Source organism: Theobroma cacao, chromosome 9, assembly GCF_000208745.1.
Source record: "Theobroma cacao cultivar B97-61/B2 chromosome 9, Criollo_cocoa_genome_V2, whole genome shotgun sequence".
In the NCBI taxonomy this organism is placed as follows: Eukaryota; Viridiplantae; Streptophyta; class Magnoliopsida; order Malvales; family Malvaceae; genus Theobroma; species Theobroma cacao.
This window is the reverse complement of record NC_030858.1, coordinates 34,820,765-35,054,721: the sequence shown is the minus strand read 5'-3', so window position 1 is coordinate 35,054,721 and position 233,957 is coordinate 34,820,765. Positions and strand designations below refer to the sequence as shown.

The following is a 233,957-nucleotide window of genomic DNA, read 5'->3' as shown; positions in this document are numbered from 1 at the left end:
GTACATGTGCCATTAAGAAGAGACAATCTGTTGGGTTTACCTAAATGGCCCTTACATTTGGGGGGCCAATGCCTCACAATCATTTTTCATATTATCTGCTAATGGAGGGGTCATTATTCAGATTATGACTAATATATATATATATATATATATATATATATATAGATATATATATATAGAGGATTCCATCCATTAATAATAATAATAATCTTTTTTATGAACTCATTATAAACACTATTTCACAACATTTGCTAATTATCCTTGAGATACATAATGGACAATTACTAAGGCATGTATATTAATTTTGAAGTGGGTTCAATATATTTATTTGATTTATTGAAAATATTATTTTTATATATATTTTTTAGAAAGATAACAATGGGATTTATTAATAATCATAACTTAAAATAAAAAGTATATAACGTATATAAATATATTAAAAAATATAAAGATGTATTATTTTTAAATATTCTAAACTTGGGATTTTTATTCAAATCGTACTCTATCTTTTAAATTCAAGTGAATATTTGATAAAACTGTGAATGATTATGTGTGTGTAAGGTTAGCATTGTCGAAATTAAGGAGCCATAGCAATACATAAGATTCATGATTAGTATTGATAATCAGTGATAAAGCAATATAATTAACATTATGATCCAATTCATTAAATTCAGTTGGAGGTTGGTTTCGATGATTACGTGGATTGGGGAGTGACAAGCAACCTCCACGAAGGTGGATGGATGCTGGCCATAAAGTAGTCATCAAGACCTTAATCAGTTTAAGCTAGCAATTGGTCGGGTATTGAACTAACATTTTGACCTTAAAATAATCTTAATAATTAGTCACAATCACCATCATAAATAGATATATATATATATATATATAGACTACTATATGATTGAGCACTACTGACGCCTTCTGGCATTTGGCATTAGATTTTGAGTCAACCCATTTTCTTCAAATTTTTTATTGTATAATGATATGAACAATCCTTCCAAGTTCCATGCATGTAGGGTATGTATTTATATAAATATGGGTCTTAAGTTTATTTACATTGCCATTATGATTCACAGTTAAAATTGTAAAAGAATAGTTGAGTTAGATTGATAAGATGGGAAGCAATGATTAATACATATTAATTACTCTGAACCATTTCATTTAGATAAAAAAATATTTTATTGAAAATAGTTTCAAGATTGATGCATGTTAAAATTGACAAGCCGACGGAAATTGTCGAGTAGAAACGTATAGTGTTCCTTTCAAGGTGTTCACTCCCTTTCTTAAATGCAATTATTGCTTTGTAAGACTAAGGCATTTCACAATTTAAAAAAATAATAAGGAATTTGTTTACAATATATATATATATAGCTAAGATAAAACAGATAAGCATCGTTTTCCCAATTATGTTGGGTGGACTCAAACATACATGATTATAATGGGTGTTTTTTAATATATATCAATGTGTATGTATCAAAGTAGACTTAATTTAGATTTAAAACATGTTAGGGTTTTCTAAAAAGAAGGTAAGGGTGATCAATAACAACAAAAATATTGTCAAATTGAGCGAGAGAGAATATCATGTCAAACATTTTAAAATTAAGTAAAATACTTTCATATCACATTTGATATGTAAATGAATCTTAAAAAATTTATAAATGTGTGCGTTACATACCTTATCAAATTAAATTTTTTTTGTAAAAAAAATAATTTCGTATATTAAAAAAATATTCATAACAAGTTAAGATAGATAGGGAGTGTCATAAAGGTTGTGTTTGAATCTTAAAACATTTCTTTGTGCCATTCCTTCTTGGTTCAAGTTCATTAATTATTGTTCATGTTTTACATGTGATATTAATTAATTTTTCCAGGACTTTGATTTGTGGTGAGAAGAGTGTATCAACATAAAAGTTAGATGAGTTATTTCTAGTTTAGCCTAAATTTTCGAGACAATTGATTAGTCAATGAGCTTTTCAACAGGCTCGATTTTATAATATATAAAGTAGTAAAGTTTATACATTATGTTATATATAGTGCCAACGAGCGATGCTTTAATAAGCTAAACATTGCTTTACACTAATTAACATGATGGCTTTTTCTTGCAACCAACTTTTAATTAACACATCCAATCATAAACTTCATAAGTTAAACCCACCTTGCATTAAAATAAAAAAAGGAAGATGGCTTTAATAGCAACAGTTGGACAGTTATAATCATAGTAAATTTAGTAATAAATCACTTTGCTTTAGGCTAACCCATATTCCCAATTTTGAATCAACATTCTAACATTTGCCATTTGTCCTTAAAAAGTCAATCATTTCATTTTACTAACCAATTCTTGCCAACCTTGCTTCTAGAAGATTTATACATTAATGCTAACACCTTTTCTCCCCATATTCCAACCTACCCATGTATACCATTTTCATGTACTTTTTCTTGGTAACATCTTGCAGCAAAAGAAGGGTTGTTTTGGGTCATTTTTGGCAAAGTCTTGCAAAAAAACAAAAAAACCCAATGAAGGGTTGCATTTAATGGCTTGGATAGGAGATGGTTACGAGTTCAAATCGTACCAATAATTCGAGTACACGATTTTAATAAAAATGATACATTTTATATTGATTAAGCAATTGAATAATTTATTTATCATTGAATTTTGTAAAAAAAAAAAAACTCTTTTATTCAAAGATAATTTAAAAAAATTAAAAATTTGCATTCTAGTAATTGAAAATGAATAGACATTGAAGAAATTGGAAAAATATGGTTGCCATTCCTTAATTTGGTCATAGATGAAATCTTCTATCAATCAAACAAGTAGTATAGATTATCATGACAAACCAATTTGTAGGATAACTTGTGTATGAATAATAAGAGGAAAGAAAAAGATGTTACTACGAAAATGGAAACATAAGCAAGAAAGTTGATCCAACCTCATTATGTTGATTAAGACAATACTTAATTAAATAAAATTGAGATAAATATTTAATCTTAAAATAAACTTTGTAATACTAAAAAAGAGGGCTGTAGGCTTGTGGTACCTTTTTTTTTGAATTGCCGTTAACGCCACAACATTTACCGGTTAACGTCATCCTCCCTCGTTAGTCGAAATTCCATATTTGCCCTCCCCCTGCTTTATTTTGAAATTTCCAACCCATCGGGGAAAGAAAGAGAGAGGGAGGCAAAATTCCGAGATCACGAAAAAACGCCGCGTCGTTTTCTACACATCCCGTTAAATCCAAGATTTGGAAACTTTCATAATTAACCCCGGGAGAAAAGGACATTATCCACGCGTCGACTTCCTATTCGTCTTCGCCTTCCTGATTTTAAGACGTTAGTGTTACGGCAACATTTTATAGGCATCCATCAGACCGTAAAAAGTTAAAAACAAGCAAAAAAAAAAAAAGTAAAATCAAAAAAAGAAAAATGACGTGTCTCCTTTTTTTCATTAATTATTCATAAAACCTCGTCTTCCCTCTCTCTTCCTATTTCTCTCTTGTGTGTTCTTTCTCTTCACATTTTCTCTTTCCTTCTCTTTCTCTCTCTCTTTAGGTTTCGTTTCCTTTACTTCGAAATCAAAGAGCTCAAGCTTCTTCGGTACGTTTTTTTTCCTTCTCCTTTCTTTTTCGGTTCTTTGCTCCTTAAACGGTGCTGTTTCTTGTTGTTTCGATCTTCAGTTTTTGTATTTTTTGTTTTTTCCGAATGCTGATTTGGTAGTGCTGTTCGTTTCTCTTATTTGGTTGCCGAGAAATGTTAGGAAAAGAACGGAAAATTAATTTTGAATTTCTATGACATTGTATAAGGTTAATTCGTTTTTTTAACAGTTTTTTTGGATACTTTGGTTCGCGGGAGATGGAAAATTTGAGATTTGGAATTTTTTGTTATCTTTTTACATTTTCTCGGCGGCGAAACAAGGGATTAATCCATTTAATTAACTCAGATTACTGTTATTAGTCTGTGTTTGGTGGAGGTTGTTGTAAATAGTTTCCAGAATTACTGTGATTTCTATTCTTCTTCCTCATTTTGTCAACGGTGAAACTTAACATGGAGGAAATTTAATCTCAAGAATGTTTTAATTTTATGAAGAAAGTAAATTAGAAAAAAACTGAGATTCTTAGTTGTTGCAGAGTTTTCCGAAGATTGGGGGAGTTAATACGTGGTTTATTACTGTCCTCCTGTGTGTTTGCTTGAAGATTGATAGTGATGACCGTGATGGCCATGCTATTGCCGATAAATGATGATGAAGAAGAGATTTACTAGTTTAGGTGTGGATTGATTTTTTTGAAGGGGATCGTCTTCTACATGATTTTTTTTTTTGTAAATAAATGCGGTTTTTCATGTGTTTGAAGCAGATGGGTTGAAAGGGTTTGATAGTTTAAATTTTTGAGTAATATGGCTATTGCTGGTCTACACAATGTTTCTGTGCTTGATAATACTTTCCTAAGGGAGTCTCAGTCTCAAGCATCAAGAAGGCAGGAAAATGGCAGCACCCGGGCATCCTCACTCCTGCAGATGTGGCGGGAGCTTGAGGATGAGCATGTGGTTAGTCATGCTCAAGAGAGAGCTAGTGAAAGAATGCTCCAGCAAAGGAGTGATGACCTCTCATTGACTGATCTTTCAGATAGCCGAAATAGTGAACATAGTGGTGTTTCTGAGGATGTGAGCTTGAGTGAGAATGAGTTTGGACAATGGTCTCCAGATCGATTTGGGTCACAAAATGGGAATGAGGATTCTAGTAATTTTAATTTTGAACATTCATCTGATTTGGGGGAAGTTGAAAGGGAAAGGGTAAGGCAAATTTTTCGGGAGTGGATGAACAGTGGTGGCAGGGAACGTACATCTAATGTTTCCCGTAGGAACAACAGTTCAAGGGCCCAGTGGCTTGGTGAAACTGAGCAGGAGAGGGTCAGAATCATAAGGGAGTGGGTGCAAATGAATAGCCAGCAGAGAGGTGCTTGCGTTGACAATAGAGAAGAGCAAGCTGCTGATGTTGGTGGTCAAATTGAACGAGTTCTTGATGGATTGGTGGTTAACCAGAATGAAGGCCGAACTGAGCATGTGCGTAGGGGCATTCGTAAATTATGTGGCCGACAGGCCCTGCTTGATATGCTTAAAAAGGCTGAGAGAGAAAGGCAAACAGAGCTTCAGGGGTTATTGGAGCATCGGGCTGTATCAAATTTTGCACATCGCAACCGTATTCAGGTAGATGCATAAAAAGTCTTGCCATTTTTGTTTGGTGGCTATTGTCTTTATCTGTTCACATGACGTGCATGTCTATCCAAAATTTCAAACAAAAAGAAAGACAAAAAAAAAAAAAAACTCGATATAAGGTAGATGATAATTTGGTAGTTTTGGTCTTATAGATTCTCATAGGTAATTGAAATGCTTTTTGCGTAGTTTTGAAAGCTGTTGGACTGGTCTAAAGCACAAGGTACACCTTTACGTGCAATGGGACTGTTAGTTGCTTTGATTGCTCTGATGGCTTAAAAGTCATTTTTTAAGTGTAATACATGCTCTAACAACAAACGGAAGTGTTAGATGTGTGATTATTGATTTATACTTTCCTGTTAAAATTTTTGAAAATAACAAGATTAAGTCTAAATATCATACTAACCAGGGTAGAAGTTGAATGACATAAAGAATATAATTTTGAATCAAGAGTAGAATTCTTATTTTCGGTCAAACTAGGAATGCTAGCATGGCTGTCTCAACTACTTGCTTTGTCATTTTCCTATAGTTGTTGATGTTTTCTTTTAGCTTTTTCAGGAAATTAAATGGTTTATATATTATAACACTGAAGAGCAATTTGTCAACCTATTGACTATTTCCATTGCTGCTAAAAGGCTGTCAGAAATTTTAAAAATGTTTTTGGATCTTCTATACATGTCCTTCTTGTTGTTTGAAGGCAACTGTAGTTTGGCTTAGCTTGGCATTGGTAGCTTTAAATCAAGTGTCTTTATACTTCCTAGTGTTAATTGCTAACCTTTTGGGTGTCTTACCATCTTGATTAAACATGGACTGCTTTTACTGGCATTTATTTGTTTCCTAATCACTTCCTTGTTTTCTTTTTGCAGTCATTATTGAGAGGTAGATTTTTGAGAAATGACAGAATGGCTGAAGGTGACAGATCTACCTCCATTGCAGCCAGTGAATTAGGCTTATTAAGACAAAAACAGACTGTATCTGGTCTAAGGTACTTCATTCCTTATTTCATTTAAATAAAAAAGTTCTTTATTCAACAAAGTTCATCTTATGCTACATTCTGAGACAGTTCCACTCTTTTTGCTTTCTGTAGTTTTTTGTACACATCTTTTATTATATGGAACTTGATTTGAGCAAAATTTTAAGCAATAGGAACTTGAACTGCTTAGTATGTGCTGTCAATTTGTCCAGCAGAGCAATGTAGTTTCTGTCTTATTACTTCCATATTTACCTCACTTTTTATGAAAACCCAAAGCTGCATTTAGATTCTTGAATCTAAAAGAAGGGATTTGGATCTCAAATTTAGTTTGGACCTTTCACTGAAGTTTAAAATTATGTCCCTTCCAATGATTTAACTCTAATAACTCACCAAGATTCTGGCCTGCAAGAAAGAAACTTCTTGGAAATATTAAGGATGTTGAAATTTGTAAAGCTATTGGTGAATGTTTTTAGCAATGTGATAAAGAGGTTAAGATTGTAAATGCTAGTACTTTGCACACGTTTTCAGTCTATTATTCAAGTTGGAGAACTTGCACCCCTGATGATTTTAGTCTGTTAAGATATGAATCATTGGTATGGCTGCTTGATTTTGAATGATTAGTGGTGAATATTTGTTTCATCTATAATATCTAAATTTGTTGTACCAGGATGTGGCCCTATGTTTCTAGGTGTGATATCTGTTTTTTTTCCAACCCCTTTTTTTACCTTATAGGGGGCGGTTGGTTGGTCTGGACGTAGGACCTTTTACACTCTCATTTGCAAGTGAGCTTGTGCAAGTAATCTAGACTTCAGAGTCCATTGGAATAGCTTCCAAACTTCGGGGAACTGGGTACTTGACAAACCTTTAGAGTGTATAGACATTCTTCATTTGATTTAACTATTTTTTTGTGTAGTTTAGTGAATGTTGCATTATTTACCTGGGATGGGGGAGGTCCCTCATAAATGATAAAATGACAGGGTCTAATTGTAGATTCAACTTTATAGGTGTTTTTTGGCCAATCATTTTATTGATTGTTGGATTTATGATTGCGTTTGTAATTAGTTATCAATGGCTTGCTACTAGTATGAGAATGTTATGCCAATGAGAGAGGCTAGATTACAAAAAATAGAATTTTTTGCTCATCTTTTTTTTGGAAGTAGCTTGACTAAACCTGCTTGGAGGACTTTTTGGATACTTAGTGGAAGTTCGCAAGGATGGTTAAGGTTGAATTAGATAATAAGTTTTCAATCCCTTATCCATTTTATTTATATGATGTCATTTTTTCACCGTCTGGCAGTAACATTATGGAAACTGTGTCTTGTAGCAGGGAAGGGTTTTTCTCCAGACTGGATAATTCTGGTTGTGGTCCTGCAAGCGGTAACCGCTCTGAGACATCATCTACTGCTGACACTAATGGTAATAGAAATGAACAGAACCAAGTAAATAACTCACATGAAGTCATAGATGGATTAAATGGCCAATCTGAACATGAGAATGAGGAAACTGATAACCAAAGGTTTTTGGATGGTAGAACTGATTTAGAGGGTGATGTTGTTGAAGATTTAAGTTGGCAAGAAACTTCTGCTCGTGTAGAAGAGTGGCGGGAACAAGTTTCTGAGAGTGTGGTTAGAGACTGGCAGTGGTCGGCCAGTGTTGAGTCTAATGAAAGCAGAGATGTTATTGGACAAGTCTTGGATAGGGACTGGCAACAAAATCTTGCTAATGAGTCGCCCCTTGAAGCTTTGCAGAATGAATCTGGAGAACTTATTCATCTACGAGAAGATATTGAAGCATCTTATGAACATTCTCCCCAAGATCGTGAGAGAAGTGGGGCATCTGGGTTAATGAATGACATAGAAAATTTGGAAAGCAATCCAGTCGAAAATATTGGTGGGCAAGAATCTGCTTCTCAAGTTGAACAATGGCAGGAAGAGGATCAGGAAAATGAGGAAGTGCACTGGCAGGGATCTAGTGTTGAGTATAACGAGTTGATGGATGGTAATGAAGAAGCCTCTGACATGCCTCGTGAGGATGGTGGGAATGAAGATGGAGTTTATGATCAGCTGCAAGAAGCTCTGGATGCACAACATGAGGATGGTGGCTTGCATGAGACTACACGGAATTGGTTGGAAGGGTCTTCTAATCAAGAACCTGTTACAATGGGAAGGACAGACACATTTTATTTTCCTGATGATGATAATGTATACAGTATGGAACTGAGGGAACTCTTAAGCAGGTGTGAATTCTATAACTGTTGGGTGTATGAAATTTGATTTTTTAATTCATTGTTTTCTGAACTATATCATTTTTAATTTTTTAGGAGAAGTGTGTCTACTCTTCTTCGTAGTGGTTTCCGTGAGAGTCTTGACCAGTTGATACAATCATATGTGGAAAGGCAAAATCATGCTTCTATTGACTGGGAGCTACATGAAACATCACCTACTCCTGCATCACTTGAACAAGATCTAGAACAGCAAAGCAGGGATCAGAATGAGGGTCAGGGGGATGCAGTTGAGGGTCCTCCACTTGCCCTTCCTTCACCCAGGATGCCACCTACGCAGCCACTCTGGGACCAGGATTCACACCATTATAATTGGGCACCGCATGATATGCATCAGCGCTTTGGCATTGTACGTCCATTTCTTCGTCTTGCTTGCAACTTGATTCTTTTCTCAATTATCTTTTGAAAAGTTGATTAATCTACTATCCCCGTTTTTTAATAGATACTTCTGATAAAAAGCTGATATTTCCCTCAAAAGCATCTTATTTCTTTATTTGTTATGTTATCTCAAATGTTGTTTGATATTGCTAACATTATTATCACAGAATAATTGTGCCTTCTTGGTGAAAATTTAGCTAGGCTGATCTAAATAATATATGTTTTAGGACAGCAAACTGCAAAATGCTTCCTCTCACTTTTGAACAGCCAAACTGCAAAATACTTCCTGCTATCTTTGGAGAGTGAAACACTTCCGGTTCGTCATGCTTCATTTGCAGTTCACTGGATACCAGTATTTAGTATATGACTAATTTTGAAGGGGACTACTCTTTAGGTGCTTAAATCTGTTCAACTACTTTTCTTTTGGTCTCCATTTTAATTGAGTTTTTGCTGCTAATTGGTTCAGGAGTGGGAGATTGTTAATGATTTGAGGATTGACATGGCTAGGCTGCAGCAAAGGATGAATAACATGCAGAGAATGCTAGAGGCCTGCATGGATATGCAACTTGAGTTACAGCGGTCAATAAGACAGGAAGTTTCTGCTGCACTGAACCGTTCAGCTGGTTCACAAGGTGTCTTTCTTCTTTCCTTGCATATCTGCTAGCTTGTGTAATAGTTCCTTAAGGAGTATTGCAGGGAAGTGAATCACCCCCTCTTCTTTCTCTATCTCAAGAAGCTCTATTTCTCTTGATTACTGTCATCTATCCTCAGGAGGCTCTACTTGTCCTGATTACTCTTATTTATCCTCAAGAAACTCTGACATTGGATTAAACTGCTGATTTTTCATGTTGTAACAAAATGGTTTTCTTCGTTCTATAATGAATTTGAAACTTTTCTCATGCCAGCATTTGTTCATTTTGCTTTCTTGTTCTTTCTGTTTGTTAATCATTGCGTTGATCTGCTGCAGGGGTGATTGATGACAGCTTGCCCAAGGATGCAGCTAACTGGGATAATGTGAGGAAGGGAATCTGTTGTACATGCTGTGAAGGCAATATTGATTCATTATTGTACAGGTAAAGCTTATCAAGTTTACCCTCCAGTTTCATATAGAATTGAGGCCTATAGAGCCCAAAAAATGCCAAGTCACTTTGCAATGTGATCTTATTTCTTTTCATTTCTGTTTCATATTGTTACAGATGTGGGCACATGTGCACATGCTCAAAGTGTGCCAATGAGTTGGTCCAAGGTGGAGGAAAGTGTCCAATGTGTCGGGCACCAGTAGTTGAGGTCATCCGTGCTTACTCAATCCTTTAATATGAAGAGTATATTTATATAATAAAAAAAAACAAAAGAAAATAGAAAAATCTGGATTAACAATCGTAGAATCTTTCATCAGTTTTTGCTCCTGGTTCACTCCAGGTATCTTCCATTTTCTCTTCTTTTCTTCTTTATTTTCCCCCTTTTTTCCCCTTCTTGGGCCCCTTGCCGTGATTTGATAATATACAGTACATAAATTGAGTGTATGATTGAAACAGAAAATGTCATCTTTAATTCATTATATTACTAATCCGAATAAACTCGAGTGTGAGATTGTCAATTATATCTATACATTTTATGATGAATCCTGGCAATGAGATTGAGATGACTTTATCTTGCAGTGTAAATTTCAATAATTGATTCTTAGCTGAACAGGGAAGCATACCTGCTAGGGTCATAGTTTGTAGCATAATTCTAGTTAATCCATTCTCACCTCTTTTTTTACCCTGGTTCCACACCTTTTGTGATTAGTTTATTTCCTTCGGTGAAAGTGCTTTTGCTTTGGTTGATAGACATTTTCTTCTGGCAATTACCGTCGAAAGCTCCTGCTGAAGAACTGTTTAAAAAGATCCTAAGAACAATTGCAAGAAACCCTATTTCATGCAAATTGTAAATTGTCATTGGATCATGTGATTTGCTATTATTTTTTCCCAATATAGATAACAACATATTACCGTCCTTTTCTTGTTGAGACTTGTTTTTGTATGGTGTAGTGGTTTGTTTTTGTTTTTGTGATCACAATTGTCCATAAGATTTGACTTTTATTGGAGGGCAGAAACGTGAAGGATTAGTCATTTATGCTTTTGGTCTGATTTTTGTCTCGATACGATGATTATTGATTAGATACCGACATGCATCAAGTCTTTGCACCAGTCATCGGTGTCAACTAACAGCACGCCACCGCTCATGGTTTCACCGAGCTGGTTAATTTCCTTTTTCACTAAGTATATAATGAAAGAGTTGAAAACCAAGTAGAAAGGAGCAAATATTAAGAAAAGTAGATAAGGCCAAACAATTTCCTTTCTTTAATACTTGATGATTCTCTCAAACAATTTGCAATCACTTTCTCCATTTCGTTGTATGGCTAAAGACAGGAACTTACAAACAAAATTAATCAAAAACGAATCACGAAACCCCTAGATGACCTTTGAAAGAATTTAGCTGTTAACACCTACACGTGCCACCTTGAACGTATCAAAAACTGAATGTCCTTTGCAACATTGCTCGTTGTCCTAACCTGGGGCAACTACTCGTTCTCATCACCCTTGATGTTGTTCCCATCACCATACACGTGTCATTGATGTCAACCGCAGAAAACTCACTTACACCCTGATCGATTCTCTCCTGCATTACACCCTCTCCAGCACCGCCCTTGATCTCTAACAACCTGGTCCCTCTACAAACGGGGCACGACACGTGGGAGGTGAGCCAGGTGTCGATACATTCCACGTGGAAAACATGTTCGCAACACGGTATCGTTTTAACGCATTCCTTCTCTTCGAACTCGCTCAGACAAATGGCGCAGTCTATCTGGTACTTCGCGTCCCCATGGTAAGAATACACCGGCAAGGATCCAACGGTTGTTGGGTCAAGTCCTTTACGTGGAGTTGAGACATGATGACGATCGGACGGCAATGATAACGTGTCAAGTGAGCCACCACGGTAACGTCTTCTACGAGAGAGATGGGCTGTTGGTTCTTCAGAGAAACGACGAATATAGATAGAGAAAAAGCCCATGAAGAAGAGAGCTGTGAGGAGAACGACTATGGTGAGAGCCATGGAGGAGTCAAAAGGATCGTTTTGTTGGGGCAGCTTTTTAGAGGAGGACAGCGGTGATGAGGTGGAGTTGGTGGTGGTGGGGCGGTGGTGGTGAAGTGGTGGAGATGGTAATGAGGTGGCGGAGTAGGGAAGGTCATCGTAGAGGAAGAGTTTCCGGGAGTAGAATTTCATTGAAGTTGAGAAAAGAGAGCGTTGAACTGTAAACTTTGCTTCGTTAGTACTGTTATTATTATTGTTTTGAATGAAGGGGTATCCTCATATATAAACGAAGATAAATTTCAAGGATAAGGGGGGTAAGGTGGGCGGTCCGAGTCATCAAGAGCGAAGGTGATGTAACACTGATGGAACTAGGCTATCGATTGGGATAAAGGTCCCACATTTTTTATTATTTTTTCTTTCTTGTAAGATTTTTTATTACTAACATAAGGTTGCAGCAAATTATTTCATGCATTTAATTATCTTAATTTCAGTTATTTATGCTTGAAAGTCAAAATTAAAGTGTCGGATAACTTAATAAGAATGTGTTAGGTATATGTTTTTCCCTTTTGGTCTTTGGAATTTGGTTTCAAATTTCAATCACGAATAATGTACATCTCAAAAAAAAAAAAACCAAATGATTAAGATTTGAATAAAGAAAAAGCAATTATGTTTTGATTATTGGTAGTAAATTAAACCTTAGTTATATGGACTTATATGACTCAAAGTTCTAATTATTTGCTTGAATGTAATAAAAAGATAATAACTTATTTAAATTTTTTTAAATAGCTTAGAAAATTTTCTAATATATTATATCTATTTTTTTAAATATTCTCTATTCTTTTGTTCACTATTGAATTTTAAGAACTTGTTTGGCTTGATTTTTTTTAGTTTAAAAGTTATTATGAAATTTTTATGAAAAATAATATATTTTAAAATTAAGTTAAATCTATTTAAAAAATTTACTTTTATGAGTTCTATTTTATAGATAAGTTGTTTGACAAAACAACTTATATAAACTTTAATTTTAATTAAAATTATTATAAAAATATTTAATGAATAACTTTCTGTTAATAATAAATTTTTTATTTATAATGAAAAAAAGTTAATTTTGTTTTTTAATTTGTTTAAAATAAAATTTTAAAAATATAAAAAATAGTTTTATATAATATAAAATTTATAATTTATAACAAATCATATAAAAATAAAAACAGATAATATTGAAATTATTTTTTAAGACAAACTTGATCTTGCCGACGCTGTCATCTAGAGTGTAATAGATTGCTTACCTTATTCTTAATACATAATTCTTCTACTATATTATTTTAGATATGCTACGTGTCCATTTGAATATTTAGTCTCAAAGCTTGCTGCCACAACCGTCAATCATTTTACCTTTAATTCGACTATTTGCATGTTCAACAATAGTACTAGTCTTATTTAACTTCTGCAGAAAGAAAAAGAGGGTGAACTCAAGAAACAGTATAAAGAGGGAAAGAAAAAGGTCAAAGTACAACAAAGACTTGTGCTTGTCATGGATGCTGCCTAATTAATTGCATGGTGGGTTTACAAATATGTTTTACTTAAACTAATTAAAAGTTAATGATCCCAAACTTGAGGATGGGAAAAAGGGTGATGAGAGAGTTTGTAAGCCATTATTATTCTTTTCTAGGATGCTTACTAAGGCACCTGATCAAGTAATCTCACCAAGCAAACCAGCACAGGAACAAGAGGACAAGACTAAAAAGTAGCGTAGAAGCAGCAGTAGAAAGCATGTCCACTCACAAGGGACATGTACCAGACAGCAAAACAACAAACTGAAGGCTTCGTAGAAACCCAACCAAACTGGCCACAAACTGACAATTACAACCCCCTTTCGATTATGGTACAAAAACAAAATGCAAAGGGGCCAGCAAGGAACATCAAACCTAAAATCTAGCAGCATCCTAGAAGAGTGGTTATGCTGTTAATTACATTACAACAAAGTAAAAAAACCAGCAATAGTTAATTCAACTTGGGCCGTTTCCCATTGTAGGATGCGTAGTTAGTGACAGCTTTACTGCCTTCTGCCACAGCATGTTTTCCGAGCTCTCCAGGCAAAACTAATCTCACCGCCCCTTGAATCTCCCTTGGAGACAGTGTCCTTCTTTCGTTGTACTTGGAGAGCTTGGTCGCCTCATCTGCAATCCTCTCGAACATGCCATTGATCAGGCTGTTAATCACTGACATTGCCTTGGAGGAAATCGCCATCCCTGGATGAACCTGCTTTAGTATCCTGAACACGTATGTCTTGTACGCTTCATTGCCATCGAATTCTTTTCTCTTCCCTCTCTTTCTCTTGCGGTTTTCATTGCTCTCTTTCCCTTCTCGAGTCTCCCCGTTCTTTTCGTCTTTTTTCTCTTCTCCTTCTTGGGCCCCTGTCTTTTCCTTCCTTTCAGCTTCTTTCTTTAGTGGAGGCTCTTCTACTTCCAAAGCTTTGCTTGCTTCTTCGCTTGCTTCTTCTGAGGCTATGGAGGGCTCATTGCCTGGTTCTTTCGCAGGTTCTTTTTGCGCTTTGTCTTTGCTTGGTTCTTCAGTAGGAACTTGCTCTGGCTCCTGTCCTTTTTGCACTTTGTTTTTGCCTGGCGCTTCCACTGGAATTTGAACTGTGTGCGGTTCTTTTTGCGCTTTGTCTTTGCTTAACCCTTCCAACAGAAATTTCAGTTATTATCCTTTCTTCGTCGTACGCTATGTCTTCAACAGGAACCGTCTTCATTGGTTCTTGTTCACCACGGTCTCCCTCTGGTTGTTGAACTACAGCTACTTGAACAGTTTCTTGAACAATTTTCTTAGTAGATCTCACTACAACATTTGCTCGACGCTTGGGAGCCATTCTCTTATCTAATGTTACTTTCCTTTCCTTTTCTTTTTCCTGTAATATTCGTTTCTCCTCACTCTTCTGCAAATCAAAGTCAAAAGTGGATGATTGATTGCATGGAAGTAACTCATACCAGTCTTGGACATGGCTAGAGAGTGACATGTGGGAGGGCGGATGTCACCCTGTCAAGCTGTTGCAGTTTTCAATAGCTACGTGCGGGTAAAAGTAAAAAGCATTTTCTGCAAAGTGAAGATGAAATGGTAAGATATTTCTGGACGGATATTCCGAGACTGGCCATAATTGGAGTGTTCCAGATTTCTAGTGATGTACTATAATTTTTCAATCTATCTTTTGAGCAAAAGGAATATTGTGTTGCAGAAAGGGCAAACATGAAATTAAAAATGAGAAGACAAAGGAACTTGTCTTCCAACTTCTTATTCAATTCAAGTTAAATTTTTATTCTTCTCTTTAGAAGTTTAACTAGCTAGCCTTTCAAACTATTTTGCTTCCATACACCAGTGTACCTTGATGAACACTAAAAATATCCCCTGTAGAGGCTTCTGGTGTCCTGCAGCTTGGGTTTCGGGTATTAAAGTGACTCCATTAACAGATTTTGCCAACGATAAATCAAACTCTTCAATGAGCAGATTCTGCTCCAATGTCAAGTTTTAATCAGAGAACCAATCACACGCTAAGATCAAGGAAAATATCAGCTGAACTTTAGGAAGACTTTGTGCTAACTGCACTGATATAGGAATCGATAATTGCTGCCCTTCTATTATCTGTAACATGAATTATACATATATACACCTCTGTAAAGTGATTGATATATTGTAAAATCCATTTCTGCTATAATTTGTATACCCGGCTCTGTGACACTCACTGTCATTAAGTCTTAAAAGACCATTTGTTGCATACTATTTGCTTAATGGAAATACATTAATTACAAAAAGGATAAAAGGGCATAGCACCATTCTCCTCTAGATGTGCAGCAAGGATTTTGAGCAATGAACCTATCGCTGCAGGAGCTGAAGCTTTGCTAAACTTACTGTTCCTATGACTTCGAGAGGGACTTAAATCTTCTGTTTTTAATCATTCAAAGGTGATCTCCCCAATACGTCACCCCAATATGTCACCCTTCAATGTCCCCAATCTTTCCAAGCTTACTGCTATCAGGATTAATCAATTGCTCTGATCATAATCATGGTTTCAGACAAGGCAAAGAAACTACTCTCCCATTTCACTCTTTTGTTTCGATCACACAATCCTGATTCTAAAAGAGAGATAAGATTAAATACAAACGTCAACAATTTGAAAGCCATGTGCCCAAGTGAAACATTGTAAAAAGAATGAAAATAATTTGAGGAAGTTGCTCTATAATAGTCTTAAATTTGGCATTATTAATTCTCATTGTAAAATGCCATGTGTCATGTTCATGTCAAACGTAATCTAGAGTGGGGGAAAATACTACTAATAAGAAACAAAACAGAAACAAAGAAGGGGGAAGGTACATTACTTGGCTTCATGAAAGATTGCAAAATCTAAAACAGTCACAACCCGGACTCCCCCCTCGATCAGTACAACTGGAAAATATCCCTTAGTAACCAGAATCCTATGCGTTGAGAATCTACGTTACTACGCACATATCATAACAAATAGAGAGGGAACAAAGGGAAGATTGGAAGCTTTTAGAGGAAAATGAGTTCTCATTTTTGAGAGCAGATTGACGTGGTTGGCCCTCCCTTCGAATGGAGCTGAGTGCCAGAAACGACGCATATTCCTGCCAAACTATGCCATTGGCCCCATAAATCAAACCCAAAGTCAGTGCCAGATTTCTATATTCTGGTGTGCCAGGTACAGTCTTGTCCTTGTCAATTCTTTTGGAGCACTTCGACCCAATCCCTTTGCAAATAGGTACAATTCGACCACGTGCGTGTTGTGTTTTGGATAAAAAATTTCTCATTTCATTTATCCAAAATTTTTAGGTGTCGACATTGCTATATATTGAATCCTCCAACTAAGTCTTACAGTGCAATTTTTACCATTGATGATGGATGATAGAATTATGAGTATTGAATCTCTGATGAATGCCAGATATCAAGCAAGCAACTTCCTTGATTCTTCGAATAATATTATGTTCTTCTGGGTGTGGCCAAGAGAGAGCATGGAGACAGACATTGGATGGTTTACCCTGTGTCTTCGTACTCTTTTGAACAAATTTGTGAGGGGAAGAAATACTTGGACACGTACAGGGAGGCCACACCACATGCTCATTGCTTGCAAAAACAAAATTTAACTCAAATTTTGGGGTTTAAATAATGTCATATGCTCAGACATATGGGATTGTTTTCAAGTATTTTGAAAGAATATTAAAAAAATACACACATATATATATTTAGTAATTATATTTGGTGATCTAAACATTGATAACAAGCCAAACGGCAAATCTTATCAATAAACATGAAGGAATATTGGGCATAGGTATGGCAAAATAGCTTGTCCTTATTAGGTTTTGTGCTACCCTAGCTATTTTCTTAATATATATATATATATATATATATATATATATATATATATATATGTGTGTGTGGTGGGGGGGTACGGTTAATATATATTTCTTTCTTCAATTTTTTATATTAAAAATGTCTTAATATTATGTTATTTTACCATATAAGATATTTTTATATTTTAAATTTATAAATATAATAAAATCAAAAACTTTTTTTAAACTCTGTAAAAGTCAGTTAGAAATAAAGAATGTGAGAAGGAGGGAAAGATTAACCTAGCTAATTATATAAAAAGACAGAAGTTAACTAGAGTTCCTCTAGGTTGCTCACCTTTTGCTATACAAACTAATAAATCTTCAGAAAGAGACAAATAAGTTCCTCCCTTTCTTTCTTCCGCCAAAGTAATTATAGGCCTTGACCTTGGTGCGCCGGCCGGTACCTTGCCATGATCAGTGTGTGAGCAAGACCTTCATATCAGGAAGCCTATATGTTCCTTTCTTTATACGAAATTCAACTTTCAAAGTATGCATCATTTTGAAATGCTATGCCTCTTTCCATTTGTCTAATTAAGTTTACATCCATCTCCGTATACTCTATTCCCTTTAGGTGTAAGAAGTTTTCTTCTATCTACCAGTACCATTTCTGGAATTTACATGCAACAATATGCCATCCAGAAATGAAGAAAGAATCAGAATTTTGATAGCAAAATCACAGGAATTAATGAAACAAAGCCACCTTGAATTATTATTATTATTATTATTATTGTAATTTCTCACAGTATTTGCAATAGATAAATATGAATAAGAAGAGTAACAGCAGGAAAATTCAGTAGGACATGAAGGATATATATAGGTAAGTAAGCAACTCCCCCAAGAAAATTCGACATCGAAAATTTACATGGTGATGAGAGATCAATTTCAAGCACTCCTACATCTCCTCTTGATGCTACGAGAGTTAACAGTAACTGGCTCAGAATTGGATCGAAAAAACGACTCTACCTCCTCACTTCTCTTGGTTTCGAAGAACTGCGACTCCGACAATTTTCTCTTGTGGGAATTCGGTCCCACTTTCTTCTTGGGTGTTGGTGGGCAGCTTTGAATGGCTGGTATCTTGTGATCACTCGAAGTTGGCGTTTTGCACTCTTCTTCAACATCTTTCCTCGATGCCACCGCTTCTTCTTCTCCTCCTCCTCCTCCATCTTTTTCAAGCCCTTGTTCTTCTTTTCCTTCTTCTTCTTCTTGCTGTTGTTCACGTTTTTGTAGACTTTCTTGAAGATTATTATCATGGTGATCCTTGGACATGGAGGTCAAAGGTGAATATTAGCTATATAGCAATAGTTAGGTATGAATTCTAGGAAAATCGAAATAGTATGTTTGGAAAGAGAGAAAGAGAGAGAGAATTTTTTTTTGAAATTTGCAGCCTTGTAACTTGATTTTCTTTCTTATCTTTTGAAACAACTTATTGTCTAATGTCTACTCAAAATTTCCGCACCTTCACTTCTTTTGTATTTTTCCCGTCTTTATACGTACCCTCTCTTCCACGTCATTTCTGCCTTTGGAATTCTCCCCTTCGTTCATTTAGACAGTCCCTAGACACGACAAAGCAGTGATCCTGTTACAAATGACTGCCCACCGAAAATATGTTACTGCAAAGAAAGGAAACTTTACAATATTATATTCATACTTCTTATATAGACGGTCCAATCCCAAAATGAATGGTTATAAATTGACAGTCAAATCCGCCTATGACATTTCCCTGTGGTTCTAATTTCACTCTAGTTTTCCTCTTCGGATGGGTAATATGTTGACAGTTGAGAGTCACCACAACACTTGATCCAAGAAGATTTCAGTTGCACCACAATGGGTTTTTCGTTTTACCCCAATTAGTCCGATAATGTAAATGTACAAATACTTTGTTCTATTTCATTATTATTCTTATTCGTTAAGATTAGTTGCCTTTTTAATTCATTATCAATTAATTTTAGATTAAAGTTATGCGTATCCTTTTTTAATTTTGATATTTTTACGTGAAAATGATTCTTAAAAATATATAAAATCTCAAATTTGAAGGTCAAATTAACAAATAATTACAATAATAAGAGGCATTTCCATGAGCAAAAGCATTGGATTCAGAGGGAGGAAAACCTTATCTTTCTCCCTATTCACCTGTCATGTCAATGTATCTCTCTTGCGCTTGTCTTCATATACACTACGGGCATAGGATACCGTTTGAGACTTGGAAAATAATTCGAGTCTTGACAAAGACATAGAATTCCCTGGCACATTACAGCGTAAATTAGTGAATAATATAATTTTTCCTCCATATCTTCCAGTCCCCATTCATATCTTTTTAATGGGAAATCCCTTGGTTTTATTAGTGAAACAAAGAGTTTATGATTGGTGGATGTAAAAAAAAAAAACTAAAGAAAATAAATAGTTTAAGATGACTAAAACTAGAAAATATGAGAGGGGGGGTGGAGTGGAACGTAGGCTGTGAACAAACAGATAAGTGCAAGGGCCAAAGGGTACACTTCAACAAGCAGTTTCCTTTTCCCTGCTTTCTTTAACATTTTCCTTTCTCTTTCTTTACCTTTAATTTTGTACCCAATTTCGAACAGTACCATAAATACATATACTCTGTTGAGTTTACTTGCTTGCCTGGAAGTTTAGGGCAATTGGTCCAAATGGAGATCACTCGCTAATTTCTAAAGCCTCTATTTTCTTCTTCTTCTTTTTTTTTTTTTCTGTTTGGCTTTTACTATTTCCATTTTTTACCTCATAGAAGGTTAAAACATTTAATTACCCCATTTAAAAAGTATTATTGGGTGTAAATACAAACATCATACATGCCTTTTGTTACCAATAAATTATACAATTCATAAGGGTTTTTTTTTCCTCTGAATTTTCTGTTACAAGTTGATTGCAATGTTTCGTTGTGACATTAATATAGCACATGCAAGGTTTGAATAATAGACCAACTTTTCTATATATATAAAATAAATGTAATTGAAAGGAGAGCACTCCATACAATTTAGGATGGAAAAATAATCCCAATTATAGTCCTTTAGGTTAGACTTTTGCATCTCTTGGGGTTTGTTTTTATCCCAATAAATTCAAAAAATCAAGAGGAAGATTTAAATTTTGTTGCATGTGTACATGCGTGTATATAATTTATTTAAAAAACAATTATTTAAATAATTAAATAAATTTGATGTGTAATTTCATATTGAAAATAGAATATATATATATATATATACTTGGCGTATGAGAGGGGATGAGAATTAAAAATAATTAAGTACCTTGGATTGGGGTGCGGTTGGAATACATAATTTTAGGGTGTCTAAATCTTCTCTATCCAATTTTGGTCTCTATTTAAAATATATATTATATACATAAAGAAAAACAATAAAAAAATTACTACATAATTAAAAAACAAAAAAAAACTTAAAAGACGATTCAATATTATGAGGAAGTGGCCATGGAATGTAATAATAATAATAATAATAAATTTGTATTTATTCATCTTGTTAAACTAGATAATTCTAAAAAAAATATAATAACATAAATTAGGATGAGTTACGTTTTAGGATTATTTATAAATTGTTTTTTAATTAATGAATTTATATGAATTTATAGTGATTTTAAGGTGATCTTGTGATTTAATGAGTGATAAATAATTTCAATGTTTTTAAAATAGGTATTTTTAAAGTGATCCGTAATTTTATTTTGAACTAATTATTACTATAAATTTTATTCGAAAAGTTATAACTTACACCATCCATTTATATTTTGACACGTTAGATAATCTTAAAATTTTGTTTTTTCACTTGTAAGCTGGGTAACACTTGATTATTTTGCTTTTGCTTGACCATAACAGCCAAACTTCACCGGCACCGATATCTTCAATGGAATCACCCCTGACAACTACTGCAGCCACATCTGCGTCAATCCGATCATTCACTCTCTCTGCACAACTTTCTACGCATCCTAACTTCAACGGCCACCTTGAATCTGCTTATCTCCATTTTCACATCATAACATAAATTACACTTGAAGAGGGTGTAATCTGGTATGCTATAATTTAGTATTTACATATGAAAATAACTGATGTGGCAGAAGATTATTGGATGGTGTAAATGATGGGTTCTACACCACATCTGATAGAATTTTTGATCAGTTTGATCCATCATACTTAAATATCAATAGATCAAATATTTTTAAAAAATCGACCATAACAATCAAACATAAAGTAAGACGAAATTAACTAAATATCAAATTGGTTCGGTTGATTAAGTTTTGAATCAAAAGAATCAAATATTTTTTATAAATTATAATATTCAAATTTATAAATTTTATTTGTAATTATAAAATATAAAATAAAAATTAATAACAAAAATATATATTTTATATAAATTTAAAAATAATATATATTTATATAAATAATTAATTTGATCTTTTGGTAGGTTCAGTCTAAATATTTTAAAATTAAAAATTTACCAAATAAATCAATTAGACCAAACTTTTTAGACCAATAGATCCAATGAATTAATTAGATCAAACTATTTTACTTAAATCGCATTTGATTTAGTTGAGTATTTGGTCTAATCTAATTTTACTCACTTCTATAAAATATGTTAAATATTTATAAACTGTAAGAGTTAAACCATAAAAGATGTTTTGTTTTGAAAAACTTGATAATTAAATTAAAGAGTTATTTATAAGATTTGTATCAAATAAAACAATAAATGAATGAATAAAAATATTTGCCAACAATACAAAATAAAACTTAAAATTTTATAAGGAATACAACTTAACAATAAATGAATTCTAATGTAGATATATAGCTTTTTTTGTAGTGTTCATGAATTTGATATACTATTAATTGTGATTTATATTTATGATGATGAAATATTATTTATTTTAATTATAATTTAAAAAAAATTATAAGATTTAGATTCGACCTTAGTTAGACTGATCACGATAAAAAAATTTTAGAACCGATCTTACATGAATGATTCGGATCCCAAACTTTAAGATTACCCGGACCATGCTCACCTTTCATATAAATATAGTTCATATAAGATTATGAGTAATTCATATAGTAGGAAGCCTTCATTTGTTGATATTGTTTTCACCTTGTTCATCTAGCAATTTGGAACTTGAAGTAGCACTTAATTAATTACACTAACGTTTGGTTTGAGTTTTGTCTTTTAAGCATTATTAAAGGATACATTGATTAAGTGGTTTTAAAGATATTGTTTAAAGTATTAATTGTCAATAAACAGATTAAGTTTCAATAAATGGATATATATAGATTAATATTTTTTAATAGACTATACCATTGTATAAGGTGTCTCTCATTTTCCTTGATGATCTAAGTTTCTTTATAATAGTTAAATTGTTTGGTGAAAGGGTTAGAATTAAATTTTTAGTTTATTTTGGACAATATTAGTAATTATTATTAGAATATTATTCCTGACCCACCATATTCTGATCTTTTTATCAACTTAATCTAGCGCATATGTATGCCTAATTAATTTATTTATATTAGCCTGTTATTATTGTCAATAGAATTAAGCATGATCTAGATGGACGATTTTGATGATTGCAAACCATCCATATAGAGTTGGTCTTAAAAATTTTAAATCTTATATCAATTCATGACCGTTTAGGATCCGCTTTAGGATTAATCTTATGGTTCGTTGTGATTCAAGATCGATCTTAAAATTTATAATTTTTTAATATATTAAGAAAAATTCTGACATCATAAATGTAAATTACAATAGAATAGAATACTAAATTCATGAATAAAAAAAAATCAAACATTCCCATCACAAAGTACAAACATCCAATAAGTTTATTTAACAATGATGTGAAATTGTAACAAGTATTCCAATTCAAACATTGTAGTGCTCATATTCATTGACTTACGAATAAGTAAAAACACATTAATAAAAATGGCAAAAAGATAGTTTATGTATATTTTTTAAAAAATATGCATAAATAATTTAGAATCAGTTCAAAAATCAGTCTTATGATCCAGTCCTTCAGTTAAGAATGGGCGAATAATTATTGAGGATCATGGGTCATTTTAAAAGTGTTGTTTTTAAAAATATTGAATCACGAATCATCTATCAAATCATAAGATAATCTTAAAATCGATGTAAATTCATCTGTGTACTATTTTTTTTTGTTTTTTAAGCATTATTAAAGGATATATTGTTTAAAATGTTTTTAAAGATATTGTTCTAATTATTGTCCATAAATAGAGTAAGTTTAAATAAATGGAGATACATTAATGGGTTTTAATATACTGTACTATTATATAAGGTGTCTCTCATTTTCCTTAGATTGATCTAACTTTCTTTATAATTAATTATTTGGAGAAAGGGTTAGTAATAATTTTTGTTTTATTTTGAATAAAATTAGTAATTATTATTAGAATATTATTCCTAGCCCACCATAATTTGAACTTTTTAACAACTTAATCTAGTGTAAATGTATGCCTAATTAATTTATGCATATAAGTTAATAGGATTAAGCATGATCTAGATAGACGGTTTTGAAGTTGGGATTGCAAACCATTCATATAGAGTCGATCTTAAAAATTTTGGATCTTGGATCAATCCATGCCCCTTTAAAATCCACTTTAGGACCAATCTTGTACACTTCAATATTGCAATTTAGAGTCGGTCATAAATTTTATAAAATTTTAATATATCATTAAAAAAATTTAATATCTTAAATGTCAATTACAATTAAACAATATACTAAAATTGTGAATATAATTAAAAAATAAATTTATATTTAATGCATTGATAGTGTATAATTTTTATACATGATCAATCAGCACAAAGTGTCGTATCTTTAATGAATAAAAGCAAAACTTTGAAAATAAATATAATTTTTTTTCTATTTTTCACTGTTTTCTTTAAACTCTTTTAAAATCTTTTCTCAAACTTCATTTTTGTCCTTGAGATTTGGCATTTGGAATTGGAGGTTGCGCTTGATTATCACATTTTCTCTGATCAATCATTCTCTTTTTATTGTTATAAAGAAAAACAAAAATAAAGAAAACACCTCAATTATTCGTTTTTCCAATTGGGGAAGAACAAAGAAACAATTGGACCTGCACCTTTCCCTTCTTTTCCTTTTTCCTTTAAAAAAAACAAAAGGAGGATTTGGAAAGAGAAGAACAGAAGAAACTAAGGAGGATAAATTGAACAGAAAACAATGAGAATTTGGAGGAGAGGACAGAAGTGGGGGGTTAGAGATCTCCCTCAGAAAGAGACAAAGGGAGAGATAAGATATAATATTTAATTAAATTTTCATAAATATAATAAAAAATGAAACATGTCTATCCAATGTTGGAGACAGCTTTTTTTTTTTTTTATTTCTGAAAATTTTTTCTAGAGTGTTGAAAGAGAAAGAGAGAGGAAAGCAAGGCCGGCGGTACTGCGTGGGAATGGTATAAAATAAGAGTGATGGATGTCTAACTTTGCAATTTCTTTCTTCTTCATTTCGTGCTCACAGACCTGGTTATTGCTAACAATACCTTTTTTTCCTGTTAAGTTTGGGTTGATAATATATCGAACAAAGAGGATTTTGGAAGGTTGATTTCAAGAAAGTTAATATTAGGAAGTTTAGTGTTAAGATTTTTTTTGTTAGTTTATAATTTAAAATTTTTTTTACCCATAAAAAAAAAATTTTTTTTGCATATGTTCTTACAAATAGGTCAAAGGTAAAGAGGTTTTATTTTGATTTTAATGCCTCTGTTTAAGGGGAACAAGTGAGGGATTTGAGGGGAATTTTTAAGAGAGTTTAGAAAGAACATGAGAATTATTTTTTTTCATTTAATTGTACAAAAAACAAAATTTTCGTATTTATTTTCAAGACTTTAAATAGTTCTATTTTATTATTTATTAATGATGTGGCACTTTGTGATTATAAATTGTTTTAAAAAAGTCAAACATCCACATTGCAAAGTACAAACATCTACTAAATTTATTCAACTGTAATGTGAAATTGAAAAACGTTTTCAATTCAAAAATTGTAGGGTACATATTCATTGACTTACAATACGCAAAAATAAATTAACAAAAAAGTTAATTGGATGATTTATGTACTTCTTTTTAGAATGCGCATAAATAATATCCAATTAATGTTATGATCTAGTCTTTCAATTAGGAATGGATGAGTAATTATTTAAGATCATGGACCATTTTAAAAGTGTCACTCTTAAAAAAAAAAAATTAAATCATGAATCACCCATTAAATCATAGTCACCCTAATATCGATCTAAACCTATTTGCACAAAATAATCGTAATTGATCCGTGCTCATCTCTAATTATCAAACCACTATATTATTCGCGATCGAAAATTAAGTTTAAGTATTATGCATCTTTTATTATACAATTTACAATTCTCTTTCCAAAAATTTGGACACAAGCAAATTTATGGAGAGCACACCAAGGTAGGTAATAGGAATAATTTTCCCCAAAAGCCATGTTATAAATAATTTTCGTGAAAAAATTTGTCCTTTAGCCTCCTATGTTGTGCAACGCTTCATTACACCAAACAATTAAGCAAAAGCTGAGCTGTTTTTGCTTTATATAAAAACCGTTCATGTGTGTATACGTAACATTTACACCTAGCATGTATCCAAGCATTAATGCACCATTATTGAGCCCTAAGTCAGCCTCCCTCCTTCCCCAACCCCTAAATGTAACTTATACCTAATCTTTGTTTAAAGCTCTTGTATTGTGCAGTAGGAGAAATTATTACAGAGATGTCTTTATCATTTCCGTTATCAAGTCAACAAATTAAAATACAACATGTAATTAAAATTTACGGCACATTTGTCAATGTTATAATAAAATGACTATTATTAAACTTGTGGATTAATTTATATACGTTGGTATGATAAATTTTAATGCCTGTGACATAACCTAACTAATTAATTCTATAACTATTCGAAGGATCTTTATAATAATCGATTAAATATACATATAAAACCCTTTTAAATGCCCTCTTGTTTTAGGGCATTGACCGCCCATGTGAGGAATGAGCTGGATAAATCGTATTGCAAAGGATTAAAAGGCCTTAAAGCCGAAGTTTATTAGGACCCCAAAGGTGCCCTATGAGGGATGCCTTTTCTTCTCCTTGAATTAGAATGAGCTGGATTAGGCGTGCCTCTGTACATTTCTTGTGGGCTTCCTTCACGCAATTCTTCTTCTTCTTTTGATGGCAACCTACTCGGCGCAATTCCTTCTCTTCTTCGTATCGTTACTTCTTCCTCATCCTTGTTGCTTAAAAGAAAGCTCGTGTCCCCGTTATTCCTTGTTCCTACAAGCTTTTAATAGTGGTATAAACAGAATTCAACTTCGTTTTCAAACAATCCTTTACCTAGAAAAGCCATAACTTGACATAATAGAAAACGAAAGACCCAAGATGATTAAATGGATAATTTTGACTAATAACATATTAATCAAATGACTGTTAAACTTTTAAATATTTTGAAATTTGAAATCGAATCTTTAGACGATGATTTCATTATCATTGAAATAATTTAGAAATGATAATGAAAAAATAATCCATTGAACAATCAAAATTACTAACAAGTTAGGTGTGAGTTTTGGCTCTGTCAATCATGAATCAAGTATCATAGCAATGGAATGATGTTCTTTTATCCAATATACAATAGGGTAACAGTGTGATGCAGATGGAAACAGTTTTAGCAGATATTTGAAGGGAAAATGAAGAGAAAAAACTGACAACTAACCTTACATCCCAAAGAACAGAAACGAAAGGGATCCAAAAGACTTCTGCTACATATTTCACACAAATGAGAGACCCCTTTGCTGCTACTGCTACTACTCTTCGGCAGGGGTCTCTCATTTAGGAAAAGAACTCTTGCACTGTTTATCACATAAGTTTGCACTCCACTTATATCCAAAACCTTTTGGATTTCAGCCACTCTGACAACATCATGGTATGATGACCGCCTGATCTGCATTAATCCCGTTTTAGACAAATTTCACTTTGGAAAATATACAATAATGACAAAATTTTTATGAAAATAGAATTATATATATGCACCTGAATTACGAGATGATCTTTGTGTCTCGAGGATCGGCAATAGAAGCAAAATGCATCATTCATGCAATCCAGGCAATACATATTACATTCGTTTCGCGGTGTGTCTCTATGTCTTGGGCAGATGGTGAAGAATGCAGTCGATAACAATGATTCAAGCCATGGCGGTACCTTCATTTCTTCCTGGTTTGGAGTCCAAAGAAAAACCAAAACTACTGATCAGTCGATCAAAAAGAAAAAAAAAGGAATGGGAAGTTTCTTTTGTGAAAAAGGAATCTAATTATGATTGCATTACCATTAACAAAGATGATTAAATGCAGAAAGGGAGGTGTCTCTCTTAAGAAAAGAGAGAGAGAAGAGAAGAGAAGAGTTTAAAAGAACCTGAAAATGCAACACAAGATTCATCAACAAAACAATGGGGATTAATTAAAGGACAAAGATGGAGGGGGACACATAAAAAATGTGTTGAAAAACTTAGTATCGTAACGGTTTGGATTAAGAGATGGTAGGTTAAAGTGGGTTTTGGACCGTTGGATATAATGGAAAGGAAAAAAAAAAGAAAGAAAAATTTAATGAAGGTTTCTTTTTATGAGCTTACGCAATGCTTTGGTTCTTCTTTGCGTCTCTTGGCAAGTGACAACAAAATCGGTGTATTGCATTTGGGCGGGTCAAGCCCCTTTTAGAAAAAGTTAAAATAGACAGCCTATTTCTTCCCAAAAAGAACAAAAAACAATAAATAATATTATGATTCATCAAAAACCCAAAAAAAAAAAAGAAAATCCCATGTGCAGTGCATGTGTGTTAATGGGCTAGACATGGCAATTAAAAGTTTAAATATTTACCAATTATGGTATTCATTTGAATCTAAAATCTTTTGGCATAATTAAGTATTATTACCCTTTTTGTTAGTTAGAGTGATAAATTTTAATTTAGTTTTGCAAATTCAAAATGCTTCAAAAAATTTTATTAATACTGTGATTTACTTTTGTTTTTTAATATTATAGTACTAGTAGTGCCACTAATGACAATCATAAACATTGTTCTTAACAACATAAATTCCACCGAAGGAATAACAGCTGTGGTACCAACGATGCTACAATTGATGAGGACAGTAATGTCTTTCACTCCTTGGATTAAATTGTTTATTGTTTCATTGGAAGAGGGGAGGGATAGGCTGGAAAGCTTTGTTTGGTGGGTAAGAAACTAAGAACAAGCATATACTTTAATTTATTTTGAATCAAGACTAAGAAAGAAAGAAATATTCCAACAAATCCTATGTTATTCTTTGATTTTGAATATATTATTGATTAGAACGGTATACAAAATTCTTAGACAAAATATCTAAAAAAATTCTTAAATTATTCAAAAAAAGTTAAATAAAATTTTATTTTTTATCGCGTTCAATTGAATCTTTCTATTTTTAATTTGAATCAAATAAGTTTTTATACTTTTATTTTAAGCCAAATAAACTTTTATGATTAATGGTTGGCTTAATCAAAATGTTATTTATCATTTTATACCATGTGATATTAACATGGCATGTTGATGTGGCATCATGACATGATCATGTGATATTTTTCACCTTTCACATCAGTGTCATATTAGTATCACGTGAATATAAAATGACAAGTGATATTTTGATTAATTAATAATTAGTTATAAAAACTTTTTAATTTGAAATAAAAGTATAAAAATTTGATTGAATATAATAAAAAAATAAAAGCTTATTTAATTTTTTTAATAATTTTTAAAAAATTATGTCAAATTCTTAACATTTGCAATTCAAGAGTGAGTTATAAAGCAAAAAATATGGGAAACGAAAAGAAAAGAGGAAAATGTAGCCATGAGAAAACTTATTGGGAGGCTTGATTTTGAGTTATGCTTAGGTAAACTAGCTTTTGCTTTTGCTTAAGCTGCTAATGTTAGATGGATGAATCACTTTTTGTACAAAAGGAGCGTGAAGCTAGCAACAATAGGAGGACATTAGGAACGAATAGTTACTTGGCAAATAAAGCAAATATTGAATCTTAGTATGGGTGGGAACGAGGAAGAATTATAGTTAATTATATAGTTTAAAATTTAATAATTTTAAAATTTGAGTATTTTTCACTAAGTAGGCATATTTGTTGATTATGTTGTTAAATGAAATATGATATGTTGTTTGAAGTTGTTGATTTTATTAAATGAAATTCAATAGTTTAGTTGGTTTTAAGGCATTGCGTAACCGATTTTTAGGCATTACCTGACCGATTTTTAAGTATTGCATGACTGATTTTTAGGTATTGTATTATTGGTTGATATGACATTACATGACTAGTTGATATGACATTGCGTGACTGGTTGATAGGTATTGCGTGATTAGTTTTTAGACATTGCCTAAAAATCAGTCACGCAATGCCTATAATCCAGTCACGCAATGTCTAAAATCAATCACGTAATGCCTAAAACTAGTCACGTAATGCCTAAAACTAGTCACACAATACCTAAAAATCAGATATGCAATGATTAAGTAACGTAATACCTAAAAATCAGTCTCACAATACTTAAAAACTAATGAACTAATGCCTCAAAACTAGTAATGCAATACCTAATAACTAATTGATTTGCCTATTCGCAACTAGGTTTAAGTTGTCAAAGTCATATAGTGTTCTTATTAACAAATAAGTCTAATCAATTTCAACCACTCAACTTTAGGGTTCTATGAATATAAACCAATAAATCCCAAAACCTAAAACACATACCTTGATATTATCTCTGCTCTTTGAGATGATGAGAAAGAGCTAGATGGTAAGATAGACAGTATTGGGCAAACGAGAGAAATTGATATTTAATTTTGAAATTTTTGTCTAAATGATGGGATAGAGAAAACTGAAATCATTTTAATTTATTTGAAATTGTTTAAAGGGCATTGTTGTCAAGTCATATAAAAAATTGGCTAAAAATTGTTAAAATTTGAATGAAGGATATTTTTGAATTAGACTTATGAAGATGGTTATTTCTTACAATTTTTTCTAAAAAAACTGAGAGAAAGAGAGAGTGAGAAAGATAGAGAGAGAATTAGGATGTGAATCCAACAAGAAGATTGGCGAGAGGATCGTAAAAGGGTAGGGCTAGGGAAAAGGTCAAGAGAACTAATGTTACAAGAGAACAAAGGCAATGGGAGAGTGAACAAGGATCTGGATAGATGAAGAAAAAATGTCTTTTCGACCTTGTTAACAACATCAACACAAGAGTGTTATAGAAGGAGCTTAAAAGTTTTTTTTGACTAGTTTGGAGTTGTTGATCTTTTCATCCCGAAGCATAACAAGGACCAAACTACACGGTTTGCCTTCATAAGATATTGGTATCAAGAAGATCTCAACAAAGCAATTTAACTAGGATAAAATATGATGGTGAACGAAAGGTTTCTGTGTATCAAGGAAGTTGATAAGCCAGGGAACTTAATGGTGAAAGGAATAGGAGATCTAAGGGCTTGGAGATGGGTGAGAAGTTAGGAGCATGGCAGAGGTCATACGAAGAAGTGGTCAAGAGTAGAGGGGAAAATGTGGTGATAAAAGAAAACGGGAAAACAGAGAACAAAGAATCTAAACTAGAAATTAAGTAGGAAGCAAAAGGGGTGGAAGGGATAAGTGTGGGTATAAAAGAACATCATATTGAATGGCTAAAAAGGAGTACAGCTAGTGAGTTGAGGGAACCACTAAGTTGCAGAGTCATTCAAAGCTTTCCGTTTAGCAAGGGTGTCACAACCCACATAAAGTTAGAGAGAAGGCTCAATGTTATCGTCACTTTTGAGACCAGGGAGGATATGGAGGTTTTACTTAAGCAATGCATGGAAATCTTCGAAACCTGATTTGTTGACATCAAACCATATAGCCTAGATTATGATGAGAGAAAGTATAAAGTGTGGAACAAGATTGAAGAACTACCAACTCATTTGTGGAATAGGAAAATCTTCAAAGCTTTGAGTGAGAGTTGGGGGAGAATTTTGGGTGTTGATAACATTATAAAAAATATGAGTAGGTTTGATCATGCGGTTATTAGAGTAGAGGTGTTGAGTAAGAGGAGAGTGCTGGCTTGCCCATAGATAATTATCAATGGGAAGAAAATAACGTTGAAGATTATAGTCTTAAGGACAGTGTTGTCTGATTTGGATAGAGTGATATCGCAAGGGGAAGTTAAATGGTGAGAAGTTACTCTAGAATCCTCAAGCTCGATGATTCAAGGGAGCTCGAAAGAAGGTGAGAAAGAAGAATGGGGAACTGTCGATAAAGCTGATATGGATCATGTCAAAACACAAATGGTTAAGATAAAACCAAAAATGAGAAAGGTGGAAAAAGTAGAGAGGGATAGAGTGGTGGAATGGAGATATTAGGCCCGTATCCTAAAAGGGTGGGGGAGATCCCAAGGAAAGGCAATGGAAAGGAGAAATGGAACCTAAGGAGGGAAATTCAAAATTACTGAAAAGGACAAGTATGGATAAAAATGTTGAGACTTGTACAAAGGGAGTTCTCATAGCCCAAAGGAGAGTGAAACCTACTTTAGGTGTTCTAAGTCTAGGAGAAAGGGCCAAATGAAGGAACAAAAGCCATAGGAAAGAAATGTGGGGTAATGGGCTAGGAAAATATTGATCCTGAAGTTAGCCAAGAGAAATTAGGCACGGAATGGGCTAGTTGTGAAAATGAGCCAAGACAGATGGGTCTAGTTCTAAATGAAAATAGGAAAGGAGGAAGCTCAGGTGGATGGTTTAGTGATGGGATAGGAGAAAACAACAACAAAAAAAAAAAAGTATAAAGGGCATTGGGTTAAAGGAGGCTGAGTGAGGGCACATGAGATAAAAAGTGAGGATATTATTAGAGTAACGGGAAGAGATAAGGAAAAAAGGTAGGAGAATCATGGCTAAATAACAAGGAGACTTTATTATTGATTGAATATGAAGGAAAGTGGTACATGGAAGAAATGAGAAATAAAGGTAGGATTACCTTGAAAGGTAGACTAAAAGATCTGGGGTTGACAATATTAGGAGATTTGGTATTAAAGAACTTGATCAACAGGGAAAAATGAAAATGGAAAAGAAAGTAAAAAATATAAATCAAGAACTCCATAACAAGGAGGAAGACTGATCAACGCGAGAAAAGTGAAAGCTGAGATAGAGTAAAGGTAAAAAAAATTAAGAAAGAATAAGAAATAGTGGAAGAAGTTCAAGAAGGGAACCAAAGATGAACTAAGCAAAGTAGTGATAATAGGATGAGGAATAAAAATATGGAAACTAAATCAGTGGTTAAAGTTGTTGAAGATAGGCAATAGAAGAGAAAATTGAAGACGAAAAAAAAAATAGAAGAGTTTTAAAGGAAAGTAAGGAAGGTAACTTTGAGTAGAAGGGATAAAAAGGGACTATTGGAATTTACTCTGAGACTAAACTAAAGAACAAAGCAATGTGGTGGGAGGCAATAACCATAATGGACATAAGTAGTAGCCTTGGGCTAGAATTAAGGGTAGAAAAAAAGGAAGTCCTCAAGGTGTTTGTGGATTTGGAAGCTGCAAGAGGCATACGGTAGAGACATGGAGGAAGTTGAAGGTAATGAAATGATGAGATGAGCATAGTTATTTTTATGATTTTATTAACCTAAAATATAAGAGGGATAAGGCGGAGAGAGAAAAACAGAGCTTTGAGGCGACAGATCAATAGAGGTAAGCCAAATATGGTCTTTATTTAAAAACAAAGCTAAAAAATGTGCATGATGGACTGCCTGAAAAGTTGTGGCCAAGAAAGTGTGTACATGGTAAAGTAGTGGGGTTTGAAAGAAGGTTAGGGGGTTTAATAAGTGTTTGGCAGAATCGTTTCTTTTAATAAGAGAAGAGTATAATTCATTGGAATTTCATCATGTTAGTAGCGATATTGAAAAGAAATAACATTAGATATGGATTTAGTAATATATATGCGTTGAATGATGAAAAGGAGAGGAGTATAGTGTGGGAAGAAATAAAGCATATTATTGGGGGATCTAAAGCTATATGGGTTTTAGAGGGAGACTTCAATGTGGTAAGAATAGAGGAAGAATGAATTGGAAGGGGAAACATAGGGAAAACTACTGCAAAATTTGATAAGTTTATTAATGAGGGTTGGTGGAATTATCAATGATTGGTGGGAATTTCACCTAGTATAATAACAAGGAGGAACTAGCTTTCAGTCACCTTGATAGGTTCCTTGCTGATGTCGAAATTTTTGGAAGTTGACAATGAGATGATCCAAAAATATATGCCAGAATCGATCTCAGATCACAACCCAATTCTATTAGGAGGGGGAAAGTGTATTGGTCCTAAGCCATTTAAGTTCTTGGATTACTGGATGGAGGATAAAAGCTTTCATTTAATAGTGAAAAATTATTAGGATGGGGAAGGAATTGGGAATTTGAGAAATAAGGGCTTATGGGAAAAATTAAAAGGACTAAAATTTGTATTAAAAGAATGGTAGAAAAGGGTTTTGGTAAGGTTTAGGAAAGGATAAACAAGTTAGAAATAAAGATTCATAGTCCAAATGAGAGAATTCAAAAGGGGGAAAGAGGCTTGGGACTTAGTCAAGAAGTGGTTAGTAAAAAAGTTTATATATGGGAAATGTATAAGGTTACAAAGAGAGAATGACAACAGAAATCTAGGACCAAATGGGTTGTTGACAATATTGGAATACCAAACATTTCCATGCGATAGCTTTGGTTAAGAGGAGGAATGATTTCATCCATCAGTTGAACATATAAGAGAGAGTCATTACGGATTTGGATGGTATTAAAGAGGCTGTTGTAGGATATTATGCTGATTTTTACAAGAAATGGAGGTTTTGGAAGTACAAAGCTTAGGTAGCCTTTTTAAAAAATTGAGTGACAAGGTAGTTACTTTCTTCGAGAAGAAAGTAATGAAAGAGGAGGTTTGGGAGACAATATGTAGTTGTGATGGCAACAAGGTTCTCGGGCCCGATGGGTATAATCTTGGCTTCTTTAAAAATCAATGGGTGTGATTAAAGAAGAAGTTATGAGATGCATGCAAATGATTTTCAAGGAAGGAAAGCTCGAGAAGGGTGCAACTAATTCCTTTATTGCCCTTATTCCAAAGGTTTTAAACCCAACGAGTATTTCTGAGTATAGATTGATAAGTCTAGTGCGAAGTCTCCACAAAATTGTCTCGAAACTTCTAGCAAATGGTACTAATGGGCTTGAGATATCTTACTTGCAGTTCACCAATGACACCATAATTTTCTATAAACCGAAGATTTGAGGACTTGGCAATGTTAAACAAATTTTAAGATGTTTCCAAGTCATTTCAAGATTGAAAATTAACTTTCACAAAAGCAATCTAACAGGTGTGGGGGTGCATGACCAAATGGTTAGGGAAGGAACAGAGAGAATTGCTTGTAGAATGGGATACTTTCCATGGTCTATTTTGGTATGNATTAAGGCTCGATGTAAATGTGGAGACTTACCATTGAAAAATTTGAAAATTCGGTTGGTCGGGTGGAAAGCAAAAACCTTATTGATAATTCTATTTTATAGAATTACTTTAGTTTAATTTTGTTATTAAATATTAGCTAAGTTCTCAATTTTTAATTATAATTTACTTATTTTTAGTTATTTTTATCATTAGTTTATTTTTAAGTGAGTTATTTTAATTTTATATTATTTTTTAATTTGGTTATTATTTATTAGTTTTTATATTTTTCATAGGAGCTAAAAGAATTGGGTTTAATTTTGGAAAGTAATGTGTTAAAAGACCTAGAAGTCTGTTTGCATATACTTCAATGTTTTGGCCATAACTCGCGTTACAGAACCCCAAATGATGCGATTCTTGGACCATTGGAAAGCTAAGAGATAGAGCTACAACTCTCATGAGATCCCTTTACCCAATTCTGCCTCGAAGATAGAGAAATTAGTGTCAAAAAATGGCTGTACGTATTGTGTCGGGAATAGAAATTTGTAAAGACTGACAATTGATTTTTTAGGCCTCTCATTACACTTTTAAGCCCAATTAAACCATAGGTCAACTTAGGAAACTATAGGTTAAGTCTATTAGTATAAATATGATATTTTAAGAACTTTAGGATAGACAACTTTTAGGAGATTCAAGAATCTAGAAGTTGAGGTTAAAACTTGGAAATCAAGGTGGCAAATATTTATTTTGTTTTTTTTCCTTGGCTTTTATTTTTCTTGTTACTCTCAATGGTTGAATTATATACAATGTTATTTATCTTTACAACCATGAGTAGCTAATTTTCTTCTTTTAGGATTATAATTAAACTCACATGTAATTTGAATTTTTAATCTCTTTCTTGCTTATCTTTAATGGGATTTGAATTGCTTATTCTAATTTGTTTTTAATGCTTTTAATTGCTTGGCCACCAATTAAATTGATTTAGAAACCTAAACAAACTTGGGAAAGGGAATTTAGTATAAACTAAAATTTGGATAACATATGATCATATTAATTGATTTGTGTATAAGATAAGAATATACCTATAGGTCATATGTAGCCAGATTAGAACATGAACTTAATGAGTCTGTTTTAATTTCAATTCACATAGGGATATAGTGTTTTGGTTAAAATAGATATTTTTATAAGATGAGTCAGAATATCCTCATAAATAATTTAGGACTTTAGGTTAGCAATTTAACCCATGAAAATAAATTAAGAGAGGTAAGATTTAAATGAAGTGTGAGAGATATTGTAATTTTAGGCTTGTTTGATTTGATATTTGTTCAAGTTATTATTATTTTGATTTTTCTTGTTAGTTTGGATAAGATTAATTTGTTCTAATTTTAGTACTTAGTAAAATTTTAGATCAATTCTCTATGGAATCGATACTCTGCTTGCTTATATACTATCTATTCGATATGTATACTTGCGTAGTAGAATTTTAACTGGCACTTATCAATATGTGGTAGAGTGACACTTTTAAGGTCAATCCTTGGTAGTCTCCTTATCTTTTTCATACTATTTTTCAAATATCCAAAGGAGTCACAAAGGAACTTGAAAAAATTGAAAGAAGATTTTTATGGTGTGGAAGTGAAGACAATATAAGATTAATAATGTAAGATGGGATAAAGTGTGTAACTACAAAGAAAATGGGGGATTAGGCATTGTGAATCTTGAGCTTAAAAATAGAGCTCTCTTAAATAAATAGCTTGAGAGATATGGGAGAGAGAGTTCGTTAAGAGAAGTTATAGTGGAGAAAATAAAAAGGAACCCACCAATATTCTATTCGAGGCTAATATCAATAGGAGGTACTCTAGGTGTGAAAAAATCATTTTAAAACCTTTAGATGCTTCTAATCTTTGTAGCAAAATTCGAAAGTACGGTTGGTGGTTTGGAATGTCAAATGGACGGAAAGACAGATTTTAAAGAAGAGATTCTCAAGGATTTATGCATTATCAAGCAACAAGGATGGGCACATTCAAGACTATGGGAGGTGGGAGGGGGAGAGATAAGTATAAGATGTGAGTTTGAGGCGACAACCGTTTGGGTGGGAGGAGCAATAGAATCAATTTAAAGAAACAATCGAGGAATATCATTTGAATAAAGAGCTGGAGGATACGCTTGCATGGAAAGGGTCAGCTACAGTACAATATAGTGTTGGCTCTTTTTGCAAACAAATTCTTCTTCAAGGAAGCAGCAAGGAGAACGTGTAGAAAATGACATGGTCCAACCTTGCCTCCCATTGAATTGAGGTGTTTTGTTGGCAACTCCCACACGAAAAGGTGGCTGTCAAATTTGAACTTATGAGAAGAGGGTTGCTAAGCTATGAGACAGCTGGTTGTGTACTGTGGAAAAAGGACAGGGAAATGGTTAATCACTTGTTCCTTCATTGTGAAGAGGTATGGGAAGTTTGAACAAAATGCTGAGCACTGAGGAGTAGTTTGGGCGGTGTCGAATAGGGTTAAAGAGTTCTTTAACATGTGGAATACAGTGGTCACTAGGGGAGGAGAAGGACAGATCTCAAAAATGGCTTTTTATGCAGTCTCATGGTCGATATGGCCGCAAAGAAATGAGGTTATCTAGAAAGGAGTCAAATGGGATATGAATCAAGTGTGGGAAGCCAACAGCTATGAGGTAGTCCTCGACATTTACCGAAATGCATCACTTTGGGGGGCTTTGAAGGAAAAAAAAAGGACAGGGTTGTGGACCAAAGGGAGTCCTGGAGAGGCAGAGATAGGGGAATCACAAGGGATGATAATGGGCACGTTTAACTTATATTTTCAAAGTCCATAGGATGGGTGATGTAAGCCTGGCAGAAACACAAGAGCCATTAGAGGCCTTCATCCTTTTCATTGCCTCAAAATTGGGTCAAACTCATTCACTGGTCATCGAGAGTGACTCTTGCGATGCTGTGAAGTGGGTAAACCAGCCGTCCGATGGACCATGGAGATTGAGAAAGTGGATCTTACATATAGACAGGCTAAAAATGGATGTCAAGAGCTGGGAAATCAAACACATTTACAGACAGAATAACCAACTTGCCGATAGACTTGTAAAGCAGGGTTCCAACGCACAGAGGAGCTCATCGATGTCCTGGAATAATCGTGTTTTGTTCTTTTTCTTGGGTGTTCTGATGGAAGGTAAATCTGGAACTCAAAAGCGGATAAAGAGAGAAGGTATGAGAAGCTATAATTGTGGGGCTTTTATGTTGAGAAATTGTGACTGCTGGGTTAGAACCATGTCGAACAGTTTTGAACATGAAGCAGGAATTGGTTGTGTGTTTGTAATGATGATTTTTGTAATTAGTTATGTAATGCATGTACAGGTAGGGGGAATGAATCATGTTGATCAGATGAATGTTTTTATTTTGGGTATGGGAGTTGTTAAGCTTTGCAAGGTGTATGTTAATGAAGCAAGGGGAGTGTGACGCTTATGCTGGTCACTGGAACCTCTATGGGAGATCAGGATATCTGTTATGAATGTACAGAGGGTTGCTACCGTTTTTTGTTGCGCTGATTCTGATCTGTTACTCTTTCTTTATAAGGGTCTGAATCTTTGTGTAATTTCCCCGAGGTGAAGGAATTGGTTCCCTCTGAAATGAATATATTATTAAATTAATAAAATATTACAAATTGTTGTGTGTAATATTATTTCCCTTTGCGCATACCGGTTTAGCACGAAAGACATACCACGATGACCCCACAAATAAGGGAAGTCAACAGGTTTCACAGCAAGTTAAAAGCCGCCGACCCTGAACAAAAAAAAAAACGAAACTCTGAGGTCCCTGTTTAACTGCTTCGTCGCTCACAAAAACCCTAAAGAAGACCCGATCCAGTCACTGTTTCATAGATATGGCAAGGGCAGCTCTTCTCCATTTGTTAAGACACCGCTCTGTCGCCACCGCCACCGCACCTCTCTCTGCCTATAAATGCGTATGTTGCTAATGCCTTTTGTTTTTTTTTTTTTTTTTTTGCTTTTGGTTATTTCATGATTCATTTGATTGATTAAGTATTTCCGTTTTATTGTTCTTTAATTGTTTAAGCAGCTGTCTAGCAATAGTAAGACGCCATCAGGGATTAGGTGGACCAGTATTTGCAGAGCTTTCAGGTTCAACGGATTTGGATTTTTTTTTTTTTGGGTGGGTTGTTGGAGTAAGTTTTGAATTGATTTGTTGTTAACCATGCATGGTGTTTGTTTACTCAGTTCAAAAGCTGCTGTAAATAATATTATTGGTATCGATATGGCAAATACAGATTCGGGTGTTGCAGTCATGGAAGGAAAGGTATGAATGAAAGATATGTGGAAGTTATTGTTGGTTTTTGATGTCATTTGAAGTTGTTCAAATTTTCTCATATGATATTTGAACAAGATACTAGGGTAAAGATCAGCCACATCAGCATGTCTCATTTATATGTTGAATGTCTTTTGAAATCCAGATTTACATATCTATGCTATAAGTGTCACAACTTCAGTTATGTCCCAGGGTTGAACTCTTTTTCTGATTTTGGGAGAGTGTAACCAAAAGAGGATAGTTTCTTTTAAATGGCATTCTTGCTAAATGAGAGGTAGGTTTTTCCCAAGATGAGAAATTGACGTTCTTAAAATAGTTAAATCTTCAGGCTCATATGGCTCCTATGTTACAGAATTGGGTTATGGCAGATAGAGGAAAATTTTCCTGTGGTGGTCCTCAAGGTCCTCTCATTTGTTAACGTGAATTTCTTGTCTTTGGGAGATTGCTCAATAGCAATAATGGAAGTCCGGCATTGTATTCAATCATGGTTGGAATGCTAACTGCTGCTTCTTCCTAGATGCTTTCATTCATTTTCAAATTTAATTTTTCTCCTATGGGCAGGTAATCTTTGCTGTTTAGACATAAGAAATGCATCAAAGCTAATCAGATCCTGGTTTTCTATTTAAAGCTAATCAAAACATTTTTAAAATCATAAATTATAAAGCATTCTAGAGTGTATATCCAAGGAAGTTCATACTTTGATTCCCAAAAGGACTAATGGTTGAGAAAATGCCTAACATCATCCGGAAAAATCCTCTTTTTTTTAATTGTTGTTGAACATAATCTCTTACTAACATATTTCAATTCTGTCCTGGAAGAACTACGTTGTTTCTTCTCCTATTCCTCCTTTTATATCTTGCTTTTGTTTAGCACTCTATTGAGATAGTGGGACATTTTCCAGGAACGACTAGACCCATTTTCACTTGTTGCTGATGAACTATCACTTATTGCTAACAGGCTTCGGTCAATGGTAGTTGCTGAAGTATGTAAATGTTCTTTTTCCTCTCTTTTAACTAAATTTTATTAGTTTTCCCCTTTTCTGCTGTCAAAAGGAAAAGATGTTACTATCTTCTGATGATAGCTGGATATCCATTTCTTATAGGTTCCTAATCTTGCTTCAGCTGCTGAGTACTTCTTCAAAATTGGCGCAGAAGGAAAGAGGTTTCGTCCCACGGTAATGCAGTAATGACTTGATGCTAATTTCTAAAAGTTGCTGTCTTTCCTTTGATTGAAGTTTGTTGTGTGGGTGCCATAAACATGATATGCCTCTACATTTATTTGCTAAACAGTTGCATGGTCCCAAAAGGCCTTTGAGATAAAAGTTATTGTCTAAATATGGTACTCAATCACAGCCCTGAAGTTGAGACTTAGGTAACCTAGGGCCTCTAATCATCCCCCATTTTCTTTTTGGAACTTGCCTTACACAATATGAATAACATAGGGTAATTTAGCTTTGGGGACTTTACCATAAACCTTTCTTTACTTGGTTATTGCTTTGATTTTTCTGTTTTAAGTTCTTAAGCTTGTTTACAAGTATGTTAAACTTGTATTACTTAGACATCATTGCTTGTCATTTTGAAACCATTCAGGTTTTATTTCAGCTTATGGTTACTTTCTAAAATGGTTGTTGTAGTTGTTCTATGTAGGTTTTACTTTTGATGGCGACAGCTTTGAGTGTGCGTATACCTGAACTACCTCCTGCTGGAGTTGGAGATACCTTGCCAACTGACTTACGTACAAGTCAGCAGCGTATAGCTGAGATCACGGAGATGATCCATGTCAGTTAAATATTGGTTTCAACTTTATGTGTTGTGTGCTCAATTTTATCCCTGCAGTTGCTTTCGTGTCAAGTAACTTCTTCAGCGTTGCTTCTAGACTAATGTGATCATGCCCTTTGATCAGGTGGCAAGCCTCCTTCATGATGATGTCTTGGATGATGCAGATAAAAGACGGGGTATTTGTTCGTTAAATGCTGTAATGGGCAATAAGGTACTCTAGTTTCTTGTTTCCTTAAAAGGAAACTGCTTGCTTTCCTTTTNAGTACTCCTCCTCTCTCTCTCTCTCTCTCTCTCCCAAAAAAAAAAAGGGCTTCAATTCATGCAATTTTTTGCATACAAGTTCTCATTGTTGTTTTGAGACCTTTCATTTTTATATCTCTCTTTGCTATTTCTGGTTGTATATTAGAAAAATAAATTCGTACTTTATGTTAATCAAGTTGTTTATGGATCTTTCATCTGGCTCAAGGAGAAAGTGAAGTCTAGAGGATTGTAACCAATTTTTCCTTTCTAAGAATTTTCTGTTTGTTTAAAATGCAGCTGGCTGTATTAGCAGGAGATTTCCTGCTTTCTCGAGCTTGTGTGTCCCTAGCCTCGTTAAAAAATACAGAGGTACTTGTTTTCCCCTTTTTTGATCTTGTGGATGGTTGTGGGTGAGTTAGGACATGTGATTATATATTGACAAAAGATAGACTGAAACCGTGTCCTATGCTTTCTAAATCTGTATCTGGATGCTTCATATCTTGTTCCTTTTTCTTATCTTGGTTTTCTAGTGTTACACTGATTCATTAGTTGTATTTAATAAATTAGCTGTGATTTTTTGGGTTTATGTAGGTTGTCACCTTAATAGCAACAGTGGTAGAGAATCTTGTTACAGGTGAAACCATGCAACTTACAACTGCTTCTAAACAACGTTTTAGGTATACTGCTCTGCTGCTTCTCTGTAATTCATCTGTAAGTTGCATTCTGTTTAAAAGTAGATAGGTAAAATCCTATAACGAAACATTGTCCTTTGTTCTTAAATTAAAGGTCTGTTTGATTCTAGACCTTATTTTGTTTCTATTGGGCATTTTTCTACTGGCTGTTTATTATGATTGTTTTTATTTTGCATCTCTTTTTGCTTCATGATTAGCATGGCCACTTGAGCATTGATACCACACAATACATGTGAAATTTGATCATTCTACTTCAGGTAGTAATTAAGTGGAATGATTTGATCACTTCACTTCACCCTTTGACCTTTGTTAATGCTTTCTGTGTTCTGATTAGAATGAATATATGAAGCCAGATAAGCAATGCATGTCAGGCCCGTAATCCTTAGTTGTCTGCCTGTCTAAAAATGCCACCCTTACATGAAGAAATCAGAGCACATAATGAAAAGAAAAGATTAAAGCTAGATGCTAACAAAAGGAAAGGATAAAAAATGAATGAGAAAAAAGGGAGTGAATTAACACTTCTCACATTGTGCCTTTACCAAACACACTGTGCAGTCAGCTGCTAATAAATCTGTCCAATAAGTGTTATATTTGGAAAGAGGGGTTGACAAAAGGAAATGGTTACAGCTAAGGCAGCTAGGTGTTCTCTGAAGGGAGAAAAAATTGCAGTTTCTTTTTATATTTTAGGATCTTTATTTTTAATTAACTATGTATCATTTTTTTTTAAATGCAGTATGGATTATTACATGCAGAAGACATACAATAAGACTGCATCCTTAATATCAAACAGCTGCAAGTCAATTGCCATTCTTGCTGGCCATACAGCAGAAGTTGCGATGTTGGCCTTTGAGTACGGCAAAAATCTGGTTTGTAAATTCCTTTAACTTTTCTTGGCCAAAAAAGAAAAATCCTTAGAGTTTCTTATATCTGCCAAGAAAAATACAAGTTTTTAGTGGGAGTCGTTTTTGAGAGTATACTGCATGTTACAACAGAGATCTGGTGGAGAACTTTGTGGATGGAATAACAGCTCACTCTTCAAAACCAGTTGACCAAGGCTTTCCTTTCTAAATTAATTAACATTTACATGAGATATAGTTGCCGTACATATTGGATATTGAAGATTATTAGAAGGAACTTGGGTATCTTCTTTTTGTTCTTGTTTCAGGCTGTAGTCAATGAAAAATGATGCAAAAATATAATTTAAAGGTACAACTGATAATACTCTTTTGCTCAAGACAATTTGAATGGTGTTTAAGTTATGGATGAGGCTCAACCATTTCTGTTGCAATTACAACATGGTACATGAGGCACAAAGGGGTTTTGCATGCTTTAAAAATCATGGTGTGCCATGTTGATATTCAGTAATAAGTGACAGGGACTTTCAAGTACTCTAGACTAGAACACTAGAACAACTTAATACCTATTGATGTGCACTTTATGCCATGCCATCTGGCTGTATTTAAATTGTCCTATTTCTATGAATTATGTGTCTTTAAGCTCATCATCTGCCTGTTCTTTTCTCTTCTTTTTTTTTCCAGGGATTAGCATTTCAATTGATAGATGATGTTCTTGATTTCACAGGCACTTCAGCATCCCTTGGAAAGGGTTCTTTATCTGATATCCGACATGTAATTTATCTACCTAAATGTCTTATCTCAGTGCTTGCATTTTTTTCATAAAAAGAACAAGAAATGGTGAAGTTCATAAATGGAAATGGTTTACTTGTTGCTGTTGATGGAAAGATAAAACCACGGGATGCCTGAACAAGCCTTTTACCCACAGTTCAAGGTCTTCAATAATTAAGCTATATTTTTCCACTTTATGGGAGCTGCACTCCCATCCCTCTTTAACATGTGACAGTGAGCAAGTTTGAACTCAAAGGGATGGGAGTGCAGCTGTACTCATTCACGGATCCAAGTTTGAACTTTGAAATTCTGAGTTTCAAAACTTTTAAGCACTTAATGTGTCTCTAGCCTTATGACAATGGATCAGTTGATGCTCTCTAAACTCATTAATGAATCTAAAAGCTTGTGTAATAGTCTGTGGAGGCATATTCTGTAAGTCATGATAGGTGGCATTCCGCAATACTTTGGTTTATGAAAATGTATTCATCAATTTAGCTTCCCTGAACTCATTCATGAATGAGACTTGCATAATATTCTGTGAGCCCTAACAGGTGTCCTTGTGAAATCAATTTTTTTTTTTGGTATAAACATACTCATCCTTGTTAATCGGCAGAAAAGAAGGGTTCTTCAGGAGTATTAACAAGATTGTATTTTGCATGAAATGCGGACATATTGAATGTGTATAAAATGATAATACTTCTGGTTGTCACAATATCTGTTTTGCAGGGAATCATAACAGCTCCAATCTTGTTTGCCATGGAAGAATTTCCTGAATTGCATGCAGTCGTTGACCAGGGATTCAAAAACCCTGCAAATGTTGACATAGTAAGTTTATTTTACCTGATCCATTTTTGCATGCGATCTCTAATAGTATTCTGTTTTAAAGCTCATATACAGAATTTGTGAAATTTCAATTGTTACTACTAGGTGGCATTTGTTTTTCATCACAAAACCCAGTATGTCAATGCAAAGCTGTCACTGTTAAATTTTGCTGAAAGCTTTGAGATCTGAAATTTAGCTTAAGCTCATTCTAGTTTTTTCACCTTACTTCAGGACTCTGAACGCTTTTAAAAAAAATTGTTATAGATTTGTCATTGTTTTAGTTGCTTGTTAGTAATTAGAATTGCTCTTTTGACTATTTGCTTTAAGGAACTGTATTATTAATTGTATCATGCCTGTACTGTTATCTTGCCAAATATTGAGTTGATCTGTTACTGATAAACACAGGCCCTTGGATTCCTTGGGAAGAGTAGTGGAATACAAAGGACCAAGGAACTAGCTATGAAGCATGCTAACCTCGCTGCACAAGTGATTGAATCTCTACCAGAAAGTGATGATGCAAATGTAATAAGGTCACGGCAGGCACTCATAGATCTCACTCAAAGAGTACTTACCAGAAATAAGTGAAAGAAGACTATCCAGTTACACCCATACGTTCTATGAGCAGGGAAGGATTTACAATAATAAATCCCAAAAACCCTTTTTGGTAGCATTATGTAACTACCACAAGCCTAAGAAAAATTTTAGTTTTCCCAACTGAAATTTAGTGGCAATTGTTTTTTATTTTTTAATAGGTTGTTCATGAATAATTGAAACCATTTTTTGTCTAAACTTTTACATAGAAACTCATTGAGAATAAGATTATATCTTTTAATTTGGATCTTCAATCCCTAAATATATTTTCCATAATGAATTATTTCGAGAATGTTTCTATATAGACCTACTTTCCTACCAAACGTACCTTACAATTATGGAAGTGACACTAACCAAGATATGGCGGTGGTGGCAGTGACAGCCACCTCAAAATCAAGGGAAAGATTCCTGAAACGTTTGAAAGGCGGAATTCAGACACGCACGGCTTTGAAAATATATATGTACAATAAAGACTAGGGGCTGAAAGGGGTTTGGTAGGTTTAGACAGTATGGGAGAATGGTGGATGCTTTAAAACTCTTCATTATTAGCCTTTTCTTCACCTAATTCATTGATCTTACATTTTTCTCTACAATTCGGGATCATATCAAGCTCATATCTTGCTTTGTTTGACTGTCTTATTTGGCACATTTCAAAAAATATAATCATTTTCTTCTCCAATCACGTCTCATCACCAATATTTTAATTTTATTATCATCACTCACGATTTTACTATTAAATTATCAATTTCACTTTTTATATTAATCTCACTATTAAAACAAACAGTATCTTATTCACGACCAACATTAGATTAAACTTATTTTTCTAATTTTATTTGAATTTTTTTTATACTTATGATTGAATTAAATACCGGAGAAATTATTTTTTTCATTTACCTTAATAAATCATTTCCATTATCTATTTTGATGAAAACAAAGGTGTATCATTGCGTATTCATACAATTATTCAGACACTTGACAACCATATGTTGGATTTTTACTGTGTTGGTATTTTTGGTCTGAGAGATAATAAACCAAATCACTCTTGAATCAAACTCTTTCTTTCTTTGAATATATATACTTAAAAGTTTAATTAGATATATTAATCATAAAAGTTTAAATCAAAACTACTTGGATTAGGATTGCAAGTACCAAAGTTCACTGTTTTTACAATCACATATCAATTATGGGAAGGGTTTGGTGATGGGAGATTGTCATACTACAGTAGGTTAAAAAACTTTAAATGCCGGCAGGTTGTTCAAGCCAATCGACTTGCTTATATTATTTTAATTTTAATTAAAATAAAATAAACACCTTCATATTTGACCTTACAATGGAAAATTGGCTTATAAAAATGGAAAATGTTAAGAATTCATTTAATTTTGTTTGCACTGTCAAAGTCAGGGGATCATCATCACCATCATCTGAGAGTCACTTATAAGTGAAACTTGTTAACCTTATAAACACGGTATATCAAATAAAAGATAAGATAGAAACAAATCTCGAAAATATCTATTTTTACTTAAAATAATTAGTCGATTTTCTGTTAATTAGTCTCCATTTGCAATCAATGCTATATATATGTATGTCCATTTAGGTCAATTTCTCCCTCTATTGAAGCTATTTAATGCTAATTACTAAATTGAGATAGGTATAATTGGAAATATTTATCTTTTTTGGTACATATAGAGAGAGAAAATGGTAAATTATCTGACCATTTACAATAACTTAAATGCTAAAATATATATGACAAAAACTATGTCAATTTTCTTAATTAATTAAACAGCTATACAATCTAATCTATTTTAAAGGTTTTCCATTGTAAATGCTTGGTGAGAAACTGATAAAACTTAAGTCCCTACATCGTCTAAGACTTAAAGTTACAGAAAAAGACCCTTTGCTTCTTCTTTTTGTCTTCTCCCTATTTCTAACTTAATACAAAAGAAAAGAAAAAAGAATCAATGGGCAACATAAGCATAAAGACTAGAGAGAGAGAGAGAGAGCAGATGTCTTTGTAGTCTCCGGTTTGTTCCCACAAAGATGGCATTTTCAGCAACAAATGCACTCGAGAGGAAACTTATTGACAAGTCAAGGACAATGAGTCCTTTAAATTGTCATTAGAAAGAGGAATTTAAGCATTGGTTACTTCAATTCTTTTGGTGATTTCAAGGCTCTGAAATTAAGTACAAAATAGACCAAGTAGCAAATTATTACTGCATGATGATCAGATAAAAAATGCAAATTAATTAGATGTGATAAGCTAATTATTTCCTTTGTAGCCCTTGACCCAACCTTTAGGATCTAGAAGGTTAATACCTTTAATCTATGGAAATGGGTTTTCGAGTGTTAATTTGGTCATACAAAAATGCAAGTGGGAGTGGGCATATGCAACCATTTTTAGGTCTGATGTCATGTCAATCTCCCCTACTTTTCGAGCAGTGATTTGTAAGCTTATGGCTACAATCGTTGTGCAAGCCATGATCTTCTCTTTTTCTTTTCTTTTTTTGATCTAATCAGAAATCATGCTGTGAAAGGAATTAAAACCGATGGCCATTGATTCTTCCTTGCGATTAATACAGTCAAGCTCAGCAAATAATCTCTATTATTTCTTCGAAGGCCGAGAGCTTTGTTTCTTGCAACAGATGCATGGAACCTCAATTACCCCAGATCAAGATATTCAGTCATTAAATAATACTCCAACCAAAGCCTATTCTATTCAAGTTGATTGAGAAAGAAACACACTAGATTTTTTTTTTTTTTTGAGTCAAAACTAGTATTGCCAGTAAAGTATTACACCCAGAATTTACATTTTGGAGATGGACTGAACAAAGTTTGACTAAGCAAGAGCCTGATTTTCATTTTTATTAGTGTTTTTCATCACTTAATTCCTATCAATGGAGCGAGTAACCTTGTTTTTACCTCCATGGTTACCTCTATAATATCTAGGTCTGCCAAAAAAACTGAAGAGAAAAGACAACAAAATTTGAGAGCAACTAGTCAAAATCTCCAGCCAAAACCCCATAGTTTACAGCTAGATTAGGCAATGTTAAGACCAAAAGTGGACCCCAAAAAGGGTTAGACTATGTCGTATGCATTACTACCTTTTGGCCTATAATTAAAATACTATGAAAATTCCAAAATTCTTATGGGATCTGGATTCTTGCATGAAAAGTGAAAACTCTTGGAAGGAAGGGCATTTCTTCGATTGGCTCCAAATAATGTTATCCCAAATCCCTACAAAACAGGCAGAGATGAAAAGAACAAAAGGATAAATAAAGAGTCATTTTCTTCAGAAGGAAAAAAACTCTCAGACGTCTTTTTCTTTACAGCAGAACAACAGGAACATAGCTAGCTACCGTCCTGCACGCAATATCTCCACCCCCACATACATCCATTTATAGACCCATCCCTTCTTTAATGTACTCCTTCATAGATAATGTACTTTTTCTTTAAGTAAAAGGAAAAAAATCCCCTCTAAATGTATTGCAGAAACAGGCTTTCTCACCATGTGATTATTGGCTTATTGCTACATTGTTTTATGTCCTTTTCACTCATTTCTTGAATTGCTTACCTTCACCCGGTTCTAATCCTAGTAGTCACTATATATATATATATATAACTCTACTAACAAAATAGGAGTCATAGATACACTTTGTTTATTGCACAAATTTTTTTAAAAAAAGTTATAAAATTTAAATTTGTTTTATGTTATCATTTAATTATTTAGAGATAAGTCATGGCCTGCAGATGAAACTAAATTTTGGAATTCAAATTAGTCAATTTATTGGATAACAAACAAACAGCAGCCTTTGAAGATATCACATAGTCATATTCTTTTTATTCTGTTACAGACAGAAGCAAGAAGTTCATATCCCATCACCTAGTCATAGTATATATATTGCCTCATTTACCGCGCTTGTTTGCTTCAAAGCTGTGGACTCTGAAGTGGGTATCTGGAAAAACTTTTTTCGTTTTCTTTTTTTTTTTTTCAAATGGAAAAATTCTATGTTCTTTGTCTCCTGGTTTTCTTCTCTTTTTCTCTGTTTCATGGAGGAATAGCCAGAGCTGTCAAATCCCAAGGTGGATCAGAAGAATGGGGTTATGTTGAAGTCAGACCAAGTAAGAAGAAACAAACAATAGCTTCATAATTTGTACAATTCTCATTCATTTTTGTGTTTTTATTGAGTCCAAAAGTTTAATGTGAATGATCCTGATCTTGGGCTATTTTGTGTTTTTTGATATGTGTTATAGAAGCACACATGTTTTGGTGGCTTTATAAGAGTCCTTATAGAGTTGAACAGCCCTCCAAGCCATGGCCAATCATTCTATGGCTACAGGGTGGACCTGTAAGTTTTCTATATGAATCTGTTATAACATGACATGTGAAAACAAAAACATTAAATATAAAGTGAATTGATGAGCAAAGGAGACTATACTTTTGAATTTCCTTTTTCATGTTTCATTTGTATCTGACTAGATTTCAGCTCTGCTTCAATTTTGAAACTGTTTGCATATGTTTTCTTCACAATATAGGGTGCCTCAGGAGTTGGAATTGGAAACTTTGAGGAGATTGGGCCATTAGACACCAACCTGAAGCCAAGGAACTCTACTTGGCTAAAAAAAGCTGATCTTTTGTTTGTGGTTAGTTAGCCATAATTCAAGTCTCTGCTTAATCTCAGTACCACAAAAATGGGGATTTAACTTTTTGAGTTTTAATGGAAATTAATGTATTTGATGTGATACAGGACAACCCTGTTGGAACGGGATACAGCTTTGTGGAGGACACAAAGTTGTTTGTGAAAACTGATGATGATGCAGCAACCGATTTAACTACTTTGCTGATTGAATTATTTAATAGAAATGAAAGCCTCCAAAAGAGTCCCCTGTACATTGTGGCAGAGTCTTATGGAGGAAAATTTGCTGTCACTGCTGGATTATCAATTCTAAAAGCCATTGAAGCTGGAAAATTGAAGCTAAAACTTGGAGGTAAACGACCTTCCAGTAACATTAATTTATCCAAACATTCGTCTTCAATAAGCTTGAGAGGACATAGTCTGTTTTGTGTTTGGTGTGAATTTTGAAGATTTTGAACTGAATTCTGATATGTAGGAGTTGCCTTGGGAAATAGTTGGATCTCACCAGAGGATTTTGTGGTAAGTGGCTTGATTCGATTGTTAATTTCCCAGTGAATTTGACTTGGCAATGGATTTTGATTTGGAATTTGCATAACAGAATGCCTGCATAGGTTTTATGTAAAGATTTTCATTTTCCCTTTTGTCAATCTGGATGCTACAGTTTTCATGGGGGCCTCTTCTTAAGGATGTTTCACGGCTAGATAACAATGGAATGGAGAAATCAAAGAGGTCTACATTTAGTTTTCCTCTTTAGCAAGAAACAAATGTTGATAAAATAGTTCCAAGGCATTTATGTTATAATTAACTATACATGTTACCTGATAAAATCCCATTTGGAATATCAGTCTAGCTGAGGAGATAAGGCAGCAACTCAAAGATGGTCAATATGAAGAAGCAACAAATACTTGGAGTCAACTTGAGTCAGTAATTAGCCAAAACAGCAATTCAGTGGTATAGTATTTTTAACTCTCGTTTTCTATTTTCTTCTTTTGGTAGCCTCAAATTTATCATATATTCTTCTCATTAGCCTGAGAGTTTTTGAGTGAATTTGCAGGATTTCTACAATTTTCTTCTGGATTCAGGATCGGGCCCCCTAGCTTTAACCTCTTCTGCGATCTCTAATGGGATTTTTGCAGTTAAAAGATACTCAAGATATCTGAGTTCCTTGAGGGTTTCTCCAGGCAATGATGGGGGTGATCTTGATAGTTTGATGAATGGTGTCATTAAGAAAAAGCTTAAGATCATCCCAGCTAATGTCTCGTATGTTCAATACCTCAGCTTCTGAAATATAACTCTGCTAAATTCCTCTTGAAATTTTGATCAAAAGTACAATTTTTTTTTTAGATGGGGAGGGCAGTCAGATTATGTTTTCTCACGTTTGGCAGGTGATTTTATGAATCCAAGGATTGCTGAGGTAAAAAACATTGTACTTGTACCCATTCCCAAAGGCGTATACAGTTAAAGAACTTTCTTCGATTTTGGGTCAATATTTTTGAATTCATTCATGATGTTATGCAATATACTTTTCACCACCTTTGTATTCTTCTCTCTTGTTGTCTGGAGACCAGGTTTCCCTACTCATTTCAATAATAAAGATTCTCATAGATTTGTTTGTTTACTTTTGTCAGGTTGATGAGCTTCTTGCTAAAGGAGTCAATGTCACTGTATACAATGGGCAAGTAAGACTTCTCAGTTCTCCCAAATTCCCAGTTGCTGTGAACAAATTTCTGCACCCATACTGGCCTAAGTTGAATGCCATATGCTTAAGCTATTGAGCCAAATGCCACCAAAATTATTCCTAACAATAACTGAATTATGGGCAGATTTTACTTCATTTTTTCTCCCTGAATTAAACTTACAATTAATGATGCAATGAGTTGGATTGGGTTATTGCAGCTTGATGTGATTTGTGCAACAAAGGGGACTGAAGCCTGGGTTGATAAGCTCAAGTAAAGACTCTTTCCTCTCTCTTTGTCTTATCGATTTTTATGTGCTTAACCGAGAAACCTCATTTCATTCTTTTTATCAAATTATATTCAATTTCATATATTTTCAGGTGGGAAGGACTCCAGGATTTTCTAAGCAAGGAAAGAACTCCTCTGTATTGTAAGGGCGATCAAGGAACAAAAGGCTTCCTCAAATCATACAAAAATATGCAGTTTTACTGGATTCTTGGGGCAGGACACTTTGTAAGTCAGACACTATTTGCCATCTTTCCACTCTAAAGAAACACTATGATTGTCTTGTCTCCATCATCAATAATTATCATCACCACCGCCACCCCATCAATTATGATAAAACCACCATCATTATTCAAAAATAGAAAAATCATCATACTAAATAATATAGTAACAGCTGTTCTGACAGCTCTATATAGTGCTTTCACTGTTAAAGGAAAATGTTAATCAAGGAATTGTGGTACTCGTTAAGCTAATGTTAATCAATATTAATGCATTTTTTTTCTTTCTGAATTTGGTAAAAAATATGCCCTAAGTGCAAAAAATCTTTCCTAAAGTAACATTTTAATTGTACTTAATCAATGTTTATAAACACCCTATAATTGAACTTATTATGATCACAATAGTCAAATATGTATAAATATATGAAAGAAAAAAGTCCAATGCAATTAATGGTGAAAGATACTGGACACTGTCAATCACTCAAAGTATACCTAACTGAAAATTCTGACGTGTAAGAACTCTGGCTGGTCGGCTTCTATTATACACAAAAACGCGAAAAAAGAAAAGAAAAATTTATACATTTCTTTCATGTTTTTCTTTCTAGAACATAATGTAGGTAAATATATGGCTATTTTTATTGACATTTTTTAAAATTTCTATTATTATGATATGCAGGTACCTGTGGAGCAGCCCTGTGTATCATTAAACATGGCAGGTGCAATCACACAGTCTCCAGCTGCAGAAGCTTCTTAAGTAGGAAAAGAAAGAAGATTTGACGTTATTTGTTGACATTTCAACAAACAAACAACAAGGAAACAGAGGATTGCTTGTCTTCAGAAATTGTCAGAAGCTGAGACTACACGATAAGCAATTACTACAGAATGTAGATGATTCAAGATTGGTGAATTGGAAAGCTTCTCCAATTTGTAATTTATTATGATCACAGTGGAAAAAAAAAAAAGGAGATAATACAATAAGTGATTGATTAAGTTGTTTGACCATTGCAAATTAAAAAAGAAACAAAAAATAAAAGTCGCAGAACAAAAGCTGATATCCAAGATTTACAGAATAGGCGTTTCTAGCATTGTAGTTTCGGAGTCTTTGATTTCGAGACCAAAATGAGACAATCCTGAAGCAATTTCTCTGTAAGTTAAGGTGAAAACAACAATCCCCTGCCAAATTTCGTAGTTGACCCAAAGAAATTCGAACATGTGTTCCATTGTGTTAATACAGGGTCCATAAATTTCTTTTTCTTGGATTTTGAATGAGTAAATTCATGGAGTGGGAAGTGATAATTGGTTCCTAAGATATACATATTCCCCAAATCCCAAGAGAAAAAGAAAGGTCACAACCGGGCAGGGAGCTGTTTTCCAAGACTCCCAGCAGGGGAAAACTCTCAGGTGCCTTTTTCCTCAGTGCAGAAAACAAACAAACAAAAAACCACTACATTCTGCACGCAATCTATCCAAACCCAACAGCTCAATACTTCATTTACTGTAGCCCATGCCTTCTTGTATTAACTCCCTCTACGTTACTTCACTAAAGAGAAGGGAAAAGGATAGTGCAAGAGAGTACTACAGAGTTGTACTATTTCTTCCTGGCACTCGTAAGCTACTTGCTAAAGGAGTAAATGCTACTCCATTATAGAGTTGTCAGGGTAATGGGACAAAACCAAGTTAGTGACTTCGACTTAGCTCACATTTTGGCATGCATCTTCTCAGTCTATACATCTCACATATGCGATTGCGATCCGCAGATTGTAGAAAAGCAAAAAAGAAAGTGAGTGATTAGAGAAATTAATAAATTCTATAGGAAATTAAGCCTAATTAAGGTGATGGATTGGACTGCACATGGTCGACCACCGATGCACCAGCTAGTATATGATCATGTTTAAGAATCGAATATTGTCTTTATTCTACATATATATATACATATATATATTTGTGTTACCAATTATTTTGCCTGACCCACACCCTCGCTTATATCCAAATCAAAACCACTCTGATGCTTTTCATTTCTCTTCTTTTAAGATCCTATTAGTATAAGAGTGTATCTGCATCTAAAAATGTCCTTAAACTATTAAAGTACTAAAGTGATTAAGAGGTTATCCCCGTTTTTTTGTCCTTTTCAGAAAAATTAAAAAAACATTATCCCACGCAGCAATGATGTAATGGTGTATGGATTGAGATGCAACTTCACGTGCGTAAATAGCAGTTGAACGTCGATATATAAATGAAGTCATGGATGGTGAAAGACTAGACGTCAGACAGTGTAGGCCAGTCCAAAGTTAATCCCATTCCCATGGCATTGCATTTTGGAAGAAAAAACAAATTCAAAATTTTAAAAATACCCCATTATAAAACAGATTTGCTGGCTTGTCTGACATCTCTACATCTGTGAGTGATGTGTACTGAAAAATAGCCCACAACTATGCTGGTCCTTAACGTTCAAAGAAAATTTTACTATATCAGCATGACATTTTTAGGGTGAGCAGTAGATCTAATGTATCTGCTTTATCACTTCAGGGTGATGAGTCTGCCTATGCGCTAGAAAGCATAGAACTCCAACTTCACTAATTTAAAATAAACTGATTATTTAACATCATGTGTACTTTAACATTACATTAGATATTTCCTCTGAGGGAAGCACATGTATTATAAACGGAGATATTTGAAGATATACAACCTCAATTGCACTCAAATGTAATGAAAGGGGATCAAGAAAACTATTGGATATACACCATTCGTTACAAAGAACAAAAAAATTATCAGTGTGAAACTTTACATTGTAATTCCGAGGCTACGTACCTGCGCTCACTCAATCTTTTCTAGCACTTCCAACCTGGTTTTTCTTTTCCAACCTTTCATTGTAGCAACAAGGTTTATCAACCCCACAATTTGATTCTTGCTGTATTCCTGCAATGCAAAAGTATTTTCAGGTTTCTAAGACAAATAAAAGCAAAAAAGTATGAATGCAAGCATTCATCTTTTTGGTGTAGCACACAGAACACTTTCTTACAGGATGAGCACGTGCCCAGTGTATGTATTCAGTTTCAGGCAGATAATATGCCTGCAAGGGCAAACATAGAGAATGCAATTAGTTATGACTGAACTTAATCCTCCATAGACATTTCTATATCACTGAAGAGTCTGTTTCTGCATCAGTTTCTGAATATGACCATGTCCATAATGCAGTTACCTTGATGAAAGCTTCAACAATCTGTAACTTTGGCTTCACATTTATGGAGACAAAGTGTTGTAGGCCATTGATTAAAACCTAAAACGAAAAATAAAAAGAGTTAAAAGTTCGAAAATAGATAAACATGCAAGATAACCAGGAAAATACATAATAGAGAACTCTTGTCAAACTCCAAACAATCACCTGAAGGTCTAATGACATGAGAGCTCGTCCTTCATCAGTACATCTCTTCACTCGTGATAGACCTTCGATAAGAGTTTCTGCAACAATTTCAAGTCCATAGCCCAAGAGGAGGTCTTGAACCTAAATCAACACAAAAACATAGCTTAAAGTAAATCATTTCACATTTTTATATTTTCTGTATTTGTTCTTCAACAAAAAGCAAAGACGTCATAATCAGATGCACACGTGAACACTAACATTAAACCAGCAATCCTTTGAATTCTTTGTACAAATAAGATGCTGACTTCACATCTGAGTATCTTTATGTTCCACAAATGAGGACCATATCTAAGCAAATTAACGTTCTATTATAGACTTCATGTCACAATTACTACAATCCGATCTGGTTATATTGTTTCCTTCTCTTTCTTCCCTCTTAATGTTTGTAATGGTCTTTCAACTTCATTAGCAAATCAATCTGCTTACTGGTACCCCAGTTATATTTTAAACTACTAAGGAAACTAGCTTGCTTCCAACATGAATGATTACTCCATGAGCAGCTCATTGAGTGTCAACGAAAAGCAAACTCTGGGCTAACAATTTTATATTCATTAATTTTGTTATTTTGCTAAATTTAACAGGATGGTGATCATGTTACCTCCTTGTGAATTCCCCCATGAGCAAGCCTTGTTTTGTAGTGCTTAAATTCTCCCAACAATAAATCCACATACCTATTCATTAAACAGCTCATGTCAGAGAATTGTCCAATGGTGGTCATGGATCTATTTAAGCAAAGATAATAGCAAGAATCTATGGCGATATGAGATCACAAACTGAAACATAAAATGAAAGCAATGACTTGTAAAGAAAGAGGATGATCCCAAAAGAACAAACCCATTGTGCTCCATCCCAAGCTCTTTCAGTTCCCATTTCGCATTAGCAATCCGATCAACATACCTGCCAAAAATTCTGATTTTGTTAGGAGAACTGCTAAGAGAACAGCACTTCCTAAACCTAGCAGCAATCTACCAGACCAGCCTGTAAGTATTACCGTTCGTCTCACTGAAAAATTTCATCTAAGAATATCAAGATTTCCAAGCAGCTAAAGCATAGATTTCGCTTATGGCTAAGGAAAATCTCTGGCATGATAGAAACTATATTTTTGCATTTGGCCAGCCCATAGTAGAGCAAAGTAATTAATCATTATCACACCTTTTCTACAGGGTTTTCATTGCTATTGCCAATGGATTTAACCGCAGAGTAAACGGGAAAAGAGGGAAAGAGCCCAGGGAGTGGCTTGGCTAGTTATAAAAACCAAAATCTCGCCACATAATAGAACTTTCATTGGGCTTGGCATGTAAAACTGAATTCTATCACCTTAACCCAAGTCAACCAGAGACTGCAAATCTCAGCATGAATAATAACCTTGATAAATTTTCTGACAGATAACCTCACCCTGTATCCAATCATCAAAATTAACAAGTATGGTTGGCCAAATGTCTTTAGCCTACTTTGAAAATATAATGGACGGGCATGACATTTGTGCTTACTCTCCTTCCATTTCCCACAACTCACCATTTCCAGGCACTTAAAGAACTATTTCCAACTCTTTCATTAATATTTGCCTTTTTTACGTCAGATTATTTTTCTTCATTAGTTCAATAAATTTGGATGGGATTTTTCAGCTGCAAAAACTGTTGCAACAGTTTGGCTCACTACAAGCTTGAGTGAAGAAAACAATCCTAAAAAATCAGTCCTACTATTTACAAGGCTATACAAACTCATGAACACATTAATATCAACTTTTAGAAACATAAGGAACAAAGGATTATTTCTTTTGCACCTTGCTTTCGCTTGCATTTTGTTTCATTTATTTTTGCCATAAAGCAAAAGCAAAATCATAGATAAAAATACACAAATGTCAAAAAGATTATTGCTAATTCAATCATAATAATTTTATATACAAGTGAAATTATGGTTTTTGTCATTCATGAAAGTCAAATTTTCAATTTGTAATCCTTCAAAAACAGTTTTGTTTGCTTTTGCATCCATACGCACTCTTTGTTTTTTGTGTCTAAGAGCAAAAAGCAATTAGCATAAGCAACAATAATAACTAAGTAGAAATTCAATTATTTTTAATGATCTTACCCATTAATGTGGAGCAGAATTCTTGCGGTTGTCCTATGTATGTGCTCTGTAAGATCTGGCACAGAATCCACCTGGCAATAACCAAGTAAACTTCGTATTGTTTTATCAAAAATTGTAAAATTTAACTACATATAATAAGATATACGGATAAGACAGTAGCATACTAACTTGAGAAGCCAATAATGAATTTTATTAATTATATATTAAACAGACAAAGATAAACTTAATGGGGAAAAATATGCTCTATATTAAGCAGGTAAAAGCAAAATCTGTGTGCCAGAGAGAGACAGCTTAAACATGTGGTTGTTCCTTGTGCAAGAGCAGCTTAACTTATGCTATGCTGGGAATCTCTTGAGCTGTAGGCAGGGTTGATTTAGAGGAGTGATGACTTGAAGAGGTATACATGCTTGTACAGATAGTAGAAAGGTGATAGATTCGGTCCATCTACATTTTGGCTTCGGTGTAGGGAAAGCAATAGTAGGGCCTTTTAGGGGGAAGAGCTACCCTCATCAAAGCTCTTGGACAATTGATTTAATACACATAAGTTAGGGTTAATAGGCAACAATTAATGAAAGTAACTGATGCTATAAATTTTGTGTAATCTGCAAGTTAGAAAAAACCTAGCTTTGTACATAGGTTGGCCCCTCTTGGTGCCTGTTGTCCACATGTTACACAGATCAAAAAATAAAAATCTTAAACTAAATCATAAACTACATAAAGAGTAATTCAATACAGCCATCATACTAATCTAGCACAATATAGTGTCAATGGCCTTAAAGAATCTTTATATTAACAAATAACTGATTCCACAACTAATTGTTCAAGCAACCAAGCTCAGTCGGTTAGATTTATTATTCCTGGATTTTCATCATATATGTTCCAAAAAATGAGTTAATCAAATTTAGTATAAAGTATAAACTATACACTTGAATGTATTATGATATGTTCTAGATGTACAAAAAAGTTCAATGTACCAAATTAATAAATCAATAAAATGGGAATCAAATTTCCCAATTTATCAAGCTTTGCATCCTTTAGCTCTTAATTGGCATTTAGTTTTTCTGTTTGCTATTTGGATCAGTTATGTTGGTAAGCATATACCTGTTTGTATGATAATTTTAATTTTTTTATTAGGCCTTTGCTCTTTAATAATCAAATGATATTTATTTCCATTTTGTGGCTGGTTCACTGACCATGACCAGCATTTTGACTTGTTTGGACTGAACATAGTGCAAGAATAAGGAAAAATGATTAAAAATTTTAAACTTGTTAACAACAGCTCATAACCCTTCCAGCTTACAAATACTCTAATACTGACCTCACAAACTCACTTAGAAGATTCAGTGGAATTACCCCTATCCTTGTATAGATCCACAAAGTATTAATAAACATGCTTTTAAAATGAAAGGTGGAGCTAAAATCTTGAAAACTTACTGCTTTGACCATTTATTTAATAATACACATATATTTGAAATATCTTGAAACAGAAATCAAGACATCCTTTGTGGGAGAAAAGAGATTAAGCATTATTATTACTAGTATTTTTCAGTTCCAGTAAATATGGATTAGCAGTTGTCCTATAGTGTTAATTAATAACTTTTCTGGTCTTATTCAGACATATCACTCAAAATTTAAGTCAAAATTAATCACTTAAGTTTCAGTTTTTGCATTATCTAAACCCACATGATTGAACATGAGAAACATACCAGGTGCACAAAGAAATCTTCAACTACAGCTGTATTACTCTTCAGCAGCAATGATTGGAGATGAGTTCTAGATCTATGCAATATCCGAGCAACAAGGGCTACAGTATCAGCACCTGCACATCTTTCCTGCAACATAAGCATCCAGTTATTGATTGGCACAGAAGTTACCAAATGCTTCGTTCCAGTCTTGAAAACAAAATCCAGAGAAAGCAACCTTATTTTGAAGTTATCAAGAAACCAATATGCATTTAATGTAGATTCCCGTTGTTGAGTTGGTGCACAGCATTTTTATCAATACTGTTGCATCAACAGAAACAATCTAAATTCTTTTTTGTTCTTTTAGGTATGATCACATTGAAAAATACAACTACCAAAAAATTGGAGAGTGTGATAGGAGAACAAGAGAATCTGCTTATAATGTTCAACTTTCCCCATCCAATCCAGGAGAAGAAAAATAACATGGAGAAAAAACAGATTATGATCTTCCTCACTCAATAAATGCCTCAAAAAGAAATTTACTTTATACCTTTAGACCAAAGGAGGTGCCCACTGGAGGACCAAAATTTGGACTTTGAGGAACAGTAGGTGTCACATCTGTGTGTGCGAGTGGAGATAAAGGGGATCCTGATGAAGTTTTTATCCACTGATCACAATCTTGTGTTATTCTTGATAAAGCTGTCTTTAACCGATCTAGAAATAACAAACAAATAAAATGAAAATATATAATTGAAAAGTGAAGACATAAAGGAAAGAGATATTAATAGAAAAATGAATTTCCATCATGTATTCACAGCAAATTAACTTACAAGTAAGAGAGTCAGTAGAACCTTTTCCACTTGAACTCATGTTTTGCTGACCAAATGCTTCAAATATATAATAGAAAAACATCTCAAATAACTGGCATATGCCCTGCAACAATGTACTGAATCAGGAAAAATAATTTAGAGGGAAAAAGAAAAAACAGTGTTCAGATTGTATTACGCAGCTAAAGATGTAAAGCTTAGGAAAAGAAAGGTTTAACCAGAAACACACCTTAAAAAACTCAACATTTACTATTTCAAGTTTCTGCATCAACCTCGCATACTTATCCATTGACCTAATGTGTAAAAATAAAAAAACAGCTCAATGCATCCACATCGCTGAATAGAAAGATCAATTTTCTTTTTTAAACTATATAGCATCAAAAGAGCTTCTAACCTTAGAAGACAAAGAGATGATCCAGTTTGTGCTGTAAACTCATCATTACTGCAATGAGAAGAGTAAGTTTTTGAAAGGCTGGATTTTGAAATTCGACTTGGGAGTTGACTATCCTCATCAATAAAATCAGCAAGTAAATCCTCATTTTCTTCTTCTGCCATAGAATTGGAGCCATTTATATGATTTACATCACCATTATGTGGAGAACCAATATCACCGTGAAGATTATCAACATTTCCCTCATATTCACCAGAGGTTGCTCCATTAAGTGGGGAGGAATTATGAGCTTCTTTTGGACTGCCGCTTACTTTTAGCAAAAATGGGTTTCCATTTCTAAGCCAAGGAGAAAATCCACTCTTCGTGGCACCCGTGTCAACTGCGTTTGCTGATTTGCTAGTGTGAAGCACCCTAGCATTAGAAGATTTACCATCAGATGCAGCAATTAATGGTGCTCCATCACCTACCAGCCCAGCAAAACTAATTATTTGTACCGTCTCTGGTGGCAATCTAAGCCAGGTTTCCTTCTCCAAAACCATTTTAAGTGCCTGGAAATGAAACAAAAAGTAAGTCCCAGCTCTGTTTCAACTGCATTAGGATTATGGGACAGAAGGTAATATGATAAAAGCGCAGAAATTAAAATGGTAACAATGCCAAAATTTGTTGGTGCCATAACATGAAAAGTATTTGCGACAAAAAATTTAAGCCAACAAACAAATCCAGTGTTATAATATGCAAGAAGATAATCATGCAAGCATTGATATCTGTCCCCCAAAAACAGTGCTCCATGTTTCTCTTTTTATTCAAAGATTCATGGAAATTGGCACAAACGAATTCAAAATCAACAGTTAACTACAAACATTAATGCATATAAGAGATGCCCAAAATCTGGCAATATAGATATATCACATTCACATAACTGTTGAGCCCATAATACCGATTACAGATCATTCAAAAATTACCCACCATGAAATTTTGAATCACAGGATAACAATGCAAGAATTATTAGTAATTTACAGATTAAATGAATTTGAAATTTCTGATACAAAAGGATTGTTAAGGGAATCAATCTATGAAAGAATTGAACACAATCTGTGTAACACTTAAAACCATGCAGACAACAACCTATGAAGCCCATGACTAGCTATAACTTATTGGTACCCACCCCCAGCCTCCAAAGAAAGTCTGAACTTTAAAACCCTACTCCTCCAATACCCATAACAACAACAAGAATTACCATGAAGAAGAACAAGGGTGAAATCCAACTTACAGATATGTTTTGCCGATGAAACGCTGTAAAATAATTTTCACAAACACCCTTTAATTTCTGCCTGAATTCAACTGCCTCAACTCCACAGAAGGCTTCCCCAGCCAGGATAAATGTGTTAAGATCTTCATAATTTTTCAAAAATTGATGAATGCTCGTAGAAGAAGCAGCAGAGGAAGAAAGCAACACTGATACTCGGCTAGTCGTAAGTTGCCAAAGATTCTTACGTCCCCTCTGAAGGGTTTGTGAAACAAAAGCTATGGCTTCTTTCCTCAATTGATACCACGGAGATCCACTGCTTGATGTTGCACCACCGTCATTTCTACCCCCAGAAACTGGATCATGAGATTCTACATTTCCAGATTCTGTCCTTTCAGATGCATCAGCTGAGTAAGTGGCTGTTCTAGACTCCTCTACAGAAGAAGAATCTTGTGTTCCATCTACAGATTCAGAGAGAGAAAGAGCAGTTAACCCATCAGGAATCGCAAGGAATTTTAGAAACTGAATTAATGTCCTGAACCTTTACAGCATTTACAAAAGATGTTACCTTCCCTCGATTTGGCATTTGTTGTTGGACACTCTAAAACCTGCAAAAAGATAAAAACGTTTCAAAATGGAAGAAATCAAAAGAACTAGAGCCCCCATAAACAGGAACAAACAAAAAGCCATAGCATTAACACAGAACCCACAAAGATTTCATATGAATGCACATACATTGACACACTTATATTCCACACAATAGATTCAAACTGATGCCTCAAAAGAAAACTTGCCTAACTCCGATACTAACTAAGCCCTCCCATAATATAAGTTAATAAAATGCACATATATTTCTTGGTCTTGGTCTTGGTCTTGGTCTTGGATACTCTAGGCAGATAAGGTTGACTAAAATTCTTTTCCACATTTCCCAAAGCTTGAGAAGTGAAAAAATTCCACATAAATTTCACAGGAAAGAAAACTTGGAGACAACTGGAATTTTTAAGTAGTGATAATCACTAGCACACAACAATAAATATTTTACATAAACAAGTAATATATTGTATACAAGACAAATGAACTAGAGCCCCATAAGCAGGAAAAAACAGGAACAAACAAAAAGCCATAGCATTAACACAGAACCCACAAAGATTTCATATGAATGCACATACATTGACACACTTATATACCACACAATAGATTCAAACTGATGCCTCAAAAGAAAACTTATATAAAAAGGGAAGAGCCATGTGCATTAAAGCAGGGACTTGCCTAACTCCGATACTAACTAAGCCCTCCCATATATGGTTAATAAAATGCAGATATATTTCTTGGTCTTGGATACTCTAAGCAGATAAGGTTGACTAAAATTCTTTTCCACATTTCCCAAAGCTTGAGAAGTGAAAAAAATTCCACATATATTTCACAGGAAAGAAAACTTGGAGACAACTGGAATTTTTAAGTAGCAATAATCACTAGCACACAAGAACAAATATTTTACATAAACAAGTAATATATTGTACACAAGACAAATAAGAAACAATAAGGAATCAAGTCCACCTTATTCTCCAGCTGAAAGCCCATGATTTCATGATATGAACACATCAATTTGAACAGAACAGCTAGTGTTCTTAACAAACACTGCCTAAACTTAGATTCAGGTATCTGAAGGCATAGATCACTGTAGGTAAGTCTGGAGTCAAATTAAAACATAAGTTAGAAATGATAGCAAAATATCAAGTGCTGGTTCATAGTTGATAGAAAGACCAATTAAGTTTAAAAGGCACACCTACTGCTTTGCATATGTACATCTTGATCCTGCAAAAGTTAATCAATCATCTAAGTAAGTTGTCCTATCATATAACAGTGAAAAACATAAGCATCATGAGCTGCAAAAGGTAAAAAAGGACAAAAAGAAGGCCAAGGACAAGATCACAAGAAAACAACCTCAACAGAAGCTAGCAGAGTAGGACTCAAACAAGAAACTTATAATTAGTTCTCTTTCTTGTCTACAGTTTTCTGTCCATAACAGTCAACCATGTGTATTCAAGTTTCCCTCTCCCTTTGATGGACTGCTAATATACGTATGTACTCTTTTATCAGCCACAGTCCTAAATGTTATCATCCAATTCACTGAATTTGGATTTGTATCAACATAATTAACTAGAAGAGGCACCCTTTTGACTCACTAGCCTTTCCCAGCCAATGCATCTGCATAAGTACATGTTATATAGGAAAAGGCCTCAAATTTAGAATTGGCACTACCTACCTATCAGCATGTACATTACAATAATTTGTTAAGAGCATGTAAGTAGTATATTACTTATAATTAAGTTGTAAATTAAAATTATGAGGTGCAATCTGTATTTTCCCCAGAATCTACAGTCTGTATTACAGAATATTAGTATTACAGCGTACCTCATGCACAATACTCTTCAATACAGAGTGAGTTTCTGAGATAACTTCTTGCATGAAGAAACTTTGTATCTTTTCAGCAAGACCAGAGACATCTCCTATTAAAGCATAAGCATCAACCACCTGAAGCATTGCAAATGTACTAACCTTAAAATAATAAACAATTATATTCATAAATTTCTAACTTGCAATTTTCCCTTAATAAAAGGAGAAAAGTGTCAAAGAACTTGATAAGCCCTATCATGAAGTGCACAGGAATGAGAAGAATTGTGCTAATTGCTAGACAGCCCATAAAGCCAACCCAAACAAGAGAGAGAGAGTTGGAAAATATGGCAAAGAAAAAATAAAATACTAGATAAGAATTTAACTTTTCTAAATTGGAGTAAAGTTAAACATGGGCCATAGGGAATTACTAGCTCAGCAACTACAACGAGAATTATACAACATTAATTTTCAATCAAATAATGTGATTCTCAAGCAATGTAAACTAAATAATGTTGACCTCCCTTATGGACAAAAATTTATCCAAGTTCCATCAATAACTATCAAGCGAAGGAGTTTTAATGCACCTACAAACTGGCAAAAACTTGGATTAGCCTCCATTCTAAGCAAGCTGCTAGAAAGAGAAAACAAGAAAGTACCAGACCAGTTGAAAACTAAAAGGGGAGCAGGAGGAAGCAGTATCTACTCTAGTCCACAACAATATCCAAACAAAGAAAGCCGTAAGAGCACTCATACTCAAAGTAATCAAGCATGAATCTACCAGATCTCTTGATCTGCCTCCTTAGCACTCTGTGCATACAACTGAAACATAGTTGTACAATGAAAGGTGCAACCAATAATACATCATCAATTTGCTCAAACATATCAACCACAAATTGAACTCGTCAATCGTCATGAGGCACCCACCACATGTTTTGATACACTTCAGACAAATAAAATCTTTTGAAAAAACTAACTTTATAACAAAAGTGATGCAGAAAGCATCTCAAAAGTTGAAATCAACAAATTCATTCATGCACCATTTAACAACAAGGATATGATCGCAATTAAGGAAGAGAATAAAAACACTGACAGTTAAATAGCCTTCTTCTTTAAACTCTTGGCACACCCCTAACAAGAGCGAATCCAGCTTTTGAAGAGTTCTGCCTAGCCAAACCTGCATTAATATTTAAAATAGTGAAAAGAAAGCTTTCACCAGTGTTTGCAATCCAAAATAATTGACTATGAGCAAGTAGTAAGAATGAACAAAAATTTGGTTCAAGAGCAAAAAGATGCAGCACCATGATTTAACACATAGCTTTCATAAGCTCTTAATAGAATTGAAAAAAAAAAAAGAAGAAGAAGAAATTAAGAGAGCAAGACAAAGAGAGAGAACACCTTTGTTTACAAATTATATAAGAATTAAATAATAGAAACTAAATGCTTACCTCCACACCACGGCTCATCTCTTGTATTGCTGAGAGCTCTGAGACACTATCAAGTAGTTGTAAATACTCAGATAGTACTTGAAATGCCTGCGCAATAACTTACATTAAGTCAACTCTTTCAGAGAGCTAGAAAATAATACTCATAAAGTAAATTGAGGGGAGGAAAGAAACAAAAAATCATACATAATATATATCATATGTTACTGGCACAAAGTTGTAAACTCACCTTGCAGTAATTACCTTCCTCAACAAGAGATTCAAGTGCTGCTTGCATGTCCTGTGCATGAAGAAGCTCAGCCAGTACTGGAAGCAAGTCCTATATGAGAAACATGAAGAATATGAAAATATTCTAGTTTTCTCCCAAAAAGCCAAAAGGAAGAAAAATATAGTCAAAGTCAAAGAAAGGCATTGCTAAGGTGTCTATAAGAGAGGATTTACCATAAGAGCTTGCTTCTTCTTAGAATCGGTATTCACAACAAGGTCCCTTGAAACCTCGTTTATTGATGAGGTTAGATGCCTTCTTCCATTCTGCAAACACCATAAACAAACTCTAATGAGATACAGAGTCAGTAGCAGCACAAAAGCTGTACAGGTACTATCTACTGTAGTTAACAGAATCACCAGGAACTGGGAAAACAAAGAACAGTAACGATGAGCTGACATTTTCTCCAGATGAGGTTCCTTAACAATTACACATAAAACTTTGTCACAATGTAAATGCTTACCATGCAGATGACATTTGCAACCTTCAAGTCTATCTCCAATTCTCTGACCAAATTCATCCCCTTCACTGGCCAAAAGCAAGTATCAAAACCTCACTTAAAGGAAGACAAAATGAATTCTGAACTTTTATTGACCATAGTACACACAACAGCTAAATTAAAGTTGGAATAAAAAAGCTTAAGCACTGCCAGCCCATCCTCCAAGGAAATAATTAAATTAAAAGTTGTCACCTTAATTAAAGAAAGAAAGCAACAGACAACCAAATCTTAACACGTTCTGCATAACCCCACAGAAATGATACAGGCATCAATGAAACCAAAACTAAACACACCATGTGAAGTTAATCACCTTAGTAATAATCGAGCTAATATTTCCATCTTCAATGAATAATTAGTATCATGGGACCAATTTAACATACATACACACACAAACATATACATACATATTATATATATATCCTGGAACATAAAGCTTAAGGAGTAAAGAATTCCCTAGACTCTGATGATTGATAGTCAAGATATCATATGCCAACACCTCCTTCAGAGATGCAAAAAAAATACTTTTCATTTCAACCATTTAGAGATGAGCAACAATTTGTATATCAATACAATATAATAAAATGATGTGCAAACAGAAGTTACATCCTTGGAATTGCAAAGTAAACATGAGAGATCTCACTAGAAAACTTACCCATTACTTCATGATGCTCCATGACATGACGGGATAAACGTTCTGCTACTCTATCCAGTTGCGCTAATCTAAGAGTGGCCTACAAAAGAGATGAAGATGCATTGCTAAATATATCATCTAACTGAAAATTCCAGAAAAGAACAAAACTGTCTGATGCCAATTCATTAAGAACTCCCAGAAAACAGGCACCACCTCACAAACAATGGAACACAACACATAACCCCCCTCTCTAACATTTCTGCCAAATCCCAATTTAACAACTAATTAGGTCACACCCAAAAAAGGTAAAATTAATCACCCACATTTAACATATGACATATGATTTTATAAATGTTCTGATCAAAACGCATCAATTAAAAGGCTGACATGCATAAAAGTAACCAATAGAAGCATAAATGTCATCAAAGCCATAAACAACAATATACCTCCTCATTGTTATAACCTATAGAAAATCAACATATTTGATTCTAAATGCTTGAAAAGCGAAACCAAAGATAGGAAAGAAACGGTTATGCACACATGACAAGGATGAAACCTTGAACATGTTTAGCTCACCGGTACAACGTACACCCTAGGATCTTAGCTCCACAATTGCTTACTTGACATCGGGCAATTCACAGAACCCCAAAAATCAGCCCAGTGATAACTCAGGCAACACCTTATGTTATTATAACACGTCATGATCATATTCCCAAATACAAATCAGTTATTAGTGTGTCACCCGTAATAACGAGCAAACAACAGTTCATGGACAACAAACAAGTTAAACCATTCATGAATAGAGTCAGCAAACCAATAGCATATGCACTACTTATAATATGCACTTAACAAATACGAATCAATAGAAAAAATGATGAAACCTTTTCTCAGAATTAAAACAAAAAAAATGGGTGATTTAAACATTGTAGTGTACAGTAGTTGGCCAATATTGATGGGATCAAAATCACCAAGAAAGGTAATATAAAGATTAAAATTCTAAAACTCACACAACATAAATATTGAGGTGCTCAAATGGAAGAAGACATGCAACAGAACTGGCTCATTCTTTTCATCTTTTTTAACAGTCTAATCGGTGAATCCAGACAACATTGGTAGAGTAAGAAATAGTCTACTTCAAAAAGAAAAAAACTAAATCAAAATAATACCTGTTTCTCAAAATATTCTAGTTCATTTTCTTCAGAAGGAATATGCTCCAGAATGTGTTTTATTGGATCAAAATCCTGCCATAGGTGGACTTCTTTAATACAATAACACCATATTTAGCATCAACAAATAAATCAAGGGAAACAGATTGAAGAAACATATACAAAATTATCATACTTCATTATAATACAAAATATAAACTAGTCATTCACTTTTTTTCTTTTGGCACTACTCTTGTATCCTTCCAAATTCCAATGAACTATAGTTGCACTGTTCCTTCTCTCTCCCCCCCCCCCCCCCCTCTTTCTTTCCTTCTGTCGTTAAAATCTTATACCAAACAAGAAACAGCATGCAGGCCATAACATCCTTCTCATGTCCTTGCAGCTTATATATTCGCCAAATATACTTTAGCATATGATTACTATGGATTGAAGAAAGGGGGTGATGAAGAAGAAAAAGAGCAATAAAGATATATCAAAAAGAAAAAAGATTAAAACAACAAAAATACAATCATAGTAACTCCTTTATGTTCAGTTTTATCATTTAGATAACTAAAGAAGTTGCAATTATAAATATAACTTCACTGATTTTGCATTGTACTACAAACAACAGTTCGCAAATTAAAATTGATATGTGTATTCGACTAATGCACTAATATCCACAAAGCACCTCTTCATAGAAAGCTTCCTCTAGCTCCTCCACTACTTGACTCTGAGGTCTACTTCCATAGATTGACCTCAGTTCTTCAGAACTTGATGGAAGACTATATCTCTGATGAGGTGGCAATCCTGCAAGAGCACGAGCAACAGCAGCTGCTGCTGCAGCTCGAGCTGGAACCTGTATAAGATAATTAAGAACATATGAATCCAAATTTCAAGATTCATGACTCATTTGAGTTTAACGTATTCAAAGGAAACCATTCAGAGCATAGTATACAGAAGAACTGAGCTGTAGTACCAGACAAGAAGTATCCACTAACATCCTATGACCATGACTACTGCATAAACCACATAACCAGCAAACTTTTAGCTCAATAAACATAAAAATCTTTGCTCAGTTCCATCCACTGCTTTGTTTTCCTTGGAGACCATTTGGTAATTACCTTTGCTACTTACTCTTTGCCTCCCGAAACAAAGAGCAAATCGCACAGTGAGATATAAAAAGCAAACTATATTTTTGAAGAATTAAAAATTAAAAAAGTGTCTTCTTCAAGAACAACATGCATGATTTTACTTTTATATTGAACTATTATATTAGAATTCGGTGTTGGATTTTAGTCATATGTTCCATTTTCATCAGTAATTGGTTTTTCTTTCTAGCGTTTGCTTTTACTTTATTGCATATGTTTGAGGAAGTAAAAACAAGTCGCAAAAGTAACAACCAAACAAAGCCATAGTCGTTTAGAAGGCAGCAGTTCTAGTAACTGAACTAATTTTACTTTTAATCAAATCTAATGAAACTTCATTAAAGTAACACTAAGTTATTGCTATCAAAATTCTGAAAACTGATCAAATGCAATGGATTAAACCTCAATAAAGACTCGATAATCAAAATGATCAAAGATTAAGTTAACCTCGAGCTACATTATTTACCTCGGGGCGATCAGAAGAAGAAACAGAAGGCAAGAGACCAAGCGACCTGGCGGACCGTACGGAGCTGAGGATTTTTTCCCCAACCTTGGACAAATCCATTCCACCTCCTTGAAATAACAAAAACGGGAGCAAGAAGAAAACCCTAGAGCTCTCAAATCCACCGTCGTTTAAATCACCACCGTCACCGCCAGCGTCGCCATTCAACAGAAACGGATTCCCGAAAACGCTGCCGAACGGGAACAGATTCGGCTGCTGCATTTCATTTCAACTTTAGATCAAAAACAAACATCCCCGCCTTAAAAACGCATTTCTTCTTTTTCTCTTTCTTTCTTTTAGAGATCTATTTTTTCCTTTTCTGCGATACGATAGGAAGTGAAGGAGTCTTCAGGGAGTGAAGTTAGATTAGATTTGATTCTTTTTCTCTTTTTTTTTTTTTAAGTTAGGGACTGTTTGGTTGAAATTTCTTTCGTGAGCTGTTGATTTTTGGCCTCTTCGTAGACTTTTGGAGCCCTTCGGCGACTAAGAAGACGGGACAGTGAGATATTGGAGTTTAGGCAATGGGCCAATTACGCGTTGGAGAGGCATGACTTCCAGAAGCCAGCATGCGCATTTGCCTTGAGGCATGTTTGATTTTACGAATCTCGAATTTTTATTTTGAAAGGGAAATTACAAATTTCTATTAAGCCTGATCTGTTATTAAAGTACATTATTAATGAGAGTCACTTTGATTTTTATATGAAATTATTTCGTTTGCTAACTCTTTTACATGTCTGCATTCCAAGCTTTCATGCCCTTAATCCGTATTCAAAAGCAATGACCAAGTTCAATATACTATTATATATATACAGACTATATTAAACTACTTTGACTAAAATTTTCAATCCTTAGGTAAGCTATGAATGATTTTTATTTTTAAGATTGATTGTATTACAATATTAATCAATTGAGATGTGCATGTTAAATCTAATTGAATTTTAAAGGTATAATGTTTTTAAAAAATCTTTAAATTATTTAAAAATTTTAACTCTTATGTTTCTATTACATTTAATCAAATCATTATATTTTTATTTTATATCAAATATATATTTATAATTAACGGTAAATTAATTATCATTAATTAAAATGACACTTATCTTTTTGTTATATCATATAATATTAATTTGAAAAGTAAAAATATCATATAATTATGTCATCATACCAAATCGACATATCACGTTATCATTCATTATAATATATTAACATTACATGACAAAAAATTATAATATCTTTTTAATTGATAAAAGTTAATTATAATAATTTATTTGATTTAAAATAAAAATATACAAATTTAATTGAACACAATAAAAAATAAAAATTTATTTTAATTTTTCTAAATAATTTAATGATTTTTGAAAATATTTATGTCAAATTTAAATCATGATAATATTTTCGAAAATAAAAACCATTTTCCATTACATTCTAATTAAGAATCACCACATCACCAAACTTGGTGATTAGTGTTACCTCGATATAGTAAAATAGATTTGCATAGTACCACACTTAATTTAAAAATTCAGGATTGATCTTATAAAATTTTTAAAATTAAATATTTTATCATTATTAAATTATTATAGTATTTTTTAATCTCTTAAATTTCTGAATTTTTTTCATTATTTAAATTTATACATAACTCTCCTTTGCTTAATTGGTCTAGTAAATAACCTTTGCGAGTTATTAATCTTATAATAATAGCTTAACTTCAAAATGCTTAAGAACCTATAAATGCTTAAGAACCTATACATGCTCTGAAACCATCATGTCAATGTGCGAATCCTAGAAGGAAACTTATGTGATAAATGATTGTGAAAACAAATACAATACAAAATGAATCAAATCTTATTAAAAAAACCATATGGTAAAAAATTTAAATGATAAATATAAGGATGAACTGTCAAATTATGTTATGAGAACGTTAGTTCTCATTAATATCAAAAGTTAAAAAACAAAACAATGGTGCTGTTCATACCTCAAAGTCTTACAAGTTATACAATGTTTGAAACGTGACGGGCCAACAATAAAGTTAAATAATAGCAAAGCTTTCATAAAGGGTCAGGGGCAGCAACACCTACGATGATAAGACCAATTCATTACAAGGTGCAGACAGGGGCCTTTCTTTGTCAAACTAAAGTTTTTATGATCCAACCACTAATGCAAAAGCTGTGGACGTCGGGCATTGGTTCTTCTTTCTTCTTAAAATGTAATGGAAAAATTGAAATCGCTACGTTTAACGATCCAAACTTAGTTAATGTACTTTTCTTGATTTGATGGTTATATTAGCTAAACTTGACAGTTTCAATATTAACTTGTAAAGCTTTTGTTTTATCACATGGGTTTGTATTTGATGTTTGTTAGTATTTATTGTTGGAATGAGTCCTGCACTCAATTGAGATTGATCAAAGTTTAGTTTCAGATATGCAATTATTTCATTCACATTGAATTATTAAAAGTTTTCGTTCACCAATAAATACATCAATTATAAAAGTTACAAGTTTATTAAGTGAAGTTTATGAAATTAATATGTCTTGCAAGATAATTGTAATGAGTTATAATTATGAGATTCCTATACATTAAAGTATAATTTTTAAATGTTCGATATATTATTGGGACTTGACATTAATGATGCTTAAAATTAGTATATTTTATATTCTTTACTTAATAAGTAAGCAACCGATTTTATAAATTGAAAAGTAAGACATTTATTAAATCTAAGATAATAGATACATATTTTATTAATTATTTTAATTTTTATATATTTTTAATATAATTAATTATATTATTATTATAAAATTAGAAGCTTATAAAAATTTAGGATCTAAAGCCACCGCTTTTGTAGCTTTACCCTTGATCCGACACTAAAAATTAATATGGATTTTAATAAAAGTAAACACTACATCATACCCTTATCATCTTTACGATATACAATAAATGAATGATTTACACTGATAGATTGATATTGAAAAATTATCAAACAACCCTTTGACTCTCTTAACAATTGGATAACCATGATGCATTATTAGATGCTAATCTTGATTTATAGAATTGAATTAACTAATTTATAACAAATATGATTTATTTAAATTAATTAATTATAATTTCAATTCAATTCCATTGTAAATATGTTAAGAACCTAATGAATCATATACGATAAGTTACATTATAAATTAAATTAGGAGTGTGATTGTTTAAGTTGGACTTAAATTATACACTAAGTCTTTTAACTTCTAAAAGATTTAATTAAAATAGTTTAAATTAAGTTTTAGACAAATATTATAAATAATTATAATATTAAAGCCTTAATTGCAATCAAATAAAGTAAAATAATTTGATTTTAATTTAGAATGACTTAATTAAAAATATTTAATTAAATAGTAGATCAATATTATAAAGAATTATAATATTAGGACTCTAGTTGTAATTAAAAGAGCTATTTAACTTAAGTATAAATATCACCTTTAACTACTCCTCACATAACCCTAATTGTCAAAAAAACAAAAGAGAAAAAAAACCTAGATAGAAAATTCTCAAGAAACTTTCTAGCCTCCCCCACACCCCCCCCCCCTTTTATTGCTATATTTGTATTAAAACTTACCAAAGTGATCAATGGGTAGTGACATGTATATTGTTGTTTAGATTATTCAATTTTATTTCTATCCCGCTGCCTATGATCTGGATATATGCCATTCTTAACATCTATATGCTGTTTTTTTAAAAAATATTTTTATTTTATTAATAAATAAATTGAAAAATTATAAATTATAAAAAATAAATACTCATAAATTTAAAAATATTTACTATGAAAGATTTTTACATATTTACTTACGTTTATACAACTATGAAGTCACATTTAATAATTAAATAATAAGATATGAGTATTATAAATTAATAGTATCTAAAAAACAAACCTTATATCATGTTTATAAACAATTTGAAGATCATACTATATAACATAATGGTTTACTAAGGCATATTATGGGTCATGACATCATTCAACTTTGACTCATCGTCCTTTTGATCAGTTTAAATAGTGTCTAGTAGTTACATTACGTCAAGGCAAGTTAGTGTCATAACTCTATGATTTAGGTTTTTTTTTTTAAATTAAAAAGTTAATATAATGCTGTAAGAAAGCATATGTAAAAGTTAGATATTTTGTTATTATGATGCTTCTATTTGCACCCATTGCAAGATTATATAAATTATTATTGTTTATATAAAAAATAAGTGATTTTACATCTTGATAAAATTTTTGATCATTTTCTCCCTATATATGCCTTTAAATCAACATCAACATCAACATCGACGTGACATGCTCCTTCTAAATAAGAAAATCCCAAACGGAAGAGAATGAGAAAAAAAAGCCAAAAAAAAGAAAAGTGAAAAAAAGAAAAAAACACAGTAGTGCAATAACATGAGTATAGGTGGCACCCATCATTGGTCACCGTCCCTTTGTTGCCTAGCAAATAAATAATTCGACAGCGACCGTTTATTAACTAAACCAAACCAAATTACACCAAAACCCGAAACCAAAAACCGACTCAGACCTTCCATTCCCTTTCCTTTCCTCTGTCTTTCTCAATTCCAGGAATCCTGCAAATGTCTCCGTTTCCATCAGAAAACGGCGTCGATGGAGACGACGAGAGAGAAGAAGAAGAAGAAGAAGACGAAGAAGAAGTAGAAGATGAAGAAGAAGAGGAGGAAGAAGAAGAAGAAGAAGAGCCGAGGCTTAAGTATCAAAGAATGGGAGGAAGCATCCCTTCCTTGCTTTCCAGCGATGCGGCATCGTGTATCGCTGTCGCCGAACGCATGATAGCACTTGGAACGCACGATGGAACCGTTCATATCCTCGATTTTTTGGGAAATCAGGTGAATTTTCATCTCTTTCAGCTCGTTAGGTCTTTTATTTCTTTTCAAATCTTAATTTCGCATTTTTATTTTGTTATTTTAAATTTTTCAATAAATTTGCTTGGAATTCGAAATTTTAATAAATGTTAGTAGTTTCAGTTTTTTTTTTTAATTGGGGGAAGGGGTATTTGAACCTTGTTGTTATTTAGACAGAATCATGCACCAGCCAATGAGCCAAATGCTCGGTTGCCTGTTAGTAGTTTTAGTTAGTTAAGTTAAAGTTTTTAGTTGCATTCAGTTATTGGTTAGTTTTCCAAAAGGTGAAATTAATTATTTTTATGGTTTAAAATTTGTGTTTGGTTGTTTGTAGGTTAAGGAATTTGCTGCACATTCAGCTGCAGTGAATGACCTTAGTTTTGATTTAGAAGGTGAATATATTGGCAGCTGCTCCGATGATGGTTCTGTTGTTATAAATAGTCTTTTTACTGATGAGAAATTGAAATTCGAGTATCATCGTCCTATGAAAGCCATTGCCCTTGATCCTGATTATACAAGAAAAAAGTCCAGGAGATTTGTAGCTGGTGGCTTAGCTGGTCACTTATATTTTAATACCAAAAGGTGGCTTGGCTATAGGGATCAGGTTTGTGCTGCTTGACCGACCTTAATGTATTTGAAAATGGAGGTTTTTCTGAATTCTGATTGTTGTTTATTACTTAATCTGTTTGTAGGTTTTGCACTCGGGTGAAGGTCCAATCCATGCAGTGAAATGGAGAACGAGTCTCATTGCTTGGGCTAATGATGCGGGTGTAAAAGTTTATGATGCTGCAAATGATCAGCGGATTACATTTATAGAAAGACCACGAGGGAGCCCTCGTCCTGAAATTTTACTCCCGCATTTAGTTTGGCAGGTTAGTCAAAGATTATACTTGGAAATGTTGGGAGTTGTTTCATTCTATCTTATGTTGTCTAAACAACTGCAATGCTTCTTTTATTATTCTTTCTTTTAAAGTTTTTACTTCCCTAAGTCATCATGAAGCATGGTGTTGTTTCTTAAGTATTATTTTTGTCATTGCTTATTGTCTCAACTTCACATTCAGGATGATACTTTATTGGTGATCGGCTGGGGAACCTCTGTGAAGATTGCAGCAATAAGAACAAATCTGAACAAGGGAGCCAATGGAACGTATAGGGAGGTTACAATGTCTAATGTGAATCAAGTAGATATTGTGGCATCTTTTCAGACTAGCTATTATATATCAGGAATTGCTCCATTTGGTGATGCTTTGGTTGTTCTAGCTTATATTCCTGGTGAAGAAGATGGGGAGAAGGAATTTAGTAGCGCAATACCATCACGGCAGGTATGTGTCCTTCACATCTTTGAAGTAAAATAAGTTCCTCATCATTGGCTACACCCTTCTATTTTGAGGTTATATTGCACTACCTTTAATGCATTACCTGTTTCTAATTTTACAAATATGCCAATGTTTCTGGATGGTGTGATATTATGTTCGACAGCAGCTATGGCAGTGGTTGCTGTAACTACTTTAAGTTGCTGCCCTCATTTGAACTTTAAGACTGTGTTTGTATGAAGGGATTAATGTAGAAATCTTTTCCAATATGTGGGCCTTGCTTCTCTTTATTTTTCACTGCCCCTGAGTTTAATAATTGTGAGGGGAAATGTTGTATCAAATGAATTAGCTAGTATTGTTTCTCAGTAATGTGGGATACTGTGCTGGTAATTCCTTTCTGTGATTGATATGATTCTCATTGCCTTGCATAAATCTACTGAAGCAGGGGAATGCACAGAGACCAGAGGTACGTATAGTGACTTGGAACAATGATGAATTGGCGACAGATGCCCTACCTGTATATGGATTTGAGCACTACAAAGCAAAGGACTATTCCTTGGCTCATGCGCCCTTCTCAGGTTAATATCTCTGTTTTTGAAGCTTATGGGTTGTTTGACAGAATTTACAATCCATTAGTTATGGTGCTTTTCTCATATGAATGTAGGCAGCAGTTATGCTGGTGGACAGTGGGCTGCTGGTGATGAACCTATATACTATATTGTATCACCAAAGGATGTTGTCATAGCAAAACCGAGGTTACTATCAATTTTTTCTCATTTTGTTGCTTTTGAAAGATAATGATTGCCTTTCATTAGAAAGAAAAAAAAAAGAAGGATCATGGTTGCTGTGGTAATATGCGTTAATATCTAATTACATTTGTCATGAAATATAGCAGTGTGTCAAATTTGGTCCTGGTAGCTTATTATCCTAAAGCAATTTTTGAGAAAGGTCCTAAAAGAATTCTGATTTTGTGAATAATCTGCTCTCGCGGAGTTGCTTATTTGTTTTGCATTCTAACTTATACAATTTCAAATTTACTTAAATAATCTGTCTGGGGTGTGTAAATACATCTATTGATCTATTCTTACCCTTTAAGCTGATGGTAAAGTTTATAAGCCTCCATTGGGCAGTGACAGTATCTCTAGTACTATTATAGATTGCCAACTTGACAATAGGGTTATAATAGTCAAATAATTACTTTAATTTATCTTTGGATGAACAATTATGTGGTGAATTCTTGTAGGACATGCAAACGGTTTAATAATAGTCCCTACTGTAACTTATGTTCAGATGGACAATTATGTGGTGCATTCTTGCAGGACATGATGAGTTTTGTTTAAATTTGGCTGTCATTATTCCCCTAATATGGACTTTGACCTCTTATGATAATAGTTTGGATTTGTACATACTGTATTATGTCCAATATTTTCTATAGTATTTTTGAAATGATTTTTGCAAATTCTACTTGATTTTAAACCTGTACATTTTTGACTCGTAGGGATGCTGAGGATCACATTGCATGGCTTCTTCAACATGGATGGCATGAAAAAGCTTTAGCAGCAGTTGAGGCTGGTCAGGGACGGAGTGAGCTCCTTGATGAGGTAAGCTTGTTTATTTTTACTCTGGCATATAGTATTGGTAATGACTTGATTGGAGTTACTGTGTGAAGCTTCTGGCTGTAGGCATTCTTAATTAATATCTAATATTTGCATTATTATGAAAGATTCTGGCTGCATGTGATTATATCTTATTTTTGATATGTGGTTATATAATATGTTTTTTTGCTGATTGAATTGTTGCCCTAAAAAATTTCCATTCTGTTGTCCATGTAATTACTAAAGTTAGTTTGTTGATTTCTTCATCTTTGATTTGCTTTATTTGTAGGTTGGATCTAGATACCTTGATCACTTGATTGTGGAAAGGAAATATGCTGAGGCTGCATCCTTGTGTCCCAAATTGTTGCGAGGATCTGCTACAGCTTGGGAGAGGTACTGAAAATCATTATGTGTAACACTTTTTATACATTTCTTATTAATCACTCACATTTGGTTGCTTTTGACAGATGGGTATTCCATTTTGCTCATCTTCGTCAGCTTCCTGTATTGGTTCCATATATGCCAACAGAGAACCCAAGGATGCGTGATACTGCTTATGAGGTTTGTCAGGAAAGCAACTGTGTGCAAATATTCACGTAGTTTGCTTTTATAGTTTTTCATATGTGTCAACTCCGAATGAAAACCACCTGGTTGCTCTGCTGCAGGTCGCACTTGTGGCACTGGCAACAAATCCATCCTATTATAAAGATCTCTTGTCCACTGTAAAATCTTGGCCACCTGTCATTTATTCTGCATTGCCTGTTATTTCTGCCATAGAGCCCCAGTTAAATACTTCATCAATGACTGATGCCCTTAAAGAGGTTCGTAGGGCAGTTTCTAAATGTCTTATGTGATTTGAATCTGTTGATGCTACATACGTTGAATGGTCTTATCCTTTTTCCTGATAGGCACTTGCAGAGTTGTATGTTATTGATGGGCAGTACGAGAAAGCTTTTTCACTGTATGCTGATGTAAGTGTTTTTATGTAAATTTGTGCTCGAACAAATGTGTTTGTTTTTTAAAATTATGTCAAATGTAAATTGCTTCTGGAACTAGGTTTTTCATCCATTCTTTAGTTGGATGTTACTTTGCTTGCTTCGTAATGAATTTACTTGTCTGAATTTTTCAGCTCATGAAGCCAGATATATTTGACTTCATTGAAAAGCACCACTTACATGATTCTCTTCGTGAAAAGGTATGGTTATGGAAGAGCAGGTGAAATATTTGAGCTACTTGGCTTTCTCATGAATAATTATTTTTGTATAGAATAAAGGATTAACTGTTGTATTTGAGGCCGGCCTTTCAAATTCTGAATGGGTGCTTTACAATATTTTACTACTTTAGTTGACACCTTTTTTTTTACGATGAATAGATTTGGCTAATCAACCAAAGTTAACTAGACTATGTATTCCAGATCTTTAAAGTCCATACTGAATATTATATGCTCTTTGCACCGTGTTGCATTAATGATAAGGATGTGTGTTTTCCATTTTCTTTTTAGTTGAAATCCTAAACGTTGTTGTTACTTTCTTCTTATTCTATAATGTAATTTCTTGACTCCTTTCTGTTACCTGTGCACTGCAGGTTGTCCAGTTGATGATTCTAGATTGTAAGCATGCAGTTTCCTTGTTGATCCAAAATAGGGACTTAATTACACCATCTGAAGTTGTTTCACAACTTCTGAGAGCTGGAAATAAGTGCGATTCGAGATATTTTTTGCATTTATATCTGCATTCATTATTCGAAGTAAACCCACATGCTGGCAAAGATTTTCATGATATGCAGGTATGGATTAGACATTTACATTGGTGTTTTAATAGCTTTTCTGTGAATACTGTATGTGTCGTTTACTTTGAAAGTTCTCAATCTTTCTGATATTTATTGTAACTTTCTAGATTCCGTACATTAGTTTTTGGGGAGGTCGAATGCATTTCACCTTGTCTACTTGTGGTCAAAGGTGAAGAAACAACATGGCAGTAGGTTTTTAATAGTTTTGACAACATAACACCAGCCAGGTCAACTGAACCGGGTTTCAGTTGGCTGCTAGCCAAAGTGGTATAAACAGTCATCAAAAGAGCTCAATTCAAGGCTGTAACCTGGACCACAAATCAAAGCACGTTATAGATTTGGTGGTCTGATCGTCAGGGGAACCTCTTCTGTGCTATGTTACATGGACTCTTCACTTTACCCTAATGTACCTGTGTCTGGTACTTTTTTGGACGCTTCAATTGATATGGGTATGGCACTTGCATCCTCAAAAGTAATGTGAAAAGTTGTCCAAAACATGACGTACCCCGTCTCAGACATATACCTGTGTCTGACACCCTATCTCTAGTCTGTCCATGTAATATAGCTTCTATGTACTAGAAAACAATGCAAATTTAGAAAAAAGAAAAGAGAAGAGAAAAAAATCCTATCAGTTGATGTTTCATGTTCATTTTGTCCTGCATTTTGATATCTTGTTAAGATGTTAATTATTGCCTGTGAAGATTCTCTTGTCTAGCATTCAATACTCATGGCTCTTTACTGAATGTGTACATTCATGAATGTAAGGTGCTTGCTTGTATGTTGAGTGCATTACCTAATAATGCATTGGCCTTTGTCTTGCTGTGATAGGTAGAGCTTTATGCTGAATATGATCCAAAGATGCTACTTCCTTTTCTTCGCAGTAGTCAACATTACACACTGGAGAAGGTTTGCACAGTCTATAAATGTTAGTTTATAATGATGACATCATAATTTTCCATAAATGACACTGCTAAAATTCAACCTCAGGCATATGAGATCTGTGTCAAAGAAGCTCTTTTAAGGGAGCAAGTATTCATCCTTGGAAGAATGGGAAATTCAAAACAAGCTCTTGCTGTAATCATAAATAAATTAGGAGATATAGAAGAGGTACTTTATGCCATTTTCAGTTGGAGACCTTTCTGGTTTTAGCTGTTTCTCCTGGATTTCTATTTGTGTTTCTGGTAATTTTAGGTATTGGCACTAACAAGAAAAGGTGTTGGTATTGTCCACAGGCTGTAGAATTCGTGACCATGCAGCATGATGATGATCTTTGGGAAGAATTGATTAAGCAATGCCTCCACAAACCTGAAATGGTAAGTTATAAAATGCAGACTGGAAGGTCACATATGTCTTTTTCTTGATTTCAAATTTTTCCTTAGTATTTTCTCTCTAATTGGCAGGTGGGTGTCTTATTGGAACACACTGTTGGCAATCTTGACCCTCTCTATATTGTAAATATGGTGCCCAATGGCCTAGAGATACCTCGGTTAGTATTCTCTCTTTCTCAAGGGAAATTTATAAATTGCAGTTGAGCAGGATTTTCTATTTCCAAGTAATTCAAAGCCATTGAATATCATGGAGGTTTCTTAGGAAAAAGGAAAACTTTAGAGGGGTTCTCTGAACTTCTGATTCTGCATAATCTAAAGCCAATGAATATTATGAAGGTTTTTTAAAAAGAAAAAGGAAAAAGGAAAACTTTAGAGGGTTTGCAGTCAATGGAAGTTCACCATCATGAACTAGCATCTATCTGATGGTTAACTTTCTAGGCTGTAACTCATACTAGGAACAATCTCAAATTAAGTTGGTGCTGTTGATTTAAAAAACCGACTTTATTATTGATTTGAGCATTACGTGCCTTCTCTCAGAAGAAAAGCCTTTGGATTAGTTTACTGTCTTTATATATCATTACTTCCTGTTAACTTATTCGTGTTGCTATACAGCAATTATAATCATTTGCCAGATCTTGAAGTGGGCTGGTTTTATTTGAGTTGGTCCTCAGTATTCATCTGACCATATTGATCTGTCCATATTCTATGCATGCAAGGCCAACTATCTGTCATGTAGTAATATTTCATTAAAATGGCCTTTAATGCCATTAGATGACTGACGTGTCAAGATTGTTCTTTATGAACCATGCTTACACTAGTCTGTCATCAAATTTGTATTGCTAAAGTATTTCTTTATGCAAATTGGGATAATGAATTACAGAAACCGAAGTCTACCCTTATCTTTCTAGGCTTGGTTTGGGCCTTAAGTCATGTGGTCAAGTATTTCTCAAAGGGCATCCAATTGATGCATGAAACCTAGAATTTTAAATTGCAGGGATCTAAGCTGAATCACTTTATCTAATTTGACTTAATCTTCAATGCTGTTTTCAGGCTTAGGGATCGTCTAGTCAAAATTATAACTGATTACAGAACTGAAACTTCTCTTAGACATGGGTGCAATGATATTCTCAAGGTACTCTTACTCTTAACATGGGTTGTAAAACTTGAAATTCCAATTTGATCGACTTTGACATTGGTGTAAATGTGAAATATGCAGGCTGACTGTGTTAACCTGTTGGTTAAATACTACAAAGAAGCGAAACGTGCAGTTTGCTTGAGCATTGAAGAAGACGATGCTCGAGCCAAGAGGGATGCAAGTAGAACTTCTCAAGCAATAGAGAAAACACTGAGTGTGAGAAACATGGAGGTTAAGTCTAAAACTAGGGGTGGCGGAAGATGTTGCATGTGTTTTGATCCTTTCTCAATACAAAATGTATCAGTTGTCGTGTTCTTTTGCTGTCATGCTTATCACACGACTTGCTTGATGGACTCCACCTACACTAATAGCAGCAAAAAAGGGACTGGAGCCACCTCTCAGGGTCTATATGAGTATGATAATGATGGTGAGGATGATGATGCTGAAGATGACGATAGCCAGGCTGATGGTCCTCGAATGCGCTGTATCTTATGTACTACAGCTGCAAGTTAAGTTTGTGATGCATGCCTATAAGTGTGCATGTGTGGTGTGTGGGTGTGCGTGCTTTTGCTTGCACAATTTTTGGGGTTGTCCTTTAGGTGCATATTTTGTGCTCGCTCGTGCAGGTGAAATTCATGATTCTTTCTTTCCTTTACCCCCCTTGTTCTCATTCTCTCTTGAATGTTGTCGTGCTTCAGTTAGTGGTAACTTCTGTATTATAGTCCCATGTAATTATTGGAAAGTGTAATTAACCCTTTTTTTGGCGGTTGGTTTATGTGGTATAATATCTTGAACTCAAAAAGAGAAAAAAGTTTCCAATGAAATGAGTGCTATGATTTGCAGCGAGGGCTGAAGCGGAATCACAATCTGTTTTCATACATTGTGGTAGTTTGAGCAAGATGTAGAGGATGGTTCATAAAAGTAATTGGGACTTGGCTGCTCTTTCAATGGATTCGAAACAAGAAGAAGCAATCAAAGAAGCTACTAATTTAGCAGAAAAATATTATATGAAAAATATAATTCTACAACTCTAGGAAAGGAGTATTTTGTTCATAAATTTAAGCTGGTAAAAGCTAAAGAGAGCAACTAGGGAATTGTGCCAATTTACAGAGGTATCAGGAATTGGTTTTCAATAAATTGAGTTGGTCTTTGTATTTTTTTTTTATGAGTTGAGTTCTGTTAGTTGTATTCTGTTTGCTGTCAAAATGAATCTTCTTTTTTTATTTCTGGCCGGGAAACAAATTAAATCAGGCATAATTTGTACATCGTCTGCTAAAGAATTTTGTTTTCAAACAAGCAGAAGTTTCAGATTTTAGTTTATAGATAATTGCTAAGCCAGCCGGCGACAAAGAAAGGCCATCCAAAAGTGCCGCAGAAGAATCTTCCATCCAAATACCAATCTGCATTTGTCTGAAACTGCTGATGCCGACTTAGTGAATTACGTAGCATATAACAAAAAAAATTTAAAGCAATAAAGGCACAATAACAATGGTTAAGAGCCCCCTATTTCTCAAAACTCGAAGTAGCTAGAGTTCCATAGATGATGGAGGCACAAAGACTGTTACTTCAGTCTTCGCAAGTGCTTCTTCTACTCCCAACAGTTTGCTTGGCAGCTGCGTATCCAGGTATGGCGCGGTGGACAGATCCATGATGACAGACAGACTCAGTCCTCCCACCAGAATTCGTGACATATTACTATGAACAAACATTAGATCATTTCAACTACAAATATGCGAGCTATCTTACCTGCCAACAGAAATACATCGTGAACTCCAATTCCGGGGTGGGGCAAACACGAGTTCGCCCATCTTTGTCTACACTGGTGATAAGGCCTGGATAGATGGAGTTGCTATCAGTGCTGGATTCATCATTGATCTTGCTTCTCGCTTTAGAGGTCTGCTTCTATATATAGAGGTACGTCATTACTTCTTTACTGGACGAATCATGTGATATTTCTGGTTTCTTTATGGTTGGAGTGAGACCAAAAAAAAAAAAAAACAAAGGGTTAGCATCTTTCAGTTATAACAGTAAGAAAATAGTGATGACCGAGTTCAATTTGCACTGCTACTGATACGTTAATGATTCAATATTACAGCATCGGTATTGTGGAGATTCAATGGCATTTGGATATAAACAGATAGCAGGCCAAAATGCCTCAACACTGGGGTTCTTCAGCGCATCACAAGCTTTAGCAGACTATGCGGAGTTGATAATAGAACTCAAGAGAAATTTATCAGAAGAAAACTGCCCAGTAATAGCCATTGGAGGATCTTACGGTGGAAGTATGTTGCATTTCAAAAATGTTTCCCATTCAAAAATATTTACACATTTCAAAAAACTAATTATATTTTCATATCACTCAGTGCTTGCATCGTGGTTTCGCCTTAAATATCCCCATTTGCCATTGGTGCCTTGGCATCATCTGCTCCAATTCTCTACTTTGACGAAGTTCCTCCTCAAAATGGCTATCATGTGGTTGTTACAAGGGATTTTGGAGTAAGAAATTGTAACAAGAAGTTTAAAGGGTTTATTACTTGCTTTATCTACTCATGCTATACACTTGTTGTGTTGTACAGGAAACAAGTGAGAATTGTTACAACACTATAAGACTGTCTTGGTTTGAAATTGACAAAGTTGCAGCGCAACCAAATGGCCTAATGAACCTCAGAAATATCTTCAATTCTTGCATGTAAATTGAGGAGAGCTTTTGAATCTGAAGTTATATAATTGACACTGACAACTTACTGTTATTTTCTCCTTCTCCATGTCTGCTCAAATTTGAAGGCCTTTGTACTCCTCTGAAGAGCTCAAGAGCTATTTAGGATTTGTGTACGTATTTTCAGCTCGAAGCGACAATCCTCCATATAACTCAGTCAGTGATGCATGTAACGCGATTGATGGAGCACCAGCAGGAACCGATATTCTTGGCAAAGTTGTTAGAGGGTTTAATGCTAGCTTCTTCGGATCAGGAGGCTCATGCAATAATGTGATTGAAATCAAACCAAACAATGGCAGTGGATGGTTTTGGCAGGTAATTTAGCTATTCATAGTGCTCATTATCATTATGAGCATTTAATGGGAGTAGAAGGCTTAGCTTTTGTGAAGGTAACTTATCTCAAATTCAGGCATAAAATTTTCTGCGAATAATTTCGGAACAAGACTCAAACTTTCATAATTGGAACATTTTCTGCATCTTTCAGACTTGCACTGAGATTGTAATGCCAATTGGACATGGTGAGAATGTTACAATGTTCCAAGCATCACCTTTTGATTTAGAAAACTACACCAGAACCTGCCTGGAGATTTTTGGAGTGTCTCCAAGGCCTCATTGGATCATAACAGAATTTGGAGGCCATGTAAGCTCCACTCCATTTCTTCAGAGGCACTTACTGGCCCATCACAATTTCTTCCTTTTCTGACAATAAACTCAAAGCAATGTTTCCATAAAAAATTTTCAGGACATAAAATATGTACTGGGAAATTTTGCAAGCAACATCATTTTCTCCAATGGACTACGTAACCCATGGAGTGCTGGAGGGTGAGCAAATTAACACTCTTGAACCCCTTTTCCTTTTTGTTTCCAATAGAAAAGAAATGTAATACAAACTTTCCATTACATTTTACTAATTCATCCTTGAGTTTTCTACTACAGGGTTTTGCAGAACATATCAGACAGCGTTGTTGCAGTATATACAAAAGAAGGTATTTTCTGTGTGTCATAGGAGATTATACTTAATAATTAGTCACTTAATTTTGATTGAGATCTGTTATGGTATCAAGGTGCCCATTGCTTGGATTTAAGCAATCCAAGTAGCAGTGACCCTGACTGGTTGGTTGCACAGCGAGACAAGGAGATCAACATCATTGGAAGCTGGATTGAAGACTACAAGGTCAAACTTGGTAGCAAGGCTGGCAAGAAGATTCACTTCTGAGGGATCAAAATTGTGCCAAAAGTAAAGGAATTTTACGACCACCTGAATTGTTTCTCTATCAAAATCAATAAAGCCAACAAGAAAATCATACTGAAAGTTATCTGAAGGGTTACTCACAATGTAGACTCTAGTCCCTACTTGGCTACTTCATTCGCTGATTTTATTATCTTTACTCCAGACCACGTAATGTTACACTACGTTTGTTGGGATGTCTTCCACATTATTCTGTGTGGAAAATTCGTGGGAGAATATTGGACCATAATGGAAAGCAAAAAAGCTTATGTGTTATAGATTTTTTTTTCTTTCTTTCTTTTGAAAATTCTCCAATAATAACTAAAAATATTGGGGGTTTTGGACGGAAGTTAATCTTTATTTTTATTTTTGATTTGTCCCCTTTAATGAACCATGAAAGTGTCATTTAGATTTTTGGTTTATGGATTAAGCTATTGACTATTAATTATTTGTGTTGCTATTATATATATTTTTGGTATTTTTTGGTGAACATTTTAGGGTATTATTATATATAGAATAATTTTTCAAATTATAATGGAGGAATATAGAGAAATAGCAACTTTCACTTAGACCCGGCATCATTTCATTATCTTGCTCGAGATAAAATGTGGAAACAACCCATTTTTTGAATGCATTCACTAAAAGATCGTGGACACGAAAATAAAGGTGCTTTCACAAAATTCTTTTCAACTTTTCTCATGAGAGCTTACATGTTATAAAAATTAGCCAAGAAACAACAAAGATAAAATTCAGAGAAATCAAACAAAGAGAAAAATATAAAAATTTACATGGTTCGGTCTTGTACACTCTTTCTCAATAATCTTCCAAAAACACTCACTCAAATCACTCTAGCTCCACCTAAAGCAAAAGATAGAGTTACAAGGTATCCCCTTTCTAGAGCTCTCAAAACACTACTTATAATTTTAAAACTTAGAGATCCACTTTTATAATATAAAAGTCCAAAGTAGAATGTGATTAGGACTCGATGTGAAATAAAAATTTAAAACCATACAACTACTCAATGTTGTAAACAAATAAAAATCCAAATCAAATAAGATTCAAAATTCTAATCAACCTAAAACTCAATATTACAAGTATGTATTCAACTTTTCTGTTTGTTTCCAAAGAAAAAGAAAAAAGAAAAACTGGAATTAAATTAGTAATATAAGTCATATAGATACAAGCGCATGCGGATGGACTTGATGGCTTCGTGGGCATGAATGGAATCACTTATTGCGGTAGCTAACGTTATCTGAAAGGAATCACAAGTCTTCCATGACTAAACTATATCGAATCATAACTCGATAGTGTTCCGAACTTTTTGTAAAAGTTAAATGGAAGCATGAACATGGTCACAATCTATAAACTGTTGAAACCATGAGAAAGAGTTTTTAAATATATAATTATGTTAAAAGAAATGTACATAGATAAGCTATATATGAGCTATATATTTTGTATATATCGGCTTAATTAATTATGAATCTAATGAATTTCTTTATAAAATATTAAAGAATCTGAAAAATGTTGTTTTATAGTAGTTTGAATAAGAGAGACTGATTAAATATTTATTTTTATATAAAGAACTTCTTGGTCAATATTAATTTATATTTTTTATAATAAAATTAATAAATTTGGTGATTTTGAATTTTGATCACACATAAAACATTCTTATCTCGTGACATGTGAATGCATTTTTTTTTCCTTTTCGGTGCCATAGGCTGAAAAATTTCCTTTCCAACATATATGTGATAGTCCACAAGAGAATTATACAATTTGATCATTCAACTTTCATAATGATTTGATACATATATAAAGTTAATTTATATTGCCATATCAAGGAAATAACAAAAAGCATGAGAAAACATGATCAAATTTCAACCAAAAATGATAGCATCGTGATGTTCAATTTGATAATAATTACTTCGGTTACCACATCAATGAGTGTCAAATCAGATTTTAATTGTTAATATTTAAAGCAAAACAATGAGAATCAATCCCCATTTTGGAAATTGGAGAGGCAAACAAAACTGGGAAAATGGCTGTAAAGAGTTGGGAATAAATACTTGATATATATATTGGCAATATATATACCATATATAAAGGGTATCCAAATTAAGGAAAATCGAAGAAGAAATGGTTACTAGGTAAAAAAAAATTTACTCATCAAGATTTATACCTTAAAATTTCAAGCTGTCATCAACAATTTTCTTTAGATTATATATTAAGGGCTAAGTCAAATCTGAGTAAAATATTGATATGATCGACATGTCATTCCATCTAATTAGAGTAATTTTCTTTCTTTAATTAATGATAAGGGTGATAAATGTGGGCGAATTAATTAATCCTCAATCTAGTTTCATACGATATGTATAGGATATAGTTATCCTTTCAAAGCAATTGAGTTCATATGTAACTCATTTTCTCCTTAGAACAAATTAAAGAGAAAAAAATTCTTCTTAAGTAAATTCCGTGTTACTATAAATGTAAGCAATAGTTACTGGCAAAGGCAACCAACCATATACTGTTTCATAGCTAAATCGACTGCCATGGGTTCTCCTATATTTTCATCCCAATGGTTTCAATTCATCGTTATAGTGCTCTCAGTTTCTGTGGGTAGTGCTGCCCGGTTTGACATTCCAAGGCTTAGTCCAATTAGAGGAACAATCTTGGAAGACCCTAAGACTCTGTCGTCTGCACCTGTTTCAAAGGGTTTCCAAACTTTTTACTACACTCAAACGCTTGATCACTTCAACTATAAGCCTGAAAGCTATGCCACTTTCCAGCAAAGGTACGTGCTGAATTTCAAGCATTGGGGCGGAGCAAATGCCACTGCACCAATCTTAGTCTATCTTGGAGCTGAATCGCCTTTGGGCGGTGATCTTTCTGGCATCGGTTTTCTCCATGATAATGCCGCCCCGTTCAAAGCACTCTGTGTATACATAGAGGTATGTATATATTGAATTGAATACATTCAGATAATTAATCAAGAATATATTCTAAGCAGAATTGAATTTTTATGAGAGTGCTATTCTGTTTCCATTATCAGCATCGTTACTATGGAAAATCAATACCATTTCGATCAAGGAAAGAAGCCTTCAAAAATGCAAGCACTCTGGGGTATTTTAACTCTGCGCAAGCCATAGCAGACTATGCAGATATCATCATGCATATAAAGAAGAAACTTCATGCAATGTCTTCTCCAGTGATTGTTGTCGGAGGATCATATGGAGGAAGTAAGTGATTACAATCATCAAAATTTTGCACCTTAATTTATCTGTACTTGTTGCTATGTATATTTAACTTTTCATTGATGCCTTTTTCCCCCCAATATGAGATCAGTGCTTGCTTCATGGTTTCGGCTGAAATATCCTCACGTTGCTTTGGGAGCTTTGGCCTCATCGGCTCCAATCCTTTACTTCAATAATATTACACCAAGCGGTGCATACTATTCAATCGTCTCAAAGGATTTCAGGGTACTTATTACATTCAATCAATCCATCAAAAGAACTTTCATCTTAATTTTCTTCCCTTCCCCTTTCATTTATTTAATTTGCTCTCCATTTATACCTTTATGATATATGATTGGATTTCATGTACAGGAAGCGAGCGAGACCTGCTATCAAACTATACGAAAATCATGGTCTGAAATTGACAAAATTGCCTCCAAACACCATGGTCTTTCAACCCTTAGCAAGAAGTTCAAAACTTGCGAGTATGAGCCTAGAATGAATTGTGAATTCGTGATTATAAATAATAATTAAAGATATATTGATTCAATAATTGAATTTAAAAGAGTAGATCAAAGTTCAACGAATCTTTATTCCCAAGTAAAGAAAGAAAGAAAAATGATAGTACAAAAAAGTTATCGAGGAGGACGGCAGACTTGTTTTTTGCTCTAAATGATTAAGATAATTGTGATTCATTGAATTTAACAAATAATTAGGCTTATCTCTAATTAATTCTCTTTATTGGTTATTAGACCTTTGACCAGCTCTTCAGAGTTCAAAAACTACTTGGACACGATGTACACAGGGGCAGCTCAATATGATCGACCACCAAGCTATCCTGTTAACGAGGTATGTAGAGGCATTGATGGAAGTAAAAAACAAGATATTCTTAGCAAGATCTTTGATGGAGTTGTGGCTTATTATGGGAATCGAACTTGCTATCTTAATCAACCAACCAGTGATTCCGAAACAGATCAAGGGTGGAGATGGCAGGTATGTAATTCAGATTTTTTATCATCAAATCTTATCTTTAAATTTTGAATTTTATTAGCCTCTTAAGAGTTATTGTTAGTTTTTTTTTTGGGCAATAAGAGTTATTGTCAGTTTAATGAATAAAATTAATGCATGAATGTGACAACACATATTGACAATGACAATCTTGAAAATCACTGCATTACAATAACTTCGGGGCAACAATTAACGTTATTTTCTTACTTTTTGCCCAAGTCTTATAAATGATGACGAGTATTATCGAGTTTTAATTATGATGGCTTCATACCCTTTTAATATAAACCATAGGAAAACGATGAATTGATGTAGACGTTCTGTTCTAGTGTTCATATGTAGATATAACTTCACAAGGGGATGAATGATTGAGACAAAATAGAGAAAATTCTCCATGAAAGGGGATTGAAAGCGAATAATTAAGACAAATATTGTGAAAGTTTAATGGATTGATGTATAAAGATTTGTGTTGTTATTATCATATTGATTAGAATGTTGAAAACACCCTTTCATTGCATATTCTGATATACTGCAATACACGAAGAATTAAAGATATGGAGCATAAACAAACTATAGGTTGGGAGCACCTGAGCATTTGGATAATGGATAATGACCACAAAATCTTAACAATTATGGCTCTATTTGGTAGATATTATTATTATTATTTTCTTTTTATTTTTTCTTTTACAGATAATGAATAAAAAAACGTGAAAATATTAATCAACCAGAACCTTTATATTAGAAATGAAAATATGGACATATTTTAAATAATCATTATATACATTCGGTTGCTTTTAGATAACATAACTAGTATAAATTAATGCTTAAAATGATAAGCCATGAATATATATTTTTAATGTATGTTAGACATAAATTTTTAATCAGTTTTCTTGTATTATAGACATGCAGTGAAATGGTAATGCCCATTGGCGTCGGCGAGAATACCATGTTCCAACCTGACCCTTTCGACCTAGACAGCTTTATAAAAAATTGCAAAGGCTACTACAGCGTTCCTCCTCGGCCTCATTGGATCACTTCTTATTACGGTGGCCAAGTGAGAAACCCTTTCTTTCCTTGGATCTCTTGAATTGCTTCACAATTGTTTTACATAGATAGAGCCAGCTCGGTTAATTACTTCATTTCTTACTAAACAATATTATTATGTGATGAATATATCCTTGCATATGTTGGCAAATTTGCAGGATATAAAACTGATTCTCCAGAGGTTTGGTAGCAACATCATCTTTTCCAATGGGCTGCGAGATCCTTATAGCAGCGGCGGGTAATTAATTATCACCAAAAAAAAATCTAAAAAAAAGAAGAATTATTGCCGAAAATTATCTCTATTTAATTGAACACTTTTGTTATCTCTTATTGTAGGGTGTTGGAAAACCTTTCAGATAGTATTCTTGCCGTATCTACAGTCAAAGGTATGTGGCTAGCGCTCCGTTGTACTCTAATAAAGATGAAACTCTTTCCAAAAGAAGAAAGGAGTTTTGAGAGATTGGCTGTATTTGTCTTGCAGGATCTCATTGCTTAGACATACAACCAAAAAGGGAAACCGATCCAGAATGGTTGGTCGAGCAAAGAAAGACGGTGGGGAAGATTATCAAAGGATGGATGGCTAAGTACTATGCCGATCTTAAAGCATTCAAACGACAGTAACTTTTATCCAAGATGAAATATCTATAATACAAGAATCTCCTTTGCTCCATGTGATTGAATTGAGCTACTTTTTTTTATAAATGGTGCTAATGTTTAATTTGCACAAAAGGAGAATATACTAATTAAGATGGACAAAGTTGTTACTCTTTGAACTATACTCCATCAAACAAAGTCCAGTTTAGTTGGATATATATATATAGGACCAACTCAATAAATTCAAATGCCTAAAGCAAAATATTCAATGAGATTTTCTTTTATTAAGTTAAAAAAATTATTAAAATTTTATTCTTCTAGCTTTTTGAGATGTAAAATTTTTATATATTTTAAATGGTTAATACAAAATCAACAATCAAAATTTTTAATTCAAATAAATCAACTATCACATAAAATAAAGACAATATAACTATAATATAAATTTTAAATTAAAGTAAAAAAATATGTAAATATTAAAACAATAGTATCTAATTGTTGAATGCTTATTGCAAATCATAAATGAGACTCACGACTTGATGAAGATAATAATATAACAGATTTCTTGTGTATTCTTTGGAGGAAAATTAAAATAGGAAGAAGGAAGAAAGAGCAAATGAGAAAAGAAAAATTCAAAGCTAGATATTATACAATGAAAAAGAAATAATTAGTTTTATATATAGAAAAAAAATAGTTAAAAATTATTAAATATGTTGATTGGAAATAAGAGAAATAAGTGAAAAAAATAGTTATTGAAGATAATTAAATACATATAACCATTAGTTGATTAGAAATAATATAACATTCTAAAAATTAGAAAGTGATAAAAAATTGAGATTTATTAAACACATAATTAAAAAAGTAAGAAAATATATAATTTTATTAATTATTTTTAATATTAATTATTTATATATAAAATTATAAAACCTTCCTAAATTAAGAACCTAAAGCTCTTGCTTAGGTGGCTTCACCCAAGGGCCGGCCCTATATATATATATATATAGGGTCGGCCCTTGGGTGAAGCCACCTAAGCAAGAGCTTTAGGCTCCCAATTTGAGGAGGCTTTATAATTATATATATATATATATATATATATATATATATATATATATATATACTATTTTATGAAACCCTTGATTTCATACTAATAAATGTTAATTTGGGTCCGATTCAAGATCGAGATTAAAATTTTTGCAAGACAAATTCTCGAGTCAATTCGACCACTAGGAGCTAGCTAAGATATTTTTTGGTACTGCATGGTTCAAATTGATTTTTCACACCACAAATGATGTGGGGAACCATTAAGAAAAATAAAGGAAAATGATACTACTTGAAAATGATTGGACTTTAATCCTAATATAGCTTTTCATTGATCCCAAGCATGTTTCATGGTCATTTACCATCCCATTTTCAAACGTTTCAAACCTGGAGAGTGGAGAATTAAATTTCTATAGTATTTCCATTAATAATTAGATAGGAATTTGGCAATTTACTTAATATTTTTTTTGAGACAAAAAAAACCCTTGAAATTTCCTAATGCCGAAAATGACATATAAGCTTGTAATTACATCTTGGATAATAGTTTGGGAACATGCTTTAAAAAAAAAAAAGAAGAAGATTGAGAACATAGATGGAGAATATGTAGAATTCATAGATCCAATAATATGTAAGTTAGGTGTGATTATTGAAAAAAAAAATTTAATTAGCCGTCTTGAGTGAGGAAAACCAATAATATTCAAATAGCATTAATCAGAATTTATGCTGGCTTTTTCCAAATGGTCAAAGTTAACGAAAGTCTTACAAATATTTATATGTGATATTTAGTGTTAGGCCTGCAAATATTAATTCAACCTGTTACTCTCTTCTTGAGATTATTATATCATGGCAAATTCATATATAAAATTCGATCTAATTATTAAAAAACAAATTATGTTTAGTACAAATGGAGTTAGAATTTATGTAAACTCATCTAACTAGAATTTTGGTTTATGACTTATTTTTTATTTCCTTCTACCCTTCTCCTGGTTAGCATCTAAGCTAGAACAAACACTAGTGCAATTCTATAATCTTTCACTGTTCATTCAAAATTTTACAAGTGGCGCATGTTTGCACTCATCCATGGGAAAAGGAAAGCTTCACTCGGAAACTTGAATTTGTAAAATTCCAAAGAAAAAACAAGACAAATCCCAATCAAGAACAAGCTCAACAAAAGGAACATAGTAAAAGCAAGTTCTCGGCAAAGGCTTTTCAAGCCCAAAATAGAGCCAGAGAAGCGCACTGTTTCATATAGCATAGTCGCCATGAATTCCCCCGTAATTTCATCCCAATGGCTTCGTTTGATCATTATGATTGTGTCAATGGCTGTCACTGCTGCCCACTTCAAGATTCCGCGGCTGAGCCCAACCTTGGGAACAATCTTGGAACAGCCTGAAATTTTGTCTGCACCAGTCTCAGAAGATCTGCGAACTTTTTACTACACACAAACACTTGATCATTTCAACTACAACCCTGAAAGCTACACCACTTTTCAACAAAGATATGTGATGAATTCCAAGTATTGGGGAGGAGCAAATGTTAGTGCACCCATTTTAGCATATCTTGGTGCTGAATCGCCTCTGGATGGTACTCCGGCTGCAATCGGTTTTCTCAATGATAATGCCATCCGTTTCAAAGCACTCATTGTATACATAGAGGTATAAATTGAATATTACTATTAATTTAAGATTAGAATCTAAAAGGATATTTATCTCTTATATTAATTTTCATTATCAGCATCGTTACTATGGAAAATCAATACCATTTGGATCAAGGGAAGAAGCCTTTCAAAATGCAAGCACTCTGGGGTATTTTAACTCTGCCCAAGCCATAGCAGACTATGCAGCTATCATCATGCATATAAAGAAAAAGCTTCAGGCTCGGTATTCACCGGTCATCGTCATTGGAGGATCATATGGGGGAAGTAAGTTAATTATTACCGCAAACATCAGAATTAACTTTCCGGGTAATGGTTTTTCTTGTACTGCGATTCGTGTATATGTCTAACTCTCTTGTTTTCTATTTTTACAATAAAATCAGTGCTTGCTTCATGGTTCCGGCTGAAATATCCTCATGTTGCTTTGGGAGCTTTGGCCTCATCAGCTCCAATACTTTACTTCGATGAAATTCCACTACAGCCAGAGGGTGGATATTATTCAGTTGTCACAAAGGATTTCAGGGTACTATTGCATTGAGAACTATCCTCTTTTAGCCTGTGTTTGTTTTTACTTCATTCTTAGCTTTAGAAAAATGATTGGAATGAACAGGAAGCCAGCGAGACTTGCTACCAAACTATACAAAAATCATGGTCCGAAATCAACAGAGTAGCTTCCAAGCCCCATGGTCTTTCTACCCTCAGCAAGAAGTTTAAAACATGCTAGTAAGTGTTTGGCCTTCTTGGTATCAATTTGAATTCATGATCCCAAAGCAAAAAAAAAAAAAAAAAGGGGCTGATCTCCTTTTTACTTTTCTTTCTATTGCTTATCAGTCCCTTGACCAGTTCTTCGGAGCTCAAGTCTTTCTTGAGATTAATGTATGCCTACACTGCACAATACAACAGACCGCCAAGATATCCAGTTTCAGTCGTATGTGGCGGCATCGACGGAGCTTCCTTTGGGAGTCAAGACGACATCCTTACCAAGATATTTTCTGGCGTTGTGGCTTACTATGGGAACAGGTCCTGCTATGTCAATCCAGAAACTAATGCATCCGAAATAGAAATAGGGTGGAGTTGGCAGGTAATATTCAAGCATGTTTTTTTTCTAACTCCTTTTCTCTGGGCAATGCTATTTAGGCCGATTTTACTTTTGAGGCCCAAACACAGCAAAGACCACTCACAGTCACAGTGTAAATGTATAGCCACAAGTCAATTTACTAGTTTTGGGGTATATAATGATAGAGATGCAGTGAGATGGTGATACCAATTGGCATCGGCAATGGAACCATGTTAGAAGCTTCCCCCTTTAATCTAACCAGCTTTATCAAACAGTGTGAGAGCTTCTACGGAGTCCCTTCTCGGCCTCATTGGGTCACTTCTTACTACGGTGGCCATGTATGAATCCTCTCATGTTTCACAATTTTTTCTTTTACATAAATTGCTTCTCAAAATATTTATTTTTTAAAACTCTGTCAATTTGCAGGATATAAAGCTGATTCTCCATAGATTTGGTAGCAACATCATCTTTTCCAATGGCCTGCGAGATCCTTATAGTAGTGGCGGGTAAAATAAAAAAATATATATCAAAAAAGAAAAAATTGCAAATTAAAAATTTTTCTCCATTATTTCATATAACATAATGCTATCGTTTATTGCAGGGTGTTGGAAAACATTTCCAATAGTATCCTTGCGGTATCTACAGTCAATGGTATGTGCTTAATCAACTCTGTTTATGTCCTAACAAATGGACGAAAAGGGGAAAAACGTATTAATTAGAGTAGCTAATTCATTACCACTTTCTAATGCAAAGATGCTCAATAAATAATATATAGTTAATTTGTAACGATAAGACGAATTTGACTATGTATTCGTCTTGCAGGATCTCATTGCTTAGATATACTTGGGGAAAGGGAAACTGATCCAGAATGGTTGATCAGGCAACGAAAAATAGAGGTGAAGATTATAAAAGGTTGGATCGCTAATTACTATGCTGATCTCAAAGCATTCAAGCAATAGGAATGTTTATCCACGATGGAAACTTGGATAATATAGAAGAATCCAAAGCTATGATCATGAATACCATTTACAATTCAAAGAAATTGATAGCTAGGCTTAGGATTGATATATCTCCTGCCTGGTTGAATTTGTACTTGTGCTCCATGTGAGAAGTGAGAAATAATAACCGTTCAAGTGGCTGATTTTCTTTTTCCTCTGGTACAGGAGAAAATACATAAGCGGCAGAATTTTTTTTCCTCTGTTTTTTTTTTTTTTGTATGAAGGTAGAATACATGTCATAGATGCGTATTAATATGATATTATGAAATTATAATTATATAGAAGGATGCATGGTCACTTCATTTTTTTTTCTAAGCCAAATAAATATATTGAATATTGCAAAAGGATGCAAATTTGATCAAAAACTGGTCATGCTTTCAAAGTATCAAAATCAAAACACGACATAGATACACGCCATTAGTATACAAAATTGATCATGTTCAGACAAATCATTTAAAAATATAAATACAGTATAATACAAAGAAAACCAAATTTGGATCTGCTGGGGAAATGGTGGAGGAGCAGTTGCATTCTGCTAGGCCAGCTGCAATTTGTTGTTTGTGAACATGTTGGTTGCTATTACGAAGTCTTCTGTGATTAATTGTTGATCAGCAGTATGCTGAGCCTTCGGTGGCTCTGTGTTATGAGCTATAAGCTGAGCCCTCTGTGTTATGAGCTGTTGTTTCTGATGAAAGCCCAGCAATGGTGTTTTGATCGAGCGGAGTATGAAGCTGATCCTTTTTCCGGTGGCCTCTGTCAAGTGGATTCTGGATGCCTTGAGCAGCAGAGGATTTCGGTTTTTGTTTTTTTTCAGAGCAATGTCCTGCACATCTTCTATTATTTCCCCTGTTATATTGTTGGCTTTGAACTGTGGAGACTTTCTCATTTAGGATCCAAGAGCAGGGTCACTTCACCTAACAAATATTTTTTGGATTGAGTCCTAGACACATGACATAGGAACTTTTTCATTTTTTAGTTTATACCAAAAAATTGAAGATGGTTTATTTGCAGAAGAGTAAAACAGTAAAATGGCTATCGTCTATTGAATTGAGCCAACTCCATTACAGGAAGTCTAGTCTAGTTGGTAACTATCAAAAGCTTAGTGCCATATATGACAATACCGTGGCGATGAAGCAAAATAAATTTCCACTATCAAAAAATCCTAGAGTAGGGAATTGGAATGAGTGACTTTTTCTCTTCTGATCAAATACCATCAAATCACATCGCAAAGGTTGCCGCATGCCTGCATGATAATTTTGTCGCGTTATGATTTAACTTGTTCTCTCGTTGGGTTCCAGTACATTACCTTTGCTTTGCTGACAGTTTCTTCTCTTTCCATCCTTTCTTTCTTTTGATCTAGAACAAAAGGATTTAAACCCTTTTTTTTTTTCTCCTAACATGTCCCGGCAATTGTTATTGATCAGCATGAATAATTCCTAGGGCTGCCTAGAGATTCCCCAGTCAATACTGAAATGACTACTATCCATTCTCCCAAGAAAAGAATTCATCATGGATAACAGGATAAGGTGCAAAAACCTTCATCATATTTATCTTGTTTTAAGTTTATTCAACAGATAGTACTGATCCTTTTCTTTGTCACATCAGCTCAAAATGTGATAACAAAATCAAGCAAATTGAACTTACAGACTTGATTATTCTTGGGTTTTAATCATATAGATGCCAACGGCACCATCTTTGATTATGAACCATTTAAAATTATACCTTTGTAAGTCACTTTTGTTTGCCGGCCCTTTTATATTTTTGGACGGTTGGACAGTTGATAATAGTGATTAATGTAGCAAAACAAATATGGTATGACAAATAAGTTAAATGAGTCAGGTACATTGGTATACAACATCCAATTTTCAAAGAAAAAAACATTGGTATACAACAGTTTCCCATTTGAAGGGTTTCTCATCACAAAAATCTTCTTAATGATCCAAGTGGCTCAAAATGATTAGAATTAAAATGATATTGACACCTGTTTAATGTATTGGGTGGCTAATTACATGCTTATATCACTTATAATCTCTTTTTCCCCACTCTCCTTTTGCCTGAATACTTGCAAAAGGCATTACCAAAATCATCTAATGTTCCCTGTTTTTACAGTGTAAGGAAATTCATGGATTTTGTTTTAGGCCTTTCCAACTATATATTTATGAATTATTCGTTACTTTTTCATGTTTCAGAATATGAATGAATGGCAATAATTTAATCAACATAAAAATTTAAATGTCCAAACTTCCTTGGGACCACTTAATAGAAATACTAGTTGTCATATCCTAAAATTCCTTACTATTCTTGTCAGGATTTAAAGTATTTTGAACTTTCTTCACATGTCTAAAACTAGAGAGTTGACAGCTATCAAGCTCTTTGTTCAGCAATCATCAGCTTCCATGCAAAGAGGCAATCCCCAAGAATTCATTTTAGTGCCTAGTGCTTGCCACATTTCTCCAATATTCCCCACTGTTAATCTCAACAGGCCTAATTATGCTGGTAGACATGACAAAGATTAAGCTGACCCTGGATAATTCGGTAGATGCAGGCGTGTGCTCATATCCAGGGTGAAAGTGGAGAGTGGCTTGGTGGCTGCAGTTGCCATGACAATAAGAACGGAGAAAAGTGGTAGGCTTAATCTGTTGCAGAGATTGAAATGCCTCTTGATTTGGACCATTTTCCATTGTGCTTTTGCATCAAAATGATGACAATTTTTACTCTTCTGATCAGCATTATACATGAGACCTAAAGTCTTACCCTCGACTTATGGTTATCCAAATTAAAGTGAAAAGCATTATCTCACCAGATTGCTCATATATATATGGATCAAAATCATTGTTTTCATTTGCATAGTTTCATTTAGCTCCATCTTCATTTATGATGAATAGCTTGCTTCCATTTATATGAATCAGATAGCCTCAAGTACCCGGAAGAAACCCGTAGGACTTCCCTCCAATGAGTTATGTTGTTTGATTAATTTAGTCTTTAAGCTATATGAAAACATTCAAGTTAATTTCTGCTCATTCTAAAAACTTTTTTGGCTAATGAAAACTGTTATTGCATTTGTGGGTCAAAAAAATCAAAAGTCTGGTGCCCCTTTTTTTCTCTTGAAGGCCTAAAAATTCTACAACTTTTGTGTGATCAATGTTGGAAGGCATGCCTCCCCCATTAAGGTCCACTTACATGATCAGATTCTTCGGTCAAACTGGAATAACAGCTACCCATATGTTCTTCTTTTAAGGCCAGCTTTTCTTATATAGAAGCACTGCAGAAAAAAGAAAGTAGAATATCTTTAAAAAAGATGATGAAAGATGGCCTTCAGATGCACTTCATACCAAAGAGCGCATCATCTATTTTATGGTAGTGTGACCGATACGTGACCACTATATATTTTGCTTTTGAGACCTTCCCAGTTGCAGAGTCAACTCTAGCCAACGGTTGATATTCAAATGGAGAGAAAGATGTTTTGTTGTAATAAAGATTTTCCTTTTTCCCCTACCTCCCATGGATTACAACATCCCCATGAACCGAACAGATCATTTAGTTCCCTAATCTTTGGTCAAGAGGCCAAACATGTAAGAATATAGATGAAATTAATGAAGAAAATGAATGTAGTTAGGTATATTGACCTATATGTTTCCACAATGCTGACATCATCTGGCAAAGAGATGGGTTCCTCTTATGCGCTTTTACGTGGGTTTCCTCATCATTTCAAAGTTTGATTAGTTAATTATAAAGAAATTAGCAGAGAGAATCAGCTAATCCATGTGGTTTTTGGTGAACTTTATACAGCAATAACACTTCTCCGCATAGGCATCCACCATCGCACATACATATATTAATATCTTTTATCTTCATTACTATAGAATATAGAGATGTATGCATCACATTAAGGGGACCTTAATTTGTTTATATATTTTCAGCTTAAAGTTTTCGACATATAGCATTAACCCTTGCAATTATGGTATGATTGAAAAGTTCTTTATTAAATTATAAAAAAAGATAACAACAAAACGTGGGAAAGTTATTAGCTGGATCAATTAGAGCAAAGAAGATATCACTTATTAGAGAAAAAAGTAAGTCATAATTAGTTATTGCACAGTGCAATTTGCACTCACCCTTTCTTTATCTATACGAGGATTCTACGTGTATGATTTAATAAGTAAATATTATTTTAATTAAAATAATGTTACAATAAATAATCTTTAATGTAAAACATATTGTATAAATAATTATTTAATTACGTCAATTATTGATTATTTTAAATTAAAATTTACGTAGTTCCATGTTAAATACAATATATATTTAAGTAATAAGCATTTAATCTATGTTTGAAAAGTTCATTATTTTTTTGTTAGGCATGTGCATTCATTGTATATATTTGTCTTTAGCTTGAATTTCAATAATATGTAACTAATAATAACAACAAATATGCAAAATAAATCCTTTTATCAAAACAATATATAATCGAATAAAATTTTTAAAAAGTAACGTGGTGATCAAGTTTGTGGATCACAATGATCAATCTTTATTTAAATCGGTAATTTAATAAATTTTAGATTTAGAAATTTTTTTATATGAGAATCAAAGAATTATCCATTAAATTTAATAAATAAACGATGAATTCCATAAATAATTTAAACATCAATTAAACTTAATGTAATAATGAAAATATAAATTATTACATAGATATCATTACATCAACCAATTGTTACTCAATGCCAATGGGGCATTCTCAAGAAAAAGATCCTAGAATCTTAATTAGGTCCTATAATTCAAGTCACATTGTGTACGAATTTGAACTAGTTTATGTTGAATTTTGTCCAATTATATATATACTAGTTTGTTTGTTGGTTTATTTATTGTTTAATTCACTTCATTTTAATTTTTTATATCAAATATCCGGTTGAAATGGGCCGAAGGTGCCTGTTCCCTTGTAAGTTGGTTTGCGTTTTGGTCTGAGAATTGATCATCTAATGAAGGATGTTTTATGCTCTGTTTCGAACTCTTTGATCTGCTCAGTCTTCTGCTCACTTCTCATTGGATGGGAGACTTCGTCTCAGCCCCGTGCTTCTGAGACTTTTTTGGAGGTCCTCTAAGGTTTTGCCCTATACAGGGAATTGTCGAGAGATCTGATTCTTATAGGCTTTATCGCTGCTTTTCCTTGTTTAGGACCCTTTACTGAATCTGCTTGCTGTCTCTGCTTGATGCACAGTGTAATTTTTGCAAATGTACAATTAAATTCCCGCACCAAGTGCTCTATGTCACAAAAGTCTACTGTCAATTGGACTAAAGACTTGTTATGGCATCACTGTTGACGGAAGAATAAATCTTATTTTAAAAAAATAATTTAATTGTAATTATAATTTTTACTTATATATGAAATTTCATTAAAAAAAAGTGTTTGATTCGATATATATCATCTATTAGAACACAACATCATTTAATCATTGAAATATTATATATTTTAAGTCCTAATTTTCTAACCACTTATTGGGCAACATTAAGTCGTAAACACATCCTAAAATGATACCAAACAATATAAGAAAAAAAATGAAATTTCTTTGAACTTTTATTAAATACTCAATCCTAAATAATTATAAGGGTAGAGCATTATTTTACTTGTAATAAATTAACCAGAAAGGTGGTATTGCTGTAATTTACATCTCTTATCCTCTCCTTTATAATTATAGAGTTAGAAGTAACATTACTAAACTAAATCTTATACTTCCACTGTAAATGTGATTTTATGTACCCAAAAAATTATCGAAAATATGATTTTATGTGGTTTCACATTGCATTCTATTAGACTCACTTTCTAAACATTAACTAGAGAATCACAAACATTAAGGTTTAGTTTCTATTAATAATCTCCATCCATGTTTATAATAAAAAATATATATATTATTACCTTATTAGTGTATTTTTGAACCATGTAGTAAAACAAAATCAACTTTTGCATATAATATACTCACCATATACTCTTTTTAGTAATCTCAAAAATATAAATTATTTGTTTTAAATATCTCACTATTTAAGACACTTTACTTTGTCTCATTCAATTCATTCAAATAAGATATATTTTTTTTAATGTATTTAATTTATTCAAAACTATATTGAAGACTTTGTGACAGATTCCTAAATAAGTATAGTAACATTTTTTTTATTTAGAAGCGAGTAACTAATTAAACAACATTAGAAATAGATCCTTTAAATGTCAATCACAAGTCAAATCAATATGCATTTGATATTGCACTTGAATAAAAACAAATTTTTGACATGACAAACGTGATGTGCACTTGAATAAAAATAAATTTTTAACATGACAAACGTGATGTTAAACAAAGCTTTAAATTTTTTAAAATGAGAGTATAAATAGGTTTTGGGTCCAATATACTCAAACAGTAATCTATTTTGAGAGAGTTGGCAATAGATGGTTACCCACTTTCATATATGTTTAGCCATATTAAACTAGGAAAAGGAAAGAATGGATTAAGATGAAGTGCAATTAGCATCATTAGAGATGTTGGATTGGTGGTCAATAATGGACCAATAAAAGAACAATGGTAGTAACACTTACATAAAGAATTTCTACTCCTACTAGATTATCACCCTATAGCTATGCTAGAGTTGATCAATCAAATCACCAACTGAATAGAAAGGAAGATTATTGCAACTTTTATAATGTTTGGAGGTGTGGAGAAAATGCTTCAGTGACAAGCAACTAACTCTTGTTTCCTCTATATTGCCCATTTTCCTATATATATACACTTTTTTAATGATGAACAATATTTGACCATACTATTAAAAAACTTAGATGGCTGAAGTCCATCAACGACCTTAGAATTACTTTGCAACTAATAATCTTTAAATGATAAGGCAGAAAGTTACAGGAAACAGACTTTAGTGGAAGGTCATTTCCCAGTACCTTGATCGGAATCTAATTTATATACATTAATCCATAAGAGAAAACAAGCTATATATCAAATACTTATAGATCACAAGGTTTAGCTTTAGGTTACTTTTTCTAGAGTTTAATCTTGAGGTCAACTTTTTGCTTTAAATTGAGAATATTTTAGGCAATTTTGGAACAAAAAGTAGCCTTAAAAAGAAGCATTTCGTTACTCAAATTTGAACTCAAATTATCCTTAAAGAACAATTATTGTTCCAAATTCGGCGACCAGACTTTTAAATATTCTGGAAATTTCTATGTAATGAGGTTATGTTGTCATCAGGGGTGTGTCATAAATATTAAAAAGCATTGAATGCTTTCTTCCTCCCTTCTTTTCTTCTTTTTCCGCCCATGTGATGCACAGTGTGGGGTTCAATGATAAAAGTGACAATACCCTTGAGGCTTGATCTTACAGTTTGATTTCTATTAAGTCAACCGCATCTTATACTTTATCCCTGAATAAACACATACCAGACTCTCATTCGATTACGAAATTAACGTATTATTCTATAAATTTTATATTATATTTATAATTTAATAGTTATCAACTCTTATACTATAAATTTAGGGTCGATGCTCTTGAACTAGCAGAGCTCAAGAAACGAACTCAGAACCTTTCTAGCATATGAACAGAGCCATGGGCTTTCTTAGACACTCATTTCATCAGTTGCTTTTGTTTTCCTTAATATCTTTTTCCTGTGTCACTGGAACACAGTTCAGCATCCCAAGGCTAGGAGCACTTCGAAGAACAACCCGGACTGAACCCAAAATCACATCCTCTTCAGTTTCAAAAGATTTCAAGACCTTCTTTTACAGCCAGACACTTGATCACTTCAACTACAGACCGGAAAGTTATACCACCTTTCCACAAAGATATGTAGTCAATTCTAAGTACTGGAGTGGTGCAAATACTAGTGCACCAATCTTGGTGTTTTTTGGTGAAGAAACATCATTGGATAATGATTTATCCGATATCGGTTTTCTCACTGATAATGCCCCTCGTTTCAAGGCCTTACTAGTATATATCGAGGTAAAAGTTAAAACTCTTTCTTCACCGTCGTCTTCCTCTTGTTCTCAGTACTCAGAAACTATGACCTTCTTGGCAGCACCGGTTCTATGGAAAATCCATACCGTTCGGATCAAGGGAAGCAGCTCTGAGAAATGCCAGTATTCGGGGTTATTTCACCTCGGCTCAAGCTATAGCCGATTATGCTGCCATTATTCTTCACATAAAGAAAACATTCTTTGCGAAGAACTCTCCGGTCATTGTCATTGGAGGATCATATGGGGGAAGTAAGTGGCTTACGAAACCTTATTTAACAGGTTAACGGAAATTTTCTTTGTCTATGACCATGTTCATACCTGTAGTTTGAAAGCTATTTTCTATACGTTTTGCAGTGCTTGCGGCATGGTTTCGGCTAAAATATCCACATGTTGCTCTTGGAGCTCTTGCCTCCTCAGCTCCAATTCTTTACTTTGATGACCTTGCACCACAAGTTGGTTACTACGCAATTGTGACCAAGGATTTTAAAGTAAAACATCAAACTAATTCCAATTGGTCGATTTAGTTTTGATTCTCGTTTGACTATAAACCATTCCTTTTTCTTTTCCCATTAATATAGTTACAACTTGTTCTACGATGGACAGGAAACTAGTGAAAGTTGCTATGAAACCATTCGAGAATCATGGGATGAAATTGATAAAGTTGCTTCCAAGTCTAATGGTCTCTCAATCCTCAGCATGAAATTCAAAACTTGCAAGTAAGTAAACTATGACTCTTGTTGACAACATGTCATGTTTAATGTTATAAGCACCAACAATCTATATATTTTCTTCTGTCTTTTCTTCTTATTTAGAAAATTGAAGAGAACTTTTGATCTCAAGGACTACTTAGATTCAATATATTCTGAAGCCGCTCAATATGATCATCCTCCCACTTATCCCCTTAGTATCGTCTGTGGTGGCATTGATGGAGCTCCTAAAGGGACTGATATACTCGGCCGAATATTTGCCGGTGTTGTTGCTTATGTGGGAAATAAATCATGCTATGACATGAACGCATACAATCATCCAAGTGATGAAACATACATGGGGTGGAGATGGCAGGTGAGAGGTGACTAGCTGATCATGCCGCTCGTTCATACATTTATATGATTCCCTTTTTTTTTTTTGAACGGTATTTATATCATCCTTTTAGTTCTAACCATCACTCTATATAGTGGTGACGACAACAATGTTAACCTGTTAAAACATATTCAAGGATGTGTATAAAACTTTTAGAATGACAGGTTCTCTAAAATGGTATTGGAGCCTTAATTTATGACATAACATCTAGAATTTAAGAAAAAGATGAGCATAAAAACTAACTTTTCCAACTCATAGGAATGTAATCTTGAATGCTCAAATTTGAATTATAAAATTATAGCACTAGTAGTAGGCTAGATGCCTGGTATGAAATTGTATTGGATGTTAATGCCACTAATCTTCCTTTAATTCTCTCATGATTGCATGCAATTGCCAATTAACTTATTTTACATGGCTGGTCTCTTTACAGACATGTAGTGAGATGGTGATGCCCATAGGCCATGGCAACAATGATTCTATGTTCCCACCAGCGCCATTCAATCTAAACAGGTTCATAAGGAAGTGCAAGAGCTTATTTGGTGTCCAGCCTCAGCCGCATTGGGTGACAACTTACTATGGAGGCCATGTGTGTTCTTGATCTCTTTTTCAATCATGTTTAATTCAAACAGTAGTCCTGATAACTTCGTCCACATTTATTAATGATCTTCGGTTATCTAACCTTATACCTAAGCCCTAAAGTCTCCCATCATTGGCAGGACTTAAAGTTGATTCTCCATAGGTTTGCTAGTAACATCATTTTCTCTAATGGCCTGAGAGATCCTTACAGCAGCGGCGGGTGAGAAAAAGAAATTAATATTCAATTTATATACTATATTTAATTTCTCCATATCATTTGCATCTAATTATTTGACATAGCTTAATAACGATTTCCATCTTATCACAGGGTGTTGGAGAACATATCAGATAGTGTTGTTGCAGTCCATACAATCCATGGTAGTTTGCTTCTCTTACAATATAGGACTATGTTTTAGTTGCTGTCACACCAAAACATGCACTTACATTAACCTGTGAAATTTTTTTGCAGGGTCTCATTGCTTGGATATACTGCCAGAGAAGAAAAGTGATCCACAGTGGTTGGTCAAGCAACGAAAAACCGAAGTTCAGATAATTGAGGGCTGGCTAGCAAAGTACTACACTGATCTGCTTGAGTTCAGAGATCCAGCCTGAGTCTGATCATGATATGAGCTGCTCGATAATAATCAAAGAGAATAAATTAAGTGGCCACATCAAAATTTTAACCATATATATGTAGAAGCAGTGTCGAATATGAAAATTACTGTATTGTAAGGATAATGAATTGTGCTATATCTATGAATCCAAATAGCTAGCTTATCAGACTACTGGCATTCTACTGCAGTCCATGAATGAGATAATATTAATAATATATATGCATATATATCAGATCTCATTACAAAGACTCCACCAAACCATAAAGACACATCAGAACTACTCCTACACATTTACTCACATTGGTTGTGTTTGTGAGAGGAATTTGGAAAAGATTGTCAGCACTTTGATAAACAGAGTTTATAATTAAGCTTAAACAATTAATTATATATTCGGGGAACAAAGGATAAGAAAGGCACAGAATGGCTGGAACCTAGTATGTTTTGGGTGGTATGCTACCCCTATTAAGGACCACTAGAAATATTCATATATTTCCATTTGGTAGGCCAATAAGGGCACTTATCCAATGCCCCAATACCAGAAGTGGAGTCCCCAGTCAACTATAATAACTTCCACTCAATTTGATTCCCTTTTGCAAGTTTAGGGTTAGGCATCTTGAAAGAGGAAAAGAAAAGAAACAGCAGAAAGTGTGCAAAGCATCTGACGAACTTTGTACAAGAATTGGGTTCATTAAAGAAAAAAAAAAACAAAACATGAATGACTTTTATATTGATGATGGCAGATGGAAAGATGGAGAACACTTGCTCATTTCAAAACCTTGATGAATTAAGGACATGGCCCTCCAAAGAGAGTGGTTGCTGGTCATTTGGGCTACAAAAGCAATTCAGTGGTGCATTTGCAGGCGTGGCCATTATATATATTCTTTGATCTTTTGGGATACTTTCTTTTATCTCTCTCTCTCTCTCTCTCTCTCTCCTGTCCATGCATGAATCTGGATTTCTGAAGGACCCTGCTCCCTTTTGGCTGATATTGGTATGTTCTTGGTTGGTGAATGAGGCAATCAGAACCTGGTTATTTGATGGTTTTTCTTTTTAAACACTTTTTTATTTAATCTTTTCATTTTGCCTCCCAAGTTTTAAAGTAAGCACTTAAAGCTTTCAGTACTCTATAAGGGCACAATCATCTTTAATCCAACATATTATCAAACTGTTTGCAAAGTAAGAAATTATTGGAGTAACCTGTTATAAGATGAAGTCAAATAGATTGATCAATAAGAAATTATTGGAGTAACCTGTTATAAGAAGCAGTCAAATAGATCCAACAATATAACCACAAATATATTTTAAAAATTTAATGTCATGCTAATCACGTGTTTCAATCTCACACAAAGTAGATAAAAAAATTTTAAAAAGTTTATAAATATAGACGTTACATATTCTATCAAGTTATATAATTTTTAAAAAAAAAAAGTAACGATCCCATAATAAAATAATAACAAAATAAATCTAATCTGACCCGACAATATATCTTTTGATTGCAATTACTCCGATCGATGAGACAAGTAAACTTCGTTCACACTCAAATCATTTCAATCCTCATCTCTAATATTTCTCTTGTACAAAAGAAAAAAGTATATAATAAAAAGAATCTAATAGTTTTTTAGAAACATAGAATCAGTGAGAAATAACCTAAGCGCTGATCAGACGATAGTTACTCTTTTAAACTAAATTAGATTCAAGATTAAATTCCTAGTTTCTTATAGCTAGTGCATGTATATATATATATATATTTGACCTCTTAAATGAATTGGGCCCTTGATAAAAATAATCAATTGGGCCCAACTGCAAATGGCATGGCCCAAATTACCCAATTTCTTGTTTCGAAAATTAAGCGGGGGCCCGTGATATATTTCCCGTCCAGAGCCTTATTCGGGGTTGCAGAAAACGAAGAAGAGAAATCTGAATTCGAAAATCGAAAATGTTGAGAGTAAATCGAGTGGTAAGCCAAACAAGGGCTTCGATTCTCACCTGTAAACAACTCCTAAATCATGAACAAAAGCTTTTGCCTTTCCCTCCGCAACATTTCGCTCGAAAATCCTCCAATCGCTTCCTCGACATTTACCAGGCAAATTTTTACGCATTTTTTTATTTTTAAAAAAAAATCTGACTTTTTGTTTGTTCGGTAAATACTTGACGTTAAAATTCTTGATTGTTTTTAATTGTTTTCAGCTTGGAAATAAGGAAGCAATCGAGAAAGAACGGGCAAGACTGTAAGTTTAAGTATTTGGTTTGTTTTTTTTTTTTTTGAGTTCTTTTCATTTGATCTTGTTTTAATAAATATTGGTTTAATTTGATTTAGGGCAGTGCCGATGAAATGAATAGAGGATATTTCGCCGACATTTCTGAGCTGAAACAACATGGTGGTAAGGTATTTATTTAGTCTTTTATTCATTAAAATTTAAATCAATTCAAAATCTGTAAAAAGAAAATGTTAAATGCTAAATTTAGCTGATTTCTAGCAAAAGTTAAGTACTTTGTGGGAGAATTTTATTTATTGGAACTATTCTGATGTTGGTTTTTGCAGATTGCAGTGGCAAATAAAATTATTATTCCTGCAATGGCAGCCGTGAAATTTCCTGGCTTAGAAGTAACCTATTCTGATGGTAGAACGTTAAAACTGCCCATTGTTTCGAATGGAGATCGGGTTGATGCCGAGAAGTTGGCTGTCCCAAAAGTATCTTTAGTTTGTCTATCATTTAGAGCTAGCTCCCAGGTATGGTTCTTTTTGCCATGTTTGTTTTGGATATATTTTTGTATATATTTCGAACGACATTACCTAAAACTCTTACTATACTTGATCAGTTGATCATAGCCAAAAGACCGAGAAAGGTGCCTTAATACCTTATACATCTTTTATTGTGAAATCATCTTGAAAAAAATAATGCTGGTTAGATTATGAATTAGATGAGATGAATTCTTGTACCATTTTTTTATAGTAGAGATTAGAGGCATATTAGGGCCTCAGTGGCAATGGAAGGGTTAAAAGTTAAAATTGCTGTGCAAGAATGAAAAACAAAAAAAAGAAAAAGAAAGATTTTTTGGTTGCTGCCTCATTTTCTGATTATTGTTGTTGATGTTGCTGGCTGTTGCTGCTGCATTTTAACCCTCTTTCCTTGGCAGAAAATGATTGACACTTGGTGCACACCTTTTTCTGAAGCCTTTAGCAATTCCAAGGATGTTCAGCTATATGAGGTTGTATTCTTTCGGCTATTACCTTTGAATCTCATTCTAATGTTTTTATTTTTTTTTTTAACTAGCTAATCTTTTTAAAAAAAATTTTGGATCAAGGATAAATTGATTCAATGAATCTGTAACTCTAAAATAAAAAAGAAAGAGAACTAGTGTGGTGTTTGACTTATGATCTTCCTAACTATATTACCTTAGAACATGAGCTTCAAGGGCATTAGCCTGCAACCATGAGGGAGTTGTTTCTTTATTTACCGAATGTCAAGTTATGGAATTTCTGGTGGCCCATCAATGTCGCTAATAAATTATTAATTAAATAATCATGTTTTATAATTTTATGTGTTGCTAAATAATTTTTTTGTGGTATAAGGTGTCATTTATAGACTCATGGCTCTTATGCCGGAATCCAATTAAACGGCTGCTTCTGCGAACCATGAGGAAGTCTATTGATGGAGAGAAGAATGCTCTTCAGAGGCAGATTGTCTATTCATTTGGTGACCACTATTACTTCAGAAAGGAACTGAAGATACTGAACCTTCTAACTGGGTATTTAAAAGTTTTTTATAGCCAAATCTATAACATCGTTATCTATATGTTACTGTTGGTCTAAAAATATGTTTTTCTTATCGGTTTGAAGGTATATTTTCCTGCTTGACAAACTTGGTAGAGTAAGATGGCAAGGCTTTGGTTTGGCAACCCAAGAGGAATTATCATCATTACTTTCTTGCACTACGCATCTTCTGGAGGAGAAGTAGGTACGCCAGCATGTTATAGCTATTTTATAATCTTAATGCTTTCGTTGATCTCAATTTTTGCTTTTGAAGAATACTAGTTTCACAACAAAGTGAGGGTGTGTTTTGTTTCTGAAGACGTTCCTACTTGCTATTTGCTATTCTCATTTACATAGAGAATACAAAAGTCTTGCAAAAATGTGTATGCGGATTGAAAATGAAATTGGTTTTAGATTACAGCAAACTGAAAATAATTTAAACATTTGTTTCTCTGTTTTCCATGAAAATAAAACAGATAACAAAGACAAAAAGTGCTTTTGTTCCTCATGCCTAATGCAATCTAAAAATAAAATAGGAAGCAATCCTTCTACTATTGTCAGCCTTATCTTCATTTTATTTTTTTATATTCTAAAAATCCTTCTAATATGCTAGTATTTTATGTGGGACTATATTGGGTTACATCTGTAAAATAATATTATCATTCCTTTGGTATTCCTTGCAGATGCTTTGGCTTCTCTGAAGTGCTTCAGCGGTTACTATAAGCCTTTTGGCACAAAAATTTGAAGAAAACTTTAAGGCTTGGTATTAGTTTGAGAGACCTCAATTTTGTAGTAGAGTACCTTGGTATTAAGGCTTTCCGAAGAACTGATGTACAATAATCCCCTGTTTTCAGAGTTGAATGAATTTTGTTTCGAATTTCTATTCAACTATAAGAATAAAACGTATCACCACTTCAACATTGTTGAGATTTAATATAACGTTTTCACCACCATCGATGTTCTTAATTTGATAGGCAAGCTATTAATATTGCCACATTTCTGGCGTTCTGCAAACAATTATTTTGCCTAGTGGAAGAAGTGTTCTCTCCCCTGTATGTTACAGATTAATTGATGCAAGCGAACTGGAAAACATTTCTATGCTATGATTACTGCTTAATATAGCTTCGGTAATTGATAGAGCTGAAAAGGAACCAAACTTTGTTACTAGTACTTGCTTTTAGGGAGGAAAAGTGTGGAGGCTGATAGTGTTGTATACTAAAGGTTTGGCTGTGTTTGTTTCCTACATCGACCATTGCTAAATGAATGCCCCATGGGCCCAGGGGGTTAGCTTACGCTCTTTGTTTATGGAGCCCACTGCATATACCAAACAAAAGCAGGTACTGTTTTTCAGGATAAGAAGCCCACCAGTCATTGGTCACTCACATCGCCAATTATCCATCTTCTCTTCTATCTAAAAAAAAAAAATCAAATTATGCTTTGAATCTTTATGTTTTATTAAAAAAGATAAATTTAATCTCTATATAATAATTTATGTAAATTAAATTTTTGTATTTTTAAAATTTATTAATATCAATTTAAACCCTAATACTATTAAAATTTTACTATTAAATGTGCAAACGTGACGTCTGATCAAATTAATATGATATTAATCGAAATGTTTTGATATTTTCTTGTTAATATGACGTTAAACATGTGCTCACACGGCAGGATCATTATTGAATTTGTAGTTGAATAGACTTGCTCAAAAAGTTCAAAAATAGAAATGATAAAAGATAGGCGGAGACAAAGATGGAGGAAAGTATAATTTTAAAAAAAAATTAAATTAATTGATTAAACTACTAAATTTCTATACAAGTACACTAGTCACATAAATTTTGGAGGAAGGGACTTAATATATTGATGAAATAAAATGTATATATTTTATCATTAAGAACTGCAGCATTGGTGTGCTTGCTTAATGGTAGAGATGAAGAAGAAGAATACTGACATATTTTTTTCTAACTTTTTTTTTTATTTGTCATAGAAGATTCGATGCCATTTCTCTTGCAAGGAAAGTTGAGCATAAGCCAGTGAAGACTCAAAGAGAGCAGGGTATATCTGGTGCCACAAGTCATATATAAGTATAGCCTTTACTCAAAGTCTCCAACACTGAACTTTATGGATATTCATCCATTGTCGATTATTTCAATTTATTTCTGAAAGTCAAGGGTTAGCATGGATTATTTTGATTGGATGATGATAAATTATTGATGAGTTAATCACCCAGTCAAACAATTAACTTGGACGGTGTAAAAAGGTATAACTAGGAAAATAAATGCTTTGAGAAAGTCAAGAAACTTTTTGTCAAAGAGATGTTAATTATCAGATGCTCTAACAGGGACTATAGCCTATATAAACTTATAAATTAAAAAGAATAATAAAAAAATGAAATTGTAATTAATATCTTATAGACAAATACCCTATATTATATGATCTGATTAAGTAAAAAAATTACATTTTATAATTGTATTTGGGTAAAATTAGAATAGTAAACTGCTATGCGTCCTGAATCCACAGTTTGAATACGTCTAAGAATAACCACTATCTAAATCCGATTATAAATAATTATTTTTAATATTAAATTTTATTTTTATATTCATATCATTTTTTGATGCAATATTTATTAAAATTCATTCATTATTTTATATATGACTTTAAATTTTCACTTAATTTTTTATGAACTAACTTTAATTTATTAATTCAATTTTTATTAATTAAAGTTTATTTCAATCGAGTAATTAAATGTATTCAGATATTTAACGGGTATTATCTACAATATCCGGATATGAGTTCAAATAACAATTTTAAAATTTAATTTGGTTTTTATAGAGTTCTGATATCTTATCAAAGAATAAGATTCGAAGTAAGGTACTTGAAAAATAACAAATACTATATCTGATTACATCTCTATAAAATAAACTTCATCTTCATTCCAAATGCATTTTCGATTAAGTAGATTTGAAATCTAAATCGTTTTCTTCCAATCACCTTTATGCTAATGATGATTGCAACGATTAACTGAAGATTGAATAAGTCAGTGAACCAATCTTATGAATGATTGATCATTATTATATCAAGAATATCCTAAATAGGCATGAATCTCACTAATGATCTTCATTTGCTATTCTTTTTAATTTAAAAAAAAAAAGCAAAAAAGATTTTTCCTAATTCGGGCCTTGGGCGTATAGATATGGGATCAAAATGATGGTGCTCAACCACTCGTTATAATTCTCTCTTAGTCCCCATGCATATGTCCGTCATTGTCGCCGAATGATGGAAATAGGAAGCTTCCTTCTTATTTTCTAGGTTGGTTGTTGGTAGAAGATAGATATACTACTATATTATAATATATATATATATATATATATATATATATATATTATCAATGCATTAGCTTGATCTATATATTTAAATGAAAGCGCGTATATATGTTGTTTTTCTCTTTAAAGGGAAACTTTATAAATTTCTTTGACTAAGCATATACCTATGAATGTAATAAATAAATAATTAATGATGCAAACGATCGCCTACGTACACTCTTAACGTTTCAAACCTATGGCATATATCTATAGTCTTATTGACTATTTACTATTTCATTTTCTAGAAATCTTCCTTCTAGACGTATCCTTTGGACCGAAATACAAGTTTCTATCTGTTTATACAGACAGGTGGCACTCGAAATTCACATAAATTTTTTCAATTTGACAAACTCAACGAAGGATGTGATATTCAGTTAATAATTTGATCGGTATATAGTTTTTAAGAAGACAAGTGACAAATACTGAAGGGGACCTTTCCTTTGGCCTGTTGTTTCACGTTCGAAAATGAAATTCATTACAAGTAAATCAATCATAATCATGTAGATCATGTTTATAGCTCTAATCCCCCTGCACCAAGTCGGCACTTGGATTTATTTTTGCCTTTTAAGTGATTGTGATTTTACGAGGTGAAGGTTTGTTTCAACTTTGAACTTTGAATAAAGCTGCAAGTTAGAATACTTTTTAATTTTTTTTCTTAAAATAGAAATAATATATTTATTGATGCTTTAACTGGTGAGGGCTTATTCATGTATCTACGTAAAGAAAATAAATTAAAGAATTTTAAATTTTTGAATATCCATAAATATTCATGCATCAATATCATTAATGTAAAGCTCAATTAATCCTTTTAATCTTTTTTTTTTCTGTTCAAAACGAAGGGCCCAAAACAATTAAGCATTATATTTAGATCTTTAATTCTTCGTAATCATAACCATACTTAAATTTTCCCATGCATTCTAAACAAATAAAAAACATCAATTCAATGAATCTATGAAATAAAAAAGTAAAATATATAATACTTTAAAAATTTATTATTTTTTATTACATTTAATCAAATTTATGTGCTTTTATTGTAGACTAAATATGTTTTTATGACTAACGTTTGATTTACTATCATTTGTTAAAATATTATTTGTTATTTATATTCATATGATATTAACATAAAAGGTAAAATGCTATGTGATTTTATTATCATATCACGTCATCATCTACTATAATATATCAGAATATTACATTGACGTCAACTATAATATATCAAAATATCACATTAATGTCATATGAAATAAAGTAATAAATGACGTTTTAACTAGTCACAATTAATTAATAATTAATTAAGAATTTATTTAATTTAAAAAAGATAAAAAATTGATTAAATATAATAATAAAATATGAATTTATTTAAAAATTTTAAAATAATTTATAAAATATTTTAAAATATTATATAAAAATAAAATTAATAATTTCATAAAGTAAAATAAACAAATCCAAGCTTTCACCCTTTCAAACATTTTAGCTTGGGAATTTTTAAGGTTGAGCAATGCAAATATATACCTTACTTTTTAGGTCACCAAGGGCCTAACAGTACGCGGCGTCCTTAATGGAGCTGTACTTTTATGCCTTGTTGTCTTGCGGCCGTGGTCAAAACCACTGCCTCGGGAAACATACCCCAAACTATGCCCTCCAAAATTCACACCCAAGCGAAAGAAAAAACTAGCCCTAACTTTTCACATTATTGCCAAACATGTCCTTCACATTCTTCTTCATCCCATAACACAAGCCTCATTATAAAAAGTGAAGGGCACATAGGGACAGATAAGTCATCTTGAACAAAAAAAAGGCCATGGTACATTTGTCTTTAAGTTAGTTCAATGGAAACGTGGCCTATATTTCTTTTTTTTTCTTTTTCCTTTTTAAGACCGACCAAGTAAAGTAAAATGGGAAATAATTGAGCATTGGGTTCTGATAAAGCAGAACTCAGTACCCCTTCCAACCCAAAAAAAAAAAAAAAAATTGGTGCAATGTTGTGTTATCTTCCATTTCAAAAGGGTTTAGCTTTGTTGTCTTGTGGAATGAGTGGTGCCCTTTTTTTGTCTAATGAAATTTGCCCCCACAAATTGTGGGCAAAGGAAGTTTTGAGTTTGGTTGGTAGGGTCAATATGATATTTTCAATTTAATTGGGGAATTCACTTCCTTACGATTGTTGCCGTTGCGACTTTACAAAGCTTTTTTACGAGTCAAAACCTTGGGCTAAGCGATCTTGAAAAGACAATTGACTGAAGTGCCCCCAATAGCCTGCCTTCACTCTTTCTAGAACTACTTTGCCTTACACAAGCTTTAAAGTTAATTCAACTATAGGAAAAAAAGTTGGTACACAAATTGAAATTATTGGGTTAGCCTAGTGCAAAAGTCTTTTCATCGGTTTATGGATAGCAAGATTTATATAAGCTTTAGACTTTAGTTAAAGTAAATCATCTAGGTAATGAAATGAACATCCTTTTAAGTGTATGACATACTTGAATAGTATGAAGCTTATGGTTTACGGATAAATTAACTAACATTAAAGTTTGTATGCAATTCGAAAAAAATACTTAAAACTAATTGCAAAGTCTAATATCAAATCAGACTACTTTTATGCACTTGGATACCTTGTAGATTAAGATAAATTGTACCTACCTTAAATTGCATGATTGAATATCTGTATATGCATCAACATTGTTTTTCTTTTTTTGGCCTTATAAATGAATACAATTAGAGGTAAGTAATTTCCTGTTAAAACAAAATTTTATCAAGCTAATCAAAAAATTTTGGTTAAAATGATTTGATTAATTTGATTTTTTTATTAATTGAAAAATGATTATAATTCAATCGGTTAATTTGGTAGGTTTCAATTTTTATTTTTTTTGGTTAATCAGATTAACCAATTTAAGATTATATGTAAATAAATAAGTATAGTTTAGTATATTTTCATACTTATTGAAATATTTTGATATTTTTAATCATGTTTGTTGATATCTTAATGTTATTAAGCTAATTATATAGAAAAAAAAATAAAACTAAGAAAATTTGACTTTGAGTCCAAAAAAATTTCAAGTAATTCGATTACTGATTGATATATTTGATTAATTAGTTAATAATTGATTCACAATTGATTCGATTAATTTTTAAAAAATATTTAATTAATTCAGTTATAAAATTTTTTAAATCAAATTAACCATTTGCTCCTCTTATTATACAATTACTATACCAAATTGTTGAAATTATTTTCTTAATTACTAATTAAGTATATGGTACAAAGACAAGCCTACATCATTTTTCTTAATTAATACTAATCAAGAACATGGTACAAATGCAACCGCACCATATCTTAGTTGAGGTTTTATTTTTTTGTATTACATTGTATAAAACCCGAAATTTTTTAATTAAAAAAAAACACATTAAGATCAATAAAGGCATACGAAATACGCACATGATGTTAGCTCACCGAACAGGAACACAAAAAAGAAAGAAAAAATACTTAAATAATTAAAAAAAAATTATAAACTGTAATTACTTATATTCATATATTCATAAAAATATAAAAAATGTTAATATAAATATGCAACGTAACGTAATCCATGTCTTGTTTAAAACTTGAGTTATCATCGTCTCCCTGTCTTTTGCTTTCTCTCAAACTTTCCTCTATGTTCCCTCACCCAAACTCATTCCTTCCAAATCTTTGTCTCCAAATTCTCTTCCTCCTTGTTTTCTAGCTTCCCCCACAACCCCTAAGTTTTCCAACCTTTCACCTTCTTTTTCTTCCGAATTTCCCATTTCTCTTTCGGAGAGACATTAAATTATAAAAGAAGAAAGAAGAAGAAGACGAAGGCATGGTACTACAAAGTTTTGTAAGAGAAAGGGAAATGGCGGCGGTTTTTCCCGCCTTGTTTATGATAACAGTGTTGGTTTTGGAGGCTGCGGTGGTCGTGGGTGGTTTTCCTGCGGCTTTGCAGCTGGAGAGAAGGGTTCCTCTGGCGACTCATGAACTCGAGCTGAGTCGACTCAGAGAACGTGATAGAGTCAGGCATGGAAGGTTATTGCAGTCGTCGGGTGGTGTCGTGGATTTTCCTGTTCAAGGCACCTATGATCCGTTTCTTGTTGGGTAAATAAATTCCAATCAAATTTTTATTACCGTCGGAAGAGCTCTTCCTTTTTTTTTCCCTTTGTTTTCGATTTTTAAATTTTATTTGAGTTTGGACTTCGTTTTCGTTCATGGGTTTCTAAATTTCAATTGAAAAGTTTAATTTTTTGAGGGGTTTTTTTGGGTATTGGCTATTTATCATTATTATCAGCTTCTTTCTCTGTTCTTCATTTCCTTTGTTAAAGTTGGTTTAGTCTCTTTTCTTTTTACTCTCTCTAACGGCTATAAGCCAGTCTTCCTTCCTTTTCCTTTTGAGTTCATTAATTATATTTACCAAATAGTAATGCTTTTTCTCTTTCTCTTTGATTTTGCTTTGCTTTGGCTTTGTTTTCTCTTTCCTTCTTTTTCATTTCTCTTTAAAGCTTACTGATTTATTTCTTTTGTTTTGTTTGTTTATAGGCTATATTATACAAAAATACAATTAGGTTCTCCTCCAAGGGATTTCTATGTACAGATTGATACTGGGAGTGATGTTTTATGGATAGGTTGTAATTCCTGCAATGGTTGTCCTCAATCTAGTGGACTTCAAGTAAAATTCACTTTTCCTTAAATTTATTTTTATCTTAAATTATTTCAATTTGGTAATTGATTGAAACAAAAGGACTTGAGCTACATCTTTTTTGTTACAGATTCAACTTAATTTGTATGATCCTGGAAGCTCATCAACAGCTTCATTAGTCTCATGTTCGGACCAAAGATGTAGTGCAGGTGTCCAATCATCAGATTCTGGCTGTTCAGGTCAGAGCAATCAGTGCAGTTACACGTTTCAGTATGGAGATGGTAGTGGAACATCGGGCTACTATGCATCGGATTTGTTGCATTTGGATACAATTCTTGAGGGATCTATGACTACTAAGTCTACAGCTCCCATTATGTTTGGGTGAGTGGGTGAGCTAGACAGAATTCCTCAACAATTAGATACTAATCATGTTTTTTTTTTCTTTTAATTTGTTTTGATTTTAAAGTGGAATTTATTGGCTTAAGTTGTGGATTGTGAAACAGGTGTAGTATGTTACAGACTGGAGACTTGACAAAGTCAGATAGAGCGGTTGATGGAATCTTTGGGTTTGGGCAGCAGAGTTTGTCTGTAATCTCACAACTTTCATCACAGGGAATAACACCTAGAGTGTTTTCCCATTGCTTAATAGGAAATAATGGTGGTGGGGGTATCCTTGTTTTAGGCGAGATTTTGGAGCCAAATATGGTTTATACTCCACTTGTCCCATCACAGTATGTTCTCATTGTAGCAGCTTTGGTTTTCTATCTATCATTTCTGTCTGTGGTCCTTGCATATCTATTTCTTTTTGTTATGCTTTAGTAAGTTTTGTCCATAATTAAACATTTTGCCTGCTCCTGGTTTGAAATTGTCATTCTCATAATTTATAACTGTAAGCACTTAGCGATATTTGAAAGGCTTGGAGGACAAATGACAGAAATGAATTGCACCTTAAGTCAAAATTTTTTATATCTTCAGTAATTCATTGTTTAGTTATTTACACTTGCTGTTCCTCTTGATTTTCAACTGGTAGCTTTTTCCTTATTATCTGTAAAATGAAAAACATTTGTATCTTTTGTGTGACACATAGTGGTAATAAGATACATAATTGTATATGCTTAGTTTTATCAGCTTGATGTTCTACACTTTCTGAAGCAAGTTACCATTATTTGACTAGCTTTCTGGTGTTGAGATCAAACAGAGCATGAGGAAAAGCCTGATGATGATGTTGTTTTCCAATCTGCTAATTAGACTTCTATTTTTCTGGTTCAAATGGTACCAGCATATGAACAGATAGAGAGCATCATGTTTGCTAGGCCACTTCATCTGAGACTGTTAAGAAAAAAAATGATATTTCTGCAGGTTTTCATGGTTATGGCATAGTTTCCAAGAGAATGAAGTAACAAATCACAATGAGACTAGCCGCTTTCTGAACTTTATGGAAAATCTGGGTTTATGTCACTAAAATATTGGATAGTCCTTGTATTTAGCAATTGTCTCCATACTGGGGTAGATTAATGTCTTGAACAAGGTTAATCAATCATCAATTCTACTAGCTTCTGATCATAATTTCTTCCATTATTTGGTTGAAGCTGACTATCATTTGGATATTGTTATGTTCATTATTTGCAGCTTTCTTCTATTTGAATAATGCATTTTCAAATGTAATCTAGAAATATCTCTTAGTTCCTATATAAACTATTAATGGCATGAGTCAGAGTAGATATAATTTAATAAGAAGATTACGGCAGCTGTGGCTAGATTATTCGCTTTGGCTTAATTATCAGTCATAATAATAAAAGTAGCTTGCAACATTCTTGAAGTGTCGAAAGATATTATAAAGCTCTAACCTTTGGGTAATGCCATTGGAGGTTTAAAATTTCATATCTCCCGTAGTTTAAGTAGAGGTGATTTCTTTCTGCTATTGATGTCATTTGATGGATATAACTCTTTTTTCCTCCTAGTGCGATATGTATTATGTAGCATGTTTACTTACATCAGCTATTAGACCACCAATTTAGACTTGCTCATTTGGAGAGTTCTTCACCATGATACTGATAATCATCTAACAACTTCACAAGTTTCAGCTGATTATAATATTTTAAATATTTAATTATCTTCCTTCTGTGGCAGAGGCATTGCCTCGATAATGGATCCCCTCCGACATAGAGGCCCCAAGTTGAAATCCCCCTTTCTGAGTCTATCAAGAGAAAAAACAAAAATCTTCTTTCTGCTTGTTTGATAACATGCTTTCTGATGGTAATTTGCTTAACCATTTTGGAACCATCAAAATTTCAGGCCTCACTATAATCTTGATCTGCGGAGCATTTCAGTTGGTGGACAAGTTTTATCAATTGACCCATCAGTGTTTTCAACATCAAGCAACCAAGGAACAATAGTTGATTCTGGGACAACTTTGGCATACCTAGCTGATCAAGCTTATGATGCCTTCGTCAGTGCTGTAAGTATTCTGCTAGGTTTTACTGAGATTGACATTATTAAGAAGATTCATCAGCCTTTTTTTTAAAAAAATTATGCCTTTCACCTGCTAAGCTTGTCTTTCTTGTTAATGAAACACACGTATATCTGATTGTGAAGCATGTCTTTAATGATTAAAAATTATTCTCTTGTTGTCCAGATCACAAACACTGTTTCACAAACTGTGCGCCCTGTTCTTTCCAAGGGAAATCAATGCTACCTGATATCCTCCAAGTTGACTTCCCTCAGATATTATTTCATTTTGTTTTCATCAAGTGTTTTATCTTCTAAGATGATTGTAACTGACTTTATGTTAACATTCTTTCAGTGTCACTGACATATTCCCTCAAGTTAGTCTGAACTTTGCTGGCGGTGCATCCATGATTTTAAATCCTCAGGACTATCTTGTACAGCAGAATTCTATTGTGAGTCATCTAAAGCTTTGGACATGCATCTTCCATCTACTTGTATCTTCTTTTTCTTTTTATTATATTGTTGAGGATCTGTTTGGTTTTCTTCATTTGGAACAAATTGTTGTATAGGGTCCCTTCAACTGGTTCCATGTATTTGGCAAGCTTTCCCCATGACTCTCACCCTTTCAAGTCAATTTTATTTATTTTGTTTTCCCCCTTAATAATAGAATTATTTAGCTAACAATAATTTTATTCCCAAGTAATGCATCTATAAAAATCAGTTCTTTAACATTTAATGGTATATGGTGTATTGTCTCTCATTATTAGTTGCAGCCTTTGTAATCTGTGTTCCTTGCCTGATGTTCTTCACCTTTTTCTTTTCATTTACTGCTTCTGTCTAATCATTAATTAATGTTTCAATTGCAAAGTGGAAGCATATTGAAACAAGCTTTTAAAATCTAACTGTAGCCTGAATGAAGTTCCTTGTTTCTGTGTCATTTTGTTTTTATTTCATATCCCAAATTTCTGAATGAAATGGGTGACTTTGATTTTTACAGGGTGGTGCTGCAGTTTGGTGCATTGGCTTTCAGAAAATTCAGGGCCAAGGGATAACAATTTTAGGAGGTATTTTCACTGAGCAGAATGTTTTGATTAATTGGAGAGTACATAGTTTGTAGGCTTCATGAAATTTTGGGCCTTTTGGAAAGTGTTTAATTTTCATAAAGTTCTGATTTGAACAATTAGCTATTTGTTGGTGTAAGATTAACTGGTGCATGAGATTTAGTGCTTTGATCACTTAGCTGGATGAATTTTGCCTTCATGATGAAAGCAGCAACCCAGATCAAAGTTTCACTATCTTCCTTTTGCAGATCTTGTTCTAAAAGACAAAATCTTTGTTTATGATCTGGCGAATCAACGGATTGGATGGACCAACTATGACTGTAAGTGCAAATTACCTCATGAAAAATGTGCCTTAGGAGTCTGACATGAGAATAGATTTTGTTAATATAATCTACATTGCAACAAACTAGTCAGTCCTGTAAGCTGGTGCTTTTCACCATAATGATATTACAGATTAGTAACAATGCCATTTGAAATTATAAACTGATCCATGTGTTGAAGTAAGTAGACTTTATGAGCTGCGAGTGATTTCATTGAGTTACATCAACCGTGAATCTACTCCCTTGTGCATGTGGTTAGGTTCAATGTCGGTCAATGTCACTGCAAATGTCAACACAGGAAGAAGTGAATTCGTGAATGCGGGGCAGATGAGTGACGGTGGCTCACCACAGAATCAACCAAGGAGCATAAAAGCTTTACTTCTACATATGTTTATGCTTGCCGGTCTACTGTTTTTGTAGCATATACTGCAAGAACTCTGGGACAAAACACCCTGGGTTTCATTGTATAGCAATCGGCAGAACCATGATTAATTATTTGATTGCTGCTGAGGGCTGCCTCAGTATGCAATGCAATTGTTGGTTATATTTTCACGGCTCTGTTTTGTTTCCGAGTGTATTATCATCAGCCATGTAGGAAAATTACAGATTTCAGGGGGTTACCCTATTGGCAGCGGTGTAAATTACATTCAATACAGAATTATTATATCAGCAAATTTTTAATTTTATACAAACCTTCTTGCATTTGTTACTTCTAGCTTTTCCATTTAGTCTGCGTTTCAATTGGTTACTGTCACTAGGGAAAAAGAGCTATTTCCAATCTCTTATCCATTTATCCATCCAACTCACATATCATTCAAAGATACTACTAATCAAGTTGATATAAAAAAAGGGGGAATTGCTTTCACGATTGGGTGATAGGGAGTTGGAGAGAGAGAAAAGATATATATATATATATATTTTTTAAGAAAATTGGTTATATCAATTTTCAAATTTTAAAAAAAAATTAATTTATTTTTAATGAAGTGACACTATCTCGTGACATACCTAGTGTATTAAATATAATCCCTTAATTTATTTGTTGTATGTATTAATTAATCACTGTACATATATATTATGGGCCTACGTAATGGGCTTGGACTCATTGATTGATGAAAATATAAAAGGGTTATCTCTGTTAAAAAAAAATTCAAATCCTCCCATAATAAGGAAACTTTATAGCCTTGGGATCGAATTAGGAAAACTACTTTGTCTCAATCTCTATACGTAAGTTAATTTTCTACTATTCCCAGCAGGAAACAAATATAAACTTGCGCTTGAACTAGAAAAACTACTTTCGTTGTATATATACGAGTTTTCTCTTCTTCACCTATCTTCGTCCTTTTCTTCTTGTTTCTTCTTCCCTCTCTTCTTGAGTTGTAACCTTTTTTCGCTTACTCCTGCTAGCCTCAGTTTTTCATTCGTTTGAAACGCCGATCCATATATATATAAGTATCAATAGATATTTATATATATATATATATATATGGATCAGCTGCCTATACCTTTGGTTTCATCAATGGAGACGGCCAACCTGTATTCTTTGTACGTCGGTGACCTTGATGCCACCGTGACTGAAGCGCAACTCACTGACTTTTTCTCTGGCATAAATGGATTTGTTTTTGCTGTACTTTGTAAGGACAATAACACCGGACAATCTCTACGTCACGGTTTCGTAGACTTTGCTGACCTGGAATCTGGTATGTACTGAGTTCAACTACATGCATTAAATGAAGTGATTGTTAATACAACAATAACCATGCATGCATGCTATAGCTCTCTTGTTTATGCCATGCATAAATAATTAGACTTATAAAATTAAGATACATATCAGGGTCATGCTTGCTTACATTATATATATATATATATATATATATAAATATTTATTATCAATTTGCATATTTTAATTTAATTTTTTTTCTCTTGATGATCAGCAAGGGTAGCCATGGCTACAAGGAACAATACACTTATGAATGGTAAAGCCATTCGAGTGATGTGGAGACATGATGAGTACAAAACAAATGAGGATGCAAATCTTTTTGTCAAGGTACGTATTACTATATTCTTTTGATGGAGTGAAGCATTTTATCTTAATTAAATGTTTGCTTTTATATATTGATTTTGGAAATTTGGATATTTGGCAGAACTTGGACTCCTCAATCGACAACATGAAGCTTCAAGCTATTTTTGCAAAATATGGAAATATTTTGTCTTGTAAAGTTCAAGTGTTTGGCAATGGAAACAGCAAAGGGTACGGCTATGTTCAGTTTGAAACACCAGAATCTGCCAAAAAAGCTATTGAAGAACTTAATGGTCACGATATCGAAGGAAAGAAAATGTATGTAAAGCAATTATCCCTACAACTACTATACTTTTATAAGCTTTGCTTTTCTCTGCTGATGACTGAGCATGTACTCACAGTATCTACATATCTTTTCTGTGCTGTAGCTATGTTGATCATTTCAAGAAAAAGGAGGACAGAATTCAATCTGATGTCGGATATACAAATCTGTACGTGAAGAATTTGAAGCAGAGCGTGACGGAAGAAACTTTGCAGGAAAAGTTTTCAGTGTTTGGAAACATTACCAGCTTGGTTATTTCAAGAGACTCCAATGGAGTTTCAAAAGGGTTTGGCTTTGTAAACTTTGAGAGGGCAGAGGATGCCAAAAAGGCTGAGGAGTCTATGAATGGAGCACAACTTGGTAAGTCCATTTCCCTTTTGGAAAACCATGACCAGAATGATAACAATTTTTATCAATGTTGTCAATCTAATGTTAGTAATTTATCTACTTGATTCATGCTGTATACATATGCAGAGTCAAAAGTGTTATATGTAGCAAAGGCACTGAAGAAACAAGAGCGGCAACATATGCTTCAGCGTCAGCTTCAGGGAATGTCACAGGCGGAGCAAATTCAACAAAACAAGGTACGAGAAAATGACCACAGTTTTTCCTTCGGGTACACTTTTTTTTCTTAATTTTTTAAATTTTTTCTGTTTTCTGATCTTGTAGGGTTTCAATGTATATGTAAAACATATAAATGATGACGTTGATGAAGACCAACTGAAAGAATTTTTTAACATATGTGGAATGGTCAAATCCGTTAAGATTATGCGAAATGATAATGGAATAAGTCGGGGTTTTGGTTTTGTATGCTTTTCCAAACCCGAAGAAGCTGAGCGAGCTATCAGAATCCTCAACGGTAAGTATGCAGGTGCAGCTTATTAAGTTTAATTTAATTTTAGCATTTATTTTTTTCTAAATGCTCAAAAATTTTAAAAATTTCTTTTGTTTTGATTATAACATGAAATTTCTGAAGTTAACTTGGATCCATATTTATCCTTTAGAATCTCTCAATAAGTCGGCTTCTTTTAGTATTTTGTATTTCTTTTTGCTTCCACAGTGCATCTATAATATTGTGACAGAGTCACAGCATTGCCTTGATCCTTTTGTGTTTGATAATGGAGCTTTAATCAGTTAATTACCTGATTGCTCGTAGGTATCATGTTTCACCGCAAACCTCTACATGTATCCATGGCACAGACTAAAGAGGAGCGAAGCAATTTTTGTCAACTTGCTCACAGACAGCGAACAATGGGAGGAATACCTAGACCCTTCAACACTTCTGTTACTCCAATATATCCAATCTTCGGTTATCCCCCATTTCCTATGGTGAGTCTTTCAGTAACTAAAGGCCATTGAATAAGTATGATTATGAGTTGATAGGCTCACTGCATCCTTATGGTTGATAATGAATACTAAACTTCACCTGTTTCGACACTTTCAGGTTTCTGCACAGATTCCAGGCTTTCCAAGTCAACATGGGGAGAGGATGAATGGGCATATGATTGCCCATAATCGCAATCACCCATTTCAGCTTTCATATCCACAGGTATTTTCCTCTTCCTTCTCCTAACTTACCCTGCAATAGAAGATTTGCACCCTATCTTTTATATATATCTGTAAACTTACAGTTGCATCACAGTGAATATTTGATGGAATTATTTTGTGGATTGCAGAGGGCTATTAGTGCAAATAACATGAGAAATAGGTGGAACAACGAAAGGGTTGTGCGGGTGCCAACAGCATCTGCTGCTTTTTCAGCCTTTAATCCTTTTGGCTTTTAAAGAACGATGAAACTACCGGAACAAAAAAAGAAGATGCTGTTTGGAAATGGACAACTAGAGCCAGCTATCCAAGTGGAAGAGGGAATGCATTTTGCTTTGAAGGCCAATGAAATCTGGACAGGATAGAATATAAGAACTAATGAACTATGTAGGAACCATATCTATCTTACATACAGAAACTAATGAACCATGTAGGAACCATATCTATCTTATGTAAAACTATAATATTTTTGCAATGAAATTTTTTAATATTTTTTTGCATTTATTACGGATAACGAATTCTCTCTTTTTGATATGATATTGCACTTAAGAAAATGTGGTCACTATGATCAATTTATTTAGTATTTTTTTTTCTCACATTGATATTTGATGCTAAAGGGTGGCTTCGGTTTGAAAAATCTAGAATTGAGTTAAAACTATCATATGATTAGCCATGGGTTTTGCTAATATCCCTTTTATTTCTATAACAGTTACATAAGAATTTAAGCTTGGCTTAGTCTTCTTTGAAGAGGGTGAGATCCACAGTTCCAATCTCTTCCCCAAACTTCTTGACATGGTCCAAATGCAAAATCTATTTTCCGTTTCCTAACTATTCTTCTTGGACCGTTCCACTTAAACTAACTAATGTGTACCAAAAACTTCTTGTTTTTACAATCCATTTCCTCACTCTTCTTCTGGCAATGGCTAGAGAATACTAATGCAACATCAATCAAGATTCATGTCAGCTATACAGGTGTTAAAATGAGGGAAAATGATAGATGTATGGAATGACTAATAAAGTATGATTTATAACTTGCTAGTTTAGCCCCCCATGTATCAAATATCTGAGTACAATTGCACGTCAAAGGCCAAAAGAAGAAATCATACTTCAAGACATATTTTTCTATAAACATATTTCTGATAATAGTTTTACTCTGTACACAGCCACATTTCACTTTGGTAACTGAGCGATATGATTCAAAAGTATCCAGCCCTAGAATACCTCTATCTGTGACATGTATACAAAAACCGAACACGCCCTCAACCAAAAAGAATTATCAAGAGGTCAGTCCCTGACTTCCAGGGATAAACAAAAAGCTCAAAAGCTTTTGGCAACATTAACCGAGGCAATATTAACAAAAAGTTCAAGATACCCTAAATAACCACCCATTAACCAACGATGCATTGGTGAAAGAAACCCAAATAAAAACATAAACAGAGAAAGAAACGCCTATTCAGCAGTAAAACATGACTTCCTTCACATTTTCTCTGATGCTTGGGAGAGGCCGAACCTCCACGTTTCTGTCTCTTGCACTTCGTCTCACATCTGTAGAGCCACTGTCAGAAGTTTCATCCTCTATGTAATAGCGTGCCCGAAAAGCTGCTAGATGAGCATAATATGCAGGAGGCACTGCAAATGAAATCATGATATTATCTGTTAACACTGGCTTAGGAATAAACTGATGATAACCTGAAAACAGATTTAAGAGCAATAAACAAAAAGATCACTAACCTATGGAAACCGACCGAGTACACCTTGCATACCTGCAAATGAGTACAATTATTATATACTAAGTAGAACTAATCTGTGAATTATCTATTCACACTATTTCAGATTATAGAGAAAGATCCATTACGTGTAACATAAATTGTTTGTGAGCACTTGCAAGTTGTCTGCCGTGAACTTGTTTTCATCATACAAGACATGATAATGAGTTGGCTTGCTTGTTCCCTACATAACAAAAATAGCAAATACCAATTAAAAAGAAAAACAATGACAGAAGAAGCATATCATAATTGTATAAAGTGATTATCATATTAGGAGGCAAGCCTAGTTTACCTGGATTCCAGCATGACTATTAAGATAAAAATCAAATTCTGTAGGGTGACAAATGGTAGTATCAACAACAGTACCTGCAAAACATGATTGTTGTAAAAAGTTAATACAATTCTGCAGCAAGGGAGGTCCAAAGAATATGATCAATCCCTATTATAACATTAATAACCTGCTAGAATATTGCCACTCTTATCTGTTAAGGCATTCTCAATAGGAAATAAGCGAGTATGATGCCTCTTCTGCACCACAACAAATGTAACTGGTGGCATATAATTCTCCTGTAGTGATGTACAAGCCTGGAAGGAAGTCAATTGCTGGCATCAGAAAACCAAACACCAAACATTGTACAAATAAAAAGTAGCAGACATTATTAAAAAACTCTGCTAGATGAAAAATTATATAATCCATACAATCTTTGTATTTCCATTTTAAATAAATGCCCCAGTAATTTGATAAACAAAGAACCATATAACAAGACTCCATAGCATTCATAATAATAGGAGTTATGAGTTTATAAGACAATACTTATAGTTCATGCTGATGTCAGGCTCAATAAGATTTCTTTTTCACAAGACACTGAGCTGTCACTTAATCCAAGTGATAGAACAGTCCTACAATTCCCCCCCCTTCCACCACCAAAAACAAACCTTTAATATACCTTTCGAATTGCATCCATTTCATAGAGCAAAACTTGACTAAATTGGCCTTCACTAACTCCATCTCTGCCAAATTAAAAAACACAAGATCAGTAATGCCACTGAAAACATTCAAGAATTTGGGTGATCAGAAACAAAGGCTACCTGTAGAAAATAATCCTGGAAGGTTTTTGCCCAGTTGATTTATAGAAAGCCATAAGCAATTCCCTGAAGAAAACAAGTAATATTGATGGAAATAAGTAGACATCTTCCAATAATACTATGACATGGTCCTAAAAATAAAACCATATTCACCTCCATACCTAATCATTCCACTATGAACAACACCCTTCTGAGGATCCTGAACTATTTTATAGAGATCCTGGATTATTTCCTCCCGATGAGCCTGTGCAGAGACTATTCCTCGATACTTAGTAACCTCTGGCCAATCCATTGAACCAACCACCTGCAGCCAGTCAATTACCTCTTAACAAGATGCAGAAACAGAAAAGAGACAATGGTGAATATGACTATGCTTACTGCAGCTATTGAAGGACTAGAATCTTCCCCAGGCTTTGGATGAGTGACATCCGCACCAAATATAATTGTAGGGAGATCAGTCACAAGAGGAATTTTTCTTTCAATGGCATCATTCAGCACGGTGTTACGTCCCCCAACCTGTTAAATTCACAATTCTCAAAAATGACTAAAAAAATACCAAAAGAAGTCAACATCATAAATCCCAAGTTACCAATGAACCAGAAAAAGTACCTTCACATTGATCTTCAGAGCAAGATTTTCAAGATATTGAGGCCTAAAATTAGAAGCTTGCTTGGGCTGACAACATTGAGAAACAATACCTAACTCCGTCTCACATATTCGTTTAATTTTCCCTGTAAGCAAAAGGATTTTAGTTGCAAAAAGAAACTAGAATTATCAAAATACTTTTTAAATCTGGATCTCTTACCATATGAGCCACTCTGATCAGGTAAAATAATTATCAACAACTGAAGTGGCCTCTTCTGGCCTGTAGATTCCTTGTGAACATCTAAGAGAGTTTGCTCAATTCTATCAGGACGAGCTGAACGGATACGGACTGAAGCAGTATGGTAAAATACCTTGTATAACAAGCAGATGAAAAATCAAGTCAGTCAATTACTGGATTACAAACAAAAATCGACATATAAGAAACTGCATGGCATACCATTCCTTTGCTATTACACATTTTCACCAGTTCCATACAGAAGTGCTCTGATATATTTTTATATTCTGAGGAGAAGTTCACACAAGTCCAGAAATCCACTTTCCCGCCATTGACCATTTTCTGCAGAACCAAAAAACAAACAAAAATCAGTGAAAAATCATGGTATAACAACACTTCATACAAATGACTACATTTGACTTCAGGTTCCAAGGGCTATGTAATTAGGGTTTCATTACTAGTAACTTCAAAGAGACCACCATTCTTCTACACCCTCAGTCAAGAAAAGCATCATTCCCCAAATTTTCAACTGGATATAGTATTAAAAATGCTCCAATCACACCCAGAGTTTTTCCAATATAAATCCCCCAAAAGAATTTAAGACACATTACAATGTCAAACATACAAAGCGAAAACATGTGCAACTCCAGTTCCTTTGGAAATTTAATCTTTGGTGCAAGAAGAAAGGGCAGACACATATCATATTGAATTGGTTCTGATTTCTCTAGTTTTTTATTAATACTGCTTCAAATATATATATAATTTTTCCAAAGGAAGTGAATGACACAATCAAAGAAAACTAGTATAGCACCTTGTTGATCATGTTCCATGCCCCATACCCAGGATTAACACTTCGTTCTCGTCCAGTATCGTGATACTTAAGCTGCAGCAACCAAAACATATGAACATCACATTTCATAATAAAATACCAAGCATGATTTCTCTTGAAAATATAACATATTGGCATGTACTTACCATTGGAGCGGGCAAAACTCGCGCATCAACAAATGCAAGTTCTTGTCCAACTTGAATTCCAAAATCATTTACACACTCCTCTCCGTTGAAATTATTATTGTTCACCATCTGCAGCAACATGATATGCCAAGTCAAATCATTGTTCTTAATTAATCAACATAAAATTAGTTCTGCTATGAGAAGAAAGTATCTCAATGTTGCTGTACCCTTTTAATATCCCTCTCCCTATCACGTGGACGTCTACAGGTTGCTTTCAACAGAGCTTTTACTTGTTGATCATTTAGCTTTTTTGTGTATCTCTGTCCTTCAACAATTTGGCACAGCTGCATAACAAACAAAATCATAAAGGAGAGAAGGGTCAAAAATATCAGTATAGAAAATGGTAAAAAAATAATAAGAAGATAATAACTCCATATCCATATAAACTGAACCTCCATTGGCATGTAAACAGGTTTTGCTTCACTTCCAGATTGAAGGGCAGGCAATGATGCATATTTAAGCACAATATTGTATTTTTCACGGAAATACTGAACCACAGACACATTTGTTTTCTTGTCGTCAAGAGTAAACCTAACAAAACCAAAAATTGCACAAAAGTATAATAAGACTAAATAGGAAGAGAGAAAAGGAGTTAGATTACAGGAAAAAAAAAAAAAAAGAGCATTACATCATTGATGACAATATAACAGAGAAAAAAAGGTTCAGGAATCAAATGTTATACAATTATTTTACTTATTAGAGAAATCTTCAACTTGTAAAGCACCTCTTTTTTTCCTGAGATATCACTCACAATCCCAATCAAATATTTTATAATCTACTTTTCAGTATTATCCAGACGAGTAGTTTAAGGTCTTTGCATAGCGATGATGGTAGCTATTGACTCACATATCTAACATGAAATATATTCTGGAACAAGTTGATTATTAACTCTGATCAATTTGAATATGGAACTTATTTGGGTAGTAAACATATGAGACAGCCACAAGCAATCAACTTGTTGACAGAACAGAGGTCACCCAAAAACAATTCTACCATACTGGCCCAAAAGAGGTACTTTAGTATTTCAAATAGCTTCAAATAATTATAAGCAATTATAACAAACTCACGTTAACTGGCTTATTGGCATTCTGGATATGCCAACAATGTTACAAGTTTTTGCATACGCCATGTGGGTAAGTCGCACCTTCACCCCTTTCAAGGCCTTTTTCACCTAAAAATCATGGTAATAGAAACAACATATAAGAAATTCCAACCACTTTGATGATATATAACACTTTTAAACAAATAAGTGACTATACACAGAAATAGTAAGAACAGAAGGATAAGGAGAATAATACTTTAACACGATCTTGATCAGACAGAGGCCTTGACAGGCTTATCTGCCTGAAATGTTTGGCAACAAAGTCCGTAACTAAAAGTGGCTCATAGAATGATCGAGCAGACAAATCTGTAAAGCCAAACCAGTTCAACTACAATTAAAACATTAAGTACAAGTGGCTACACAAATCTTATGAAGGATCAACAAGCATGGAATGGCTACCAATATTAAGAGATAAACCCATTTGAGTGGGCCGAAGACTCTGATAATACCCCATCCAGTACTCTATTCCATTACCAAGCCCTCCTTTACCACCTAAATGTGGGTGGAAAAATGACCTTCCCACCACAGTATAACTGCAAAAGGAAGTTTCAAATAGATTAATCCACTACAAAGGCATATAAGTTTAGTTTCAGCAATTTACTAACAACAAATGCTGAACACTCTAAGATTATCAACAGGCGAGTACTTCTCAGATGGTTTAGCCCTAAGAACAACATCCAGCGCTTGAATAGTTTCTTGAGGAGCTTCGAAATGCCTTCGAAGCAAGAACTCCCGCAAATAATGAAGATCAGGTTTCGATGCCAATTTGACTGCCACCTTAAATTGCCGTTCCTTCCTGCAATAACAGACAACCAGACAAATAACCCTTAGACAACAATGATACTAAATAAAAACGAAATTGCATATAGACACCATCATAATATACAACAATATTACCTTGCTGAACTAGATGAACTACCACCTCGGTCTTCATCGATTAACCTAACAAGAAACTCCTTTGACTTAAAAGGCAGTGCACCAGCTGTGTACAAGCTCTTCCCACCATCATAGGCTGGACACCGACCACCAAGGTGTGACTGCTTGTACGACTCAGTGAATTGTTTCACTATAATTCTGTTCAACTTCTTTGAGGCTACCTCAGGAGTTATTGAAACCTATAACCCATAATAAAGTACCAAGAGCTATTAAAAGAGAAAGGAAAAAATTTAAATGAAAAACAGAGATGGGAATGAGGTAAATAAATAACCAAACAGAAGAAACCACTAATATTCAAAGAACAGGGAATAAACAAAATAGCGTCAATAATATAAGCATATAATTAACAGTTAAAATCCTCCATAATTTGCTTCAAACATAAATTAAAATAAAAAAAAAACAATCTACAAAAGAAATTACTAGAAGCCTTCCACGAACAGAAACGTAAACGAATTAAGAATAAAAATTAAAAAAAAGAGAGACAGAGATATAAGCAAAAAAGAACAAAGCAGAAAAAACTTACAAAAATAAAACGATTAAAACAACAAAGGAAGGCCAACAAATGACAAGAGTACGAGTGGCTAAAAATCAATAGGAAAGACAGAGAGGAAAAGAGAAGGGAGAGAGTTACATCATAGTGATGAAGATCTTTGTCAGCAACCTCAACGAGGAAATGATTGGCTCTAACCCTGCATTTTCTACCGGCCCGACCTACACCAGGCCTTTGCGGGAACCTAATCGCCTTTGACGACGACGGAGGAAGAGAGGGCGCCGTCGTCGTAGCCTCAGGCTCCAATGTAAGCTTTTGCGAGACCTCCCTCATCAGTGATTCCGCACCAGAACTCGACGAAGGATCATATGCCGGAGCCGTAGACGTCGACGGGGCAGAAGAAGGAGGTGGCTGAGTAGGAGCCACCTGAGGAGGAGGCGGAGTGTAAGAGGAATAAGGAGGAGGACCAGAGGGTCCACGTCCTCCACTAGCGTCACGACCTCTTCCTCTACCACTGCCGCCACCGCGAGAGAGAGACGGAGACGGTTGACCGCGACCAGGGTCCTGTCCCCGGCCACGTTCGCCTCCGCCGCGACCGCGACCCCGACCCCGACCGCGACCACCGGCGCCACGTCCAGACATTGCCGTTAAACGATAGAGAGAGAGTGTCAAGATGAAAATTCAAAAGGCGAGAAACAGAATACAAAAACGATACTGCAACAGGGAGAGACACTTGATATGGCTCTCCAAAAAACCCATTGATGGAGAGTGAGCCTTCGTTTATAAAAGCGCAGAGAGACGACTGGGGAAGACGTCGGTCAATACTGACTTGTTTTATAAGTGAAGGACAGTGACGGCTATGACGTTGCTTTTAGTGACGAATTTGCCCCCGCCATTTTAACAAAATGTCGGATGAGTTTTAATGACTTTTTGTGTTTCTTCTTTTTTGTTTTTGTACGAAAACGTTTAACGACTTTGTCGTGCCTTGGCTTTGCAGAAGTTTTTATGTGCGGGAGTGCCCGTCGTGGGTACGAATTTGAAGGGTCAGGGGCCGGTGTCAGTTATGTTCTTTTTTTTTTTAACCAAAATATTTATCAATTAAAAATAAGTCAAAAAATTCTTTTAATCTCTTTATTTTTTAATTTTATTCAATTTAATCTTTATACTTAAAATTAAAATATTTTAATTTCTTAATTTTAAAAATTATATCAATTTAATCTCTCTTCTTAATAATATTTAATTTTACTGTTAAAATATGACATCAGCACTGACGTATCATATTTTGATAATATGACGTTTGAGATGATGATGTGGCATGTCACGGGATACTGAATAATGACGTGATAATACCATGTGGCATTATACAACGACGTGACAGTGTTGACATACTGATATATCAGTGTCACGTGACAAATCAAAAAATTTTTAAAAAAAATTATCATTTCATAAGGATTAAATTGAATAAAAATATATAATATAGGGATTAAATTGAACAAAATTAAGATGTTGAGTGACTAAATTGAAAAAAAAATTAAAAATATAAAATTTTAAGTAGATTATTGATATGCTTATTTATAAGCCATATATTTAAGTGTAAAAGATTTATGATATTAAAAAATATTTATAAATATTTTCTTACTTGATTATTTGATTCTAGAATATGTAAATTAATTTATATTTTTTATAAAAATTAAGTTTGAATACTCCTTCTGTAAAAAAATTTTGAAAAGAATCTCATACCTAAAGTCAAATTTAAATAAATAACTTATATTACGTTAATATAAAATAATATAAAATGATTAAATAATTTTTTTCTTCTATTTATAATAGTATAAAAATTTGAAATTTATTTAACTTATTTTTTAACTTGAGCTAAAGTCAAATTAGTAAAATATGTTGATTTATATTTTTCTTTTAAAAAAATGAAAAACGAAGATATAGAGTTAGCGATGATTATAAAAATAATTCTTTGTTTTGACTTTTTTAATTTGGACATGACAAATCTCTTATTTCAACCATAGATTGAACTCCACCCTTTTAATTTTTTATTTATTTTTTATGTGTTTATTTTGTTTAATATTTCAAGTTATATTTTTTAAATTGAAATTTCTTATATTAAAGACTACATTTATGGTTGATAAAATTAAATATAACTATAAATATTTGCACCATTTTATTTTATTAACAAATTTTTTGTAGATGCAAATTAATAATTTAAATTTAAATTTAGCAAAATTTGATTGTTGTATTTGAATTTAAATAAAATAATTTTATAAGAAATTTTGAGTAAATTTAAATAAAAAGGTATATTAGGCAAGAGTTTAATAATTGCAAAAGAATGTGTATTTGTAACTTGTGAAAGTTGTAACTAAATCAACATATTTTACTAATTTGATTAAATTAAAATAAAAGGTAAATTGGGTAAGAGTTGAATAATTTCAAAAGAATGTATATTTGTAAATTGTAAAAGTTGTAATTAAATCAACATATTTAGTCACTTTATATTATTTTATTTTAATGTAATGCAAATTATTCATCTAAATTTGACTTTAAGTATGAAATTTTTTCAAAATTTTTTTTATAGAAAGAGAATTCAAACTTAATTTTTGTAAAAAAAAAAATTAATTTACATATTCTATAATCAAATAATCAATTAAGAAAATATTTATATATATTTTTAACACAATAAATATTTTACCCTTAAATATTTAGCTTATTGATAAGCATATCAATAATCTATTTAAAGATTTGTACTTATCAAATATTTTTTTAATTTAGTCCCTTAATATTTCAATTTTGTTCAATTTAATCTCTGTACTATTAAGAGTATATTTACTAATTCTATGATATTTATACTCATAATTCTGCAATATTTACTAATTAAAAATACTTACATATATTTATAAAAAAAATTATTTTACTAATATTTCGCAAGTTTAAAAGAGTTCAATAAAAAGAAATACAATAAACATATTTGGTGTTTGTGATACTTACTATACACATTTTTGTATCCTTATCAACATCACTTTTATTTCACAAGTGCTGGTTTCGATTACTTAAAATTTTATTGATGACAATAAAGATTCACAAATTCAATTAATTAAATAATAAAGATTCAAAAATTCAATTAATTAATCAAATATTTGCATCAACAACTCAATAAAGTTTAATAATTATGTAAGTACAAAATTTCTCTATAAAATGCAATGTGTGATTAAAAATACTTAGAACTTCATGATATTTACTGATTAAAAGTACTTGCGTACATTTATAAAGAAGGCTTATTTTACAAATGTTATGTAAGTTCAAAAGTATTCAATAAAAGGCAATACAATGAACATATTTTATGTCCACGATACTTATTACACATATATTACAAGTCCACATTTTTAATTCAAAATCATTTTTGTTAGATGGAGATGACATTTTACCCCACTCAATCGTAAAATTTTTTGTTACACTGACTCTTTCACTCATAAAGTTAATACAAGTTTATAATACAAAAGTTATATTCTTGTAACTTGATATCAGAGTTTCATACCAAAGTTATATTCTTTTAACATGATATCAAATGTATCATAGCTTCAGGTAAAATGGTATCAGAGTTTTGAAGTAAGCAAACTTGGTGTTAACAATCATCGTTTTATATGTTTTACTCTTTGTTGCACATACCGTACGTGTTGATAACTCGTCTCCCACACCAATTGCTCAAATATGGCATCTACTACACCAATTTGGGTTTGAAGGTGAGTGTTATGATACTTATACAAATTATTTAATTAGAATTATAATATAATCATATTAGATATATATACCTCATTCACCTACATAATATATATTATTTTATAATATAAAAATTCTTCTAACATACGTAATTTTTATGAAATGACTTTTATTTTAACTTTTACTTTGTCAGTGTTAATATTAGTTACTGCAAATCTTACTGGTGACATTAAGGATTCATAAATTTAATTAATTATCAAATTTTACTTAAAAAACAAAATAAATTTTGATATTTATAGAATTATTAGAATTCCCTATGAAATAAAATGTGTGATTAAATATATTTAAAATTTCACGATACTTAATAAAGATACTTTTATATCTATATCAGTACCATTTATTTTTTTAATAATGTGGATGTTCATAAATGCTTTATAAATTGCAATGAACGTAATTGAATTTTAACTTACTATAATTACACCTTTCTCATCTTTATTAACATGACTTATGTTTTGCAAGTACTGGTATTTGTTACTTCAAATTTTATTGGTGACAGTAAAGATTTATAAATTCAATTAATTGATCAAATATTTGCATTGGCAACTTAATAAAGTAATTTTCATGTAAGTACAAAATTTTTCTACAAAATGTTATGTAATTAAACATACTCATAATTTCTCGATACTTACTAATTAAAAATACTTATATTTTTTTTTATAATTGAGGGATGAGAGATTTGAACTCTGTTCTTTAGGTAGGAGGATTATGTACAAACCAATAAGCTAAATGTTTTGGTGCTTAAAAATACTTATTTATATTTATAAAAAAAAATTATTTTACTAATATTATGAAGGATCAAAAGTGTCTTATAAAAGGCAATACAATAAACATTTTTGATATCCACAATACTTTTTATACATATGTTATGAGCGCACAGTTTCAATTCAAAATACATTTTCTGTTAGGTGAAAAAAAACCTTTATTTATAAACTTAAGACCCATCTTATATCTTACAAAAGTTGGACACGTGACATTCTACCTCACCCAATTATGCAGCTTCTCGTTGCACTAGCTCTTTCACATTTAAAAGATAATTATCCACTTTGATATGGGCTTACTTTAATCTTGATATCTCTTATACTTCAAATATTAATGATGAAAGTAAAGATTCATAAATTCAATTAATTGATCAAATACTTGCATTGACAACTAAATAAAATAATTATTTGAATATAATAAAATAATATGCATGTAAGAACAAAAATTTGGTATAAAATGCAATGTATAATTAACCATACTCATAATTTCATGATATTTACTAATTAAAAATACTTACATATATTTATAAAGAAGGTTTATTTTACTAATATTATGAAAGTTCAAAACTGTCTTATAAAAGACAATACAATGAAATATTTGATGTCCATGATACTTATTATACATATGTCACGAGCCTAATTTCTAATTAAAAATATATTTTTGTTAAGTAGAAAAAAAACTCTTATTTATAAACTCAAGATTCATCTTATATTTTATAAATGTAGGATACGTAATATTGTACTTTACTCAATTGTGCAATTTCTCATTACTTTATAAAAAGACAAAAAATAATATTTTCAAAGGGAAGTAATAAAGAGTCTAATAATCTAATGGTCTTTGAACGAGAAAATGATATAATCTTTTTTTAAATAAAAAAATGATATAATATTTATCTTGAGAGCTTGCATTATTTGCATACATTTCAAACCATTTAATACAATTCATCCATGACGCCTAATTCAAACTCATTATGCATTAACCTACATCACTTGTAAAAACTTTGGTTATTAATTAATTAATTATTTCTAATTACTCCTATTATATTAATACTTAATCAAAAACTTTGTTAACAATGCATATTAATTTCAAGGGCAAAACAGTCAACGCAACGAAGGAGAAAAATAGATACGTCACCCTATTGGGGGACAAATCTGCAGAGGCCGAAAGGCCAGTAGGAGACCAAAACGCGGACCCACCACCCTTATTCACGCCATTTTTGTGCCAAAACGACGTTCGTCCACTCCGCCCAATGGCCAATGCCCTGAGCGGTCTCAGGCTCTCGCCTTCCTCGTTAAAGCCACTCGAACACAAATAAACTCAGAGCTGAGGTAGAGCCCCATGGACCCTCCCTTGACACGTGTCATTCATCAGTGCTGAGTTGAGCATTATTTCAAAGCAATCAACAAAACGACAAAATAAAGGGCAAAAAAAGAAAACAAATGCATTATTTTCTCTGTAACCAGCAAGAGGAGGCGCTGATGCGATGATTCCTATGGAGTTGGCAGAGTTATAGTGGGCTCCATCGTAGAAGATTATTTATACACCGTCTTTTTTTTTAATTTAAAAATAATATATTTTTTAATTAAAGTGAGGCTCTTTTTCCGTACGGTTAATGGACGTTTGGGCGCCTATAATCTAAAAGAAAAAAAAAAAAGGGAGAAAAGTGAAAATATAAAAACACAGATTCTACGAAAGGGGAATGTCTCACGAAGGAAGGTGCTTTTAAAGAGGGTAATTTGAAATTACAATGATACCCTCTACAGTAGGGCCACGTTTGACCAATAGGAAAAGGTTGGTCAGTATCATGTCAAGAGTATGAGCTCACTGGATGATTTCAAGGCAATACTTACAGGAGAAGCTTTAGTTTATGACGTTTACTTAAAAGCAGGGTTCTTTTGAGTGGGGCTCACCAACCTTCAGATCCTTATATTTTCTTTGGAAAAGAAAAGTGATGACATGTGTTGACTTTCTTTATTTACCCTTTTTTTAAAAATTTATTTCTTTTTATGAGGAAAAGGAAATGATACTTTTGATTTTCCAACATTTCTTTTTTATCCTTGTCACACTTAAATTTTCTAATGTGAATCATCCCAAAATACATCTAAAAATAAACATTTCATTAGAGGTAAGAGTATATTTAATTTAACTCTTTATAATAATATTAATAATATTTTTAAAACAATTCATGATTTTTTTATTAAACAAATGTTAACCGTATTTGAAACTTGAGTAATTGATCTTAATTAATAATAAAACGTGTATATATATTTATATATATTTTAAATAATACAATTAAAATCCTCATTACTCAAATAAAAAATCATATTTAATATTTTTGAATATGTTTTGAGAAATGTGGCCCTCTTTTGGCACATGTTATCAAGCAAAGCATTGCAAAGAAGTAACTACTTAATCTTCTCGTTGTCTAAAGTTTGTCCTTTAGTTTAAACTTTTGCTTTTGCGTATCTCTTTTTCTTTTGAAGTGAACTTTGGTTTTTAGTATCAGAAAAAGATAAAGATGATCGAAGTATCCGCAGTGTCAGCATATAGCTTTTTCCTCTTTCCATTTGTTTAATCATGGGACATCTTCGAAAGAGCAAACCCTGAGCCAACCCTTGGCCATGGGTTTCCTCTGACTTGAAATATAAATAAAATTAATTATTGGTTTTTTTTTTTTAAGTGTCGTGTCTATCATTTGCCTCATGAAAACGCATAGACAAATAGGAAACTTATGCCAATGGTTTCGACACACGACTTACTAAAGTTAAGCACGTGGCTCAATTAAATAGGTAAATTATATCTGCATTAAACGACGGAGTGGGATAGGAACAAAGTTTAATTTTCATGCTGTCATTGTCCATTAAATGTTGCAAAGACTATAATAGATGGCCAATCAATGTGACACTACAAGACTAGAGAGGATTGCCTCCATGCTACGCCGGTGAAAAATATTGTCTCAATTTGGATTATTATCTTAGTTTGTCTTAGTTGATACGAAGATTTATAATTTAAATTATGTTGGACGGAAAGAATAATGTTAGAAATTGGAACCAGATAAGACAAAATAAATTTATTGGTAGTTGTTGGTAAAGTTATTAATTAAAAATATAAAATACAACATTATATTATTTAATTTGATATCATTGAAAATAATCCAGATGTGATCAATTTTTTATAATAAAAATTTGAATTTTTTTAACCGCAGTTCTCCTCCCTTTTGTGCTTTGGAATCTTTTTTCTTCGACTCTTTTGGTTTTTTCCTTTGATCTTGTGCAAGGCATCGAAAGCAAAAAGGATTTGCAGAGGCTGACGGAGTGCCACGTAGCACTCCGAAGAGCCTCTGAACTGTTTCACAGTTTGTGTTATATGATGGGTAATCTCGGTCAATGGGTGACAAAAGGGTTCGATGTGATGCAACAAAGCTCATGCATGGATGATGTATGTGTCTTTATTGCTCCAGAAGGATATTGATGTCTACTTCCACTGTGGAAAAAAGTTAGAATTGTCCCCGTTAAGTTTTCTTAGTCTACTTTCCCTCTCTGCAGTCTGGGCTAACTCTCAAAAGGTAAGACAAGGCCTTGGTACTCTGCTCATCAACTTTTCAACATCTTCATGTTAAGAATGATTCATTTTCTTGAGATGAGTGAGAGAACAAAAAGGTGGCAGCATAAAAAAAGTTACCGGAGTGGAAAACCCATGGCAAGAAGGAATGGTCTATGATTCTCCTCGTAGAATTAGCATAAGTTCTTTCTACTTGCCTGTCTGCCTTGGCCTGTGGAAGACAGCCTTTTTCTCTTTCACCAACTGTTTTTCTCCACCCTTGTTCCACATAAACCGAAAGAGACCAAGATTAGGGATGAAGTTGGTCCCTCACAAATTAAGCACAACCTTCATCTAGAAGCTTAGGAGTAGCTCTTCTTGATTTGATGACGGAGTGGTTGAAACAAAAAGGACAAGGGATTTGACTTTGGTTCAAAAGATTAAGAACTCAATTAATTAGTTGATGACCACCGAATTAGACTCCCCTACGATTGTGGCAATGTGCTCTTGTTGTTAGTAAACAATCGGAGTTCACTTTTTCTTGGGGACCACCAAACCCCCCAACCAATCAAAATGAAAAGCCCTTTTGATTTGTCAAACTAATCAAATTCAGACCATCCATGGAATTGTGATAATCCACTTTATTCAAAATCTCTTTTATTGGGACATTGTTATTGTCAAGAATCATTATTTGCTTAATGATATAGTCCAAATCCAACTCCAAGAGGCTTCATGGTATTTTCCATCAACACAAAACTTTTTTTTTTTCCCAAAAACAAAACAAAATTCCTCAAGTAGCTATGATGCCCACTTTGTAAGAAAGGAGTTTCCGTACAGATCAGAGGCCCCATGAAAGCTTGAAGTTAGTTTATTAATTAAATACTATACCAAATATGAAAATGATGTGGTAGAGCCCTAAAGGAAAAATAAAAACAAATATGAATGATTTTTTTTATGTATAATTATTGATTCAATGATGAAGCCTTTCTATAAAAAATATTTTGTAAAATAATATTTTATAATATTTATTTTGATAATGATACGTCACCATAATTGTACATGAAAATTATCTTTGATTAAACAAATTAAATCAAAGGTTATGTTCGTAAATTAAAATCAAATCAATGAATTTCTCAAATTAGTTGTGGAAACTCGATATTCGTTTTGAAGTGGTAAACAAAATGTATCTGACAGCAAATCCATAGGGAATTTATTTCATTTCTTTTTTCCTTGTCAATAAAGAGTTGTTGAGAGAATACAATTCTTTCCTTGTCAATGGAAAATAGGGCTAACGCATGAACTCCGGATTCTTTTATTCTCAATGGAAAATGATTGGCGGAGCTTAGGAGATAGAGAAGAATATAAGTTGCTTTTCTGTTGTATATAACTACAAAGGTATCGTAATTAAACACTGAAAGGTTCATAAAAGAATACCCAAGAATTGAGTACATGTTCTAATTCATTGTTTGATTCTATTTCTACCCCAATAAACAACGGTCAAGGGAAGGAGGATTTCATTGAGCCCAAGAAACAAGCTTAAATGTTCGCAAGGCTTGAACTGAGCGATGGGGAGAGTTAAGTTTGGGCTACGTCAAGCCCATATTGTACCGCTAGTTAAGGGCTTATAGCATCTGTTATCGGGCTTTTTAGAACTCAAAACTCAAACTGTTGGAACAAGAAAATACATGCAACTTGGTTCAAATGAAACAGTCATCATTTCATATGCAGAAGATAGAGAATTCCATTAACCAATTTCCATCATAAAGTAGTAGGCTATCAAATACAGTAAGACCATCCTCTTTCCTAAATTACTGCTTGCTAGTAAAAGGCTATACAATCTTATGAAACTGACAAAATACCAACTGATGCACAAAATGGAGACTGTGGAACTATTGGTCGTCACAACCTGTGACTGAACTTTGTTTGGGGTTTCAGTTTTAGTCCTTAATTGATCTCTTCCAGAGGTGAGAAGACCATGCAGATAACACTTGTGATGGAATATTGAAGATGCAAGACCTTTTCCGCAACCTCTTAGGCACTGTCCAAGAAAATGTTGACCATAAAAAGCCACCATGGTTAAATATAGGCATCAAGCATAATAGACTAAAGGGTTAGTCATAATGCATGGGAAGAGTAAGAAAGAGGCAAAAAGAAACAAAGAACAAAAAGCAATAAATTATACCACATACATTAAAGCAATAAATTCATGAGTATTTGTATTGGCTTGTCTTCGATCACTAGAATGTCTACAGTTTGTCTCTTAGATTTTTAAGGCCTAGTTTGGCCTTATAAATGGAGTGAATAGAAAACCACCTTTTTAACTTGAAAGACAGTTTCAATTCAAAGACTGAGGACCTCTTTAGCATTGCAATTGTTACCCAGAACAACTTTGAAAGATCTGGTTGAAAAGCAATGCCAAATAAGGTCTAAATTGATGAGCCTAAGCCAGGTGTACTGATGTGGAAGACCCAAATGATATATAACGTAGACATCATCTGGAAGTTAGCTTAGAAAAGCAACGGTTATAATCGAATGCAAATTCCCTACCCCTTTTGGTGTTTTGTTTCCATTTTTACACCAAGTGTATTGACTTTTAATTATCTTTTCTATTTTAATACCAAGTGTTCTAATTTTTAATTTGATGATAAAACATTAACTAATGGTAAAACAAAGTAATTGATGTCATTTTGCTTTTGAAAATACTTGTGCAAATTTTAATTACACAAGTCTTAAATAAAAATAAAATCAAACATTAGGTTTTCTTTTCTATCGACTATTGTCAATTTCTGTTACTTTTCTTTTCACAGTCCAATCTTTCAGCCTTTTGTAAGTTTTTCTTTATACTTTTGATAAATATAAAATTGAACAAACCTCAAAAGCTAAAGAAAAAAAACTTTACCAACATTGAAGAAAAGAAAAACCAGAGAAACAGAAAAAGGACAATACCCAATAGAAAAAAAAAACCTAATATTTGATTTTATTTTTGTTTAAAAAATTTGTAATTAAAAGTATAAGTGTTTTTAAAAGGAAAACGATTCAATTACTTTATTCTACCGTTAGCTAACGTTTTATCATCCAATTAAAAGTCAAAACACTTGACGTAAAAATAGAAATAGGGCACAAAAAGGACAGGAGATTTCTATTCGTTATAATCAGAAAAAGTTGTAACTTTCCCTTTGCAAACGGAAAGTTACATTCTCTCCATTACCAAACATGGAAATGTTTTCTTCCCAATTAAAATATAAATAATGTCCTCCACTTCCTATATACCAAATGCAATTTAAAAAATGACACTATATGTAAGAAACTCATGATAGCTCTCAAAGAAAGCACAATCCAGTCTCTATTGGGTGGATGGTCAAGGACTATGGCTTATAAGTGAGGACTTACCCCTTTCCCAAACAAGATCAAAGGACAAAAACTGTGAAGGTGCTTTTTCTTAAAACACAAAACTGTGACAACCTAACACAGGTAAGTTCCATATATTTCAAACCAGTGATAGATTACCATTAAGGTTGTGCTTGATATATGAGAAGTGGAGCATATTCCTTGTATTTTAGTTCATCTAAGAAAAATACATGAACACTATCAATATATAACTTTTCTGAAGAGTCGGAACACAGGTTCTGACCTCGGCATAATACCATCATCTGGTTCAAAACAACCAACCTCTAATATAATGGCCCCACAGCTCAACATTGCATTGCCCCATTCAGTGGCACAACCAAGATTTCACTTTGGAGGGTGAACAAGAAGTGAGTCGGTCATGAGGTCTCGAGGCAATGAGGCTTGAAAAATAATTCTATTGCAATAGGTTTAACTTAGAGGAAATTCCTTGTATTTTAGTCTTCATCTAAGAAAAATACATGAAAACTAGCAATATATAATTTTCCTAAAAAGTCGGAACACACGTTCTGAAATCAGCATAATACCTTCATCTAGTTCAAAACAACCAACCTCTAATATAACACCCCCGCACCATAGCACCACACCACCCCATCCACTGGCAGAACTAAGATTTCAACAACTAAAAGTGGTGGGTTGATCGTGGGGTCTTACGGCAATAGAGCTTGAGAAATAATTTTACCGCAACAAGTTTTATATCTACTAAAATTAGTTGTTGACTAAGAAAACATCTCACCAAATAGAAAAATTATTTGTACTATATAATTCTAAAAAAAACAAAAATATATTATGAAATTTTAAAACTTTTAGAAGGACGAAAACCGGCTAATGCAATAAAACATTTTAACCATATATCCCGTCCCCCTAAAAGTTTTAAAATTTTATAATATACTTTTACCTTTTGCAGAATTTTATAATTCTACCTCTATGATATTTTTTTTATTTGATAAAATGCTCCATAGTAACAACTCAACAACCAATTTTAATAAACTTAAAAGATTAAAGTAAATTCTATTAAAGTAGAATTATTCTCTAACATCCACTACAAGACCTCAGAACTGACCTACCTCTTGTTGGTCCCCAAAAGCGAAATCTCCACCCCTCCCCCCCCCCCCACCCACCAAACAGAACCCAGTGATGCATGGCTAAAAATGGGATTAAAGCATGATCCATCCGCTGCTCAAATCACAGAATGAAGAGTAGGAATGGAATAATCTTTAAACTAAACAACCGCATAATTAAGCATCAGATCGTAGAGTAATACTATAAGGTTTGATCATATCCAGAAATGATTTAATACAATAAACAATATTGCAACTTCCAAGTAAACACAGTTAATAAACCTCAAAGTAACACAACCAGAAACTAGATCAACAATCACACATCCTAAACATCACCTAGCTCAAAGAATTAACAGAGTATGCATCAACCAAAAGGCATAAATATCAGAATCTTGGCCTATCAAAACAATGCTGCTCAAAGAGAGAACTTGACATAAAAAAAGGGTTACGAAGAAGCAGAGAGTGGAAGAATCTAAGCATAAGATTCAGAAACTTAGCTGATAGAGAACCTTGTCTGTTGCCACTCTGCGACCACCTCAGCACCAAAACGTCCAAATACCAAAAAACCTGCGAAGCGGTTCAAAGCTTTAAAGCCGGAAAAGATGTTTCCGGAAGTTGATGTCATTGGCTCGTGTGATCCATTGACTTCCCACGTGACACGAATCACCCCCTTCCACGCACTCCATAAAGCTAGAAAACCAAAAAAAGAAAGGAAAACTTACACATGGGTGTGGTCATAAGATTGATTTTTCTTTTACTCTCCATGTCCCGAACGCAAATATCCTTTTTCCACATTTTTATTTTTTAAATTTAATTTTTATTGATTCATTAACAATCCTTTATTTTCTTTCTATCCTGTCCTTTGATTTCACTTTTATCTTGTCTTATTTTGATGTCTTTTTGTCTTGTTTTCTTCTTATCTTGTACTAGCTTTGTTCTTGTTTTTTGTGTTTTTTAATGAAAAATTCTTGATTGGATAAAAAGATTACAACTTTTTTGAACCAAGGGTTATTAAATTATTTTGAAAATTTTCTCATACATCTCTTACACAATAATTATATAATATGTGCATTTTATACATAAGTGGACTTACTAGAACATTCATGTTAAATATTTTGTACATAATAACAAAATAAATATACATGTTATTATAAAAACGTATAGATAAATATATTTATCCTAACTAAGTTAATCTCTATATGTTGTACATAGCAATTTAATAACATATACGTTCCATTATTTTAATATGTGCATAATGGATTATCTAAGATAAGCCAATTCTATTTATATCATGGTTGGATCCTTTTACCAATAAGAATTGGATTTGGAGAAATTTGATTAATTACATTTCAATGTACATAATATTAGCATACAATCTATAAAATTATAAGATTTTATGAACCAATCATTTTATTACGACGTACATAATTTTAAAATAAAATATATACATTTCTAAAAGTAATTGTATACTACACATTTTATTATATTATACTTGTTATTAACTTATTATGTATAAAATTATAAGTTATTTTATTAGTCATATGAGTATTATATAAAGTATGAAACATTTATAGATATTTAAGTAAGTTATTATGTACAACTTTTGGGTTAAAATCAAAGGCATTTTCATCTTCATAATAAAATATTTCGTTACACTTGAAACATATAATTTACACTTCGCTATATCAAAACAATAGTTCTTTTGAAAAAAGCAATGAATAATTAACTGTACACCTAACTGTAATTTTCACAAAACTGCTCCTTGGCATAGCAGCAAGGCAAAGTGTGGGACCCGCAAGATGATATCATTACAAACTCACACTTTAATATCTAGGGCCATCTCAACCTCACTTAAGTCTAAAGAGGAACGCAAGTCCAAGCGCGTGAAACGCAAACCACAAGAAAACTCCCCAGTCTCCCCACCCCTCAAAGCTAAAAAGGAGGCCAATCACTCTCCAAAACTTTGTAATAAAAATTCTTTCCTTTAATTTCCCGGCAAAGAGTCCCCCATTACCCCCTCCAAAACCCTAATCTTCTCCCTCCTCAACCACCTACCAAATTCCTTCTTTCCCTTTCTCTCTCTCTTCATAAACTCAGTTTCCCATCAAAGGTCCTTTTTTTTTGTTTTCTTTACTCTTGCAAAGACCCATTTCCTGATAGAGTTTTGAACTTTGTTTTTTGGTTTTAGAATCTGGCTTTTTCAGATTGAACCTGAAAACTCTTTTGAATTCAATCAAAACCTGTAAATTTGAATAACCAGTTGTCTTGTTTTCTGCTTTGGGAAATGGCTGAGGATAAAAATGGGGATCGAAGTGAAGCGAGTGATTACTCATCGGAAGATGAAGGGACTGAAGATTACAGAAGAGGAGGGTATCACGCGGTGCGTATTGGTGACACTTTCAAGAATGGTTGCTATGTGGTTCAAAGCAAGCTTGGTTGGGGTCATTTCTCCACTGTTTGGCTCGCTTGGGATACTCAAAGATCGGTATTTTTCTCTTCTTTTTTTTGCTTTTGAGCTTTTCTTTTTTCTTTTGTATATTACATTTTTAGTACGCTTATTGTAAAGTTTGATTTTATTTTGTTGGAAACTGGAAAGGAGGGGAAGTTCAGAATTATTGTATGAGTTGGTTGAACTTTTCAAGTAAGACAAAACTTGTATATATAGTTAGTGATAAAATCAAAGAAAAAGGTAATGGAAGGAGCAAACAAGATTTTGGATTTTCACCATTGGTTTTGACTGGTTAATCATTAATAAGGTTTAATTAGGTAAACAATTCTTGGAATGATGAGAAATAAGTGTATAAGATGTAAGCCTTGATTTATAGTTTCTTTATAACATAATTTTCGTTTTTCTCGTGGAATATATAAATTGGGTGCATTAAGAACAATGAAAGGAGTCTTTGTAAGAGATGCTGGAATGTGCACTGCTTTTGGTTAATTGAAGGGTCTTATTTCTGCAGCTAAAGTTGTGAAGAGTCCAAGATTTGCCTCCTCGCAATTGAGCTTTAGATGCCCTTCATTTGCCAATCAGAGATAAATTTCTCTATATTACGTATCAATTTCTTGTTGGAGCATTGTTATAATGATTCTCGTCAATGTGCTTATATATTGTTCTGTTTCTTATTTAGATAGTAAGATGCTTTGTTTGTTGAATTTTGTCTTTTCTTATCTAGAATTGGATCAGCCATTGCCATTTAATTTTCATGGTTCAACTCTTTAACCACATGAGAATTTATTGTTTGTAGCGTTATGTAGCTTTGAAGATTCAAAAGAGTGCTCAGCACTACACTGAGGCGGCTATGGATGAGATAAAGATCCTCAAACAGATAGCTGAGGGAGATCCAGACGATAAAAAGTGTGTTGTGAAGCTCTTGGATCATTTTAAGCATTCAGGGCCTAATGGGAATCATATGTGTATGGTTTTTGAGTACTTGGGGGACAACCTTTTGACCCTTGTTAAGTATAGTGATTACCGAGGGGTTCCTCTTCACATGGTTAAAGAGATTTGTCATCATGTCCTGGTGGGTCTCGATTATTTGCACCGTGAACTTTCAATCATTCACACTGATTTGAAGCCAGAGAATGTGTTGCTATTGTCCATGATTGATCCATCAAGAGATCCTAGGAAATCTGGTGCTTCTCTCGTCCTTCCAACTAGAAAGGATAAGGTTGTCTCGGAGGCTGTTGCTTCAAAAGAAGTTAAGAGTTCAAATGGTGATTTGACCAGGAATCAAAAAAAGAAGATTCGAAAGAAGGCTAAGAAGGCAGCTCAAGGTTGTGCAGGAAAGGAAGCTTCTGAAGAAAATGAAACAGATTCCAAGACTGGTGGTGCAGAAGACAGTAATGCTGATGCAAAATCAAATGAAGTTTCTGGTGAAGAACAGCAAAATAGTTCTGTGATTAAAGATGAGACAAAGAGTGATGGAATCAACAATAGTAACCAAGAAAAGCAGCGTTGTAGAAGAGGGAGCCGTGCAACAAGGAAAAAACTGTTAGCAGAAGTTGATCTCAAGTGTAAATTAGTTGATTTTGGCAATGCTTGCTGGACATACAAACAATTTACAAATGATATTCAAACCAGGCAATACAGATGTCCTGAGGTTATCCTTGGATCCAAATACTCAACATCAGCAGACTTATGGTCTTTTGCTTGTATTTGTTTTGAGCTGGCTACTGGTGATGTTCTTTTTGATCCTCACAGTGGTGAAAACTATGATCGAGATGAGGTATGCAGAAGTTATTCTGACTGTGTCGCACATTTTTATTTCCGTCATTTGATACTTACATAAATTTATGTGCCTCTTAATAACTGTGGTTCTCCGTGTGTGATAATCATGCATTTGATTTCACTATCTTCTGTAGAACAATTTGTACCATTGTGAATATTAGACCTGGCACTGCTTGATGCTTGTTTGTCTTCCTTGTAAGATTGTTTGTATCTTGCTTATTCTAATTTTCATGCATTTACATATGAATATGTCGTAATTCATGCACTTGTACCACTCTTATGCACAGCAAATAAGGGGAAAGAGAGGAGTAAGGAGCAATAAATGATAGAAATTTCTTGGGCTGGAGCATGAGTTCTATATGTTTTTATCTTAGATTTGTTTTATCAGCCATGATTTTGTAAAATAATTAGGTTTTCTTATGCTTGTTTAGCTTTTATTTTTAGCAGGTTAACTGTACTAATACAACAGAAATCAGTATCAAATCTATAAACTAAGGGGTTGTTTGGCATGCACTTCCCAACAACACAAAAACCACTGCTCATGCATAACAAAAATAATCCGATGCTTTTATAGAAGAATGTAGTTCTTGTTTCCTCCCTTTGAGTTTTGCTTCACTAACACTTCTAAAATGTATAAACAAGAAGCTTCAATCTGATAGGCTTCTCATATTTGAAGTTGTTTTATGGATGTCTACAAATGACAATTAAAAAATAAAAGGTTACTCTTGGTTCCAGAAAATTACTCATTTCCCTTAGAACTGTTCAGTGGCCTTAGATGTACACCATATAAGGTTTCATTCTATTATATGTTTGAAGCAAGCTTTTCTGCATCCTACAATAGGCAACAATGTGACTGCCCACTTGTTTCCTATTTGTGTGGTGGTGAAAAACATAAAGGGATTCTTAGAAATAGAAGGATCACTATAAGTTGAGATGAGCCCCACCTCCCCTTTATGATGTTTTTGTTGTTATTTGGTTTTTTTTTTTTTTTTTTTCAGTATTTTATTTTCAGTTCTGTCAACAACTAGGCATTTTCTTCTCGCCTGTGTCGCTTGACTTATATTTCTCATTTCCAGGATCACTTGGCATTGATGATGGAGCTTCTTGGAATGATGCCACGCAAGGTAAGACTGTTACACAGGCCTCTCTGAAAGGAATAAGTTTGCCATCCTCTCATGTTTAAGTGTTGTTTTAAGGGAACAAGGTTAATCGTGACTGCTTCACAACAAAACCGTATAATTTAAGGTATCATGTGCGTAATTCTCACTGTTTGAGTGTCTAACCATTTTTCTTCAGATTGCATTAGGTGGGCGCTATTCTAGGGATTTCTTCAACAGATATGGAGACTTGAGGCATATCCGTCGGTTACGTTTTTGGCCTCTTAATAAGGTGTTTATGGAGAAGTATGATTTCAGTGAGCAAGATGCTACTGACATGGCTGACTTTCTCATTCCAATACTGGATTTTGTCCCTGAAAAGAGACCCACCGCAGCTCAATGCCTCAGCCATCCATGGATCAGTGCAGGCCCTCGACTGCTTGAACCCTCTGCAACTGCTAGTAAACAGCACACAGATGACAGTACATCTGAAAAGGAAAGGAAAGAGAAGGATGACAGGGAGGCCATGGAGGCTGGAGTAGGGAATATAGCAATCAATGGAGAGGCTTCGAAGTGCCCGCCAAGGTTGAAATAACCATTTTCTGAGCATTTTAATCCAATGATTACTCATGAAAATCTTCCTTCCTCACTTGTATTACTTTGCCAAAAGGCTGCTTGCATTGTTCACTGGCGTTCTTTGCAAGGAATATTGCTTTTCCTCCTTCTATTGACATCTATACCATTTCATAGGTTGGTGATGGGCTTTTTAGTAGTTGCTAGCTCCAGTTTTGAAAGAACCCTACTCTGAGCATGTACTTGAATTTTAGAGTACATGTTTTGCAAGCAAAAGCTCTTGGTGATGGAAGCATCTAAAGTTTCTACCCCTCCATGTACAATTCACAATTGTTTGTCTAGAGGATTCGCGCCTCTAACTTCTAGATCATAGTCTTTTTGAGATGCATTGCTTGAATTTAAAATGTACATTTGATTGGAACTGTTTCTTGATAAATTTGTTTGTTCCCATTTGTTAACATTCAAAGAGGAGGTTACGGTTGGGAGGACAAAACTAGTTCTTTGGTACTTAATATAGTTTCATGCCAACGAAATGAGTGCTGCAATTTGCAATTCTATCCTTGGAATATTCATAATGATCAATCATAAAGTAGGTGTCATATATGCCACTTCCAATTGAATACAGGCTGGGAGCAAACAATGCTCGAGACTTAACAATGAAAAGGCAAGGAAATGCATCAACGACAGACTGAAGTGACTTTTATCGTTGGTGGAAAGTGGAGTAGAAGTAACCCAAGTCGAGTATGGAAGAATACCGCCATAAATAGTAGTAATAGAAAGAGTGGGAGAAAAGAGGACGTATTTGAACCCAGGATATGGCAGCCTAGCATCATGAAATAAATCAAAGGAACAAATATAAGCCTATGTATTTATTTCAAAAAAAAAAAAATTACTTCTATGATTCCCAAGGCATATCCATCGGGAGGAAACATGGAACATTGCTCCTGTCCCCTGTTTTGCATGCTGAAAAAAGCATTGCAAGTTGAAAGGGGACTAAAGGAACAACCACTCCACGGTTTCAAAGAGCTCAAAATGCTGCAGTCTTAACCTAAAACAATCTATCACTATAATTATAACAAATCAAAGCACATGATGTGATGCACTTTGGAATTACCATTACAGGTTTGGCGACGAGAATTGTTTGCCGTCAGTTTCACCTGTTAAACACAAGAAAGATCAGCTTCGAAGAACTATAATGAAATTTTGTATCATAGAGAGTCATAAATGCCTGAAATAATAAGTATGTGTGGATTAGATGACAAAAATGCCTGAAGAATTATAGGTTCTCTACCATAATTCAAAATACCGCACTGCATGTTTGGCTTGTATTTAACATTTTTTCCTTTTCCCCTTTTTCAGTTGCACAAGGGCTTGTAGTAAAACTAGTTTTAAGTTAATATACCTGAACTCCTAAATTACAGAATTTTTCTAGTCCTGAGGTACGAGTACATGAGAAAAAATGCCACAACAGCACCAACAATAATCCCTGCTGTGGTTAGCCAGAAAGCAAACTGCACCACATAAAGGTTAGGGTAAGTTAACAATCACCTCAATGAGAGTGAACTAAGCAGTCAGTCAGCAAATACTGAATGAGTGAATGTTCAAATTTTCATGACGAACATACCACATGTTCTTCCAGATAGGACTTCAAGTTCATGCCAAATATACCTGAAAACAGGAAATAAAGTCTTGAGCCTCTTGACATGGATGCTCATAATCCCCACTCTAAAATTCTTGAACATTTTGCTCTCCAGTGGAATAAATCGTATCAAGTATGGACTTGGAATAATTTCATGCCATAAATCCCACGAATAGTAAATCAAGATATGATACATCTACGATGGTCATCAGTGTTATAACTTTTTTTTTCTTTTTCCCTCTTTACTTGATTCCAAACTTGAGCTGTTTCTCTAGGTCTGATCCCCTCTCACATAACTAAATAAACAAACAACAAAATTATCACCACATTTCAAATAATAGATAATAGATCCATGGACTGGCTGGCCTATAATGAACCAAGTTAGAATTTTATTTGTCACGTGATGATCAACCATCATAATGAATCATGATTTGCGGGTTCTAAAGATTTACAGTTTCTACTCTGGATAAGCCATGGAGGCTTAATAACTGATATCTAGCTATGATTAAAATCTATTCTTGCTTTAGCTGCCATTTAGCACTGCATTAATACCATTATTAATTGAATCACAAGTAGGGGTGTGCAAATTAAAACTGCACCGAATCGAAATGAGTTCAGTTTTTTTGGTTTGGTTAATTAAATGTTCGGTTATTTCAATTAAATATGTTTGGTTACAATGGTTTAATCAGTTAGGTTCGGTTTCGGTTTCTAAGAAGAACTTCGGTTTTTTTTATTTTAGAAAATTCAGAACTGAACTAATTGTTCTAACCATTTACACACCCCTAATCACAAGAATCGAAGCAACTTATGTGGATGAATGCAAGCAACAAAACACCATGTCCACTAAACCATGATTATATTAAGCAATTCCTGAATGTAACTAATATATGTTTGGCTTCTATTTTCTTGCTGGTGGAAGGACAACATACCTGCAACTAGAGCACCAACTGCCATACAAAATGTCCCAACCTGAAGAAGCAGTTCCACTCTGCTTACCTCGAGTCTCCGAGAGCTGATAAAAATTGTAAAACAACCCCATTTTTTTAGTTAAAGGTGTATGGATTCCGGCACAAGAGAAAGATATACAGAAAATGATTCTGAAAACTCAATTCATCATAATCACAGATAACAGTGACCATGGGCTTTTGGAGTAATAAAGTATTTGATAAAATCCCAAATGAAATGGTAACGCTGACAAGTGACAACGAATTAAAGTAAATCAAACTTCATCAAGACCTCAAATTGACAGCAATAGAATCTTCCATTTCTTTTGCAGAGTCAAGAAGCCTTTCTGCCTGACCATAGCAAGATTCACATCTGCAAAATGACACAAGACATTATAATCAGTTGTGGCCGTTGAAACTATAACATGGCCACGAACAAATTATCAGAGCAGTTTCAACAAGACATTGGCCTTTCTGCCTGGCCATTGAAAACACACCAACTGCATGCTAGATATGCACCATGAATGGAACAAAGGAGACAAACCTTTGAAGATAATTTTCCAAAAGCATCTCAATTTCTTCCTCCTCTTCTGCAAAATTACCAAATCAAACCAAATTAGAAATCTTGGGTCAAAGAAAAAAGAAAAAGAAATTAGAACTGAGATTAATGACCCTTTTGGTGATTTTGAACATCTATCACTGCATATATCAAGAAAGAAACCCCACCACAGCTTACCTTCAGCAATCAGCTTTTCTAAGGGTACAGAACATTCAACGTCATCATTTCCCCTTTTAAGAGTACAGTTTCTTCCCATAATACATATAAGACGTATTTCATGAGGATCCTCCAAAAGATCAAGCAGCATTTGTCTAAGAGCCCCTGCTCTTGAACCCAATTCAACCTTACATGATAAAATGAAAAGAAAAGATAATGATTGGAGGAGAATACACTTAATGATTTACTATTATGCAAGTAAAAACAAGATTTTGTAAAGTTAATATACCAACGTCTGCTTGCTAATACGAAGTTGCTCCAATATGTCACCGGTTAATTTGTTAGGCAACACCTCAAGCAGAGCTTGAACCTATGAATATGGAAGAGCGCTGATCATGATTAAACAGGTCCATAATAGCACAATCTATCACATAAGGCACTCAAGGTACAAATCTGTAAGCTCAGAAAAATAATTGATAAAGAGGGATTTTGCATTACAGGCATACAGGAAAAGGAAATTAAAATGAAATAAAATGATAAAGAATTGCTGATAGCAATTTCAAGTTCCTTAATTAGTCACAGAAAAAATTATGAATTGCTAAGGTGCATAAAATTCTATGTTGAAAACACATTCTAATTTTATCAAGAAAAAATTTTTAGAGTACAGTTCCTCGGTCATATCAATTAATCTATGAGAATAAGTAACTCTTTCAGGCATTCTTCAGGTACATGTTAATCACAAACTATAGCTGCAAATGAGCAAGCCAAGCACCTCCTGATTCAAGCCCAAGCTAAATAAGCTTGGCTTCTTCAAGCTTTCATTTAGCTCAAGCTTGACTCATTTACATGAATAAGCTTAGTTAAAATTGTTTTGAGAAGGAAATAACAAGCTTCTGCACAAGTTCAAGTTTGAGCTCATTCACAGATAATAATTAATTAAAAAAAAAACAATGTTACAAGGATCTTAGGTATTTAATCAATACACTCAACAAAAGAATATTACATACATATCTCATATCATCTAAATAAGCTTACAAATGAGTTGTTTGCAAGTTAATATTCAAAATTTCTCATTCACTTAAACAAGCTTAAGCACTTAATGCCCTCTTGTTTAAGTTTGGCTTATTTAACAAAAAAACTAAATAAACAACATAAACCAGCCTTATTGAGACAAAGTTCAAGTTGATCAGGAGCAGCTTGGTTATTTGCAGCTTCCTGAGGAACAAGGCTATTAGCAAAAACTAAAGGGAACAAAAATGGTAACTTAAGCATACTTCTCAAATGTTTTTAATAGGCATTTTTTACTAGAAGGCCAATGAATTCTCTACGAGTGTGTGTGAGAGAGAGACAAGAGACAGGGAGAGAGTGAATATAAACAAATGATAAAAGACATGGAACTACTGCTTGTAAATGAATTTCTTTAATCAGAAGTTCTTTCCCATTGTAAGGCCACTTAAGACCTTGAAAACCAATGAAAACCATTTTCTACTTAAATGTGCTTGCAAACACTATAAAAGTAAATCTACAAACATGGTGATGTACAGCTTCAGTAAGTATTTGTCAATTCAACATAAATCTTGTCAAAACCAAAAGAAAAACAAAAAACAAGCCAAAAAATATACTCACTATGTTTCCATACTCACACGAGGTTCTAAATCCATAAGTCTCTGCTCCAACCGCTGTGTTCGTGAAAGCAATGCTGCTTCAACAACCTGAAAGTTTCATATCAAGTGTCTTTCAAAAAACTCAGATGTTTAAGACTATAACTTCCAACCAGTGAACACCACACAAATCACCTTCATATATCAGCATGTACAAGCAAAGATACAAAATAAGACACGAACCTCAAGCTCGAATGGCATACAATGACCTCCATTCATGTTATTCAGTCGAGGCAACAATGTGTCCACAAAAGCCTTTCCTCCTTTACTAAAAATGACCAACACATGCAACAAGTTCACCAATGGCAGTTCAGATAACCACAAATGAATTGATAGTAAAAGGATGAAACAATAAGAACATATTTACACTGATGCAGAAGAAGAAATTTACCGATTATAGTCAAATATAAGAACACAGTCTTTCATTGCTATTGCTCGTAATGATCCCAGATTAAGTAGAATGGCATGCTCACGTACCTAGAGCAAGGAACAGGGAAAAATGAGTTTGCAAACACATTTTCAACAGAAACGCAGGGAAACTAAGGAAACACACCAATACTCAAATCCAAGCACTCGGAACCAAGCATGACAAATAAATGAATTAGCAAGAGATAAGAATAACACAATAGTCTATTACCAGAAGAGATGGTGCTGAGTTAGTCAAAAACAATGATGGATCAACACTCCGGATATCTCTAGGACGAAGACCTAAAGACAAAAAATTAAATCACAATAAATTAAAAAAACCATCATTATTTTCTGCAATTAAAGCTTAACAAACAAGTAACAAGAAAGAACAGAAAACATTACCACTTGATTTCAATAATTGACGTCGGCTTATCTTCCTTGTAGATACTACTCCATTTGACTTCACCTCTACCACCTTGAGAGATCCAGGAAAAACACAAAATTAACAGAAGAAATAAAATTATGAACCATTCAAAACAGGTTAAAAAACCGCCAAATTTAAATGCAGCTCCAAACATCCTAGGAGTAACAAATTAATAACCTAAACAAATTTTCAGGTATTAATAAATCCTTAAAAAATTAACTAATATTCGCACACAAATTACATGCAACTGCAAGTAAACTGTATTAATGCTCCAATTTCTTAGTTTTGTTTTTGGTACTCAGAATATTCTTTTCCTTTTTTGGTGAGAGCAATAATTTCTTTTAGATAAAAAAAATTAATGAGAAAAAAAAAAGGAAACAAATTCTGTTTATCTCATTATCTTCCAAAAAGAAAGAAAAGAAAAAACCTCATAGACAGGCTCACGAATTCCAAGCAAGAGAGAATCACTGGAAGAGGAAGTGATCCTCTGCGTCGCAACCACAGAACTTTGGCTTTCCTGCAAGTTCGGATCTTCCCTCCCTAAACCATCATCATCTTCACCAACATTCTCAGCGGTCAATGTTTCCGGCTCGCTCAAGCAGTCCTCCTCCGTTGAGGATCTAGCGAAGCACTTGATCTTCTTACAAGACGGTTTCACTACGACCGGAAGCAGAGGAACTCCGCTCTTTTGAAGCAGAAACGGAGAAGCGTTTGACCATGGAGAACCGAAGAGAAGATAATGTACGGACGGAGATGGAGATTTAACAGAGAATTGGAGAAGATTTGGATAAGAAGAAGAAGGAGAGGGAGTTAGCGCCATTGTTTCCTTGTTCTCATAAGAGAAGAGAGAATCTGGTTTTTGCTTTAAAACAACGAAGCGATAAATGTATTCTACAAAGGTAGTTTTTTTGTCTCTCTCCGCTTGTATGAGGTAGTTGAAGCTATTCTTTTAGAGGGAAAATGACCGTTAATATTTGTGGCTTAGGATCAGAGTCGTCGCATCTTATTTTCATTTTGAGATGTAAATTTTTTTATAAATGTTTTTTAAAGAAAATTAAAAAAAGCCTGAAAAAACAAGAACGCACGAGACCGAAACTGCCACCTGGCTCGCGCGTTGTGGTTAAGTGTCCTTCTCTTTTTGTTTAAGAGGTGTAAACGGGAAAACGATCATTGTTCGAATAATGGTTTGAGGCTTTTGGGAATTTGAATATCCTGATTTCCTAATATACTGCTAGCATATAATAAAAACGTAAACACAGACTGTTACTTCGGTTCTAAATCGCATTCCGTTTTCTCTCGTTCCTTTTGGCTACTTTTTTAATTTAAATTAAGATATTAAATTGCACCAGCATTATTAATTGTTGGTTCAAGCTTTGGATGCAAAGAAATGCACTTTGATCCTAACAAGTATATAAACCTTCAAATTAAGTACGTTCAAGTGAATTAATTAAAAGAAAGAAGTATGTCCAATCTAGAGCATTAAATGATGATTGATTAATTGAGATTTGTTATCATAGTAGGTCAAGGCTCCACAGGAGTTATTATTCTTTCTCGAAAAAACTATATTGATATGATGTGCAATACTCACAATTACAAGCATAATTTTTTTTATTTATCTAATGTGAAATTTTATAATACTTTTTCTCACTTGAATTCACCATGTTCTTGTCACAGATTGAGTCACCTTGCATACTTCATCCATTGGAGTGTTTGGCATGATATTAAAGTTGGATTCAAATTGACTTTGATATTATTTTGTTACGAGATTATTCTCTTTTCTTCAAAATATTAATCTTGTGCAATACTTATATTTATAAACTTAATATTTCTCCCTTATTTATTTAATACAAAATTTCGTAACATTAATAAAAACCATTACTTTTTAAAGCTTCATTCGTATCATATTGCAAACTAGGTCAACCAAGTCATTAGTTGAGACATAACAGTATGTAAATTTATGTTATATATTATTGGTAAAATTTTTAAATTTTATGAACGGAGTTAAAAGGTTATTAGATACTTTCATTAAAATGTATTTAAACAAATCAATAAATTAATATAATAAAAAATATATAATTATATTTATAAATTTTAAAAATTTTATCAATAATATATCAAATAATAATCCTGGTATTACGTCTATACAATTAAAAAATTAATAGTTATACACCATAACACATTTATGTAGTTACACATTCATTTTGATCTAGCTTAAAGATATGGGTGGCTTATTGGAGTCAAATAGAACCTAAAATGTTTTTTTTTTTTAATTTTTGGTTTACAAAAAGCCTAATGCAATTTTAGTATATCTTAAATAAATTTAGAGGGCAAAAAAAAAAAGGAATTTAGTATTATATAGTCACATAGGATGATAGAGAAATTATTTTATTGATGTTGCAAGTGTCAACTGCTACTACTAGTTGCTTGAATTTTGGATGATTAATTCATTTTCATAGAAAGTTTAGGTTTGAGGTTTATGTCATTTATCGTGTCAATGGTTTTTTTTTCATTACTCTATTTTCTTTCATCAATGGAAACTTACTCTATTTTTTTCTTTTTTTTTTTTCCCACATCAATGAAAACTATTCATACTTTGTGTTTTAAGATTGAAAATATAATTAAACTGTATTTGTCAAGAGATCATTACCCTTTTTGTAAAAGTTAACTTAATAAGGTATGCAGTGTACATACTTATAAGCAAAGGCAGCTCAATAAGCTAAAAGATTTAAAGCTAAATATTTAAATGAGGGTTTTTTTTAAATTAAGAAAATGACACCTTTTTTTATTAAAATTAAAAAAAAAGAGAAAATGAGGAAAAAAGAATTCATGAGTGAATATTATAAATTGAAAAAAAAATAATTAATTTTATATATAGAAAAATAATAGCTATTGGATATCATTATATACATATTATTATTAGTTGATTGAGAATAGATATATAGTTAAGAATTAATAACATTGTGAGAGTTGGGAAGCAATAAAATATTAAGATTTATTAAGAAAAAAAAAGAGAATATGTTATTTTATTAATTATTTTAAAAATTAATAAAGATATGAAAAGTGAGAGAAAATAGATATTTATTAGATATGGGATGATATATAGATATTTTATTAATTATATTAATTTTATATATTTTTAATATATTTAATTATATGATTATAAAACTACGAGGCTTACGAAAGTTTGGGATCAAAGGGCTTTGCTGGCTTTACCTTAAAGTTGGCGCTGCTTATAAGCTTTCTTGGACCTTTTTATCTACTTGATATAATATTGAAGCAGCACTTCTACTTGCTTTGAAGCGCTTGGTGTGACTTTCTTTCTCATTTAATTGGTGTTGCCTTTATTGCCATTGATCACATTACCTTGCCTTTGGAGGTGCTTAGCATGGAGTCTAAGCCGAACTTATTATGATAGCACTTTGTTACAGGGCTATTTCTCTCTCTTAAAAGGCTAATATACTTATTTTTTTTGAAACATGAAACACTAGGCATGACATTCTTCATCTCCTAATTTGATGACGTTTTTATTTTCATTAATTATTTTACTTATTTTACTTTTAGAGATACTTGACGTAAATTTAATTTAAGTCGAGTCTGTTTTGATATCATTTATTATAAAAAAAAAAATAGTGGTAAATATAACAAGTTAGTTTTGTAATTAACAATATTCCTTGCAACAATATTTTATACTCAGATTTTCTTGATTATAGTCTAATTAGCTCCATTTCATTTTAATTTAAGATATAAACCAAAAGATAAAGTAAATGTCAAAAATTGCCTATCAACAAGGGGTAAAATTGAACAAACATATAACCGAGGGGATAATTGGTAAAGAATACAAAAAGTAAAGGGTATAAATCTAAAATACATTTCCCCGAAGTAGGGGGAAGAGAATTCAATAGTTCAGAGAGGAGGACAGAAATTGTGCACAAAGAGCAAAAAGAAAGAGGAAAATAAGAAATAAGCTTTGAGGTTTCTCAAAAGAAGCAAAGCAAATGGCGCCATCAGCATCAGCTCCAACAAGAGAAGAAGAAGAGGAAGAACAACAGCAACTCGAAGAAGAACGTTTTGTCCCTTCGCATCATCCTTCCGCACCGCCCGATGAGGTTGCAAATCAACGGCTGTGACTTCACTTCACTCATCTTTTTTCCCTTTCCTTGTTTTTTTTTTTTCTTCAATCTTAAAATATAGAAGCTAGGGTTTAAGAGTAAATTTCAATTAGCTTAAATGTGTTAATTTAATGCAATTTTGAAAATATTCCTGTCATTTTGAATTTATTCAGTGAAGTACTCTTGTTTTCTTTAATGTAGTTATTTGATATTTCGACAACAGTTGATCCGAGTTACGTAATTTCATTGATAAGGAAACTTCTCCCACTTGATGCAAGAAATGGTGATAATACTGAAATTCGGGGTTCAAATTGTAATGATGAAGTTGTAAGTTCGTCAAATGATAAGTGTAAGGGCATGGAGATTGTTGATGATTTTAGTAAATCTGATTTTCAAGGAGAAGATGAAGAAGATTCGGGCCGCGGAGGGGAAAATGCTCGTGTATCAGCTGGGGAGGAGGTTTGGGAGGAGTGTGGTTGTGTTCTGTGGGATCTTGCTGCAAATCAAACTCATGCTGAGCTCATGGTACTGGGACTTGCCCCTTGGTTTATTTTGTATTTATTGCATTTTAAGTCAAACTAATAGTATTTATTTTAGCTGTTAAAGGTTACTGTTGATTAGGTGAAAAGAAAAATCAAATACGAAGAAGACTGATAATATTCTTGTTTGTTTTATGGATGGCTGTTCTATATGATGTAGGTGTAAATCTCTCACTAACCTTCTTTACCTATGCAAGTAGCCAAAAACCACGGATTATGAAGAAGTAATTTATTAAAAAGGATATGAGAATATATTGTCGTTTGTTAGGAATTCAGAAGTCTAAATTTTGCTCATGGTGGTGTATGTGCTGGACTCACTCAATGATATCTATGCAGGTGCAAAACTTAATACTCGAAGTGCTTTTAGCAAATCTTATGGTTACCCAATCTGTTCGTGTCACGGTAGGTTACACATTTGCCCTTGTTTTGATGCCTTATTTTGGTTATCTAGTTGGTCAGTGGATGTTTCTGAGGAACTTTGATGCAGCATGCATGATGCTTTTATACATTTTTTCTTTGTATCAGGAGATTTGTCTTGGAATCATGGGAAATTTAGCCTGCCATGAAGTTCCCATGAAGCATATAGTTTCTACAAATGGACTAATTTCTGTGATAGTAGATCAATTGTTTTTAGATGACACCCAATGTCTAGGTGAAGCTTTCCGGTAACTTTTTTTAATCATATATAATTTCTATTTTCACATGTTATGCCAGAACATTATAATTTATCTCTCTCTCTCTCTCTCTCTCTTTTGTAATTCTATATATTTTTATTGTTTTTGCTATGCTGTCCTGACCTTTGTGTCTAAGTTCATTTTAGATCTTGAAGGCTGTGGTTATTCTTACACTGTTGTTATGGCACTTTTTGTTTTGTTTAGCTATAGATACAGTCACAAGGAATTTTCTTGCCAGACATTAAATTTTACTCTTCCACCTATTGAAATTATTGTTTTCATTTTTCTTCGTACAAGCATCTTAGATGCCTATAGAAGGGGCTGTGACCCTTTAAGTGGTTGTTCTGAAATGAAAGGACCACAAGCACTATCCTGCAAGCATATCCATAACTAAAAATCTTGAAAATTTAAAAAATGTGTACAAAAGAAAAAATGGGTGGTTAAAATAAAGAGAACTCTGATGCTTGTGAAAATGTTTCTTCAAGAACTGCAGTAATGCCTTCCAGATGTTAGATAAAGCTGTATATTTATCTTTATTCCCCTTTTTTTTTCCACTTCGTGTCGGTGGTATGGTTTTCTTCTTATATGTAGCATCCTTTTCTATTTGAAGTTACATTGTTTCTTGTCAATTATTAATTATGTCTGAAAGCTTAATGACACCATGTAATACGTTAGGCTGTGGCTCATGCTTATCACATGCACGTTTAGTTATTTAGCCTGTACTGTTTTGGTGCTGCATGCCTTTCTTATGGATCATTTTCTGACACAGGCTGTTAAGTTTGGGTCTTCAAGGTAGTGAATGCAGAATATGGGCAGAGGCATTGCAGTCTGAACATATTTTAAGCCGCATTTTATGGGTCACTGAGAATACTTTAAATCCACAGCTTATTGAAAAGGTGATACCAACATTTACAATGCATTTTTGATAGGCTGGTTTCAAAAAGATGATCTCAAAACTTTGAAAGATTCTTTTGTATTATAACCATATGAGTGACTGATCTCCATATTTTATACTTTTTTATTTAATAAAGGGTGGTTATATGAGGATGGTTATATTATAAACTTGCTAGAGAATTTTTGGTCTGATGTATTATTCACAAAAAAATTACATTGAATTTTTGAATATTTCGAATGCTATTACTGCTTACTTTGATTTATTAGTTATATGGCTTTATGATGAAAATATTGTGCTTGTGATAAATTGCAAGAGTTTATCATATTTACATTACTGTGAAACTTTGGAAAATTTCATTTTCCAAAGTCTTGGTAAAACTTAAAAGACTTTTTGGTAAATAGTAAGAATCTATAATTTGAACTTTAGCTTTGCACTTGTTGGGCATTAGCTGCAACATACTAAAATTAACTACCATCAAATTCAACTCTTGAAAGTTTGAAAGAGGAGAATGTTGTTTAAAAGTTCTGAATAATCTAGTTTTAGCACCTCATAGTCATAAATTATTCCCTTATGTTTGACAATGAAGAGGGTCAAGTTTGCTAAGCATATACATTAACTGCAAGCTAATATGTCATTTCAGAATTTTGTTACTCTTTTTTATTTTTGTAAATTTGTTGTATATTTTGTGATGGAATCTGAAGAATGTTTAATTTTCTAACAGAGTGTTGGACTATTATTAGCCATGTTAGAAAGTCAGAAGGAAGTTGAGCATATTCTTCTCTTGCCTTTGATGAAACTTGGTTTAGCAACTGTATTAGTTAATCTTTTGGCTTTTGAGATGAGCAAACTGACAAATGAAAGAATACCTGAAAGGTACAATTCTTTACCTGCATCTAAAGGGTTGGAACTTGGTGTGAATTTGATAAAACTAGTTTTTGATTTTTAAAATGCTTTTCTAACTATTCTGTTTTTTCTGCTTTATGTTCAAGAAAGATTTCCCTTGTTGTCCCACATGTTTTTGAGTTTCAGGTGTTTAAAATTACCCATCTTATCCAATTGAAAATATCTGGGGAAACTGTTTTGATGAGCATCTATTTACCATAAAGCTGATTTTGCATTGGTTCAAATCCCACTTTGACAGAAGCCTCGTCAAAGAACAATTATAACATGCTCACAATCAAATTGACATGTGTATGCTGTTGTGGCTAGTGGCTAGAAGTCATGTGATTCTCAATAGAATAAAACAGAGTCAGATACAACATGGCTGAGATTTACCAAAAACTTATTCTGTGCTTCAAGTCTTCATTTTATAGTAATGTGATTAACCTGTAGCATATCTTGTCCCTCTCACTTGACATTCTGGTCTGCAAGTGGTTTTGTGATGCTATAGAAGTGTTCATGAATATAAGATAACATTGGATAAAAAATTAGCTGGTGGCAAACTTTCTTTACTGACAGCTGCAAGTGCTTGTGTGAATTAACATGAGATAACCAACTTTTTCTTCTTCTTCTTCTGATCATTGTATTGGACAAAAGTTAACAGCCTCCTGTAAAACTGTTGTTTTTGTGTGTAGATATTGGAATGCATTTGCCTGATGTTTGGTTTACATTCAAATTTCAGGTACTCTGTTCTTGATGTTATTCTTCGTGCGCTTGAAGCCCTCTGTGTTATAGATGGATATTCTCAGGAAATCTGCTCAAATAAAGAATTTTTCCAACTAGTCTGTGACTTGATAAAATTCCCTGATAAAGTTGAGGTAATATGCAGCTCTTCTACAACTGTAAAAACTGATATATGATTTGGACTCTACATTTATAAATTATTGGTCATCTTGTCTTCCTCTGTTTCTGAATGCTTGAAGACTCATTTAATTAAATTACTTCTTGAAATTAGATGCTATATTCTTTCCTTTTCATTTTCCATGAAATACAACAAAGACTACTGTGCTTTGGTATTTGGAAGTTGTAACACAAAAACTGCATCAGCCAAACTTTTTACTTATAAGACTTCTGTATCCGAGCCTTATATTAGGGGTTAGAGATTTGTCGATAATTTTATGTTTTCTAGATTTCTAAATGCTCAGAGTAAAATATATCAAATTAAACACCTTACTTTTCCAAGTTTAAGGAGTATGTCTTCTTCCTGGTAAACAATTGTGTATCATGTAATAAACATCATTTGGTGGCTTGAGTTTTACACATTAAAGATTCTTGGACGTTAATTGACTAGCTCTTAATGTTTATCTTTCAGGTGTCCAACTCCTGTGTGACTGCTGGAGTTATAATTGCAAATATTCTGTCTGTTGTATCTGATCTAGCTTCAGACTTATCACAGGGTATATGTTTTATGTTTGTTATCAGCACAAGCTTCTCTTTATATTATGACATTTTGCATAAATCTGGACTGCTTATCAAATTTGTACAAGTATTGACACGTTGGGGCTTCCCAGATTTGCCTTTCTTGCAGGGACTGTTTGACATTTTCCCATTTACTTCAGATGAATTAGAAGCACGATGTGCACTCTGGAGCATTATTGCAAGGTTACTAGTCCGAGTCCAGGAAGATGAGATGAGTGCCTCTAGTCTGCGTCAATATGTGTTCATTCTATCGAGCAAAGCTGATCTGATAGAAGATGATCTTTTTGATCACCAATTTGATGAGAACAAGGAAAATGAGAGCTTGGCCACCTGTGGTAGAATATCAAATGCCAGAACTTTTGCTGTATCCTTTTGATTTGACTTTCAAGTAACAAATCCGTTAATTCTTTTGAAGATACATTATAGAACTGCCAATATATTGTGCTCTTATATTTAGGTTCTGTTGCAAGATTTTTGTTTCCCCTGACCTTTGCAACAGCTTAGAAGGATAATCAGCATATTAAACAAGTGGAATTCTTTAAAGGATTCTGTTGAGGAGAAGCATGTGATGGAGGAACATGCAAATGCTGAAAATATTCATAGATTATTGGATTGCTGTCACAAATACACTGTGTAAGCTCCTTATCCTATTTGTATTTATTACTTGTAGCAATGTTTAAAATGATGGTCCTAGACCTTTGGCCTCTCAATAGTATATCTAGTTTAGTTTCTTGTTTACATTAGATACGCTTAGTTTTATCATAATTTTGCAAATTTTTTTATACCCTACGTGTTATCAGGTTCAAGTAAAAGTTTGGCTATAATCCCACTTATCAGCATAGATGATTTCTTAATCGGGTAGTTAGGCCTGGTGAGACACCAAAATCAGATTTGGCACTTATATTGCTGCTTGCTTTTGCATACACTGATATGGCACGTTACTGAGCATGCATTCGATCATTTCATGTGCAGATCTGGTGCTGAATAATCATTCTTGGGGCAATGTTGCATGAACAATCTCACCTCATCCTTGTTCCTTCATAATGAATATATGCTATCTAGACTGTCTAGTTCGAATTTGAGGTTCTGAATGACAGTGGAGAAACTTCAGTTTGGGAACATTGCTTCACCGGAGAATATGATATCCTTGTATTCCTGGAGAAAGAAGGAATATGGCCACGAGTGCAAACGCTGCTGGGAACAATCATTCCCTTCTATGCTAATTCTATAGACCGAGTCCTTGCAACCGTCTGCTTCCTCCAGAAATATGTCATCTTGGAATCAACAACTTCATGGTCCCTGAGAGTTGGAAGGCATCTTGTGGGTAATATTTCGCTGCCAACCGTTTATGCCATTTAAGGGAAGGATTGTGTTTTCACATTAAAAGATTCGATGATCTATACCAAACTAGTTTACTTTACTATTAAAGGGGACGCAAATTAAAAAACAAACCTAAATCAGCTAAATCCACTTGCTTCTTGCACGTTATCCTCTATCAAATTTAATATAATTCAAAGAACAATGAGAATTATAGAATTAACTTAAAAAAGAGAAACAAGCACCTTATTTCTTCCTATCATGTTTCATTATTATGCAGTTAGCATTTGACATTATTGAACTATCTAGCAGCTCTCATTTCCAGCACAAGGGTTAATCAAATCCTTTTATCTGCTAGGGGTTCTGTCTCTTAAAAGTTTTGTGTATTTTTATAGTAATATGCTAATTGAGATTTCGAACTCCCTAGTAATTATTGAACAATGATCATGTGAAGAGTTTAGACTTTCATTGCCCGCACACCAGTAATGGTGGAGAAGACTTCCCCACCCACTTGCATTCGCACGATAACTCCCGAGCTTCCTTTCCTCTCTTTCTACTGCCTGCCTTTGGTAGAGGAGGGAAGACAATGAAGGAATTTTTTTTTTCTTTTATCTAACTATTAGACTAGCTGCATGATATAATTTTTTTGAAGTTTATATTTAATGTATTATTGTTGTATAATTCTTACCTTATTATTGAAATAAAATTTGCTTTCTCAATAAAATTAAAATTTATTCTTAAAAATTAAAAATACATTAGTTCATAGATTAGTATATTTTTTAAAAAAATTGCCAACTATTCCTATAAAATAAATAAAAAGGTCAGATATAAGGCCAGGTCTTCTACATTATATATAGTGTTGGAGAAGTGGAAAAAGAGGCAGCAGCATTCTCAACCAAAGAACTAGAGGCAGAAGGAAGGAAAAAAAAAAATCATGGATTGGCTGCGTTAGGGCAAACATGATCATCTTCATCCTAATGAAAATTGGAGGGATGCAGATTCTCTGATATCGGAAGAAGTTGCTGCTCATTGCTTCAGACATTTATCTCCTGACACCCAACTGCTCGTTATTGGAGAAATTCTTAAGCGATTCACACCAGGGAGCCAGGGTTATCACAAAGAATGTTTTTCCGGAATCTCTTCGCAAAGCTTCCATCTGACTCCAGCTTCAGGACGAAATCTAAATCGAAGCAGCTTGCCCCAGATCATTTGGACAAGTGATCCACTCGAAATGTTTTTAGTGATTGCTCTCTTTTCAGAATTTCCCATCTAAAGAGAGAAAGTCAGTTGTGAGTTTGTGGGCTAAGTCTTCTTGTTATTATTGATCTGAGGAGCGAACCTTGGTGGTTTAATAAATCGTCGTCCACATGGACATAAAACCCAAAGTTATTGATGTAACTTTCTAGTGATTCAATGCTTCTTTCTTAAGATTAGCGTTATGTTTTCATGCAATTCTTCTATTCACTTCTAATGTAAAAAGTTTCACCTTCGTCCCTTACCAAACATCATCTAACCATATTTCATGATGGAATGCGCAAGCCGGAAAATTTCTGCCAGATATTAAGTAGAGAATTCAATGCATTATTTCTTGAATAAATCTCATTGGCCCACATTATTTCAAATTCGAAACAATAGAATTCTTCCTTTACTTCTGGACAAATGACTGACTGCAGACACAAGGTTCAAAGCCAGAGTCTTACACATAGTTTGTGGAGGGAATTGGACATAGGCAGACAAACTTTACAACGTAAAGAATAGCATAGAGTATAAACCACAACAAGAAGAAGCAAACGTAGCCTGCCTCGAATAAAGGAAAAGACTTAAAATCTAGGAATGATGGAGAAATATTCAGCTTCAATAAATGACAAAAAAATTTATCATGTTTAATCTATGGGAAGAACATTCCTCAGCTAAATGTCATTATAGTCAAATGCAGTCCTTAGAACTAGCATTGGAAACACAGTCAAGCTCCTCATCCAACTAAACTTGTGGGGTGTAGGAAACAGAGAACTGGATTCTTCATATGAATTCTTCAATAAGGGGCTGGTAGAACAATTTGTAAGCCTCCAAAACTTCAAGATACCACATCGCTTCTCGATCCGGAAATTGAGAAAGATCAACAATCTTATGAACCTATTAAGCAATGATCAGAATGTGTGAGAAACAGAGAAATTGCATTTCATCTTTAGATTATACACAACATCTTCTCATGCTTCCAATTAAAATGGAAGAAGTTAACATTTTCTTATGAAATGAATTAGAAGAAATTATATGGGAAATTCAAGTACCTTAATAACAGGGAGGTCACCTGTACGGACAAAATACCCTCCCACCACCATTACATACATACCTGCCAAAAAGAATGCAGCCGTTTCAATAAAATGCGCTTATTATAAAACAGTGGTGGGAGGGGGGAGGGGGGGGGGGGGGGGGGGGCGGGAGAACAAAACAAAACCTTTCTTCCATTGACGTTGACGGAAATCGCCGGAGAGGCTAAGCTCGACAATACCGGTGCCGTCATCGAGAAGCAGGCGGTCGTCATCGTCGTTTGAGATCAAAATGCCCTGTACAAAAAAATAAAAAAATAAAAAAGAAAGAAAANGTAAAATAGGGAATTTGATAAAAGGAAAGGAGGAAGGGTAGGAGAGAGTAGAACAGACAAAAGACCTGAAGCCAGGCACGTTGGAAGAGAATGCCGCCAAGAGTCAAGGCGTTTTGAGAAGGAGTTTCTCTGGCATCTTTCAGTTGCCCGCATAGCAGTTTTAGCGCTGCTAAACTATAGTCCATCTCTTCCTTGTAGGAATTAGGAAAGTGATGTATGACTTATTGGCCTTAGAGAGGTGGGGAGCTAGGGGCTCTGTTTTAAATTCTTGTGAGTTTAATTTTTATTTTATTTATATACTAATTCATTGATTGCTTTGTTTATTAAGTAATTTTTTATATGATTTAATACATGATTATGATTATAATTGGTAGTTATACATGTAATTTCATAAAGAAAAGAGAAATTGATGATTCTGAAATGATTGCCTCCAAATTAAATTAAATTAAAAGATGATTAATTTTGTTAAAGTATCTTAGTTAAATAAATTATGAGCTGATTTAGTTGATAAATTCTTTTTTTTTATTAGGATAAATTTACTTGCATCTTTATAATTTTAATTTTTTCTCACATGATATTTTGTATTTCTTTTTTCAATTAGTACCATGTGGATAATTTCTTGTTTTCATCACCAGTTAAGTTGTTAATTTTGTTTCATAAATTATAACAATATGAACTTAATTTTGAATTGATGGCCTTAACAAACAGACCCCAAAGGAGAGCAAAATAGTTGAGAAGAAGAAAATCTAAGATTTGGGTTTCTCATTGGCCAAAAGAAACAGAAAAACATTTTATTGTGGCTGACATGGATTATTTCAGACTACTTACAAATTATGAGCACATGGAAAATTACAAGTTTTTGGAACCATTTCCCATTAATACTTCTAGTGATAGATAGCAATGTAATGTAATTTATAAGTACATAGCAACAAAGAGTCGAACCAAACTCTCCATGACACAACTCGAGTAGAGTTTTCCAGCGAGTATTAACCAAAACCCCTTTTTTATATTAGAAAATGAGAGAGATTCCACTGGTCAAGAGGTCATCAGCTAAAATCTTGTTTGCAGCCTCTGATGGATGGAAGCCATCCCAGAAAACGTACTCAGATGCATTTGCACATGTTCCAATGGACTTAGGATTGCACAATATTGATGTTTCCAGCAGCCCAGTTCCGCAGCAAGCCCTTCTTGCCTCTGCAAAACCTGTTTAGACATTGCTTAAACTATCAGTGCCCTGCCCTGCCCTGCCTGGAGATTAAACTTTAACTAGATCAAATGGTAAAGAAATGATAACGTACCATTCTCAGCAGGCTTTGTGACAAGGTTGAAGAGAGATTGGTAGATGTCAAAGACAACCAAATTGAGCCCAGAAAGCTTTTTCTGCAACCTTTGAGATGTGGCATTGAGTTTGTTGTTGAATGAAACTGCATTGCTATTTAACTTAGCCACACACTTGTTGCTATCAGAGCCAAAAACTGTGATGGCTGCTGGCAAGCACCCCAGCGGTGGCAATGTTGTCACTCCAATTTTCCTTGCTCCAAGCCCATACAAATTCTGTCACAAAGTAAGTTCTAGTCACCAGATAAAAGCATATACTGGGGCAAGGATCTCTCCATTTAAAATCCCTTATTTAGTGTTTTGACGGCTTAATTTGGTTTTGTGTTGTGAAATTAATTGTGTTCCCAGAGTTGCCACAAGCAAAAAGGATAATTAGTTCCGAAGATCATTTATATAATGTATGCAAGTCATCTTTCAAGGTTCGATTTTCTTCATGTCTGTATGTTTTTACCGGTCCTTTTTCACATGAAGAAATATTAACTTTTAATTGAGGAGGAAAGGGACTAAGAGAGACCTGAATGAAATGAGCATAGGATTCAATGAGAATATCTGAGAATTGGTCAGGTGTATAGGCCTTGTATAAGAGAGGATTAATGTAATAGTTCTGAAGAAAGTCACTGCTCCCAGAACTGATTAGGTAGATTCCACCAGATATTATTGAAGAAGCATTGGATTTCCCTGCAATTGCCACCAACTTATTCTGGTACTCCTTGTAGTTCTCCAATTGCTTACTCAATGAGAGTGTGTGCTGCAAAAACAAGGAACATATATTTAAAAGTCTTGTAGAGAAGTTAAAGAGAGTTTTTGGTTTCAGTTTTACATATAACTTTGCTGTAGTCTCATAGTAACCAGAAGAAGCTGATGCAAAGTTGGCTCCAATCAACAGGTTCTTTCCTTCAGCTTGTTTGCTGAGATACGCTGGTGGATAAGAAGTGAAGCCAATGTTCTCAGCTGTGTTTTAGAAAGCAAAACAAAGGACACCCTTTTAGAGAACATATATAAGGTGAAACAGTATGAAAGGAGAGACAATTCCAAAATGGGGTTAAAGGGGTTATGGGATCAAAGACCAGTGAAGTCCGAGGCTAGTTTTCCGTTGCAGAATCTTCCAGTTGGTTTGTGATTAACAAAGTCCCTTCCATAAGGAGGGAAATTTGCTTTTATAATGGTGTAGAGGTTGTTGTTGTTGCCTGCATCAACAACAGAATCCCCAAATATGAACATTGCAGGAACAAGAGGCTGCCCATTAACCATGGAAAGCGCAAAGGCAAAGAGAATGAATGGAGCCAAGAAATAACTGGAAAACTTCATATTTTTTTCCATATGCTGGAGGCTATGAAGAAGAGTGAGTAGAAAAATGGGATATAAGGAGAGCTTGGAGGTGGCTTTGAAGAACAACAACGGGATAATAAGGCTACAGTTCCAAGTAGTCTATTTATTTCTGAGCTGAGGCTATGCGTTTATGAATCGGGATGAAGTTCAATTTATAGATTTGTTCCTTCACCATTTTATGATTGCCTCTCTGATTTGTGATATAGTAGTAACTATTTTATACATGAGTTCAAATTTTTTAATGCAAAATAAAGAAACAGTTTTTGGGTTTAATAGATTGTAGTAAAGAATTTTCTTGATTAAACAAGTAAGTTCAGTTACCGTACTTCCAAATCTCTAATATCTAAATCATTTTCATGTTACAGGCGTGTTTAACATGTCCAAATCTTGGGATAACTTGAGCTGGGATTTGCTGAGATGGGTTTTCCATCATGTTCAATTCTTGACCAGAACCATCCCCTGGCTGTCATAAGTTGCCAATAATGCTGCACGATAAGTGGTTCATTTGGGAGATATGAGTAAAGCCAGTCTGGATAGTTTAAGAGGTGATTAATATATTTAACAATATATCAGGCACCTAAATAAAGTTAAACAAGAGCAAAAACAGATTGGTATATGGGCACCCAATTTTCCATCAGTCTAAAAGTTAATGGAAAACCAAACTTTGCCCTTCAGTTTTCTTTAGCTGCACTGCAAGTAATTATGGGTTACAGTGTCATTTGACCTTTGAAAGAGGATTTACAATGTTATATCTGGGAATTGCCCATATCAAATTAACAAAAAAAAGAAAAAAAAAGGGCAGTGGTTCCAACTAAACCCCTTTGGCGTGCCTTCAAGAGTTTCATTCTCGGGCTGTCCTAGCTTCTGCTACACCCTTTTCATCTTTTGCCTAGATGAGGAAGGGGTCAACCAAATAATGGCACTTGCATTTAGAAACAAGTAGCTGAAATCTTCAGTCACTGACCTTCCTTGTTTTGTATTGTGTGCCCTTATTTCCTTCACTAGCAGTTCCGCAATCACTTTCAAGTCATTTTGCTCCTGTGAAGTTATTTGATACAATTTTGGAACATGGCTGGCAGACAGAGATTGGACATCCTTTCTTACATAGTATTATTTAATAGGACACACTCATGAATCAGGGAGGGCGGCAGGAAATCGAGAACTGGCTTCCACTATATGGACAATGTAATCTTTTTCTTGTTATAGGCAATAGATTATAATGGTTTCTTGTTCCTTTTATCTCAAACTCCCATCCAGCTAACTTTTATTCACTTCCTACGAATCAGAAAGAAATAGAATTGCAATTAAGAGAGTGAATTATTGCCATCTTTCAGCGTGGGGATGTAGCTCAAATGGTAGAGCGCTCGCTTTGCATGCGAGAGGTACAGGGTTCGATCCCCTGCATCTCCATTTCCATTTTAGGATAATTTTTGTTCCTGGCCATTGGCCATTTGTTTTTGGAACTATCTTGGCAAAGGCCAAAGAGTAAATTGGAGTTTGGCCATAACTAGACAGTCCAAGAGGCTAGGACAGAAATGAAGACATAAAGATACAGATATGAATCTCAATGATAGGTTGAGTAGAGCTCATCCATGTTCCATAGAGTTGATGACTTAGCAAGGCCATGGGGAAAAAGATGACTGTTCTCAACACAAGCATCTGAAGGTTCAATGATTAAAAAAAAAAATAGAAAGGCATCAATGCAGAATATTTAAATACATCTTCTTTCCAATTGTTACTATTTGATTACAGAAAAAGTGGCAAAATTACAACATTTAGAAGATACCAGAAAATTGAGTACCCCACTTTATGCACCTTTCACTCTAGCACAAGGGCCAAAATGTTATGAACGATTTCCAGCAAGGTATTCTCACCGCAAAAAAAGGCTAAGGTCTCTACCTGATCAAGTACCCTTAATTTCTCCATTCTGAGGGTTGTGCTCTTCAGCTAGTCCTCTCAAGAAACTCCCATCACCACCTTATATTCCCATGTTAGTTACTTCGTTCTGTTGTTAGCGCTTCTTTTTCTTCCATCTGCCTTACGGCATCTCATTTGACAATGATAAAGATCATCAAGCTATCTGAATATAATCACAACCGAAGGTTTATTCTCTCAGACATTCTTAGGATATCTGAGTAAATCCTATCACCTCTTATCTCTTTCCCAGTGGCTCCAGATGCAATGCGCAATATGTCTTCAATGAGCGCAACATTTCCCATGATGTCAACATGTGCCCCACTCTCGATGCCCCTCCCTTCTAGCAGACTAGATGGTGGCTTGTGCCGGTACTCCCTTATGTATGTAGCAATGCCAGATGGATTGAACCGGGTTCTTCCTCTCCATCCTTTAGCACACATGAATCCAGCACTTAGAACAGGTACACTCTCATCTCCATCTGCAAAGTATACTCCACCTTTCAAGCAGCTACCGTCTTCTCCATTGACTGAGCTATCAATCTGGTATGGAATGCTTTTGCACCCACTGGTTGGTGACAGCTTGTACACGTATGATCTCTCAGTGGGAATTCCAACACCATACAAGCAGTATATCTCCATGTCCGGAGCATCAGGTAGTCTGAAAAATATATTCAGCTTTTTAATCATTAAGTACTAAGGTATACAAAAAGGGATGTTTTCGGTTGTGTGCATCTTGGGGATGTGCACAGGTATGTTGCAAAAAGGTTTGTGCTTCACTTGATTGACAGATAGACAAATTTGAGTCTCTTCAGAAGTCAAAATTTGATGATCACATGACCAAATGGGAAAAGGTCATTGAGAATTAATAATTCAAGAGAAGTTGATGATTATATTGGTAAATTGCAAAAATAGAAGTTCAATGTATGCAAGGAAAGAAAGCAGAACAAGATTGTCAACGCATTGAATGTCTGAGACATAATAGATATGAGTTTAAGACAATACATGTTTACAGATAATAGACTACATAGAATCTATCTAATATGTATAACAAATAAAGACAATACATATAACTATTAAAGTTGTCAAAATGTATCTGAGTGCAATTATACGTACTTCATTTCAAGTGGATTAGACCAGTATTTGTAATGGTTGTATTTAGGGTTGTCAAGATCGTCAGCTATTCCATGTGAAAAATGAGCTTCAGCCCGTAGCATCATTTTTGGTGCCACAAAGCGAAGCAGATCAAGAAGGGTTTGAGTTGTGTAAGCTTTATTTGCTGCAACTTTTTGGATGCCTTCCCTGCTCATCTCATCATATTCAGTCCAGGCCTCTCCACAGGAAAAGTTTAAATTTTGGGAAGCACTTGTCCGCAAAAATTCCTGAGAATGAAACTTCATTATTGATTCTCATTACAAAAGCAAGATTTTTGGCAACAACAATAAAAAGGACTGAAACACAGTCTTCTATTTTTGTAATGGATACTAGATAGGAGATCTATTATTTTGTCAAGTACTCAGAAAATGCATACTTGTCTGAACGAGGCAATACTTGAAGATATATAAATGTTATCCATAAGAGGTAGCATGGTTCTGTCATTTTAAAAGCTGGAAATGATAAAACGAGAAAGTAGAAGATTTCTCATTAGAAAAAGCTCTTTTCCTTCAGTCATTTCAAGACTCTGTTCTTAAGTTGTCTCCCTTCAGTAGTGAATTAAGTTGTTTCAACAGATCAAAAAGGCTAAAGGTTAAATATATTTTCTAAGGTCATTAGCTGAAGCATACATATCATACCTTTGAATCAATAGTGGGAAGCTGTGAAGAATGTAACTGTGATGCTGTCTTGCCAAAAGAGATTATTCTTCCATATTGAACTGGATCTTTCACTCGGAAACCTCTCTTCACATCACTGTTGTTGACATTATTGTCAATTGGAGAGGGTTGAGAGTGTCTTTTCCTCGAGAAGTCACAAGCATGCCGTTCTTCAGGAGACCAGTCCATGTTGCCCCAAATAGTCTCTCCCCCTTTGGGCACCAATGACACAATGGAGTCCCATGTCCGAGACACCCGCATGACATGTTCTAATGTTTGTAGCCCTAAAATCTTAGAATCCAATAGTCCAGGTGCCATAGCTCTACAAAGACCAAACAAAAGAGTAAAATTTGGTAAATACTGAAAGCTAAATCTTTTGCTAATAATGCACTAACATCAAGAAATCATTATTTCTTGTTGTCACCAGTATTGGGATATTTTCTATCTCAGTCAAGGTTCTACATGTCCAAACTAAAGAGAAAACCAGGAAAGGTGATTTCATTTTAATCTTGTTTGTAACTTCATTTAGTATGTTGATATGATCAAATCATTAATAACATATTTTGTGATACAATGGTACTTTGCAGTAACTTCATCTCAACTATGTTTCAACAGCAGCAATTGTTATGAGGAAGAGATGGAAACACTAACCTGATATAAGCAATGTCTTTGCCTTCAGCAGAGAATATATTACTAACAGCCTTTGGAACACCCAGAAAAGCTGGACCAATGTTCATGATTGCCTTGATGTGCTTGGCACACCAACCTGGACCACCACCACCCCCTATAGGAGGAGGTGTTTCAACCCATTTAAGGAAATGAAGAAAATAGATAACCCCCATGGAATGGGGCACCACAGCCACTTTCTTATAGCCATTGGTTAAATACATTAGCTCAATTTTACTCTTCAGCCTACTAAGAGCATGGTCCCGAATCTGCTTATCCCCAGTTGAAAAATATATTAGTAAAAACTCGATTTAATATGTTATCTATGTTTTGTGCTGCAAATTGGCCATGGAAGAAGCAACATATGAAAGCAGGAAGGATTGTTTGGAGCCAAAGATTGATATTGTTTTCCATCATATTCAGAAGCAGAGAGCAGAAGGGCCATGACAAGCATGGATAAATTCATTGCCTTGCTCTGTTTAAAATTAAGAACCTCCCCAATTGATAGAAACTTCAAGCCATAACTCAAGCGTAAGTTTCATAATCTTGTTAAAGAATTTTAACAATTTTACTTAAATCATTTCTGCTGAAACAGCAGTGTATACTTGAGATAGACACGAATATAACCTAATGCAAACGTGCAATAACGATGTAGAAGCAAAGGAAGAACAATTATACCTCTGTATTCTGGAAAGAGAGCCTCCAATCATAAGCAGCCATGTGCAAATTCTTCCCCTCATAACCAATTTTTGCCAAATTTTCAATGAGAACAGCCCACACGAAATATCCCGGAGCAAAATAGTCAGCCGCAACCAGCCCTGGAACAGCACGAACCCGGATTCCTGGTGGGTCAAGGCCAGTTTCACTGTGCAAAGACAAGTGCTCCAACCAACACAAAGGTCTACATACCAACAGAAGCCCCATATAATTCCTCAAAATTCAATCGAAATTCAAACTAAAAGATACAATTCCTACGTAAAAAAGAAAAATTGCTGTTAAGTACCTCTTGAAGATTTCAGTGAAGCTACCACCCCAAAGTCGTTTACGAAACAGACCATCAGCACAAGGCTGGCCTTCCCATAGCTCTAGGCCACCAGTCACAATGCCAGGGACTAAAACCACTGGGTGAAGAGCTGCCAAGCCTTCACGTTTAAGCCTGACCCCTGGTGATTCAGGAACCTGAAGCAATGTGACCGGCAAACTGTGGTACAAGAACAAAAGAAGCCACCAAGTGGAGCAAAGGTAACCAATCATCCAACAACAAGAATCTAAGCGTCTCCATTCCTTGGGCTGCTTCCTTGGTTGCTTTCTCTTCTTGATGATTTCCAAGGCAAAATTGTTAGCAGAAATGACCTCTTCTTCTTTCTTGTCCAGCTTTTGATCAATCTTTGGAGACTGATCAAAAGATTCAAACCCCACTGAAGCGCACTTAACTGCTTGCTCTACATAGCATAGTTTCCTAAACCGGAGAATAGAAGCCATTTTCAGCCCAAAAAAATGAACTTAAAATTCACCGAGAAGAACAACAACACGAACTACCCATCAAAGGGATACACAAAAAACCAAGAAACACAAAAAAGCCATAAAAATGAAACAGTGTAAGAACAAGAACATCTCACTTATATATAAGAGCTCGAGAGAAAAAGTAAAGAAAAGCTGAATTATTATAAAGCTGAGAACTGATCAGCTTTATGATTAGCCGTTACAGAGACAAAAAAACAAAAAAAGACCACGTGGTGAAGAAGACGAAGATATGGGTGTCTGAAAATGCACTAAGGAACAAACACATAAGTAAGAAACAAGAAGAGAAATCAGCTTCTTCTTCTTCTTTTCTCTTTCTTTTTTACTTCCTTTGATGTATGGTCAGTGAAAGGGAAGAAGTTATGGAAGCAAACTGTTCAGACGGGATGAAATCGAGGGAGGTTTTGTTCGTGTATAATATATGTCGTTGGAGACAATGAAGAAAGGTGACATAAATTTTGGTTTTTTAAGGACACTTGTCTTGGTCTTTACATGCAGGGCAGATGACCCCTTTATCAGCTGTCACCTTCCCTATGGAAACGTTTCTAAATTATGGGTTCATTTCTTTGTGTTCTTCACCTTTCACGTGTACGTTTGTTCCTTTTTAGCCATAAGTTTTACAACCAAAACTCCCCCCCAATTACCACTCCACTTCTCCTCTTTCGTTCTTTGTAAAAAGGACTGCTTGACACCGCTGAAAGAGAGGGGACATGTTGGATTGAAAGGCTATGTGTGTTAATTAAAGTCAACAATATATGTGATTTGATCCAAATATTCTAAAATAGCTTATCTGGGTTCATATTTTGCTAGTATTAATTAAGGTTGTTCTGATAATTTTACTCCAACTATTGAGTTTTTGTGAGAATAAATTATTAGTACGACTCTTCATATGTTACTCATGAATTTGTTGCTTGTCACTATTTTATAAGTTCCATTGACTATTTATTGACACGACTCTCATTTATTATTCCTGAAGAAGTTGTTCATCCCCTCGAATCTTAATAAAAAAAACTTATTGGATACTTATTTTTCGTGTCAATTGATGTTATAGTTTCAACAGAAACGGCAGGGATAATTATTGCATTATCTCTTCCTAATTATAATCAAGCAAAGTTGAAGGAAATTCTAGTTCAAGCTTGTTATTATGTTGTGAGAATAGAAATGGAGGAAAAATGTAAAGAATAATTTGGGCTTGTTTAGGAAAAAGAAATTGTTAAATACGTTGTTAATTTGGGCGTGCAGTATATTCAACAGGAGTTGGGGACAGAGGTGTGTGTGGCTGGCACTGAGAGAGAGAGAATCCAAAGTGAGACAAGGAGGGGGCAGCCTCAATCATAGGGAAAGCACACGCTACAACAAACACAGAAACCCAAATTGTCTAAAAAGGGACACCATGGTGCTTGGCAGTGGACCTGGAATGAGAATTTTGCCAAGGAGAGGAGCACTCTAAAACAATATATGCACCCATCATTTATTCTCATTGTTCAGGGAGAAAGTTGTATACCACCAGAAGTATGTAATATTAGAGAAAGACTGAGGGAGCAATGTTTTAGGAGATGGGGCATAAGAAGATGAGTAGTGGGTGGGAGGGGATGATGAATATTCTTCCTTTGTTCTCTCGTCTGTTTCCATAGCCAAAAGAGATCAGAGCTGCAGCACCTTGCAGTGCTGTTTTAGCTGAGAATTTTGTTTTATTCGAATCCATGGTGGGCTTGGACTAAATTAGTTGTACCAAGAAATTCCATGAGGAAATTTGGTTATTTTTCTAACTCTCATGACATTCATTAGATTTTATGTATAGCCCATTTTGCACACTATACATGTGCTCTATAATTTCTCATTTAAAAACTTTGAAAGTTTAATTACATACTAGTGCTATGTATTTATGTAAGGTATTAAAATCCCAATCTCAATTCTATCTTAAGATATTGATTAAGAAGTTAATTTAGCAGTCGTGGAAACTTTGTTCACTTTATGTCCTTGTGTTCATCAAATGACAAAAAGCCAAAATTTTGTCACTAAGCCATCCCGTTCTCTAACTTCTTTTCCTTACTTGTTACCCCCCTTCTTCTTCTTTTTTATCATTTTGCCTTGATGATTAAGTTGAGGAGAGCATTTATGCACTAGAGTCCAGACAGGGACGTGGGTGCACTAGGAAAATTATTCAATGGGTAGCATATCAGTTGCCGTTCTTGTGGTACTTTCTGAGTATATACTGTTCCTAGATGAATGATCTGCTATGTATGCAAGGCAATAATTTCTTGGTCTAAACGGCCAAAAATCTTAATAAATATGAATGAAATTATCTGTAATAAACTACTAGTATTAGTGTCATGATCCTAAAGGAACCATCAATCTTACATCAAGGAGGATGTAATGGTCCAAGTGAGGAGCCCTTAATCTCACGTCGAGAAAGATGTCATAATTGGAGTCATAAATATTACATTAGTTGTGTTTTAGAGTGAGACTAAGCATTTAAGATTCATACCATCTTCAACTTGTGAGACGTTTTTTGTAAGGCAAAATCATAAACTCAATGAGATAATGCGGATAATATCTTATAACGTGGTATGGACCATAACAGTTGATATCAAAGCGAACTGGACAATGGATCTTTATTGGAGTGGGGAAGATGTCACAAACCCAGTAGGGGCCATTAATCTCACATTGGCTGTCTGTGTACGTATTAAAGTGACATTTGAAGCTCACACCAACCATTTTCAACTTATAAAGTACTTTTTATGAGACAAAACTGTGAAACCAACATATCAAAGTAAACAATACTTTATAAATTGTTGTATAACATGACAACTAACTTCTTTAATTATATCTTGACAAACTATATAAAAAATAACTTATGAAAAAGCTAAATATATTGTTCGCTGGACCTTAACAAATTAGTCTAATGAGATTATTAAAATTCTAACGAATTGACTTAATTAAATCCCCAACTCTCGTGCAATCTGTCCCCAATGTATAATGCAAAGCAAAAAAGAAATACATCAGTTTGGGGCCACGATTATCTGGTTGGGTTAGAGGATCCACGTTGCATGAAGGTTTATGTTCAAGTTATTGAGGTTTTTATATATTTTTTTTGAAATTTGGAATAATTCATTAACAAGAGTAACCAATGGTTAAACTCCAATCAAAAGTACAAAAGAACTGCAATTTTAAGACCTATGCACAATCCTAGAGGTGGCATAACCCTCAAAATTACATAACTGAGCAAAAGACAGAGGCCACAAACATAGAATTTTAAGCAAACATTTCCCATTCCCTTTCCTAAAAACGAAGTCTTTAAACTCACCATTTCAGTCAAAGTTCATCATCATCAGGCCAGTCTTAACTCCCCCCACACCCTATCTAGAAACCCGTGGATAATCACAAACAACTATCATAGCCATAACTAACAGCAGAAGAAGCAAGCAGACCGCCTCCCTATAACAACAAAAAACAGAGATCACACTAAAAAAAATTTACTGACAAACCAATGCTTCTCCCACCTCCCTTCTGCACTAGAATGTCCTCCCAGGTATTCCACAAGTCCACTTCTCAACCATTTCGCCAAACACCCTTTTGCCTGGGCGTATCTCTGTGCATCAAAGTGAAGGCTAGATACGCATATACTTGCCATTCACCACAAAATCACCATTCTGAACTTCAGTCCAAACATTGGCCAAATCAATATCTCTTCCTATTCCCGATTTTGCAAGGGTATCTGTTTGCTGGTTTGCCTCCCTTCTTACGTATTTGATTTCCCACCTTTTCCCTTTCCTTTTCAACATTTCAATTTGGAGTATCCACTTTCTCATCCTCCAAGGAGCTTGATTAGGTGCTTGAATCCAACTCACCGCATTTGAGGAGTCACTCTTTATGACCAGAGAATGAGAACCATTCCAATTTGATGCAGAAAACATCATGAAGGCCTGTTTGATAGCCAGCACTTCTGCTAGGTTAAAATCTCCCATCCCTATTGACTTGGAAAACATCATTTTGGTCTCACCTGCAAAGTTCCTAAGGATCCCACCAATTCCAGCTTCTCTTGGGCATCCACTAGCTGCCCCATCCACGTTAAACTTCATAGAACCATCAACAAGATTCGTCCACTCGACCTTAGGTCTCATCTTTTTGACATATTTAAGAACCGCCCCTAACATTGGCTCAATAAAGGTATCAAGAGTTCTGCTATAGTCTCTTGGCCATTTGGCCTTTGCCCATGTGGCTACCCTCAGCTTTACCAACTCGTAGGTTTGAGCCCTATCCCAGGTTTTACCTCCGAAAACAACGTCGTTCCTAGCCAGCCAGAGGGACCAAGTCACCGCAAAGAATGCCATCTTCCATACTTTTATTTCTCCATCCTTTAGTATCAAAGCATTCCAAGACTGAAAAAAAGTGGACAGATTCTCTGGTTGCACCCAATTAAAATTCCATTCCCTGCACCATTCAGACCAAATGCACCATGATTCAAAACAATAAATGAATACGTGGTTAATGGTTTCGATAACCTGATGACAAAGGGGGCAGAAAGTTGAGCTCAAACTCATCAGCCCTCATTTCACGAGCTCCGCCTTGACAGCAGCCCTTCCATGGAGAATTTGCCATACGAAAACTTCAACTCTATGTGGAGCAATATTAGCCCAAACCTGTCTCCATTTGTTGCTACCACCACTGCCATTACACACATGATTCCTACAGAAATCTTTGACAGAGAAATCGCCTGAAGGAGAACCTTTCCAAATGACGGTCTCTTGAATTCCCATAGAAAGTTGATAATCATTCACAATTTCAGTGAATTGCTTCCATTGTTCTTCCTCTCATCCGAACACCCTTCTACGCAGCTTTATTTCCCTTTTTCATTCATTATTTTGCCAGGATCCAAACTCTTGAATCTTTCCCGTTTTGCTAATAGCTAAAGCGAACATTCTTGGGAAAGCGTTTTAGAGAATGATTCCTTCGATCCACTCTTCAGACCAGAATAATATTCTACTACCATTGCCAATCAATCTACTTAACTTGCTGGAAACCTACATAAAAAAAGGGTTAGTAGGGGAAATGGGGGATAAAATATTTTTCCATGTAGTGGACATTCTCTTATTCCTCTCAGCTGATGGCAGTAAGTTGTTAGGGTCTTCACAGTTCTTTTCCACTATAACCTCCCTCCACAGGCTCTGTTTTTCCCTACCGTATCTCCACGACCATTTGGTAAGTAGGGCTCTATTTTTTACTTCAATGTTGGTGATTCCCAAACCTCCATTCTCCTTTAGATCAGTGACTTTGTCCCATCCCATATAGTGAATTTTCCTTTTATCCTCTGTCTCGTTCTACAGGAATCGCTTTTGGATTTTTTCTATTTCTTTCTTCACCCCTTGTGGCATTTGGAATAGAGACATGTAGAAGAAAGGAAGACTAGCCATAACAGATTTGAGGAGAGTCACCCTTTCCCCGAGGTTTTTATATATGATGTGGTTTTATTTAAAAAAAAAAAAACAAGAGAAATTTGATGCCTTATCCTTTACACGTAAGAAGGACGAAGAGATGAGGGAAAAAAAGGGTATTGCAACCTCAGGAATCTAACTCTAATTGATAAATGGAAAAAAATAGTATGCACCAACTTTCTTTATTCAACATGGAAGTGACTCTTTAAACTTAAAAATGGAAATGGTTTAGGTATATATGCCAAATTCCAATGCTATATTCCCGTACTATATAGTATATTTTAGCCGTCCTAGATGAGCCCTACAGGCAAGAGTTGTGTATATAGTATGGCTATCTCACTTCATTGATGTATTAGACATGCAAAGCAACCTGCAAAGTTCAAAATAGCCTTCTTCTTTAAAAGGTTATGGCAAGAAAAGGGAGAGGAACGGGGTTTTAATTAGAGAAGGATATAGTACTAAATCAAGGTAGTTTTCATTTCCAGTTTGATTGGTCTAGCAAGCTAAGGGATTATTATTAATTAAAGAAGGGATGCAGTCATGCAGCAGTAGGTCATGAATGATCTAGCTAAGGGGAAATGGTTTTTGTGAGTTTGGGGGCCCAAGTCCTGTGCTAAATGCAAATTCGAATCTTTCTACAAGTTTCTGTTGGACTTACATGTTGCTTTTGCCAAAAGCTTTTAGCTAGAGGACTGACAGAAGATATGTCTTTCTCAATTTTTCTCTAGATAGTGGAGTACTTTATGCTGTAATCTTTTGTATCAGGACTATAATTGTCGACCATAACTATGAATTAAGTGGAACAATGTTAACTGCAAATGTGAGGGATGTGACAGGTCTTGGAAACACCATCCTAGCTTCATCCTGCAGGGTTTTCATGAGTCCAAAGAGATGAATGATAATCTACTAAAAAATACTCCTACAAAAAAAAAATGTTCCCTTTGGAAGGCAAAAAAATGTTTGATTTCTGTACAATTATTAATAAATTACAAATATTAGATTCACTTTCAAAAAAAAATTACAGTTATTAGAAACATTAAGTGTTAAAGTTTGGGCCATTGAGGAACTTCCATAAGAAATGGGTCAGGAAGGTTAACCCAAATAGACACATTCCTGTTTAGTCCAATCTTTATAGAGATTTGGTCCCAATCAAGAAAAGGATACATTGATCCATTCTTTTCTTCTTCTTTTTTTTTTTTAAAAAAAGGTGCAAAGTATTGGTTTGAGCTTTGATTTTTTGTATTATTTTTCTTTTTCTTTACATAGAGTTAATAAACATTTCTTGGAAAGAAACGTGACCGAAATGAAGCTTTGAATACCTGCTCTATATAGGACTAGGAGCAATTACCCAAAGCATCACTCAAGAACTTATTATAAATATAATAGAGCTAGCTATACATCAGTTTATTACTATTTATCCCAAGCTAGCTAATTAGGCTCCTTATTGTGCCAACAGTACTCCCAACGTCATTCTCCATCTTTTATAAAAATAAAAGAAAGAATTGCATCCCAATGCTTGCGTATTCAGCAGCCTACGGTTGAATGTACTCGTCATGAAGGGCAACTAATTGTCAAGGCCCCAAGAACCATGAAGAACAAAACGCTGTGATTTGTCAGAATTTCCTCAGATATATAAATACTAGTTTTAGATATCTGTATGAACACGATTAAATAAGAACTAACGTACTATATGATAGAACCCATAAATTTTTCTGAATGGAAGTCAAAACTATCGGAGTTGCTGAATGATATGGAAGGGGGAAAGGAAAGCACTAGGCAATTTAATTTCCCTTATCAAATTCTCTAAAAGGATCCGTTTCAATATTTATAGCTGGGCCACCACACCTGAATCTTTGGTTTCATTAATTTAGTCTTCAACTGGTTGCCTTGACCTTTTGCATCGGGTATCCGAATTCATCCCCCAGACACATGCACGTCAGCAAGGTTGGAGGCCAAAGTCGCAAAGAGGAAAACCCAAAGGAAAGTTCCTAGCCTATTACTATGTTCAGATTGAGTATCGTGGCAAAAACTTGTTGTCAGACCAATGCCAAGTCGACCACCTTTTTCCTTGACTTTGTTTCCTTTGGTCGGATTGGCCTGGAGGTCCGCCAATTGTGAGAAGTAGATTTGAGGCACTATGACGATTCTAACTTTCCTAGAGTTCATTGTCGACTCTAAGCCATTCCGGAGTCCGCACCATGTAAGCTCACTAGCAAAAGTTAATGGCACGGTTTTTATTCATTTTTTGGAGCCTGACTCTTTCACTATATGACAAGATTCGTGACAAGGTTGTTGAGTGGTCAGATCAAAGACTAAGCTGACCAGTTTTTCCTTGAAATTTTGTTTCTTTTTGGAACAGATTGGCTCCAAGAGCCGCATGCAACATCTACCAGCAATTCGTTATAGATTTCTTAATGCTGTTTGTATATTCTGCAATAGATAGGGAAGATGTCATGTGACTAGTCTGACTAAAATGGGGATTAACTACTAGTAATACATAATTAGAAAAAATAGTTACTAGAATCCTTGTCGGTATCCTAGTACTTTTTCTTGAGTTTCTGTTTTTGCTCCAGTAAAAAAATATAAGTTATAATAGGTGCACAAGAACTTAAACTTGAACACGAGTATATGAAGATTAATGAAGAGGAATCCCTGTGAAACCTCAAATTCAACAAAGAAGCCCATTAATTAATTGAAATTGCAACAGTCAATATAATGAATCAAAATGAAGAAAGGACCCAAACATGAAAGAAAGTACATAAAAGACGTGATTTCATCCTCTTAGTCTTTGGATCTCATTATTAAGTGCCAAAAAGTTCATGAATAATGTGAACATGATAAGAAGCACATGTCCCACAGAGGAAATCTTTTATTCTGGACAAAGCTTTGAAACAAGAAGAATCCAGGGAACTTGACCAGAGCTTGCTTTTATTTATTTGGAAGGAACAAATGTAGCTCTAATTTGAAGTCGGATTATCCGATAGCGCAAAGACTTTTCTTGTCAGCATTTTCTCATGCCATCGATCATGCTAGGCCTACTCATTCTTCTGATGTTTTATAAAAGGGTCCTTTTTCCACCTCAGTTTTTTATTGTCCTTTTCTTCCAGACAATCTATAAATACCCTGGCAGGCATATATCCCTTAAGTTTCCTTGCTTCAGCTACAATTATCAAGATGGACTTCCTGGAAAACCTTAAGGCCTTTCTTGTCTCAATTACAGCATTCCTCCGAATTAGTCCTAACTTAGACCTACCGCGATCACAGTCACCACCACTCCCACCAACTTCTGTTGTCGACCTTGAATTGCATCAGCCACCAGCACCGATGTCACCACCACCTTCTGCTAATGACATGACTGAAACCCTGCAACCAGAGTCGATACCTACTATCAACCTTGAACCATCTCAGCTGCCAACGCAGCCATCACCACCACCCTCTGCTAAGGACCCTGAGACCCTGCAACCAGAGTCGCTGCCACCGCCACCAACATCTTCCACTTTCAACAATTACTTGCTCCAGCCACCTTCTCCTACTAATCAACAGCAGTCTTCACAACAACGGTCACATCCGCCGCCGCCAACTCCTACTACTCCTTCCGACCTAAAACAACTAGAGTCTATACTTGCAGCCCAGCAGCATCTACAATGGATAAACTCAGTCCTATCATTTTGCTTTTCATATGCCCTTGCTATCTCTCTCCAATATGCGCAAACTGATCATCAATCCAATCAGCTCGGTTCTTCCTTCGTTTTGCTTTCCTTTCTTGTTCTAGTTACATTCTTTCTTATATTAGTGGCATTGTTTATTAGCCCAAGTTGCACCAAAACTTCACAGTTACTGGAGAAAGTAGCCTTCCTAGTAGCGGCAGCTGCGTTCTGCTATACCACTGCCATTCCCTACCCATTTGAGCTCAAGTGCGCTGTCTTGGCTGTGTTTCTACTCTCCTTGCTCCTCATCACGATCTCCGAATACTGGAATCGCAACACTGCCTGAGAAAATTGTTAGTCGATTGATTCGTGCATAACTGAGAAAATTGCCTTTCTTTGTTTATTTGATGGCGTTTAGCTTTACTTCACATTTAGCACTTGGAAATTGTGCGCGGATTCAATGTAACAACAAAGGTGTGAGCCCCTTGTGTAAGTATGTTCCATTCTGAAATTTTCAATTTCAACCGCTCGTGAATATGTCCGGTCTGCATGTCCTTTTTGATGCCCCCCAACAGGATGCTGTAATAGTTTATTAGGATTCCCACCATAAAGTACAAAGTATGTAAGTAATAAAAATTAAGTCTTTTATGTTATTGTTTGATTAGATCCAAATTTTTACTGATTTTCTTCAGGTGTAATACTTTGCAGTGCTTCCATTGTTCTGGAAATTACTAATACTAATAATTCCAGATTTTTATCAATAATAGTACTAGTAATTAACATGGTATGAAGATCAATGCTAGCTAATTTAGTTCATTAATTAGCAGTAGCTATCTGTAAATTCATATTTGCCCTAAGATAACTCTGTTACAGTGTTACACTCATTTCTCATTTTTGATAAACCATACAACGAATATTGGGAACTGCGAGCAATTAGACATTGGTTTTCCAGCTTCAGATTAATATGTTTGTTAATTAATAGAGGCAACTTTGTTGAAAGGTGTCTTTAATTTAATCATCCCTCACATAAACAATTTCCACAATCCAACTAAATTGACTTAAGAAGAAACATTTAAAACAGGAATGTTGAAATAGAAAAACCAAGATGATAATCTTCTTCAGACAAATTAAAGTTGGAAGCGATCAATGCAAATTAAACAAATGAGGTCTCAATAATGAATGTAGCACCTTATTTCCAAGTTCTTTCATGTACAAATGAAAGTGGGTTTACACCTAACCTAAGGAAGGTAATGGTAATATCTAAAAAGAAGGTCCAAATTTATTGTTTTACTTAAAGATGTTGAATCAAATTTACTGCTCCTTTTTTAGTGGTGCATTTTTCTCAAGCAATCCATCACGGGCCATGTATACGTTGCTCTAATTTAGTTGTTTCTTTTTACTCCAGCCCCACTACAAATAAACATGGAAGCCTTGGCCTTTTTTCTTCCTACCAATCCAACATGGAAACACTAAAAAGCGTCGTCTGGCACTGATTTGATGATAATGATGTATGATGGGTTCCAGTTCATTCCTACCGTTTCCTTGATTATGAGTCTGGAAGATGGACATTCATTTTGGGAAGTTTATTGTAAGTCTGTTGTGGCCACTCTTCTGCTTTTTATCTCTTTAATTTCTGCATGGGAATTGGGACCCTTTGTAACAGGGGACTTATTTGTGGCTGAATTGTGTAGCCCTTTAGGTCTCTTTGTAGCGGGGGATTAGCAGCTGAAGGGATAGTTCTCTACCCTCTCTGCATTTTTTCTGGCAACCCCCCTAGCTAGATCTTTCAATGAAATGTTCTTGCCCTTCAAAAAATATTGATTTATTTAGTTTATTTATTTTTACTGTAACAATTATATCGCATATATTAGGTAACTTTTCAATAAATTAATTTAATATTTAACATTTTTTAGCTTCAATTGCATCACCAGTCATAAATAAATAATCCAGCAAGGGGCAGGTCCTATATTGGCATCTGTCCCGTCAAAATTGCTCTATGTTTGATTTGGATTCAATAAGATTTAACCTACGAGCAATGAAACTCTCAAATCAAGTAATAAACCATTGAAGCTAAAAGCTTCATGGAAATGGGGTCGGAGAAAATGTCACATGTTCTTTGATGATCAAACCCAAGTGGGTGTCATCCTCCTTGTGGCACGGAGGAGACAATGGCAAAGAGAAAGAAAACAGAAAATTCCTAGGTATCTCAAGAAGTTTTTCATCAATGCTTAGCCAACTCAGGCTACTCTAGTACCCCACATTGACTTTCATTCAATCCAAAACAAATGCTACCAAAAGAACAGTTTGTCCTAGTCAGAAAATGAAGACAGGCAATGAGAATGAAGACAAAAACAGGACTCGGAGCCCTGCAGGGAACTACAAGCAATAGAATGTTGCCTGGTTTAAAAAAGTATAAACGTTGATTGGAAACTATATGCGGTCAAAATGACTAAAGGGTGTTCAAATCCATGATGTAAGGAACATACTACGTCCACTCGACTCATCAAGATACCTTTAAAAAAATCCAGCAAAATTTATGTAAAAAGGGGAAAAAATTGCTTTCCAATACGTTATGTTGCCTTTTGCTTGAAAGAACCATTTGAGAGGGACTTGTCTGATCAGATGCCTACAAGTTTCCCATTGTGTTTCTGCGGCTGTTGTTTACCAAATCAAGGGTAATCAAATCCGGATATCCGATGTGCAAATGCTTGTACCGTTTTGCTCTTAAGCTGTCAAGGTCGGCTGTTGGCTAATAGAAGTGCCTTTCCTTCGTTCTTTATTCTCTTTTCAGACTTTTCTCTTACCCCAGCCCCACTATATATATCAAACTCGTTGGCCTCTTTTTTCAGCAAAAACAATTCAATATGGACTTACTGCAAAAGCTTCAGACGTTTCTTGCTTCAATTGTAGCATCTGTTATCCGAATCCTTCCTGAATTACTCCAGCCAAGATCACTGCCAGAACAAGCACCAACACTGCCACAGACAGCAACTTCGAGTATCAACATCGAATCGCCTCAGCCGCAAAGGCCAACATCATCACCTTCTCCTTCTAATGACCATGAATCCCCACAAGCACAGTTACCCTCGCCAGCCCCAACTCCTACTACTGCCTCCAACCTGAAATTGCAGCTAGAGTCCATGCTTTGTTCCCAGCGGCATCTACAATGGCAAAATGCAGTTCTAGCATTTTGCTTTTCATATGCACTCGGTGTATCTCTCCAATTTGTGGGAACTGATCGGTCCAATCATCAGCTCCCTTTTCCCTTGGTTTTGCTTTCGTTTCTTGTCCTGCTTACATTCATTTTTATTATGCTTGCTTACTTTATCCACAGCAATTGCACCAGAACTACACAGGCAGTGGAGAGAATTTCCTTACTCCTTGCTGCTGCCGCATTCTGCCAAACTCTTTCAATTCCCTTCCCATTTGAGCTCAAGTGCGCCATCTGGGCTGTGTTTGTCCTCTTCTTGCTCATTGTCATGATCTTCGCATACCTGAATCGTAACACAGCCCGATGTTAATTTGCAATTTGCGTGTTACGTGATGCGTGCATTACTAAGTGCATTCAAGGAAGGTATTAATTCAGTCACAGCATAGACTCAAACCACACCAAAATCTGTGTTGAATGTTGTAGTTTCTCTGAATAGATGGCTTGGAGTTCGTTTAAAATTTTGGGGTCCTAGGGGAATTAGGTCACAGATTGAATACTTGTACATCTCTCTATTATTAGAAAAAGAAGAAGGAAAAAATGATAAAGCAGAGTTCTCTGTTTCTTCTTCTCTTTGTTGAAGACTATCTCCCTTTATTTTTCTGCCTACCGAAGTTACTGAGCATTATTGAAAAACTGGCCTTCTTTTTTCAAGTAGAATATGCAAAAATGTGAGCAAGCATTATACTTTTTTTGCTTTATAGTATATTGAAATAATTTTAAGTAGCTGCTGCACCCTCGATATTCCTTGGTGAAAATTCAATTATTAAGTTGTATGTTTAAGTTGGAGGAATTGGAATTCCTTCATATTAGCAGAATGGTTTCCCAGGAAACCATTAGTTTCTGATCTGACCCAGAATAGAAGATGAGAATCTACATGTCATTGTTTGGACCCTTACTGATTTAAAGCAGAGTACTCTGCAGAAAATTATAGGGAGCAAAGAAATGTGGTGCTTGCTTCTTTCTTTCTGGAAAATAAATTCAGATTGCTTTAATTCCAAATAACAATTACAAGGAGAACAGAGTAATTCCAGAATTCTTCCATATATTTTCTCGACAAAGTAAGTCCCCTAATCGAGTCGAGTTTGAAGACATGTATAGGTTAGTTAATGTGTCCAGGCTTAGCAGTAGCTGGCTGTTAGTTTATGTATAGCCTAAGATGTCTCAGGCCAAATAGGAACTATTAAGTCAATTAAGCAATGAGCAATATAAAGAGACCAAATACAGTAATTAACTTAAAAAATCAAACCAAGATGACAATCCTTTCCTGGAAAACATTTGATGAAACAATCAGCAATTATGGGAAGAACTGGCGCCCCTCCAAGTAATCTCTACCAATTTGTATGCATAGGAAGGTAAAATGTCTCTAGTTAGTTCCCTTGAAAGCCAGGAAGTTCTCTTCCTGATATGTGGGTTACTAAAATTCCAGCACTCTTGCCAACGTCCAAGAACTTGAAGTTGTTTCCATTGGCAGTTTCGGTGATTTCAATCATTCTTCTCTGTTGTGTCTTCAGATCATAAATAAACACCCTTGATATCAAAGATGACTCGTATTCTATAAGCATGATCTCCTACCTTGGTGTATTGTTAATAGGAATAGGATGCCGAAGCATCATGATGTTATAAAATCTGAGAAACAAATAAAAATATAATAAGTAAAAAATAGTAAGAAGTCTAAGGTGTGATGTCACTGTTCTTAACGATAATTTCGGTCTTCTCGAAATATAAAAAAACCTACAATATGGTAACATAAATTAAAGTAATGTTGCACCAAATCAACTTACAGCATAAATTAAAGCCATACAAAATTTCACTTGGGCCTACAATATAAATTAAAGCCGTACAAAAATTCATTTGGACCTAACCCACATATATACTCGCATTGAGAGAAATCTAAATTTTTCCAAAACCTGACCTGATCTCGTGCATGCACAAATTCACTCTTTTTTCCTTCTTTGTAACAAGCTCGGATTTGTTTATGAAATATACTATTTTTTCAACACATGGTGCTGATTCGAAGATCAAAGTCCTCCTTCATCCAAGCCTCTTTGTTGTAGTCTTTCAGTAACCAAAGCCTTATTTTGCATTTCATGGTGTTCAGAGACTCCATCAGGGACACTCATAGCCCTGAATGTGTCTTCCTTCAAATCGAATGCCCCTAAGCCTGCCTTGCCATTATTTGTACGCATCCAACGCAAAGTTCCACTGGCAGACACACTTTGGGCCTTTGGCTATAGGGCGGAATGGGCCATCAATTTTTCTCCAGGAGTTATCACTACCTAAACTCAAAATCTGACACTAGACTTCCGCATCGTTTACATCCATTTTCTTACAGGATAGGAAGTTACCGGTGCAGACGTGACAAACATTGAAAACCTTGTAGCACTTAGAGCGACGTTCAAACCCAGGAAATATTCAGGACAACACTATTTGGAGGAATATTTGTGACAGAATCTCAAGCATCTTGGTGTTTGGAGGGAGGATGAATTCATGGGATGAGAGATTACAAACAAAAACACTTGAATTTCCATCGTAAAAACAGAACATCTCGTTAGGTATTTGGGTTACCGAATGGGGTTGATCTTGATCAGGTGTGGAGAGGGTGAGATGGTGAAAGCTGTGAGCTCTTCATCCTTGGCAGAGAGGAAGAGTTATTGGAACAAGAGATCAAAAGAGAGGCATTGTTGGAAGTTAGTGAACTCCACAATAATCTGCTGGAAGATTTACGAATAGATCCTTGGCTAAATCATGCGAGACTCTGGCATCTCTTTCTCCCTCCATTGTCCCTTTAGGCCTTAAAGAAACTACCCTTCCACCTATATATGCAAAATCATGTATGAACAATAAATACTTCGAAAAAGATTATTGTCCCCATTTTTTGGTCCCAAAATATTAAAAAAAAAATCATATGTTATCGTCTGGTTAATTTTTCATTTCAATCTTATTTGATTTAACTTTTTTATATTTAAATATATAAAATTAATCTCGTATTTTGGAATTATTTTATAATAATTTTTTTTTATTGATGTACTCAACAATATATTGTGACTTAATTAAGAGACAAGACGTATACTGATTAATGTTTTTAATAAGAGACTACAGTGTTTTTTTCTTGTAAAAATAACTATGTTTTTAAAAATAATTATAAAAAGTAATAAAAAATTTTAAACTCATTAATCGATCACAAACGAATAGAAAAATCAACACCATCGGGCTGGGAGGAGTGTATCCACGCTTAGTTCCAAACTTAGCCCATTACCCTTGCAAGAACTTTGCCCCAAGATGCCAAGGTACGAACTACGAAGTGGTAGTGGACATAGGTAATTTTTCTTTTTTTTTTAATAGGGAAAAGAACAAACCAAAATTAATTATACTGTTCTAATCCATGATACTTTTTAAAGTGTATGTAAATAAAAAAGTGAAAATACTATTTGGAGGAGTCTCAAAGATGTGTAACTTCAAAAATAAGTTTTCAGATTGTGTAGTCATCCAATTGATATATTAATTGACTTCATGATGGATAAAAAAAATTAAATAAAATCAATCTTATAAAAATAATTTTTTAATATCTCTTAAAAGATGGGCATTTGGATCTATAATAATACTTTGATTAAAAATGTTCTATATAGTTAGCAAATAATCAAATTCAACCAACATCTTCCTATAACCCTTATTTTATCACAAACTTAAACCTTAATAAATACTCCAACGTTTAGCTGTTAAAGAGAGAGAAATACCGATCTTGAATGTAAACCCCACAATCCAATTACCATTCTCATCCTTGATCAAACCGCCTGCTGCTGCCATTCCAGATTGCCCTTTTGCACTCCCATCAATATTAAGTTTAACATAATGTTGCTTGAGTTTCTCCCCGACTATCATAATTTCCTTCCTCGTTCTTTGGTGCTCTCTGCACAAAGTATCCCATGCCTCCTTTGCCTTAGTCTAAATCTGTTTTCAAGCATTGTAGGGCCAAATGAAAGACTCATCAAAGATACTCATATTTCTCAAATACCATAAGAGCCATAAAACATGTACAAAAATGATACCCCAGGGAATGCTATGAAAAATACAATTACTTGACATTTTATCTAGCACCCAATGCTTCAAGCTCATACTGAAAAAATCACCATTAATCAGATCAGGTCTAAATTATAGCCACAAATTTCTTGAAGGCCCACAATCCCTCAATGCAAGCAATATAGTTTTTGTGTCGTCACACCATAAGCAGGAAACTATAGTTCCCAGGTTCCTATTCGATAGCCAAGTTGATGTAGGCAGTGAGACATGCATGACTCTCCGTATGAAGACTTGGACTCTTCTAGAACTTGTAATCTTCCAAATTTGTTTCCAATGATTGCCCTTAGGAAATGTGCTTACAATTTAAATAGCATATGTTATCTTCACCCCAAATTCCCCACTACTTGTCAGTAACCAAAAGCCTATATCTTCTTCTTCACTAGATGGATCGATTGCTACTGCCACTATCATTAAGTTACTTGTGCACTCTTCTATCTATTTTTCTTTTCTTTTTCTTTTTTTTACTTAAATTAATTTTTTTCTAGTTCTATGATTATTGCTTATTTGCTTATTCATTTGAAATTATTTTTTTTACTAGTTATTTAAATTGCCATTCTCACCTAGTCACCTTTTATACTTAATATGACTCAGTCATTTATTTGAAATTATCAACTTAAACCAGTAAGGCCTTGTCTCAGCAGCAAGTAGGAGATTCTGAAATCTTCAAATTTCAATTTTAAGTCGCATCATATGTAGATTTGATTCAATTGTATATTAAATTTGTATAATTATATACTAGTGGTTGGTTAATTGGTTTGCCTATACAATTATTTTTTAATAAGATGCAATATTTGTTTATGATTATAATTTATAATCAGTACTTGTACATGTGACCATATAAAAAAAATTACCAACTCAAGAGTTATAAGATTGGTTTAAATGTCCATCATTGAGTCAATAAGTTTAAATACATTAGATTTATTTTTATTTAATCATATAAAAAGAACATGAAGAGTTTTATCTAATTTTTTCTAAAATAAAAAAAAAAGACAGTCATGGAAACCAGCAATCAGGCAAATGCCATAACTGCCAAAAACAATAGGCTAAAAATTGAATATTGGATAGGACCGTAGACTCTAGACACTCGTGATCTGTTCTTTGCATTTTTCTTCTTTCATACAGTATTTCCTTCAAAAGTTCCTACTCCTTCTTAATAGGCCATAGGGCAATTGTAGCTGTAGAATTTCCAAGAGGACTACCTAACACAATTGGAGTTCTCAGTTCTTCGAACATGCATGTTCTTTTCCTCTTTTTAGGTTAGTTTCGTACTAGATTGTTATTGTCTCTGTATAATTGGGTTCATCATTCTAATAGAAAAGGATAGGCTGGCTTTGAAATCAACCCACATGACCTTCAAAGGGAGCCATCTTTCATTGGATTTTATTAGAAAAAAAATAATAATAAAGGCATGTCACCTCTTGAGAAGCATATGGAACATGGGGTGGGTTTCGTTGCCATTATTTATTTGTTCTTTTTCTAATTTCCGCAGCCAATTGTCCCCCCTGGACAGGGTTCCCCGAGGTATAGCTATTTGAGAAACCTTTTGTTTTCTAAGCTGTAGCACAAAGTACAATTCAAAACTGTGCCTCCCAAATATCACATCACATTTAGCTGTATTTCACTACCAGCCTTTGCAATTTTATTTTGCTGTTCAACTGTTAAACTTCAGGTGGAAAGTACTGGTAGAATTACCTTTTTCGGCTTTGTGATATGGTAGGAATCCCTGGAAGATGGGCCAAGGAACCCATAAACTTAATGTACCTATCTATTTATACGATATAGGAAAATGAGCATGTAGTTGAGGAGGCTGTGATATAGTACTAAACTACTTCAAAACTATTTATGGTAAAAAAGTAATGATATTTAGACTACTAAATTATATTATTAATTTATGTACTTTTTAAAATTGATAATGCCAGTTCAATTGTTAATAATATTAAAATATTTCTATTATTTATTTATGTTGACATGATATTTTTCTGTTAATAATAATATGATATTTTTTATCTATTTCACAACACTCTACTTTAAGTTATAAAGCACCAAAACTCAATTTTTTTTGTCTCCCAACACTCTTTTCCCCAAATCTTATAAAATTATTTATAATTTTAACTTATTTTTTTAATCCCATTTAAAACCATTAACTCACACTAAATAATTCCATTTTCACATTTATAAAATTTATATTAATACTTGATCACGTCATATCAACATTAGTATAACATTATTCATGAAATGTCACATCATTATTATCATGTTATCAAATTTAATATCCTATTAACAAGAAAATATCATGTTAACATAATCAAATGCTATATCAGTAATGATAATAGAAAATTTTTAATACATTAGATTAACATTGTCAATTTTTAAAAATATAAAAATTTAATTTTTACAAATACTAAATCCACCATTTTAATAGAATGTAAGGACTAATTATATAATTTGACCTATTTATACAAATATTTTTCTTTTTTACTATTTTTAAATTTTTAGTTTTCTAGTAGTATTAGATTCCTTTTAATTTCCTCATAGATCAGTCGGTCTTTGGCCCAATGATAAACATGGGAAGAATCGAAGCTTAGATTAGTGATAAAATTATTATCTATGGCTAAGAAGTTAAAAGATTGAATCAGTAATTATCCAATTTATTTTAATAAAAATAAAATCCTTGAATAACTTCTCTAATTTTGCCCCATCTCCGATTAACTGCCCCACCCAGAAGAACGCGTAAGCAAAGCAACCGAAGAGAGTTAATGGGAAAATGCTGGCGCCAGCGCCCAATCGCTGCTTAATGCTAATTCTAGAACTTCAGTCAATTCTTTCTGATCAATCATTTAAGTAAGATTAGGCCTTCCAAGTAAGTATAACAAATAAGCAAAAAAGGGAAAAAGTTCCAGCCAATTAACTCCAGGCTGCAATCTTTCCGTCTTGTCGGTTCAATTAAACAAAGATTAAAAATAAAAAAAATGATGTACGTATCTAACAAGATGGTGGACAGCTACATTCGGCATACTATTCGCGACATTTCTTCTGCCACGCGCTAGAAAAACTCTTGAGGCTGTGTGTCGCTCTGTCGGTGATAATTAGCCTTATTGCAAGCTAGCTGCTGCACTTGTGATTCTCGTGCAAAATTATTTACACGAAACAAAATACCACTACTACTAGACAACCACAACAACTGCTTTTCATATATTTTTTTCCGCTTGTTGGATTATTATCTTTTATATATTGATTAAATAATTAAATATTTTATATGATTATCATTATTTATTTAATTATTAATAAAAAATTAGTACTAAATTGTACTATTAATTTAAAAAGTATATAGTATAATAAATTAATCTCATTTGTATGGTATGCGAGTTTCTGTTACTGCTTTTAAAGTTTTTCCCATCTTTTTATCGCCTGCTAATAGCATAGGTAGAGGCGGAGGGAGGCCCCCTATCTTAAACTTTTAAAATTTTGTAATTTTTTCTTTATTTTTATTTTTTAAAGAATTTTATAATCTTATCTTTATAAATATTAAAATTTTAATATAATTATTTTATACACATTGTTTTCATCTTTCAAATATGAAATTTGGACTTGGTTTTGTTTTGTTTTTTCGGCTGAGACCGTGTGCTACCAATAACTTATTTCAGTTGCCACTTTCAAAGTTTTTGGATAGAATTTGAAGGGTTAGAAACAAGTAAGGATTAACTAATGATTAAGTGTAAGGCCCTATCGTGCTTGTGAAACAAGCATAATGACAAACTGTTTAAATGCTTATGGCTTTGAGCAAAAATAAATTAAAACAGAGTTTTTCTGATGATGGCGACTTCTTCACCTTAGAACAATATCATTCAATCGCGCAGTATAGACAATGACATGATCGTGTAAGGATAATAGCAGGAATCAAATATATGATTTGTAACTGCGACTTTGTTGTTTTTGTTAATGTGTCAAAATTAGCGTAACATAATGCATTTAATTGCAAAATTAGACTATTAGTATTCAATTGTCCGTATCAGTGTCAGTGTCAATAATTTTCATACAATAACCAACGGTAGTGATTTTTTTTTTCTTTTATTGAAAACGACAGAGAATACCCACTTTTTCTGTTATGTACTCTTCTTATAATTGTACTTAGTTCAGTAAAAAAAACCAAAAATAGGAAAAAGGTCATAATCAGTCGAGGTATGCCCAAAATCTTGGCTGACTCGAAGCTGCCATCTGGACATGTGCAAGGAATTAGCGGAGACAAAGCAATGTTCGAACACATATTGCAATTTGCAAGTGGAACTATCACATTTAATTTTGTTTTCATTCTCCAACCAAATAAAAATAAATTCGATCTCATTTTTGTTATCTTATATGATATCCAAATTTTTATATGAGGGGTGGTTAAATTCAGTCAAAAATGTCAAAAATAAGAAAATAATCATGATCATTCATGAGGCATGCCCAAAATCTTGACTGATTCGAAGTTGCCATCCAAGCATGTGCAGGGAATTAGTGGAGACGAAGCAATGTTTGAACACATATTGCAATTTGCAAGTGTAGCTATCGTGCTCAATTTTCACTCCACTCTCCCATTAAATAAAAATAAATTCATCTCACTCTTTGTTATCTCATTTGATAATATGATAAAATTTATCTCATGAAAGTATTCACAAGTTAAATCGATGGACATATTTTTAAATTATATGTCACAGCCTAAACAAAATTAGAATACAATTTTATGTTTTAACCAGTAGTCACATATTTCTTTTTCGTTGACAACGATTTTTTTTTTTGTTGGCAATTATTGAAATTAATGCTCTTTCATTGTTTTGATAACGAAGTGCTGTATCCTCTTTAACTAATAAACAGTGGGAAACATTCCAGTGTTTCAAACTTTATGTTGGACGACCTAATCTAAAGTTTATATTTATAATTTGTTTGATCATAGGGTATTAAAAAGATACAATGAAATGGTTTATATTTATAATTTTGTACAATACGAATGAAGTGAGACAAAATAAAATAAGGGAGGATGTCCATTTTATTCATTTCTTGATCATACTTGTAATTTCTTATGATATGCAAAATCAGAAAAGAGATAATAAGATATATACGAGTCTTAAGCAATATATGCACATTTTTTTAATATTTATCCTTTTATCACTTACAATATGCTATTATTAAATCACCTAATTTTCATTTTATTTCTTTTCACCTCCTAATCTTACTAAGTAATAACTGAAAATAACTATTTTTCCACAACATTTATAATATTTATATAAGTATGAAAGTGGTCAAACTTTTAATTGACCAAAAAAAAAGAGAAGATATCTTTATTCATTTTTATTTCTAAATTTGTATTAATTATATAATTTTTCATTATAGTAATAAGATTTTATCTGATACATAGATAAGAAATTAATTTTATTGAATCTCCTTTATCAAATTTATGAATTACTTGGTTTTGGAACTTTTTATTCATTATACATTTTAAAATTGTAATCATATTAAACATTTATAATTATGTAATTATCATTTGAAAAAAATAAAATAAAATATTTACGCACTAATTACCATTTAATTAAGTAGTAATCTTTATCTATTAACAGTAACAAAAAATAACAGTGAGAAATTCTTAATCTCTTACAAAGTTATAAAAAATACTACTAGTGTTAATAGATAAAATTAATTAAAGTTACTACAAAATCTCAAAAGATGAAGACAAGGTGACCGTCCCCCACTGACACGGAAGCCACAATAGAGATTCCTTCGGGATTGGAGCGTAGCCCAAAAGGCGCGTGGATAATTTGCCAGATAAAGAAAACTAACTACAGAATATGATTTTTCATTTTTCTGTTTAGAGAAAAAAAAATAGAAAGAAAATATGATATAAAAGTTTTACCCACATGAGCATCGAGACAGACAGCTCATTGGTGAGAAGCGCACTCACATGATGATCATTCGAAGAACGTCATGGCTCCTCTTACGAAACCACCATTTTCCATTTTTGTTTATTAATTATTATGGCCTTTTTTTGTATTCATATATAAATATATATTTATTTATTGACATGTGGATTTTACTTACTAATAATAGTAAAAAAAATTAAATATGTATTAAAATATTAGAGTAAATTAATTGGTTAAATTCTAAAATTTTTTATACAAGGTGGTTGCGAAGAGTAGTGTCAATATTGAACCGTATTGAACCAAAAAGGCCGTTGGGTAATTTTGTATTCCAGTCTTGCTACAATCTCTACTCTAGCAGTGGAAACTTCTTCATTTCCTAGAAAGTGATGGCGACGAGAGGGCGCCGGGGTGGTGTTTAACTTTGATGGCATTGTTTGTCTCTGTTCACTGGTGCGACTGAAGGATTGGGACCATATCTATTAAATACGCACCGCACGTTGTCTTATCAACTTTGTTATATCCAAGATTACCACAACTAGTAAACCCTTTGATGTACTATTTATTGTTTTGAAATGGACGGGGATAGCGCAAAATTAAAGCGTGTGTTATGCAAGGAGAATTCATTTTGAGTAATGAAAAATCATCCTACTAATTCCACTATGAGAGAAGACAAGTTATGTAGCCAAGTAATGAATTTCATACCCATCTTTACAAGTTAAAACTATACCATAATATAGTTATGTCATTTCATAATTGATAAATACATAATCAATAAACGTAGATATTATTTAAATTGTAATTATCCATATAAAAAATAAAATATATAATTTGTAGATTAACTTGAGTATTAGTAGATTGTATTTTATGTGAATTAAATTTTTTTTGTTGGTGCAAATCAAGTTACATTGAAGATAAAGGGATTATAACTTTGGAAACATGCTTTATCCTATCACTATCATTTGTAGATTAAAGCTCATAAGGTTTCCTAACCTGTAAAAGATTAGATATACATTATCACTAACCCACGTGATCGTTGATATTGTTTTGCTATCAATAAACAACAACGTGGTCAAACCACGCGTGTATGGGTGTATTTCATATGAAAAATTACTAGGGGAAGAATATGATTGGTATTGGTCACTATTCAATTAACAGCAAAAAGCTAAAAGTGTTAAATTTAGTTCTTAATTAAATTGAGAAAAAAATATAACATCATTTATTTGTAGGTCAGTTTTAAAATTCATTCTTTCAAAAAAAATTAATTCAATTTTTGAGTAAAAAAATGAAAGAAAAGACAACAAAAGAAAATTTTCATTTTCATTTCTTAAACTATCATGTAACTAATTAACTAATTCCGTGAAATATATAATTTAGTTTTAAATAGGAATATGGTAATTAAAATATATTTTCTAAAACTACAAAAACAATTAAAAATTTTGCAATTTTTGAGATTACTCATCCAGTATCCAGCAATATAAATTCGGCTCACCCGGACACAATCCGCTGCTGCAAACACCACCCCACACCCCCTTCCAACCTTCCACGTGTCCCTATCATCAATCGAGTACAAGCGATGGCTACACTCACGAGTACGCTTTAATCCCGCATCCTCAATTAATGTAGCTCTGTAAAAGAGTTACATCTTCTCTCTCTCCCTCCCTCTCATTTCCCTCCTTCCCCACATATATAGACCACATACCCCCCCTTCCCTTCTCCTTTCTATCCATCTTCTGCTCTCTCTCTCTCTCTCTCTCTTCCCTTCGCTTCTTATTTTCCTGTCACGTCCGGCCTACGCTGGCAAACACCACCGTCTAAAAGATCACTAAAGAAACCGGTGTCGTTTGAAATGGCGACGAGAATGGATCTGGACGGGAAACCAATAAAGCCGATAACGATATGCATGATTGGAGCCGGAGGCTTTATAGGCTCTCACCTCTGCGAGAAGCTGATGGCTGAGACGCCGCACAAGGTGCTCGCCTTGGACGTTTACAATGACAAGATCAAGCACCTCCTCGAGCCTGACTCTCTCCCTTGGGCTGACCGTATCCAGTTCCACCGACTTAACATCAAGCACGATTCTAGGCTCGAAGGCCTCATCAAGATGGCAGATCTCGTAATTTCTTGCTCTTCTTGCTCTCTCTTTTGTTACCATTGCTATTTCTTTTTTTGCTGATAACATTTGAAGGAGATCGCGGATTCGTTGGATTTTCCTCTTTATTTCTGACTAAAATGCGTTGGGTTTATTTTTTTTGTTTCTTTAGGTTTTTTGGGTTTAATGTGTTAGATCTGGTTTATTTCTTTTTTTTTTCTGTGTGATTTTAAGTTTTTTCTTGAGCTAGTATTCGTTCATTGTTGTTCAAAAGTTTAGTTTTTCTAATTAGTTTGATGTTTTGCTGATTTTCTTTTGATTTTCAAAATGTTCTTGCTAGGGTTATGACGATTGATTTGGTTTTTATTGTTTTTGTTGCAATGTAGACCATAAATCTTGCGGCGATCTGTACTCCGGCAGATTATAATACGCGTCCGCTCGACACAATTTACAGCAACTTTATTGATGCACTTCCTGTGGTAAGCATTTCTGTAATAACGGTTTTATGTTTGGTGTCCTTTTTTTTGTTATATTTTAGTTTACTGATATCGATGTGAGTGGGGAGAGATTTGGTTATTACTGATGTTTTTGAGATCAAATTTGAAATTGATGTGGATTTGTGGTTTGGTAGGTGAAGTACTGTTCAGAGAACAACAAGCGTCTCATTCACTTCTCTACTTGTGAAGTGTATGGAAAAACCATTGGGAGCTTTCTTCCTAAAGATTCTCCTCTCCGTCAGGTAACCTTTCGCTTTCTCCTTTCTAATAATTTACTGAGTATTTTTTGAAAGAGAATTTATATCTATGCTTTGCTTGCAACAGGGCAGCATGTATGGTTTAGTAAAGATCTGTTGGTGGTATCTTTATTTTCAAGATTTATGGTTTATTGTTTGATGGTATATGTATTTAATATTTAAGAAAAAGGATTTTAAAATTGGTATTGAGTTGAAATGGTAAGAAATATGGTTTAAATGAATAAATCCAGATAATTGGATAGTGGCTAGGTGATTTGTATATCATTCTAACTAAATGTCATTGAATTTTTACAACTTTCTGGGATTTGTCTTTGTACGATCAGAAGATGGTGGTCAACCCCCCGTCCAACTGATCTTGTGCATCCAGTATTCACTTGGGCATGGATATTTCCATTTTTTTTTGTGGGGGGTGGAGAGTTTTTAAGCGGTTGTTTGCCTCTATATAATAACAATTTACTATGGTAATTGAATGTTTTGTTAAGTCTGTCTTGTATATCATAGTCGTATCAGTGAGTGGCTTATGCTTTTTCATTTTAAAAGGATGCGCACAAGTAGGGGGGTGGATTTACTTGTTTAAGAATTTGAAGTTTATGTTATTCCTAGAATGTCCTGCTGTTGAGCTTGTTGATTGATGAAAAGAGGTTAAAACAACCTCCAGTATGGAAGATTGAATTCCTGTACAGATCATTGATATGTTCTTTTGTGGTGTATAAATTTTGTTGCACATCATTTGCTTCATCTGGCTTGATTTTGTTAGTAATGATTACCATACAACATTGAGCATAGGAAGCTGTCTTGTTTTGGTTTTATTTGTACTAAAATTAGAGGTCATGCGAAAAGGTCTTTTGTTTATTCATGTGCTTCATGGGGCAGAAATGTTAAAACTAGGTACTACTCTCTTTTTGCACAGAGTTTTGAGCATCCGAAATTCATGGCATTGCTGAAATTGATTTAATACGCTTCCTTTTATGTTATTGTTTCTTTTTACCCCTCTTTTTTATAGGTGATGTCAAAATTCTATTTGTAATTTCACATTGTTTAAAATCTTTAACTCATCCCGTAATTGATGTGATAGGATCCTGCCTACTATGTTCTTAAGGAAGATGAATCACCTTGCATTTTTGGCTCAATCGAGAAGCAGAGGTGGTCATATGCATGTGCTAAGCAATTGATTGAGAGGCTCATTTATGGTTAGCATCTTGTGAAATGATCTGGCCCCTATTAGATGCTTTAAACATAATATACTAACTTCCTTTCTTATCCATTGCAGCTGAGGGGGCAGAGAATGGTCTTGAGTTCACCATTGTGAGACCTTTTAACTGGATTGGACCTAGGATGGATTTCATCCCTGGCATTGATGGTCCGAGTGAGGGTGTTCCAAGAGTTCTGGCATGCTTTAGTAATGTTAGTTGAGCCTTTTTCACAGTTCTAGGGAATGGCCTAGAATGCCATCTATAATTTATTTTTTCAAAATTTTGATGGTCTTTAGTTCTAATGATAATTTTGTCATTTTATTGGTCAGAATCTCCTACGCCGTGAGCCACTGAAGCTTGTGGACGGTGGCCAATCTCAGAGAACTTTTGTTTACATAAAGGATGCTATTGAAGCTGTCCTCTTGATGATTGTGCGTAATAACTCTCCTTGCTCCTTCTTCCTCACCTACCTCACCCTCTCCCCCCTTCCCTATCCCATATATGGCCAACCACACAAAGGAACTAAACTAGTGGTTTCTTTATACAGGAAAACCCAGACAGGGCTAATGGTCATATTTTCAATGTGGGCAACCCAAACAATGAAGTCACAGTTAGGCAACTTGCTGAAATGATGACTGAGGTGAAGGACATGATTGATGACATATAATTTCTATTGTTCATACTATTATTTTTGTTTATGTTGATGTATGTGATCATATGTAATTTATAAGTGTTTGCACTTGGACTCTTCAGGTCTATACCAAGGTTAGTGGAGAACCTTCTCTGGAGGTGCCAACAATTGACATCAGCTCCAAAGAATTTTATGGCGAGGGATATGATGATAGTGACAAGAGAATTCCAGACATGACCATAATAAATAGACAACTTGGTATTTATCTTACTTCCCTTGGCTGTTCGCTGGATCTTTTGTTTTCTCCATATGAGAAATTTGAGCATCTGATTATGGTTTTTAATATTGCCTCAGGTTGGAACCCCAAGACATCCCTTTGGGACTTGCTTGAATCGACCCTTACCTACCAACACAGGACCTACGCTGAAGCTATTAAGAAGTCCATGGCAAAACCTACAGCATCCTAAATGATGAGATGTTCAGACCACGCCTAAGAAAGGACTCATAAGAACGTGCTTGTTAGCAAATGTTTCAATTCTTTTTTTTTTTTGGGGAAGGAAGTCTTAAGTATATCTTTATTGTTGATTTTCCTTATATGCTAAAATTTTTTTTTTGGTCTTCCCTGTGTCGGTAGTCATTAGCTCACTGTAGCTCAGGCAGCTATGTTCTCGGTATGGTACCATGTGAAGACATTAGATTCTACTAGGAATGGTATTGTGTTAGTATTAATATTCCTATAGAGCTTTGGGCTACAACATGTTGGGGGTATTATACGAGGAAAGGAAAGTAGTTATTGTTTTCTGGGGGGGTTTACTGGTTTGCCGTTCCTCCGTTTTGTCTCTCCTGGGTACCGTCTCAGGCGCATGTTTCCTAAATTATTATTTTATTATTTCATGCATGCAAGTTAAAAAGTTATGCACTACTAAAGAGCTGTTTGTCTCTTTCTTTTTCTTAGACTAAATTATGAGATTAATCCATCAAGTCATAAAAATTTTTAACTTACTAGTAATTGTTTTTAAATTCTTTACTCTATTTTTTGTAACATTTGTTAAATCGTTGTTAGTGAAATTCTTTCAAATTTCCAACTTTTATGCCACCTTTGTTTGGTTTTTTCAATTTCAAGATGAATTTTCATTTAATAAGCCAATACGTTACGTTGACAAACGTCTATTTTGAGTAAGTGATTCTATAGCATGGCTAACTCACTGATTGAACCATTTCAAATCCCGACTAGCATTAAATTCTTCCAAACTCCTGAGTTTGAATTGAAGTCCTTCAATTCTAGGGTTTTGAACCCCTGGAAGTTGGAATTACCGCTAAAAGTCCGTGTCTTGGTGCTTTTTGGTTGGAAAATGAAGAAACAAACTGTAAGACATTAATTTCTGGATATTGGCTTAGCAGAGTCAAAATAATCCTGCTTTTCCGGGATTTGGAGGGTATAAGAATCAGAGATTCATAGTAAAGATTTAAAGGATCTAGATTCGGAATTGTTGTTTCACATTAAAGTGAGTTGATTCAAAGTTTTACTCTGAAATTTTTTTTTAACAAAGAATCTTGGTTGACAATGACAGAGGCTTCTTTCCTTTTAGCCATTCAACAAATTCCTATATGTCTGTAATTAGGAATTTATAATTATTCCTTAGCCTTAGCCTTTTCTTTTGACAAAATTATCTATAATTATTCTATTATAATCTATATCTATCGAAGATTTATCTATAATAATATGAAACGTGAATATTGGTCAAATCTCTTATTAACGTAAACAAATATATTTGTTCATCATATTTGTAAATTGTCATTTAAAATATTTATTATATCTATTAATAAGATTCATCTTATAGAGATAAAAATCTTAATTTTATTAAAAATTGAATTACATGGCTCGAAATTTTAAAATGAACAAAAATACAACTATTTACGGGCCAACAAATAGTAATTTCTTAGTAAAAATATGAATTCATTGATGAGTAAATTGACTCGAATTTTTCACTTTAGCAGCTTGCTCAAGGACTCCAAAAGTTTGGAGCGGTCCAGCAAATTCACGGTCCCTTCACAGGCCCAATGTATAATTTGTTTCGGCCTTTTGGGATATCCCAACTGTTCCATTGGCCCAGATTCTCCCACGTCCCGAAGAGACTTCTCTTCCGATTCAACAAAGGCATTTCATCCTGCCAGCGCCAAGTTACAAACAGAAGGTAAAAGTCAGTTTAACGCAAAAACCTCTTAACTTTAATGAGGAACAACATTTCTTCTTCAAATTGCACGTTCGACAGTCATGAAAAAGGAAAGAAAAGTACTACTAGTGTCTGGTACTCCTCAGTAGCATTACATATCATTTGTTAGAAAGAAACTTTAATCATTACCCCAGTCCTTCAGATCTTCATTTATTGTTCATAAAAAAAGAAAAAGAAGAAGAAAGTAAGCTGTTGAAGCAAAAGTCTGATTTTTGGATTACGTTAATTTGAAGAAATTGCTTTGGAATTGACTGACTGACAAGAATGGTGTCCGTTGCTACTTACTACATCACATATTCACGTTTTCTTTCAGGGGCCTACTCAAATCATGAAAAATGCCCTCTCCTTCTCCTGGCATGTGGTCATTCACCCATCCTTTTCACGTTTGTGCAATGGGTCTGATCAGTTTACAGTCAAAAGGGAGCTCGGAGTAGTGATCATGTGAAAAGAATTGAAGGGAAAGAAAATAGGAAAGGAAATATATAACAGATTGTATGTTGATGGTGTGCTAATAGGCATGATCAAGCTAGCTAGGTAGCCATTGCACAAACCATCAAGTCACCTGGTAAGACTTGAATCCCAAAACGTCTTAATCTAACAATTAGCATTTTTCTTTAGGGTAATGAGGTTTAAGCCTAAAACAGTTCCAAACTTTTCTTCTTTACCTTTAACCTTTCTATTAGATAGATGAGAAGCTTTGCCTTGATTGTGAGACTTAGTCTATCGTAGAAATTTAAAAGGAGGAAAAGGAAAACAACATTTTGGAACGAAACTTCTTGGTTAAAGACAAAAGAGAAAAGAACAAGCAATGAAACACAATCAACTTAAAGGTGATGTTGTACTGAGGACATAACTGGCCCATGCCCTTTTGTTAGTTAGAAAGCAATTTCCTCTCCATGGAACATTTCAGTCACTCTTCACTGTCTAATGCCTGCATGATTTTCTACTTCAAAGGGAAATATTAACCCTTTAATTTGATTTATATATATATGAAGTTGAATGTTGCAATAAAAATTTCACCATTCATTATTCATGAAATATATTTCTAGTCAACAGCCCAATTCTACATCCTTTGAAATGGATTTGTTTGGCTGCATGCAGTTAGCATCCAGAGCCATTTCATCAGATGCCGAAATTTTTAATAAAAATTCAGAGGTTGGTGCCTTGGTGGGTTTTGTTTAATTTTTCGTTGCCACCAATCGAAAAAGGAAGCAGAAAAGGTTGAATAAAGCAGTTTTTCCTTGGTTGGCACTACTTCTCAAAAGATTCTACTTCTATGCTTTTTTCCCCATAGAAAAAGAGAAGAGCTCTCCCAAATAGAATATTAAAATAAGAAACTTCTTCATATTTTTCCTGTCTTCCAACCAATTGACCATTAACCACTTCGGATCTTCATTGCATCATCATCAAGTTTGGTTGTTGAAAATCAAAGAAGGGATGGCCCGGGGCTGTCTATGTTCAATTGCTTTGACTAGAGCAGCAAAATGTGAAGCTTTTTATGGTGAATAGCTCCAATCAGGCAAAAAGTTGCGGATATATATCCTTTATGAACATGTGTCCACCTGCCCTGGAATGATTTTGAAGCAAATTCCAAAACCAGTTCAGTGTCTGAAATCTTCTGCAGAACTGAGATTGAATTTGCAGGAGGAGAGATTTGATCAGGGAAACAACGACAGCTCACCTTACGGTTTTGCCATGTTTTGCCAATATCACATAGTTTCAAAGAGGACCACTGCTCCAGTACATGCTCAGTTGAAGACAAATCAACATATTTACCAATCTTTCCCTGTTAGAAAAGGTCCAAAAACATAAGGTGTGCATATTTTATGTCCTTAGTGGGCATTGAAAGTTAAAACTTATGCAATAGTTTCAGCTTTTTTTATCAACTGAAATTTTATTGAGCTGGAAAGAAAAGGACTTTGATTGCAATGTTGGACCCTTCTGATTGCAAGGAATCCACTTGGAGCCAATTCTAGTATCAGCTCAATGATCTAGAAAAGCTGTTCATAAAGAACTTCACAGTAAAATTAATTCTGTAGAAATATTTGGCAAAAACCCATAGAATATATAAATCAACTTTTCTTCTGTGAAGTAATAATTTTGTAGCCAACTAGCACCTTCTTTCTTTATTATGTAGATTAAAAACCAAACTCTTTCACTGGAGTCCAAGCTAGTCTAAGAAAGAAAGTTAAAAAATAGTTATCTTTGGTGATACTGCAATTCAAGGATATGCATCATTTTTCCTTTTTTCTAAAAAAACATACTATTATGTATCAAAAGGATCAAACTAAAGCTAAGTTATCATTTGGATGTACAAGTTGCATCACTCTATGCTGTAAATTACATGGTCTGTTTTGACCTGGCCTGAAAAATGAAAAAAGGAAGTGAAATACTCCATAATGCATCATCATTGAGGTAATAAGCCTAACCTAAACAGTGCATTCATCTGGTGAGATTTGCCTAGTTTATCACATGCACTTAGCTAGAAGCCTTTGTTTGGGCTAATTACTTGTCTCTTTGAATGTTAATTATTCTGAGCAAAAGCAAAACAAAAGTAGTGCTATAGGACCAGCATATAGTATTGAAAAGGTTATTCTTTGTGGATTATTTGATGAAAAAGGTACTTTTTTCAACTTCCAAGCCTTGTTGCAAGGAGTAATTGCTATCTTTTATGTTCACCTCCTTCAACCCCATGTCAAAACTTGAGTTCAGGATCTCAAATTTTCACTAGCTAGAAAGGAAAAGATCACAGTTCATGCTATTTTAATTTATTGTACTTTTCTCTTGCCAAATTGCTATATTATTTCAGTTCAGCTATCTTTTCCTTGCTTCTATCTCATGGCCTCTTGTGCTGCAGTCATGCCCCACTGATAAATGATTATTGAACCTACAATGGCAAGAAAATTAAGGCTTTTATGCAAAGGCATTGGATAAAGACTTTAAATCCTGTGCTTGTGGCTTAAGGTGGGGGAGGCTGAGACTTTTAAATATTTTTCCTGTTTCAAAGAGCATGTGAGTTATGATTAATATTTATAGCACAGGCTTCCTTTAGCTAACCCCTTCTCATCATTTTTGACAACCAGGCTAGCAATCACAACACAACCACTACAATGGTTTTGAACAAAAAATATGTTACTCACCTCATCTAACTTGCTAGAAAATCATAAGTCTTCTTCTTCCTTTCTCTTTTTTCTAAAAAGAAATAAAGAAGAAAAAGAAAATTTGAGGTAGACCAAATTAATAAATTGTAACCTTCCAACAGTACTTGTTTGGCTAGGGCAACTATATATCAGAATGTAATCATATTTCATAATTCCTTAGAGGGAAAACTTTAGACAAGTCAATTGAATTTGGGCACCAAATGATAAAATATTACCATTCTCTATTAAGCTTGTATACCTAATTTTTTACATTTTCATCAAAGATTCATCCAAAAGAAGATCATTTTAACTTGAGTTAATTTTTTTCCCTCTCAAACATCTAACATTTTGACCATCTGAACTAATTACTTCAAATAACTGATACCAAGAACCTTTCATAATTGCTGAACTCAACTATTCCTATACAAACAATACAGATTCAATTAGTTCCAATAAATTTGCATTGTCAAAAAGAAGAAAGAAAGAAAGAAAGATATATAGTCAAGGGGTAAAAAGCAATATAACTGCTTTAAGGTAGGTCATTATAATACTCCAATTTGTTTTTAAATTTTAATGAGATGATCACAGCCTTTGAACTGAACAACTCCTCATGATTGTTTAAGCAGTGGAAAGTCTAAACATCTTCACATTTAGTTGTACATGGTTCCTGAGAGAGCATTTGCATCTGCACAAATCAAGTTCCAAGCATAATTTCACTGATCAGATTAAATTTATTTCTTGCACGTTGCAGGCAAAATTTATTGATTCATTCTTTAGGTTGGTGGAGGTTGTTAGTTTCCACTGCAATGGCTGACAACAAAGAAGTGCCAAATCTGTTAAATGGCCACCAAAAGAAATAAAGTCAACTATTACTTCACAAGTAGTATTTGTTGGAAAAACTTAATTACCTGTAGAGAACACACCTTTGATCCTTACAATCAATTGCTAAAAACATGGGTTTTCCATTTTGTATTGATCGGATCATATTGGTGACTTAGATTTTCTGTGTTCATGAATTTAATTATAATTATTTTCTTTAAAGAAGCTTTTGATTTTTTTTATTAGTATGGCATTTTACCTTTTGTTTTTCCATTGTACTACCAAATTAAAAAAAAAGTACTAAATAAATAATTAAAAATTGATATTAATCTAAGTGTGAACATTAGTGTAAATGAGAGAAGCTAAATAAATAATTAGAAAAAAGTCTTGTAAATCCAAGTGTGATTAGTGTTAATTACTAATTATAGAAGTTAATACCAAAAATTTGTAATTCTCACCAACCTCTAACTTAAAAACGGAAAACATAAAAGTGATGGAGTGTATGTCCGTACGTAGTAGTAAAATTTTCCAACTTCCTACGTAAAACAGCTTTCGTCCCGCGGCCGTGCTGGCCGTTGTTAACAGTTAAATTCCAACTACTTTTGAATGTTAAACACTTCGAGCTTGAAAATACGAAATTTAAAATACAAAAAACAAAAAAGAAAAAAAGAAGAGAAAAGAAAAAGAGTCACCACTCACCACGCGTTTTGCATTATGATGATTTCGAGTTGTAGGCAAAGTTCTGGACAAAAAAGCCTGACAGACACGAAATTATAGTCACATTTCTTTTCTTTTCTTTTTAAATTTTATTTATTTATTTATTTTTACTTTTACTTTTCTCTCTTATCATTTGCAATGTCCGGCTGCCTCCCTCGTTCTCTCCTTCTTGGCCGGCTAAAGCCAGACCCTTCCCATCTACCCGTCACTTCACTTTTGTTTCCCTCTCTTTGTTTTTTCACTTTGACCCACTTTTCTTTTCTTTTCTTAAATTATTTAAAATACTAATATTATTTATAATCTCCAAAAAAAAAAAGAGCGACAGAGATTCTGTTACATTTAACCCACCTCCGCTTAGTCTTGTTTCTCTGTCGTGATCTGTGCATGCTTTTCTGTACCATTAAACATATTTCTTCTCCTTTTTCAACAAAAGGAAGCTCGGGTATTTCTTATTTATTTTATAGTTTGTTTTGCTTTTAAGTGTATAGTTAATTATAGTTTAGTAGTAGTAATATATAGTCCATGAAGAACTGGGCATGAAAATGGAGTTCCGGCTTTGTTGAAGGAAGACAAGGCATTTGGGGGTTTTTTAATATTAGCTGTAAAGTTCCACTGTTGACCACACGCCCCCATTTGACCTCTGTCTCTGTGTGTTTCTCTTTTTTCTTTGTCCTCTTTCTTTCTCTCTTTTTTTAAATAAAAAAAGAAAATTTTAAAATTTAATCTTTATGAAGAATTATAGTCATATGCTTTTCGTTTTAAAAATTTGATTCTCCGGTGATTTTTCCTTCTGCGGGGAAGGCATTTATTATAAGACCCCAATTCAAAGTTGGGGTCTTTCCCTTTCTCTCTCAGTCATGGCACCTGCCAAGGTTTCTGGGTTTCATAGACAAGGAAATGACTGGTAAGCTCTTGTACTTACTCTTCTTTCTTTCTTAACCCGCTAGTAATTTGAAGTTTGTACCTTCCTTTACAGTTGTTTGCTCTTGTTTCCTTTCTGTTTTAGTCTAATTTTCTTAACCCTCTTATTTCATGAATGAATAAAAAGTAATCAGTTCTGTGTGGTTTGATCAAGTTATGCTTGTTTTGATAGGTTTTTGGGTTTCTACAAGAGAGAAGAAGGGATTATTTTGGGGGCTATAAGCAAAATTATTTATTTCTAAGGGCGTTAAAGAATTATGTTTATAATGTGGTTTTTTATGGGTTTTGCAGGTTTTGCAATGCAGGGTTGCCAAGTGATATAACCATTATTGTGGATGGTATAAACTTTCATCTTCATAAGGTAAGCCAAATTTTCAGTTTTCAACACTTATATGAGGTTTTTGGTGTTTGAGCCCTTAGATTAACCTTGGGATATTTGGTCTTGAGGCTGTGACTCTTTCCTTGTAAATAGTTTGACCTCAATATTGCATGGCTATGACCAATGTATTCTATTTTATGTTTTATTTTATTGTTATGTATTCATTCTGGAATTCGATGTGATTGTTGGTTGCTGGACTTTTAGGTAAAGATGTATCCTTTTTCTTTATTTGCTGTGATCATTTAGAGGCATTTTATCAGTGTTTTCTCCCTTATATAATTGAGCTCAATGATAGTTACAAACTGTATTCGGACAAAGGACCAGAGATTTGTAATGAATGAAAAAGAAGAAAGAGAGAGACTGTTAACAGAATTTGAATTTATATTAACTCTTTAGTGTATTGCCTTGTAACGTGTGGATATATAAAAAACAAGAGTCTAACAGATTATTTCCAATTAAAACTAGTCCATAATTTTATAAGATAGAGCCCTCAATTTATCTTTGTGTAAGCCTGCTTCTGCTCAATTCTTTTTTTTTTAAAAAACTTTTTCTAACTTCTTAATTTTCTACCTTGTTTCTGATCCTTTCTGATGATTTAACTTTGCAGTTTAAGGCAACCTCTGTGTGTTGTAGATTGCATAATGTGCCTTCATCTTGTTAATGATTAACCATTTTATTCTATTGGTATATTTTCTGTAACAGCTTGGTCTTTTTCTAATGTTTTGGTTGATGTAATTTTTATAAACTTGTTTTTTCCAGTTTCTATTTTACCCTATGTCTTAGACCAACATCGTGATTTTATGCACTAAAATGTTAAGCTCTATGGTCGTATATGACTGCAGTTTCCTCTTGTGTCAAAATGTGGGAAGATAGCTTCCATCTTTGAAGAACACCAGAGTGCCGATGATAATTCTTTTACCACACAGCTTGAAGAATTCCCTGGTGGCCCAGACATTTTCTTGTTTGCAGCAAAATTCTGCTATGGCATTCGGGTTGAATTTACAGCAAGAAATATGATGTCAGTGTACTGTGCAGCAGACTACCTTGAGATGACAGATGAGTATGGGGAAGATAATTTACTTTCCAAGGCAGAAAGTTTCTTCCATAAAAATGTACTCCGCAACTGGAAGGATTGTATATTGGCTTTACAAAGTTCTGAATCATGCATGCCAAGGGCAGAGAAGCTCCACATAGTACAGAAATGTTTGAATGCTGTATCTATGATGGCTTGTACAGATCCTAGTTTGTTTGGTTGGCCCATGATGATGTATGGTAGCCTACAGAGCCCAGGTGGAAGCATTCTATGGAATGGAATAAACACTGGGGCGAGAATACGAAGCGCAGAATCTGACTGGTGGTTTGAAGACATCTCATATTTCAGTGTAGGTTTATTTGAAAGACTTATCAGAACAATGGAAGCAAGAGGCATAAGACCTGAACATCTAGCAGGTGCTATAATGTACTATGCAAGAAAGCACCTACCAGGTTTGGGCCGATGGCACAGCACACAGAGTGGCAAAGCGAGGACAGTGGCGAGTTTTAGCTTGACCCCTGCCACTGTTGATCAGAAGGTTTTACTGGAAAGCATTGAAAGGCTTCTCCCAAAAAAGAAGGGCAAGTCCTTCTGCCGTTTTTTACTTGGACTTCTTCGTGTTGCATTGATACTAGGTGTAAATCAAACATGCCAGGATTCATTGGAGAGGAGAATAGGGATGCAACTGGAACTGGCTAGCCTAGATGGTCTTTTAATTCCTTCTTACTCCGATTCTGATACTCTATATAATACTGATTGTGTTGAACGGATCATCCATCATTTTGTGTCCTCAGAATCAGGGTTAACATTATTTTCACCACCATCATTGGACCTAGAAACATCACCATCATCAGAGCCCTTAAGAAAAGTTGCTAGATTAATAGATAGTTATCTTGCAGAAGTTGCTTCTGATGTAAATTTGAAACCAGGAAAGATACGATCTCTTGCAGAGGTCCTTCCAGAATCTTCAAGACCTTTGCATGATGGGCTATACAGAGCACTGGATATTTATTTCAAGGTTCGAATTTACTGAACCAACTTTTGATGTAAATGGAGTTTATTCTTTTAAAGGTTTGTAATTATTACTACCATTGTGCAGGCACACCCTTGGCTTTCTGATAGAGAGAAGGAAGAACTTTGCAACATCATTGACTACCAGAAACTCTCTGTTGATGCCTGTGCCCATGCTTCCCAAAATGAAAGACTTCCACTTAGAGTCATTCTGCAAGTCTTGTTCTTTGAGCAGATGCACTTAAGAACTGCGCTAGCTGGCTGTCTGAATGTTTTGGAAGCTGAAAGTGCTCCTACAGGTCATGGGACTGCCACAGCAGAGATGGCTGGTCATGTGACTGCCACAAGTGAGACAGCCGGCCAGATAGTGCAAAGAGATGGATGGGTGACAGTTGTACGTGAAAACCGAGTTTTAAAGGTGGATATGGAAAAGATGAGGTCTAGAGTTGGGGAACTTGAAGAGGAATTTAGTAAAATAAAGCAAGAAATGAAAAGGGTGACAAAATCACATAGCTCTCTGAGTTCCCCTCGCATAGGTGGTAGAAAATTCGGATGCAAGCTTCTTCCACGATCCTCAGATGCTCAAACAGATGTTGTTGGAAGCACAGGACCAACTCCAAGATCATCAGTCGAGCAAGCTTGTCCTTCCCATCATTCCAAGCATCGAAAAAGTTTCTCCTTGTTTTGATAGTTAACACATGGAAACTAACATCCATGTTTCGACATATAAACAGTGGGTGGGTGCTATCTCAAAAGTCACTCCAAAAGAAAAAGATTGTCTTGTGTTGTACAGGAAATAGGTTTGAAATGTGTGAAGAAAAAAGAAAAAGATTCATATAACCTACAATTTTGGTGTTACACTTTTCTAATTGTGAAATCTTGACCATTCATGATTTTGGGGTTCATTAAGGTTTAATGTGGTGGCATATTTTCATGAATGGTCAAGATTTCATGTGATGTAGAATTGTAGGAAATAGGATTGTAGGTGATATGAACCTTTAACACACTCTTCTTTTGAGTTCATTGATTGGATGGGTTGTATCCATTAAGGATACTGAATATGTGAGCCTGATCCCTCCTTGTCGTGGGGCTTAAGGAGTGTGCCCTACATGGTTTGGGTTGGAGCCATCATAGCAGCAAATAGGTCTCTTTTTCCCTTCCCTGTTAGAGGAATCTTGTAATTATTGTTTTTAGTCTTCATCTTTCCTTTACCATTCCATTGGTTTACACATGTATAGCTCTGTGAATCAAGTTGTAAGTTTGTTTAAACATTCAGTAAATATCAAGACATTCAAGTTACTATTTGTCCTAAATTTTGCATCAGTTCATTTTTCGTTCCAAATTTGTTGAAAAATTCCGGTCAGTTGTTGAAGAAAAGAAGACGTTGCAATGCAGTTATAGCTGCAGTCAAGGGTAGTAAAGTCAATTTGCTGCCAGACTCGAGCTCAATTGAGCTTGACTCCATTTAGTACGATTATCATCGACTCACATTAAGAATTTCAGTCTCTGACATAGACTCGAGCTTGATTGGAAAAATCAAATAAATCGTTTTTTTTAATATATATATTTTACATTGCAAACAGACTATAAATCGTCGCTTTGGCCGAGTGGTTAAGGCGTGTGCCTGCTAAGTACATGGGTTTCACCCGCGAGAGTTCGAATCTCTCAGGCGACGTTAAATAATTTTTTCCATCGGTCATCGTCCGATGTATGTACTTTCAACATAGTCATATTTTACCACGTCAATTGCTTCTTCCACCCGCGTCTCACCTGATCATAACTCACTCACTCCCTTCCTCTCAGGAAGTCCTGTCTGGCTCTCGCTACATATGACCAAACGATCAAACAAACAAAAACTCCAAATTTTTTATTTTTCTTTGATTTCTTTCGCCTCCAATTTTAGCTTTGCCGCCGTCCTTTGAACCGTCTTTCTCTGTTCACCGTCGCAAAGATGTCAATTTCAGCACCTTTAAGGTTCAAACTCTCAACTTTTTCCGGCGGCAACGATTCAACGACGAGCAAGGTGATCGGGATCCGAACTTTTGCCTGTTTCAAAGAGATTATCAGTATCGAATCTCGGTTGAAATTAGCTTCATCAGCGTCAGTTTCCTCGCACCACATAATGTTCACAAACCGCAGGTTCACGCTTCACTGCGTTAGGCCGGATTCTACAGGGAACACGGTTAGTAGGTCGTTGGAAGGGGAAAATGGAGATTTTGACGGTGAATCTAGGGTTTTAGAGGTTGGAATCGACGATCAACTGAATATTGACGGCGGCGGCGGCGGCGGCGGCGGAGATAGTGGAGATGGTGATTCATTTGGTGGTGGCGGCGGTGGTGGTGAGGGTGACGATGAGGAAGAGAGAGAGTTTGGACCGATATTGAAGTTCGAGGAGGTGATGAAGGAAGCAGAAGCTAGAGGAGTGAATCTGCCCTCGGATATGATGGAGGCTGCGAAAAGTAATGGAATCCGGAAACTGTTCCTGCTTCGTTACTTGGACTTGCAGGTTGGATTTAAAAACTTGAACTTTTGAATTTTGATGTTGGTTCTGTTTGATTGATGGGAAAATGGAGGGAAAATAAGCTTAATGAAAAGTGGGAATCTTTTTCTTTTAGAGATAGAAATAAATTAACTGGGTCAAAAATAGTTGACCAATAGGTTTTATTGGATATGCTAATATAGATGTAGTTGCTTATGCACAAGCAATAAAATAGAGAAATTCGCTTCATTTAATATTAAATAGTATAATTACTTGTTATAGTAGTGTTTATTCAGGGAATGACAATGTTTCTTGGGGCAACAAAATACTACTATAAATTTTTGGTTTGGGTTTGTTAGATTAAGTAATACAATTCAAGGGTGAAAATTGGCCACAATGTGTTGATTCTAGTTAGTTTCCTGCTTTTCCTCAATTTCCCCTCTCTACTCTGCAATGCAGTTAATGGTTTTTATCTTTTTTTGAAAATTTTTTTTTATTGTTTTGTCATTCTAAATGACTAGGGTGTTTTATGCTCATTTTGACCTTTGATTGGCAGGGATCGGTTTGGCCACTTGGCTTTTTAATGAAATACTGCTCTATGCTCCGGAATAGAATGCTAGCAGATCCTTCATTTCTTTTCAAAGTTGGAACTGAGGTTTGTTGAGGGTAACTTTTACATTTATTCACAGGATTAGATAAATGTTAATTCTTTCTCAAAAATTTTCCATATGACCATGTTATAGCACTGCAGATGGACTGACCATAACAGCAACTATTTGCCTTGGTGGCTGTCTCCTCCCTGTGCTGTTATGACCTGACAAGCCTTACTGTAGTGTAGTGACATGTAGTTGTGGTAGTCTCTCGATTGCAGTTTATTCTGGGTGTTTCAGGCTGCTTAGATGTTTCTCTTCTGATTTTTATCTGTTCTTTCTTTGATTTGGCATGATGCAGATAGTAATCGATTCTTGCTGTGCAACATTTGCAGAAATGAATAAAAGAGGAAAGGATTTCTGGTCAGAGTTTGAGTTGTACCTTGCTGATGTTTTGGTTGGTGTAGTGGTGGACATTGCTTTGGTTGGCATGTTAGCGCCTTATGCTCGTTTTGGTCAACCATCTGCATCCAGAGGTGTATTTGGGCGCTTACAACATTCTTGCGCTGCTCTTCCTAGCAGGTCATCATCACACATCAACAGTTTATATCCTATGAAATTCTAAACTTATGTTTTGATGTTAAACTTTTAAGTATTTCTTTGCATTTGTTCCCTGCTAGATGTTCTTGCTGCTTAGTACTACAGTAGATTTCATGCTGAAATATCTTGTGTTTGGATAAAACATATAACTTCATTTTCCTCTCCTCTAGTTTTATGTGCTTTTTTTTTTGGCTCCTATCTACTTCCAACTTTATCTATATTGTTTGTGCAATAGTTTAGGCAGTCATGAAAGTTCAACTCACAGTAACTCTTCTGCTCTTGCAGCGTTTTTGAAGCTGAAAGACCAGGATGTAAATTCTCAGTGAAACAACGGATTGCAACATACTTTTATAAGGTATGCATCGCTAAGTAATCAATGACTCTTAGATGGAATGTCAAGGCAGGGAGGAGGTGTTGCTCCATGTTTTTATTAAATTGTGGTTTTGCATTTAATATAAACCTCAGAGAATTGGTTGTAGAGTATACCATCTCTTGCACCATCAAAGCTCTTTGTAATTTTTCATCTGGTTCTACTAGAATTGTGTTCTGATGTTATCATTGGATCCCATGTTTTTCTTAATCAAGCAAAAAAGAGCAAGGAGCATATTTTATGCTGTTAGTAACTTGTTGGCTTATTCTGGATCCAGGGTGTATTATATGGCTCAGTAGGGTTTGGCTGTGGTCTTATTGGCCAAGGAATCGCTAATCTGATAATGACTGCCAAAAGGTACTATTTTGTCTGGATATTTCTTGTTTCTGTTTTGCTGTTATACCTAAAAACTTTCTTGGTAGTTTTTCCTGTTTCAAATGCGACCTAAGTTTATAGCCTCCAATAATTTAGGACAAGAATTTAGCATGTAGGGGATCTAATTGGCTTTCCACTTCCTAGTTCCTAGTAAATTTTGAGTCATAACTTTTTATGGATGGCATATCTGTTGATCTATTGATCTATCCATCTATCTTAGTATGATTCAGGATGTCCACTGGCAAAACTGTATTCTGGCATCCTAGTTAATAAAATATGAAAATCATTTTAGGGATACTATGTCATCTGCCTTCTATGAATCAAATTATTGCTTCATCTGTCTTGCGGAAGGAGATCAACAAAATTGTAATACAAAATTTCATTCTGGTCGATGATGAAATATTCTGCTGGGAAATATATCCAATGAAACATTTCGCATTCATTGTTTGGATAGATGGAGTTTGTTGCTTCCGATTGCTTTCTTTCTCTGTTCTTTTTTTTTTCTCTCTTAATCAAACGAACTTTTTAACACAATGAATTTGTTAAGGTGCTTTGCCTCAAAATCTTTGATAGTATTGGCTGTTTTTTCATTGCTTTTGGATGTATTTTGCTGAGGTGTATAATCTTTTAATTGATCAGGAGCATAAGGAAATCAGATGAGGACATTCCTGTGCCACCTCTTGTGCAAAGTGCTGTTCTTTGGGGTAGGTCTAAACCTATTTACATTCCAACTTTTAGCTTCGTTCTCATGATACTTTATACTCCTGAATTATATAAGATTCATGTAGTCACTTGTAAGTCATAAAAGAAAAGAGTAGTCCAGGCAGTTGGAGGAATCAGTATAAAAGCCGTGGCAATGCCTTGAATGCCATTTAAATTATGAACTGATAATATTCATTTATTCATGTTTCTGTAATTTTTAGTCTTAAAACTGCCTTTGGAAAGTGAAAATTTTAAAATTCATTAACAAAAACTAGCTAAGAGTTTACTTTATCATTACTTAATAGATTCAAGAACATTCATTAACAAAAACTAGCTAAGAGTTTACTTTATCATTACTTAATAGATTCAAGAACTTTGCTACTATTTATTTTCTTCATCCTCCTGAATGGTTTTGCCATCTGAATCAGGTGTTTTCCTTGCGGTATCTTCCAACACCCGTTATCAAATTATTAATGGACTAGAGCGCCTTGTGGAAGCATCACCTGTTGCCAAGCGGGTTCCACCTGTTGCAATGGCTTTCACAGTAGGTGTGCGGTTTGCCAACAATATTTATGGTGGTATGCAATTTGTTGATTGGGCAAAATGGAGTGGAGTGCAATAGGAGCAACCTGATTTCTGCCAGAGTGCTTCTTGAATGAGAAGCCCCGCTGTGGTACCCTCAACCGGCTAAATGACCCCAAAGATGGGACAAAAGGAAGCCTCTTTCCCATTTGGTTTCCATCATGACAAGCCAATTGCATGGCTGGCAAAAGTATGAACTGGGATTCCATGTTTTGGGGTCAGCATTGCTGTTCATGTTGAAGGTTGGTTTTCTCTTACTTAATGCTCGGACCTACCAACTAGAATTAAAACTTCCCTTCCCAACACTTATATTTGAAAAAAAAAAAAGAAGGGAAAACGAAGGATTGAACCTTGTTATTCGGTTTGTCTTGTCAAGCGAAAATATCCCGTTCCACGGTTGCACCTTGAAAGTCAGAGATAGGTGGCCTCTGTACAGTAATTAAGCATTTTTTCAACGAACCCCAGGTATACTTTTGCTGCTTTTCAGCTTTTGAACAACATAAAAGCAAGAGAAAAAGTTAAGAACAGTGTAATAATACCAGGAAGAAAACCGTTGGATGGGCATAGTAATATTACTATTCCAATTCTGAGGCAAGCATTTCCTAAATGGGCTCCTGCGTTGCATCACGAGTCAAAAGGATGTCCATTCGGAAATGCATTATAACTTTATGAGGACTATTTGTACATTTTCTTGGTTGCACTCGATGCCATTGGTTGATTTCACCAAAAAAGACCATCTTTTCTTTTTCCGAAAAAAAGAATCGTTGTTGCATTGCAAAAGATTTAACTTTTAATGACTGAATTTCGCTGATAAACTCTTGATTTAATGAGATAATCAACTATTTATATACGTAGCATATATTAGATTTGAACTTGAGCCATGCAATCACTTAAATTTTTTTTGTTTAAAAAATAAGAACGATTATATGCAATTATGGGCAGTAAAGTTGGTCAAGTTCACCTGTTAAGCATCAATAACCGATGACGTTATGGAGTGGAATGATGCAATGAAATTAAGAAGGTTTCATTATGATTTTAAATTTTACTATCAAAGAAAAACGTTTTAATCAAGCCGTTAATCGATCTTATACCGGGTTTTTATGAATACGATTGACACTCGAATTCTTATTATTTGCAGTACTAATTTGTTCTTATGCTAATGGAACAAGCATCTAAATATAAATGTCTTGTCTTTTCATTCTAGCAAATATAATAGTAATCACAAAATGCTAAGCAAATAAATCCAAGTTAACAATATCGGCAGTCCACTAGGCCTTCAAAATGAAAACCCAAGGTAAATGGATTCAAATTTTCAAAATGAAAGGAGTAATTGTGGGCCCAAGTCCATTCTACCAAAACCGTAAATTTGGAACCCGACCCGGATAAATTCAATTAAAAGAAAAGAGAGAAGGTAATTAAGAAATTAAAATAAATGAGTAAAATAAAAGTCGTCTCCAGCTCCTTACGACGGCTTTGTCCAAATTTTGTTCCTCAGTCCACCTTGTCCCTTTCTCTCTCTTTCTCTCCTTAGATCAAACCAAATATTTTCCCCTCCTTTCTTTTACAATTCCATTTCGAAATTTCCTATTTTGGTTTTCCACACCTCATTTTTGCCTTCAAATTTTTGTTTTCTTTTTTCTATATGCGGGATCGATTTCGCCGTTGCCGTTGAAAGAAAGGAGAGAAAGATCTGGACAATTGAGAGGCAGATCCAAAAGGAAGAAGAGGTGGATCTGATCGGTCAAGCGGGATGGCAATGCACGGGATGAGAGGGCTCTCGGTTTTCATAAGCGACATTCGAAATTGCCAGAACAAAGAGCAAGAACGATTACGTGTCGATAAAGAGCTCGGCAACGTCCGTACTCGCTTCAAAAATGAAAAGGTTAGGAGTTCAGAGAAAAATTTTTCAAGGTTTTTTTTTAATCTAAATGCCATGTTTAGAAAACGATCGGACTTACTTTTAAGTTTTAAGTGCTTCCAGTAGAATTTGTTTTTAATATAGAAAACGGTGAACTTTATTTTATTTTATTTTTGTTAATTAGATGTTGTTGGTATTTTGAATTTTTGTGAGCGCAAATTGTGAGCTAAGTTAAGCTAGGGTTTATCATTGTGTTAGCTAATTTCTTTTTAATTTTTTAAAATAAAAAACTAGCTAATTACGTCTATAATAACTTTTTGATTAAAAATTTATGCATTTGTAAACGCTATAAAAGTGTGTCAATTTTTCGATGGGGGTAGGCTATATATGCCCAGCTTACAAAAAAATAAATTTCTCATAATTTTAATCGGAACAGAGTTCCACATCGTTTCAGAACAGTAATGGCTGCTGTATGAATGAGAAAAATGACTATCTTTATAAGCTTTTACAGTCACATTTCTTCTGACTAAACCTATGCGGTAGCCCCATTTGAAATGTTAGTGGTAGTATTGGATCTCATTCCTGAAGAATTCTAACAATTTTGCAAATCCTATGTTAAGCAAAACTCCACTCAGTGTTATTAGATAGTATGGTGCTTGCTAGTCCTGAGAAACTCATACAACTTGAGTTTCCAGTTGAAGGCCATTAGCGTAGTATTGAACCTTCGAAATGTGTATATACCATAGTACCGTAGTAGGCACCATCAGTCTGTAGCATTTCAATATTCTAATTGAAGAAGCCTATCACAATTATTAAGAGAATAGACTATATATTGACCAGTTGGAATTAAATAAGTTTCTTGTGATAAGTTTCCGCAATCTGACTGCTGAATGAGTTCCTGGAATCCTTTTGAAGAGTCAGTGCTCACCAGTTCAGCTGTGAGGCGAGGAAGATGATGTTGATTGTATGTTCATGCGGAACCATGTTTAACAAGCCAAACATTTGAACTATGTTGTTAAAATTTTAAAATTGTATAGGTTAGTGAGGATATAATCTACTAAGATGTGTTTCGATAAAGTTGTTGAACTTATCAATTCCCTGGCATGTTTGATTGCAAATATTTATATTCCTTTTTATTTGGATTTTATAAATCTGGCTTTTTATTGATAGTTAGACGAGGTCCCTGGAGCCTTTGATTTATAGTGTCTCTGTTTCTCCTCCATCTCTCCTAACCTTCCCCCTGTGGGCACATTCTTATGTGGTCCTTATATGGGCTTTTTCCATTTACATTCCCCTATCATGTTCAATTTTGAAGGTAAAAACACAAAAGTTCTCAACCTGATGAACTTTCTCTGTTCCCCTTCCTCTGACAGTAGTTAAATTTTATAGTATTTTGTTTTTGTGCTCACAAGTTGTATACCACCAAGTTTCTTAAAGCTTTTGCCTTCGGGAAATTTTATTCCATAATTTTCAAATTATCATCATCTTAATAGTTTTGTTGTCTTTGATTCTCATGGAGATTCATACAAATCAATTCTAGTCACAGTAAGGAACCCAAATTTCATTTGCTTTTTTCACATTGAGTGTTTGCTCCAGCTTTGAACATGCTAGAATATAGGGATGCACTCTGTTATTCAGGAATCTTTATATTTGTCTACATTAGGGCTGTTGGGTGAATTTCAACTGAGTCTCCAGCTCCAAGTAAGCAGCCTTGTTATTATATGAATTTTCCTTTTTTTATTAGTTGCTTTTGTAGTCACCTATTAGGGAGGAGTTTAGCTCATTATTTCGTGTGAAAAGTAAATCCTAGAGCCAAATTTTTCCAAACACTGTCATTCACTCTAGAAACTCTTAATTGGAACCTTTTAGTGCCTTTTTAGGTGACAAGTGAGTAGGTCCTTTTAGTGTCTTACCGAAAGGAATGTGCAGTTTCTTATTCAAAGTTCATGTTCTTCTGACAGGGATTGAGTCCATATGAGAAGAAGAAATATGTTTGGAAAATGCTTTATATTTACATGCTGGGTTATGATGTTGATTTTGGTCACATGGAAGCTGTTTCTTTGATATCTGCACCAAAGTATCCAGAAAAGCAGGTACGATTCATTTTGTTTTTCTTTTATTATGAGTAGTAGCGCATTTAAGAGACGCTCAATGGAGGGCACAACCTATTGGACTAATTCTTTACAAATGACATCCTGCTCAAGAGCCTGAAAGAAGACAAAACCTGAAAAGTTGTATAACAATGGCCTAAAGTGTTATAATCATTTCCTCCTTTCCCCTAAGAAAGAAAGACAAGAAAAGGGCCATGAAAACTTAAATGTATAAAGAGCTAACAAAATAACATGTTGAGATGTCTCAGCTTTATTTCACTACTTAGAATCTGTAGTACCATGAAAGCTTTATCCTTTATACTCGTATCAATTATTGCTACATGTAACAAGTCTCCTGCAACAATAAAGCTGGCACGTGTTGATACTGTCTAAGCAGTATAGTTAACCATCATAGTATAGCATCCCAATCTCTGACAGTATTTGAATGGGGCTGTATGATATCAAATAAAGGATTTATTATGGAAGCTTGGATAAAATATGGATCGGGTACTCTTGCAACTTTTTCACAGAATTGAGCTTATTGGGTTATCTAGTCAATAAAAGATAATAGTTCTCATGCTGTGAATGGTTGATACTGAAATCTGTGCATTTCCATTTTCTCTATTTTCACAAGTATTTTTCTCTGTGGTTTATTTAACTTATATTCTCCTATAATTGGCTGCAGGTTGGATACATTGTGACATCATGTTTGCTCAATGAGAATCATGATTTTCTGAGACTAGCAATCAACACCGTACGCAATGATATAATTGGTCGAAATGAGACTTTCCAGTGCCTAGCATTAACTATGGTAAGGGAAAAAGAAACTGCTTGAGCTTCTGTACGTCATCCACATAATTAGAATGGGATAGAATTGTTTCTGATTTACAACGTCAAACAGGTACCCTACATAATGGAGATGCATGTGGAAAGTAGGATTTACTCTGTGACATATGATTGAGAGTTTGCTTTTTTCTTTTCTCTCTTTTCTCTAGAGAAGTTTTATTCACTTTTCTATGTACTGTTCATCACTTTGTAATTTATATTGTAGCTCTTTGTTCCTGGATCTCTAATAGGTGATTCTATTATTTTTATTTGTTAATTTCATGCCAAATGGAACTCAGTGTTTTGTTGCTTTGTGCCTTGGATGTTGCTTTATAGTCTTTAGCCTTTTTTCTTTTTTTGATAGATTAGTCTGTAACGTTTTTTGTTATTGATCTTCTGGTCACTCTTCAGTTACCTTTTTTTGGGGTGATTTATGGACACCTAAGGTTTTCTGTGTTGTTATTCTTTTTTGGTTTTTTGCTCAGCTCCATGTTGTTATTCTTATCCTTTGCTTAGGGTTGCATGTCATCTTCCTCACATTCAGAGCATCACCTCCTTTAACCTTACATTTAACCTTTTCTTGAATTGACTCTGTAGGTTGGGAATATTGGTGGGAGAGAATTTGCTGAGTCTTTGGCACCTGATGTTCAAAAGTTACTTGTGAGATCAACCAGAAACTTGTTAAGTTCAACTGCTTTTTTTAGAAAATAATTAACACTGATAAAATCTGTTATTCCAGCTTTCTAGCAGCTGCAGACCACTTGTACGAAAAAAAGCTGCATTATGTTTGCTGCGCTTGTATAGGAAAAATCCTGATGTTGTCAATGTTGATGGCTGGTATGCTATAATGTTAAAAGTTTAATCCCAACTGGCTGTTTTATGATGTTAGTTGTGCTTATTTTGAATTGCTTTTCTTGCCCTATGTTTTAGGGCGGATCGGATGTCGCAGCTTTTAGATGAGCGTGATCTTGGTGTTTTGACCTCTTCTATGAGCCTTCTTGTTGCTTTGGTATCAAATAATCATGAAGCATATTGGACTTGCCTTCCAAAGTGCGTTAAAACATTGGAGCGCCTTGCGAGGAACCAAGATGTTCCACAGGAATATACTTACTATGGTATCCCATCTCCCTGGCTTCAGGTTTGTCCTTCTGTTTCACTCTTACAATTTCTATGAATTTGATGCCAAGCTCAGAAAAAAGTTATGGGCCTGATCTGATTAGTTTGTATATGTTCTAAGTGAATAATTCCTTTATTTCTCTCTTGGATATGTTTTCTACTAGGCTGCTAGTAATTGTGACCAACTTTTTTCCTATCTCATTTTTGGAGTGGATGACTTTGGTTATTTGTAATTATCATCGACTCATTTTTGGTAAAGCTCATCTTGATGTTTATTATTATTTTTTTTATAACAGGTTAAGACAATGAGGGCCCTCCAGTATTTTCCTACCATTGAAGATCCAAACACCAGAAGAACTTTGTTTGAGGTTTAAACTTTCCCATATATATCATCTTTTGTTTTTTTTAAGATTATATTTTGATATTGATGGAACTTGAATACTGACTTCAGGTCTTACAACGGATATTAATGGGAACTGATGTCGTGAAAAATGTTAATAAGAACAATGCATCACATGCAGTCCTCTTTGAAGCCCTTGCTCTCGTGAGTTTACTACTGAGCTCTGGTTTTAGCATGTGAAATTTATTATCGAAGGAATTTTTTGACACGTGACTTTATAGAAAAATTTAGTCTGCCAAAAAATCAAATTGATTCATGTATGAAAATTTTGCTTAAATTCACCAAAATTGGTTTTTTTAGATGGGTTTCATGTTTTTTATTATAGGACCAGAAACATTCTGTGTTTTTTTAGCATCCACACATACATTTTCTGTCCATATGTAAGTATGTATATGAGGTATTATCATATGGTATACAGATGATGATGCATCTCACTCTGCACATGCACATGCAGAAAGAAAAACAGAATGGTTTCGAAGTAGCAACCTACTGTCCACTTACTGGATGATGTTACATTTCTTGGACAAATTATTCCTTGCCTCTTTATTATGATATATTTGTAAGCTATATCACCCCTCTCCCAGTCCCTGTCCGAGCACTTGTACACATCATATAAAGTTTACAACCATATGCATATGCAACTGTTCTAATTTATCAAGCATGTTTGAACTCTTCTTTCTTACATTGTGTTGTGCATTTGTTGTCCTTATTACAGGTCATGCATCTTGATGCTGAAAAGGAGATGATGTCTCAGTGTGTTGCCCTTCTTGGGAAATTCATAGCTGTTCGCGAACCAAATATTAGATATCTTGGTTTGGTAAGTTAACATATTTACTTAGTTTCTTTTCAGTTGATCATATCTTCAAGCAGTAGCAAATATGTTCATGTGTGCCAAATCAAGATGGTTACCTATAACTTAATGATTTACTTTAGATTTTTAAATGCTTTGTTGCAGGAAAATATGACTAGGATGCTAATGGTTACTGATGTACAAGATATTATCAAAAGACATCAGGCGCAGATCATCACATCGTTGAAGGATCCTGATATCAGGTTGAGTTTCTTGGTTTTGCAGTCTTTTGAGTAATTGATGCCGTTTAAATTGTTATTGCGATGATTCTTTTTTGTGAATCATTAATATTCAGACTCAAATCTGGGTAACATCCATTATTTGGCCTCATATTAGATGTGCCAAAGTGGTGTATGCTGGTTCTTTAACTGCCAAAGTGTTTAAGATAAGAGTGTTTGTAAAAATTCTTGCTTATGCAGTTGAAAAGTTTTGAAATCACCTTAGATTGCTGTCTGTTTTTGACTTCCTCATCTGACTATTCACATTACAAGAGTGTCACTTTATTCAAATCAGAAAACTCCATTATGTCTAAAGCCTTTACTCTCGACATATTTATATTAATGGCTTTTACAGCCGTAAGCAGTATTGCACGTAACTTCTATCATGTAAACTCAATTATATGTGCATCAAATTGTATTTTCCTAAGATCCAATTTTGTTGACTAATTCCAATTTGGAATTTGCAGTATCCGTAGGCGTGCTCTTGATTTGCTTTATGGTATGTGTGATGTAACAAATGCAAAGGACATTGTTGAAGAACTATTGCAGGTATTAAAGTCTTGAACATGAAAAAGTTATTACCTTGTATGATTCCTTGAATAATTTATTTTCTGTATAACTATTGAAATGCTGAGGCACAAGATGAGAACATCCCTGACTGTCATCTGTTTATCAGTATCTGAGCACAGCTGATTTTGCAATGCGTGAGGAATTGTCTCTTAAGGCTGCCATTCTTGCAGAGAAGTTTGCTCCTGATTTGTCTTGGTAAGAATGTTGGTGAAATCAGGATACTAGCGGATATGTTTGAGAATGGAAATTTCATAACTCGGAGTTTTCTTTTCTATTGTGTATGCTAACTTGATCAAATGATTGGTTATTATTCCCATTCGCAGGTATGTGGATGTGATCCTTCAGTTGATTGACAAGGCAGGAGATTTTATTAGTGATGACATATGGTTCCGTGTTGTGCAATTTGTTACTAACAACGAGGACCTACAGGTGATCAATAAAGTCTTTAACACAAATAGTGCCGCTTTTTATAACATTAAAATATTCTTCTTCATTTGTTGATTTTTGGGCTGAAACTTTATGTTTATGACCAGCCTTATGCAGCTGCAAAGGTGAAAGAGTATCTTGACAAGCCTGCTGTACACGAGACAATGGTCAAGGTTTGTATAATATGTAGTCTTTTTGCCAGATGAGTTGTGTGGGTGTGGAGAGTAGTGTTTGGTGCATGTGGATGGTTTGACCATTTCATACTAATTTTTTAAATGGCAGTAAACTTTTAGCTTCTCTTTTTCGTTCGGGCATTAGGCTCAACATATTTGGAGTCCTTTGGAGATTTTTACCTGTCAAGAATGATGGTTATATTACGGCTTACCTCTCTACAAGTGATTGTCAACAGAATTAGCATAGTTGATTCGTTATCATCACTCAATGCCAATTATAGGGTTATTTTATTCTCAAATTTTGCGGGTATTGGCATTTTTGACTGATTTTACGTATGTGCTTCTATGTTGCTTTGACTCAAGTGAGAGTGTCAGTACGGGTATGTGTAGTGTCTGATCTGTGAATTGTTCTAAATTTGGGATATGTGGACTAGGGGTCAATAACTAGGATACAGGTACAAGGACTCGTCTATATAAATGTGTGTGTGTGTGTGTGTGTGTGTTATATTATTATATTATATTATACTATATTCCGCCCTTATTGCTTGTATACTTTAATGTCAGTAATTTAATCCTTTCCTTAACCGATATTACTAGGCCTACAATTATATTATGAAATTGGTTAACAAAAAGTGTTATGTTTGGGTCCCAAAGAAAAATAAAAGCCAAGCAATCGAGGCCCACAAAACAAATAAAAAGGCCCAAGTTCTACTACTAATATTGTGATGTTTAGTATGCCTGGACCAGCCCATATTAGTTCTCACTTATAAATACCTGGAGGCCCAACAGAAGACTCAAGTTCCCCTTTTAATTTTTATTAAATAATAATTGGTAAAATATATTATATTTTTTCATTGTTTTCTCTGCCACTTGGATTGGCCATTCAGTTCCCCTGCTCTCATCTGAGGAATGGGTTCTCAAATGGCCATGATTCTCATTGAGGATGACGGGTGGCCTTTTAGGAAAAACTACTTTTGGCTGCACATGTTTGGACTCATCTTTTTCTCCAATATCTCCAATCCCTCTTTTTTTTCTTGTTTTTAGAATTTTCTCTGTACCCATCAGGATCTTTTGCTGCACCATATCTGTCCAGGTGCTTAAGTCTTTGACACTATGTTAGATTTCTGGTGATGATCGAACCGATTTAGCCCAATTCGTGCCATTACTTACTCAGCATGTCTGCCAAATCTGACCCATATCCCGTGTCCTTGTTGGTAGTGCGTCATGTTGACACGGGTAGGTAGCAAAAAATGCCGAGTCCGAGCAACATAGATGTGCACCATGCTGCATTAAGTATGGCTGAGCTTTTCTCTTGTTTGTTCATTAAGCAAATTTAATCAGATTTCATTTATTCATTTTAATCACTTCTAAAATTTTGATTTTGTTTGGCACTAAATTACTTAGATACATATATATACATGCATACATACATACATACATGTATACACATATATATCAGGGTTAGAGATATAAAAGTGTTTTGGAATTTGTATGTATCGAACAGGTCAGTGCTTATATTCTTGGAGAATACAGCCACCTTCTGGGTAGACGGCCTGGGTGTAGTCCTAAAGAAATCTTCAGCATCATACATGAGAAGCTTCCTACAGTATCGTAAGAGCCTTTAAACATTGATCCCTTCTGGTTGGTTAATATTTGCTTTTCTATTATTTTCCGTATCTTATAATGGATATCATGTTTCAGGACTACTACCATTCCTATTCTTTTATCGGCTTATGCTAAGATCTTAATGCACGATCAACCACCAGATCAAGAACTGCAAAATCAGATTTGGGCAATATTCAATAAGTAAGATTTACTTTTGCATATTTTTGTCTCTGATTGGTCAAATCTCATCTATAATCTGTTTGAAATTTGAAAATATTCTGTTTTTTAGCATTAAAGTAATGTGATTTGCTTTAACACAATTTTGTAATTGGTAACTCAGATATGAGAGTTGCATTGATGCCGAGATACAACAACGAGCTGTTGAATATTTTGCATTAAGTCAGAAAGGTGCTGCTCTAATGGATATATTGGCTGAAATGCCTAAATTTCCTGAACGTCAGGTGTGTGTACTTTGCAAATATTCATTTAGAACCTACCTGCTCCAGCATTTAGTTGCAGGCAGCCTATGTATGTCTTGATTCAAGCAATGGTTAACTGTGTTCTTGTCCTCAATTTACAGTCTGCGTTGATCAAAAAGGCAGAAGATGCTGAGGTTGACGCTGCAGAGCAAAGTGCTATCAAGTTGCGTGCTCAACAGCAAACATCAAATGCTCTAGTCGTAACTGATCAACTCCCTGCTAATGGGGCACCACCACCAGTTCCTGTTGGCGCGCTTACACTTGTAAAGGTGCCCAGCATGACCAGTGATGAGGTTAGTTCTTTTTGAATTCTAGTGGCTACTTTCGTTCTAGGTTTTTGACACACACAAACATACATACATATATTGCATTTTTTCAAGTCTTATTTGGACTAATATGTATTTGGTTATCTTGGCAGGATCATAGTTCAACAGACCTAGCTTTGTCTCACGAAAATGGGACTTTAAGCAAAGTAGATCCTCAACCTCCTTCAGCAGATCTCCTTGGTGATCTTTTGGCCCCACTGGCTATTGAAGGCCCTCCTGGTGCTACTGTTCAATCTGAGCACAATTCTGTCTCCGGATTGGAAGGTGGTCCAGATGCAGTGGATGGTTCAGCCATAGTTGCTATAGAAGAGCAGACAAATACGGTTCAGGTAATGGCTTCTCATATTGTAATGTTTACCCATGGCCAAATCTCTTCTTCCAAATTCAAAAATGAGAGTAGAACCTTGATGTGGTTTATTTTCAATATCAAAGCAAGTTGTTTGTGATTTACTGTTCTACTCATGGTGAGGAAAAAAACTGGGAAATTTTATTTGGGATGCCACCTTGTTAGACCAACTCTAACCCACTGCTTAAAAAATTATGCAGCAGTTTTTGATGACTCCATCCCTCACTTTTTCTAGTTGATGGGTTGCTGGCTGCTTTTGTGCTGGGGCACAGCTTTGTTTCTTTAGTTCTCTCTTCTTTTATCTATTATCAAAAAGAAAGCAATGTTTTTCTCCTGGTGTTTTGTAAAGAAGATGAATTTTGGGGGATTGTATTATTGGCTGCCACCTTAGGAAAAGTTGTTCCCCATGCTTTTCAGCTGTTATTGCCAATGTTATGTCTTGCCTATCTGTTCTTAGTTTCTTTATTGTTTGATTATAATTCCCCCTTTTTCTCTTAACAAATCCTTTAGTTTCAGTAGAGAGCTTTTTTCCAATTCTTTTCAGTGTACTGAATTGTTGCTATACCCCACAATAAACTGTTGAGTGCAGAGCAACAGATTTTTCCTAACAGACATTAAAAAGTTTAGTCATTATTAAATTTGCATGATGTTTCTAATAAATGTTGCAGTGTTATTATAAGTTTTACTGGTTGATTTTACTACTTGCATCTGCAGCCAATAGGAAATATTGCTGAAAGATTTCATGCTTTATGCCTGAAAGATAGTGGCGTTCTATATGAGGATCCTTACATTCAGGTATGAACGCTTTACGTTTCATGTTCTCTGGTCTTTGTTATCTGCCACTCTATTATTTCCTCAGGTTATTCTCTAGGATACTAATTTGGTTTTTCAAATTGGTATTAAGACTCTTTTAGAAGCTTCCAAAAGTTCTGATTTTCTCACGGAACATGACTTCAGATTGGCATTAAAGCAGAGTGGCGAGCTCATCATGGACGCCTTGTTCTTTTCTTGGGAAACAAAAATACAGCTCCTCTCGTTTCAGTTCAGGCTCTAATATTGCCTCCTGCCCATTTAAAGATGGAGCTTTCGTTAGTGCCTGACACTATACCTCCTCGAGCACAGGTGCAAAGGATTCATTGTGCTTGTAATTATTACTGATTAATGGTTATTGATGAATTTTTTTGGTCATCTTACCCTTTCATTTTATTTTTTATTATCATTTTTATTGTTTTTCCCATGGATTGTTTAGGTGCAATGCCCACTTGAGGTTGTAAATCTCCGGCCAAGCCGGGATGTAGCTGTTCTCGACTTCTCCTACAAGTTTGCAACCAATATGGTACTTGCAGATATATGACATATCATATACTGTTAAAACACTATGAGCTGGTTAATTTACTATGTCAGAGATCTTATTATTACCTTTTACAGGTTGATGTCAAGCTTCGCCTTCCTGCTGTGTTGAATAAATTTCTTCAGCCAATTTCAGTGTCTGCTGAGGAGTTTTTCCCTCAATGGAGATCACTTTCAGGACCACCATTGAAGCTTCAGGAAGTTGTATGTATATTGCTGCCTCCTGTTTTTTTTTTTCTTTTTTGTTC

General features: G+C 34.1%; 26 protein-coding genes, 1 long non-coding RNA gene, 2 other non-coding genes and 1 pseudogene across 43 annotated transcripts in view; 19 read left to right on the top strand and 11 right to left on the bottom strand.

Moving 5' to 3' along the window:
* LOC18590450 lies at positions 3,506–10,488 on the top strand. Of its 2 annotated transcripts, none has more exons than XM_007015983.2 (8): positions 3,506–3,588; positions 4,119–5,193; positions 6,066–6,184; positions 7,500–8,408; positions 8,493–8,802; positions 9,298–9,463; positions 9,799–9,904; positions 10,028–10,488. In XM_007015983.2, the coding sequence occupies exons 2-8, from the start codon at positions 4,384–4,386 to the stop codon at positions 10,143–10,145; spliced, it is 2,538 nt and encodes an 845-aa protein (XP_007016045.2). In that variant the 5' UTR covers positions 3,506–3,588; positions 4,119–4,383; the 3' UTR covers positions 10,146–10,488. The 2 variants fall into 2 exon arrangements, with proteins under 2 accessions (XP_007016045.2, XP_017983530.1); XM_018128041.1 differs by having other exon boundaries at positions 7,497–8,408.
* On the bottom strand, positions 11,137–12,165 carry LOC18590449 (RING-H2 finger protein ATL57). The gene has a single exon (XM_007015979.2). The coding sequence runs from the start codon at positions 12,096–12,098 to the stop codon at positions 11,343–11,345; it is 756 nt and encodes a 251-aa protein (XP_007016041.2). The 5' UTR covers positions 12,099–12,165; the 3' UTR covers positions 11,137–11,342.
* LOC18590447 (histone H2B.2) lies at positions 13,645–15,349 on the bottom strand. The gene is given in 2 exon segments (XM_007015977.2): positions 13,645–14,591; positions 14,593–15,349. Coding segments are annotated over 2 exon segments (1,014 nt in total). The 5' UTR covers positions 14,923–15,349; the 3' UTR covers positions 13,645–13,907.
* On the bottom strand, positions 17,989–18,759 carry LOC18590445 (cyclin-dependent protein kinase inhibitor SMR2). The gene has a single exon (XM_007015975.2). The coding sequence runs from the start codon at positions 18,566–18,568 to the stop codon at positions 18,185–18,187; it is 384 nt and encodes a 127-aa protein (XP_007016037.2). The 5' UTR covers positions 18,569–18,759; the 3' UTR covers positions 17,989–18,184.
* LOC18590444 lies at positions 26,133–27,782 on the bottom strand. 2 transcript variants are annotated; one of them, XM_007015973.2, is made up of 4 exons: positions 27,658–27,782; positions 27,366–27,545; positions 27,049–27,276; positions 26,133–26,619 (listed from the first exon to the last, which is right to left on the bottom strand). In XM_007015973.2, the coding sequence occupies exons 1-4, from the start codon at positions 27,658–27,660 to the stop codon at positions 26,386–26,388; spliced, it is 645 nt and encodes a 214-aa protein (XP_007016035.2). In that variant the 5' UTR covers positions 27,661–27,782; the 3' UTR covers positions 26,133–26,385. The 2 variants fall into 2 exon arrangements, with proteins under 2 accessions (XP_007016035.2, XP_007016036.2); XM_007015974.2 differs by having other exon boundaries at positions 27,744–27,762.
* LOC18590442 (solanesyl-diphosphate synthase 1, mitochondrial) lies at positions 38,563–45,113 on the top strand. 4 transcript variants are annotated; one of them, XM_007015969.2, is made up of 13 exons: positions 38,563–38,752; positions 38,866–38,927; positions 39,024–39,102; positions 40,013–40,093; positions 40,214–40,285; positions 40,758–40,889; positions 41,014–41,100; positions 41,427–41,498; positions 41,721–41,806; positions 42,555–42,687; positions 43,360–43,449; positions 44,173–44,271; positions 44,674–45,113. In XM_007015969.2, exons 1-13 carry the CDS (start codon positions 38,672–38,674, stop codon positions 44,851–44,853), a joined length of 1,254 nt encoding a protein of 417 aa, XP_007016031.2. In that variant the 5' UTR covers positions 38,563–38,671; the 3' UTR covers positions 44,854–45,113. The 4 variants fall into 4 exon arrangements, with proteins under 4 accessions (XP_007016031.2, XP_017983730.1, XP_017983729.1 ...); XM_018128241.1 differs by lacking the exons at positions 38,563–38,752; positions 38,866–38,927; positions 39,024–39,102 and adding exons at positions 39,290–39,385; positions 39,464–39,598; XM_018128240.1 differs by lacking the exons at positions 38,563–38,752; positions 38,866–38,927; positions 39,024–39,102 and adding an exon at positions 39,291–39,598.
* LOC18590441 (serine carboxypeptidase-like 51) lies at positions 48,571–52,862 on the top strand. Its single transcript, XM_007015968.2, has 13 exons — positions 48,571–48,975; positions 49,108–49,202; positions 49,390–49,497; positions 49,602–49,842; positions 49,966–50,009; positions 50,152–50,219; positions 50,336–50,441; positions 50,545–50,750; positions 50,835–50,904; positions 51,119–51,169; positions 51,387–51,439; positions 51,547–51,679; positions 52,346–52,862. The coding sequence occupies exons 1-13, from the start codon at positions 48,849–48,851 to the stop codon at positions 52,421–52,423; spliced, it is 1,380 nt and encodes a 459-aa protein (XP_007016030.2). The 5' UTR covers positions 48,571–48,848; the 3' UTR covers positions 52,424–52,862.
* LOC18590440 (syndetin) lies at positions 54,213–69,830 on the bottom strand. Of its 2 annotated transcripts, XM_007015965.2 has the most exons (26): positions 69,315–69,830; positions 68,392–68,559; positions 67,725–67,799; positions 66,580–66,658; positions 65,892–65,956; positions 65,605–65,694; positions 65,393–65,482; positions 65,167–65,253; positions 64,812–64,895; positions 63,740–63,859; positions 63,111–63,139; positions 62,882–63,014; positions 61,893–61,932; positions 61,349–61,785; positions 60,082–60,626; positions 59,917–59,980; positions 59,691–59,793; positions 59,411–59,574; positions 58,885–59,010; positions 57,179–57,249; positions 55,925–55,987; positions 55,689–55,761; positions 55,052–55,171; positions 54,869–54,946; positions 54,689–54,739; positions 54,213–54,585 (listed from the first exon to the last, which is right to left on the bottom strand). In XM_007015965.2, the coding sequence occupies exons 1-26, from the start codon at positions 69,570–69,572 to the stop codon at positions 54,484–54,486; spliced, it is 3,315 nt and encodes a 1,104-aa protein (XP_007016027.2). In that variant the 5' UTR covers positions 69,573–69,830; the 3' UTR covers positions 54,213–54,483. The 2 variants fall into 2 exon arrangements, with proteins under 2 accessions (XP_007016027.2, XP_007016029.2); XM_007015967.2 differs by lacking the exons at positions 67,725–67,799; positions 68,392–68,559; positions 69,315–69,830 and having other exon boundaries at positions 65,892–65,951.
* LOC18590439 (vacuolar protein sorting-associated protein 41 homolog) lies at positions 73,739–82,247 on the top strand. 2 transcript variants are annotated; one of them, XM_018128131.1, is made up of 19 exons: positions 73,739–74,213; positions 74,563–74,832; positions 74,921–75,100; positions 75,290–75,550; positions 75,984–76,119; positions 76,206–76,296; positions 77,040–77,142; positions 77,426–77,529; positions 77,604–77,697; positions 77,802–77,957; positions 78,045–78,107; positions 78,266–78,331; positions 78,721–78,921; positions 79,753–79,830; positions 79,912–80,031; positions 80,157–80,237; positions 80,325–80,410; positions 81,303–81,384; positions 81,469–82,247. In XM_018128131.1, the coding sequence occupies exons 1-19, from the start codon at positions 73,944–73,946 to the stop codon at positions 81,898–81,900; spliced, it is 2,874 nt and encodes a 957-aa protein (XP_017983620.1). In that variant the 5' UTR covers positions 73,739–73,943; the 3' UTR covers positions 81,901–82,247. The 2 variants fall into 2 exon arrangements, with proteins under 2 accessions (XP_017983620.1, XP_007016021.2); XM_007015959.2 differs by having other exon boundaries at positions 73,740–74,213; positions 75,987–76,119.
* LOC18590438 lies at positions 82,931–85,654 on the top strand (annotated as a pseudogene).
* Positions 87,856–91,421, top strand: LOC18590437 (lysosomal Pro-X carboxypeptidase). The gene is made up of 9 exons (XM_018126742.1): positions 87,856–88,276; positions 88,378–88,564; positions 88,671–88,804; positions 88,931–89,043; positions 89,311–89,551; positions 90,465–90,617; positions 90,766–90,845; positions 90,944–90,993; positions 91,089–91,421. Exons 1-9 carry the CDS (start codon positions 87,878–87,880, stop codon positions 91,226–91,228), a joined length of 1,497 nt encoding a protein of 498 aa, XP_017982231.1. The 5' UTR covers positions 87,856–87,877; the 3' UTR covers positions 91,229–91,421.
* Positions 93,310–96,141, top strand: LOC18590436 (lysosomal Pro-X carboxypeptidase). Its single transcript, XM_007015956.2, has 9 exons — positions 93,310–93,891; positions 93,971–94,157; positions 94,274–94,413; positions 94,501–94,613; positions 94,722–94,971; positions 95,133–95,285; positions 95,374–95,453; positions 95,549–95,598; positions 95,770–96,141. The coding sequence occupies exons 1-9, from the start codon at positions 93,499–93,501 to the stop codon at positions 95,904–95,906; spliced, it is 1,503 nt and encodes a 500-aa protein (XP_007016018.2). The 5' UTR covers positions 93,310–93,498; the 3' UTR covers positions 95,907–96,141.
* LOC18590435 (lysosomal Pro-X carboxypeptidase) lies at positions 103,262–106,379 on the top strand. Its single transcript, XM_007015955.2, has 9 exons — positions 103,262–103,924; positions 104,001–104,187; positions 104,293–104,426; positions 104,542–104,654; positions 104,751–105,000; positions 105,449–105,604; positions 105,735–105,814; positions 105,923–105,972; positions 106,064–106,379. The coding sequence occupies exons 1-9, from the start codon at positions 103,520–103,522 to the stop codon at positions 106,204–106,206; spliced, it is 1,518 nt and encodes a 505-aa protein (XP_007016017.2). The 5' UTR covers positions 103,262–103,519; the 3' UTR covers positions 106,207–106,379.
* Positions 108,097–110,896, top strand: LOC18590434 (mitochondrial ATPase complex subunit ATP10). Of its 3 annotated transcripts, none has more exons than XM_007015952.2 (8): positions 108,097–108,291; positions 108,396–108,436; positions 108,531–108,594; positions 108,751–108,939; positions 109,347–109,418; positions 109,783–109,958; positions 110,050–110,163; positions 110,646–110,896. In XM_007015952.2, the coding sequence occupies exons 1-8, from the start codon at positions 108,145–108,147 to the stop codon at positions 110,683–110,685; spliced, it is 843 nt and encodes a 280-aa protein (XP_007016014.2). In that variant the 5' UTR covers positions 108,097–108,144; the 3' UTR covers positions 110,686–110,896. The 3 variants fall into 3 exon arrangements, with proteins under 3 accessions (XP_007016014.2, XP_007016013.2, XP_017982084.1); XM_007015951.2 differs by having other exon boundaries at positions 110,050–110,167; XM_018126595.1 differs by having other exon boundaries at positions 108,526–108,594.
* LOC18590433 (aspartic proteinase-like protein 2) lies at positions 116,910–122,496 on the top strand. The gene is made up of 10 exons (XM_007015946.2): positions 116,910–117,420; positions 117,859–117,988; positions 118,089–118,339; positions 118,462–118,689; positions 120,254–120,416; positions 120,594–120,667; positions 120,762–120,858; positions 121,404–121,470; positions 121,716–121,787; positions 122,047–122,496. Exons 1-10 carry the CDS (start codon positions 117,149–117,151, stop codon positions 122,205–122,207), a joined length of 1,515 nt encoding a protein of 504 aa, XP_007016008.2. The 5' UTR covers positions 116,910–117,148; the 3' UTR covers positions 122,208–122,496.
* On the top strand, positions 123,304–125,011 carry LOC18590432 (polyadenylate-binding protein 7). The gene is made up of 6 exons (XM_007015945.2): positions 123,304–123,484; positions 123,719–123,831; positions 123,929–124,122; positions 124,233–124,486; positions 124,601–124,710; positions 124,796–125,011. Exons 1-6 carry the CDS (start codon positions 123,304–123,306, stop codon positions 125,009–125,011), a joined length of 1,068 nt encoding a protein of 355 aa, XP_007016007.2.
* On the bottom strand, positions 126,752–133,694 carry LOC18590430 (protein argonaute 5). Its single transcript, XM_018128108.1, has 22 exons — positions 133,027–133,694; positions 132,357–132,574; positions 132,106–132,255; positions 131,859–131,992; positions 131,656–131,765; positions 131,425–131,528; positions 130,750–130,888; positions 130,525–130,641; positions 130,319–130,426; positions 130,155–130,226; positions 129,566–129,685; positions 129,329–129,479; positions 129,133–129,254; positions 128,902–129,039; positions 128,685–128,827; positions 128,527–128,589; positions 128,385–128,448; positions 127,896–128,022; positions 127,730–127,803; positions 127,527–127,621; positions 127,403–127,434; positions 126,752–127,300 (listed from the first exon to the last, which is right to left on the bottom strand). The coding sequence occupies exons 1-22, from the start codon at positions 133,525–133,527 to the stop codon at positions 127,125–127,127; spliced, it is 2,958 nt and encodes a 985-aa protein (XP_017983597.1). The 5' UTR covers positions 133,528–133,694; the 3' UTR covers positions 126,752–127,124.
* On the bottom strand, positions 142,684–146,159 carry LOC108663165. The gene is made up of 2 exons (XR_001929155.1): positions 145,943–146,159; positions 142,684–143,005 (listed from the first exon to the last, which is right to left on the bottom strand). It is a non-coding gene; the product is annotated as an uncharacterized LOC108663165 (long non-coding RNA).
* On the top strand, positions 147,389–151,757 carry LOC18590429 (SRSF protein kinase 2). Of its 3 annotated transcripts, none has more exons than XM_007015941.2 (4): positions 147,389–147,918; positions 148,679–149,659; positions 150,738–150,785; positions 150,958–151,757. In XM_007015941.2, exons 1-4 carry the CDS (start codon positions 147,718–147,720, stop codon positions 151,351–151,353), a joined length of 1,626 nt encoding a protein of 541 aa, XP_007016003.2. In that variant the 5' UTR covers positions 147,389–147,717; the 3' UTR covers positions 151,354–151,757. The 3 variants fall into 3 exon arrangements, with proteins under 3 accessions (XP_007016003.2, XP_017983078.1, XP_017983079.1); XM_018127589.1 differs by having other exon boundaries at positions 147,563–147,918; positions 148,394–149,659; positions 150,958–151,405; XM_018127590.1 differs by having other exon boundaries at positions 147,636–147,918; positions 148,689–149,659; positions 150,958–151,405.
* LOC18590428 (magnesium transporter MRS2-11, chloroplastic) lies at positions 151,846–158,035 on the bottom strand. Of its 3 annotated transcripts, XR_001929496.1 has the most exons (15): positions 157,550–158,035; positions 157,101–157,173; positions 156,928–156,998; positions 156,682–156,767; positions 156,474–156,558; positions 156,273–156,341; positions 154,919–154,999; positions 154,651–154,816; positions 154,459–154,504; positions 154,207–154,287; positions 153,900–153,982; positions 152,956–152,999; positions 152,734–152,842; positions 152,446–152,488; positions 151,846–152,154 (listed from the first exon to the last, which is right to left on the bottom strand). XR_001929496.1 is itself a non-coding variant. In XM_018127591.1 (14 exons), exons 1-13 carry the CDS (start codon positions 157,940–157,942, stop codon positions 152,747–152,749), a joined length of 1,374 nt encoding a protein of 457 aa, XP_017983080.1. In that variant the 5' UTR covers positions 157,943–158,035; the 3' UTR covers positions 152,169–152,488; positions 152,734–152,746. The 3 variants fall into 3 exon arrangements, 1 of the variants encoding a protein (XP_017983080.1); XR_001929497.1 differs by lacking the exon at positions 152,734–152,842 and having other exon boundaries at positions 152,880–152,999; XM_018127591.1 differs by lacking the exon at positions 151,846–152,154 and having other exon boundaries at positions 152,169–152,488.
* Positions 161,031–167,192, top strand: LOC18590427 (protein saal1). 2 transcript variants are annotated; one of them, XR_001929618.1, is made up of 12 exons: positions 161,031–161,228; positions 161,433–161,756; positions 162,107–162,172; positions 162,296–162,435; positions 163,214–163,340; positions 164,061–164,212; positions 164,961–165,096; positions 165,591–165,675; positions 165,790–166,061; positions 166,197–166,330; positions 166,498–166,568; positions 166,670–167,192. XR_001929618.1 is itself a non-coding variant. In XM_007015932.2 (11 exons), the coding sequence occupies exons 1-11, from the start codon at positions 161,118–161,120 to the stop codon at positions 166,683–166,685; spliced, it is 1,563 nt and encodes a 520-aa protein (XP_007015994.2). In that variant the 5' UTR covers positions 161,031–161,117; the 3' UTR covers positions 166,686–167,192. The 2 variants fall into 2 exon arrangements, 1 of the variants encoding a protein (XP_007015994.2); XM_007015932.2 differs by lacking the exon at positions 166,498–166,568.
* LOC18590426 lies at positions 168,627–169,861 on the bottom strand. Its single transcript, XM_018127014.1, has 4 exons — positions 169,682–169,861; positions 169,470–169,578; positions 169,303–169,364; positions 168,627–169,147 (listed from the first exon to the last, which is right to left on the bottom strand). Exons 1-4 carry the CDS (start codon positions 169,799–169,801, stop codon positions 169,034–169,036), a joined length of 405 nt encoding a protein of 134 aa, XP_017982503.1. The 5' UTR covers positions 169,802–169,861; the 3' UTR covers positions 168,627–169,033.
* On the bottom strand, positions 170,394–172,442 carry LOC18590425 (GDSL esterase/lipase At5g22810). Its single transcript, XM_007015929.2, has 5 exons — positions 172,022–172,442; positions 171,775–171,905; positions 171,469–171,702; positions 170,915–171,170; positions 170,394–170,819 (listed from the first exon to the last, which is right to left on the bottom strand). Exons 1-5 carry the CDS (start codon positions 172,272–172,274, stop codon positions 170,626–170,628), a joined length of 1,068 nt encoding a protein of 355 aa, XP_007015991.1. The 5' UTR covers positions 172,275–172,442; the 3' UTR covers positions 170,394–170,625.
* Positions 173,621–173,693, top strand: TRNAA-UGC. The gene has a single exon. It is a non-coding gene; the product is annotated as a tRNA-Ala (tRNA).
* LOC18590424 (putative phospholipid:diacylglycerol acyltransferase 2) lies at positions 173,977–178,765 on the bottom strand. The gene is made up of 6 exons (XM_007015928.2): positions 177,677–178,765; positions 177,352–177,574; positions 176,659–176,942; positions 175,990–176,329; positions 175,313–175,578; positions 173,977–174,857 (listed from the first exon to the last, which is right to left on the bottom strand). Exons 1-6 carry the CDS (start codon positions 178,153–178,155, stop codon positions 174,374–174,376), a joined length of 2,076 nt encoding a protein of 691 aa, XP_007015990.2. The 5' UTR covers positions 178,156–178,765; the 3' UTR covers positions 173,977–174,373.
* Positions 202,144–206,066, top strand: LOC18590419 (UDP-D-apiose/UDP-D-xylose synthase 2). Its single transcript, XM_018128197.1, has 9 exons — positions 202,144–202,571; positions 202,934–203,026; positions 203,179–203,286; positions 204,377–204,491; positions 204,572–204,705; positions 204,824–204,925; positions 205,042–205,134; positions 205,248–205,383; positions 205,480–206,066. Exons 1-9 carry the CDS (start codon positions 202,305–202,307, stop codon positions 205,590–205,592), a joined length of 1,161 nt encoding a protein of 386 aa, XP_017983686.1. The 5' UTR covers positions 202,144–202,304; the 3' UTR covers positions 205,593–206,066.
* LOC18590416 (BTB/POZ domain-containing protein At3g44820) lies at positions 212,759–216,683 on the top strand. Its single transcript, XM_007015919.2, has 4 exons — positions 212,759–212,939; positions 213,248–213,317; positions 214,178–215,386; positions 215,468–216,683. Exons 1-4 carry the CDS (start codon positions 212,893–212,895, stop codon positions 216,065–216,067), a joined length of 1,926 nt encoding a protein of 641 aa, XP_007015981.2. The 5' UTR covers positions 212,759–212,892; the 3' UTR covers positions 216,068–216,683.
* LOC18590415 (protein RETICULATA-RELATED 1, chloroplastic) lies at positions 216,971–221,672 on the top strand. Its single transcript, XM_007015918.2, has 7 exons — positions 216,971–217,885; positions 218,415–218,513; positions 218,810–219,030; positions 219,334–219,403; positions 219,696–219,775; positions 220,433–220,497; positions 220,924–221,672. Exons 1-7 carry the CDS (start codon positions 217,331–217,333, stop codon positions 221,115–221,117), a joined length of 1,284 nt encoding a protein of 427 aa, XP_007015980.2. The 5' UTR covers positions 216,971–217,330; the 3' UTR covers positions 221,118–221,672.
* TRNAS-GCU lies at positions 216,973–217,054 on the top strand. Its single transcript has one exon. It is a non-coding gene; the product is annotated as a tRNA-Ser (tRNA).
* The window catches only part of LOC18590414 (AP-2 complex subunit alpha-1), a 13,181-nt gene continuing 1,743 nt past the window's right edge, over positions 222,520–233,957 (top strand). Inside the window, exons 1-23 of the mRNA XM_007015913.2 lie at positions 222,520–222,959; positions 224,897–225,028; positions 225,711–225,836; positions 226,448–226,510; positions 226,590–226,687; positions 226,781–226,988; positions 227,263–227,334; positions 227,418–227,510; positions 228,082–228,183; positions 228,322–228,419; positions 228,902–228,983; positions 229,111–229,199; positions 229,328–229,433; positions 229,538–229,603; positions 231,108–231,214; positions 231,305–231,409; positions 231,549–231,669; positions 231,789–231,980; positions 232,106–232,342; positions 233,074–233,154; positions 233,317–233,481; positions 233,609–233,695; positions 233,788–233,913. Coding sequence (XP_007015975.2) covers positions 222,828–222,959; positions 224,897–225,028; positions 225,711–225,836; positions 226,448–226,510; positions 226,590–226,687; positions 226,781–226,988; positions 227,263–227,334; positions 227,418–227,510; positions 228,082–228,183; positions 228,322–228,419; positions 228,902–228,983; positions 229,111–229,199; positions 229,328–229,433; positions 229,538–229,603; positions 231,108–231,214; positions 231,305–231,409; positions 231,549–231,669; positions 231,789–231,980; positions 232,106–232,342; positions 233,074–233,154; positions 233,317–233,481; positions 233,609–233,695; positions 233,788–233,913 — 2,688 coding nt within the window. The 5' untranslated portion in view covers positions 222,520–222,827. The remainder of the gene's footprint in view (positions 222,960–224,896; positions 225,029–225,710; positions 225,837–226,447; positions 226,511–226,589; positions 226,688–226,780; positions 226,989–227,262; positions 227,335–227,417; positions 227,511–228,081; positions 228,184–228,321; positions 228,420–228,901; positions 228,984–229,110; positions 229,200–229,327; positions 229,434–229,537; positions 229,604–231,107; positions 231,215–231,304; positions 231,410–231,548; positions 231,670–231,788; positions 231,981–232,105; positions 232,343–233,073; positions 233,155–233,316; positions 233,482–233,608; positions 233,696–233,787; positions 233,914–233,957) is intronic.

What these genes read in the sequence shown, in the direction of transcription:
- LOC18590439 (XM_018128131.1), top strand. Translation starts at nt 73,944, where the DNA reads ATGTCTCCGTTTCCATCAGAAAACGGCGTCGATGGAGACGACGAGAGA. An exon ending in TCCCGCATTTAGTTTGGCAG is followed by an intron (nt 75,101 to 75,289) that starts GTTAGTCAAAGA and finishes CTTCACATTCAG; the next exon opens with GATGATACTTTATTGGTGAT. An exon ending in GGTGCAATGATATTCTCAAG is followed by an intron (nt 81,385 to 81,468) that starts GTACTCTTACTC and finishes TGAAATATGCAG; the next exon opens with GCTGACTGTGTTAACCTGTT.
- LOC18590430 (XM_018128108.1), bottom strand. Translation starts at nt 133,527, where the DNA reads ATGTCTGGACGTGGCGCCGGTGGTCGCGGTCGGGGTCGGGGTCGCGGT. An exon ending in AGTTCATCTAGTTCAGCAAG is followed by an intron (nt 132,256 to 132,356) that starts GTAATATTGTTG and finishes CTGTTATTGCAG; the next exon opens with GAAGGAACGGCAATTTAAGG. An exon ending in CATGGAACATGATCAACAAG is followed by an intron (nt 129,686 to 130,154) that starts GTGCTATACTAG and finishes TTGGTTCTGCAG; the next exon opens with AAAATGGTCAATGGCGGGAA.
- LOC18590435 (XM_007015955.2), top strand. Translation starts at nt 103,520, where the DNA reads ATGAACAGAGCCATGGGCTTTCTTAGACACTCATTTCATCAGTTGCTT. An exon ending in ATGAAATTCAAAACTTGCAA is followed by an intron (nt 104,655 to 104,750) that starts GTAAGTAAACTA and finishes CTTCTTATTTAG; the next exon opens with AAAATTGAAGAGAACTTTTG. An exon ending in CAACTTACTATGGAGGCCAT is followed by an intron (nt 105,605 to 105,734) that starts GTGTGTTCTTGA and finishes CATCATTGGCAG; the next exon opens with GACTTAAAGTTGATTCTCCA.
- LOC18590444 (XM_007015973.2), bottom strand. An exon ending in AAGATCATCTCGTAATTCAG is followed by an intron (nt 27,277 to 27,365) that starts GTGCATATATAT and finishes GGATTAATGCAG; the next exon opens with ATCAGGCGGTCATCATACCA. An exon ending in TCTGTTCTTTGGGATGTAAG is followed by an intron (nt 26,620 to 27,048) that starts GTTAGTTGTCAG and finishes CACTATTAAAAG; the next exon opens with CTTGTAGGAACAAGGAATAA.
- LOC18590424 (XM_007015928.2), bottom strand. Translation starts at nt 178,155, where the DNA reads ATGGCTTCTATTCTCCGGTTTAGGAAACTATGCTATGTAGAGCAAGCA. An exon ending in TCTCTTTCCAGAATACAGAG is followed by an intron (nt 176,943 to 177,351) that starts GTATAATTGTTC and finishes GGGGATAAGCAG; the next exon opens with ATTCGGGACCATGCTCTTAG. An exon ending in AAAGACATTGCTTATATCAG is followed by an intron (nt 176,330 to 176,658) that starts GTTAGTGTTTCC and finishes TGGTCTTTGTAG; the next exon opens with AGCTATGGCACCTGGACTAT.
- LOC18590416 (XM_007015919.2), top strand. Translation starts at nt 212,893, where the DNA reads ATGGCACCTGCCAAGGTTTCTGGGTTTCATAGACAAGGAAATGACTG. An exon ending in CATAGACAAGGAAATGACTG is followed by an intron (nt 212,940 to 213,247) that starts GTAAGCTCTTGT and finishes TGGGTTTTGCAG; the next exon opens with GTTTTGCAATGCAGGGTTGC. An exon ending in TAAACTTTCATCTTCATAAG is followed by an intron (nt 213,318 to 214,177) that starts GTAAGCCAAATT and finishes ATATGACTGCAG; the next exon opens with TTTCCTCTTGTGTCAAAATG.
- LOC18590445 (XM_007015975.2), bottom strand. Translation starts at nt 18,568, where the DNA reads ATGTCCAAGGATCACCATGATAATAATCTTCAAGAAAGTCTACAAAAA.
- LOC18590429 (XM_007015941.2), top strand. Translation starts at nt 147,718, where the DNA reads ATGGCTGAGGATAAAAATGGGGATCGAAGTGAAGCGAGTGATTACTCA. An exon ending in CTTGGGATACTCAAAGATCG is followed by an intron (nt 147,919 to 148,678) that starts GTATTTTTCTCT and finishes TATTGTTTGTAG; the next exon opens with CGTTATGTAGCTTTGAAGAT. An exon ending in AAAACTATGATCGAGATGAG is followed by an intron (nt 149,660 to 150,737) that starts GTATGCAGAAGT and finishes TCTCATTTCCAG; the next exon opens with GATCACTTGGCATTGATGAT.
- LOC18590426 (XM_018127014.1), bottom strand. Translation starts at nt 169,801, where the DNA reads ATGGACTATAGTTTAGCAGCGCTAAAACTGCTATGCGGGCAACTGAAA. An exon ending in TCAACGTCAATGGAAGAAAG is followed by an intron (nt 169,365 to 169,469) that starts GTTTTGTTTTGT and finishes TCTTTTTGGCAG; the next exon opens with GTATGTATGTAATGGTGGTG. An exon ending in GTGACCTCCCTGTTATTAAG is followed by an intron (nt 169,148 to 169,302) that starts GTACTTGAATTT and finishes ATTGCTTAATAG; the next exon opens with GTTCATAAGATTGTTGATCT.
- LOC18590449 (XM_007015979.2), bottom strand. Translation starts at nt 12,098, where the DNA reads ATGAAATTCTACTCCCGGAAACTCTTCCTCTACGATGACCTTCCCTAC.
- LOC18590433 (XM_007015946.2), top strand. Translation starts at nt 117,149, where the DNA reads ATGGTACTACAAAGTTTTGTAAGAGAAAGGGAAATGGCGGCGGTTTTT. An exon ending in TATGATCCGTTTCTTGTTGG is followed by an intron (nt 117,421 to 117,858) that starts GTAAATAAATTC and finishes GTTTGTTTATAG; the next exon opens with GCTATATTATACAAAAATAC. An exon ending in TGCTACCTGATATCCTCCAA is followed by an intron (nt 120,668 to 120,761) that starts GTTGACTTCCCT and finishes ACATTCTTTCAG; the next exon opens with TGTCACTGACATATTCCCTC.
- LOC18590425 (XM_007015929.2), bottom strand. Translation starts at nt 172,274, where the DNA reads ATGGAAAAAAATATGAAGTTTTCCAGTTATTTCTTGGCTCCATTCATT. An exon ending in CCTATGCTCATTTCATTCAG is followed by an intron (nt 171,171 to 171,468) that starts GTCTCTCTTAGT and finishes ACTTTGTGACAG; the next exon opens with AATTTGTATGGGCTTGGAGC. An exon ending in CACAAAGCCTGCTGAGAATG is followed by an intron (nt 170,820 to 170,914) that starts GTACGTTATCAT and finishes ATGTCTAAACAG; the next exon opens with GTTTTGCAGAGGCAAGAAGG.
- LOC18590427 (XM_007015932.2), top strand. Translation starts at nt 161,118, where the DNA reads ATGGCGCCATCAGCATCAGCTCCAACAAGAGAAGAAGAAGAGGAAGAA. An exon ending in CCCAATCTGTTCGTGTCACG is followed by an intron (nt 162,173 to 162,295) that starts GTAGGTTACACA and finishes TCTTTGTATCAG; the next exon opens with GAGATTTGTCTTGGAATCAT. An exon ending in CAAATGCCAGAACTTTTGCT is followed by an intron (nt 166,062 to 166,196) that starts GTATCCTTTTGA and finishes CCTTTGCAACAG; the next exon opens with CTTAGAAGGATAATCAGCAT.
- LOC18590436 (XM_007015956.2), top strand. Translation starts at nt 93,499, where the DNA reads ATGAATTCCCCCGTAATTTCATCCCAATGGCTTCGTTTGATCATTATG. An exon ending in TGGAGGATCATATGGGGGAA is followed by an intron (nt 94,158 to 94,273) that starts GTAAGTTAATTA and finishes CAATAAAATCAG; the next exon opens with TGCTTGCTTCATGGTTCCGG. An exon ending in TGCGGTATCTACAGTCAATG is followed by an intron (nt 95,599 to 95,769) that starts GTATGTGCTTAA and finishes TTCGTCTTGCAG; the next exon opens with GATCTCATTGCTTAGATATA.
- LOC18590419 (XM_018128197.1), top strand. Translation starts at nt 202,305, where the DNA reads ATGGCGACGAGAATGGATCTGGACGGGAAACCAATAAAGCCGATAACG. An exon ending in TCATCAAGATGGCAGATCTC is followed by an intron (nt 202,572 to 202,933) that starts GTAATTTCTTGC and finishes GTTGCAATGTAG; the next exon opens with ACCATAAATCTTGCGGCGAT. An exon ending in GATTGAGAGGCTCATTTATG is followed by an intron (nt 204,492 to 204,571) that starts GTTAGCATCTTG and finishes TATCCATTGCAG; the next exon opens with CTGAGGGGGCAGAGAATGGT.
- LOC18590450 (XM_018128041.1), top strand. Translation starts at nt 4,384, where the DNA reads ATGGCTATTGCTGGTCTACACAATGTTTCTGTGCTTGATAATACTTTC. An exon ending in CTGAGGGAACTCTTAAGCAG is followed by an intron (nt 8,409 to 8,492) that starts GTGTGAATTCTA and finishes TTAATTTTTTAG; the next exon opens with GAGAAGTGTGTCTACTCTTC. An exon ending in CCGTTCAGCTGGTTCACAAG is followed by an intron (nt 9,464 to 9,798) that starts GTGTCTTTCTTC and finishes GATCTGCTGCAG; the next exon opens with GGGTGATTGATGACAGCTTG.
- LOC18590437 (XM_018126742.1), top strand. Translation starts at nt 87,878, where the DNA reads ATGGGTTCTCCTATATTTTCATCCCAATGGTTTCAATTCATCGTTATA. An exon ending in TCGTCTCAAAGGATTTCAGG is followed by an intron (nt 88,805 to 88,930) that starts GTACTTATTACA and finishes TTTCATGTACAG; the next exon opens with GAAGCGAGCGAGACCTGCTA. An exon ending in GATCCTTATAGCAGCGGCGG is followed by an intron (nt 90,846 to 90,943) that starts GTAATTAATTAT and finishes CTCTTATTGTAG; the next exon opens with GGTGTTGGAAAACCTTTCAG.
- LOC18590440 (XM_007015965.2), bottom strand. Translation starts at nt 69,572, where the DNA reads ATGCAGCAGCCGAATCTGTTCCCGTTCGGCAGCGTTTTCGGGAATCCG. An exon ending in GCTTTCAGCTGGAGAATAAG is followed by an intron (nt 61,933 to 62,881) that starts GTGGACTTGATT and finishes ATCTTTTTGCAG; the next exon opens with GTTTTAGAGTGTCCAACAAC. An exon ending in TTGTTGAAGCTTTCATCAAG is followed by an intron (nt 54,740 to 54,868) that starts GTAACTGCATTA and finishes TTGCCCTTGCAG; the next exon opens with GCATATTATCTGCCTGAAAC.
- LOC18590441 (XM_007015968.2), top strand. Translation starts at nt 48,849, where the DNA reads ATGGAAAAATTCTATGTTCTTTGTCTCCTGGTTTTCTTCTCTTTTTCT. An exon ending in GCCAAAACAGCAATTCAGTG is followed by an intron (nt 50,442 to 50,544) that starts GTATAGTATTTT and finishes GTGAATTTGCAG; the next exon opens with GATTTCTACAATTTTCTTCT. An exon ending in TGAATCCAAGGATTGCTGAG is followed by an intron (nt 50,905 to 51,118) that starts GTAAAAAACATT and finishes TACTTTTGTCAG; the next exon opens with GTTGATGAGCTTCTTGCTAA.
- LOC18590442 (XM_007015969.2), top strand. Translation starts at nt 38,672, where the DNA reads ATGGCAAGGGCAGCTCTTCTCCATTTGTTAAGACACCGCTCTGTCGCC. An exon ending in CTCTCTCTGCCTATAAATGC is followed by an intron (nt 38,753 to 38,865) that starts GTATGTTGCTAA and finishes TTGTTTAAGCAG; the next exon opens with CTGTCTAGCAATAGTAAGAC. An exon ending in ACCCTGCAAATGTTGACATA is followed by an intron (nt 44,272 to 44,673) that starts GTAAGTTTATTT and finishes TGATAAACACAG; the next exon opens with GCCCTTGGATTCCTTGGGAA.
- LOC18590415 (XM_007015918.2), top strand. Translation starts at nt 217,331, where the DNA reads ATGTCAATTTCAGCACCTTTAAGGTTCAAACTCTCAACTTTTTCCGGC. An exon ending in TTCGTTACTTGGACTTGCAG is followed by an intron (nt 217,886 to 218,414) that starts GTTGGATTTAAA and finishes TTTGATTGGCAG; the next exon opens with GGATCGGTTTGGCCACTTGG. An exon ending in GCAAAGTGCTGTTCTTTGGG is followed by an intron (nt 220,498 to 220,923) that starts GTAGGTCTAAAC and finishes CATCTGAATCAG; the next exon opens with GTGTTTTCCTTGCGGTATCT.
- LOC18590432 (XM_007015945.2), top strand. Translation starts at nt 123,304, where the DNA reads ATGGAGACGGCCAACCTGTATTCTTTGTACGTCGGTGACCTTGATGCC. An exon ending in CTTTGCTGACCTGGAATCTG is followed by an intron (nt 123,485 to 123,718) that starts GTATGTACTGAG and finishes CTTGATGATCAG; the next exon opens with CAAGGGTAGCCATGGCTACA. An exon ending in TATGAATGGAGCACAACTTG is followed by an intron (nt 124,487 to 124,600) that starts GTAAGTCCATTT and finishes ATACATATGCAG; the next exon opens with AGTCAAAAGTGTTATATGTA.
- LOC18590428 (XM_018127591.1), bottom strand. Translation starts at nt 157,942, where the DNA reads ATGGCGCTAACTCCCTCTCCTTCTTCTTCTTATCCAAATCTTCTCCAA. An exon ending in TCAATTATTGAAATCAAGTG is followed by an intron (nt 156,999 to 157,100) that starts GTAATGTTTTCT and finishes TTTTGTCTTTAG; the next exon opens with GTCTTCGTCCTAGAGATATC. An exon ending in CTTATATTTGACTATAATCG is followed by an intron (nt 156,559 to 156,681) that starts GTAAATTTCTTC and finishes GGTCATTTTTAG; the next exon opens with TAAAGGAGGAAAGGCTTTTG.
- LOC18590434 (XM_007015952.2), top strand. Translation starts at nt 108,145, where the DNA reads ATGTTGAGAGTAAATCGAGTGGTAAGCCAAACAAGGGCTTCGATTCTC. An exon ending in CATTTAGAGCTAGCTCCCAG is followed by an intron (nt 108,940 to 109,346) that starts GTATGGTTCTTT and finishes TTTCCTTGGCAG; the next exon opens with AAAATGATTGACACTTGGTG. An exon ending in ACGCATCTTCTGGAGGAGAA is followed by an intron (nt 110,164 to 110,645) that starts GTAGGTACGCCA and finishes TATTCCTTGCAG; the next exon opens with ATGCTTTGGCTTCTCTGAAG.